Source organism: Ambystoma mexicanum, chromosome 5p (genome assembly GCF_040938575.1).
Source record: "Ambystoma mexicanum isolate Mex_15411 chromosome 5p, UKY_AmexF1_1, whole genome shotgun sequence".
Classification (NCBI taxonomy): Eukaryota; Metazoa; Chordata; class Amphibia; order Caudata; family Ambystomatidae; genus Ambystoma; species Ambystoma mexicanum.
Window position 1 is genome coordinate 1,113,809,396 of NC_090930.1, and position 288,358 is coordinate 1,114,097,753.

At 46.3% G+C, this 288,358-nt stretch overlaps 1 protein-coding gene across 1 annotated transcript; it reads left to right on the plus strand.

Annotated features, from left to right (window-relative positions):
• Positions 1-50,325: 50,325 nt before the first annotated feature.
• On the plus strand, positions 50,326-193,001 carry NHLRC1 (NHL repeat containing E3 ubiquitin protein ligase 1). The gene is made up of 2 exons (XM_069613592.1): positions 50,326-52,031; positions 190,067-193,001. Exon 1 carries the CDS (start codon positions 50,395-50,397, stop codon positions 51,592-51,594), a length of 1,200 nt encoding a protein of 399 aa, XP_069469693.1. The 5' UTR covers positions 50,326-50,394; the 3' UTR covers positions 51,595-52,031; positions 190,067-193,001.
• Positions 193,002-288,358: the final 95,357 nt, after the last annotated feature.

Here is a 288,358-nt window from a genome sequence, read left to right on the forward strand (position 1 = left end):
CAAACACTGTCACTATCAATATATATACATCCCTGATTACCTATTGAACAAGTCTTAGTTAAAACACCACTTATTTTCAGACAGAGGTGAGTGCTTAACCTAAGATGGCACTCCAATAAGTTAATTAAAAAGGGAGGGAAAAAGGCAGAATTAGGAAAATGCACAGTACCAACACTTTAAGAGAACCAGAGCAAGTCAGAAAAGGCAGAGTCTACCGAGGAGCAAGAAAGTCATAGGCCAGGCCCACTCTTGGAGAGAGCAAGGCGGAATGTGTCCAAGATCACACAGTTGAATAATACTTTAAAGAGTCGTTGCAGATAGTTCAAAAAGGGTTGGATCAGTTCAGAAAAAGTTAGTTAGCAGGTCCCAAGTCATCCCAGGATAGAGAGTCAAGGATTTACGGGACACCTTGATCAGTCTGTTGCAAGGGATACCAGGCGGGACACAGTACCTGAAATGGTGAGAAAGCTCCAGCGGGGGCAGATGTTCCTGGCAGCGGATGCAAGTCGGTGCTTCGTCCAGGGGAAGAGGAGATCTCAACGTGGAGGAAAGCTGGAGGTCATTGCACTGCCAGGGAAGAAACGAGCCGCGGAGTTTCCCAGTTAAAAGGTACTACCCTTTTATTTGTGGTAGTGGTGAAGCGTGGCTATCCAGCCGCCGGGGAGCTTGGCACGGGCGATTCAACCACGAGACGATCCAGGAAGGCGAAAAGAAGGTGAACTGGTTATCCCCACCAGTTCAGAGGAAGAAGACTCTCGGGGATGAAGATCTTCTCTGTCGTTGGGAAGTGGTGAGATGGTTCAGCAAGGGCCCTACCGGTGGTGTCGTCGTTGCAGGTCGGATCAGCTTCTCCCTCTTCGGATTCTTTGGTCCTGTGGCGACCACTGAAGTACCAGTCCCCAAAGCCCTGCTTTAATGCAGAAAACCCCATTCATCAGTCCTAGCTGTCACTCAAACATGCTAAGTAGTGAGCCGGGAGGCTCACCACTGGGCCAATCACACAAGAGTGCGACATGAGTTGCCGAGGCAACTCAGTCCAGGGTGCCTGAACCCCCCTCCCACACATCCTGTAGACCCAGACAGAGTGGCACCACTTTTGGAGGCTTGGCAAAAAGACCCAACCGGGGAATAAATCTTAAATAAATAACCCGGCGGTATCTTTAACATTGCACCAAAAAAGTAGTGCCTTTAAAATGAATGGGAAAATCCCATAGGAAATATTCCGGTGGAATATTTTGCGTGGTAACCACTGCCACCAGCCAGAAACTCGACGAGGGGGGACTGCACAGTGCCCCCTCGGAAAACAGACCCAGGGGCAATCTAATTACCCCTACCAGTACATCCACAATTTGATGGTTTGCACTGGTTCTGTTCACAATTTAAGACTATTAAAGTCAATGGTGACTTTACATTCCCTGGCAGACAGTAGTCAGTCCCAGGGTATGGAGTCTATGTTTGGGGGTAACTATGACACCCCTGTATTACTGCACTGAGGGTGCTGTGTAACACACTTACCAAATATACATGAAACCCTATGGAGTAAAATATCCCATAGCCCATAAAACACATTACAGAGTCAAAGGATATCTCAAATCATGTCTAAGAGTGGGAGAAAGAGTCGCACTCTTAGCAGGAGAAAAGAATAAACCCCAAAAATCTAGCAAAGCTGCTGGGGGACTCACTAGGTTTGGGAAATTAGCCTTAACAGAGAATTCTCCCTAACGGAGCCTGAACACGATCCTGGTAGCAGTCATGGACTCACCATATGAACCCATACATAGGTGTGACATGAAGTTTCTATCCTGGAAAGCTGCTTTCTTGGTAGTCATCACATCGGCTAGAAGGATCAGCGAACTGCAAGCCCTATCGTCGGAACCGCCTAATCAAGGTTCTATCAGAGATGTTACTCTCGGAACGCATCGTGCTCCCGACTTTCTTCAGCAACCACACTTCAAACGCAGAGAGAACACTACACTAGCTAGATGTTGCTTGAGTCCTCAAATTTTACATTCAAAGGACCAAGGAGTTCTGTGCTTCTTCAAAGCTTTTCATAGCTTTCTCTGGTCACACTAAGGGACAACATATTTCGAAGCAAGCCCTTGCACGCTGGGTATCTCAATGCATAAGTCACTGCCATCAGTCTAAAGGTGACCCACTTACCAGACAGACCCCCTTCAGCTCACTCCACCAGAGGAAGAGCGGCCTTGGTCGCTTTCCATGCAGGGGTACCGATAAAGGACATCTGCAGAGCGGCTACCTGGAGCATGCTGCATACATTCGCCAAGCATTATTGCTTGACTGAAGATACCAACAAGGAATCAGCGGTTGGAGAGGCGATCCTCCGCCACCTCTTTGTGTAAGGTAGGAGCAGCCTTCTCCCGCCTTCCCTAGTAAATGTGACGCAATTTGAGTTGCTATACCACTAGGTATACCGATGCACTACCCTTCAGAGTGCAAATAAATGTTGGCATGCTAACTGCTTGGTATTCTATTCAAGCCTGTGAATCTATGAAAGATCCAATGCTGGAGAAGTCTTAGTTACTTACCTGTAACTGTATGTCTCCAGCATTGGTATCTTTCATAGATTCACATGCGCCTACCTGCCTCCCGAGAGGCTGCTCCATGGCCTGGCAGTCATCATAACTGTAGTCTATTCACGGCTCAAAATCTGAAGATGGCTGCCTGGGGTGGATCTTAAGCCCCGCCACCTCATTGGTTAGGGTCATAAAGGACCAAAGTGAGGTGAAGGGACTACACAAGTGAATGCCTCATTGCACAGAATGAGTTATCCCCATTTAATTTTTCTACGGAAATAATATATATATTTAATTTTAAATCACTGAGGATTCCCGGTCTGATGACAGGGAATATTCAAGAATGTGAATCTATGAAAAATACCAATGCTGGAGAAATACAGTTACCGGTAAGTAACTAAGACTTTCTTTTCGTAACATTGTTTCCCACACCATTTGTATTTAGAGGTAAGGATTGGCAATAGGTTTATTAGTATAGGCCCTTTTGTTATGACCAGACACCACTAGGACTGAGTTATTATTTGACGGTCATAGCTTGCTCCCATCTGTAGATTTAGGATTATATGGGCCTTTTTCAACCCTTGTTTGAAGTTCAATAAACACCCTGGAACTGTGGTCACGTGTGTCTGTCTTACTGTTGATACCATGCCTTCCTTACATTTCCTAAGGTCTTTGTGTTAGCCCCAAGCACTTCTTTCTTTTCTTCTGGTGCCTGTGTTTTCATGTCCAGTGTTTCTGATTCTTGATTCCTGGATGATCCCTTTCCCACAGCTTGTGTTCATCCACACGCAGGGCCTGTGGACAGACTGGCTTTGGAGTGAATTGTTCGCTGAAAGCATACCAAATAACAAATACGTATTAAAGGTGTGTACCTGAGTTTCCCCTTTTTGGCCTCACCCAGCATAGGAGTGTCTATAAATGCATAGGAGCGGCCCCACATTGGAACAAGTAGGTTTGCATTATAACAAATGTCTATAAGAGTGCAACTATTGGATTCCACATAGCATAAAAAGGGAAAAATGATTTTCAATCGTTTTGTAGCTGTGTATGAATAGATGCCGAGATTATATCCATAGTCCTTGCAGTCCAGAGCCAGGACCACCTTTCATTATTATCAGTCGAGCAAGGGATTTTCCATTGGTTTGCTACCGTTATCCTGGCCACTGTCAACATATGAGAGCGTTGTCTCAAAAGACAGCCCCCCAATGTAAAGATAACCTCAGAATCTATATCTCACAATGAAATTACCTGAGGCGTTTTAGGAAGAGTAACACCTGTTATTAACCAGATATTGGTAAGAATTTAGTTCCAGAATAGCTTGATCATGGATCAGTCCCACCATATATGCAAATGAAATAACATGCTAACAAGCAGTCCCAAGAAAGATAAGTGTGTTAGGATATATCTGATTTAGCCATTCCCTTTGATTTGGGTACAGCTGGAAGACTTTGCTGCTCGCATACAGATGTTATATAAGACACTTTTGTAAACTCCTGCCCCATTTATTCCATACGTTTTACCATGTGAAGGTGTAAGGATAACCTGACTTAATATGCAATGCAGTATGTAGTAAAGAGATCTTCTTTCTCCTGAGAACATCACTAAAGCTTCATATGTATATGCATCCCTAGCTCCAGATATCTCTCCCAAGAGATAGGTAATCAAGTGGCACAAATGCACGTATGTAAAACTATCGATTTCAATCAGATTGAAAGTTAATCTGTGGTGATCACAATCTAGTGGTTGGCCCTGATCATAGAGTTGGCCAGCCTTTGTAAATCCCCCTTTTGACTAAGAAGTAAACCAAAGTGGCTTGAATCCAGGACAAACATTTTATTCAAGATCTTGGTTAGAGGGGATTGGAGGGTTGTAACTTAGTTATGCTTTATAGGCATAGACCAATAAGTAGTGAGACAGGATTGTAACAAACTCTCCGGAAGAGTGAGTAGATAAAAATCAAATGTAAACACTAGGGAACGCCACAGTACACCTTCCCTTCAAAACCTGAAGCACTATTTGCACTATAGAACACACTTAGGAGGGACAACTAAAGTAGTGATCTACCTACAAATAACTATTTTAGAGAAGACTAATTCAGTCAACACATTATTGACCAATTCATTTTTGAATAATGAATGCTCAATAACAAAATTAATCTATAATATCCAAATCCAAGCAGAATAGTGTCTGCAATATGAGGGAGGCACACTCCAGCAGTATCGATCTTAATCAGATGTGGGCTTCAAAGGGCAGCTTTCAGTGTCACATTAGGTGGGAGCAGTGAAATGCAAATCTTAAAACATTACTTGATTGCCTGATCCAAAGGTTCACAAAAAAGACTTCTCACGTCAGCAAACCTATGTTCCACCACCTGTGTCACTTAGTCATGGAGTATGTTCTTCTATAGCAGTGTGTTAAAAATCAAATAACGAGGCAACCAAAGGGCGCAGGCAAGATGGCCACCTAAGTGCCTAGCTCCGTCCCCTGCCTGGAGAAGATAGAGGAGATATGGTGAATAGCGGTTCTTGTCATGGTCACCTCCAGGGTTCCTAGCCTCGATTCAGAAGTTCAGGCCTGGCAGGATTCATTGTAAAGATCTGCAGGCTTTAGATGGGTGTTAGCTTGGCACACATGGCATTCACACAATTCACAGCATTAAATCACCATAGACTTCCATAGGGATCAAATGGCATACCCATACCCCTAAAATGGCCGCCCTGTGGGTCATGGGGAAGTTTTCAGCAGAGATCTAGACATTAGACCTTGAGGGCTGCTTAAGCCCCGCCACTGCAGTAACACGCGCTTTGCGTTCAGTCCGCTGACAGCGGTGTAACGCTACCAGCGCTTCTTCTCACAGAACCTGCGAAATCAAAGAAAAATAAATATTAACAATTCTACAGTTTCACAGAATTATCTATAGACCACAGACAAGAATTACCTGACCGAAGTTTTCCACTACCGCAGTTTTTCCAGTCGAAGAACTTTCTTCTGTCACAGTTCCTTTTCAGTTTTCAACCTCAGTTCTCAACCGCAGTAATGTTCTGTAGTATTCGTTCTTTTTCTGAAGACCTGCAATTAAAAGGTATATTAGTTAAACAACGAACATTGCAGAATTAATAGATAAGATAAACTCATACGCGCATACTCACCTAAATCTCCATAGTTATACCTCACAGTTGAGAACCGCGCTTTGCAGTAGGAAATAGCAGCTATCTCTGACAAGACGAAAACACGCTGTGCAGTGTATTTCTTCCTGACAACGCACAAATATTTACCTCAGTTAAGACACCTTATTGGGTTACCGAAGACCTCTCCATTTTTAGTGCGCTTCACCGATAGCAAAGTTTCAACTTACCTCAGGAAAGGGTTTCATATTCTTTTCTTTGAAACTCAAAACTCTTCAGACAAAGCCTTTTCATCTGAGGATCTACAAAAAGAAAAGAAGAATTAAAAACATCAATAAGCAAGATCTCTCCAACTTAGAAGGAATATTAATTCCACAGAAACAACAGTTTTTTTCTCATTAGTTCTGTCAAAAGACTCATTTACATTTGAAGACACTTGCCTTCAGCGGTTTCCAGAGTCAACAGCATTTTTGTCTTCAGAACCTCAACATCAACGCGCCCCTGTGTGATAACAGGATGGACAGCTCCCTAAACACAAAACACAGGTGAGGAGTGTGGGTTTTAGAATTAAGGGGGAGTTATTTTAAAATGAGGAAGACCAATCTAGAGTTTAGTAGTTCTCACCTTTCTTATCAATCACGGCACCTCTTTTCTTGTTATTTCTTTTTGCATGACAGGGAGAAACCATTAAAGCAACAGTTTAGCAGCTCAGCAGGCACTGGGATCATTACGCTCCTGTGGAGTCCAGGTAAGCATTACGTTTCTGTTCACCCGATGGACCCACGCCATTGACCGTGGGAACCACTTCTGAACCCGTGGGGCCAAGGAGGAAAATCGCCCATTCCGGAGAAGAGAAGCCATGGCCACACACTGCTCTCTGGGATCCAGGAGGCAGTCAGCAGGACTGTGGTACTGTGAGGTCTGAAGTGGGAGCTGCGCAGCCGGCGTACCGTGGGAGATCCGACCTGGCGTTGTTTAACGACCACTGCTTACTACTGGACCTGTGCCGGGGGACCCTTGGAGGTGCTCGCTCCCCCCATATGCCGGGGGTTTGGCGAATCGGAGGGTGGCTCGCCGCAGGAGGAGTGCGGTCCCCCGGACCGAGGGACAGAAGAGCAGCACCCTCGTAGTCAGGTGAGGGGCATGCCGCACGTGAAGACACCAGGCAGCGACTTTGACCCGCGACAGGGGGCCCGCCCATACTAGAGAACGGCCTCCTGGGGGCCCGTGGGAGGAGGTGGTGGGAAGCAACTGGTGGAGCACGCAAGGCAATCAGAGGGAGATAACGGTGACTCTCCCGATCACGCTCACATCAATGTACTGACTCCCACCATTAGTGCACCAACAACTGCCTGAAGCTGAACAGGTGCAGTGGGTCCAACGTGGACTATACAAAGGGAGACCCACTCCAAGCAGCATTAATGAGGATAATGAAATACCATTTACAGAACCTGCATTGGTGCACTGAATCACTAGAAAATGCCTGAAGGATAACAAGTGTTACGGGTCTAATGTGGACTGCAAAAAGCATCAAAACCATTGTTGATATGATATGGCATGTATAACGCGCCTGTACACAAGTGTTTCAAGGCGCGACGAAGCAAGGGAGCAGGAACAGAGGGAAGACAGAGACAATGATCTTAGTAGGCCATGTGACATTGTGATCGTGCAAGTGCAGGGGAAGCGGTAAAGTGCAAGGGGAAGTGGGAGGTGGCAGTGCAGTACATGGGATCAACAGTAAAAATTAAATAGAATAAATCAAAACAATAAGTAAAAAGTGTGGCAAGTGCATGGGTAAGTGAAGACATCAGTGTCAAGTGCTGGTAGGGGACTGTAGGGATACAGAATACAGTCCCCAAGTGCGGGGGGTGCAATTGGCAGGGGAGGAGACCTGGGCCCGAGATCAGAGGGTGGCCAGGTGACCAGTGCAGTTTCAGCCAGGAGTTCAGCAGGGGAGAGGAGGAAAGAAAGCAGAAGTGAAGAGGAAGGTTTTGAAGTGCTTCCGGAACCGGAGTTGGTGCTTCTCAAGTTTCAGAGAGGCTGTTCCAGAGGGAGGCCCAAGCCGAAGAAAGAGATCTACCACCAACTCGTTGCTTGGAGAAGCAACTGACCCTAAGGGATTTGGAGGCGGATGAGCGAAGAGCTCGAGAAGGAAGATATTTAGGAAGAGAGAGTTTCAAGGCATTGAGGCTCCAGGCCCCAGAAAGCCTTGTGGACAATTCAGAGGGTGTTTAACTTAATTCTCGCCCCCACTGGGAGCCAGTGCAGAGATTTCAGTCCTGGAGAGATACGATCCCTGGGCTTGAGGCCAAGGACAAGTCTTGCAGTCCTGTTTTGGATGAGTTGTAGAGGGAGACAGATTTAGAAAGAGGCTGTTGCCGCAGTCCAGCCTAGAGAGAACCAGAGCTCTGGAGTCAATGAGCTTCTGGGGGAAGGAGAGGAAAGGAAGAATACCTCTTAGGAGGTGCAGCTGGTAGTGTGACTTCTTAGAGACGTCAGAGATGTGAGGAGAGAAGGAGAGTGTGGAGTCGAAGATGACCCCAATGTTTTTAGCCTTGCAGGTGGGAGCAGGAACAGGGCCAAGAGAGGCCGGCCAGAGAGTGTCCGGAAAGGAGGGAGCGGGTGTACCGATGAGCAGAATCTCAGTCTTACTGGCATGAAGGCAGAGATCTTTGGTGGCACACCACTCTTGGATAGCAGACACAGTCAGAGATGAGAGGAGAAGAAGTGGCGGAAGGGAGCCTGAAAATGAGATGTGTCATCTGCATAACACTGAAAGTTGGGGCAGAGAGCAGCAATACGGTGGTCAAGAAGTGCAGGTATTGGTTGAACAGCCAGGGAGAGAAGTTAGACCCCTGGGGAGCACCACAGGTAGAGATGGAGGAGAGGAAGGACTGAAGTTGGACCTGGGAGGGTCGATCGGAGTGGAAAGAAGTCAGCCAAGCCAGTGCCTGCTCGATAATACACATTATCACAGAGACGGTTGAGCAGGATGGCATGGTTGACCGTGTCAAAGGCAGAAGAGAGATCAAGTAAGATGAGGACACAGGGGTGTTGGAATCAAGGTTGGAGAGCAGGTCTTCACGGATGTTCAGGAGAGCAGTTTCCTTGCTTCTGGCTGCTTTGAAGCCAGACTGATGGTCATGGAGACAACCAACAGATTCAGTGTGAAGATTAAGCTGGGAGATGGCCAGCTTTTCCAGGAGTTTGCCCAGGAAAGGAGTGATGGAAATTGGGCGATAATTAGCTGGGCAGGACGGGTCGGCAGAGGGTTTCTTAGGAAGAGGGTACACAAGGGAGTGCTTCAGGTGGAAAGGGAAGACCCCAGTGGCGAAGGAGTGGTTGCAGAAATCAGCCAGAGTAGGGGCCAAGGTGTCAATATGGTCCTTGATGGTTTTAGAGGAACAGCGGTGAACCTGTTTTGACGAGACTTTCATAGATCGGACTTGTCTAGAAACCTTGTCTGGGGAGAAAAAGGGAAAGGCAGAGAAGGAGGGAGGAGAGGTGGCCGAAGGGGGGCAAGAGTAGGAGCAAGGAGTAGAGGGGGAGAGGAAGAGAGATAGGACAGGATGTCCTGGGTTTTAGAGATGAAATGAGAAGGGACGTGCAGAGTGCCTGGGAGGGGACAGGAGAGGTAGAGACTGCAGCAGGATTGGCCAGCTCCTTGCAGATTTTAAAGAGTTTGACCGAGTTGTTAGATGCCGCAGAGACGCATATTTGGCTGTGGGCTCTCTTCTTGGTGCAGACAGAGAGACAATATTGCCTTTGGAGCAGGCGGCAGGCCAGTTTGTCAGAGGAGGTACTGGAAGCATGCCATTTCCTTTCCATTTTCTGTAGGTGTTGATATAACATCTACAGAGCTGGAAGGTGTGACTGAGGGACAGCATGCCCAAGTGCTTGCAGTGTGGGACGAGACGGGAGCAGCAAACTACCAGCCCAAGCTGGTTGTGAAGGAAGGGAGGGCTAACCACAGCACCCAGTCACATCCCAAAGCGGTTAAGAAGTGTGGGGCGCCTTCCGGCTGAACTAACTGCCGGACAACGACAAACGGCTGCCCAGAAGAGAGAGAGCCGGGGCCCTGGTGACTGGGACATAGACCCCCCCCCCGCTCCCATAGTCACCCCCTTGTCACAGGAGAGCATTAGGCTGAAGGGGCCTTAGGAGAACCAAGGGGTGGAGACCTTCCCCACTGAGTGTGACCCCCCTACTACGCAGCTGAAGGGACACAGAAGCCCAACTCAGAGACAAAAGCTGCAGGGAGGGGTGTCCCAGACTTGTGGCTCAGTTCTGGAGATACCAACCCTTCCACCCACCCTCAAATAACTCTGGGGGTTGCTTCAGGTTGGGTGGGCACCAGGTGGGGGGGGTCCATAACCCAGTAGAAGGATTTACCTCTCGTAAGGGCCCCTGTGGACTTGTGGAACCGAAGTTGAGACCCCTCAGAAGCACAAAAGGGAGGGTGGAGTGGAGGATTTTTGAGCTGGAAGGAATCATTGGTGAAATTTCAATTTCACGCAGGTGACACCATGACAGAGGCTGGGGGAGCGCCTCCAGGCTCAATTGGGCTCCATAAAGACGGACATACAGACCATCGTGGAAGAGATTAGGGGTTTGAGGGCGGACATGGGGGCAAAATTGGCAGACCTTATAGCCAAGGTGACCTTGCTTGAGGATAGGATAGTTGGGGTTGAGGCTAACCAAACATCCACAGGGCTTTTGGATACACAGATGGAGGCACGCTTCATGGCAATAGAAAGATGCGAAGAGGAGTTACGCCTCAAGGTGGACGATATCGAAAATCAGGAGAGGTGGAACAACCTCAGGATCTTCGGATTGCTGGAGGTGGAGGGTGAGACCCCGGCAGGCTTGGAACAAAAGGTGCAGGACATAATAACGATGGTCCTGGGTGCTGAGGAAGGTGAAAGGGTCACAATAGACAGGGTACACTGGGCTGGTGGAGGTGCCTGGGCCCACGGTCGGTCCTAGCACGCATACATTATTATGGGGACAAGGCACGGATCCCCGAGAAGGCAAAGCATTAAAAGGAAATAAGCTACGGTGACTCAAAGGTGCCCATTTTCCAAGGCCTTTCCGCCCACACGCTGCTGAGGCGAAAGAAATGTGGAGCCCTCACTAGGTGGCTGCAGGAGAGGGGGTGAAATACCGCTGGGGTTACCCCTTCTTGCTGGTGTTCGAGTGGGAGGGGGAAAGACATCACCTGGTGGCTGAAGAGGACATACAATGTGTTAAGGAAGAATAGGTTGGCAGCCGGGAGGGTCCTGCTTCGGAACATGGCAGACAAGGATTGGATCCTAATCGGAGACCGAGGGGCCTGGAATCTTTGCAAGGGAAGCGGAGGGCAAAAAGCCTAAAATAACAAACGTTGAACAACCCCCGACCCCTGCGGAATAAGGACACATGAAGGGGAGAAACACTGAACTAAGTTACACGCTTATGGCCTTCATGCGGCACCCCTACCACACCTAAGGACCTTGATGGAGGCAATCCAAAAGAGGGGTGGTTATGGTTAACGTTTATTTATTTCCAGCTGACAGGAGAGTGGTCAGATGTATAGTTTGTTCGTGATCTGAAGTTGATGACAATGAAGAGTGCTCCACATGTAGAGGGCACACAGTTGGGGAGGGGGGACCCGGGAGTTGGGGGGAGGAAGGGCACTACATACTATGGAATCCAGACATGGAGGAGGCTTCAAGCCTCGGGGGCACAAGAGGGGCAGCAGGCGGTGGCCAAAGGAAGGGTATGGTTGAAGGGGTGGTTGGTACACTGTACATAAAGGGGTTGAACTCTCAAAACAAACAGTCCATGAATAGTAACTTGTTTCGTAAACAGAAATTGTTAGTCCCAGGGGGCGCTGTTGAGCGCCAAACAAGATGGCCGCCTGAGGCGAGAGCTCCGCAGCCGGCAGATCACTCTATCCTGATTTTAGGCATTTACAATCTACTACTTGAATCAGACTGCTACGATTCGTGAGCTGCGGGACCAGGGACCAACTGGCCCAAATCCCGAAGAAAATCGGCGCCGGTAACCCTGGGATCGGGAACTGCAGCGACCATCCCCCATCACCCGCGTGTCTGCGCGCCGAGATCCGACGCCCGAGGAGGGTCAGTCGGCCCAAGCCCTTGGAACTGTGCCGCCCCGCCTCTCCTGTGGAGGCCTGTGAGACGATCGAACACCTCAGCGTCGACGACCCGGAGTGAACCACATGATTGCCTGGGCCATGCGGCGCCGACGCTGAACACCGCAGATATTAGAACTATAACCGCTCGTGTGCGGGCCTGCCCCCAGGCTGGGCGGCTCCTTCCCGGGCCCTCATTGACTCCTACATCGGCCTCCATCCTGCACGACCCCCTCGCTGGGCTCTCCCCTCCCCCCCTCCAGCGTGATCTCGGAACCCGGGGTAGAGCTGCGACACACCAACGGATGCCGGGTGCTGCGTTCCCCTGTTGGCCTGGTCTAGACTGCTGGACCCGTGGCGGCCGCAAGGTACGTGGGGGCTGGGGTGGCTGCCACCCCTGGTGGTCTTGAGGCGGAGATAAGGTCAGATTAATACATGGATACCGACCACCCGCGCTCGATAGAGGACGCCCTGTTATCGGCCTGCTCCCGCCGTGCGCCTCACTGTGGTCCGACCCCGCTTCTCCTCTTCCCAGGGCGCCTGACTTCAGACTACCCTACCAGCCCTTGCTGCGGAGGCCTGGTCCCTCTGGGGGCTATACTTTGCTGACACCATCGGCTCTTCCTCCCCGGAGTCACATCACTACCACAATGACAAAAGGGACTGGGAAAAAACAGAGCTCCATCAACATGTTCGCAAAGCCTGCGGTCGGCCCTGCTGAGGAGGTCTCTGCACAGGCCCCTGTGACTAACTCAACCCCTGCTACCTCAGAATCCCAGAACATGATGGACTTTATCCGTGAAGGTTTTACCACGCTCCACTCGAAGTTAGATGACATGAACGGCACTATCTCCTCTATTAAGGCCCATATTGAGAGGACTGACAGTCGAGTGTTGGAGGTGGAGACCAGAGTGAGCTCCGCCGAGGACGGTCTGGGAGCGCTACGTTTCGAGGTCACGGCGCTATCCAACCGCGTCCTGGAGGTGGGAAAAAAAATGAGGATTTGGAGTCTCGCTCGAGGCGTAACAACCTCCGTATCATTGGGGTCCCTGAGAGTGGCATTACAGAACCGATGGAGGACTTTATAGAACACACATTGCTGTCGCTTCTGGATTCACCGAAGCTCTCTCCACAGTTTGCCATAGAGCGGGCACACCGGGCCCTGATGACTAAACCCAAGCCAGGAGCTCCTCCAAGACCCATTATAGCGCGTGTCCTTAACTTTCGAGACCGTGATGCCCTCCTTAGAGCCGCAAGACTCAAAGGCGAACTTCGATTGGATGGAGCAAGGATACACTTATACCCTGACTTCTCGGTGGCCGTCCAGCGGGAGCGCAAAACTTTCCTGGCAGTGAAGAGAAGACTCAGAGATCACGGAGTCAAGTACTCCATGTTATACCCCGCTAAGCTTCGGGTGGAACACAACAATCAGGTGTCATTTTTCACAATTCCGGAGGAGGCCTCCAGGTTTATTGACGACCACTTCCCGGGTTGACCTATATCCCCAGCTATTCCTCTACAGCCACTCAGTTCGCCCGTTGGGGTGCGCCGACACCGGCTCTCTCCCCGACGCCAAGAATATACCACACTTGTACCTTTCAACGATTATTGGTTGGATTACTCTACATGATTGTGCCAAGTTAAACTGTGCCGAATATAGTTATCAAGTCACGTCCGAAGCCTTATTGCGGGCACCATGTTCTTGCTGGATCTGCCACAGGCCCGGAGCGGCGTCATCAGTCCGGCCCACAGGCCCCCAGGCGTTGATGCCACTGGTTTGGATTTGGTTCAGGGGTTTTGGGTTTGTCATTCCTCTATTTGGGGGGGGTGTGGGTGGGGGTGGGTTGGGATGGGTGTTTTGTTATAAAAAAGTTTGGCTTTGGCAGCGAGGGTGGATCACAAGGTAATGCTGTGCTCGTGAGGCTACAAGGCTGCTACATCGGCTCACTGGACATTATTACCCTGCCGATATGAGCGTCGCTGCTCCACTGACAGAGGTCAATCTAACCTTCATGAGTTGGAATGTGAGGGGGCTTGGCAACTTTAGAAAAATGAGACAGATACAGCTGCACGCGGAACGCCATGGAACCAATATCCTCTTCTTACAGGAGACGCATGCGCGCTCTGAACATTGTTTAAGATTTGCCAGAACCTGGGGCCCACAGAGATACTTCACCAACTTCTCTACTCAAAGTCGTGGGGTTATGACTATTATTCATAAGAGTCTTAAATTCACACTCCTCTCATCACAAATAGACCCCCAGGGTAGATATGTATTACTCCATGCTACACTCCAGAATAGGGAGGTGATATTGCTGAACATCTATGGTCCCAACATAGATGACCCAGAGTTTTTCACACACCTCACATCCCTTCTAGATGGATTCCCTTTGGTGCCTATTCTCGGGGGGGGGGGGACTTTAACACCATTTTTGATACAGACCTTGACAGATCTGGGTCCAGGCCCCGCCGGCTCTCCAGGGCGGCCTATGCTGCACTGTCGTCCTTCCCCCGCCTTGCAGTCGTGGATGCATGGAGACTACTCTACCCTGATTCCCGTGTTTACTCCTTTTACTCTTCAGTTCATGACTCTTATTCCCGAATTGATAGGTGGGTAATCTCTGACGTGTTGGTCAAAAATGTAGTAAAACTAACGATCCCCCCTAGCACCTTATCGGACCACTCCCCGGTGACCATCACCATGTGCTGGGGGCTAGACGGTGACCGCACCAGACGCTGGAGGATGAAACACACTCTCTCCTTGACCCTCTGTTCAGATCGGAGCTCGAGGTAGCCATTGAGGAGTTTTTTTGAACTAAACAAGGGCTCGGTGTCCTCGCAGGCCACCCTATGGGAGGCCTTTAAAGCATATATTAGGGGCATAGCACTGTCTAAAGAGAGCGGCATACTCAGGACAATCCGAAGGGATATCGCTGCCAGTGAAGCCAAACTATCGGCCCTGGAGGCCCAGTGCTCACGGTCTTCAACCCCTGCAACCCTTGCAGCCATAGGGACGGAACTAGACGTTTTTCGGTCTCTAGCGGATCGAGAACAAAAATTCCTAGATAACCCTGGCCTGGCGAGGAGATACGGTGAGGGCGAACGCCCGGGCCGCCTCCTGGCTAGACTCGTACGCCATGAGCTTGGTCCTCCACATATACCTGGGATTGCTCGACCAGATGGCTCCTTAGCTATTACATCGCAGGCCATCAACTCGGAGTTCCTCGCTTTCTATGAAGCCCTGTACTCCGAGTCGGATGAGGCCGCGGAGGTGGATTCCTATCTTGCGGCTCTCCCTCTAACGGTCCTTTCTCCCAAGACCGCTGGCTCCCTCGATTCTCCACTCACCCCTGAAGAGTTTACGGAGGCTATAGACTCTCTCGCTTCGGGGAAGGCTCCCGGATCCGACGGCATCCCGGTCGAATTCTATAAAGCCTATAAGACTCTCTTACTCCCTCATTTAATAGCTCTCTGGGAGGAATCGGTGGAAGCATGCATACTCCCCCCATCACTCCGCGAAGCCACAATTACGGTACTGCTCAAGCCTGGTAAACCTGCTACCCAGTGCAGCTCATATCGCCCGCTTTCCCTCATTAACTGTGACACGAAAATGCCAAAATGTTAGCGACCAGACTTGCTCCTTGTATGGCATCTATTATACACCCGGACCAGGCGGGATTCATCCCGGGTTGCTCCACCGCTCTAAACCTTAGAAGGCTCTTTAATATGATTAGCAGGATGAGCCCCGGTGTGCAGGCGGTTGCCGTGACCCTCGACATGCAGAAGGCGTTTGATTCAGTCTCTTGGAGATACCTCTGGCGGGTGCTCGAACAATACAAATTCGGGCCGGTTTTTTGCTCCTGGGTCAAGGTACTTTACTCAGGGCCTGTTGCCAGTGTCCGCACGGAGGACAGATGCTCTCCAATATTCAATATTTCCAGAGGAACAAGACAAGGCTGCCCGTTCTCTCCCCTGATTTTCGCTTTGGCAATAGAACCTTTCGCCGACATGCTTCGACAACGACACTCGCACAGGGGGCTTCGCTCGGCGGGCCAAGCCAATATCGTATCCCTCTACGCAGATGATGCACTCCTCTTCGTGCGGTCCCCCTCCACTAATCTACCCCCGATACTGAAAGATGTCATCTACTTCGGATACATCTCAGGCCTCAAGGTGAACTGCGCAAAATCTACGCTCTTTCCACTCACGGAAATCACCCTTCCCCCCCCGACACCATGGGGTTTGCGTGGGCACAATCGAAGTTCACTTACCTGGGGATTGAAATAACACGTCAGTCCGAGGCGACCCTTGAGGAGAACTATCATAACTACCTAGCGCACCTGGAGACTAAGACTCAGGCGTGGAGTAAATTGCTGATCTCCCTGGCATGCAGAATAGGGCTATTAATAATGATAGTGTTGCTCCAACTACTATACAGGTTCACAAACGTCCCCCTGTGGCTGGGCGAGGGTTTCTTCCACGCATTGTCACGCAACATCAACTCTTTCCTATGGCACTCGGGCGCGGTCAGGCCCAAGCTGGGGACCTTGTCTACCCCGATGGCTGACGGTGGCTTTGGGGTCCCCGATTTTCTTAAATACTGGTTGGTCTCTCAAATCCAATACACGTCCTACTGGTTCAACACAGTAGACCCCCCCCCACACATGTTAGACTCGAAAAGCTAGCGGTCAGCGACCGTGACATCCGCTCCCTGGTGATACAGCCCATCCCTTTGACACGGGATACACTAAATCCGGTGGCGTGTACCTCCCTGGCGTTAACGAAAACGTGGAAATTACTAGACACCCCTCATCCTTTTCATGGCAACCTCCCACTGTCGAACTTTCTCCCCGGGATCCCGCAGGTCCCTCCGTCGACTGTGCGTAGATGGGCTGAAGCGGGATACGAGTTGCTCCGCGATGTATTCGAGCAGGGTAACTTTGTTGAGTGGCCCGACCTACCGCTGCCCTTGAGGGGAGGCCCGAGTGCATGGCTTCAGTATTCACCCTTACGTAAAACTCTGAAAAAAACCTACCCCATGTTCCCAGCAATGCCACCGGACGATCCCGCCATTGAGGAACTGACCTCCCCATGCCTACCAGAGGGAAAATATCTAGGCTATACACAATGATCCAATCCAGATCCATTCCGAAATTCACTGGGCTCAGGCGGGCGTGGGAGGAGGACCTCGGGGAGGAGGTGACTGACGACCGCTGGGCTCACATGTGTGCCCGCATACACCAGGTATCATTCAATTCTCGGTTCAAATTGATCCAACTAAAGGTGTTACATAGGTTTCATTATACCCCGAGCAGGTTGCATCGTATGCTTAGCGATCATTCCCCAAGATGCCCCAGATGTGGACAGGATGGCGCCGACTATATACATATGATCTGGGCCTGCCCCCGACTCTCCCAATACTGGGAGACAGTGTTCACAACCGTCTCCGCTGTACTCGATCAGCGTATAGACCCCTCCCCAATGAAGGCTCTATTCCATGACTTCCCTGGGCTCTCCCGAAATTCCAAGAAACTGGCCGGCCTTTGCATGCTCCTTGCGGTGCGAGCCATTCTGCTTTGTTGGCTTCGCCCCGCACCCCCCACACATACACAATGGCTCAGAGCTCTCACATGGGCCTCAGACACTGAGGAAGCGTGGTCCTGCGTACAACCAGCTCACTCGAGGCCCAGGGATGTCTGGGTCCGGTTCCGCTCCTATATGTCGGAGTTAAGTGTGACGCCGGATACAACTTTCCCAACTACCACACCCACTCGCACAGGTGGTCTAACCTGAACTGAGGGTTCTCCTATACTGCGCTCGCTAATGTATGTGTCCTTGATGGAAAATGTTCAAACTAAACGCTCTGACTGTATGCCTATACTGTTTTAAATGTACCTACCTTGGATTTACCTTGTGTATTGCACGCCTGTGTTTAGCTGCCGAGCTGTTTAATAAAAAAAAGTTTAAAAAAAAAAAAAAGAAATTGTTAGTCCTTTTCTTACAAGAAACGCATTATCGACAAAGGGTGGAGTCACCGATAAAAGGCAAAGAGATAGGAGGGAATTTCTGTGGTTCTCACAAAACCTTCAAGAAGTAAGAGGTGGGTATATTGTTGGCCAAGTCATTTGGCTTGATGGAGATTGAGACTAAGGGGGGTTTTGGAGGGAGATTCATGGGTATTAAAGGTACATACGAGGGAACACGGATCATGCTTTCCACTCTATGCGCCCAATGTGGGACAGGTGGGGTTCCTACACCAGATATTTAGGGTGATGGATGGGTGGGCACAGTGAGCAATGCTGCTGGGCAGGGATTTCAACCTGATATTGGACTCCAAGCCAGATTAGTGGTCTGCAAAGGGGTTGGGGACTAGAGGGCCACAAGAGACAATCTCTCTATGAGGGACCTTCTGCAGGGTCACCTCTGGGTGGACGTATGGTGCAAATCCTGGTCGGGGGGTATACATTTTTCTCCCCCCCGCATTAGTCTTAGACAAGGATTGACATCCTGTTGATACCAAGGGATCGGGAGTGGGAGGGGGAGGTGGAAGCCTAGGGTGGAAACCATCACGTGGTTGGACTGGCGGTTACCGGAGGTCCCGAGGACCTATAGTTGAAGATGTAACGATACCCTGTTGAGGGACCAGGTGTTCAAGGATTTTCTGGGGGAGGAGATACGGGCCTACTTTGAAACTAATGATAATGAGAAGACCGGTATGGCGACAGTGTGGGAGGCAGCCAAGGCAGAGGGAGCCTGTAAGAAGCGTGAGAGGGCACTGATTGAAAGCAAGCTGCGAGAGGAACTTAGCGTCCTACGCCTACAACTCAATTATAGGGACACGTATAAGGGGGCTATACTGGGTGATATGAGGGATAAAAGACAAGAACTTCATACGATCCTAATTGGCGAGGCAGTCGAGAATGAGATACACCCGCCGGCGATACTATGAGAGGGGGGATGCAGTGGGGACCCTCCTGGCAAACAGGCTAAGGGGTTGTAGAGTGGAAAGAAGGGTGGAGGGATTCTGGAATACAGGGGGACGGGCCCAGAAAGGAGAGGTGGAAATAGCCAGGTGCTTTTCTCATTTTTACAGGGAGCTGTATGCTAGGCCGGCGGATGAATTTCTGGAGGATATGCAGCAATACCTAGCCGAACTACACCTCCCCAAGCATACGGGGCTGGAGAGGGATGTATTGGAGGGAGAGATAACTGGGGAAGAGGTGCTGGGAGCCATTAAGAGGTTGAAAGTAGGTAAAGTACCGGGATAGGACAGCTTCACAGCGGACGTCTATAAGCAATATCAAACCCTCGTGGCAAAACCCTTGGCCAAGTTGTTTAACCGGATAGCGGGGCGGGATATTATGCCGCTGACATTCCTCCAGGCCTTCATAGCTGTCATACCAAAACTGGGTAAGGACTTAGCAGATCGTGCCTCATAGAGGCCTGTCTATAGCCGGTAAAATAGCTCAGCGGGTTCAGCACTCACTGCTGCGATCTGATCATGATCTGCAGGTCGCAGGTTCGATTCCTGGCAAGGCCAACTCAGCCTTTCATCCTTCTGAGGTCGATAAATGAGTACCAATTTCGGTTGGATGATATTGTATGTAAATATGTGCTCTGTAAAGTGCTTTGGACAAAGGCACTAGATAAATAACACATTATCATTATCTCCCTCAACGTGGACGCTAAGATCTAGAATTATGGCGACATGCTTACCTTCCCCGATAGATTCATCCAGACCAGGTAGGGTGTGTGTTAAACAGCCAAGGAGTGGATAGCATGCGGAAAACCCTCCTTGTTATGAGCTCGCGGACCATACGGGAGAAGGGGGCGCTTCTGCTCTCCTTGGACACCGAGAAGGCATTCGATCGGGTGAGCTGGACCTTCATGGGGGAGGTTTTCGCATCTCTAGGAATGGGCCCAAGGTGGATGGGCTGGATATCGGCTCTTTACTCAGAACCTACGGTCAGGGTTGTGGTCAAGGGGAACAAATTGGGGTCCTTGTCACTGCAGAGGGGTATGTGCCAGGGGTGTCCCCTGTCCCCGCTGATTTACACGTTGGAATGGAGCCGTAGGCAGCGGTGTTCAGGGACAATGGGGAGATCAGAGGGGTTATGGTTGGTGGGGTACACTGTAAGATGAGCCTCTTTGCAGATGGCGCTTTACTTTATGTCACCAGACCATCTCAGTTGGTCCCCCACGTGTTGAAGAGCTTGGAGCAATATGGGAAGTTATCAGGGAAATCACTGGTGTTCGAAATTGGGGGACTGCTGGATGATGAGAGAGTTTTGTGGCTGGACTCCCATTTATAGTACAGAGGGAAATGCTTCGCTATCTGGGGGTTCAGGTGACAAGGTATCCCTAGGCATCTCTTTCCTGGTAACTTCCCCCTCCTTGGTTCAGGGCAGGGCTGGGGCTCTCCTGGATGGTGCGGCTAAATTCCATAAAGATGGCGGTTCTCCCCAAATTCGTATTCTTGTTCGAAATGCTCCCGATCCCCGTACCTGTCTCTTTCCTCTTTGAGGTGAAGTGGACCATGTTACAGTTCCTCTGGGTGGGGAAGAAGCACAGGATCTCCTATGGGGTATAAGCTTGGCCAAATGAGGAGGGGGGGAGTGGGGTTTCTGGACTTGGCAACATATTATAAGGCAACCCAGCTTCGAGCCATGGAGTCAGGGAAACAATGGGTGGCAATGGACAACAAGGTATTGGCCCCGGCCACACTGGGTGAGAGGTTGTGGGTCCCCAAAAGCCTGTATCCCGAGCAGAGTACTGCGCCATCCGGTTCTGTGGCCCATATGGAAAGAGGGAGGGGTAATAGAGGGCTCACGACATGGCCAGCACCGTTGAGCTGCATTTGGGCACCCTCACTCAGGGATGGGATCGAGGATCCATTGGCATTCCAATCCTGGTATGAGGCAGGGCTCTGTAGGGCGGGACAACTGTGGGTAGGAGATGCATTCATATCGCTGAAGGACTTGGAAGAGGCCCGAGGTCTGAGTAAACTGTCACGCTTCCGATTCCTACAATTGAAGGGGGTCCTGTCTGAGGAAAGGTGGGGGGAAAATCTCAGGAGGGGACTGCCAGATTTTGAAAGATTCCTGATCACGCAGACGGGTCCAGAGGGCTGATAGCTGGGTTATACAAACTGCTTCTCTTGGCAGTCCCGAGGGATCCCCCCTTTGAGAGTCATATGGGAACGGGACCTGGGCAGAGAAAAGGAGGAAACATTGTGGTCTCAAATGTGCAGGTGGGCTAATCACTCCACGTTGTAGCATAGGTGGCACTACCCCCCAGTGAGGATTAACCGAATGAGGGACGGATACGACTCGCATTGTTGGAAGTGTCATCGTGAAAAGGGGGACTATGTCCACATGTGGTGGGGTTGTGCCAGGGTGCAGGTTTACTGGGGCGAGGTTCTCTCCTGGATAAAGATGGTGGATGGAATTCAGAGGGACCTCTCCCCTTGGCTAGTTCTCTTTGGAGTGAGTACGGATGAGGAGCCCGAAGTGGAACAAGGCCATATGTTCCAAACTATGTTGGTAGCAGCAAGGTGTTGCCTGGCCCAACTGTGGAAGAACCTGTGAATGCCGGTGGAGAAGGAATGGGTTGCCAAAATCAGGGCCATTCATAATATGGAATTTCTTAACCCACATCTTGGCCGAATCCAGGGCTAACATTGAGGGTATGTGGCTCACCTTCTTTGAGAATTCTCCATGGGTGGACCGGCAGGGTTGAGGAAGGGGTTAAAACGGGGATGGAGAGGTTAAAAGAGGAAGGACTACCTATCGAGGAGTGATGCTGAAGGATTCGGGACTCAAGGTGGGGGGCGAGGTTCAATTCCCCTCCGTTCGGGTGTACCTAGAAGGAGAACCCTGACTTAGAGAAAGGGATCCTATTAAAGGAATAGTGCGCACTAAAATATTATTGGCTAAAAAGATGGGCAATAGTCTAAAACATACTTTAAACATATTTTGAATGAAAGTTCCTATGTAAACGCTTTGAGCAAACGAGGCTCAAAGCGTTTATATGGGAGCATCCATTTTGCCATTTCAGGCAGCCTTCTCAGCTCTGCCCTGGCAGCACTAAACAAGCAGCAAAACTCCCCTACTGGGAGCTTTTGCTTACTACAGCCAGAGCAGAGCTGAGGAGGCTGCCGTCACTTTCATTTTACATTTTCGGTGCTCCCCAAACCCAGGGAAGCACAGAAAATGTAAAATGAAGGCAAAAAGCAGAGGCGCAGCAATTACAAATACAACGTTGTTGTATTTGTGATTGCCGTGGTTGGAAAAACCACGGAATTCATAAATACAACAACGTTGTTATTCTGACTGCGGCGGCTTTCGCGTGGAGTCTCCTGGGCTTCCCCAACCCTGAAGGAGCCCAGGAGACTCCAAGCGAAAGCCGCCGCAGTCAGAATAACAACGTTGTTGTATTTGTAAATACCGCGGCATTTACAAATACAACCAGTTGTATTTCTCACTGTGGCGGCTTTCTCTTGGAGTTTCCTTGGCTCCCTCAGGGTTGGGGGAGCCCAGGAGACTCCACGCGAAAGCCGCCGTAGTGAGAAACACTGCAGCGTTTCAAAACACACTTGCGTTGTGTTTCTGCCTGCAGCAGCTTTTACTTTGAGTCTCCTGGGCTTTCAGGCTTTCAGCCCAGGAGACTCAAAGTGAAAGCTGCTGCAGGCAGAAACACTGCAGCATTCTGAAACACAACCGCGTTGTGTTTCTGCCTGCCGCGGCTTTCACTTTGGGAGCCCAGGAGACTCAAAGTGATAGCCACGGCAGGCAGAAACACAACATGGTTGTATTAAAAAACGCTGCAGTTTTTCTTTCTAAGTTTCTCGGGCTCCCTTGGCTCAGAGGAGCGCGAGAAACTTAGAAAGAAAACCGCAGCGTTTTTAAATACAACGTTGTATTTATGTTTGCGGTAGCTTCAGCTTGGAGCCCACGGGGGCATACAATGTTTTAAAAGCTGTGGTTTTATTTCTAAGTTTTCCGGGCTCCTCCAGCCCGGAAAACTTAGAAAAAAAACGCAGCTGGTGCTTATTTAAAAAAAAAAAATAAGCACTTACCCAGATGCAGCTTTCCTGCCTGCAGTCTCTGGTCTCCATCCTCCGGCACCAATGAAGCAAAAGCCACCCAGTGGTAGCTATTGTTTATTACAGCTTGCTGGCTTTTGTTTCATTAGTGCCACGAGGGCAAGCACAGGAGGCATCCATTTCACAAAATGGATGCCTCCTAGTGCTTCACATTTTTAAGTTTGAGCTTCATTTGCTCAATACTTTATATAGGGACTTTATATTTTTTAAATTTGTTTATTTATAACTCAGCACAAAAGAGAACATGTACATTAACATATCTGATCCTTTGATTATAACCCCTTAAAATGCGCCCCATGATGACCCTCCCTGGTACCACCCCCTTTGTCCGTGTTCCCGGCTGGGTCCTGTCTTTCAGTCCCATTGAGTCGAGCCCGACTCTGCGACTTCCCCAGATGAGTGAAGCGCTTTCGCGATCAGGCGTGGCTTGTGGGTCAGGGCCGGATAGTTCTGGTCATAGTCTAGCAGCGGTGCCCAGATGTTCATAAAGCGGCGGAGTAAGCCCGCTTTGGCCGCCGTGACCTTTTCAGCTATGAGAATGTCCCAGATTTTGATCCACCACATGGTCATCAGGGGGCCCTCCTCGGTTTTCCGGGTGCGTGCTATCATGATTTTGACCGCTAGCAGGAGTTGAGTTATCAGTGCTGCCCTCCGACCTGTTCTTGGGTAGGCATCTGGGATCGGGATCGCCAGTGGTACCTGTTCAGGGGCCAATGGTATTACCGTTTGGGTGATGTCCTTTATTGTAGCGAGGCATTGAGACCAGAACTCTTTTATCTTGGGGCAAGTCCACCACATATGGAAATAGGTTCCTGGCTGGCCGCAACGGCGCCAGCATAATGGGTCCAACGCCTGATGAAAGTGGTAAAGGCGGAGAGGAGGGAAGTACCAGCACAGCAGTAGTTTGTGGGCACATTCCCGATTAGTGACACACGGGGAGTCCGTGTGCGTCCTGGACCAGATGTCCATCCAGGTATGGTCCTCTTTGTCGTGACCCAGCTCTGTCTCCCATTGTGCCATATACCAGGGCCTGGCATGGAGGGGGTCATCCTGTAGTAGTCTGTAGAGAGCCATGATCTTCCCTCGGGGTGGCAGGTCGTTTATTGTCAATTCCAGCGGGGCGGGGGTTCGGGTAGCTGCCTCTCGGGTTAGAGGGTGGGAGCACCAGTGCCTCAGCTGGGCATAAGTGAACCTATCTGTTTCTGCCAATTGGAAGGTTTGTTTGCATTGTTCGAAGGTGAGGGGGAGGCCTCCCTCAAAGAGCTGTCCCAATGACTCAAGGCCGCCCGCCACCCAGTTTCGAAAGTTTCTTGGATGAATGCCCAGGAGAAGGCTGGGTTAAGAAAGACAGGGGAACGAGGGCTCAGTTTCCCTGGAATACTTTCGTGCCTGCGGGCCCAATCCCAGGCCTTGATAGAATGTTTGGTGGAGGACAGCAGATCTGGCCAAGCCCGGCATAGGGCGGGGGGGATGAGCGGTAGAAAGCGGAGGGGAAGAGGGAGGCGGGATTGTTCAATTTCTACCCACTTTGGGCGCCCCTAGGCAATGCCCCATGCCTGAAGGTGGGCCAGCTGTGCTGCGATTTGATATTTGCGAAGGTACGGCACACCTAGAGCACCCAGTTTCCTACTGCCCATCATTGTCCTTTACGGGATGCGTGCTTTCTTGCCCTTCCAAACAAAGTCAGTTATCTTCCGTTGCAGCCGCTGTAGTGGGGCAAGCGAGATCGAGACGGGAAGAGCTGAGCATGCATAGAGGAATCATGGGAGAAGGTTTATCTTGCATGCCGTGATTCGGGCCACGAGAGAGATGTCCTGCCCCTGCCAGCGGTTGAGGTCCTTTTCCATTTCTGCGAAAGAGGGGGGGAGAGTTCGTTTGGTACATTTTTTCTGGGTCGGCAGGGGTCTGAACCCCCAGGTATGGGATAGATTCTGTATTCCATTGGAGTGGGCTTCGTTGCTCTAGGGTTTCCCTCTGCTCCGGGCTCAGTCCCACCCCCAGAGCCACCGATTTCCCAAAGTTGATCTTGAACCCTGCCACTCTCCCAAAGTTCTGGATCTCAGTGAGGGCCATCTGCATGGAAGCCGCGATATCAGTGACAGTCAGCAGCACGTCATCTGCGTAGAGCGCAATTTTATGTTGGTCAGGGCCCACCTGTAGGCCTCTAATCTGGGGGCTTCGGTGGATCTGCTGGGCCAAGGGCTCCATGGCTAAAGCAAAGAGCAGAGGAGACAGGGGGCAGCCCTGTCTTGTTCCACATGTGAGCGGGATCGGGTCAAATAAGAGGCTGTTGACTCTCATCCGGGTCCTAGGTGTTTGGTAATTTGCTAGAACCATTCTGCTGAAGGTTGGGCCAAAGCCAAAGGCTAAGGGTGAGGCATAGTTAACTCCAGTCCACCTTATCAAAGGCCTTGGTTGCATCTAGAGCCAGCAGGGCGAGTGGTTGTTTTTCTTGGTTGGCAATCTCCATCAAGTCCAAGGCCCTCCGGATGTTGTCTTTTGTCGCTCTATGGGATATAAATCCTGTTTGGTCTGGGTCTATGATGTTAGGGAGGATAGGCGCTAGGGGATTGGCCAGGACCTTGGAGTATATATTAGCATCCAGGTTTAATGAAGAGACGGGTCTATATGAGCTAGTGTTTGCAGGATCTTTCCCAGGTTTGAGAATGAGGACTGTGGTCGACTCCTGCATGGTTGGAATGATGGTCCCGCTTGCGGCAAATTAGTTAAATAGTCGTGTTAATGGTGCCACCAATTGTGGTCGAAATAGCTTGTAAAAGCGGGTGGAAAATCCATCTGGGCCCGGGGCCCTGGGTTTCAGGCTTTTGATGGCTTTGTCGACTTCCTCGCCTGTGATGGGGGCTTCAAGTCCTTCGCTTGTCGTGGGTGCGAGGGGCGGGAGAGCTGCTTCTTTGATGTAGGCCTGTTGTTCGCCTAAATCCCTTGAGGTCGCCATCATTTTTTCTGATTGGACGACGACTGCCAGGCGCAATTTCTCCCGTTCCGCGAATTGGGTCACTCCTTGTGAGTCGCGGGGGCCCAAGATGGCATTTCGTCTCTTGACTTTGCCCAGTTTGCTAACCAACAGCTTGTTGGCCTTGTTGTTATTGATGTAGTACCATTGTTTTGTCCTGGTCAATACATTTGCTGTGGCGTCAGCATAGTGTGCTTCCAATCTTTTCCTTGCCACCTGTAGGGCCCTGTATGTTCTGGGGGACCAGCCCTTTCGTTTGTGAGTGGCTTCCGTTTCTTGAACCTCTGCCTCCAGAGTGGTGCGGGTCACCCGGTTTCGTCTATGGAAGGCCGCACCTTGGGCGATCAATTTCCCCCGGAGCACCGCCTTCATGGCATCCCAGTTAGTGGCCGGTGAGGTGTCCTCTTCCCGGTTTCCCTGAAGAAGTTCTGAATCGATTTGGCAATGGAGTCTCTCACCGCCATTTCATTCAGGATGGGGTTGTAGAAGTTCCATTGGCGGAGAGGAGGGGGGTCCAGATTATGGGCCTGCATACTCAGTGAGACTGGGGCGTGGTCTGAGAGGATCTGGGACCCGGTGGAGATCTCGTCCACAAAGGTCAGGAGCTGGGGGCAAGCCAGTAGTAAGTCAATCCTAGAGAAAGTGTGGCTTCTCTTTCGGGTGTAGTACCCTACAGGTGTCGACAATGTTTAGCATCCGAAATAAATGAAGCAATCCCATTGCTAGTGTTAAGTCCGGTGGGAGGAGGGGTGTGATCTATCTTTAAGAGGGTCTGGTGCTCCGTTAAAATCTCCCCCAATGACGATTGATTTGTCCCTCAATGAATGGAAGGAGGGCCTCCTCTAAATTCTGATAAAATCCTTCCTGATGGTTGTTCGGAGCATAGCCTGAGACGAGAGTGTAAAGTTGGTCAAAAATGATGCACTTGAATGCGATAAAACGACCCTCCTGACATTGTAGCATGTCTAGAATCTGCGGATTCAGGTCCTTCGCCAAGAGAATGGCCGTACCACCCTTCTTGGTGCCATTAGACGCTAGGAATTGTAAAGGGAAGAGTCTGCTGCGTAGGTGGGTGAAATCGGCTGGTATCAGGTGGGTCTCTTGCAAAAACGCCACGGAGGATCCCTCGTCCCGCAACATTTGCAGGATAGATTTCCTCTTCGGGTTGGAATTAAGGCCTCTGACATTTAGAGTGGTAAACTTCAACTTCAATGTGGAGGTAGGCTCCTCGTGCTGTCCATCCGTGATGGGAGGCTGGGGGGGGGGCATCATCAGCCATGATCATGGGGGTGTGGTGCGTTGGGTTCTCCTGAGGCTGAGGGTTTTTAAATGGCCTCCAACAGGAGGAGTGAGCTACTAACTCGGGCCCCCAACGAGGGGCCAAAATTGTGGTGAGAGGGACCAATTTTGAACTATCGGTGAGGCCCCACGCCACCAGGCTAATGGTAGCCAATCCAGTTGGCATTCTCTCCAAGGGTAACATGATGACTTCCACCTTGGAGGAGGGTGTGGACCGCATGAGGTCCGCGGCAAGCTTCAGAAAGCTTCAATGATTCCGCCACCATACAGGTTTCAAAGGCATCGTTTTAGGGGGTCATTTCGGTTTGTGGTTTCTCTGCACTCTTGTCCAGGGGGGCGCGTTTTGGCTTGGGGGAATTTGCGCCAGGTCGGAATTCGCTCCGCCAGGGGGGGATGACCCCGCGGCCCCATGGGAGCCTGGGCGCAGAATTGATCCTGCATCGTCCAGGTGGCTGATGGTGCGTGGGATGCCCTTATGCGAGAATTGTAGCGCTGTTGGAAATAGCCACGTATAGCGGATTTGCTGGTCTCGGAAGAAGAGTGTGAGTGGACGCAGCATTCTGCGTTTCTGCAAGGTTAGAGGGGAGAGATCCTGAAAAATTTGGAGTGGGTAGCCCTGAAAAGATAGTTCGTCGCGTGAGCGACCAATCACCGAGAAGGCTTCCTTGGTAGTGTAAAAATGGACTCTCGTAATTACATCTGGGGGGGAGTCAGAGTCGGTCCCTCGATGGGGGCGAAGCCTATGAGTGTGATCCAGCAAGAGCTGGGACTCGTCCATATTTGGCAGCAATGATTGGAAGAAGTTTCCCATGTACTCAGGAAGCTCCTTGTCTGAGATCAATGTAGGCACCCTTCGGATGCGTAGGTTATTGCGCCGGGAGCATTTTCCATATCCTCCTGTTTAAATTCTAGGATCTCTGTTCCTTCCATTAGAGTCTCGATGGTGCGTTGGATCTCCACTAAGGAGTTGCAGTGCTCCAGGGCCAGTTCATCGGACTCCCCCATCCTGTGTTCGATGTTGCTAACTCTTTGCTCCGTTTGTTCTAATTTTGCAGTGAGTTCCGTCATGCAGGATCTAAATTCTGACTTAATGTCGGACACGAAAGCCAGAAGATCATCTTTGGTTGCGAGGGTCCCTCTGTCTTCTATAGCCTTCTGTGGTGTGAGTTTGGCGGGTTCTTGTTTCTTTCCCTTTTCTGTTGCCAGCAACATGGTGGAGATATCTGCGTATTTCGGTGGTTTCAGTGCTTTGGCCATGGTTCCAGGTGGTGGGGGGGCTTGTAGTGAGTCAACCCTAGTGTTAGGCAGAAACCTGTGCAGTTCCCTTAGGGACCACTGCAAAAGGCTTAAGACTACAGGTGTTGGCAGTAAATCCAATTGGTAGCAGTCTGTACCACCCAGATTTACCTGGTAGCTGTGGCTGAGCAGCCAGACTTCTCTCAAGAAGAGTTAGACAGTATATAGAGTATACAAGATAGGTACTAAAATACAGTAGAACAAGCAAACACTGACCAGAGCTTGGGTATAAAAGTATATCATTATTTATTTAAAAACACACTTTGTAAAATACACTAACACTAATATGGCAAGCAAGTTCAAACACAGTCACTATTAATATATATATACATCCCTGAGTACTTATTGAACAAGTCTTAGTTAAAACACCACTTATTTACAGACAGAGGTGAGCGCTTAACCTAAGATGGCACTCCAATAAGTTAATTAAAAAGGGAGGGAAAAAGGCAGAATTAAGAAAATACACAATACCAACACTTTCAGAGAACCAGAGCAAGTCAGAAAAGGCAGAGTCTACTGAGGAGCAAGAAAGTCATAGGCCAGGCCCACTCTTGGAGAGAGCAAGGCGGAATGTGTCCAAGATCACACAGTTGAAGAGTACTTTAAAGATTTGTTGTAGATAGTTCAAAAAGGGTTGGATCAGTTTAGAAAAAGTTAGTTAGCAGCTCCCAAGTCACCCCAGGATAGAAAGTCCAGGATTTACGGGACACCTTGAACAGTCTGTTGCAAGGGAGACCAGGAGGGACACAGTACCTGAAATGGTGAGAAAGCTCCAGCGGGGGCAGTTGTTCCTGGCAGCGGGTGCAAGTCAGTGCTTCGTCCAGGGGAAGAGCAGCTCTCGAAGTGGAGGAAAGCTGGAGGTTGTTGCACTGCCAGGGAAGAAACCAGCCGCAGAGTTTCCCGGTTAAAAGGTACTACCCTTTTATTCGTGATAGTGGCGAAGCGTGGCTATCCGGCCGCCGGGGTGCTTGCCACTGGCGATTCGACCACAAGACGATCCAGGAAGGCGAAAAGAGGGCGAACTGGTTATCCCCACCAGTTCAGAGGAAGAAGACTCTCCGGGATGAAGATCTTCTCTGTCGTTGGGAAGCGGTGAGACGGTTCAGCAGGGCTCCACCGGTGGTGTCGTCGTTGCAGGTCGGCTCAGCTTCTCCCGCTTCAGATTCTTTGGTCCTGTGGCGACTTCTGAAGTGCCAGTCCCCAAAGCCCTGCTTTTATGTAGAAGACCCCCATTCATCAGTCCTAGCTGTCACTCAAACATGCTAAGTGGTGAGCCGGGCGGCTCACCACTGGGCCAATCACACAAGAGTGCGACTTGAGTTGCCGAGGCAACTCAGTCCAGGGTGTCTAAACCCCCCTCCCACACATCCTGTAAATCCAGACAGAGTGGCACCACTTTTGGAGGCTTCTGTGGAAAAGCCCGCCTAAAAGTGGAACAAAGGGCTCGACTTCGGTTGGAGTTACAGAGGCAAACACAAACGCCATTTTAAAACCGAGTCCTGGCAAAAAGACCCAACCGGGGAATAAATATTAAATAAATAACCTGGTGGTATCTTTAACATTGCACCAAAAAAGTGGTGCGTTTAAAATGAATGGGAAAATCCCATAGGAAATATTCCAGTGGAATATTTCGCGTGGTAACCACTGCCACCAGCCAGAAACTCGACGAGGGGGGACTGCACAGTGCCCCCTCGAAAAACAGGCCCTGGGGCAATCTAATTACCCCTACCAGTACTTCCACAATATGATGGTTTGTACTGGTTCTGTTCACAATTTAAGACTAGTAAAGTCAATGGTGACTTTACATGCCCTGGGAGACAGTAGTCAGTCCCAGGGTATGGAGTCTATGTTTGGGGGTCACTGTGACACCCCTGTGTTACTGCACTGAGGGTGCTGTGTAACACACTTACCAAAAATACATGAAACCCTATGGAGTAAAAGACCCCATAGCCCATAAAACACATTACAAAGTCAAAGGATATCGCAAATCATGTCTATGAGTGGGAGAAAAAGAGTCTCACTCTTAGCAGGAGAAGAAAATAAACCCCAAAAATCCAGCAAAGCTGCTGGGGGACTCACTAGGTTTGGGAAATAAGCCTTAACAGAGAATTCTCCCTAACACTCGCCCCCCCCCTCCCCACACTAGGGGACAGGAGGATTTAATCCACTCCTGGATGAATTTCATACCTCTAGTCGATGACATACATCCTAGAGAGACCATCAGCATTTTGGTGGTGACACCCTGACCTGTGCTCAATGGTGAAATCAAACCCTTGTAGGCAGATTGACCATCTCAATAGTTTTGGATTTTCCCCCTTCATTTGCATCAACCATCTCAAGGGTTGGTGGTCAGTCTGAATGACAAAAGTAGAACCATACAAGTATGGCCTAAACTTCTTCAGAGCCCACACAATGGCAAAACACTCTTTCAATTGTTGCCCACCTTGTCTCAGGATCCTTCAGCTTTCTACTGTTGAAGCAAATGTGGTGCTCCCTACCTTTCCCATCCAGTTGGCTAAGGACTGCACCTATTTAAAAAGTGGGGGAAATCAGGTATAATAATAGGCTAAGGGGGAGAAAACCTGACCTGTATATAATTAGAACAACAAAGCTCCCACACCTAAATTAGGTTTATGGCATGTAGTTCACTGGATGAATTAGGGATCCACACATTAGTGAACGACAATTCAAACAAAGACAAGTAGAAGTTCAAGGAAAATACAACCTGACTTCATAGAACAATATTATAATAACATAAACAGTTTTTAATAAATGGAGTTGTTAAAATCATCACATAAAACATAAAGTGTCCAGTGCTCTAAAGTGCATAGCGATGTTCGTCACATCAATACTAATGTGCAAAATGTGCTTCAATTGTACAAAAAACGCAATTTCACAGTATCTCTCCTTTAGAGATCTCAATTCAAATGTGCATAAAAATATGAACAGCTTTCAGTTATTCAAGTCTCCATTTTTACAATAGGATTGAACCACTTGATATTACAACAGGTGATACTGTGTTGTTGACAATGAGTACCTCCTGTCTAGATGTCTGGGTTAGTCAATACCTGAGTTTCACCTATTCGAGATTTTTAAGCTTTTATTGATGCTTTATATTAGTATCTCAAGTTTCCCAACATGTTTCGTTCCTCTAGTGGTTAGAATTACTATAAGGAACTTCTTCAGGGGTATAGATACACCGGGGCGTAACAACGCCTTAAACCGGTCTTGCAGTGGTCTCTAAGGAAGAACTTGACAAGTTGACGTTGTCGTAGCAGTGCGGATGGTGGTTTGTTGATTCCCAAATTGCAATTCTAATGCGTAATTATCTTCACCCTTATGGTTTCAATCCCAAAGGGAATATCCAGGCCAAACCTTAAAGAAACACAGACCACACCTTATTAATACATGTGGTCTCTAAAATACATCAATAATATTAACAATATTGTGATGTATTAGGAGATGCTTACCGTATCTTAGTGTCAGTAAGACCACTCCTCAAAGGCTGTTTGAATGTTCAATGTCAGCGCCTTATGAAGCCCTGTAGATAAACAAAATACAGGACAAATAGTCCCATCGTCTCTCGTCGCAAAATATAGGCTGGCTCTCTAATAGTGTCAAAGTAAAGTTTACTGGGAGCGTAAATGGGAGAAAATGAAAAAAAAGTCTCGAAGTTAACAGACTTACTTGTGGCTGGCAGCTCACAACTCCATAGTACGAAGTCATAGTCAGTTAGTGCTCTTCTTAATCACAAGTTACAAAGGTATGTATGGCTGGTAGATGAGTCCTAAAACAACAGACTTTAATTAGCACTGTGTTGGAATACAACAGGGCTCAAGAAAAAGTCCCAAGCAAAAGAAGGCTGTTTGCTCAAAACATGTAAAGATTAAGAACAGTCTGAATTCAATATTGCTGCGCGGGATATGTCCCTACAGAGAATATGTGGGCTACATCCATTATTATTCAGCTAAATTATTCAAAGGCACACGATCTGGAGGGGCAAAATGCGAGGTATTAGTCTCGGCGGAACCGTCTGGTGGATGTAGTAACACTAACAATGCTAGCTGTAAATAGTGTATCATAAACGTTCAAATAGTGCACTAACGGACATATGTTCATTGTTGCGCCTAGTTCAACCAGATAACTGCGTAGGCGTTATGACAATACTTGGCATAATCTTACCTAATTCGGGCGAGCTTTGCAGACGCTGGGTTCGTCTGACTGCTAGAGCTGTCAGTTGGACACTGTGTGAGCAACCGTTGCTACGGTAACTCAATTGTATTGAGCACGACGGCGAGCGTTACTACGCATGCGTGGAGGATGGTACACTCGTCATCAGATAGAATGTTGACGAGCACCATGTACGTGTTACCCTCTTAAAAATATTGAAATTTATGGTGAGTAATCCTATTCTAAAAAAGAGGGATTTTTTTGTGTGTAAGGAAAGTAGAAACAAAGTAAAAAATGGCTTCTGATAACTGGAACTGAATTCGCACTAGGGCTCCGTTTGTAGCCTATTTTCCTCATTACTTCATATTGTCGATGTCGTCCCTACGCATGCGCTATCGGAGGTCACACTAGTCACCATTTTGATCAGGGAAAGGAGCAAAGTGCCCTTGAAGACACGTCTAGTTGTACCCCTATCCTGTTAAGGAATAAAGTTATCGAACTGTAAGATGCGTGCAGGAGTATTATTAAAAAGACATGTACCGGCTCAATTGGGATCAAATCGAGCTATAAATAAAATAAATTCACTAATATCTTCGCGAATTCCTGTCTAAATTAGATGCAACCAAATTCTAAAAGTAGAGACTATCTGATATCATACTCAATGGTTACACTAGATCTTTGATGGAGTATTAGGAATATGTTGTGCATTAGTATATACTATTGGTTAACATGGGAAATGGCTCCATACTGATACCTGTAGAGAAGTTACTTGTATTAGTTGATAAACACACTCCAGTCGATATTTTCATTTAATCCTAAGGGGTAACTTTTGGTCAAAAAAATCATTTTTTGCTCTTGTATACTCAGAGTACGCTTATCAATATTAGAGTCATGGGTTTCGGCAATTTTCATCGCGACTGTCCATCTCAATTCTTCTGGTTTGTGTCCAAGGCTTGTAAAATGACCCACCAGGGGTGCATTAAGGATATTATTCCGTATGCAACTCTTGTGTTCTCCTATCCTGATTTTGACCTTCCTTTCTGTTTTGCCAATATAGAGTCGATCACAGGGGCACCAAATAGCATACACCACCATCTTGGTGTTGCAGTTTGTAAGGACTCGCTGTTCCCATCTTTTGTTTAGGCCCAGGTCAATTTCTTTTGTCCGTCTGGTTTGTGCACAACAACTACACTGGCCACATGGACTATGGCCAGTAGTTTTTGGGAGCCCCCATTGCTCTGTAATGGTAGTTTGTGTGGTGGGTTTTCTAAATACATCATTCCTAGTAGTAAGTTCCTTTAAGTTCTTGCTTCTTCGGAAAGCGCATTTCGGTGCTCCTAGGGGACACTCACCCTTCTCTAGCACATGCCAATTGTGTCTTATAATCTTCGTGATTTCATTTGATAGTGTACTGTATGTACTAACAAACACAATCTTATCATCATTTCCTTTCTTGTCTTTGTATTCTAATAGTGCCTCTCTGTTGTTATTGGAAGCTCTCTTGTATGCTGTTTTAATAACTTTTTTGGGGTAACCCCTGTCGGCCAGATTACATTTCAGGTTCTCGGCTTCTTGCACAAAATCTTTTTTAGTGCTACTATTTCTCTTAGTACGTAAGAATTGTCCAAAGGGCAAGTTTTGTCTGGTATGTTTCGGATGGAAACTCGAATAGAGTAATAAAGAATTTTTATCAGTCTCTTTGTGGAATGGCTTAACATATAGAGCTGATTCATCTTTGTTCACAAGAATTGTCAAATCAAGGAAATTGATTTCATCATTGCTTATGGTTTTAGTAAATTTCAAAAAAGGATTTTGTGCATTCAACCATAGTACAAATGAATCAAAAGTCAATAAATCACTTGTCTAGATCAATAGGATGTCATCTATGAATCTTTTCCATAATTTGATGTGTTTCCTATAAGGGTTACAGTCGGTCATGATGACATTTACTTCAATAGTTTCTACATACAGGTTAGCTAGAGTAGGTGCCACCGCTGACCCCATCGCAGTACCATGAATTTGTTTAAAAAATTGTCCATTAAAAACAAAATAGTTTTCACAAAGTGACATTTCGGTGCACCAAAGGATAAACGAGTTAGGGGTTATCCCTGTGGTCCTAGAGGTTAACAATTTCTCTTCTACCATGTTGAGTGTGGCTTGTTGAGGAATTTTAGTGTATAAAGAGACTACATCTAAAGTTGCCAGCATATCCGTTTTATCAATCTGCATGCCTTCCACTAGTCTAATTACCTCAGTGGTATCTTGTATGTAGGGTGCCATTTCTTTGACATATGGACTTAGGAAATGGTCAGCAAATTTAGATAAAGGTTCCAGAAGGGAATTACAACCTGATACAATCGGTCTACCTGGCGGGTTCACAAGAGTTTTGTGTATTTTGGGTAAGGTGTAGAACCATGGCACACTGGGATGTGGAGGCATAAAATAATCAGCTTCCTGTTTGGAAATCCAGCCTCTTTCTGCCGCTTTGGTGATTTTACAATTAATTAAGGTCTGGAGCCTCTGTGTGGGATCAGTGGTAAGCGGTTCATAAAATGATATGTCGCTTAATTGGCGTTCACATTCATTAATGTAGTCTTGTCTGTTGAGGATCACTATAGCACCTCCTTTGTCTGCTTTTCTTATCACAATATCCGGATTAGATTTCAATGTACGGATAGCTTCTCTTTCTTTATTACTGACATTTTGAAATTTGCGAGAGGCACTTCTGTTTTCAAGTTTCTCCAGATCGTTCATCACTCTTCTTTCAAATACTATTGATTCTGGTGTATGGCTAGTAGTCGGGGGATTGAAGTTGGAGGGACGCCGTAGTCCTGTTACATTTGTCTCACCCATGTATATATTCATAGAGAAGAATTGTTTAAGGTGGATTTTCCTAAACAGTGCTTCCAAATCAGTTCTGTTTTTGAAGGCATCATAGCGATCTGTTGGAACAAAGGTAAAGCCCTTTTCCAGTATAGCTCTCTCTGCTTCATTCAATTGGTAGTTCGATAGATTGACTAGTAAGGTGTTTTGCTCCTTGTTTGTCGTGGTTCGAAATCCCAGTTCATTTGGTCCTGGTCTAAAAAAGCAGAATTGGGTCTCATGTTGCCTTTCCCTCTCCCTCTTTGTGGTCTCTGTGATTGACCTCGTCTCATCCCGCTAGCTCTTCTGCCTCTTGGAATCCCTCTATTGTTAAAGTAGTAGTCATCGCCATCATCCAGGTTTTCATCACTGGAGCCATGTGAGCTGTATGATGTATTACCAAATCTAACTCTTCGTCCTCTTGTACGCGGTTGATCTCGTGTTTGGGTTGGTTTGTAGTTTTCCTGGGTGTATGTGAATGCTTTCTCATGAGAGAAATTGATCAGATCTTTTCTCATCCTTCTAACCCTATCTCGAGTGGTGTAATCTTTGAACTCATCTATTTCTTTATTGAGTTGTTCAAGTCTTTTTTTATATATATCTATAGATACTAGCTTCTTAATTTTGTCTTCTAGTATTAGTAGCTCAGCTGCACCTATACCTACATTTGCAGCATCTGTCTGTTCAATGAAAGTTTTGTGGTAGTCAGGAGCTCTCAGTACTGGTGCTTGGCAAAGAGCTTTCTTCAGGTTTTCAAAGGCCTGATTGCACTCCTCATTCCATCTGACCTTCCTAGGGAATTTTGGAGAGGAGATTACATTCAGTGGAGAAGCTATGGTCCCATAGTTCTCAATGAAATTCCTGTAGTACCCAGTGAGGTCTAAGAAGGCTCTTACCTGGGTTTGAGTAGTAGGTGTTGTCCAATTTTGCACAGCTTCAATCTTACTGAGCAAAGGCCTTATTTCTCCACCATGCCCAAGGTAGACCACCTTACTCTGACCAACCTGGCATTTACTTGCCTTTATGGTCAGATTGGCCTGTCCAAGAGCCTGTAAAACATGTCCTAGGTAGTTAACATGCTCTTCCCAGGATTGGCTGAATACTGCAATGTCATCCAAGTATGCCATGCAGAAGTCCTCCATCCCAACCAGAACCTGATTTACCATCCTTTGGAATGTTGCAGGTGCATTTTTCAGTCCAAAAGGCATAACCTTAAATTGGTATAAAGCAACTGGGCTAGAAAATGCAGTTTTCTCCTTGGCATTGTCTGTCAGGGCTATTTGCCAATAGCCTGACGTAAGGTCAAATGTGCTGAGGAACTTGGCTGAACCAAGTCTATCCACCAACTCATCTGTCCTTGTCAAAGGGTGGGCATCAGTCTTGGTGACTGCATTAAGAGCTCTATAATCCACACATTATCTCAATTCTTTGGATCCTGCCTTTGGTACTAACACAACTGGGCTAGACCATGGACTAGTTGTCATGATGCCTACCCCCGGGGAACCATATCATAAACAAATAATCAGGATGAGGAGATCCAATACAGAGACGCAAAAGTGCTGTGTGTGTGTGTGTTCATTATGTAATCACACAGGAAGTAGTAAGTGGCTCAACAATTTACTTTACATTTCTTCCGATAAGCACGAAAGATGGTTGAAACAAACAAACGGACAAAGTTGGTTATACAGTAGTAACACGAATAGGTGTCGGCCTCTGGAGTGTAGAGGCCAAAACTACATTGGGATACATGTTTCCTTACAGATTGAGGGGGTACAAGAACCCGCTGGTACAGGAAAAACACGAGCCTGAGACTGGGGATGGTATGAGGCATGGTAAACAAAAAGTGCACACAACAATCTTTGAATATGACAAATACAAGGTAGTGATACAGTTGTGTCACATAGTTCGACACAGGGTGAGACACAGGGTGTGTTTCGGCCAAAGAAAGTGGCTTAGTTGGAGCCTGTCTTTATGCTGGCCTTTGTCAGGAAAAGGCACCGGTGGCGGTGCTGTCCGTGATGTCTGTGGGTGAAACAGAACTGTTAGGATCTCGAGTGGTTGTTCATGAAGTACTAAGGGTATTTAATACAGGCCAATTGGTGCCCAGGTGATACATCACATGGTGTATCCAAAGGACAGCTTACCTACTGCTGAGGTAGCAGAGGGATGCTGTCGGGAAATCCAAAATGAATGCAGGATAACCGGTGCAATACTGGCACTGGGTGGGTCGGCTGTAGTTTCCTAGAGGCCGACGTGGTTCAGAGTCTCACGGTACCGGAGTGGGCCGATATTGGACCCAGGTCTGGAAGGAGAGTAGAAAAACAGGTGTGTGGTAACCCATAATTGTGGGGATTCCCGCCGCACTCTGGCACCTAAGGGGAACACAAGAACAGCAAAGGTGAGCCAAGGGAATAAACAGAGGCAATAGTAACTACCCCCATAGACTTACCTGATTACCGCTGGGGGTACTATTCCTCTTCTCAGGTCGGCACAGTCTCCATTGCATCCTCGCCGTACCCCGGCCCCTAAGGTGAACAAAAGGACAACAAGGTGAGACAAAGGGACAAACAAGAGGAACTCTTTTCAATAGACTTCCCTAATTTTACCGCCAGAGGCATTATTCCCCGAACTTCATATTTTCTCTCCACACCTGAATAAGGGAGCAAGCAACAGGTTACATTCTGGCCTTACTTTATTGAACTGTGTAGGATAAGCCAAATCCTTACCTGAACTTCGTCAGCTACCACGAGGAACTCTTCGCTGGGGTCAAGCTGCAAACTGCAAGGAATCGGACAAGAGTGAAAGTCAGACATGTGAACTCTTACGAGCTACATACTTTTCGGAGTCAATATTGTTCTGGAACTCACCAATTCCTTCGAGCCAGTGAAGCAACTGGTTATTGTGATGTTGGTGGATTACCCTGGGCCTCGGCGTGTTTGCTGAGGCCTCCGCCGATGCGCGGGCTGATTACAATCGCGGCGCGGGAACAGCCGCGCGTAATAAACACACGACTCTTTGTCTCGGTGCCTAAACCCGGACTGACGTCCCTCCGTCAGTTCCGGTGATTCCTTTATTAATCCGGTGTCACGTGCCTGCGCGCGCAGGGTCACGTGACACCACATTCCTCCCCAACTTGGAGATATGTGTGCATTACATTTAACAACATGGTAATCACCACGGGGTCTTATAAACTGTTCTGACTTGCACAGTAATATGCGACTTAAAGTTCTTGCTTTCATTCGTGTCCTTCTTGGGGTTCATCACGGCGTTGGCGTTCGCCTGTGGATTCCGTCTACTATGTACCCTCGGAGACGGCATGACGGTTTGGGTTTTTCTCTCAGACGGTAGCGGGTGTTTCTTTCTTTGGGCACGTCCTTTTCCGTGATCTCTGCTTCGGTTTTTCCCCATTGGGTGAGTGTGATCTGTCGATATCTCCTGGTGTAACGCGACTCTCCGTTGGTGCCGGCCCTCGAGGAATTTGCGGTGTTTCTCTTTCGCCTTCTCTTGGGGGTGTTGATGGCTCTTCCCATATTTCCGGCGGTACCTTCCTGAAGTGTGACACGTTGCGTGTCACAGTTTCTCCCTCTCGGGTGGCGGTGACCATGCTGTGGTTGGTGGCGCTGACTGTCCATGGTCGTACTTCGAAGTTAAGGGACATTTTCTGGGGCGGTGCGCGGTTCTTGACGATGACAGTATCTCCTGGGGTCAGTTCTCGGTGGCTGGCTTGCCTGGCGATGCTCTCCTGTTCGTTTCTCCTTAGCCGTCTGGCGTCTATCGCTGGGATGTCAGGTTCTGGGGCTGTCCAGTGGGGGTGTACAGGGAGTTCCGCCTGTATCGGTACCCCGAACATGAGGGCGGCGGGACTGATCCCGGTGGCTGAGTGCTGGGTCTGTCTGTGTGTCCTCAGAAACCGGTATACGGCTTTCAGCCACAGGTGCTTTTGTTCTTTGGCAATTCTGATGACCTTGTTAAGTGACCCCATGAATCTTTCCGCGTCTCCATTTGCTTGGGGCCATCTCGGGTTGATCCGCTGGTGCTTGACGTTCACCTCTTTAAAGTAGTCACGTAGTTCTTGACTGGTGAAGGAGGGCCCGTTGTCGCTTTTTACTTTCCTCGGGATTCCGTGGGTGGCGAATATCTTCTCCAGCGCGAGGATGGTGGTTGCGGCGTTAGTCGAGGTTACGTGTTCGACTTCCGGATATCTGCTAAACTCGTCGATCACTACGAGCAGGTATCCTTCTCCAGCAATGGTGCAGTGGTCCATGCTGACTGCGTCCCAGCGTGTGCAGCTCCTTGGGGTACTGCTGATTGGTTCAGGGTGTTCAGGCCTCCTGGATGCTTGGCAGGCCGCGCATGATTCAACTAGTTCTACTACTCTTTGCTGCATGTTTGGCATCCACATCCTGGACTTGAGGTAGGCTGTTGACTTAACGATTCCTTGGTGTCCGCTGTGGGCTAACTTGAGAGCCCTTTCCTCTAGGGATTCTGGCACTATGATACGGTGCCCCTTCAGCAGCACTCCTTCCGGAGCTATTGAGAGTTCGTGCCTGATCCCAAATAGCGCTCTGAGTTTGGTCTGAGCCGGTGTTGTGCGTTGGGCAATTGACACGAGATAGTTTTTCCAGTTGCCGGACTGGATGGCTGCTGCTGTGTGTTGTAGGACGGTATCTTCTTCTGTTTCACGCACAACTTCTTGTAGAGTCAGGGCTCTTGGTCTCGCGCAAGCGACTACCTGACATACATGCTCATCAGTCTCCTTCGCGTGGTGTTGTTCACTGTCGGTAGCTGGCCTTGGGTGACGGGACAGGTAATCCGCTGGGTTGTCCGATCCTAGGCGATACTACACCTCAATGTTATACGGTTGTAGCTGCAGCATCCATTTCTCTATGTGTGCCGGTGGGTGGGGGGCTGAGCCTCGGAAGATCGGGATTAATGGTTTGTGGTCTGTCAATACTTTTGCTTGCTTGCCTAGCAGGTAAACTTTGAAGTGTCGGCATCCCCACAAGATGGCTAGAGCTTCCTTTTCTATGTGCGCATAGTTTTGTTCGGGTTTTGTGAGGGCTCTGCTGGCAAATGCGATGGGGAACACTCTGCCTTCATTGTCTGTTTGGGTTAATACTGCTCCTAGGCCACAAGGGCTGGCATCCACGAGGAGTTCGGTCTGTTTTCCTTTGTCGAAGAATGCCATGGTGGTGGAGGTAGATAGAGTGTCCTTGATTTGTTGGAACGCTTGTTGGTGAACTGCGGTCCACTCCCACTTCTGGTCTTTCTTTGTTAACTCTCTGAGCGGACTGGCGACGCTTGCGAGGTCGGGGATAAAGCGTGCGCAGTAGGTGGCCATCCCCATGAAGCTCCTCACTTCGGAGGCTGACTGTGGTGCTTTGGAGTCCTTGATGTCTCGCACTTTTGACGGGTCGGGGGATACCCCTTCTGCGCTGAATATGTAGCCAAAGAAACACAGTTCACTCCTGTTGAATTCACACTTCTCTGCATTGAGTGTCAGGCCTGCGTCTTCGAGCCTTTTCAGGACCGCCGCTAGGCGTTGATGGTGTTCCTCTTTGTTTGGAGCGTATACTAGGATGTCATCGCTAATGTTGGTGGTCCCTTCCAAGCCTGTGATGACTTTGCGGATTTCATGTTGGAACACTTCCGCTGCAGAGGATATTCCAAAATTGAGCCGTTTGTATCTCATCAGGCTGAGGTGAGATGAGAAGGTGGTAATGTACCTCGATTCTTTGGATAGGCGTAGCTGGTGATAGCCTGATCTGAGGTCGAGCTTGCTGAAGACAGTTGCTCCGGTGAGGTCTACGATGAGTTCGTCGATCGTGGGGGTTACGTGGCGTTCCCTCCCGATCGCGACGTTGGGGAGCCTCATGTCTATGCATATTCTTACTGCGTTTGGCTGTTTGGGCTTTTGTGCTACCACCATGGGTGAGACCCACGGGGTTGGTCCAGATGTTTTCTCGATGATCCCTTCTTCTTCAAGCTTGGCCAGTTCTTTTTCTACCGCGCCTCTTAGGTGGAACGGGATCCGTCTGTGTCAAACTGCTTTCGGTTCAATGGTGGGGTCTATGTGAAGTTTGATGGTTCTCCCCTTGAGGCACCCGATGCCCTGGAATAGTTTCCTTTGTCGTTTCAGTAGGCTGCTGAGTTCATCTTGTTGGAGGCTGAACGCGAAGTGTATTAGCTTCAGCTTCTCTGTTGTCCTGCAGCTCAGTAGCGTCTCGCAGCCGGCGTCTACTACGTATATGCGTGCACGGCAGTTTGTGTTTTCGTGGGCGAAGTTTGATTTGAATGACCCTCGCACGGGGAGGGGTTTCTTGCAACCGTAGGCATATAGCCTGACTCTTTTTTGTTGGAGGTCGGGTTTTGGGCGAAGTCTGTTGAATGCTGCCACCGGCATGACGTTCACGGTTGCGCCAGTGTCGATGACCACTTTTAGTGGTTCTCCATTGGAGAGGACGGTGCACGATGGTCTTTTCCTCTGCCGTGATCGATGTGGTTCAACTGCGGATATGAGATGTACTCGGTGTATGCGTCTGCTTCCCTTTTTCCGTCTGCCTTTATCTCCTCTTTCGGGGGACGTGCTGCTATCGCTGTCGACACTATCGCTCGATTCTGGGGACCTTTGGGATTCATCGACGGCTCTGGCCTTGCCTTTTCGTGTTTGGAGTTGTGAGGATTCTCTGGGCGCAAACTTTTTCCAGCGTTCTTGTGTCTGGCGTGGGGCAGGGTCTTTGTCTGGTGGGTTTAAACAGACTGCGGCAAAATGGTTGAGGCGATTGCATTTCCTGCACGTGGATCCCCATGCGGGGCAGGAGTCGCCTTTGTGCCACGGGCCTCCGCACCATTTACAGCTTTTGTCCCGCCCTTGTGGTGGGTGGGGTTTCCAATCTTGCCTCGTGCGGGCGTTCTGGCGTCTGGAAATGGCTGATACGTCTTCCGCCAGTCCAGGGCTGTCTAAAGGTAGTTTCTGGATTGCTGCTTCCATGACTGCTACCTGGTCTTCCGTTGGCTCAGGGAGACGTGCCATTTCGAGGATGCGTGAGAGGCGTATGTTACGTTCTGATAATATGGCCCGTCTCAGTTTTTCGGAGGATATCCCGTTGATGATCTGGAGACGGATGGCGAATTCTTCGTCCGGGAATTCACAGCCTACAGCCATTTCGCGAAGGCAGGCGTGAAATTTGTCCACTGTCTCTCTCTCTCTCTCTGTCTCGCCATGCAAAAATGGAACCGTTCGTAGTCTGGGTTGAGGTCAGGCTTGAACATGTTCGTGAGTGCCGATCTCGCTGCGTCGTAATTGTCTGCGTTGCCGTGGTTGGGTGTTGCGTTGAAGAGTCGCAGGGCCGCTGCCCCAATGTTAAGTAGGAGGAAAGTGCGCATTTTCTTTGGCACGGTGATATCTCTGGCTTCGAGGTGCATCTCAAATTGTTGGAGCCAGATTTCCCATCTGATGGCAGCGCCCGAGGTGAACGGGTCAAATGGCGGCATAAATGATGTCTGCGTCGGGTCGGGATGTTCATAGGAGATACTCCTCCTGGAGGAAGGGCTCATGCTGGCTCTCCCAGGGCTGGTGCTTGGACTCGACATTTTAGTTGTGTGTGCGTTCTCTTAAGCGTTGGAACGTGGGCCTAGGGTGGCGGTGTGGAGAGTGGCACCTCGACGTGATAGGGGTCGTCGTGGTCAGTCTGTCTACCGCTGCGCAGTACCTGTTGAAAGCTGCTGGATTCCACCAGGAGTGTTGGATGGTTCTGCTGCAGCCGTGTGTGGGAGCCCCTGTCCTGATCAGAAAGTGGTGCTTCAACCACTGTGTGTGCAGCGTTATGCTCGGCTGCAGGATTTTGTAGCTGGTGTTGGTGTCGATCACTTCGTCGCCAGTGTGATGTTGGTGGATTACCCTGGGCCTCGGCGTGTTTGCTGAGGCCTCCGCCGATGCGCGGGGGCGGGCTAATTATAATCGCGGCGCGGGAACAGCCGCGCGTAATAAACACACGACTCTTTGTCTCGGTGCCTAAACCCAGACTGACGTCCCTCCGTCAGTTCCGGTGATTCCTTTATTAATCCGGTGTCACGTGCCTGCGTGTGCAGGGTCACGTGACACCACAGTTATCAACGCGCCCCTGCGCTCAATGTAGGATGGAGAGCTCATCTTTTCAAACCATCAGGTGAGACTATAAGAGGGGACATCAAAGGTGATCTGTGGAGGGGAACAGCGGGGGTGGGGGGATTTACGCTCAACTCCACGGGTGGTTAATCCCCTTTCTCCATTTGCAGAAGAATATTCCTACGGGTGAAGCAAACAAAGCTAGGTGGGCCAGTCCAGTCCGTCATCTCGGCCCTACGCGCCACATTGGTGGAGACCGCAGCTGTCCAGTTCAGATCGACGCCTCGGTGGGAGCCAGGGAGCGTAACACTAGTAGAGGGCTCTATTACCCCGAGATCAAGCATCTGCTTCACCTCCCCTTTGATGTGGGTCCTTACATTTTCTGACATTCTATATCCTCTGCTTTTGACTGGCAGACAGTCACCAGTGAGTATATCATGCTGGCCCCAAGGGGTCAAGCCTGGTGAAAGTGAGAACAGGGAGGCAAGCTGATTTAACATAGATTTGCACTCCTCTTGTTTCTCAGGTGTCAGATTTGAAGAGAGATTTACTCCTTCAATCTTTTCGACCAAGGGTAAGCCTCGGAAGAGATCAGGGAGAGCTTCACTCTCTTCTTCCTCTTCTGTTGAAGCTAGAAGCAAGGCTCCTACTTCAGGCCTGGAGACATACGCCTTTAGTCGGTTGGTGTGGAAGACTCTAGGAGCATCCTTGGGATTGACCAAGTCCACCAGATAGTTCACCTCTCCAAGTTTACCCACAACCTTGAAGGGTCCCATCCATTTATCTTGCAAGGCCCTCTGCCTTGTTAGGATCATAACTAGAACTAGCTAGTCTTGAGTGAAGTCAACCATGTTAGCCTTTTGATCATGCCAATGCTTGACCAAAGCTTGCCCAGCTTTCAGGTTATCACTAGCTTCTGCCATCATGTGTGACATTCTCCTCAGGAGACCTATCACATAGTCAGTCACTCTGACTGGCTTGGGGGAAGGAGCACTCTCCAACCCCTCCTTAATCAGGGCCAATGGACCTCTGACTGGATGGCAATAGAGAAGTTCAAAGGGAGAATAACCTACTCCCTCCTGAGGGACTTCTCTATAAGCAAACAGAAGGCATGGCAGTAGAGGTCCCATTTTCTTTTAAGGGGATCTTCTAAAGCACCTCTCATGCTCTTCATGGTTCTGTTGAACCTTTCTACCAACCCGTTTGTCTGAGGTTGGTAGGTGGTAGAGAACTTGTAAGTAACTCCACAGGTTTTCCACAAGGCTTTCATGTAGTGGGACATACAATTTGACCCCCTGTCAGACATTACTTCCTTAGGAAACCCAACCCTGGTAAAAATACCAAGGAGGGCCTTGGCCACAGCCTGAGCTGTAACAGTCCTCATAGGAATTGCCTCAGGTTATCTAGTAGCATGGTCTACTACAACAAGGATAAACCTGTTGCCTGAGGAGGTTGGAGGATCAAGGGGACCAACAATGTCAATCCCTACCCTCTCAAATGGGACTCCCACAACTGGGAGGGGCACTAAAGGTGCCACATTCTTGGAACCAACCTTACCAGAAGTCTGGCAGGTGTGGCAGCTCTTGATAAACTTATCTACTTCAGCCCCCATCTTTGGCCAATAAAAGTAGAGTGAGAGCCTTTCCTTGGTCTTCTTGAAACTCAAGTGACCAGCCAAAGGAATCTCATGGGCCATTTGCAAGAACTGTTGTCTGTTTCCTTGAGGCACTACAAGCCGTTTGTAGTCTCCAGGTGCAGACTCAGTTGGTTCACTGTAGAAGAGGCCATCTTCCCAGTGCAACCTATACTTCCCAGGCTCTTGCCCATCAGCCTGAGAAGCTGCCTGTTGGCGAAGACCTTCCAGAGTTGGACATTCTCTCTGTCCCTTACTAAAGTCTGCCCTGTTGGGTCCACCTTCTGCCAGTAAAGACTGCAGCTCAGGGTGGTCAACAGCATCCAGATCTCCAATGAGTTCTTGGCCTTCCACTAGTTCCTCTTCAGGGTCTAGCTCAACCACACAGGGTTGTACCTCCCTCTCAGCCTCAGCTGGAGGTGGAGTTACAGGTGTAACTTTGGACAACCTAGGGGAAGTTCTGGTTGGAAGCACTGGAGTGCTTGCTGCTGGCTGTTTCCTAGAAGTCTTGGGTTTCCCCTTTGCTTCTTGTTGTTCAGAGATAGCAAGTTGTAACTCCAGTGGAGTAGGAGTGATATCCTTCTTCATCATCTCCTTGGGAGTACCTCTCATGGTTCTCTCCCTTGCAGGTCTGGTGAGCTCCAGTAACCTTTTACTAGGAGGTCTGGGGGTATGTGACACTACTCCAAGAGTCTTCAGGTCATTTCCCAACAGAACCCTTCCTGGTACCTCACTTTGTATGCTGACAGGTAACTTCAAAGTCATGTCATTACACTGGATGAGAACTGGTAACTGGGGAAGCAGCTGCACAGGCCCTCCAGCTAACTTGGTGAGGCGTGTGGGTGCCTTAGCAACATCCTCTGCCTGAAAAAATGATTTATCCACCACAGTTATGCTGGCCCCAGTGTCCCTAATGGCAGGAGTCTCCTGACCATTCACCTGGACACTGTCCTTATAATACTCGTTAGTATTATCTGGGATAGAATTATATACATCTAAATTCTGTTATTCCCACAACCCCAGAGACACTAAAGAAACACTAGCTGAGACTCCAATGGGTTCATCAGCTAGTAACAGAAAGTTTCCACTGGCCATCTTTACTTCCTCCTCTGGAGCGAAGGCTAAGGAGACAGTGTGGACCCCTGACGGTTTACCCTTGCATCTGGGATCCCCTTTCACATGGTCAGGCGAGCTACAAACATAGCATTTACCAAATGGTTTCTGGAATGGTGGCTTGCTCTGACCTCCTTCTGGTTTGGCACCAGAAGGTACACTAGCCTGATTCGGTTTCCCGTGTGGCTTACCCTTATTGTTTTGTTTGGGCCCTCTTTGGGGTTGGAATTATTAGAATTCTCTTTGGAGCCCTTTTTAGGCTGTTTCCCCCCATCCTTTTTCTGAGTTACCCCAGAGTCCTTGTGAGTAGCCCTGTTGGCAACCCACAAATCAGCAGCCTTAGCTAGTTTTCTGAAATCTAATTCCTTTGAATCAGCCCAGTGCTGCCTGAGCTCAGGAGAGCAGGCATCATATATTGACTCCAACATCACAAGATTCTTCATTCCCTCATAAGTGTTCACCTTGTAATCCTTAATCCATCCCTCTAAGTTCTTCAAACTTTCACTCACCCAGGTAGCCCAAGGGGTACCATCATGCTTTTTGAGGGTCCTAAACCTCTTAAGGTACTGGGAAGGGGTCTTCCCAAATGTAGCTATCAAAGCTAGCTTCACACATTCATAATCCTTCTCATCCTCCTCCCCCAACTCCATTACCACATCAGTTGCAACAGGGGGGAGCCTAGAGAACAACCAGGAAAGTAACTCATTTCCTGTAATGTTCTGGAGCCCAGGATTATACTCAAACAAACTCAACCAATCCAACACATCCAACTTAGGCTCATACATACCCACAGGCTGTTTAGGCATCCAGGGTCTTTTGGGACTGGAACTCCTAGAGGATCCGGAGAGAGAAGCATTTTCAACAGACAATTTCTTCATCTCTAGCTCATGCTTGAACTCCATTTCTCTGAGACTTAGTTCTTGGTGCCTTTGTTCTGTTTGAGCATTAAGTCTCTTAAACTCCAATTCAAGTTTCATTTTCTCTAGTTCAAGACATTGAGAACTAATTGTGGGACCTGGCAAAGGTCCAGTAGGAACAGCTGCCAGAGCAGGTAGATGCCTAAGGGGACAACTACATCATCCTCACCCTCCTCTTCTGGTTCTGACTCAAGATTATCAATACTAGGATAAATATCAATATCATTACTGTTATCTACATTTGCTGGAGTGGTAGGTTCCTCTGAACCACCATCCAGACTTTGGTTTGCTAACAACCTTTCTATTAGCTCAATTTTCTTGCCTTTAGTCAGAAGATTCTTATGCTTACAGAGAACTCTTAAACAATCAGCAGTTTTTGTAGCAAGGGACTCTTGACTATAACTTTCCATAGTTGACAGGTTAGAAAATAAACTTTTTAGTGCTAAGCTTTGTGGTTAGTTGCATTAAGGTATCTATAAGCACACTAAAATGTATACTCAATACAAATCCCTTGTGTATCTCTGAAACCTGTTCTTTAAACTTACACATTTTGTCCGCTGATGTAGTATGGTCTTGTCTCCACTTTCCACACTAAGGGTCGGTAGAAGCTGCTTGTTGCAGTTGGTCAGAGTACGCTCGCCTACTCTAGGTTTGTCTGTGAGGTTGCAGTTATGTTCTCCAAGTTTTGTCTTTGGGCTCTTCCTCTACTGTGTTTGTTTGGGTAATCCTCCTTACTCAGTGTTTGTGACTTTCGCTCCATTACCTTTCTTGGGGTCCTTCTCCTTTCGTATCCAAGAAGTTTGTGTGGGTCCGTTTATGAATGTACACTTTCTCCGAGTTCATAGGAAAGGTTTCTGGATAGAAAGTTGACTCTAGTTTGACTTGATTGAGGTGTTATCTTTACTGAATTCCTTATCTTCCTTAGGTGCTTGTTTAACCTTTTTCTTGCCATTAAGATGTACATTGGCACGTATAGAAAGAAATTGCCCAGTTTTACTCCTAGTAGGTACCTATACATCCTTAATTGGAGGATGTGTGATCTATGAAACCTTCTGCCACCATCCCATCAACCTCCCAAGTCCCAGAGACTGCCACCAAAACATTTTTTGGGACCTGCAGAAGCCTGGCCCCTCAATGACGGTGCCCAACGGGAAAGTTGTCCCGCTGGAAGAACAATGTGTATGAAACAATTCCTGCTCATGACGCTCATTGTCCTGGCAGCATGACACCTTACCCTTTCCGAACAGGAGAGGTCTCCCGCTGCCAGGACAACGTACCAAGGAGCTCCGGGCAGCAGAGCGTCTCTAATGTTGCTCTGTGTCAACAGAGCATCACAATGTGAGCCATTAGGCACTGATGAGAGAGAGAGGTGCTGGGGACTATTAGCAGGGACTTTTGGCCCTTTAAAAATGTGAACGGGAGGGAGTGATCAGAAGTGAGAAGGGTTGCCTGGCACCCTCAGTGTCTCACTGGGTACCAGGCTCCTCCTTGACCAGTCTTCCTGCACTGTCTCTTGACCTACGGTGCACTTAGAGGTTGAAAGCTGTAATACCCTACAGCCCCCCCCCCCCTCGCCTCCTATCACTTAATCTAGAGCTGTGCTGCCCTGGCTGCACTTACTCGGAGCAGCTGCCCTTTTCGCACTTCGCCTTCCCCTCTCCCTTGCACTTCCCCCTCTGCCTTCCCCTTGCACTTCTCGTTGCTGCACTTGCACGATCCAAATAACACAAGGCCTAATAGGATTGTCTGTCTTGTCTTCCCTCTCTCTTCCCTCCCTTGTTCTTCAGGAGCCGGGAAACACTTGTGTACAGGCGCAATATAAATGCATATCATATAACATAGCATAATGTTGCATACTTTATGAAATAATGACTATGGCTTTAAAACCCAAGGGGATTTGTTTGGCTCACATTAATCTGCATGATGCGTGACTTTGCATGTAGGATGGGGAGAATAAAACTAAAACAATACTCTTATTGCTCAACATATTTCTATGAAACTGTATATAGTGTATAGTTTACTATCAAAGGCTGGTTTATTAAGTAATGTGGTTTGCTTCCAAGCCATCGCTATTAAGAATTATTTAAGCACACGAAACGCAAAGCAAAACCTTAATACATATGTATATCAACTAAACCTGGGAAAATGTGCTCAGTTGCTTCAATTGTTCACATACCGGTTTCAACATTTAACCAAAGTGTGTGATCCTGGGCAAATCATTTAATCGCATTGTGTCTTATCTGCAGCTCTGTGAGTGATTCTGATTCACTTCATAGCTTATGTTAATATATCATGCTATTATAAATAAAGCCTAATGACTATAGAGTTGCTCCATGTATAATAATAGTACAATTTAGGTATTTTGCACCCCAAAGTTATTTGCCACTTGGCTCACGTATGGCAATTATTCTAAAGTCTCTTCCATGGTGCCTCCAAGTATCACAGACTGATGATGCTCCTTGCAATGTCCTTTTCTGTGTTGTCACTTGTGTTGGTGCAATCCATTTGTAAACTAGGAGGTTTGCATGTATTTTACCACACAACGCATGGACAGAGCTCTAATGGAGTTATGTGTTAAAATGGCATCTGCCACTAATGTTACCCAAAAAATGGTTTGGTGCCGGGGTGAGCGGTTTGGGGGCGCGGATAAGACCGTATTGAATTGCGCAGACGCATTTAGGGGGAAAAGTATCATTTGGATCCCATTCCCAACGTCGCCTCTCCCCCGCCCCTCTTCCAATGCTGGATAGGGCCCTGGACTATACATGTGTAGTTTCGCAGCTTTCGCTGGTTATGTTATTGCATTCATTTACTTTATATCACTGTGGTGTTTTTGACATTGCCCTTCTACGGTTTGTTCTCTAAAAATGTTAAATATGCACATACAACTAAAAAGAAAAGATGATGCATGTATATAATAAAACTACTCTCCCACAAATGTGAATGACTCGCAGTACAATAAATAACCACTAGATGGAAGCAAATATCTAGCAATGACCTAGACGGTTCAGGCAAATGCTGTGTCATCCGTAACGTACGTGCCCGTCATGTTGAACTTTACATGTTCAGTCGCAACATGGAAGCGTTCCACGAGTAGCACGGACCGGCTGTATTCTTGGAAACCATGGCAATGTCTGCCAGACCTTCAAAGCAAATCCGGACTATGCGGGATCTGCTGCGCGAAACGGAGATTCATCTTTTGGAATGCAAAGTCTGCTTTGAAAAATTCAGCCAGCAACGCAGGCCGAGGAACTTACCATGCGGGCACATTATCTGCCAGGAATGTGTTTCTTCCCTGGCAAGGAGCCCAAGACTCGAGTGCCCCTTTTGTCGCAGGGCCTGCAGAGCCTCTGAAACCAGCGACTGCCTGCCCGTGCTGCACCTGATAGAAATCCTGAGCACTGTGGTGATTGATGCTTCAGCTTCAGGAGCTGGGGGAGCAGCCCAAGGTCATGTGCCCGGGCTGGCTTCAGCCGGATGCGCGCTCCAGCTAGCCTTTGGGGGCTGGGGCAAACTGATTAACCCCACTGGCGTGGCGGTGTGTCAGCAATCTGGCAGTGTCGTCGTTGCGCACGACGGCAAGAAGAGAGTGCACGTCTTCGGCTCCACAGGAGCGCGCATGCAGCAATTTGCTGCCAAGGGCGAGTTCCGGAGCGACGTGAAATATCCCCTCGACGTCGCCGTCACCATGGACGGCTACATAGTCGTCACAGACGCCGGGGACCGGTCCATCAAAGTTTTTGACTTCAATGGAAGGAGCAAGCTGGTCATCAAGGAGACCTTTATCTTACCTTGGGGCGTCGACATGAACCCCCAAAATGAAATGATAGTGACTGATTCAGAAGCAGGCACTCTCTGCCTCTTGGCAGCGGACTTCAAAAAAGGGAAACTGCAGAAAAACCTAAAAGTCCTCACAAACATGTGCCACCCGCATGGAGTTGCCGTGTGCCGGGCCAGCGGCGCCATCGCTGTCGTGGAACACCTGAAGGCCGCGGGAAGCTATGCCACCAATACAAGAGTGAAAATCTTCAACAGGGCCATGAAACTCGTTGGCCAGGTGGACAGCTTTGGCTTGAGCCTTCTGCTTCCGTCGGAGCTGCATGCCACCGCTGTGGCATTTGACCAACAGACTAATATCTTGGTGGCGGATGCCCATAACCGGATGGTCTTCTGTTTGGGGAAAGTCAAAGAGTTCCCCTCCTTTCGACCTGTTGTGACTCATGGCCTTTCCTACCCAGTGGCCATGGCGTGTGCAGCGGATAACACATTACATGTGTTAGACAGTGGGGACCATTCTGTAAAAATCTACTCGAGTGGTGAATAGTTAGAGCTACTTCCTTCTGTCGCTTTGTCCCAACCTCCGTGAAACCAAGAGATTGAACCTGTTTGGTTTCAATGCGAATATCAATTCATTTTAGGAGTATTCCATTGCTAGTGGAAAATGGCATGGCTGCAGACCTGATGGTGTTTCATCTTCTTGTTAGCGGACCTTACAAAATTCCCATATGGAGAACTCATATAACAAAAAAATGGCAGTATCAGCGCACCTGTTCCGTTATTTTAATTTATTGTTGGTGTTGATTTTTGGAATTTGGTGGAAAACCACTCCCTTTTTGACATCATTTTCTCTCTTTAGGCTCCTCCAAGTCCTGCCTAGTGTCATCACTCAATAGATCCGCACCTGCACGAGGCCATCATGAGAAAGGAGCTAGTGCTGGGGAGAGGCCCACCCTACCAATGGTGGGTACGAGTTGGGTGGAGGTAGGTGAAGGGGAATATAGAGGGAGGGCCTTTTTTAATTTGTTTTTTGTAAGAGTACTCTATTAACACAGGTGTGTCTTGAGTTGCTGTCTTTCTTAATGCATTCTGCCCATTAACGCAAGAGCAATACCAATTTTGGAAGGCTGCTTACCAATCTTATCCCACAGGTGATCAGGTGGGTGTAGAGCATTCACTCATGTCAAATTATTTTTTAGTATTTGTTTTCAAAAAGCATTATATGTTAGATTATTTCATGGTATAGGTTATGTGCAGAATTGCCACAAGTGTGGCCTCGAAGCACTGAGTGCCTTTCAGTAGGGCACCTAACTGGGTTTCCGGTAAATTGTAGTCTGAAACATGGTGTAGATTGCATTAATAATGAGAGGATGTTATGAATGGTGTGTAACTTCCTAGATAACTGATTCTGAGCAGAAAGAAAAAGGGCGAGCCATCACTATGCGTTGCTATTATTATCAGCGGAAAGACCTGAAGTTACCCAGGGAAACCCCAAGCACAACATGGTGACCGAAGCAAAAGACCCCACTCTAACTAAGAAAGTAATTCTATGACTCTTTGGGTGCGCCCTTAATGGGAATACAGCCAGGGGTAACACACTTTAGGGCACATTAAGTGTCATGTGGGATTCTAGGATCCTCCAATGGGTTGTTATTTTTTTATCTTGTCTTTGTTCATGGTTTGACTATCACTATCAGCTGCTTTTCTAGTCACGGTCTTCCTGCCAAAAAAAGAATAGAGGAACGTAAATGATGACGCCTGTTTTCACACCTGGTCCTGTACTGGATACCCTTTGCCTAGTGTAGTACACGTTTGCATTTGCTGCAAAGCAAAAATTACCCTTGTTCACCTACGGATTGCATCAATGCATTTTTACACCTGGGTGAAGTGACAATTCTGGGCAAAATTACCCTGACCCATGCAACCTTTAGGTCTTGGTATTATACCTACAGTTGGCTTTGCTGCACTTGTGCTTCGCCGGTACATTTGGTCTTCACTAAGACGCGGTAGGTGATGAGGAACTCCGCGCAGTAAATTATGAAAGGGGGAGTTTTTTTCCTGGATTCTGATGTACCTTGAATGAGTGGGATCCAGTGAAATGGACCCTGTACATGGAGTCGGAGCAGCCTGCTTATATCCAACTACTCACTGCTGTAAAATGTATTAAACGTGCAGAGAATTCAAGTATGAGCGCCCCTTTGTTGTTTATAAGATAGTGGTGTCTAGATTTCTAAGGAAAAGAATAACTTTACTTATCATTTTTGGTGAGCAGCCGATAGGGCTCGGGAAATAGGATTTAAAAGCATGAGCAAATGGCCTCCATAGCGTGTAGAGGAACAGCGATTTTCCACAGTTGCCCACATGTTGTATCTAATTCTGGAGGGGAGGTAAGTTTTGTGTCCAACCAATCAAGTCCTAGTCAAAAGCTTTTTTATTCTGACTCTCGCAGCCTCTCTGGCAGGACATTCAGAGGGTTAATGCCATTGTGGGATGATGGGGTCAGTGGCCAATTCATCTAAAGGTCCTATGATTCACAGCCTAGAAGATCAACGTTTTGATGACACTACTCTGTATATAAATAGATATTTTTGAGATTACTATTATTATTAATAATATAATGTCTACTGACTTTTTTGAATTCATATATAATTTGGTTAAAACTAGTCACACACTGCTAAACATATGAGCATATATATGTGACATATATATATATTACAGGGCCTGCGCTAGCAGCCCTATAGTTATGGTTAAGCTATGCAACTCATAAGAAGAATACTATTTGGGTGGCTTATAACTTCGCCCCCTCTCATAAAACTTTACAAAAGAAGCATATGGCCCCCTCGGAATGACTCTGCGTGCGGTTTCATCTAGGGGGGCAACGTTATAGGGGGGGGTCCCAAAATTTGTGGAAATCCTCATAGCCGCAATGGAAATCATTTTTGCTCACGCCTACAGCCCAAAACACTAGATGGATGTTCACCAAATTTGCAGCTGGAGCGGCAGCTTGCTCCTGAAAGCGTGCTTTTGTAAATTTGGTGTAAATCCGACCTGTAGTTTTTTTAAACAGCCGTATTCGGTCCTTGGGCATCCCTCTGGACCAATCAGGGGTGGCGTGATGTCCGCGGACATCGGGCGCTCTTGCCAATTGGATGTGAAGAGCATGAGGTGCTTCATATTTTTGGAAACAGCCTCCATGTTGCTTCTGCAGACAGCTGCAGTTGTCCGCAGATATCGCTTTGGGGAGAAAGTCTGGAAAACATAGTTGGGGTTATTTGGTGGCCGAAAGAGGGGCTGTAAAGGGTGGGGGGGGGGGTAAAGATGATTTGGAGCTGTTTTCGAAGGTGAAAAATGTGGGTGCAGGTGCCGTACGATCCGCCGACAACGTCGTGAATGAGCGGCTTGGAAAACACATTTGGGGTTATTTGATGGCTGAAAGAGGATGTAGAAAGGGTAAGTGAGTGGAATAAAGATGGTATAGAGCTGTATTTATAGGTGAAAAGGTGTTTGCAGATGCTGCTGAGTCCGTGGTCACCTCTTAGTGGATGGGGGTGGTGGGGGTTGAGGGCAAGTTTTGTTATTTGAAGGTGCGTTGTACATATCTGTTGTAGGTTTTTTTACTGTGCTGGTTGTGGCAAGATTCTTGGGGCCATATATGATTGTAGTTAGTGGTCAAATTGTACAAAAAAAAGTAGTGGAACTGTTTCCTGCTGGTCTGCATCCACTCCTCAGAAACCCCATCACCATGCCCCCTCCCACACACAATACAAACCCTCAAAGAGATGTACCTGCTGTTTAAGGGAATGTTTAGTGTAGTGTACTGAGTGTGTAAGTTTGAACTTCTTCTTACAGTTTTAGTTTAAAATAAAACTATTCCGGAACGCTTTCTTTTTAAAATAAAAGTATAGGGATAGTAAAACTTAATTAAAAAAAAGTATAGGAGCAACGCTTCCAACCTCTCCCGTTCACTTTGACCACTAATTGTAGTACAATTGACGACAGTGCTTTTTGATGTGTCCTTCACCTTTTAGACGGGCAATAATTGTATCCTCATTGAACTGTTACGTGATACCATTAGCATTATGGATCAGGTGCTGGACAGGATGATTTTTGTTCCTCACTGACCGCCCTTAGCAGGTACAACTGGGCTGTTTGTACTGTAGCACCTCACTGTTTACCTGTAGAGTACCTGAGGGTTTTATCCTATAATTGTGGTTCTTGCATATGTATTTCGGTCTTCAGGCTCGCCTGATGTACTTGTTCTTTTCTTATTTTTAGTTTTATGTTAATGACGCATAGGTTTCCTTAAACTTCCCTGAACTCCTTTGTAGTCCTGGTGTTTTTTCTCTAATTGTCTAACTGTGATTGAGGCACTGTGTGCAGCTAACAATCTGTGTGTCAATGCTAGTAAGATGGCGATATTTCTTATTCTGATACCTGTGCCCTGTTTTTCTCTGACGCTCTGGCCACTGTCTTTGGGCTGTCTATGTTCACCATTCTATGAGGACAAAAACCTTGGGGTTATCTTTAAGCCATGCCTGCGCTTTATTCTTTACATTTTGGAACTTGTAAACAAAGCCCATGCTTCAAGCTCCACCTGCTTACAGGCATTGTACCGTTTCTCACCTTCACTGGTTGGATTTGCTGTGGCGGCGCATGGAGATGTTCCCGTAGGAGTACTGCCCAGGTTGTCTTCGACTGAACACTCAGTGCATTTCACTTGTGGTGAAGAAGTGCCACACCCATGATTCTCTCTCGGTGCTAGGGGAGTGGTAGGGACTTATTCTACCTCATCTTCCTGGTCCTCTTCATTGTTTTTTGAAGTATTGCGCTTCTTTTGTTGTGTAGGTCCACCAGCTGGTGGTGGTGGCTCTTGGGAATGAGGCATGGCAATAGCTGATGCCATTTTTGAAGATAGGTTTTGGTAATATTTTTTTAAGTATGTGCTGTGTTAGATTGTTAATGGATAAGAGTAAGAATAGGTGTAGGAGCTGTGCAAGGGTACATGTTGGGCTTCAAACTTCCTAGATCAGCTGAAAATGCAGGTTCAAACTATTCACGAAGCACTGATCCGTTTGCGAAGTGCGGATGCGTTGCAAACACATCATCATGCCGCGCATACGTGGTCACGTGACACTGTCTGGAAAGTCTGCAGTGCGTCAGACTTTCGCGAATGTCGGCGAACAAAAAAACTGGAAAAAGTTGGAAAAAAGTGTATAGAAGTGTTAAAAATGTTGCTAGAAGGTGGGGAATTGCAGAGTGTTAAGGTGAAACTTTCTAAATTTGACAAAAATGCTGCTATATTGGGATAAGTATGAAATTAGGAAGTTGGAGCAAATTAGGGTGCACTGGTAAAAACCCATGAAATTCAGTAAAAAAATGTTGTTAAAGGGATGTTATGGTTACAAGTAAAACCGAAAACCCCCAGAAATTCGCCAGTTATGGTAAACTAAGCAATCATAACTCACGCCACCACTGTGGATTGCTAAGACTAACACGCAGGACATGAAAGATTACATCACAAATGCCATTGCTGACATCACTGATGACATTAATTTTGATAAACAGTCCCTACAAGGTGTTGTGTTTATAATGTTGGTAACAGGATGTAAGCGGTGTTTGGGAGACCTATGAAATAATTAATATGTTAAATAATGTACTCATATAAACAAAACATTATATTACTGGCTGTATATCTCCACCTAACACATAAACTGGCTGTATATCCCCTCTTTTAGACTTCTAGTGGCACAAGCCTGATATGTTGATGATTGTGCTACCACTGATCTTGCAGAGTCTGGCCTGTCATACCGAGCTTCAACTGGACCGCACATGTAATGACTGACACCTAAACAACCCCTCCTGCCTTCCGGAGAGCACACCAACAGGGTGGACTGTTTCTTCATTTCTTTTCTCTGCCCTTCACTTTCACTGACCCCTGCCCTACTTAACACAGTGTACCATTTAGGCAGGGGCGTTTCTAGGTTTGTAAAAGTTCCAGGGCTAGAGCCCATGGCAAGTTCAGATGTCACATAACTATATCATATGAACGCACGTGCTGTGTCGTGCTTTTGAATGTTAATATTGCATACTATACTGCTCATACTCATTTGGAAGTACTTTGCGTGGGGCCCCCTTCAAGACACCCAAAGTGGAATCTGCCCATGGCTTCTGGCCACTTTTCCCTGGCCATTTTGGTTGGCCATGCCCTGACCTCCTTCAGCCACCGAAGAGGTCATTTTACCCAGGAGATTGCGTTGAACGATGCCTCTTGCCCTTCCCATATGTCATCTCATGTGACCATTGCCAGTGCAGTGGCCACTTTAAGGTATGGTCTTCAGCAATGCTCTTGCCCCCCCCCCACCCAAGTCACCTGGAATGTTCAGTGGCCACTGTTCCTTCGGCCCTGTCCCAGGCACCCCCAAGCCAACTGGGATTTGACACAGACCTGTTGCATTTTGTTTTTAGTTTCAAATGGTGGTTTTAATAGCCACATCTAATGGCAGTGCCTTGCCTCCCCATCCGCTACCCTCCTAGATCTATACTGGCTCCTGCACACCCAGTCCTTGGTTCTATCTCTTTTTCCCCTGTTTCATCCCGCCTGACAGCACTCTCGCTCGCTGCTACTACTGCAATGTTGTGTTTGTTTTCTCTGGGGCTTTTATTGAATTTACTGGGAACCGTGGAGTTATTTTCTCCTGGTTTATGTGGTGCTAGTTGTTGGCGCTATTTTCTGGACATGCAGGTGTTGACAGTGAAGTATTATTCTATTGGCCCTTGTACTGATTTCTCCGACGTACATTTTCCACGTAAGTATTTTGCCTTTCTTTTAATGAAACGTGTTGGGCTAGCAAGAGGCAATGGCACTGTCTAACAATGACAAAGAACAACCCATCCCCGCTGCTGTGACATTGGTTGAGATGAATTCACCTGAGAAATTTTACCCACTACTGACAAACAGCCTGAAGAGACAAAGTCATACTAGTATAATATGGAAACATAAACTTGCGCTTTCTTTCTTCCATGCTCGATTTTCTACATTCTCGCCCTTTTTTCCTCAGAAAGGCAGCTTATTTTCTTTTCCATTCTACCCTTCCTCATTTTCTCCATACTTCTTTCCTTTCCTCCCTCCCCTCTCTGCTCATTCATTAAGTCTAGTCATATTGCCTCTCTTCTTTCTTCCTTTCGTGCCCCTCCTTTTATTTTCCCTTCTCTCGTGTTCTTTCTCTTTTTTCCCTCCCCTACTTTTAGTTTCTCTTTCCTCCCTCTCTCCCTTCCTTCCCCCCTTTCCATTCCTCTTATCCACGTTCCCTACTTGCCTCCCCCACCTCTTCTCTAGTCCCCTCCTTTACCCTTTCCTCTGGTTCATTCTATCCTGTTCCTCTCACCTTTTTCCCCCATTCTCACCCTCCACCCTTCTTTGTCCTCCCCTTTCCTCTTCCCAGGTTTTCTCCCGCCTTCTCCCTTATGTTGCTTCCCTGTGCTTTCTCTTTCTTCAATCATTCTTCCCTTTCTTCATCTCTCTAGTGGTTTTTCTGAAATTCTGTGTACGCCATGATCTCTCGATCGCAGGCACCGTCTTTGACAGATAAGGTCTGACTCTGAGGGCAAGGGGCCTCAGCTGGTCTCCTCAAGGAGGGACATGTATCGTGTATATGCCCAGTGTCAGAGCCTTTCATCCCTTGCAGTTGAACTCTGTTCCCATACCTTGGCGCCCCCACTGAGAATCTAGCAAAGAAAGCTTAAAAGCTTTTCTAACTGGTCGCTCAGGTACCACCTGCCTTTCTTTGTTCTACTATGCAGAGACCACCAAAACTGTCTTTTGTTAGTGTGCAGCCACATGCCCCTGCCCTCAATACTTTATCTAGGATTTTGCCACAGGATGTAGCGCTAAGGTCAGACTGACAGCATGTGCATAGTCTCTAAGGAGCCATTTTCTTCACAAATTATAGGCTGTATCACATAAAGTGCATTTCCTGGCCAAAGGCAGACCTCGCCAAAAGCAGTTTAATAATCACAGACACGTTTTACCCTGCATTCAGCTGGGTCTGTGAATATGCTTGGAGACTAATGAAGTTCAAGGCAGGGCTCATATTATGACACCTCTTTGGGAAAAGCTGGGGGATTACCCACTGGAATTTACAGTGGGAAACATCGTCTCTGTATAGTGTATGCACCACACTGCTGCCTCCCCCAGCAGAAGTCCTTTACTGACGTTGAACTGAATTAATCCTTCCCATTTCGGATAGTATATCTTGGTTGATTGTATGATAAGGTATGTGCTCCTGGAATACACTACTGCAGCAAATGGTATTGATTGTGCCCCAATTAACATAATCCGGCGGATTGTTCCAGCTGTAGGCAAAATGCCCACCAATTATCTTTTTGAAATGCCTCTCGCCTCCCCCATATCTTCCACCCTCCCTATTTGTGTACCTTTCGGTAGACAATAGCAGGGTGTTCCAACACTGGCCAGTTTGTGGGAGGGTTGGGGGTCCTGGGCACCTGACTAGCAAGGGTGAACAGTGGCATTCCGTGGGTTAAGTGCCCAAGACACATAGCTCCCTTTTTAGAGCAGTAGCCACAAAGGTTCAGGGGCTTTTTTTACGGGTGAAGACTGGGTAGAAAAGAAAGTTATGGAAATGTGCATCATGTCCTAGGCACTAGGCAGGCCACAGGAAGTGATTACAGCCTTCCTCCAAATGTATGTCATGAAGAAAAAGATACAACCTGTGCGAATGTTTTGCTCTTAGTTTACAAAGTGACGGCATAGAGAAGAGACCAACCCTAGGGCAGCTTGAGGGAGGTGGAGGGCGTGCACTCCACACTGTACTATTGGGATTACTGACACCCCTGTATATTTGGAGCAGTTTGGCCACAGGTTGGCAGCTTCATAACTATACAATACCAATAACTGTCACGACCTTGTCCCCTTCTAGGGGTCACGGCCCTTAAGGACCTCATTTGGCTCGCCTCGGATGCCCTGGAGCCAGTCTTGGCGTTGCTGGCATAGGAGACGCTTGCAGGAACGGGGTTTCAATGAGCATTGGACCAGCATGGCCGCCCCCAGGTGGAATACAGGAGAACTGCATCTTGCGGTCTAGCTTCCAGGGTGCGGCCCGCCCCAAAGACACCTAGGAGACCACCTTGCTATTTAAACCACGCCCGTCTTGAGGCACGCGCTTCACGTTAATCTGCTTTAGCAGCGTGACGCTCATCTGGTCCTGTCCAGCATACCTCCGGCTTCGTCGACATCCAAGGCCCGAATCTTCTCCATCCTTACCTGCATCTCTGCATCTGTCGGCTAGACGGTGTCCTCCGGCTTCGTCGACTTCCAAGACCAGTCTCGTCTTCATCCTTCCCTGCACAGCTGCATCCTCCGCCTGGGCAGTACCCTCTCCTCCCTGATTTTCGAGGACAGTTCACCTCTGGGCCGCCCTGGCCTGCAAGATAAAGCAAATCACAGGTTAGCCATTTGCAAGGACTCTTCCGCGCCGCTTGGCATTCACTTACCTGTTCAGACTCGCCTTCTGCTACTTCGCAGCATCATCACCTGCAGCAATAGTAAGAAGGCTACTACCAGCGAATTCATCACGGCAAAACCCCACCCAAAGACATTGTTCCACCAATCAAGACTCACCTGAATACTTACCTGGATAGGAGTTGCAGCCGGCCTGAACTCCGGTCCTCGCCAGTGAAGTAACTCGGCGATACGGTGCCACATCGACGTGCCCCTGCCCAGCGTGGCAGGACGGAGAGCGAATCTTTACATTATACAAGGTGAGAGCCGTCACTGGGGGGAAACTACGGGGGGAACCCGGGCGGAGGGTCTCGAAGAAGGAGTAGTTTCTAAATCGCCCCTCCTGTCTTCCAGTGTTACCTCTACCGATTCCAGGGGCAGGCAAAGGTTTCCGAAGAACTTCCCGGTTATCGAGAGGCGCCCCCGTGGAGACACAAGGTGAGCGTTACAATAACAGCTGTTGTTACTCTGTTGAACTTATTTTACAAACCAAGAAATGGCGAAGGCTGAGTCAGATTTGTCTGTATTCTAACCTCTGGTTAAAATGCTTTACAAGGACCTCCACAGAAAGCACCTTAACCCGCTGAACTATCGCGCCAACCTTTTAATGTACGCATTGCTTTCGTTTGGTGGTTCTGTATGTAATAACGTCAGGAGCTACTCTAGCCAACTGAGCACTTCAGAGTCCCTGCCTGTTTTCTCGCGGGATTCACAACAGTGTTATATAGAAGATATCCACTTCTGCTGAGGGTACAGACAGACCCTGTTCCATAATCCCAGCTACCACACTTCACCAAATCGTGTCATCCTGTGCAAATTAGTTCATCTGCCTCTGCACTAGTGGAGCCTTATTTGTGTGTGCTTAAAGACAATTCAGTTTGGTGTGAGCGCTATACTTAAATAGCATCCCCCGACACCCCATCCCAACCCCCAACACTGTTTCATGGCTGGATGATGATCAGTGGATCTCATCCTCCCTGGGAGGTGGGTGCTCACCGCAGCTGGGCTCTGATTGGCTGACGCTGTAGAAGGATTTCTGTGTAAGACAATGCCTGGCTGACTGAGGCTGGTGGAGTCTCCCTCAGTCTGCCTTTCAGCTTTGTGCATGTGGGATCGCAGCCATTCATACCCATGGAGCGATGCACAGCCCATCTTCTTGGTAAAAGCTTAAAGGAATAGTTCACTCTACAATGTTATTGTCCCAAAAGATGGGCAATAATCTAAAACATATATTAAACATCTTTTTTAAAGAAAGTTCCAATGTAAACCTTTGAGCAAACGAGGCTCAAAGCGTTTACATGGGAGCATCCATTTTGTCATTTCAAACAGCCTCCTCTGTTCATGTTAAACTCTGCCCTGGCGGCACTAATGAAGCAGCAAAAGCCCCCTACTGGGAGCTTTTGCTTACTGCAGCCAGAGCAGAGCTGAACATGGAGGAGGCTGCCTTCACTTTCATTTTATATTTTCAGGGCTCCCCAAGCCCAGGTAAGCACAGAAAACATAAAATGAAAGGCAGAGCAATTCTAAATACTTTGCCGCAGAGTTTTCATAATTGCTGCCGCTTTCTTTTCTAGTTTCATGTGCCGGAAACTAGAAAAGAAATTTGCAGCAATTATGAAAACTCTGCCGGATGACGGCAAAGCATTCATAATTGCCTCGAATTGCCTACAAGCAAATGCACGGCAATTACAAATACAAGGTTGTTGTATTTATGATTGTGGTAGCTTCAGCTTTGAGTCTCCTGGACTCCCCCGGTTCGGTTCGGGGAAGCCCAGGAGACTCAAAGCTGAAGCCACCGCAGGCATAAATACAACAACTTTGTATTTAAAAATGCTTCGGTTTTCTTTCTAAGTTTCCCGGGCCCCTCTGGCTGTTTTCTTTACTAAGTTTCCCGGGCTCTTCCGGGTCCGAGGAGCCCGGAAAACTTAGAAAGAAAACCGCAGCATTTTTAAATACAACAACGTGGGCCTCCAGAGGAAACGGCTTATGTCAAACCTCTAATTAAAAAACCTTCGCTCGTGCCCAAAAACTACCGCCCCATCTCAAACACCAGATTCCTTGCCAAACTCATTGACCGAACTGCCTACTCCCAACTAAATGCCTTTGTCGAAGCCAACAATCTCCTAGACCCCGCTCAATCAGGTTTCAGAGCCCGTCACGGAACTGAAACCACCCTAACCTCAATTTGGGAAGACCTTAAAATGACTGCAGACTCCGCGGGATGCGCGACACTAATCCTTCTTGACCTATCTGCCGCCTTCGACACAATCAATCACTCAATCCTCGTAGACCGCCTCCACTCCCTAGGAATTTGTGGAACGGCTCTTAAATGGATAGCTTAATTCCTCAAGGATCGTTACCAAATAACAATACTCTCTAACTATACCTCCCAAGCCCGACCAGTCGACTTGGGAGTCCCACAAGGAGTGTGCCTTTCCGCCCTCCTGTTCAATCTCTACTTAATCACCCTCCCACCAATAATTCGTTCACACAACATCCTGTGCTACAACAACGCCAATGACACTCAACTAATTTTAAAACTCCTGAACTCAAAACCCAACTGCAGACCTGACCTGGCCGCCTGCCTCCTTGACATAGAACTCTGGATGACTCAAAGCCACCTCCAGTTAAACCCCTCCAAAACGGAAATCATGGTGTGTGGCAACCTGGAACTTCTCCCACAATCACTACCCTGGCCATCGCCATGGGCAAGTCTCCGACCCCCTGCAGCTCAGTGAAAAATCTTGGATGCACCCTTGACTCTGATCTAACACTCTCGCGCCAAGTCAACAAAGTCTCAAAGTCCTGCCACTACCACCTTAAAACCCTTAGGCGCATCTTTTCATATCTCTCCTGTCCCAACAGACTCTCTGCGGTCCAATCAATCGTTATATCAAGACTGGACTACGCAAACCCCCTATATCTCGGAGTCCACGCGTACCAACTAAATAAACTCCAAAGGGCACAAAACGCGGCAGCCAAATTGCTTCTTGCGCTTGGCCCAAGAGACCACATCTCCCCGGCCCTTAAGAGGCTGTACTGGCTTCCAGTAGCCCGCAGGGTGACTTTCAAAACCTTGTGCATCTCCCATCGAGCACTGCATAAAACCGGACCTCAATATCTTCAAGACAAGCTAAAACCCTACAACACCCCACGCACCTTAAGATCAAGCTCAGCCGGCCTCCTAGTCATTCCGAAGACAAACTCAAATAGGTTAGGCGGATCATCCTTCTCAGCCTTGGCCCCCACGCTATGGAACTCACTCCCACCCCACATCCGCCAGACTGAGGATTTAATGGCTTTCCGCAAACTGCTGAAAACCTGGCTCTTCCCCTAAAAACCAACCTGTACCAAACTAACCCAAACAGACCAACAGCAACTCAATGACACCAATCCATCAAACCTCCTGATGCGAGAAACTGACAGCTAACGACCCCCATTGTATTCTAGAAGGGCAAACAGAATTAAATTAATAAAGTAAATCAAAGAAGTGAAATGGTTAATAAGAGTAAATCATACGGGAACAGGAAAGAGATTTAAATTCCCGAAATGGATAGAATGCATGCGGAGTAAACAAAGTGAATGGCATAGATGAATTACTTAGAACAGATAACTATATAGTCTGAATGAATGTGGGAATCGAATGAATATGTAGACCGGATGAGTTTATGGAATGGATGAACATGTTCAGTGGATGAGTGTGTAGAGCGGCTGGATGTGTAGAATGGACAAGCGTGTAGAGCGGATGAGTGCGTAATACAGGGAAGCGAGTAGAACACAGAAGTGCATAAAACAGATGAATGTCCAGAACGGATGAGCGTATACGGGATAAGTGTGTCGAAAAGACGAGTATGTGAACCTGATGAGTACGTAGAGCACATCAATATGGACAACGCATGAATATGGAAGTGTGAAGAGTGTGTAGACCTAGCGAATGTATAAAGCGGAGGAGCGTATAGAGCAGAGGAGTGTATAGAGCGGAGGAGTGTATAGAGCGGAGGAGTGTATAGAGCAGAGGAGTGTATAGAGCAGAGGAGTGTATAGAGCGGAGGAGCTTATAGAGCGGAGGAGTGTATAGAGCGGAGGAGTGGACAGAGTGGAAGAGAGAATTGAACAGATGAGAGAATGAGTGGATAGGGCGGATGAATGGATAGAGCGGATGAGCGAAAAGAGTGGATGAGAGGATAGAACGAATGAGAGAATGAGTGGATAGGGCGAATGAATGGATAGAGCGGAAGAGCGAATAGAGTGGATGAGAGGATAGAACGGACAAGTGGATAGAACAGATGAGAGAATGAGTGGATAAGGCAGATGAGTGGATAGGGCAGATGAGTGAATAAAGTGGATAAGTGGATAAAGCGGAGGAGTGTTAGAACGTATGAGTGGATAAGTGTACAGACTGGATGAGTGGATAAAGCGGATGAGTAGATAGAGCGTATGAGTGGATAAGTGTACAAAGTGAATGACTGTACAGAACGGATAAAAGTATAGAACAGGTGAGTGTAGAGATGAACATATAAGACAGAATATCGCTGCTGAATGCGTGAAAGGCACGAGTCCTTAAAGCAGATGACTACGAGGAGCAGATGAGCGCGGGGAGCAAATGAGCACAGAGATCAGATAAGTACGTAGAAGGGATGAATGCATAGAGGGATGAGTGCGTAGTGGGGATGAGTGAGTAAAGGGGGTTGAATTGCGTAGAGGGATGAGTGCGTAGAGAGGAAGAATGCATAGAGGATGAGTACGTAGAAGGGATGAGTGCATAGAAGGGATGAGTGCGTAGAAGGGGTGAGTGTGTAGAAGGGGTGAGTGCGTAGAGGGGGTGAGTGCGTAGAGGGGGTGAGTGGGTAGAGGGGGTGGGTGAGTGCCTAGAGTGGGTGAGTGCGTAAAGGGGGTGAGTGCGCAGAGGGGATGAGTGCGCAGTGGGGGTGAGTACGCAGAGGGGGTGAGTGCGTCAAGGGGGTGAGTGCGTCGAAGGGGTGAGTGCATCGAGGGGGTGAGTGCGTAGAGGGGGTGAGTGCATAGAGGGGGAGAATGCGCAGAGGGGGAGAGTGCATAGAGCCAGTGTGAGGATAGAGCGGACAAGTGGATAGAACGGATGAGAGAATGAGTGGATAGGGCAGATGAATGGATAGGGCAGATGAGTGAATAGAGTGGATGAGAGGATAGAATGGACAAGTGGATAGAACGGATGAGAGAATGAGTGGATGAGAGGATAGAACGGACAAGTGGATATAACGGATGAGAGAATGAGTGGATTAAGCGGATGAGTCGATAGGGCAGATGAGTCAATAGAGTGGATGAGTGGATAAAGCAGATGAGTGTTAGAGCGTATGAGTGGATAAGTGTATAGAGTGGATAAGTGTACAGAGTGAATGAGTGTACAGAGTGAATGAGTGTACAGAACGGATGAAGGTATAAAACAGATGAGTGTAGAGATGAATATATAGGACAGGATACTGATGTTGAATGCGTGAAAGACACGAGTGCTTAAAACAGATGAGTTCAGGGAGCAGATGAGTGCAGGGAGCAAGTGAGTGCGGGGATCAGATAAGTGCATAGAAGGGATGAATGCGTAGAGGGATGAGTGTGTAATGTGGATGAGTGCGTAAAGGGGGTTGAATTGCATAGAGGGGTTGAGCGTGTAGAGAGGAAGAATGTGTAGAGAGGTTGAGTGCGTAGAAGGGATGAATATGAAGAAGGGGTGAGTGCGCAGAAGGGTGAGTGCGCAGAGGGGGTGAGTGCGTAGAGGGGATGGGTGCGTAGTGGGTTTGAGGGGGTAGAGGGGTTGAGGGGGTAGAGGGGGTGAGTGAGTAGAGGGGTGAGTGGGGTAGAGGGGGTGAGTGGGTACATGCTTGAGGCCGACAAGAGTGCACGCGTGGGGCAAACAAAAGTGGATAGGGGGGCATAGAACGGACTGAACCGCATAGAATTGCGTAACGTATAAAGTATGGTTTGGAACGCAGATAATGCTTAAAGAGCATTTAACCCACAATGACTGGAGTATGCATGGCGTACTAGAGCACACAGAACGAACTCGAACGCACGCGGCAAGCCGGAATGCATGAATACGTGACCGAAATATATGGAACAGATTGGGATGCATGGAGTGGATAGGAGTGCATGGAACGGACTGGAGCACACAACGTATATAGTATGATTTGGAATGCAGAGAATACCTGAAAGGGTCTATAACCCATCTTATCCCACCACCACGCTTACTCTCTCCTTACATCACCACTCAACTAGAACACAGTGATCACTGCTGGTAACACACCCCCCAGCCAGGTGTTCTCCTCAGGCCTAACGCAGCCACATCCACTCTGGAAAAATCCTGCCAGAACGAACACATACTCCTGACCTCTCAACCAGCACACCTACCGCTAGAATGCAGCTATTACACGGATACCGCACGAGCTGCACACATACCCGGTGCCCACACGCACCCTTTTGACTCTCTCTACTCTCTCTACTGATATGAACTTCGGTTCCCAAGGGCGTTCAACCTACCAGCGCCTTCAGACCATACCAATGGTATATAAGGCGCTATATAAATGCAAAATAACAATAACAATTTATGTTTGCGGTGGCTTCATCTTTGAGTCTCCTGGGCTCCCCCAACCCGGAGGAGCCCAGGAGACTCAAAGTGAAAGCCGCTGCAGACATAAATACAACGTGGTTGCATTTCTAAATGCCACGGTTTGTTTGTATTACGTTGTATTTATGCTTGCGGTGGGAGCCCAGGAGACTGAAAGCTGAAGCCACCGCAAAGATAAATACAACATTATAAATGCTGCAGTTTTCTTTCTAAGTTTCCCGGGCTCCTCCATCCTGGGGGAGCCCGGGAAACTTAGAAAGAAAACTGCAGCTTTTATAAATAACAAATAACAAGGTTGTATTTGTATTTGCAGTACATGGTTAAGAAAAAAGAAATAAGCACTTACCTAAATGCAGCCTTCCTGCCTGCATTCTCTGGTCTTCGGCAATAATGAATCAAAAGCCACCCAGTTTATTTATTTATTTATTTGTTTATCTATTACAGCTGGCTGGCTTTTGCTTCATTAGTGCCGCAAGGTCAGAGCTTAACAGAAGCACAAGGGGCTCATCCATTTCACAAAATGGATGCCTCCTAGTGCTTGACATTTTTGAGTTTGAGCCTCATTTGCCCAAAACTTTACATAGGGACTTTGTTTAAAAATATTTTTATATATATTTTTGATTATGGGCCATCTTTTTAGCCAATAATATTTTAGAGTGAACTATCCCTTTAATGAGGGTCCCAAATGAACACAATAAGCAAGCTCTGGTGCCCACACAGGGGATGGGGGGGGGGGGGTGTGGGGAACCCAGTGCACACATGTCAGATTTTTTTAGAAGCTCTTCAGTGTTAAAAGCTCAGGCTAGCCTTTTGGTTGTAGCCCCTGAGATTCAATCCGGGGCTACAACCAAAGCAAAAGACCCGGGGCTATAGCCCCCTCAGCCTCCCCTTAACAATACCCCTGCATTTAGGACTTGAAGATTGCAATGTGTTGGGAGTTGAACATCCACATGCCTTTCTGAGCAAAACTACAAATCAGGTACAACCAGGGACAGATAACGGGGTATCTGCAGGAGGGGCTATGTAAGCTGTAATGTTTTTCAAATGCTTCATTTCATCTCTGCCTGAGGAAGTAGAGACATTCCACCAAAGCTTGCAAATGTGCAAAATAAATGACTTTGTCAACCTAATCAAGGTATAAACTCGTTGTGTTCTTCTGGATCAACATTCTATTCAACCCTTGTTACATATATCCAGAGCTGTGAAGAACCCTGGGGGAGCAGCAGCAAAATGATGTGTCTGTCCCGGCAGGGGGTACCACGTTGTTTGCTACTTCTTTAACAGAATCAGCCCTTGTAGGGCATAGTTTAACAGTCATAAAAATGCATAGAAGTTCTGCTGTAACTTGGAGCAGCCTGTGAGACTCCATACATTGTGATATTTTGCTTCTTTCTTCATACTTGAATGGTTGTCATTCATTGGTGATAACAACGTAGAAAGGGCTATAGTGGGAGGGGGCAGGTGCAAGAATGTAGGCCGCTTCTAGCAAAGTGCCATTTTGCCACCTCCCCTCTTGTGCAATGGGGCCAGACATGCTGATTGGAGCAACAAACACAACAAAGGGACTAGGGGTGGGTAACTGTACCCTCAATTTATCACACTTAAAACAAACAGGTCTAAACCTTTGTTCGCTGTTGTTGCTGTGGGGGAATTTGCCTGCCATGGTTCGAGCTATTGGAGCTCCTTCTATTTCCTCTGTTTGATCTCCCTCTCCCTTGAAACCGACCTTGTCTACCAGTGTTTGATTGCCCCCTTGCTTTGGACATACTCTCATCAATAGAGCTTCCTGAGGTATACAAGGTGTTCCCAAAGCGTACTCTTCGTTGCTATTGAAAAGATCCAGATTGATTTATAAAAGGCTCATACCCATCCTGAGTATATCTAAAAGCCTTTTCATGCAAGAAATGTGTAAGATCTTTTTTCATACGCTTAATACGTTATTTTTTAGTGACATTTCTTTGGCTGTATCAATAATAAGTATGACCCACTCTCGCCCACACTTATTAGCTGTGTAACTCCACTTGATAACAAATTCTTTGTTATCCAAGAACAAGCGTGCTTCATTTCGAACAACTAAACCCTGAGGGAGGGTCCCTGCCCGAAGGTACTCGATCATGATTGACCCTGTAGTTCCATCCAGATGTTTTTTCAACTGTAAAAGTTAGTCCCAGAAGCTCAAATTCGAGATAAGGGAACCTTCACCCTCTTCAGAACACATAGACGCTCTATCCAACAGTTCCATGACATATTTATCGTCCTAGTTCTTCATTTTATCTGCACTCATGTTGTATTCTATTTTCAATCTACCCACATACAACTCACCCTCTCGGAGGGTCAGAATTAAAAAAGATAGGAAGAGAATTCTTCTCCCCACAGCACTCTCAGGGATTCTGACTCTAATGTAAAGATCAAAACTCCCCCAACAACGCTTATGTGTCCGCGGTGGAGACCGTGCTAGAAACCAAACCAACTTAGAGAGGACCAAGGGTATTTAAAGAAGTTGGGATCATACCCTTAAAGCAACTACAAATATTCAAAAAAGATCCCCACACCTCTTATTTTAGCTTCTAGAGAGTTCCTTTGAGAGGTGATCTACCTGGTTTCTTGGAAACAGTTAAGAGGTGTTGGGATCTTTTTTGAATATCTGAACTAGATAGGGCAGGCTTTTTTTGCCTGTCCCCTAACCCTAGATAAGCGGCACAGCAGCGCATACTAGGGATTTACACCTCAGGAGGGCAGATTTAGCATGGCTGGAGGGAACGATAGGCTGTGCACATTGATGACAGTAAATGAAAATGAACGAAGGTTTAGACCTGTGTGTTTTCTATGCTGATTGGAGCGCCATTCTGCTTGGGATTGTCTTGCCACTGAATCAACTCTGTAGTGTCAACGTTGGACATTAGGCCAGTCAGTAAAGGCTTGTTTTTCCCTGACTACGCCATTTAAAATGCAGCTCCTGGCCTTTTAAAACTCGGACTTAAACTTGTATCAATTAAGCTAAGCTGTGAACATCATTGCATAACCACATGCCTTTAATAACAATGAAATTTAAGTTTCACCTGAATAATTTGTTGTTGCGCAGAATAAGATGGTAAGTCTCCCACCCCCTATATGTTTTGATCAGTGTCCTCATGCACAATAATGTATTGACATGTAAAAGTATACAGGGGGCAGCAGGAGCGTGGTTGGTGAATCGCTTTCCCCGCCACCCTCTCAAACTTTGTACAGTGGTGTTGCAGGCAGTAGCAACATGGGGAATTGTAGCCTGACAGGTCATCATCTACATCCTGGGCCAAAGGTTTTCTTCGAAAAACTAATGGGGAGCACACGAGCAGAGTAGAAAGTTGGGGGTCACAGGGGGCGGATCTTGACAAATTCATTTTGTATGTAATGATCTGAGGGGGTAGGACAATGGGATGATGATTTTCCGGCAGTCTATTCTGGATTAGTAATGAGAGCAGAAATCCAGATTCCAGTCAGCTTTTAGTAAGTACACCTGCTGCATCGAGTCTCGCCCCCCTCTCGCAATCTCCCTTTCCCTCTTCCCTCTCTCCGTCTCGCTCATGAAAATGTATTACACACACAAACTCTGCCCCTGAGTGAGAACTCAAGTCAATCCAGGAGCTTCTTGTACCTCACTGGAATGGATGGACCTTGTAGTTGGAGACGGCAGGACCAGTGGCATTTCTTTGTACTGAAAATTATGATTGTACAAAGACAGGGGGAACCTCCAAGTGAGAGTCACTTGATTGGGCATGCTTTGCAATTTCCCATGATTAATATTGTGCTCATAACATACCTTGCATTTTTTCATAGCGCTCCAATTATTTCCATATGCAGCCAACATGAACATGCCTATAGAACGCACACTTTCCAATTTTCCATGGTTCCCCACTTATATTTTGATATGCCTGGGCCCCTTCCGCAATAAGGTTTAAGGCTCGGGTTACAGACATATTTGGAATATGTGCCCATTATAGAATTTCAGCAGTCACATGCAACTATTACCTGAACAAAGTAGTTTGACTGCTCAGGCTGCCTAATCTGTTGCCAGATTCGCCCTGAGAGGTTTCAGAACTTCCTTTTTATTCCATCTGAACTGTTGGTATCACTCAGATATTATTTTGTAGTTTCAGGCATTCTGACAACTTTACATTTATTATTGAAAATAGATCAAGGTAACTAACACTAGAAAAGGGTATCCCGTTGCTTTATCGACTGTAATTACTGTGTGCTGATTTACTACGAAGCAATTGCTTTGAAAAATATTGGTATTTATGGGTTCATGGGCAAAAGGGGGTGGGAAAGGTTTTGGGTAGGGGTAGTAAAGAATAGGAATGGAGGAACGGGGGCCACCAAAAATAAAAATGTGAAGTTAAATTTCATAGTAATTACCTTGTAGAATGTCAAAGAAATCGAGGTGTGCAGGTGCGTTTTTCAACATCAATGCACTCTTTTAATGTCTGATGCTCATCTTGTTGATGTTATGATTTATGAACGCAATTATTTTGGTACATTCAAGAAAACACAATATGGCGCAGACCTGTAATTTCACTGCAACATTCTCGAGGTTAGTGCTTATATCATGCAATACAATGAAAGAAATATGAAGGTTAAATTTATAACAAAATCTTTTAAAATCACATTTGGTATATGAAGGGGTACATTGAGTTTATGGATGGCACGTTATGAAACTTTAAAATATTTGGGAAGTAACACGGTTGGTATTCTTTAATGTCAAACATTACTTTTTAATTTTAGCTGTTAGGTGGCGCTGAAAGCGCTACCTATAAAACCGATATTGTCATTAAAATAAGAGCTTTAACATCAGAGCTTGAAATAGGGGCTTTGGATGCAGGTTTGTAATGCTTTTCAATGCAGGTTGACATATGAGGATGGATATTATGTAGTTTGCCATCTGTCCCACCCATTTAACGCCCATCGCTAAGTAAAATCAATAGACTTTTCTACCCATTCCCACCCATCTCCACATACAACACACCTCTTTTTGCACTCTTTGGCAGAATTTCTACTGTGTGGTGAATTTATCAGCCATTTTCACTTCCAGAATGGTGGCCACCATGTTTTAAGGTGATAAAAAAGTTATTTGACTTGATTGATGTTTTTAAAAATATTTACTGCATCTTTTAAGTATTGTTACATATTTTGATATATTTAGAATTTCAAAATAAAGACATTTTGTTAAATAAACGTGTTTTGTAAAATGGCTTTCAAATTCTCCATATACTGATTTGTGGGTGGTGTTAAGTGTCTCATGATGTAAACACAATCTGATTGGCTGCGCAGATTAAATGATGTCAGGAGGATGCCATTGGTTCTGCAGTCTGTGTTTCGGGACGTAGGGCAGCAATTTTATTTCAGCATGGTATTCTTAAGAAATGATCTCTGGAGCTGCTGTGCAAGTAAAGGATGGATATGAAGAAGCGGATCACGTTCAAGCTGGGGATCAAGTCTCTCAGCGAGGGGAGTGTTGCTGATTTCAGGCCGCCCTGTAGATTCCAGGCACCGTCGGTAGTGCACTACTGGTGCTCCCTGCTAGTTAAATGTCCACACATCTACGGCACCTGCAGACGGGAGCAGCTGTCCCGAAGAGACAGCACGAGTGGGAGCCTGCATGCGTTCTCCCCTCCTTCCCTATGCCTCTTTGTTTTGCTGTTTTTTCACCTGTGTGATTGAAGTCATTTGCAAAAAAAAGTTTCCCACTCAAATTTCATTTTTTTGTTTTTAATTGAATACTGAAAAACATTGTAACACGTGTATTGTGCATGCGGCGAGCTAACGCTTGCTACACAATTGATCATGTCAAATGGAATGCCTGTAACGGTGTAATGCTTGTGACCCTCTGACAGCTTGGGCTATCAAAGGTGGAGGCATGCATAAGTAAGCCAATGGAAAAACTCTGAACCCATTAGCCATGTATTGAGGCCAATGGTGGACTCAAAGTTATTCTTGGTTCAATCACTGGGCACAACCTGCATCAAATTATCCATGGACTATATATGCCATTACTCGTAAGAGGAGCCGATGATAGGCCTATGGACTTTGACACAGCAGTCATTTCGGCGCAATATGTTCACCAGAGACCTTCTAAAAGACGAAAGGCCTAACGTGTTTTCGCAAGCTTTGAGGGTAGACGGCAGGCGGAAAGAGTTCCAGAATCAGCCGTGTTTCTTTTGTCACGAACCACTTCATTCTGATCATGTTTCATTCATAAAATGTGTTTATTTTAGTAACATTCATTTGGCGCCATGTTTGCAGGCCCAGTGCACTGGGTATGCATCAGCACAGGCAAGATCAAGGGTAAGCCCTAAGCCTTCCTTCAAGGAAGTGGCTAATTCATTTTTCCAACCGATTTATATGCCATCTCAGTTCAAAGCTGGTGGCCTATCCCTCATAGATTGGAGGTGGCGGTTCAGATAATTATGTCAGTGTTATTAGAGAGTGCATCCTTTAGCTAGGGTGTATACCATACATCTTCAATGCAATATGTAATGCAATATGCAAGAGGTTGTTGGGTCTCATGGTGGAAAACATTGATTTGCATACCCTTCCTCTTGACTCTAACACCCCCTGCGTCCTCATCCTGCTTGATATCTCTTCTGCCTTTGACACTGTCAAACATGCCATCCTGCTCAACCGTCTCCGTGATAACCAGGGTATCACTGGTCAGGCTCTGTCATGGCCGACTTCCTTCCTCTCTGACCGACCGTCCAAGGTCCAACTTGGGTCCTTCCTCTCAGCTATCTTGTTCTCTACCTGTGGTGTCCCCCAGGGGTCTAACCTCTCTCCCTGGCTGTTCAACCAAAACCTGGCACTTCTTGCGCACTGCATCGCCACTCTCTGCACCAAATTTCAGTGCTATGCTGATGACACCCAGCTCATTTTCAGGCTACCCTCGGCCTCCTCCACTCCTTCCCTCATCTCCGACTGTCTGTCTGCTATCCATGAGTGGTGTGCCGCCAATGAACTCTGCCTTAATGTCAGTAAGACTGAGATTCTCCTCACTGGCCCACCCGCTCCTTCCTTTCCTGCAGCTCTCTGGCCGGCCTCTCTTGGCCCTCTTCCTGCTCCCACCTGTAAGGCTAAAACCCTTGGGGTCATCTTCGACTCCACACTCTCCTTCTCTCCTTACATCTCTGACATCTCTAAGAAGTCCAACTACCAACTGCACCTCCTCAGAGGTATTCTTCCTTTCCTCTCCTTCCCCCAGAAGCTCACTGTCTCCAGAGCTCTGGTTCTCTCCAGGCTGGACTATTGCAACAGCCTCTTTACAAATCTGCCTGCTTCTACTCTCTGCCCTCTGCAACTCATCCAGAACCGGATTGCAAGACTTGTCCTTGGCCTCAAGCCCAGGGATCGTATCTCTCCAGGACTGAAAACTCTGCACTGGCTCCCTGTGGCTGCGAGGATTAAGTTCAAAGCCCTCTGCATTGTCCACAAGGCAGTCTGGGGCAAGGGGCCTCAATACCTTCAACTCTCTCTTCCTAAATATCTTCCTTCTCGAGCCCTTTGCTCATCCACTTCCAACTCTCTCAGGGTGAGTCGCTTCTCCAAGCAACAAGTTGGTGGTAGATCTCTTTCTTCGGCTGGTGCCTCCCTCTGGAACAGCCTCCCTGCCTCCCTTAAACTCAAGGAGAACCATCTCTGGTTCCGGAAGCACCACAAAACCTATCTGTTTGCTTCTGCTTTTTCTCCTCTTCTCCTCTGCTGACCCCCTGGCTGTAACTGGAACTGCACTGGCTACCTGGACACCCTCTGACTCTTGAGCCCCGGTCCATCCCCTGCCAGCATCACACACCTGCACTGCCCGCCTGGCAATCCCTGCACTTGGGGGGACTGTTCTGTATCCCTACAGCCCCCTACCAGCCCCTGACACCTTATGTGACACCGGATGTCTGCACTTACCTATGCACTTGACCTTGACACTTGATGTCTGCACCTACTCCTGCACTTACCTCTTGCTGGCCGTTACTTATGTATTGTTAACTATTCCCATGTACTGCACTGTCCCTTGCCCCCTTCCCATGCACTTGCGCGATCTGAATGACACCTGGCCTAGTACAATCCTTGTCTGTCCTTCCGCTGTTCCCCTCCCTTGCCTCGTCGCGCCTTGAAACACTTGTGTATAGGCGCGTTATAAATGCCATATCCTATCACCCTTTAATGGCAGTTAGTACCATTACGGCAGTGCCTGGTTTTTATTTTGTTCTGCTACAATTGTACTCCTGTGGTTTGCAGTGTATTTGTCTGAGCTGATGCGGGACAGGGGTTGTTTGAGCAGACTGCTGCCCTTAAATATCCAAAGGCAATGGCCATTCTTTAAGTTGATGGCGGGTTTTTGATGCGCGTGTACACGCTAAGGGAAGTGGGTTATTTCTGGTGCTTATCTGCTGATTGCTAGCTGTGGTGGTTAAACCTTGACATGTTCCGCCGGCTGCGTCTCACCTGCAAAGGTCGACACGTGACTTGCCGACGGCAGCCTTCTCGTGTCTTGGGGATACCACTATCCCAGCAGCCTCTGGTTGTACCCCCTGCAATGCACTGGAGCGCACATTCCACAGACCTTTTTTCAATTTATAAACTTGACAGTCGCTGAGACTTTGACTCACACACTTGCACCATGTGCGGGAAACGGCACAACTCGCACAGTGATGTCGTGACATGTTTTTCTGAGAAGCCTATTCTACCTGAAATTAAGGTGGTTAGCATATTGTCTTTCTTAATGTTAATGTCATGGGGGAAATAACCCTGTTTTGAATGTTTAAATTAACGCTGTTCCTAATGGCACGGTGCCCATACGCATATGCTGTATTGCCCATGCTGCGTGTCTCACGGGAGACCTGCCTGCTGGGGTATCTTGCCATAGGTCTGACTACTGATGATTAATGCATTACATGTCCGTTTACATTGTTGGTAATGCCCGTTTTACTAACACGCCACTGCACCCCTACAACCTGTTTTTTCACCATGTTTAATCTCTGTGGGTCTGAATAACGAAAGTTGTGTGTTTACTCTTTGCGCGCTTGTAAACCTCTTTTCCCTGTGGCATCTGGAGCTGGCAGGGGCTTGAGTAGGCACCGATTAATGCAGTCCAAGTGGAACAATGAGGTCACTGAAATTGTCCTGTTAAGAGTTGTCTACAACTGCAAGGCCAGCCCCAGGTGCTATGTGTGATGAAGTGAGTCTATTGTTCATTGTGCCTTCGTCCGGTCGGGGGCTCGACCTTTCTAACAATCTCTCTGCCTTTCAAATCCATGAAATAGTAGAGTGGGAAACGGGACCCTCTTTTTTTAACGATTCATTGTTTGAGATTGGTCAGCTGAACAAACACGTGAGACTTGCCGATTGTGTTGTGATTCAGCGCTCGGATGAGAATGGCCTAGTGGTTTCAGTATTTGCAAGATAGTTGTGTGACACCGGCTCACTATTTTTGTGAGTCATTATGTGAGTCAGGTCTGGTGTCTCATGGAGCAGTTATGACAATGGTGGTGTCCTGATGAAGCGTCATCTTGATGATTGAGCCATTTTTAGTTTTGGCTGTTGAGTGGCACTGAAGCACTACTTATAGCCTGAAACGAATGCATTGGAGTAAAGATAGGAGTGAGATCGGATGTGGAGAGGGTGACACAGCTTGTGGGTGTTATTTATTTATTCACCTACTCATTGACTGGCCATGATTAGGCTAATCCCTATTCAGCCATTCCATCCACTAGCTGCCACCTCGGCACACAAAACACATCCTCCTAGGATCTCTTTAAACTAGCTTTATCAAGTAGAAACAGCAAACATAGTGCTGCAAGTGCCAGCCATTGTTATTCCAAAGCAGTCTTCAGAGTTAATTGCTTAACTGTAGGTATAAATGCGCTGCTGGTGCAATAAAACTGTCAAACAAGTGTGCCTTCAGCCACTTTTATAACCGGTATGCGTGTGCTTTTGATTAAGTCCTGTTTAAAACAAACACTGGAAAAGCCAACAGTTTTAGATATATTAGCTAAACTTCCGCCAGGCATTGCAGTCATATGTCCGGATACTCCCATCAATTTGCTGTTGTTAATGTAGTACCATTATGGCAGTGCTTGGGAAATGACTTTCTCATGCCTACAAACAAAAGCCAAAACTGCTGGCTTTGCCAATGCTTGTTTATTTGGTAGGTAAAAGGCATTCGTTTTGACTATTAGGTGGCTCTAGTGTAGATAGGGAGAGATGGCATATGAGGAGGGACGGCATATGAGGAGGGACAGAAAGCATGTAGGTTTTGTTTGGATACTTGTCCATCCATTGACTGGCCATGCTAATCGATATGGCCATTCCCGCCCACTTTCTGGCCCTCCTCCCCCACCCAAAACACATCCTCGTAGGATCTCTTTGAGCTGGCTTCATGGCGCCTTACCATCAAACGTTGTGCTCAAAGTACACTAAAGAAGGTGAAGTGGGTGAAGGCTTGAGGGTGTGCTATGCACACTGAAATTAGTGGGTATCATTGAGCTGCGTTACACGTGTCTAAGCCAGGTACCCAATAAATGCCTGGTAAATTAGTAATTGCAAAAAAGATGACACATAGATACTCGCTCTACCCTAAATTAGAATCCTTTAGAATGATACATTTGATCCATGATATAGATAATATAAATTGTTTAATGGGAATGTCCACACAAAGTCAGCCGACACGTGTTTCGACCATAGGTCGTTCTCAAGGCAATAGTCGTATAAATATAATTAAGGATGAAACGTGCATGTCGAAGTGAGTGTCCTCCAATGGTCACAAATATGCGTTCTAAATAAAAGGGCTCCATCCCTGGATTACGAACAATCCAGGACTTTGTGTGGACATTCCCATTAAACAATTTATATTATCTATATCATGGATCAAATTTATCATTCTAAAGGATTCTAATTTAGGGTAGAGCGCGTATCTATGTGTCATCTTTTTTACAGTTGTGCTCAAAGTACATGCCAGCATATTTTCAAAGCAGTCTTCTGACAGTCAATTAATCAATTGGAGCTGTACTTAGCTACGGGTGTAATAAAGATGTATTAACCAGGTGTGCCTCCTACCATTCAATTTATCAGCTCTAAGAGTGTGCGTCCTGTTAAAAACAAGCATTGGCAAAGCCAATTGCTGTTGCTTGTGTATACGTATTAGCAGGGTCTGACTGGGGAATAAAATTGTCTCAGGCATCAATGAAAAAGTGGCCCACCGTTGCAAATGGCAATTCATTCCATAATAAATAAATCAATCAATCTCCTGCCTTCGGTGAATGAAAACAAGCCCCCTTGTATTGTTGCAGGGATAATTCATGGTGTATCCCACAATCTAAGTTTGTGCACCTTCTCTCTACTGTCACCTGGCATACACTGCTGGCGCCATGCAGCTCAAGGAGCCTTGTGTCTGCTGGCTTTTGAAAACCATTTCCCGCGCATTTCGCTTCTCCATCTGCATATCATATGTCATTGGCCACGGGGGTGTAGAGCTGATAGTGAGAACATAATGCATAAGCTATGGGGTGGGAATCATGTACAGCACCTCCGGGACCAGCATAGGAGAGCGGGCCGTGGTTCTCGGACCCCAAGGTGCCATAATGCCCATCTCCTATCCTCTGTCCTGTGATGAAGTCTCTTCTCTGACCCTTTGGGTAAAAGGGTGTATTAGGCATTGGGGGCCAGATTCCTCCACCTGCTACGTGATACATGAGCATTGTGAAGGGGATGGTGATCGGGAGAAGCGTGGCAGCTGTGTGCCTTTTAGGAGTGGGAATTTCTAATGTGTGGAAACCTGAGAAAACTCCAATTTCCTTGTTTACTTTGACTTGACTGTGGGCTGTGGCATCTTTCCTTGGAGTGCAGGGAAGAAAGGCTGTAGGCCATATTGGGATGAGGGGGCCCTTTGTCAGACAGGTGCCTTACCCCGGTCACTAGGAAGGACGGAAGCAAACGTACGCAAGCCTCCATTTCAGAAAACGCTGAGTCACCCAGCCACCTCAATGCCGGTGCCCAATCCCAAAATGGTGGACAGCCTACTTTTTATCTTGGGACCCAAGTGGGCTGAATTAAATTATTGGAGAAACCCAAACACCAGAACAGGACTAAAAACACACGGAACACTGATGGGGAGGAGGTGAAACCATTAGAGATGCAGAAATTGAACAAGCACACTAATGGTGAAACAGGCTAACTAATCCACACTCTCAATGCCCAATCCCAACTATAAAAAGAGGCAGCAACATACGGACAGGGAGGGAGTTGCAACAGCATATCTGAGAGTTGGTGACACATCAATGAGAGGAGCAAGTGGAGCAGAAGGAGAAGCAAGAGGTGGTCATGCCACTTAGGGCACACTCCCAGAGTGCTGGGTAGCAGGAGATGACTAAATCAGATAGGCCACACTGGTCATGAGCTCATGCTTGCAGTCGAGTTTAGAACAAAGACACTGTTGCAGATCTTGACCAGGAGGCTGGCTGGAGCCTAAGGATACTGAAGAGGGAGAGTAAGAGAATCTCCTGCTGGGGGCGCTATCCCAGATTGCTGAAAAGCTACCAGAGCTAAGGATAAGCTTTGACCCTATGAATAAGATCAGAGACTGTTGCAGGCTCAAGCACAGGAGGGTGGTACTTAGTGTAGGGGCTTTTGTTACTGCAGCCTGAGAAAAAGACCCAGGTGGAGGGAAAGGACACCTTACCCAAAGAAGCCCCTAGGGCAAGAGGGTGAAATCTATAAGGGCGTGCCTTGGCAATAATCTAAAAGAGACCCCTAGACCAAGTAGTGGAAAACTATGAGGGGTTGACTTGCTAAGAATCTAAAGAAAACCTTTATGAAAAGGGGGAATGATACAAGATCATGTCCCCGTATGAGTGTGTCTCGAGGCAAGGGTGACTCAGAGGACTGCACATTGATTGGCGCTTCTGCCAAGGACAAGTCTAGAGGTGTGCAGGGCCATTCAAACTACCCTGAGACTGTGAGTGAATTGAGGAACTAATTTCTTGGTGTGGACACCCTAGAATTGTGTGAATTAGAGTAGGGGCTGGATTTTAGGACTAAGGACACTTGGTCCTTTTACCTTAGGAACCCATGTCTCCAACTATGAGTTACTCCTCCAGCCTGACGTGGTTATCAGTTAATTTTCCTTTTTTGAGTTTTAGTTAAAGGGGTAGTTCGGTCAGAAATGTTACTGTCCTAATCGATCAGGCATGTATTTTAGAGCATACATTGATTGTTCTTAAAAACAATTCCAATGCAACTTACCTGAGTTTTCCTCACTTTAACACATGCGAATACGACAGGCCACCATCTTGTGTTAATCTTATCTGTTGACAAAATCGCCGCAAGTTCATGCACACGATGAGCTACACCTATTTTTAATGACTTTAATGGACAGCGTAGCCAAGCGTACACTGTCATCACCAACATCATAACGTTATCTAACGCAGAACCAGGAACATAAACACACACATCCACAACAGGCGCAACACGATAAAAACAGTTTATTTTGAAGAAAACAGCAATAGTCGAGAGCGTAACAAGTATATAAGGCTGAAAAGAGGTAATTAAGTACACAAAATATAGGAAACATTTGACAATAGAGGTTATAGCTACCGAACTTCGCATGGTTCTCATTTTTTTGTTTAACTGTGAAAAGTGATCTTATGTTGCTGATTCTGTTCCATCAATCGATTAATCTCAGGCTTTTCATTCTTCACAGAAAGTTATTAGCTCCAATCACTGATTTCTGATCGAGGCGTTCCATTACAGAGAAGAAATTAGTAATGCAACACTTTCACATCCACACGTTTTCAGAACCTATAGGCTGCCATGCTGCTCCTTATTACTGCAACTGCAAAAGGACACATTGCTGTCTGGCGATCGTCCCAGGTAATGGGTATCACATATGCGTTGTTGATAATTATTGTCTAGTTGCGGTTAAAGAAGCTGTCGGCCGGTAAACTGTACCTATGACAGACACAACTTCGGTATAATATAACTATGTAAAATCGAGAAAGCAAAAATATATTTCAGTACCCAATTTATAATTGTATATACACAATATATATTTATTTTAACTATCAATTTAAGTTACAGTTACCACATACAATGTCTATTATTTGGGTCAAATTGAACATTCATCTGTCACAACGTAAATCATGTAGAATACAGCACACTTGCCATCCTCACTTGCATAAATATTATTTTAAAATGTGCTTACATTGTGTCAAGAGACAGATCTCACTAATAGAAACTTAACATTTCTATGTAAGCTTTTAATATAGTGAATCTTATCACCTTTTGTGGATATCCGACATATTTTGGTCTTCAAATTGTTAGTGCGATGGATTCAAGGACACATAACAATGCAACCCTTCATCCAGCGTTCACAGTGTGTCAGAGGGAGCTTTGTTTTGGGAACACATGCCACAAAATGTAACGATATTAATGGCAAGCTGTGCAGTGAAAAAGAACTAAAGATTTAAATTATCTCACATATGAAAGTATTTACTTCCATTTCAATGATATCAATGCGTCTGGTACCACAACATGTACGTATTCCTTCAGAAATGACCCTATGCGAGGTGTAGACAGGCTCGTATTTCCCTATACCTCAAAAGGGCAATGCCCAAAGGAAAAAATAATTGTGTGTGGCAGTTTTTGGGGCCAAAGTGGGTCACTTCTTTTCTGAAATAAACAGAATTTGAATACAAAAGCAGTGGGTTAATCTATAGAGGTGTCGCAAACGGACCGGGAAGGGAGGGGGGAAAGGGGCGATTTCGCACCAGACTGGGCGAACTGTTGCAGCCAGGGCAACACATGCAATGAACAACAATAAAGAGAAAAAAAGTTTGCATCACTAAAATTCCAGGATGCCTCGAATTAGTGCAGTTTTGAAAGGCTTACTGGCTTCTGTGCATATCTATTCCAGCAATCATATTGATTTCTGCATTGATGCATGCGCGCCTGGTTGTAATCCAATGTGGGCCTCCACAGTAAGATGTAAATGTGTGAAGGCCACAGGCGCATGTTCATAGTGCACATTGGCAAGACATATTTGTTTGTTCGTTATTTCAATGTTGGCTAACACTGTGGCACATAAACCTTTGGTCTATCTCTATCTGCAGCCACTATTTATTGGTTATTCGTAAAGCGCCTATGAACAAATGATGTTTCAAGGTGCCACAGGACAAAAGGGAGTGGGTAGGGAAGAAAAAAACAATAACAGTCCTACTAGGCCTTGTGTCATTCGGATCATGCAAGAGCAGTAACAAGAAGTGCCGGGGGAGGAGACTAGGGAGTGGGTGAGGCGTAGGTGGGGGCAGAAGGGAAAATGCTATTGTGGGAGGGAGGTGCGGGGCAAGAGGAGGTATACAAGTGCAGGGGGAAAGAGGAGGGAGGAAGAAGAGGGCCAATGTGGCTAGGCAAGTGCTAAGGGAAGACCAGGTGGGTAAGTGCCAGGGGAAGCGGGGAGTGAGGACCATATGCAAAATACATGGACGGGGGTGGACCAGGCACAGTAGGGATGCACACCCTGCCAGGCTTGTCAGGGGAAAAAGCGCCCAGAAGGACAAGTGCAGGTTGTGTGGGGGGGAGCAGGAAGACAGGGTGCTGGGGTATACTGGGGAAGGAGAGCTCGGTGCCCTGTGGAACTCAGAAGGGACCAGGCAGCCAGTCAATGCAACAGAGAGGGGCATTAGCAGGGTGGCAGGGAATGAAGAAGACAAACGTTGGGTCTTGAGAATCTTCAGGAACTTAAGGAGATCAGGTAGAAGCTTGAGAGGGGCAGGTAGGCCATTACAGAGGGGTGGCCCTGCAGAGGAAAGAGATCTACCCACACTCTCTGCTTGGAATAGCATCGGATCTGCAGAGAATTGAAGCTGGATGTCTGAATGTAGTGGGGTCCCTGACCCAAAAAACCTTGTGGATGATGAGGAGGGTGTTGTGAAGTGCTTGCTTAGATCAGCTGTGGTTTGTCATGTGATTTATGATGTCACCTGAGTGCCTGTGGAAAGTTGATGTATGAGTGGGGGAATGCTGTGATGAGTGTTCTATGTGGAATCAGTTGGGCCCTCCCTCCCTGGGTGATGGGTGGCGGTGTTTGTGTATATGTCTTATTCCTGATGTTTTGATTCTGTAATATGTAACTAAAGAAACCGAAGTAAACACTAAGAAGTAACTTAAAGCAGCCTGGACTGTGCTTCATTACATTGGCGACGAGGAAGGGATGCGAACCCACGCATGCATAAAGGACCATATGTAGCACACGCACTGTGACATCGTCACGTTCAGCTATACGGAAGAGGAATAGCTCTGGTCGGGGATAAGCAGGAGAACTGTCGCTTCAAGTTATAGAAGTCAAGAGAAAGAGGATATGTTATAACATATGAGCCCCTCCGCTGAATGAGTCGCGCTGCTGTCTATGTGCGAGTAGCTACAGAAACAGACCCATTTGCGTGCATTGCACAATGGATTGTATATTCGTGGGACATATTTGGAAAGGTGAGGGTAAACCCTTAGTCGGCCACGCAATGAAACAAGTGTGAGGAGATCTGTTTAGCTGTATACATGCGGACAAAGGCTGGCATTACGGAAAGCAGGAAAAAGGGGGACTCACGCTTAGGGATGGCGCCCTGCCTCATTTTAAGGATGAGAGGTGCGCTGTGACAGTCATGGTGCAGAAATGCCGCTCCGCCTGTTAGAGGCGTTAGGTAGCGGCTAACGGTGATGAAGCGGACAACATTCCGTCCCAATATTGTTGGCATGCTGTGTCTAGTGAGGACCTGCCCTGCATGACACAGTAATGGTGCAACGTTATGGTTTAAAAATGTTAAGTTTGCTTGTACATTAGTAGATCAAGACTTGTTTATTTAAGTCTAGTTCAAGCGACAGCAGGCACCACCTGAAAAGGCAGGACCCAACTGAAGATTTCAGAACTCCATAGAGAACTCCACAAATAATAACACTCTAAGAATACACATACCTTAAATGGAACACTGAAATGAACACATGAACAGAACATTGTGATTGGTCTGGATCCACACTCAGAACTATGTTACATTGTTAATCATTGTTCAATGCATGCCTACCTAAATAACACATAGATAAGTAGACTCAACACACCTTCCCCCTTTCAATAACACCGAGTTACTCTAGTACATAATCTCGCAACCAAAGAGGTTTACCTCTCCTTCTTTCTGTACTGGTACTAACGTCTGTGTCTTGTTGAACACTCTTACTAACTCCTCCTGATTCATACACCAACTCATTGTCATTTCCATCACCATTTTCTCCATCCTCTACTGCTTGACCATTGTTATTACATTTCACCAATTTGGACATGGACCAGCATTCCCCACCTTCCATTATGACCACATTCCCTCTTACTACCGCTATTTTCTTAGGCCCAATAAATTTGCTCTCGATGCATTTAGGGGACAACCTGGGGTTTTTTACATACACAAGTTCACCTTCTCTCCATACCAAACTCTTTTCTGTGTCAAACCTTTCCTTGTATGCATTTTGGGCCTCTTTAATAAGTGTCACAATTTTATTCCTATCAATATTCACACTCTTGGCCAAGTCAACCCACCCTGGCTGCCTGCCCTTGAGAGACATAAAAGGTGAGACTTTGGTAACAGTGTGGGGCGTCGTGCAGTAGTTCCAAACCATCTCCCTCAGCACTTTCTGCCACTCCATACTAACTTCAAGCCTCCCTTTACAAATCTGTTTGCCCTCTCTACCAGCCCATTAGCCCTGGGTTGATAGAGTGCTGTTCTGTACTGCCTTATACCAAACTTTTTGAAAAACTCCACCATCTTGTCAGAACAAAATTGAACACCATTATCTGAAATTAATTCCGTGGGGAAGCCTTCCCTGTAAAATGTTTCTTCAAAAAATGATATCATTTGGGCCGTGGTTGCCTCACCAATTGCCTTCCACTCTATCCACTTTGAGTGGTAGTCTACTAACACTATTAAGTATTTGAGATTCTCCCCCAAATTCTGTAGTGGGCCCATCAGGTCCACAGCCACCTTTTTCCAGGGTTCACCCGGAACACTAACAGGTCTAATGGGTGCTTCCCTAACCACCTTACTTTTATCACTCCTCTCGCACTCTCTGCAGTTCTTCACACACCTCTCTACTTCACTGTCAACTACCTGCCACCAATAGAGCTCCCTGATGTATCTTTTGGTTCCTCCCATCCCTAAATGGCCTTGGTGAGCTATACTCACCAGCTTGGATCTAACATTGCTGGGTAGGATCACTTTGGTACCCTTCCTGAGTTTTAGACCGTCTTCTGATAAATTCAGCTCATCCTTTATGCAGTAAAAGCAGTCAAATTGTTTTTATACAATGTTTTTGTGAGGCCACCCTGTCCTGGTCCACACCTTGACTTGATTCAATATAAGATCCTCACTATCAGCAATCTCCCATTCATCTCTACTTATGGCATTGTATTCAACCTCAGAAATACTTAAGCCCTGCTCTAAGGATGCTTCTTCTGAATCCTTGCCCTCCACCGGTAACCTAGACAAACAGTCTGCTACTACATTGTCTCTACCAGCTATGTACACTATCTTGAAATCATAGGCTAGGAGTTCAATCATCCATCTAGAAATTCTGGGTGATCCTTTGGCCCACGCTACACTACCTAGTAGTTGGACTAAAGGTTTGTGGTCAGTTTTTACCGTAAAAGTTTGACCCCATAGATAGAATTTGAAATGTGCTGCAGCCCAAGAGACCGCCAATGCCTCCCTCTCAATCACAGAGTAGTTTTCTTCCGCTCCCTTCAATGGCCTTGAGGCAAAAGCAATTATATGTTCGGTCTTACCAGAGTCCATCCGAGACAAAGCTGCACCTAGACCCATATTGCTTGCATCAACCGATAAAACAGTTTTCCTTCCCGACACAAACCCTCTCAAAGAGGGTGCTTGCACTATGCACTCTTTTATTTTCCTAAAAGCTTCATGGCATTCACCCGACCACACAAACTTCACATTCTTTTTCAACAATTCTCTTAACGGAGTGGAGATGGTGGCAAAACCATTTACAAATTTGTGGTAGTACTCCGCCAGCCCCATGAAAGAACGTAACTGATCTTTGTCTCGTGGCTGGGGAGCACTGCTGATGCTATCAATAAGAGACTTTTTCGGAGCAATACCATCACCAGAAATTCTATGACCTAAATAGTCTACTTCTCTAACAGCAATCTTGCATTTTTTCCTTTGCACAGTCAAACCAGATTCTTTAAGTCTGACAAGGACAGCCCTCAAAATCTCATTATGTTCCTCTTCATTTTCGGCGAACACTAGTATGTCATCCTGAAACACTGTTACTTTCCTTAGCCCTCTAAGCACTTCCTCCATCACGCTTTGAAAAACAGAAGCAGCGGAAGCTAATCCAAAAGGCATGCAATTGTATTTGAACACTCCCTCGGGAGTGATGAATGCTGTAAGATGCTGGCAACCCTTGGACAACGGAACTTGATGATATGCTGCTGACAAGTCAATGATGGAAAATATCTTCGGTTCCTCCAGGGTGGAAAGAGTCTCCGATATGTTAGGAAGAGGATGTCTCTCTACAACAATGTTCCGATTGAGGCTGCGTAAGTATACACATAGTCTCAGACTTCCATTTGCTTTGGCTACTAGTACAACCGGCGATAACCATTCGGTTGCTGTTATTGGCTCGATTACTCCTTTGTCCACCAAGTCATTTAATTCTACACGAAGCTTACTTCTCATCTTCAATGGCACTTGCCTAACCTTGTGTATCACCGGTTGCGCACCATTTTTTAGTTTGATATGGTGTTCGAAATTTCTAAGTTTCCCTAATTTCTCGGAAAACACTTCAGGAAATTCTTTAGTCCAGACGTCATCTTCCACTTCAGCAATAGATATTGGCTGGGGGGCATTTGGGGGGCATTTGCCTGTATTCTTACACCCAAGTTCTTTTGTTCTTCCCATCCTAATAAAGAGGCTCCCTTGTTTGCTACCAGAATGTTGGCCTGGCATTCCTTTCCTTTGTAACTGACAGATGCAGAAAATTCCCCCAAGATTTCTATTGTAGATTCTCCATATCCACAGGCTCTAACATCAGTGGGTTTAATTTCCCCTTCACCCTTCTTCAATATGTTTACCAAGGTATCCCTTGAGATTATGGTCCAAGGAGAACAAGTGTCAACTTTCATGACTAAACTGCGCCCATCAATCAGAAAGGTGTCTGCCGGACCCTTAGCCTCGCTTGAGGTAGCTGAAATTTCAAAAACAAACTTGGCACTTGGTTCCTGGGTGGCTGATACTTCTTGAATGTTGTAATTTCTCCTGACCGATTCTTCAATGCTGGCCATGTTCTCTACTCTGGGTTCGAGGAAATTTATGGAAGTAGCTTTACATACATTTGCAAAGTGTCCTCTATTCTTGCACTTAAAGCATTCGGCAAATTTGGCAGGGCACGACGGAAAGTTTGCACCATGTCTGGGGTTACCACATCTGGTACATGCATTTTTCGCAGTCCAATTACCTTTCTTTCCACTGGGAATGTTTGACCTTTTCTTCTGGTCTATTGCACAGACTGACATGGTGGTCAGACTTTGTTTGTCACCCTTTAGCTCCTTAACATATAACAATGTCTGTTCGATGCTCCTGGCTAATTCGAGTGCCTCATCCAGTTTCATATCTTTGGCCAGTAGCTTCTCTTGGATTTTGGCGTTATTGGTGCACAAGAGTAACTGATCCCTGATTAGAGAATCAGTCAGATGCTCAAATTCACATGAGTAACTTAATGACCTCAAGCAAGCGACATATGATTCAACTGACTCTGACTGTTCTTGTACTCGCTGGAAGAATTTATGTCTTTCAAAGCTGACATTTTTTCTGGGCTCAAAATGGTCCAGTAGTTTTTTGAGGGCCAATGCATATTTATCAGCATCACCCGCCTCCAACATATGGTCTCCAGTCAGCCCATCGAAGATCCTGCGTCCTTCTATGCCCAAATTGTGAACCAACAGAGCTTTTTTGCGAGCTGAAGAAAATCTGTCTCCGCCCATTGCCACCAAGTAATTCTCAAATGTGTCCTTCCACTTGTCCCACCTGAGGGGGGGTGGCCGGGTTCATTGACGAACGAAATAGGTGGGGGAATTGATGCTGCCATGATGAAGAAAGAATGGCCAGCTATGTGTGTGTAGAAAGTGGTTGTGGTGGCTGTGGTGGATGCGAGGCGGCAGATCTTCAACTCTGTGATGCAAAAACACAATTGTCAAATTTGTTCACTGTAGGAACAATTGCCTTTGATGTACAGGCTCCTAAGTTCCACTTTTCCTTTATATAAATATAAATTGCTGGAACAAAGTGTCTTCTTTGTTGCTAATTCGGTGTTCCTTTTTTTGTTTTCTTTTCTCTCCCAGCCGTGGGAGTTCTGCTGGCAGTCAGCTGACGTCACAATGGGGACCGGGGCTCGAGTTGACACGCCCTCCACAGCGTGTGCTGCAGCGCGTGTCTGCACGCGCCAGAGCCAGCTGAGAGCCGCATGCGCTGGCACGCAGGCGGTGAGGGGCGGAGCTAGTGCTCTGACAGCTGTGCGCGGCTCCCTCGCGGCTTGCGGGGGCCTGCTCTGCTGCAGCAGTACTCGCGCAGCTCCTCCGCGGCTCGCACGGCTCCCCCGCGGCTCTCCTTTCTCCCCCGATAATGCCTGATTGGGTTTCCTCCTCCTCCAATGTTCCTTCTCCGCCTTGTAGCGAACGCAGGCGGTGAAGAGCGGGGCCTGCGCTCTGGCAGCTGTGTGCGGCTCCCTTGCGGCTCTCCTTTCTCCAAATAAACGCCGACTTGCCTGACTGGCCTGCCTCCTCCTTCCTTTCTTCTCCGCCTTCGATCTGCCTCGCCTGCTGTCGCTGGTGCGGCGGAAAAGACACAACGCCGGCAACTCGGCAAAATCACAGAGAGCCAGCAGCTGGGGCCGGCGTCAGGGGTCCGTGAAACGAATCCTCGTCGCCAATGTTAAAAAGTGAACTCGGGGCAATGTAGTAGATCAAGACTTGTTTATTTAAGTCTAGTTCAAGCGACAGCAGGCACCACCTGAAAAGGCAGGACCCAACTGAAGATTTCAGAACTCCATAGAGAACTCCACAAATAATAACACTCTAAGAATACACATACCTTAAATGCAACACTGAAATGAACACATGAACAGGACATTGTGATTGGTCTGGATCCACACTCAGAACTGTTACATTGTTAATCATTGTTCAATGCATGCCTACCTAAATAACACATAAATAAGTAGACTCAACACACATCAAGTCCTAATGTGAAACCAATATACATAGCATATTGTATTTAAAAAAAAATAAATCACATTTGAAAATAAGTTGACACAGTGGGCCTCATTCCGAGTACGGCGCTAACCAATGGCGCTATTAACGCCTTGGTTGTCGCCGTACCCGGACCGGCAGCGCCTTGGTGGATGGCAGAATCACCGCCCCATTCCAAGGTTGGCGGGGCGGTAATTCCCCATTCACCAAGGCTCTTCCCCATTCCCGAATGAGCCCCCATAGGGCTCAATGGGAATGGGGAAGATGCAAATAACGGTGACTGTTCATTACGGTCACCGTTATTGGCTTGGAGGCCCCTTTGCGCCCTCGACTTTAACACCTGCTCAAAGCAGGCGTTAAGGGCGAGGGCGCAGAGGGAACTCGGAGTATGGCGGTAAGGGATTACCGCCACCAGTCTCGTTACCGGTGGCCGCTATCCCTTACCGCCATACTCGGAATGAGGCCCAGTGTATGTAAGGTTGATGGTGGTATGCGTGAGTGCCAGACCTGTGTGATAGGTCTACCGTGCATCGTGGTTGTTTGGTAAATATGCAATGTTAGAAACTTAACATACTTGAGGATTTGCAGGTTCATGGACTTATTGGACATTATGGCAAAAAGGGTTTAGCTAAATGAAAAGAAATAAAGATAGTGTGGAGCGTATTTGTGTATAAACGAGCTAGTCTAACCTATTGAGGATTTTTAGGTTAAAGGTTTTTAAACAATAACGTGGACTTTTAGGCATTTAGATCTAACACAGACCATGGTCAAGGAAACAAACTGTGCTAGAGATGAAGTTTTAGTTTAAAGTTGTACATTTTGAAGAAATGTCTTTTGTGGTATTTGCACAGTTTTGAAGGCTTGGTGTGAATATGAGGCCCAATGGAAGTGACATAATGGATATGACAGGTATGAGTGATGTGTTGATGTGTGATTTAGTGTTGCTGGGTGTTAGCACCCACAGTAGTTTTGGGTTTTGGGATTATGTATATGGAGGTAGCGCCTTTGTATGTTTTTAACCGTTGTGAGGTAGCACCTCTTTTGGTTATAGTGTTAAGTGAGGTAAATCCTGGGGGTAGCGTCCTGTCAGGAGTATGAGTCAATGGTATGTGAGAGGTGCACTTAGTAGAATGGGAGTTGTAAGTCTGGTGATTTTAGGAATGGCAGTAGTGCATTGTTTGAAGAAGTCGACTCTTACCTTAAGGAACAGTTGCTTGAGTTAGATGAAGTGTGTTACTGGTAGGGGACGCCCTCCAGTAAATACAATGGCGATAAAGATGCTGTTCAAGATGAAGAGTCGCATGATGATTTGTTTATCTTTCTGTGTTATATGTTAATCCTGGCCCATTGCTCTTTTGGTCAGGGTTTGAGTATGGGACTGGATAGTTCTGCCATTGAGATGAGTGTTTGAGCTAGCCATATGTTTTGTAGGTGGTCTTGAAAATGACTGGCCAGCATTTTCCAAGTTGTTTGAGGATCTGTACACCATGGTGTGGTTAGGGTTTGCTCGATTGGCTTGGTCCATCTGTGTATTTGTGTTTCCGAGGCATGCATGTTGTTGGATATTTGTTAGCAGTGGTTGTAGTGTTTCACTGAATCTTCTGTCTGGCTATGGTGATTCTGTTGTCATTCTGGATGACTAGTATTGCGTCAGGATGACAAGTGATGCTTCAGGGTGGCAGCCGGAAGGCTCACCTGAGGCAGGGACGGGCAGAAGGATAAAAGTTTTTTTTGAAGGTCATTGGATTGTAGGTAGGTATAGTCTTGGATCTGGGCTGGTAGGTGTCTAGAGTGAGAGACTAGAGTTTGCTCGTGGCAGGGGCAGACGGAAGGTGATTAGTGTTTATAATGATGTACTTGAAGAATGATAGGCGAAGTTCTGGAATTGCATAGCTGTGGAATTGTAAGTAGAACACCCACCGTATTATGGACCGGGTCTGATGCGTGTTAGTGTTTAAGTGATTACATGTTTTGTGAAATGCTTGTTCGTGGGTGTGTTTGGTAAGGAGGGAGATGTGTTGTGAAGTGTTTGTTCGTAAGTGTGTTTGGTAAGGAGGGAGATGTGTTGTGAAGTGGTTGCTTAGATCAGCTGTGGTTTGTCATGTGATTTATGATGTCACTTGAGTGCCTGTGGAATGTTGATGTATGAGTGGGAGAATGCTGTGGTGAGTGTTCTATGTGAAATCAGTTGGGCCCTCCCTCCCTGGGTGATGGGTGCCGGTGTTTGCGTATATGTCTTATTCCTGATGTTTTGATTCTGTAATATGTAACTAAAGAAACCGAAGTAAACACTAAGAAGTAACTTAAAGCAGCCTGGACTGTGCTTCATTACAGAGGGTCTTGAACTTGGTCCTCACAGCCACCAGGAGCCAGTGGAGATATTGTTGGGCTTGAGAGATGCAGTACCTGGGCTTGAGACCAAGCATAAGTCTCACAGTCCTAATCTGGATTAGTTGAAGTGGGCGATCGGAGGATTTAGGCAGATTGAGGAAGAGGCTGTTGCAGTAGTCCAGCCTGCAGAGGACCAGCGCTCTGTAGACTTTGAGTTTCTGTATGTCTGCTGCTCCGGTCTTTTGCTTAGATTCTTCAACTATTGTGAGCCCAAACAGGGCTCGAAATTAAGATTGGATAAGCAGGAATTACAAGCAGTCCTGGGTATCCAGCAGTAACCTGTCACCAGGAGCTACCACTGTGGAACAAGGAGATAGTTTATAGCGTTGTATTTGTATTTGTATATTAATGCGTTACATTAGTTGCCCCGGAGGAGCCAAAAGTAGCTCCAGGTAACTGTTGGTTTTAAGCACCAGTCTCTTCTACATTTGATTTGATTTAAATCACATACTTGAAATGATCAGGCTGACATTTATTGTTCTAATATAAATCAATAATATTGATGGTAATAAGTACACAAATGAAAGAAAAATAGAAATGTTAAGACCTATCTAGTGACATTATTTCACAAACAGTAATTAATTAAAAATAAATGATTTAACAATTACATCTCAAGAGACATACTCTTCCATGTATTGTACAATGAAAATAGTTTCCAAACACTGTGAAAAGCTTGAAACTGGCTTTGTTAAACATTTTGAAGAGAGCAACACATAATTTGAATCATAAAGTCAACCTTTCAACAAGTTCAAGTTTGGGAAGGCAAGCCTCTTCTGAAATGTTACGTGGCATAGACTGGGCCGTGGAAACAAAATCTAGATCAATTCCATGTGTTTTCATGGCCAGCACATTCACTGTCAGATCCTTCACAAATTCAAAATCCATCTGCTGAAAGAGATTGGCTTTGCCACCCACTGTTTGCTTCTTTAGGTAAATTCCTTGTTGTAATGAGGTATCCCGAAAATTCATGCAGTTTTTGCTTGTTCCCTTAGAAATGTTCTTGCTGTGTGCAAGTACAGCCAGTCTTGTTCTGCCTCCATACCGTCTATGCCAAAATGCAACCTTTTAGGCCTGTACTTTAGACACATTTTATGGAACACCTCCAAATCTCTAGTGTGGCAAAACTCGGACAGTCCCCTCATGTCTATTGAAAGCATTTTGACATACACAATCTTCTCAAGTGCTGTGTGAGGAGGGGAGCCTGTAAAGAAACCACCTTTTCTTACGCTCCTGCTCCATCATACGTTTTTGAGTTCCACCAAAGATGGTTGCTGATAGACTATGACATATTTAAAATGTTTTCTGTAGCCATTTTTTCCAGCAGCTCGAATTTTTTTTTAGATTGTTTTTGCGACGTGCCATACATCATATTGATGCTTTATGTCTGATAACTGCTCTTCCATGGCGTTGGCTATTAAAACGGGCCTGTCAGTGGCTATGAGGTCTATTTGCATTCCTCTGGATTGCAGAAGTTGAATGGATTTAATGAAACCATATTTTTCCATGGCAACAGAAGATGTACATTCAGATACTTGCATGAAGACTGAACTTACTATTTTTTTGGTTTCCATGTCTTGGAAGTGGTAAGTGTAGTATTTAGCAGAAAAACCTGGTCTGTCACACTGTCCATCACCAGCAAGCTTTAGCCTTTTTCTAGCGAGAGCATTGTCCATTGACATCTGTTTGAGTGTCCATGCCTGGCTAATAGTGGGAAAAAAAATGTATTCTGATAATTGTAGTACCGGGTTTCTGAAAGCAACTCGAGTCCCACAAACTTAGAAAAACTTGAAATTGTACTGTACGTTGATCTGTTAAACAACAAAGCAGATGAACAAAGTTCATTTCCAGCTGGCACTTTTCCAAGTATAGGTGTATAGGTGGAGTGGACCATGAAAATGAGTTATGGTGGTGTACACAGCTGGGGAGACTGATACAAATCTTCAGGTTGGTGCCTTTGACTACACAAGTACATTTCACCAATGGCTCCCCACAAATCCTCCTATGCAATTAATGATCACATTTAATCATTTTCATAATCTCGATCAGACAGCTTTCAAATACAATGTATTTTGGTTCCTTTAATAGCCAATTATCCTGAAGTATACTGGTTTGCGATTCCATGGTGGTGGATAAGTCCTCAACACTAGGAAGATTGAAGTCCACATCATGAGCACAATCGTCAATCAGTAGCGAAACTGCCTCGGTTATTTCTGTGTGTGATATTTCTGATTTGTCTATGTGTATTGGGGAAACGGGGAACATCGTCTGTTTCATAGATAGCATTTGTTTAGAGGGTGTGGATTGTGTAAGCGGATCTGCAAGCAATTCTGAAACATCTTCTGTGTTGTCTGTTTCTTCTGGGTGATATTGTGTGCTGTGACAATGATCCAGGTTTACTTTCCATGGGTCATTGCTGACATTCAATTCAATTTCCGGCCACTGGAGTTCTGCATCATAAGACTGAGTCTTGTGAGGACCATGCTGAGCCTCAAAATGTAGCTGCTCCCAAGTGACAACGGTTTGGCAAGCAGTATCATTAGTTTGTATAGTTGTCTGAGTCTTTATGCTCCTCTTCTTCCTAGGCCTCTAATCGAAGAGAAAACAAATTCTTAATTTATAGCACGCATACAGAACATATGAATTAAAACATAAAAATGTAATAGCAATGAAATAACTGATAAACAACTTATTTCTTTTAAAAACCTTTCTGTTATGTACCCTTTTTCCGAATTTGCCTGGAAACAGTCAAATTGGATTTGCTGACCACCAGACCAAGCTGAAAAACAGCATTTTGAATTTGCTCTAAAGGATCATATATACTTATGTACATATATAACAAAATGTCACTATGGAAACCATTAGAACATATTAAATACTACATCACAGTTAAAATGGATAACTGATATTTTACAATAACTTATGTATCCCTCTTGTCTATGTGTCTCTTCAATTCCGACCGCTTCAGTAGTGCATTCCTTGTACATAATAAATTCAAAGAACATTGATTAAATTGTTTAACAGTTTAATGTTAAAATCTTTGATCTCACAAAGTACATCTTGAGAAAGTGGATTTAATGATTGTAGACCTTACAATATAAGTTCATCTATGTAAATAGATATCGTTAATCGTCTGATTACATTTTTTAAATTAGTATTGACATAAAGGTTGAACACTGTGTACATGTAACATTTTAAAAAGACATATTTGAAAACTGTACCTGATAACATTCAAAGATGTTGCAGGGAGTTAGTGTGAGACCATCCTGCAAAACATATTGATTAAATTGTGGCTTTAATGTGTTTTAATGTTATTTTGTTTCAACTATTCAATTTTTCGCTATGCAGCTAAAGTTTATAAACAAAAACAAACACCATTAATATAGTGAAAGGGTCTATGTTATTCATTGATAAAGTACATTTTTCTGAAGGTTTACTTTCATTGTAGCATATATTTCTGCGATAAATACATCAAGGTTGTTGATGGAATGCTTTGCAATTTGCTGACAGTATTGCAAATTATCAAAAAAATAAGTTATGTTGAATGTAAAAAAGATATGTTTAATCAATAACTATTAGTATAAATCTATAAATTATCACTTCTCATACCTCATCTTCCAGACCGGTTGTAGTTGAAGAATAGTACGTTGTTGAAGTTCCAGGCACCGCCTAAATGATTTGATAAGTCATTTATAATGCACCTGTACACAAGTGTTTCTAGGCGTGACAAGACAAAGGAAGGGGAGTCAAAGGGAGGACAAAACAAACGATCTTACTAGGACTTGTCATTCAGATCGTGCAAGTGCAGGGTAAAGGGAGAGGGGAGGCGCCTGGGCGAGGGAACGGGCCAGTGCCATAAGCAAAGCTCAAGTAACTGCCCCCGGCATGGCCAGTTCTAAGTAAGTACAAGGAGGCAGGGGACTGTAGGGTTGCAGATACAGTCCCTAGTGCACGGTAGGCCCGGCGGCAGTGCATGGGGCTACTGGTCATGAAGGAGCCTGTATAATAATAATTGTAATAATAAAGATGTAAAATCAAAAACAAAATTACATGTAAAAGATGGTCGATATTAATAAAGAAGCCTACAAGCCAGTTTATATCAAAAGCTAATATTATACATTACAATAATCAATATGTTTTAAGTTGTACTTGAATAAATACCTATTTTGTAGAGTCACATCTGAAGGAAGATTCTAAAAAAATTACTTGAAAGGTGAGTGAGGTTGCTGTTCACTCAGGAATAGTGAACGATGTAGCATCACAGTCCTTTAATCAATGTATATAATACGCTTTGGCGTAAAGCGCTTTATAAATCAATAAAATACAAATAAAATACAAATATATTCATACCATTGTTCAACAGAAAATGGACATTAGTATTATAATTTAGACCACACCAAAAACATCAAAAATAGTTTGTGTGCAAGTTGCTTGGCCTCACCATTAGGATGTTGGACGTGTCTATGGTTTCCTCCATGGTAACGGTCTTTAATTCCATCAGTGCAGTCTACATAAAGACAGACATGGTAATTTAAAAGAATTACCTATTTTTAAAAGACGCAATGTGAGTGTATGTTTGGAAAGGCTCCCATTGCACTGAACTATCGGAGTATCTCTAAAGTAGGGGTACACACAGTAATCTAAAGTTCAAAATGTACAAATCACAGTACTTCTTGTCACAATGAAAACTTGTGTAATAAAATATCAATGGAAATATTCCCCAAAAACTGACAACCGTTCATTGTGTTAACTTTTCACAGACTATTTCAATATATTGAGTGGTCATTTATAAGACATATTATACAGGCAAATTTATAAAATGGTAAAATACATTTAAAAATTCAGCCTCCACTACTCACCTGGGTCAGCGTGTGCTGAAATTCAGTTGGAACTGCACTGGGAAGTAATTTGCAAAGGATATGGGGAAACACTTTTTAGTGTACTGTGATTGTTGGTACACAATCCTCCCTTTGCTACTCCCATCTCTTAATGCTGCCTCTGACTCCTGTAATGATCCCACCTCCCTAGCAGACATCTACAACCGTAGTATGCTCACGGCTATAGACTCTATCGTCCCCATCAAACTCAGGAGGGCTAAACCACGTGCACACCTTAACTCCTGGTTCACACCACAGTTAAGAGTGCTCCGCAAAGCTAAACGCTGTGCCAAAAATCGTTGGAAAAGTCACCCTTCTGACGAGCATAAAGATGGCTTCTTCCTTGCATCGCTCAATTACAAAGAAGCCATTATCAACACGAAAAAAGACTCCCTTAATAACCGTATCCTGCAAGCTGATTCTAACACTAAGGAACTTTTTAAGATCCTAAAAGAGCTTGAAACTCCAGCTACCCCTCCTGACACCTGCATTAAAGATAGTAAATGGTGTACCAACATTCAGTCAGCCTTACTGAATAAAATCTCAACGTTACAATCCAAAATAAAAAACAAACAAGATAGTCTGCAACTGGACAACCGTCCTCCCACCCCGGGATGGGCACCCCCTCTAGACTCGTCCAATACTGAACCTTTTTCCTTCTCACCTCTCACTATTGCTGAGGTAGAAAACATCATTTCGCGGATCAAACCATCTAACTGCCAAGGTGATCCGTGCCCTACTCCCGTTGTCAAGGAATCTGCCCACGACCTGGCCCCATTTATCACGTCCTTTATCAACTCCTCCTTTAAAACTGGTATCGTCCCCGACAACCTCAAGGTCGCATGGGTGATCCCATTGCTTAAAAAACCATCCTTAGACCCAAGCATACCCACTAACTTCAGACCCATAACCACCGCCCCGTTCCTGCTCAAAATCTTAGACCGTGCAGCATACCTCCAGATCCAACATTATCTGGAATCCAATAATCTTCTAGGTCTTAGACAATCTGGATTCTGTCCCAGACACGGGACTGAAACGGCTTTGATAGATCTCAAAACCTAAATAGAAGTCCTGAAGGACCAGGGCAAACTAGCCATGTTACTTCTCCTCGACCTCTCTGCGGCATTCAATCTGGCCAATCACCAAATCTTATGCAGGCACCTCCATACTGCTGCCCATTTCTCTCCGTCAGCCATGGCCTGGATCAAATCCTTTCTGAGTAATAGATCTATGAGGGTCTTTTCTCCGTCCGCAGCTGCAGACCCCTCCCCAATTCACTGTGGCGTTCCTCAGGGTTCTTGCGTGTCACCTACGCTTTATAATGTCTTTACAAAACCGCTCTTTGATGTTCTTGACTATCTGGGTGTCTCTTATACAAACTACACCGACGACACCCAGATACTCATTCCTATCACTGGAGACTACCTAGTTGACACCAAGGCCCTCATTAACGTCTACCTGGTTATCCAAGCCTGGATAGCCCAACACCAGCTATGCCTCAATGACAACAAAACAGAGCTCCTGATCCTGGGCACCTTGCAACGCCTTAGCAAACTTGAGCCATCCTACCAGTCGTTTATCATTGATGGCAATACCATCCAAGTTTCGAAAGACACAAAAACCTTAGGCTTTTACCTGGACGCCACTCTATCCTTATCTCGTCAAACTAATGCAGTCAGATCAGCCTCTGCATACACCTGTAAACTCATTGCAGCCTGCAGGCCGTTTCTGATTACTCCGAATAATGTCACACTAGCCAGAACCCTCATAATGTCCAAAATTGACTATGGTAGTGCCCTCTACTTAGGAACTAGCCAAGAGAACATGAATAGATTTACAAATCACCCTGAACAACGCGATCAGAGCTACCCTAAGCATCCCCCGAGACCACCACATCTCCGAATCCAGAACCAATCTACAGTGGCTATCCGTCAAGCAGAGAATCTCACTGAAAACAATTGCCCTCATGCACAAATGCCTGGCTAACAAGGCCCCCCGTACCTTTGCAGTCAGATATCCCGACATGCACCCACCCGACCTCAAAGAACCGCCTAAACCCACTGTCTCTCGATCCCCAGGTCCAAACTCCAAAAAGCAGGTCGCACAAGCTTCCCTGTCCTTGCCTCCAAGCTATGGAATGCCCTCCCCATCACTATTAGATCTGAAGATTCCTTTAACGCATTCAAGTCCAAAACGAAATCATGGCTCTTCAATCAGCACTGAGACATCTTCTGTACACCACAGCCCTGCTAGCATTGAACCACTGATCCCGCCTGTTGTACACTCTTGTCCCTATGTCTCAGGTCAAACACTGGCATTGTAAATTATGTATATTAACATATTCGTTGAGTATCCTTGCTTAAAATGATGTGTGTATATACGCGCTCTGTTTTAAATTATGTATGTATAGATGCTCTGTATGTTGCTTTGCACAAGTTGCGCCCTGATGCCTCCGGGCCTGATGGTGCGCGTTACAAATAAAACAAATACAAATACAAATATCTTCTGAGAAGTGCATGCAGCGGACGCGGAATCAATTGCCCCTCATGTCATCCCCAACATCCATGTCTCTGCTTTCAATTTTGGGGCACTGGAAATCCGCAGTTTAAGAGCCACTTTCTTATTCAATTTAAATCCTTTGGAAATACATGCAGGACTGTACTCTGAATTTTAGCATGGCTGTTATTAGAGCAACCCAAAATGCGACAAGAAGGCATTGTTGGATTGTCCCTACGATCTGTTAAAGAAATATAAATAAATATTACTATTGAAAAAGTATCACAGTGAGTAAATCAGACATCATGTACCTTTGATAATAAAAGAAATGTACTTTATAAAAATGGCACCTAAAGCAAACATGCATTGAAAACATGCACTACGAAAGATTACATTTGGAAACAATACTCTGTAATGTTATGTGCTAATTACAGAGATAAAATTGTGTAGGACCGGGGGCGTAGCCAGCGTGCAGTCGATGTAGACGTGTGCCCGCTGAGCTCCTGGTGCCGCCAAAACATCCTGTTAAACCCTGGGGGAATCTGACTTGCAGCACCCCTGCAAAACTACGAAAAGTTGGCGGAAAGACAGCACAACGCATCGCAGCTACTCCAAAACCAAAACGGAGATCGAAAGCGGAGATAGCTGCGGCGGAAGGTGAGAGAGCGTGGCTGCCCCCGAACACGATCCAAGATGGCCGACGGCGACTTGGAATAACTCGCCATTCACATCCAGAACGAAGAACAGTGGCCCACGGGAGGTGCAAACACCTAACGGGAAGGCCGCGACCCCGCCTGGAGACGTGAGGACGCTGGCACTGAGCGGGCGGCCCCCGGCGCCGCGGCCCACTAAAGCACGGCCTTCCCCTCCCCCTGACGACTCTCCACACAAGACCGCCGGCGTCGTCCCCGTCCCCAGGCGTGCCGACCAGCCGCAGGCGTTCCGCTCCGCGTTGAGCGCCTGCCACTCCAGAGCAACAGGCAACAGGCAGCGGCGGAAAGGACGGAGAAGCACGTAACCAGGCACGCGAAACGGTAAGGAGCGGGGCGGGCGGGAGGCGGTGGTTGCGAGCAGTCCCTTCCCGCTCCCGGCTTTCCCGCTTGCCCGCTCCCAGCAAATCCCTCGTGACACTGCTCGCTGTGATCCCCCTGAGGGGACGTTCCCCCAGATCATCGCGGTGCACGGGAAACCACTGCTGGGTCCCTCCTACGTGCCGCCAAAGGACCGACACTTCGCCTGAGAAGGACATTTCAAGCGCCATAAACACACGGCAGTGCTTGGGAGGGGCAGGACAAACATTGCCCCCATGGTGCAGGTGAAACTGGCAAAACACTCAATAGCCCTCGCTTCTAAGGAGGAAACCACGCAGTACTGCAGCATTAAGACCCTCGCTGGGAGTGGGGCAAAACACAGAGGTAATCCCACACAGCAATAACATTTTGGGAAACCATCCAGATACACGGAAACAAGTTGAAAGGGACTAGCATTACTCTGTTGGGCATAAGCATGTTGCTCCTGCATACAGGGAGGCGCGAGAAACCCGGACTGTAAGTGGACGGTCCCACGGAGAGGAGAGAAAGGTGGGGGACAGGGAAGGAGAACCACCCCACCCCCCCCTCAAAAACTTAAGTGTGCCGAAAACACCCCGAATGCAAATAGCCCCTTTCCTCGACCAACAGCCCATGAGTTAAATCCGTGTCCCGGCTCACGTACAACACTTTTAGAATCAGGAAGCCCCTGAAAGTGGAAGGCGGATCCTTACCGGAGCAGTGATAGAAGAGGATATGGGTAAAAACAAGGGCAGAAGAGGCACGACACAAAGCAAAATGGAGCAATACGCGGTGCCCACACTGGCCTTGGAGCCGAAACAGGAGAAAACGGCAGCTACTGAAGATGAGGAACCCGAACCCTCTCTCAAAGACATTATGAATGCCATAGCTAATTCCAGAACTGCTATGGAGATTGAAATGGATGGCATCAGCACAGAAGTGTCCCTCCTATGCCATGATTTGCAGAAACTCGCGTCTCGCACGGGAGAGGCGGAAACCCGCATATCCAACACGGAAGATGGCCTCCGTAACATGAGTCAACAGATGACCAGAGTACTGCAACGTGTTAAAACTCTAGAAGAACGAGTGGAGGAGGGGGAGGGACGCTCTAGGCGAAATAATATACGAATCCTGGGACTACCTGAGAAAAGTGAAGGCCCCTCCATGGAACTATTCCTGGAACAACTGCTCATGGATCTATATGCTCCAAAGAAGTTTTCAAAACTCTTCTCTATTGAACGTGCACATCGAGTCCCAACAGGCAGACCAACGCCTGGGGCCCCACCCCGCACAGTGATTGCCAAAATCCTAAATTACAGGGACCGATACACGGTACTGCAAATGGCTAGATCCAAAGGTTCCATGACCTATAATGGCGCTAAAATCGCTTTCTTCCCGGACTTCCCCAGGGAAGTACAAAGAGCACGCCAATCCTTTGACCAGCTCAAGAAAAAGCTACAGATCCAAAACGTCAAATATGGCCTCCTGTTCCCGGCACAGCTGAAAATTTACCATAATGGCACAACAGTGCACTTTAATGATCCAAAAGATGCATGGAACTGGGCAGAAAATAACCTGGAGGGAGATTGGGGCCCTACGAATAGAAGGGAACGTGAATGAAATAGACCGCGCCCGGACAGACTCCCGAATGCACAGCTACTGCAAGACCAGGATGAACTACCGCCAAGAGAAGCCGACTGAGGCGGGCAGGCACATGTTGACACCAACATAACCTCCAACATCTGCAAGGGACTTCAAGTTGAGATGCCCGTTGGCAACGCACCGTCAGACTTCCCCCGCAGAATAAAGAAATGGCGGCTCAAATGGGCCCCCCCCCTGCAAAGGTGATAGGACTAGCGTCAAGTAACAGCGAGAGAAACACAAACAAGTTATACCAAATGTATTGATTAATTGTTCAGTCTGAGCAGACTCTAGTCAAGCTCGGCCTAATGTTCGGGCGACAGGTACTTCAAGTTGGGGCGGAGTATGGGGAGGAGGCAATGGAGTTTGTTTTCATGACAGAGTTTGTTTGTCTAGTTTACTGTTTTAGGATCAATGCGCGCAATGGGCTGGGGTCTGGCTCCCGTGGGGCGGACAGGGGTCACCACCAGGGGACACACACAGCATTACCCGGTATGCCCAACTCCCGACCACCATGACAGAACACGCCATTGAAAGCAAGACCAGGTCCATTAAGATAATGGGCCTCATTACGACCCTGGCGGTCCGGAAATAACTGTGGCGGTAAACCCGCCGCCACCGTTGTTTCCGGACCGCCTGATCCCGACCCCTCCAGGCGGGAGGTGATGTTCCCGCCAGGTCTGACCTGGCGGGTTTAACACCGCCCGCCTGCAGGCGGACGAGGAAACACCGTCAGCATTACGAGATGCTGCCGGTGTTTCCATGATCCCGATTCCCATTGAGTCCTAGAGGACTCAATGGGAATGGGGATTTACACCATTCCGCCTCCGTGATTCCTGGAAAACCGGGGTTGTAATGCCCCGGTAATTCCGGGAATCACGGAGGCGGAATGGTAATACGAGTCCGGCGGTAACCAGGCGGTTTTACCGCCGCGGTTACCGCCGGACTCGTAATGAGGCCCAATGACTTGGAACATGAACGGGCTGGGCAGCAGTATCAAGAGGCGCCTTGTACTACAATATCTGAACCGTTATGCGCCAGATGTGGCCTTCCTAACCGAAACGCACCTGGCGGGTACGAACTGTAACCTCTTTAAGCGAACCAATTACCGCATTGCGTTACACTCAGGTTTCTCCATGGGAGCCAGGGGAGTACTGATCCTGGTACACAAGCGACTACCATTGAATCTCCTATCTGTCACACAGGACACGGGAGGTAGATTTGTTTACATAACCGCAACTCTCTGAGAGCGGTCCATATCCATGCTAGCCGTATACGCACCACCAACCTTACTCACTGCATTAACGATATAACGCCTATGTTAGCGGCGGATTCCTCGAACTTGATAGTGGTGGGGGGAGATTTTAACGAAGTCATGAACCTGGAACTTGACCGTACGCATATCCGTTCGAGAAATCCAGCTGCGCATACCAAATTAGCCACATTCGTCGACTCAATAGGCCTGAAAGATGTGTGGAGACACTTACACCCCGGCACAAGAGAATACTTGTTTCTCTCCGGAGCACACGCCTCACTATCCAGACTTGATTATTTTTTTCTCCCGACTTCCGAATTACATCTAGCAACTGATGCACACCTCCTACCCAGAGGTATATCGGACCATTCACCGCTCATACTAGAGCTTAATACCCACAGGCCGGTCCCTCCACCCACATGGAGGTTAAATAATTATTATCTGGGCTTCCCCGACCTAGTGGAGCATATTAAAAATGCGACAGAATCATACTTTGAATTGAACACAACCTCCGTGGATAGCCCTGTAACACTGTGGGAGGCATATAAATCAGTACTGAGGGGGGAACTCATATCCCAGATCGCAGCCCATAAGAGGAAACAGGTCGCAGCGATCCGGGCGGCCGAAGTGCGAGTGCAAGAGGCAGAGGTAGCTCATCTATCCCAGGACCTCCCAGAATCTCATCGCGAGTTACAATTAGCACAAAAACAGTTCCAAAACGTCGCCCTGAACAATGCCAAACAGGCACACGCAGCGATGCGTGCCAGAGTATACGAAACCGGGGACAAGGCAGGCAAAATATTGGCATGGCTGGAGAAGCGAGACGAGGGGCTCCGACATGTTAGAGCAATTAGATCACAGGGGAATACACCAATAACAGCGGACCGCGACATAGCGGAAGGGTTAGCAGCCTATTATAAGGAACTTTATGGAGCGCCAACCTCCCCTATTAACACCACGGCCATCTCGGGAATCACCCTGCCCTCCTTGACACCCGAACAAAGAGCCCTGCTAGAAACTGACATAACAGAGGATGAACTGTCTGCAGCCATAGCGGACCTCCAACCCGGGAAAACCCCGGGACCGAACGGCTTTCCCGTTGAGGTGTGGAAGAAAATAGGCACAAGCTTAATCACACCACACTTACTGAAAATGTATGAAACCTCCCACAGCAAAGGGTCCCTCCCACAGGACCTGAGACAGGCCACCATAGTGGTCATACCCAAGGCGGACAAACCCCCAGATTGCTGCAGCTCGTATAGACCTATTTCCCTCATCAACACTGAAACCAAAATCCTAGCGAAAACATTAGCCAATAGACTCCAGCAAGTCATACCTTCCTTGATCCACCCGGATCAGTGTGGTTTTATGCTGCAAAGATCCACGCGGAAGAATATACACCGATTAGTCACGGCAATGGAAAATGCGACCACTATCCGAGGCCCTCTAGCCCTGTTGGCAGTAGACTTCGAGAAGGCCTTTGATTCTATTAGGTGGGATGCAATCTGGGAAATAATGCATAGAATGGGATTTGGGCCCCAATTTATGAGTTGGGTTAAATTACTGTATAAATCTCTGTTAGCCGTCACGAAGGTGAATGGTCACGTATCAGACCCCTTTGAAATGGCACAGGGACCAGGCAAGGATGCCCACTGTCAGCCATGATATTCGCAATAGCAATCGAACCGCTCGCAATACTGTTAAGAACTAATGAAACATGGAAGGGATTCCGATGGTCTGAAGCCTGGGAGGACAAAGTGTCCCTATATGCAGACGACTTATTGGTATACTTACAAGACCCGGTCAGATCCTGCCCCATAGTGACTGATTTACTCCAGAAATACGGCTCCTTCAGCGGCCTGAGAGTAAACTGGGCCAAATCTACTCTGTTCCCGCTTAGACAAGAGGAAGAATCGATCCCGCCCCAATGTCCCTACCAGGTAGAAAGGGAACAATTCAAATATTTAGGTATATTAATAACAAATAATCTGACGGATTATGTTCCCAGAAATTTGTACCCAGTCATGACAAGATTTGCAGAGGACACCCGTCACTGGTCATCCCTTCCTCTGACATTACTGGGTAGAGCTGCGCTCTTTAAAATGATGGCCTTGCCTCGACTCCTGTACGTATTACAGAACGCCACCTTATACATTCCTTCAAACATATTCAAGAAAATAGATCAGACACTTCGTAGGCTGCTATGGAATGACGGCCACCCACGTATAGCTCTCGCCACGCTCCAAAGATCCATATCGGAGGGCGGAATAGGACTACCCCGAATGCAAACGTATTATTGGGCCAGTCAATTGATGAAAGTGAATGACCAACTACACGGCGACACCGCTGCACCACATAACAGATCTCTAGAACCCGACACTCCCGGGAAACCCATTATGCTATATCTCTACAAGAAAAGAGACCGCGCGGCCACTCCCAACATGCGAGCACAGATAACACAAATCTGGATAGATGCACATAAATTCGTGGGATGGGGCGACAAACTATCGCAGGCGCAACCTCTGTGGAATAACAGGAACCTTCCCGGTGTATACACGCTCCTCAGATGGCCGAACTGGTCTCGGCATGGATCACTCACACTGGGAGACATTGTGAAAGATAACACTATGGTTCCTTTTGCGGAGTTGGCTCTCCGATTTAGACTTCCCCAAACTGAACACTACCACTATGCCCAACTACAACACGCATTACAGAACATTCTCCCCGAAGTGATCTCTCTACCAGACTTCACCCCCATTGAAAGAAACTTATTCCCGGAACAAATCACCCGTAGAGTGACATCGGTTCTGTACAGTGCCATAAGTTCCTTTGGCACACCGGATCGTCGCTGCAAGCCAAATGAGAGTCGGATGTGGGGGCCATACTACCGGAGGAATGGGTCATAGCATTGATGTTCCCTAGTGTCACGTCCCCGGTCCTGCCCTCCTCCCGTCACTCACCAGGCACCATTCGTTCCCATACCCACCACCCACACCAACGGGGAAGACACGGCAGGCGGGATGTCCGAGGGGGCAGAACCACCTCTTTCCGCCCATTTCCGTGCTGGCGCTTGCCATGGCGTCTCATACAAGCCCGACGGCTCCGGCGTCGTCGACTCCAGCTCCCGCGCACGGGGGACTCTGATCGCGTCTCGCTCAGACGATCACGTGACTGGTCACGGGATCGCCTGTAGCCGACGCTGGCGTCCACATCGGACGAACACCAATCACTGATGGCGTACGTCCATCACGTGACGCTCCTGTGCGGTCACGTGCCCTGTCACGTGACCTACCTTTCCTTCAAAAAGAGCTGAGAGGAAACACTCAGTGCTTCACAGCTGTTTCCACCACCAGAGACCTGTTCGGCATTACCCTCGTTCTTCTTGATACACTTTGGAACTCGACCACGGACCGTTACTTGGACTTGTCTTGGATTGCCCTTTTGTTTCAACGCATCTACTGGACCCTTGGAACTCTTGACCCCTCTTTTCTGGCCCTGGAATTGCTCTGGATTACCCTTCTGTTTTGGCGAACTTCTACCCACGCAATTCCTGGCGATCACGTTTTGTCTCCTGAGTCATTTGGGGTTCACCACCTGGACCTTGGATGGACTTACTATCTGGTCACGCTCTGGCTACCGGTGTGAGTTGGAGGAAGTGCTGTACATCCCAGCCTGCTGTCGGTCTTCCCTCGTTGTCTATTCAGGTTTACTACCTGTCCTATCATCCCCAGGGTAAGCTTTGTCATTATTCCTTGTTTGCTTGCACTGCCATTATTGTTCATAGTATACCTGATCCTAACCTTTGCCTTACAGCACTCAGGGGTCCTTCCGGTGTTCCGGGTATCTGATTGACGACGCCACTCATCACCTGTGGCCTCAAAGATTGCTAGGGCAGTATTCTTTACCTGCTCGAGCGATACTTGAGGACGGAGGTAGTTTATAGCTGCATGACCATCAAGGCGAATCACCAATATCAGAACAGACTGTGAAGCCTACTGGTCGTCCAGCTATGGACACCTCAGCCGGGGACCCCGTGACGGCTCTAATGCAGGCAGTGACAGCACTCAGGGTCGATATGGCAACCGCTACTGCAACCCGACGCGCTGATATGACCGCCGCCACCACCGCATTACACCACTGCCTCGACACGGTACTAAGTACACGCCATCCCTTACCTGCAGAAGCCGAATTTGGCGAAACCATTCCTCCCCAAAACCCTCCTCCTGTCATACCCCCTTCCTTCCTGGCCGCTCCTTTGGTGATCCAAAGCCCTCTCCCCTTGGCTACCCCCGAAAGATACCAGGGCGACCCAAAGAAATACCGTACTTTCATCAATCACTGTAAACTCCATTTCATGTGTCGCCCTCAGGCTTTCCCCGATTCCGTATCAAAAGCAGCCTTTCTTCTCTCCCATCTATCAGGGGTAGCCGCCACATGGGCCAATCCATTGCTGGAAAACAACCACCCTGCGTTGTACGATTTTGAATTACTGACCCAAGAGATGGCAAAGGTATTCGACACCCGGCATAAAGCGCAGTCTAGAGACATGGAATTCCTAGATCTCACGCAGGGTCGCTCAACCCTCATAGAGTACATCACCAGGTTCAATCAGCTGTCTGCGGAGACCTCCTGGCCAGAAAATAAAAAGGCTGTGGTGTATTAGCGGGGTTTATCTGGGGCCATGAAAGATGCCTTGTCCGTAGTGCCTACGCTTCCCACTGTATATGCTGATTTGGTGGACTTAACATTGCAAGTCGATGCCAGACGGTCGGAGCGACGCGGAGAAGGTTCATCCTCGTTCCCACTTTCATCCACGGCCGTTGCTACCCCCGAACCCATGCAGATAGGCGGGATCCGCAGCCCTATCTCTCACATTGAACGAGAGCGCAGGAGAACGGACAATGCCTGTTTTTACTGCGGTCTTAACGGACATTTCATAAAAGAGTGCCCTCGCCGTCCAAAAAACAGAAACCCGGGTTTTCAGAAGGCTCGCCCCTAAGATCAGAGGTGGGAGCGAGTACTATCCGGAATACCTCTGAACCTACCTTTGGTCCTGTGCGACCCATTATAGTACAGGCCTTTCTGAACCATGCTACTGGTTCTCACGCCGTGTCAATAGTAATAGACTCAGGTGCTACAGGCTGCTTCATAGACATAGCCTTGGCCGGTTCATTGAACCTGCCTTTGGTCACAAAGGAATGTCCCGAACCGGTCCAGGCGGTGGATGGTACGTCTCTTGCCTTTGGCCCGATCCGGCAACAGACTGCTCCCTTAGAGCTGGTTGTTCAGGAAAACCACAAAGAGACGATATCATTCGATCTCATCTCTACCCCTCAGTTCGGAGTAATATTAGGCATTCCTTGGCTAAGGCTACACAATCCCCTCATTAACTGGGGGACGGGTCAGGTTTCATTTGAATCCGAAACTTGCCAACACTACTGCCTCCTGGCAACGCCTCAGTTCTCCAGTCCAGCGGGCATCCTGGGAAGCGTCACGTCCATGGCTATAGCGGACAATACAGACCACCATGATACGCACACAGTAGGGGCTGTCACGGGTGGGATACCTGCTGTTTACCACGATTTCCAGGCGGTATTCGATAAGGGTTCGGCAGAAGGCCTACCCCCGCATCGACCTTACGACTGTCCTATCGACCTGATACCTGGCGCGTCTATCCCGAAGGGTCGTATTTACTCCCTTACTCAGGTGGAAGAGCGGACCTTGCAGGAGTATGTCCAACAGGCTTTACGGGTAGGACACATTCGTCCATTGACTTCTCCGGCTGCAAGCCCTATATTCTTCGTCCCAAAGAAGGAAGGGGACCTCCGTCCCTGTGTCGATTATAGGCGCTTGAACGCCGTCACAGTAAAGAACCGCTACCCCATACCTCTGATCACTCCCTTGCTGGACAAACTCACCCATGCCACAATATACACCAAACTTGACCTCCGCGGGGCATACAATCTTATACGCATGCGTGACGGTGATGAATGGAAAACGGCCTTCTGCTCACGACAAGGCCTATTCGAGTATACTGTCATGCCTTTTGGCCTATGTAACGCCCCGGCTACCTTCCAACACTTTATGGACGACGTTTTCAACGACATCTTAAACACTTATGTAATTGTTTATCTAGATGACATCCTGGTGTTCTCCACTTCCCTTGATGAACACATAACACATGTCAGAGAAGTACTGTCGTGACTACAAAGCAACGCCCTTTACGCCAAACCCGAGAAATGTACGTTCCATGCTAATCAAATCGAATTTCTGGGGTTCCATATCACGCCCAAGGGGCTCTCTATGAATCAATCCAAGGTACGGGCGATCGACGAATGGCCCACTCCGACCAATCTCAAGCAGCTGCAGTCGTTCCTAGGATTCGCGAACTTCTATCGGAGATTCATATCAGGGTTTTCTTCGGTTGCGGCTCCACTTACGGCACTCACTAGCCCTTCTGTCCCCTATGTATGGTCCACGGCTCAGCAATCTGCTTTCGATATACTGAAAACCCTGTTCACCTCCGCTCCGGTATTACAGCACCCTGATCCCGACCTTCCGTTTATTCTGGAAGCAGATGCCTCGTCCTATGCATTAGGTGCGGTGTTATCCCAGACCTGCCCTACCACCAACCGTTTGCATCCGGTAGCATTCCACTCCTGCAAGTTCATGACCACCGAACTACACTACACGGTTACAGAAAAGGAACTACTGGCTATTAAGGATGCACTACAGGTCTGGAGACACCACCTTCTAGGTGCCAAACATCAAACCACGGTGTTCTCCGATCATAAAAATCTCCAGGACCTTGCTTCCTTGAAGTGTACAAACAGTCGCCAGGTTAGGTGGCATCTTTTCTTTGCCGCTTATGATTTTGTGGTCAAACACAGGCCCGGTGTTGGACACGGTAAAGCCGATGCCCTGTCCCGTTCACCTGGGGGGGAGACCCTTCCCTTTTTTCCGGACACCCTGTTGGGAAAGAATCACGTAATCTGTCTATGCACACCAACTCCCTCCTTGTTGTCCACTATCCGCCAATGGGCCTCTCAGTATCCGCAATCACTGGCGGAATGGGACCCAGTCATGCAAGATGGGTTGCCTTTCGTTCAGGGGGGTAAACTCCTTCTACCCACAAGTGAAACCCGGAACCAAGCGCTGACCTGGTCCCACGACGCTGCCATCAATGGTCACCCCGGACAGCTTCGCACCTTAGATCTACTTAAGCGTTGGTGCTGGTGGCCTACGATGAAGCGTGACGTACGGGACTATGTCAATACCTGTGCGGTGTGTGCCCAGGGCAAATCGCGCAGGGGTCGGTCTTTGGGTCTGCTCCTTCCTCTCCCAATCCCTCCACGACCTTGGCATACAATCTCCATGGATCTGGTCACTGATCTCCCCCGCACTCATGGGTTTGACACTATTTGGGTCATAGTTGACTCATATACCAAGTTTGCACGTTTTATACCCTGTAAGGGAATACCTTCAGCCCCTGTCTTGGCCAAACATTTCTTCAAACATGTCTTCTGCCTTTTCGGATTGCCCCATGTGTTGGTCTCTGATCGTGGTTCCCAGTTCACTTCCCGCTTTTGGCGGGCCCTAACGGCTCTGTTGGGCATAGATGCCCGGTTTTCCTCTTCGTATCACCCGGAGAGTGACGGTCAGACCGAAAGGGTTAACCAAACGATGGAACAGTATCTACGCTGCCTGACACTACAATACCAGGACACATGGCTCAATCTGCTACAAATTGCGGAGTTTGCCTACAACAATGCTCTGCACTCGGCTACCGGTTACTCACCTTTCTTTTCACTCTACGGTCAGCATCCTCGTGCCCTCCCCATTCCAGACTTTTCCTCTTCCGACACCCCAGCCGCATCGGCTTGTGCCCGAGACATCGTATCTGTACACGCTCAGACCTTGGTCCACTTACGTGAGGCACAGGCTTCTATGAAGGCGGCTGCTGACAAAAAGAGGGCTGTTCCACCCGTTTACGGGGTGGGGGATAGGGTTTGGCTGTCCACTCGTCATCTACATATCCCTGGCTGCCGCAAGCTGTTGCCTCGTTTTGTGGGTCCTTATGAAGTAGTCAAGGTTCTGAACCCGGTGGTGTTGCGTCTGGCGGTTCCCCCCGCCTGGCGGATCCACCCAGTTTTTCACGTTTCTCTCCTTAAGCCTTGCCTTGGCCCTACCCGCTTGGTTTCTCCTCCTGCTCCCGTTTCTGTCTCTTCTCCCGATGTGTTTGAAGTCCGGGCTATTTTGGGTTCTCGCGTTCATCGGGGTGTCCTGCAGTACTTGGTGGACTGGTTGGGTTATGGCCCAGAGGATCGTTCGTGGGTGGCTTCCCGGGATGTTCATGCCCCCCGTTTGTTGGCCCGTTTTCATCTTGATAATCCTACGAGCCCACGCGGTCGTGGGCCTTTGGGGGGGGCTCTGTCACGTCCCCGGTCCTGCCCTCCTCCCGTCACTCACCAGGCACCATTCGTTCCCATACCCACCACCCACACCAACGGGGAAGACACGGCAGGCGGGATGTCCGAGGGGGCAGAACCACCTCTTTCCGCCCATTTCCGTGCTGGCGCTTGCCATGGCGTCTCATACAAGCCCGACGGCTCCGGCGTCGTCGACTCCAGCTCCCGTGCATGGGGGACTCTGATCGCGTCTCGCTCAGACGATCACGTGACTGGTCACGGGATCGCCTGTAGCCGACGCTGGCGTCCACATCGGACGAACACCAATCACTGATGGCGTACGTCCATCACGTGACGCTCCTGTGCGGTCACGTGCCCTGTCACGTGACCTACCTTTCCTTCAAAAAGAGCTGAGAGGAAACACTCAGTGCTTCACAGCTGTTTCCACCACCAGAGACCTGTTCGGCATTACCCTCGTTCTTCTTGATACACTTTGGAACTCGACCACGGACCGTTACTTGGACTTGTCTTGGATTGCCCTTTTGTTTCGACGCATCTACTGGACCCTTAGAACTCTTGACCCCTCTTTTCTGGCCCTGGAATTGCTCTGGATTACCCTTCTGTTTTGGCGAACTTCTACCCACGCAATTCCTGGCGATCACGTTTTGTCTCCTGAGTCATTTGGGGTTCACCACCTGGACCTTGGATGGACTTACTATCTGGTCACGCTCTGGCTACCGGTGTGAGTTGGAGGAAGTGCTGTACATCCCAGCCTGCTGTCGGTCTTCCCTCGTTGTCTATTCAGGTTTACTACCTGTCCTATCATCCCCAGGGTAAGCTTTGTCATTATTCCTTGTTTGCTTGCACTGCCATTATTGTTCATAGTATACCTGATCCTAACCTTTGCCTTACAGCACTCAGGGGTCCTTCCGGTGTTCCGGGTATCTGATTGACGACGCCATTCATCACCTGTGGCCTCAAAGATTGCTAGGGCAGTATTCTTTACCTGCTCGAGCGATACTTGAGGACGGAGGTAGTTTATAGCTGCACGACCATCAAGGCGAATCACCAAGATCAGAACACCTAGGGAGATAGCAATATCATCGAGGCTTAGACTGATTCAGTTAAAGATACTACACAGAGTATACTATCCTAGGGTAGCCCTACACAGATGGGGAAGGATAAATGACCCGAACTGCCTGCGATGCAAAACAGAAGAAGGCACCTTCTTCCACATCCTGTGGGATTGCACATGCATCCAACCACTTTGGGAGGCATGTTGTGTGGAACTCTCCAGAGTTATGGGGAAAACAATTCCCAGAAACCCTAAGCTATTACTGTTGGGGATAGATGATGAAATTGACTTATCTAGATATGAAAAATTGCTTTTGTTCACCACTACTGCACGTTTGAAAAGGAACATTGCTCAGAAATGGGGCTCGGACCAAATACCGAGCTATGAACAATGGAGGACAGATGTGGATATTTGTGTCGCAACGGAATACAGGGTATACTCAGCCAGGGGATGCCCGGCTAAAGCCCCGAAAGTGTGGCAGAAATGGGAAGAAGCCCAATGAGGGCTAACACAGGGAAATTGGCCATTGGGATATATCGAAAAGCGCCCCCCCTGATGCCCATGGTGCCCGCAGGATAAAGCAGCTGGGTGCTGCCCCCGGGTTCGGACAAAATTGACCCTTTTTTTGCAACATTATGTGTACATCAATTGGAGACAGCCAGTAACCCATACCAGCAATGTGCATGTATTGATTGTTTATTTGTTTATTTGTCTTTAAAACACCAATAAAATATGTTATCAAAAAAAAAAAATTGTGTAGGACCGTTGAGAATGGTGTAGACCTTTTGAATAAAATAAAATGAGAATAGGGTGTACATTGAGTATAAAGCAATAGAAAGTGGCCTAGCAGAGAATGTTGACACGTGTACGAAGGCATGGTATCAAACAATAAAACAGACACAAGTGATCACAGTTCAAGGGTGTTTATTGAACTTCAATTGGATTTAAAAAATGCCTGTCTAATCCCAAATATAAAGATGGGCCCAAGCTACGACCATCAAATAATAATAATGCAGTCCCAGTCGAGACTGTCAAAATAAAAGGCCCTATACTAGTAAACCTATTGCCAATCCTTACTTCTAAATACAAATAGTGTGGGAAACAATGTTATGCAAAAGAAAAGTGTTCAAGTAAAGATATGTCAGTATATTCAAGCCATTGGCTTCCCTTCCCCACCTTTTCAGCACGAGACAAGGTGGCACACTCGAGCTTAGCACAGTCTCTGACTTTTCTAGTACAAGGATGCAGTTCAAAACTTCAACATCAGGGCCTTCTGTGTCAAAGTCTCTTTGTCATTCAAAGTCTCTTATTTTAGAGGGCCTGATGCAACACGACAAACATCAAAGTTCCTTTCTTCTTAGGATTTCACATGTGCACATTCTTGTGTGATTTTCTGTTCACCCCGGGTACCCCTCTGCAGGGCTCAGACCCACTTTAACTCAAAGCCTTCTTGTTTGATTTTCGTTTCACCCCGGGTCCTCCTCTGCCAGGCACAGACCCACTTTAACACAAAGCTTTCAATCAATCTCCCTCTTCCGGGCTCGGACCAACTTCGTCTACATTGCCAAGCTTTCTTTAATTCGAAAATCGAAGACTTGCGACTGTGTGCAGGATTTTGCTAAACCCGTTGCAGGACCAGTTCGATTCACAATTACACGCTCTCTTCACGATATAACCTCTTTATCACTTTCACTTTTGCCATTTCTCAGCTGAATACCTCACAGAGACCTTCAATTGAGCACCCACGCACTGCCAGACTACTCTGTCAAAGGTAATGTATCTTGCTTTGAAAGTTCAATCACTCACCAGCAGTTTCACTTTACTTGCGTCTTTTATCACAGACGTTTTAACAATGCTCGTTCCAACTCTTGGCATACAATGCTGCTGCTTGCAAGCTTGGCTTCAACACAGACCGGCCTCGTATCGGTCTCCCCAACTCACCGACTGTGTTGATTTCACTGAAGCTGCTTTGTTCTTGGAGCCAAGGTCGGTACCACGGCGGCTCATTCTTCTCCCTGCCTTGATTATTGATGCAGGAAGTCCCCGGATATCTCCGACACATAATGCAGGATTCTTCAGCCTGGTTTCCTGGTCTTATGATTTTTGTTCTCGAGGTTTCCGGAAAGTAACGGTTCCTTGTCGAATAGGTCAAGGGAACTTCCCTTCTTGCGATCCCCTTTGGTTTTGTCATCTTTCTTCTCTTGTTCAGCTGCCATCTCAAAACTACTGTTTCCTTGTGTGCTTTGCCTCGCTCAGAGTGTGCTCTCTGCCTTTTATCTGTGTCGGCAAGCTTAATGGAAGTCAGGTGTGTGTGATGGTTAGTAATTGCCTGACCTCGTCTGACCATTGTATTGGGACACATCAGATACACGGCTTGGGTGTTAGTCCGTTTTCTCTCATAGCGGGCTGTCTGTGAGAAAGTGTTTGTGTTGTAAAAGGGGGAGGGCTAGATTGCTTAAATATCCTACCTGGTAAGATGGGTTAAGGTGTTATATGGAAGGGGATACCGCGTCTCACCATCCGGTGTCCCACTCCCCGAAGACCCCTCACCCAGGTGCACCCCCAGGAACTGGATCCAAAATCGATGGCCGTGTCCTGGCCACCTGGATGACAGATTCCCAGGGATTAGTGGGTGAGACACCTTCTGGTTTCTCACACACTACCGCAAACAATAGTAAAAGTTGTCTAACCGTTACTTAGAAGAATAGATTAGCCGACTCAGAAAGCAAGGTAATAAAGTGGAGAGCTGGCAATATCCATTGTCAATATCACAGATGTCTTGTTAACTCCAATAGTGTTTATAAAGGATTACAGAAGTAGGTGTGCATGTGAATGTCTGATGTGTTTGTTCAGACCCACCAGGCCTCGATGACAATGTTTGACCTCCTCAATCCTGCAAGTGCAGCGTCCTTGCGATCGCACGCCCAAAGGTGTGAACTGTCATTGATAGCGCAGGGGGATGGATGTGGATGAGGCAAGCGTGAAAGGCCCAGAACACAGTCAAAGGACACAGACAAATGTTGATTGCAGGGGCGGGGTCTTCAAAGGGGAGTCTGTAGACACCAGGTCTGGGGTGGCCATGTGGATAAGGGTCCCTATGCAAAGTAACACTTTGTGGTGTGCATGGTATTCGGCACCTATAGTGTTCCCATCCTCCCAGCTCACAGGTGCGAACAGCCATTGATGAATGAGGGTGGATGGATGTGGATGAGGGGAGTGTGATATGCTAGTAAACTTGTCAAAGCACACCACTCTTTTAAGATATTCTTAGATGTTTGGACTTGTGGAGTTACAGAAAAATTGTAACAACTGTTCAGATGAACTCATTTTTTAATTTGTTTATTTAGTTTGGTACAGTGGATTGCAGTGACACTACAAATTATACTGCTGTTGTTGAGGTACTGTCTGCATAAATCCACAGTATTGTCTGTGGTCACTGGGGAATTCATCATGAATGGCTCGAACCACACAGGCAGTTATTACTCGTTGAATGCAAAATCCCAGTCTCCCATGAATCCACCATGAAAAGGCACGATATGCCACAAGTCTGTACCACTTGGGTAAGAGATACAGAAACAGTTTACTTAAATGAACCCAATAATAGCATTTTTTTGTTTGTGCTAGATTTTAAAATTGAAGGCATTGTTATGCTTTAAAAAGTACCTTTCTGTACGAAGTACTAACTCTACTTGTGATTTCAAGTAGGGATCAATTAAAAATGTGAACGCACATTCCAGCAAAAACAGTTTGGGAGATACAGTCAACTGAAAGAAACTTAAGTGTTCGGATGATAAATCTAAAGATTAACACTTTGTTTTCATATTACAATGAGTAATTTATTCAATTTACAGAAAATTGATTTCGTCAGTGTTCCACTGAAGTTATATTGATGTAGGGGAACAACATATTATGTTAGCTGGTTTGGTCGTCAAACACACAACATATATAGAGTGAACTCACACGTTACTTGGTTTATGACGGCGAACTGTAGCTCGGAGTTCGTGCATAAGGACCATCATCATTCGCAACATGGATCTTGTAAGGCAGGAGGCCCTGAAGTCATGCAGCTAAGTAACGCATAGCAGTGGTGTGTCTTCTTCGACAATGCATGCCAAGCAGCCAGAGTTTTCTCTGCAACAGCTGTTCTCTAACAGAGTAGGCATAACATCACAACGATGGCAGGTACACCAGGTGGAAATGTGTGCCATGCAACTGGGTTCAGGCTCCAGTGATTGATCCTCATGACTTACATCTGATTCCACATTGTTTACACTTGTCGAGGAACGAGGCATCTTGGCATTTCCCTGGAGACACGCAAATAGATTGCGCACAGAGGACATTGACATGAGACATGCATTGGGTTTGTGAAATGGGGCGTGAGCGTCTAGTAATGTCAGCATTAGGGGCGGATGATCTGAATTTGTGCCGCAAGGGCACTTGAACTTAGGGCGATGGATCAACTGATAAGATTAGCAGAAGATGGCGGTACCCGACCCGTCATTTCTGCATATGTTAAAGTGAGAAAAACGTGTCTATGTTGCATTGGAATTTTTTTTTTAAGAACGTTCGATGTATGCTCTAAAATACATGCAATCGATTGGGACAATACAATTTCTGACCTACCCCTTTAACATGAACCTGTAATTGTTTTTTCAATGCAACCCCACAACCCTATTAACAATTGCTGAAGGAAGGTACTGGCCATGAGGCGGGACTCTCCAGATGAATAGAGCTAGGAGTAAAAGCAAAAAAACGGACCTCCGGAAAATACCATGTAACTTAACTCCATTCTCCTTGATCCCTTCTTACAGGTAGGCTGTACTCCTGTAACCTTTGGGATACTTGGTTTGTTGTGTTATGCACAAACAAATGTTTCTATAAGAATTTTTAAAAAAAGTTGTGTTTCATGCCATCTCTGTGTCTTGACTCCTTTGTTTGTTTTCCCCTTTTAACATGGATGCCCGTGAAGTGTGTGAGATTGTGTCTGGGACTCTCCAGATGAATAGAGCTAGGAGTAATAGCAAAAAAACGGACCTCCGGAAAATACCATGTAACTTAACTCCATTTACCTTGATCCCTTCTTACAGGCAGGCTGTACTCCTGTAACCTTTGGGATACTTGGTTTGTTGTGTTATGCACAAACAAATGTTGTTTCTATAAGAATTGTAAAAAAAAGTTGCGTTTCATGCCATCTCTGTGTCTTGACTCCTTTGTTTGTTTTCCCCTTTTAACATGGATGCCCGTGAAGTGTATGAGATTGTGTCTGGGACAAACCAAAGATGATGTAAATGTCTGTCAATTTTGGCTTCTAGGGCATTCAGGATTTTAAAGTAGTTTTGTTAAAATACATTTATACATTTTTTTCGATATGATATCTTTCTTCAAGTGTCCGACCATGTCCCAAGACCATAAAACGAAGTTATTCTATTATTCTCCATGTAAAGCCTAATTGCCCACCTACCTGCCAAGTTGACAGGGTGAATGGGAGATTTTTTTACCTGCCAATTCCCCGAAAGCCTTGATATCTTCCACAGTTTGGGCTAGGTTATGTTTTGGTTGTTTGACATAGAAAAGCATGCCTTCCAATGACACACATTATTTAAGAGAAAAGAGCCAATGATGTGGTTGTAAGAACATTATATAAAAGGCCAATAACATTATGAATGGAGCCTGCCCCTTTCACTTGCTGTTAATTCTTAGTAACTTGTTCTCAGGATTAATATTGCTAGTGAAGCTTGTTCTTTTCTTTTTAGTTCGTAATATCAGCAGACCGTGAGCATACACACGCACACACACACACACTCAACTCCCACCTCTCCCACCTCTCTCTTCCACTGGCGTAACCTGCTGCGGGGCCCCCACTGCCACTTGGTTCCCCCCGCTGGGCATGGACAGCATGGAGCCCGCTGCACCGCAGGGGCTGCACGGGCCCCATTACGCCAGTGCTCTCTTCCTCTACCTTTTATAATATTTGTGACTTGGGCAGAGTGGTAATGTGGCAAGAACAAGTGTTAACTCATGCATACACAAATGCAAAAGAATAAGGATTACGTGACGATTTTGGTGTGGGGTATTTTGTCAATGGCTGCACTTGAACTCTCAGACAAACATAAAATGTCTTAGGCGAGAACACAATACGCCAGGTACAAGAATCAGAGCTTCAAAACTACTACAGTGTTGATTTGACGCAGTACAAAAACACAGGAACATAACTTGCATCGTTATTTTAATTTTTGTTTTGTTTTGTTTAATTTTAATAGATGTTTCTTCTGTTGTAGGTACACATAGCAGAGGGATCTCTAACCATTTAGCGCCCAGCACGAGTGGTTTTAAGCAGGAGAAAGTCCCACGAACCTCAAACAGAACTCTATCTTCGATACGTTTTATTTACATGATAGTTTGGAAAATACTTTTCCCTGGGGCTATTTGCTGTTTCTTGTCTGTGGGGGAAAAAGCCCAAACCTTCCTGGCTTGGCATCTGCTATGCCTTTATGAACGTACCATAGGCATTTGCAGGGAGCGGCCTGGTGTGGCACGTGCTTCCCCTGGAATCTGATTGGCCACCCAAAGTGCCACCCCAAAACTCATGTGGTAATGTTAATATTAAAGATAAATTATACCACGCACTATCACCACCGGAGTGGTTCCATGGTGCAGTGGCGGATCTGAAAAGGATGTAGTGTGGGGTGGGTTAGTAGGGCATAACGGGACAAGGTAGAGCAAGAGTTTTGATGCCCTGTTGAGAGCTTCAGTTCGGTTTGCACCGTTCGCTGACCTTGGGTTGTGATTTACAGCTCGGTAGATTCCTATGTGCTGTTGTGCGGGACTATGGGCCTCATTATGAGTCCGGCGGTAGCCGTGAAGGTAAAAACGGCATGGACGCCGCCGGTGTCATTTTTTTTTACGGCACCTGGCAATGCAGAATCACCGGGGCATTACAACCCCGGCGGTCCCTCCGGCCAGAAAAAGAAACTCCCCATTCCCATTTGAGTCCCATAGGACTCAATGGGAATGTGGAGGACGGAAGCACCCGTCAAAGTCTGCGAACGGGTGCCGTTCCGCCTGCCAGGTCAGGACTGCCCACAAAACTCGGTGTATGCCGGTCCGGTAACAACGGTGCCAATAGTTTACTGGCACCATTGTTACCGGACCGGCATAATCATAATGAGGCACTATATGTGGTTTGTTTTGTTGTTGCAGTGTAGTGAAGTGCATGCGGATTGCTGTGCAGAGAAGGGGTTGTGTTTGTTTAGTGTTTAAGAGGTATATGTGGAAATTGAGGTTTTTAGGGTTGGGTTAGTGGGGCTTTTCTTACCTTGTTCGTTCGGACTTCTGTGTTCAGCGTCTCTGCCTGTGCTGTGCATTTGTAGCAATTCATTAGCCAGGTTCTGTGCATGGTAGTGGCTTTCCTCTCTAACTGTCTAGCGGTCTATGGTCATGAGGTGGTGAAGGCCTCCCCAATCCCTGGGTGGAGATGGGTATGGTTGACAGGTTTGCTCTTAGGTTGCCAAGGGTGTACCTACCCATGCTCGCCCTAGCCCTTCGTGCAGGGTCCTCACCCTCTGAGGTAGGCGCTTTAGGGCCTCCAGGGGTGGCAGTTAATTGGGTAATGCTCCTCCCTCTGCAGCTGTGGTGCGCATCCCAGGGGTGATGTCTAGAGTGGGGTTATTATTTGGGAGTGGGTCTTTTTTAGTGTCCCTCCCTGGCGTCTTCCTTCCATGTGTGCTTGCTGCAGTGTGTTCTGTTTCCAGGGGTGTCTTTGTCATTCCTAGTCGTTCCCGTCTGATTCTGAGGTCAACAGCCAGGTTTTAAGTAGTTTTCTGAATTTTTGGTGATCCTTTGTATTGTGTATTTCTTTCGAAGTTCCAAGTTTTTGCTGCCAGGTCGGAGAAAGATGGCCCCCAAGTTTTTTTCTTGTGTAAGGTTTTGGTTCCAGGCTAATGTCGTTGCTTGATCTGAATGGTCTTGGCGGTCGTTAGATCGTTATTTTCTTTTGTAGGAGTTCTGCTCATTGGCCATGGATTGCTCTCTGCGTTAACACATTATTTTGAATGTGATTTGGTGTTTGATCGGCTGCCAGTGTTGCATTTTTAGCGCTGGGGTTGTGTGTTTCCTTCGCAATAGTCTGAGGAGAAGTCTGGCCGCTGCATTTTAGATACGTTGCAGTTTCTTTAGCAGGCGTTCCAGCATTCTGAGGTATAGGCTATTGGCATAGTCTATTCTGGACATGATGAGGGAAATGATGGTGAGTGTTTTATGGGTGAAGAAGAGGAATGGTAGGATCCTTTTTACTGTGTGCAAGAGGAAGAAGCATTTGTTGATTATTGCGTTTACTTGTGGTTCTAGTGTTAGTTCGTTGTCAATTAGGGTGCCAAGGTTTTTGACTGTTTTTGATGGCGTTGTTGCTGTTCCTAGTTCTATGGACCATGGGATGCAGTGGTTGTTTCCCTAGTTTTTGGGTATATCCATTATTTCTTTGCCTGGTTTGAGTTTAAGGTGGTTTGTGTTCATCCATTCATAGATTTCTTGTAGACAGTCTTCCAGCGTTGAGTTTTCTTCTTGTGCGTTTTCGATTTTGTAGATGATTTGCGTGTTGTCTGTGTAGTTGTAGCACCTAATGCTGTGTCTTTTTATGAGCTTGATTAATGGGGTCAGGTAGATATTGAAGAGCAGTGGAGATAGGGACGGTCACTGTGGTAATCTACAATTGGTTTTCCTTGGAGTGGATTTCAAAGGTTTAATCCAGACGGTTTTCGTTCTATCGGTTAGGAATGATTTAATCCAGAGTAGGGGTACATCAGTAATTCCTATTTCTTCTAGTCTTTTGATGCGGATGCTGTGGCTGACTGTGTCGTCTAACGCTGCAGAGAGGTCGAGCAGTATCAGAGCCGAGTTTGTGTCAGGGTCTGCGTTTGTCTTTAGATCGTCCCAGATTGAGAGGAGTGCCGTCTCTGTCCCTCTGTTAAGCCTAAAGCCGACTTGTGCCTGGTCTAGCAACTGGTGTTTTTCTATGTGTTCCTGTGTTAGTCTGTAGATGTAGGTTTCAAGTAGTTTTGCTGGGTAGGGAATGTTTGAGATAGGTCTGTAGTTAGAGAGATCTTCCATGTTGCCTGCCATGTCCTTGAGGAGTGGTTTGATGTACGCTGATTTGAACTATCACAGTACTTTCCCTGTTGCGAGTGATAGGTTAAAGAGGTTTCTGAAGCATTCCAGGGGTGTTCCCTGTGTGCGGATTGTCTTTTAGATATCTGGAAGGTAGGTTTCCACGAGGGAGCTAGGCTTTGTTGCTATTTCTTAGCATCTTGACGAATGTCTCTCCTAGTATTTGGGGGAAGTGCTTTGTATGATTCAGTGTATGCCGCTGATTTTATTTTTGAAGTGGTCTGTAAGGTCATTGCATAGTTTGAGTGAGGGTACCGAAGTGTTGTTGCAACCAAGTGGGTTCTTCATTTAGTTTATGATACTGAATAGTTCTTTTTGGGTGTTGCTGGCTTTTGTGATTCGGTTGTCGTATTTCTTTTTGGCCTTTTGAATTTCTGTTTTGTTTGCTCGGATTTGTCATTGATATTGTGATCTTTTTGTCTGGTTGTATTTTTTCCTCCATTCTAGTTCCAGCTTCTTGTTGTTTCTTTTCATGGTGCCGAGGAGGGGAGTGAACCATTTTGCCATTGCTCTCTTTCGTGATGGGGTTAAAGGTTTTCCATGGGAGATGTTGTCAATTGTTTCGGCGATCCATTTATGAAGTAGGTCTGTTTTTCCATCGAGGTCAGCTTCATCCAGGTTAGTGGTTGATGGTTTTGTGAGTTCAAGCTGTTCTGTCAGGTTGCTACCTTCGATGGTCTTCCAGTTTCTTTCAATGACGGTTGGACGTTTTTTAGGTTGGTTGCCTGCTTTAGTAGGCAGCATGATCTCAAATGGGATGATGAGGCGCCGCTCCAGAGTATCAGGATTAGTGGTGCAGTGGTGATAGGGTTTTTGTTGGCGAAGATTGCATCAAGCGTGTGTCCCGCAGTATGTGTTGCTTCTTTATCTAGTTGGTGTAGTTTCATTGTCTTGAGTTGCTCGGCTGACTGGTGATTTTTGCGAGTTTGTGTTTTCTTCTTCAAACCAGATGTTGAAGGCCCCGAGGATTATCAGGTGTTCATGTTCTGTGGCTAGATTGGTGATGGCTTCTGTGAAGGTGTCGACGAATGCTGCGTTGTATGTCGGCTGTCTGTAAACCAGACCGAATTTGAGGTTTGTTTTGTCAGGTTGAGGATTAGGTATTCACAGTTTTTGATGTTTAATAGTTCCTCTACTTTTATTTTCAGATGCTCCTTGTATGCTATTGAAAGTCCCCCTCCTCCTTTTTCTTTCCTGTTTACATGTTGAAGTAAACTCTTACCTGTTGAGGAAGGCAGCTCTGTAGTGTGATTTTTTTGCTGTCATCTAGCCATGTTTCTGTGACGAAGAAGGTGTCGATACCACTGTCGCACAGTAGGTCGTAGATCTCCTTGACATCGATCTTGTGTTGATTCGGTTGCAGTAGATCCTTTCTGCATGGTTCAGTTTAGTTTTTAATATTAGCTTTGTCTCTCGGTTGTCAGATTGGTCTGCTTCCAAGTTGCTCTCAGGATGTGATGGTTGTTCAGGGCGCTCTGATTCATCGTTGAGTAGGTTTGCTAGATTCATTATTGGGTTGCTTATTTCTTCAGGTTCCTCTTCTAAATTTTGTTGTTTTTGATGCAGGTGTCCTCGTGTTTTTGTGATCTATGGAGTATTGTGTTTTTGTGATAGATGGAGTAAGGGCGTGAATTTTGTTTTTCCTTTTCGCAGTTTCAGTTCTTTTTCTGCGTGGTTCCAGGAAGTTTTTGGCTTGTCTGGCAATGTTGGTGGTGTGATTTCTTCTGGTGTGTTTTCAGTTGCAAGGTACAGTGTAAGGTATAGAAATGTTTCTCTTCTCATGACGTTTGTTCTGTTGCCCACCGTGATTGTGGGGGTGCATTCTGCATTCAAGGTTATGTCCAATGGATGAGAGACGTGGTGTGGTTCTATTTGGTTTATTCCTTGTCTTGTTTTTCTTTGGTGTTGTCCTGTTCTGTGTCGTGGCATGTTGTGGTTCTTAGTGGTGAGTTGGTTTAGAAGTTTTGACCTTAGGTTGCAAGGAAATAGCCCACGTGCAGCTCCTTGGGGGCCGGGGGATGGGATTGTGGTGTTTCTTGGCTTCTTTGCAATGTGGTTATAGGTGTAGTGGTGTAGTCTTGGCGGACTTGTGGCTTGATATGTGGGGTGGTAATCAATTAGGGGTGGGGGCTTCTGGCAGAGGGATTGACTGGGGCGGCCTTACCCTACAGATTAGTTTGTCCTGGGGGTGGGGTAAAGGGAGTCCCAGGGTTGAATACAATTCTAGGGTTGTTGTTGGGGCATCTAGCTATCTCGCTGGGGGGGTTGTCAGAGGAGTTACCCTAGTTGTGTGATAGAGGTCTAGTTTACCACTTTCCTGGGTAAGGCGGACCCAGAGTTTACAGGAGTTCGAGTTTCTAGGGGCGGCAGGGAGAGCAAATCACTTGGTGGTTGTTTGGTTTGGAGGGGGGAAGAGGGCCTGACCTGAACTTCAAATTAGTTTGAGATTCAGATCAACCTACCAACAATTATCCTCTGCGGTTAGTTGCTAGTGGCTCCGAAGTCAGTTTATAGCAGTTGTGGAGACACACCTAACTATGATTTTCCCTCATACTCTGAGAGGTTTATGTTTTTGAATAGAGTGGTCAATGAGAACACACTTCGATATGAATATTCTGGATAGTAGGGCAAGGCCTAGGTTTCAAAATATAGCAGTCAATGAAAAACACACCTAGATTTGAATATCCTGGATAGTGGGAAAAAATCTAGGCTTCAAAATATAGCAGTCATTGGGACTAGTCCCGCAATACAATGCACACTTTGTCCATTGCATTGCGCAACCACCATACATTAAACACAGTTTATGCATGCCCTGCAGGGCCATCGTTAAATAAGAAATGTTAGTTGTGCATAGACTCCCAGCACCCACGACGCAGGAGAAATGGGCCTTGAGATCCTGCAGTTGCAAGAATGGCAAGCATTATTTGCCGTTTAGGGAAAGGGGCATCCATTTCGAAAGCAGGTATAATGATAGTTCCTACTAAATTATGCGTGACAGTGTGGGGGGGTTCTTGTAACCATTAATGAGTATTTTGTAGTCACTTTCCTTGGTTTATTAAAGAGACACAAGTAGCAAACAAGTACATGACACCCAGTATCACCTTTATCCTATGATCAGACCTCTCCCAATGCCTCCATCCAATCAAATGTCATATAGTGCACAACAATCACTGGACACAATGCATCCGTCCTCTCCCTTAATGATGTGCTGCTTGAAATCTCTGAATAAAAATCATATGTGCTGTTTTGGGTTACCAGTTCTGCGATAACAGTTAGGGTCATTTGCACTATATAAATTGTCCTAAATAAATAAATAAATAAATAAAACAGAGCAACCCCAAAAACGAGAGGATCAATAACAACAATTCACCTAAGCCTCTTTGTCTTCCTTCAAAAGAATGTTGTGTTATTTTAGTCGTTTGACACTGAAATAGGAAATATAAAAATGATGGGGTTGTCCAGGAAGAGGTGGGATAGTACTTACTTCCTTGCCAACAATAGAATACCGATGTTCCTTCCAACTTTACTAGGAGCAATCAATACTCTATGGCATGGTGCGAAAGCTTCCTGTTATGAATGTGAAAAGCTGGACCCCCATCGAACAATGCAGCAGAATTTATGAAATACATTATCTTTTGAGTGGGCTGGTGATTTCAGCATGATTTATAATCTGGTATTTGACCAAAAAGTCTTGGAATTCTGGGTCCATTAAAAAGAATGAACTGCAAACACAGAAACATTTATTCTGACCTGTACCGATTAGGCACCTAACCCATCTAACTAAACTGGGAGAGGAAATTGGACCGAAGGGATTCCTGAATGAAATAAGCAGCGGTTCATGTGAGAAACCAGAGGGTATCTCACCCGCTTGTTCCTGGGGATCTCTCTCTCAGGTGACCAGGGAACGTCCATCACCTTTGGATCCAGACCCTGTACCACCTACCTGCACTCAAAAATGTCTTTTGTTGGTTGTTCTTAATCTATGCATGTCAACCCATGTATTGTCCCACGTGACTGTTACATTTACTCCCCTCCACAACCTGGTCAGAATGTCACTCATCCCACTGTAAGAAGCTCCCTGCTTACCGTCAAATTTGAATTCTTATCTAATGTACTGTCAGGATCCATCCCTGGAAGCTATGGCAGAAGTGGAAGTTTTCGCCGCGGAGAACCTTCACTTAGCAGTCCAGTCCTCATCCAACATGGCTGCCTTTGTTATTTAAGCAAGCCCCGCCCACCTCCTGGCGCGTTGTATCTGTGTTTTTACTCCTAGTGATACCAGCGCTCAGCTAATACTCCGTTTAGCTCCTTCAGTGCCCCCCGTAGTGTTTTCTCCTACCCGCTTGCCTTACCTCCGTTTATCTCTGCCTTTCCTTACTCCCTTTGTCCTTTCACGGCTCTTGTCCGTTACGCCTTTTCAGTCTTTCCCTTTGCTTTCGGCATCCTGCCACTCGTACTAGAGGTCCTCCGCCATCCTTGCGTATCTACGTGTTCCTCCCTGTGCCTTTTCGTGGATCCAACCATTTCTGGTAAGTAGGGACTTTAACTGCTTCTCCCTCTTTTCCTACCTTTCTCTCTCTGCTCGGTCCGTGTCCCCGTTCCGGGCTCTTTCCCTCTTCTCTTTCCTCCCGCATTGCTTCTTGTTGCTGCTACCTTGTATCCGGCCAAGTCTCCACGGATCGGATCCTGCCTTCTTTTCTTCAAGCCATCTTCATTTGCTGGACAGAACGAACTTACTTGATCCACTTGTTTCTTGGGTTCACTCCGGATCACTCACTACCACATCCGCTATTGGAGAGTCTCATATTCAATACATCTCAGGAAGACTACACAGGGTTTTTTACCGTCCATTGGTCTTTTTCCTGTCGCAGGGCTTTGGCTCCTCGGGGCCCCCCCAAGACAGGTCCCACTTCCTATCGAGGTGGCCTCCGAGGGAGCCAGACCCTACTTGCATGGCAGGAGGTCCAGAGACAAGTCTACAAAGGAAGATACCAGAACTCCCCGAAGATCCTCCAAACACTCCAAGGACAAGCAAGAGGAAGCCACAGGTGAGGAGAAGGGTGGTGAGGTTGAACAGCCTGACAGAATACAACACCCAGACAGAATCATGGCTTCCCTTGAACAGTATCAAGAGCTGGTGGCAGCATTGCAGGGGCTAACCATAGAAGTCCAATCCCTGAAAACCGAAAATGCCGCCCTACGCCAACAAGTAGACCTACAAAGGGACAACCAAGGAGACCTACCACCCATGCCTTTATCCTTCGGAAAATATGATGGCTATCCAGGCGGTCTAAAGGAGTACTTAGACGCCTGCCACGCATATTTCGCCTTTCGTCCCCACGCCTTTGAAACTGCCAGAGCTAAAGTGGGGTTCCTCATAGCGAATCTCACCGGAAATGCCTTGGCCTGGGCCACCCCGTTGGTAACCATAAATGATCCTGCACTGGCTAATTATGACTCATTTGTGGACCTTTTCAAGGCCAGATTCGATCGTCCTGAAGTTCTGTACACCTCTTTTGAAGCAATACTAGATGTAGAACAAGGAAACACGGATGTACAGACCTACATATCTCGATTCCTGAGACTGGTGGCGAAAACAGATTGGCCAGAATCTGCCAAACAGACGATCTTTCGGAGGGGACTTAAGGATGAGTTGAAGGATGAGTTAGCCCGAGTATCGTCTCAACGAACGCCGCCAGGAAAGGAGAAGACCGCGTCTTAGCCAGCCTTCATCCAGCCTGGCTCCTCACCCTTCGAGGGAACCGTCCACCGGAGAGGAACCTATGCAGATAGGGGCAACCCGAGGCCCTCTCACGCCTGCAGAATGCAAAAGACGCAGGGATTCAGGCCTATGTATGTATTGCGGGTCTTCAAAGCACCTCCTCAGAGATTGTCCGGAAGTTCCTCCAAGAAGGAAGGAAAACTTCCACCCTCGGTCCTTTACAAGGGAGGTCTCGGGGGGACAAGATACAGTCCTTGCAACCTTACCAGACCAACATAATTAAGAGAGGATAACAGCCTGGTGGTATTTCGAGTCAAACTCTGGACAACCAAAACTTCATGTGTGGAGGTCTTAGCCATGCTGGACTGCGGTGCCGCAGGGAACTTTATGGACGAAGGACGGGCTCGAGAACAACAGATCCCCTTTAGGCAGAAGGATAGGCCCATTCCGGTAAAAGGAGTGGATGGTACCCCCCTGTCCTCAGGCCCAATCCAATCCGAGACGATACCCTTACGTCTGGATTTGGGAGAGCATCAGGAACTGCTGGTATTCGATCTCATTAGAGCAGCCCACTTTCCCTTGGTGATAGGAATACCCTGGCTAAGAAGACACAATCTGCAAATAAACTGGACTACCAACTGTGTGCGTTTTGATTCTTCCTACTCTGAACAGCATTGTCAATTTTCCCTTCGAGTCAAAAGAGAGGACAAGGACAAGGGAACCCCTCTACTCAAGGTGGTCTCATCGGTTCCCCGTCAGTACCAATAATATGCTGAGGTCTTCGAAGACACTACACCCAAACTCTTACTTCCTCATTGGCCAGAGGATTGTGCCATAGAACTGACCCCGGAGTCTGTTGTCCCATTCGGCAGGATGTTTCCCATATCTCTTTCCGAAAGACAGGCCTTAAGAAAATATCTGGATGACAACCTGCAGAATGGTCTAGTACAGGAATCAAGGTCTTCAGGGGGGGCTTCACTGTTTTTCATTCCTAAAAAGGACACCACCGAACTACGTCCCTGCATAGACTACAGAGGGTTAAATCGGATCACAATCCGCGATCGCTACCCTATGCCACTCATAAGGGACATCCTGGAAGCTGTGAGAGGGGCTTCTTACTTCACCAAATTGGACCTTAGAGGAGCCTACCATCTCCTCAGAGTGAGGAGAGGTGACGAGTGGAAGACCGCTTTCGGACCCCATTCGGATTGTATGAATACAGGGTTATGCCCTTCGGCCTGGTAAATGCCCCTGCGGTCTTTCAGAGGTTTATCGACAAGATTTTCTCCGACATGTTGTTTGTCTCGGTGGTCGTTTATCTAGACGACATATTGATATATTCTCAAGAACTACTGGACCATCGTGAACAAGTCAAAAGAGTGTTACATCGACTCCGAGCAAATCACCTCCTGGTCAAACCAGAAAAGTGCCAGTTTGAAGTGACCTCCGTCTCTTATCTAGGTTATGTCCTCTCGAAGGAAGGGATCAAGATGGAACCCGGAAAGATAAAGGCTATCCTGGACTGGAAGGAGCCAAGAAGTGTCAAAGAGATCCAGTCTTTCCTAGGTTTGGCAAATTTCTATCGCCAATTTATCCCCAACTTTTCTAACTTGATGTTACCCATTAAAGGTCTCCTTAAAAAAGGGGTTCAGTACGCCTTTGAACTAGAACATAAAAGAGCCTTCTTACAGCTCAAGGAGCTGTTTACCTCCGCACCCATACTAGTGCAACCAGATCAAACAAGACCATTTATAATGGAAACTGATGCCTCGGGGGGAGCAGTGGGAGCCATTCTATTGCAAGAGGCAGAAGACGGTCTCACACATCCAGTAGCGTATTATTCCAAAACCCTGACCAAAAGCGAACGAAATTACTCTGTTTTAGAAAGAGAACTACTGGCCATCAAACTGGCATGCCAAGAGTGGAGGCACTTGTTACAAGGAGCAGCACACCCATTTCAAGTACGAACTGATCATCGTAACCTCAGAGTGTTACAACAGATGGAGTGTACCAACGCCCGACATGCTAGATGGGCATATTTCTTCTCTCAATATGACTTTAACATCACCTATTTACCAGGGTCAGAGAACAAGATGGCAGACGCCCGCTCCATATCCACTTGATCCACTTGTTTCTTGGGTTCACTCCGGATCACTCACTACCACATCCGCTATTGGAGAGTCTCATATTCAATACATCTCAGGAAGACTACACAAGGTTTTTTACCGTCCATCGGTCTTTTCCCTGTCGCGGGGCTTTGGCTCCTCGGGGCCCCCCAAGACAGGTCCCACTTCCTGTCGAGGTGGCCTCCGAGGGAGCCAGACCCTACCTGCATGACAGGAGGTCCAAAGACAAGTCTACAAAGGAAGATACCAGAACTCCCCGAAGATCCTCCAAACACTCCAAGGACAAGCAAGAGGAAGCCACAGGTGAGGAGAAGGGTGGTGAGGTTGAACAGCCTGACATGTACCTTCTATTGTGATCAAAAGAGCATTGTTCCTCTCCTTATATAAAAAGAATCCTCCAGTTCTCCTTCGCCCCTCTAAGCCTTCCCTCACCATCACAAGCTCTACAATCTAGTTGAGGTCCATGATCAAACACATGGAATGATAATGAGGGGCTGGTAGCAGGAAGGTTCTTGAAGAAAGAGACTGTGGAGGAGGTGGCCACACATCTCCCACATAAATTGGTCGTGAAGGACTTTACAGATACTCTGCTCCCTGAGGGTATCTCTGATGCATGCATACACTATGCGCTATACTTAAGACTATACTTAGGTCTTTTGGCATAATCAGGGGAAAGAATTGGAATAGAACAAGACAGAGCAGCACTCTGGCAAAACTTGTCTTGTTGGAGCACTGTTCCATGGAAACACCAGGCCCAACCTCCCTTGCGCCCCCAAGTTGAGGAAGTGAGGCCCGACTGTCCCGAGTCTCCTGAACGTTGTGCCTTTGGAGACTTGCCGCGTGCAGATATGCAACTGATTTAAACCTGCATTTGAAAGTCATCCTTTGCTCACCAGGACAGCTCAAGGCCAAATAGTGAAACGGTCCAAAGCTGTACATATGTTTTGTACTTTTACACACATTTTACTGTCACAGTGAATATTCTGACAGATGAAATGAGCACCATTCTCAGTGTGCATTTCATGATCAGAATGAATGCATGCTGGAATTGCTATCACAGACATGCTTGATACATTGGTGGTTATTCTTATGTTCCCAAAATGCACTTTGTCTTTTGCAAAGCAGCCGGCATCCAACATTCAGGACAGCCACATTCGACACCTAGATCATCCCCACAGTCCATCCCACACCACTCTGACAATACCCCTCCCCAACACACAAAGAGGGTGTGGGAGTTCAGAGGTGTGGAGAGGACAGAATTCTTCCAGTAAATGTTGTCCATTTGCAGCACTGGGTGTAATAGAGTATCTGAGAGGTGATCACGAGGGATTGGAAGGGGCTCAAGAAGGCTGCAGTGCCAAGGGGCTTGTCCAAGCTCTATCCCTTCGGGAGTTCGACTTGGAGTTCCCAGAGACTCTGAAAGAGCAGTCCGTTCTCCCCTCTTTCAAACGGCACACCTCTTCAGCTACAGAGGATGCGGCTCTACCAGATCCTGTGGAAAAGAGAGTGGAGGCAGCAATGAAGAGGGGACATGAGGCTTCACATTTTGCACTGAGGGCACGTGCCTATACCTGCTTCTTCACTTCATCTCTCCTTAAGGACTTCCAGGCCCTCATTCCCACTGTAGAGGAGGACGAGGAATGTGAGGACCTACTAAGATTATTCAGAAAGTGTTCATGCTGGCTTCCGATATCTCCTGCAATATGATTACAACCATAGCATTGGCAAACGTATCAATGGTTTCCGCCAGATTACAGAACTGGCTTTGACCTTGGAACAGAGGGGCATCTCAGAAGGCCACCCTGGTGCCCCCGCCCATTCTGGGTCAGCAACCCTTTTGATCCCAGATCAATGAGTTGATCACGCAGGCAAAGCAGGACAATACCTTGTGGTATGCAGTGAAAAATTAGGATGAAAAATTCCAAAACAAGGTTATTTTAGAAAGACCGCTCAGAGCAATATTTCTCAATCAACCAGGCATGCCTCTCACCGCAAATGTGTGTGCGCAGAAGCTGACAGGCACGGCCAGGCCAGAATACGATGTCGCGGGCGTGTAAGGTAAGTGTGTGTTTGTGTGTCTGTGTGTTTGCGTGTTTGTGTATCTGTGTGTGGCTTGAGGGGGAATGTTAATAGCATGGAAGGAAAGGGGCAGGGAATGTCTCTAGCATGAAGGGAGGGGGGACAAATGGGAGTAAAGGGACATTTTGGGGGTTGAATCCCCCTGATTTAAAGAAAATCCCTCTAGCGCGTAGAGGGTGGGCGTTGGGGCAGGTGGGGATATGTTTTCATAGGGATCGTGGATGGGTGGTGAAACTGTCATAATCCCGCATTTGAAGGCCACACCAAATCATCAAAAACAATTGTTCTTTTTTGTGTGTGGCCTTCAATATGTGGGATTATCATACAGAACCCATCTTGGCTGTGCCTTCCCAAACCTAAACCGGCCCATCCGAGGGATCCTTATAAGTACCATGCCAGGCAGTCCTTCCATGCACCAAGGGGCTCCATGCATGTCGTGTTCTATGGAAGAGGTGCTATATGCGGATTAAGCCCATGTCTAACCCCTCTACAGCTCCATCAACTTCCTTGCAGATGGAGAACCTGTTCCCACATCTTAACTCCAGTGATGGTCCTATCCAGCTCAACAGGTTCTGGGAAGAAGTCATCAGAGAAGCTTTGGTCTGGGATACAGTGTGCAGAGGCTACTCTATCAAGATTAGCTCACTCCCAAAGGGCTCTGTTGTGATGGTCACTCCTTGGCTCAGAGACCCCCAGAAGATGATGGCTCTCCAGAAGGGGCCTCGCCAAACTCCCATGGAATGGGGAAAATGTGTTTTGTACCCAGAGCACAATCATAGACCAGAGGTGGGTCAATGGGTTCTTCAAGTACATCCCTTTCAGGATGGAGACTCTGCAGGGGATTATCACTATGATCTCAAGGATGTCTAGTTCCACATCCCCATTCTTCCAAATCGCAGGAGATTTTGCAGGTTCTCAGAGGGGTGGAACAGTTGCAGGTGCTGCCCTTTGGTCTCCGCTCTGCAGCAAGGAAGTTAATGAAAGTTCTGGCATCAATGGTGGTGATGCTGCAAAAACAGGGCATCAGTGTTCCCTCCTATCTGGTCCACTGCATGCATGCCAACCCTCCCGATTATCAAAAGGTTTCTGTTTTTTTACTTTCTCCCTCCTAAAATAATCCTACCTCCAATCAATTTAATGAGAACATTTTTTTCTCCCGCTTTATGAGACAAAATCTCCCTCCCAGGTGATCCAAAATGATAGCATATATGTGACTAGCTCATCCACCACCCTCTTCACCGATTGCATGAAGAGACATGACTGTCGTTCAAAGCCTTATGGAGAGGTTCGACTGGGCACTGAATGTTGAGAAATGTAACGTAAGTGTACATTGTATGATATGATGCTAGAAACCCATAGGCATGTTTTGACTAGTTGCCATAGGCTGCAGGGAATGTATGTCAGAGGGTATCAGATATTTGTCAGTAATATGGGATCAATTTACTCTGATCAATTCTGGGGTAGCATCTTTAGTAATGTCTGCTGCAGAATAGTTTAACTGGAAAGAATTAGAAAAAGTCATCTTTTATAAGGTTTGTATATCTTTTTTTTATAACGATTTTAAGTGTATTTATTGCTTTTGATGCTGGACTTAATGGTGAGTATAATGTCAATATTAATACTGATGTATTGTTTATTTAGTGTTTATTAGATTAATGTATGTCTTTATGTGTTTTGTGGTGAAGGTTTGTGTGTAACCATAATGCACAATAAAAATAAACATTTTAAAATAATGTTGAGAAATCCCTGCTAGTTGTCATTGTAGGGATGGCATGGTACCACAGGTATTGACATTGACACAATGGATACAATTTATAAAACCTTTATTCATAATGTTGGGGTTGGAGAAACTCCTATTCTGCCCTATAACTAAGATGGGAGTAGTCTCAACCATCAAACGATAAACAAAACAGTCCTAGTGAGGTCTGTCAAATCAAAATGGCCTATACTAACAAAACCCTAATGCCTGCCCTATCTCTTGTACAAAAAGTGTAAACAGGAGAAAATGTATGCAAAAGGAAAAGTAGGTCTTCAAATGATAATGTGGCTGAACCAGCTCTCCTCCCAATGTTAGGCCTCACGAGGTAAGGCGATCCTTGTAGGCAGGATGACACACTCTGGCCTTGCATGTTTAAAGTTCCTTTGTCTGGCTTTCAAAATAATGTTTCAACCAAAATGTTCACAAAGGTCCCCCTCTGCTGTGCTCAGCCCTTTCACCACACAGTTTTCATAGGTCCCCCTCTGCCGGGCTCAGCCCTCTCATGATACAGTTCACACAAAGTTGTGTAAGGAAGGCATAGCATCAACAGTAAGACAGACACAAGTGACCACAGTTCAAGGGTGTTTATTGAACTTCAAAAAGGGTTTGAAAAACGCCTATCTAATCCTAAACCTAAAGAATGAGAAAGCTACGACCATCAAATAATAATAACACAGTCCTAGTGGTGTCTTGTAAAAATAAAAGGGCCTATACTAATAAAAGAAAGAAGTGCTATATAAAAGAAAGAAGTGTTCAAGAAATTATATGTCAGAATATTCAGGCCATTGGCCTCCCTTGCCCAGGTTTTCAGCATGGGACGAAGTGTCACACTCGAGTTTAGCACAGTCTCTGGCACGACAGTGCAGTTCAAACATTAGCATCAGGACCTTCCGTGCCCAAGTGTCTTTGCCTTTCAAAGTCTCTTCTTTAAGAGGGCCTGATGTGATAAACAAACAGTATGTAATTTTCCTCTCAGGATTTCACATGCACTCAATTTCTCATATGAATTGCTATTCACCTCGGATCCCCCTCAGCTAGACTCAGATCCCCTATAACACAATGCTCGCAGGATTTTCATGTATGCAATTTCTTGGGTGATTCACAGTTCACCCTGGATCCCCCTCCTACGGGCTCAGATCTTTTTTGACAAATATTCAATCAGTCTCCTTTCAACGGGCTCGGGCCAATTTAAATTTACTTTAACACAACATTGCTTTAACCCAAAGCTCTCAGCTGGTCTCCCTCGTTTGGCTCGGACCAACTTTATCTACTTTGTCATCAATTTTCTTTACTATATTAACATCGAAGACTTTCGATTGTGCACAGGATTTCCCTTGACCCGTTGCAGGACCACTTTTATTTACAATCCTTTGTCACTCTTTTGCTTTTGCCACCTCTCAGTTGGATACCTTACAGAGACATTCGAATGAGCACGCACGTGTTGCCGGAACACCCTGTCTAAGGTATTGTATCTTGGTTTCCAAGTTCAAACGCTCATCTGTTGTCCAATTTTACTCGCGTTGGTTATCACATGTGTTTTATATACTGTTAGCTTCAGCGCTCACCATACAATGTTGCAGCTTGCAACCTTGGCTTCAACGCAGACCGGTCTGGTATCGGCCTGCCCAACTCACCAGCTGTGTTGATTTCACTGGCGTTGCTTTGTTGTAGGATTCAAGTACAGTACCACAGCAGCAGATGATTCTCCCTGCCTTGATTATCGACACAGAAGCACCCCGGTACCTCCGACACACAACGCAGGATTATTCAGCCCTGTTTCCTGGTTCTACGCTTTCTATTCTCAAGGTTTCGTGAAAGTAACGGTACCTCATCAAAAAGGTCAAGGACACTTCCCTCCTTGCGTTTCCCTCCCGCTTTGCCGTCTTTCGCCTCGCGTTAAACTGTCATCTTGGAACAACTACTTCCTTTTGTGCTTTACATCGCTCAGAGTGTGCTCTCTTGCTCTGCCTTTTATCTGTGTGGGGGAAGTGTAATGCAAGTCAGGTGTGTGTGATGGTCAGTAATTTCCTGACCCAGTCTCACTATTGTATTGGGACATGTCAGCTATATACGCCTCGGGTGTTAGTCTGCTTTCTCTCATAGCAAGCTGTCCGTGAGAAAGTCTTCATGTTGTGAAGGGGGGTTGTGTTTCTAAATATCCTACATGGTGGGATGGGATAAAGGTGTTACAGGGAGGGTCTACCACGTCTCACCATCTGGTGTCCCACTCCCATTCCACGAAGACCCCTCACCGAGGTGATCCTCCCTCACTGGTCCACCCCCCAGGAACTTGATCCAAAAGTGATGGCTTTTTCCTGGCCACCTGGATGACAGATCCCTGGGAACTAGTGTGTGTCTTTAGGTGTTGCCTTTTATTTGTGTGAGGAGAGCTAACTGGTATCAGGTGTATGCACTTAGGGTAAAGTACCTGACTTTGCCTGACCCGCTTAACAGGACATGTCCAGTACGATGTGAGAGAGTTAGTCTGGTTACTCTCAGTCACCCTCTTCCTCGGCCCAGTGTTTGAATAAAAGGGGGGGGAGTTGGGACTTCGGAAAATCCCTACTCCCTGAAGACCCCTCACCCTGGTGATCCTCCCACACTGGTCCACCCCCAGGGTCCAGATCCAAAGACGATAGCCATGCCCTGGCTTCCTGAGAAAGAGATCTCTGGGGACTAGCGGGTGAGATACCCTTTGATTTCTCACATACCCTTCCCATATGCGATGTAGCCGCATCTGTTTCACAGGGGAGGCGGCAAAGGAAATCGACGTTCCCATGTTCTTTACCATTTCGGTGTTACACAGTGAAACAGTAGGGTTGCAGGTCTAAGAACCATCGCATTACTTGAGGGTTAGAGTCCTTCTGTTGACGTATCCATACCAAAGGTGAGTGGTCAGTGAAAAGTGTGAACTTTCGCCCTAAAAGATAATACCTTAGATGGATGATTGCCCATTTAATGGCAAGAGCCTCTAATTCCAACACAGAGTAATTCTTCTCATGTGGTAAGAGTTTACGAATGGTGAAGAGGATGGGGTGTTCTAATCCCTCACATATCTGTGTTAGAACGGCCCCTAACCCTGTGAGAGAGGCATCTGTTTGTAGTACAGATTCTTTCAAAAAGTTTCCTTCCTATAGGATTGGGTTCTGACACAAGGCTTGTTTTAGGTTGTAACATGCATCAACCTCCTCATTCCAATGAATATTCTGAGGTTCAGCATTCTTTAGTTTGTCTGTTAACCTGGCCGTTCTGCTGAGAAATATGGGATAAACCTATGGTAAAAACAATCAGTCCTAGGAATGCCCTGAGATCTCTCTTGGTCTTGGGCATGGGGGCCTCTAGGATGGCTTTCACTTTATCTTGCTGGGGCTGGACACTGCCATTCCCTACAATGAAGTCTAGGTATTTCACGGCCGATTGAGCCAGCTTGCATTTGGATGGACTAGCAGTTAGGCCGGTCTCTCTGAGGGTCCTCAAAGATGGTCTTCCCAAGTTCTACTATAAATGACGGTGTTGTCAATATAGATCCCTCAAAAATCGGAGTAGGGCTGTAATATCCTGTCCATAAGTTTTTGGAACATGGCTCGGGCCCCATGTAGGCCAAAAGGGAGGACTTTGAACTGGAATAATCCCAGGGGTGTTGAGAAAGCTGCCTTTTTCTTATCAGGTCCATATACTGGGAGCTGCCAATATCCCTTGGTTAAATCTAGGGTTGAAAGGAATGGGGTATTTCCAAGTTTATCTATTAACTCATTGATGCGTAGCATAGGATAGGCATCGAAGGCATAGATGGCGTTAACCTCCCACAAGTCTATACAAAACCTCAAAGAATGATGGGTTCAGTTACCAACACTATAGGGGAGGACCAAGGACTTGAAGAGGACTCAAAAATGTTTGCCTTTAGTATTTTTTGCACTTCCTCAACCACTATTTGTTATCATGCTTCTGGGAGTCTATATGGTTTCAAATGGACCACTTTTCCCTTTGGAGTTCTGATATAATGATAAGTATCATGTACTCTCCCTGGTTTCTCACAGAATACATCGGGGAATGCCATAATAAGGTAGTTCAAATCTTCTTGTTTTTGTTCTTGGGGAATAAGTTCAGAGTTATCTATCTCCTCCGGTAACAAACAAGACAATATCGAAAAGGAGGTAGCGGAAGGATTTTCTTTCCACTCCTTTAGCAGATTTACATGCTAAAGGTGAGTCTTTTGTTTTCTATCTGGTTGGATTATTTTAATGGTAGAGGTTCCTATTTGCTCATGGCACTTTGAGACAAGTTTATTTTCAGAGGTAGGCGCACACGGGCAAGTACCGGCTCAAGTACCGCTTTCCCCCTTGCCTCTCTGTCACGCTGCTACGCTGTTGGATTTTCTTTGGACCTTCGGATCCTGCATCTATCACAAGAAAGCGTACTTTCAACGTACTTTCAGCGTTTTCTATTGCATTTACAGTGATTGACATTACCACTAGTAAACCCGCCTCAGATTTGCAGGGATTGGCTCTTGTTTTCAGCCTATGGTAGCCTGTTAGCTACATATTTTTCGTGCACGCGCACAGCGCGCGCACACGGGCAAGTACCGGCTCAAGTACCACTTTCCCGCTTGCCTCTCTGTCATGCTGCTACGCTGTTGGATTTTCTTTGGACCTTCGGATCCTGCATCTATCAAAAGAAGGGTGAATTTCGTGGCTTCGACTATCCAGTGTTCGGCACAGATCCAGTGACTTATACTGATGCTGACCTTTCTTTTCATTTCAGCGTACTTTCAACATACTTTCAGCGTTTTCTATTGCATTTACAGTGATTGACATTGCCACTTGTAAACCCGCCTCAGATTTGCAGGAATTGGCTCTTGTTTTCAGCCTATGGTAGCCTGTTAGCTACATATTACTCGCGCGCGCACACGGGCAAGTACCGGCTCAAGTACCGCTTTCCCGCTTACCCGCGTTAGCTGCGGTCTGCGACTGCAGTTTTTTTGTTTCTATTTTACTGTTTATTGCTTATTGTTTATGCTTCGCTCGTTCTATTTTTGCTATTAATTGCTTTTTCGATCCTGATTTTCAGTTTCTATATTTTATTTTTATTTTCAATTGTTATTATTTTTTATTTTTTTTTGTCACTTGTTTAATGAGAAAAATTAGTTGCTTCATTTTTAAGGTTATTGTCAAACTTCTAGTATTGTATAATTGTTTTTTCTGTGATAATTGCTGAACGGTGTTTTACACCTACAAACTTACCACAAACATGCCTAATAATGCTTGTGCTCTCCTCAACTTTACTGCTTGTGGCCAAGTGCCAGTTCAATCTCCAAGATTCTTTTCTGCCATTGCGCTGACTCCCTTCTTAGCACCTCCCGCTATTGGCCCAATAATGCCTGCCAAATTTCCCTTTCCTCCAGTACTCAATGAAGCATCTCAAACGCCGAACTTGAGTCACCCTCCAATCTCAAACACCCCTAAGTTCAATGCCCTTTCTTCCACCGTCAACAAATCACTAGCTCCCTATCAATCCACTCAGGCTCACATGAACACTCACCCATTGTCCGATATTACAATGCTCAATTCAGTCAACCCTCATTCCTTGCTTCCACATAAAGGATCTGCTCTTTCACCAATCAAATTTCCTTCCTTTCAGCCTGATGTCTCAGATATCTCCATTCATGCATCTTCGAGTGCTTTATCTATTTCTTCAAAGTCTGAAGAAACTCCTGAACAAACTCCTGCTGAGATTTCCATTCATTCCTCAGCCATTTGCTCATCCTCGTTCATTGATTCATTTGCCATGCCCACTCCCAGAGTCCCACAAGCACTGCCTTCCGCTGCTTTGCCCCAACAACTTGTATTTATTCAAGTTGCCCTTACCTCAAATTATCTTGCAATCTCAACTATGAGTAATCATTGTATGACACCATAGATCACAAACTTTTGAACCAATCTGCCCTGTTTGAAGAACTTGCCAAATGGCTACATGCACATGGTTCTCCACCCATTACTAATTTTCCCTCTACCCACTCACAAATACGGACTCTCAATCAACCTGATGCTATCGCTGAAAATGTGCAAGAATCCAACCAGCTATCCTTGGATGGCTTCATTATTCCTGTGACGAGTCACCTTCCTTCCATTCCAGGCATAATTTGACCTATTGCCGTACCCCCTTTGCCATCAGTGCCAATTTTCCAGGACGCCCCTGCTGACTCTGCTCTCTTACCACTAATTCTCTCTGCTGTTGCTTCTGAGTCTTCTTCCATTGCCCCGTCCTTACCTGCTTCTCATATTCCCATACCTGAGTCTATACTTGCTCCCCTCTTACCTCCTGAACCAGTTCTCATCCCCACGCCTCCCCCAATTTCAGTAGTTCCCTCTCAAATGCCCATCTTGTCTCTCATTTCCAACCAAAAACCAAAAACTTGACTGCCTTAAAACACTCAAAACACACCCTCACGGCTTTCTTCAAAGCTCTAGGACAGTCCTTCAAATCCACTGTGCCTTCTATCATTCCTTCTGTGTCTCCTCAACTGCAACCCTCTTCTGCTCCCAATAATATGGAGCCTCCAGCATCCACTTCAGGATTAGTTCCATCTTCCTCGGTCATCCATCCAGTGTCTCTTTCCCCATTAAGTCAGCTAGTTCAATCTTTGGAACATCATGAGCAACCACATCAGTCAGTTGCCCCGACACTACCATTACAATTACAAACCAGCCCATCTCAAACCTCCCTCAACTTACCAATTGCTCCCACTTTTCCTCCCATCATGGATGCTCGGTTTGATTACAAAGCAAGTATTGATGCTTACTTAGCCTCGTGCTTGTGAAATTTGCAGATGCCCACAGGTCCCTCACTCTCATCATCTTCCAGGATGTCTTATTCAGCTCCTGTTACGCACACACAAATGAAAAGCGTGCAGATTGTTCCTTCGATCAAAAAGCATGTTACTTTTCGGTCATCTTCTGCTTCAACCTCTCCTCAGACATCTACTTCTGCTACTTCCGCACTATCAGACTTAAAAGCCAGTGTTGATGCCTATTTAGCTTCGCGATTAGGCCCAACGCAGAGTTGCCACGAGGATCCTGAGTTACCTATACAAAGTCCGGCAGTGTTAACAATGCAAGAAGAAGAAAACACCTTACGCTCATGTTTTAGAACGATCCCATTGGCCCCGTTTTCAAAATGGTCTACTCCAAGTTCGACTAATAAGTCTTTCTCTAAACCCTCAATACCATCACGCCCTCTTTCCCACTCTATTATTCTCAAATGCCGAGATGGTAACGTTCCCAAATATGATCTAAATCGATCAAGTGTTTTGAACATATTTGGAGACATCGAGGACCTGAATGATATTACCACCCATGATATAGATCAGATAGAATTTGTCTCTGATACTTGTTCTTCTGTGGTCAGACTTCGCATTCCTTCAGCTGTAGTCTGGAATTCAATCTGGTGTTGCAAAATGCATCTGTTCCAATTGGGTTTTCTCCTAGCTCTAGATCCAGAATCTTCCTTGCATTTGACATCAACTTCAAAGTCTAAAGTCAACATCTATTAAGGCTCTGCGAACAAATTTTCAAGCTGCCCCACAACTTCCTTGAACTGCCCGTCTTAACCACCAACGGCCTCATCTTCATCATCTTTGAACCTTGCTAGTTGGAACACTTGGGGCCATGCTCATTTACATACCTCCATGTCCACTCTTTCTCTTAAATATCATATCATAGCCCTACAGGAAACTTGGTTGCTAACCCCTCCTGTATGGGATGGATTTCATCTCACTCTGCTTCCGGCTCTACCCAGTAAGGGCAGACCCTCTTCTGGCCTGCTAGTCGCAGTTAACTCACAGATGGGCCTCTCTGTTTTACCATGGGCACCAGTGCAAGCTCACATCCATTTGGTGAAGATTATCCATCGTGCCTTCACCATTGCACTAGTCAATATCTACCGTAATCCCCTTGGACAAACCGATGAATCTTTTTACGATGGCTTGGCCTCCATCCTTGACATGGTATTACAAACTTCACATATCTCACACACAATTGTCCTGCGTGACATTAATCTTGATTGCTGGAACCAAGCCCAATCTAACCAATCTACATCTATGTGGCCTTCTTTTATGATGCAACGCAACTTCCACATGGTCAATGGTGCTGTTCAAGGCGACCTCCCCCCTCAAAGCACTTGGCATCGTGGATCTAGCTCAAGTATTTTTGATTACATTTATGTGAATGCTAAATTGTTTCAACATATAGACAGCCTCACCATCATCAACCAAACTCAAGGTGACCATAATTTACTTTCCTTGAAGATTCAGTGGTCTATTTTTGTGGAAGAAACTCACTATCTTTCCACTGAATTACTCGTCAATTCGGCTGGATCTCGAGTACATTGGAATCTTTCATCCTTGTCATCATTCAGAAATAGTGTTGAATATCATGCCCAGTTGGATCACCCTATATATTACTCTGACCTATTGCGTCCTTTTGTTAATACTCTGACCACTTCGAGAAGGTTGAGTGGTCGACAAAAAAATGCTTTTGATCTGGACATTCAGACTTCTAAAGCTGACTATCGGAGAGCGCGAAAAGCTATCTTACGATCAAATTCCTCTTCTTGCAGGTCCGATCTTTCCACGCTCAAATGTAGACACAAGAATTGGATTAGAAGTAGAAAAGCTCTCCTCTACCAACATGACAGCGAAATGATGCTCAGGGCTATGAGGAACAAAAACTCAAGCTCTATGTGGCAATTACTTTATGCCCAGACATCTAACTCACAAGGTGCCCTGCAGATCAATGGGGTCTCAGACTCAGCTTGGCTGATTCACTTCTCGTCTCTTTACACTGACTCTGAATTTTCCAATAACAATTTTCAATTTGTTACTTCTGGCCCATGGAAAGTTGAATTCTCAATTTCTGACATCCAAGAGCAAATTATGAAAGCAAGTTCATATCGGGCCGCTAGCCCAGATGGCCTGTCCGATATGATCTTTAAGGCCTAGCCGCTTGAATGGGCAAATGTTCTATATATCATTTTCCGTCACATTCTAAAGCAAAAATTAATCCCTCCCTCCTGGAAGACCTCACTAATCATTCCGATCTTTAAAAAGTGTGATCGTAGTTTACCATCCAACTATCGCCCTATAGCGCTGCTGGATGCCCCAGGTAAACTCTTCTGGAAATTTATTTTACGAGATTTCAATACATGGACAAAAACTTCTTATCTTCATGACCCCCAGCACTCAGGTTTTGTTGCTGGTTTAGGCACTTCCATCAACTTAATCTGTTTAAATGCACTCAAAGCACAGTGCCATGCCACAAAACAGCAAATCTTTTTTGCTTTCGTGGACCTTCATGCTGCGTTTGTTTCTGTCAGCAGACCCCTCTTATTCACCAAATTACTCCATGATCATTGCCCACTCACTCTTTTTGATATAATTTCTTCTTTACACACTAACATTTCAATACAAATCCGCCTTTCATTAGACAGACGTTTTTCCTCAAGCATCCCTACGGCTCGTGGTCTGAAACAAGGCTGCCTCTTAGCCTCGGCTATCTTTAATTATTTTATCCAAGACGTGAAACTTGCCTTCGAAAACATCATCTCAGATTCACCCAAATTCAATAATCATCCGATCAAAGCATTAATGTACGCTGATGATTTGGTTCTCATTTCCAAAACCCATTCCGGCTTACAGAATCTTCTAAATGCATTCCACGATTACATTCATTGTAACGAACTAAGAGTAAATACCAACAAAACTCAAATTGTATCATTTTTTCCACGAAACCGCAGGCCTCTAATCCATCTTTGGCATATTAACCAGAATCCTTTAACTGTGGTTTCCAGTACACTTACCTTGGAATGATCTTCGAGGGCAAGTCTCACGCCTCTAGCCATATCTCACATTTAGGTAATAAAGTGAAAACTGCCATTTTGCAGGCCTCTCTCATAATGTTTAAATATGGCAAATTCTCTGTAACTCCTGCTTTGCAATTTTGGAACATGAAAGTCACCCCGACCTTACTTTATGGCCTGGAAACCCTTAATGAAGATCTATCATCGTTGTTTGTACTTTGGGAGGCAAAATGTTAAAGAAATGTGCTACATTTACCGCAATGCACTCTTTGTCCATGGATTAGGTTTGAGTTGGGTCTTGTCTCACTGCAAGCACTTCACAACTGGCGAGTCGGTGCACTCTTTAGGAAATGCTTACTTTCCACCCCTCACATTTCCATACTGAAACTGCTATCTGATTACATGTTTTCTGTAACACATGTCTTCATACACACAAGGCTAACAAAAGCTTATCACATCTTGGTAAATGCAGAAGTCTCAATTGAAACCTTAATAACGAATCCAGACAGAGTCAAATTTAAAATGTATCAATCTGATTGGCTTCTGACAAGAGATCTCTGCTTACGATACAAAGATGGGGATGGTTTAGGATTCCCTCACAAAAATCTTTGTACACCAGCACCATATTTGTTGTTATCGCCAACCCCGAAATACCGTCTAGGTATTTTACGCCTGAGGTTCAATTTATGGCTCACAAGAGACATACAAGTCAGACGCAAGCTCTTACCAACTACAAGCAACATTTGTCGATTTTGTATGGTACCTGACATTCATGAAACACTTATTCATTTGATCACTGAATGTGTGCCTCTCTGTGGTGAAAGAGAGACACACTTTTCAAAATATTGCAAATATGTAGGTCACTTAGACCCTTGAGATTGTTGGGCAGCAATTTTAAATTTGTCTTACACAGCAATACAAATAGCTACTGTTAATTTCTTGAACTGTTTGATGTTAGAATCTGTGCCTTGCTAGCCCTTTGTATTTGCTTTTTAGTTTTAGCTTCTGTTATTTCTTGTTATTTTTTATGTTAAATTGTGAATTTTTTTTATGATTCCATCCATGATTGTTTTATATTTGAAAGGTTGATTAAGCTCAACCAACCAAATGAAAAAAAAATGTAAAACAATTCAGAGGTAGGTAAGAGAACTAATACCTTCTGTCCTACTGAAAAAGATCTTAAATTTGCCTTCTTACCATAGGTGGACTTCTGTTGGGCTTGAGATTTCACCATATGAGTATTGACTAGACTCCGGATGAGTTTCATGTGCTCTCGTAATCGAGTAGCTGTTTGTGAGAGGGGAATAGGTGCCTCTTCTCTCTCTTCACAGTTCTCCCAGAGCATGTCTATACATCTCTTCGTTCTCTACCGTAAAGTAGTTTAAAAGAAGAGAATCCAGTCGATGCACGAGGGGTCTTTCTTGCTGCAAATAGGGCCCATGGGATCATGCGATCCCAGTCCTTCCCATGCTCATCTACCAATTTTCTTAACATTATTTTAAGGGTCTTGTTAAATCTCTCTACCAATCCGTCTATTTGGGGGTGGTAAACTGAGGTTCTTAAGGGGATGATGTTTAGTAATTCTTTGACTTCACTCATAAGTTTGCTCATAAAGTTGGATCCCTGATCCGTTAGAATTTCCTTGGGAAAACCAACCCTAGAAAAGAATGGTAAAAGGTGTTTTAAAATTTTCTGGGTTGTGCTGTTCCGCATGGGGAAAGCCTCTGGTTACCCGGTAGCATAATCCACGATTGCTAGAACACATTTATTACCTAGTCTAGAGGTTTCCAACGGTCCAATGATATCCATCTCAATTCGGGAGAAAGGTACTTCTATTATCCTCATGGGGTTTAGAGGGTTAGGTAAGGGAATATGAGTGTTGGGTTTCTGGCATATCTCACATGTCTGAATGAAGTTCTTTGTCAGCATTGATACCTGGCCAGTAGGATTTTCCAATAATGTGAGTTGGGTTTTAGATTAAATGGGTCTTAAATGTCCCCCTGTCAAATGAGAGTGTGCCATCTCTATCACTAACTTGCAATGGGTTTTGGGTATTGCCAACTCGGTTTTATTTAGGCCTTCTAGGCCTTTCTATTTAATAATCCCAGTTTCAGGTAGAAAAAAGGCCCCCCTTTTTCTAGTCCTTCTTCCTCAGGAATCACTTGTAAGAAGGCCTCTGCAAGTACTGGATCATTTTGCTGAGCGAAGGCTAGATCGGGAAGGATGGTAGGTTCTTCTTCCCTCATTGCCTCAGTGATTGGTTTTCATCAGCCTCTCCAAAGCTTAAGCTACCTCTCTTAGTTTCCTTTGGTTCACTTTCTTCCTTAAAACTGGGAAATAGAGTCTTCTCCAGAATTCCCTATTCCTATGCAACTTTGTCCCCACAGTGTATTTCAAATGGAGCTTGTCCATGGTTCTGTAGTAGAACCTTTATGTCTCCCCGAAAGTCTGGGTCTATGACGCCCACCAGGACATCTAGACCATACTTCCAGGCTAGGACAGATTTTGGAGCCAATCTTATATAACAACCCAGAGGGGGTAATAGGGCTAAGTCTGTGAGAATCATCCCTCTTTTCCCTGGAGAGATAGTGGCTCCTCCGGTGCTACAAATGTCAAAGCCTATGGATTCTTTTGTGGTGGTTGAGGGGTCTGAGGATCAGTGACTACGTTTCGTGAATTTTAGGGTCCCCCAATTTGTCTCAATTGAGTCGTATCCTACTACTGACACCAGATGTAGGGAAGGCATGGTATCACAAGTATTGACACTGACACAATGGATACAATTTGTAAAACCTTTATTGATAATGTTGGGGTTGGAGAAACTCCTATTCTGCTCTATAACTAAGATGGGAGTAGTCTCGACCATCAAACAATAAATAAAACCGTCCTAGTGGAGTCTGTCAGATCAAAATGGCCTATACTAACAAAACCCTAATGCCTGCCCTATCTCTTGTACAAAAAGTGTCAAAAGGAGAAAATGTATGCAAAAGGAAAAGTCAGTCTTCAAATGATAATGCGGCTGAGCCAGCTCTCATCCCCATGGTAGGCCTCACGAGGTAAGTCGATCCTTGTAGGTAGGATGACACACTCTGGCTCAGCTTCCAACATCGTAGACATTTTACAACCATGAATCGAGGTCCGCCTGGCCTTCAACATTTAAAGTTCTTTTCTCTGGCTTTCAAAATAATGTTTCAACCAAAATATTCACAAAGGTCCCCCTCTGCCGGGCTCAGACCTTTCACCACACAGTTCTCATAGGTCCCCCTCTGCCGAGTTCAGACCTCTCACGATACAGTTCACACAAAATTGCAAGGGGGCTCCCTTCTCCAAGCCTAATATATATTGGTACTCCCTCAATCGGGCTCGGACCACTTTCAGATGTCGAAGTCTTTCGAATGTGCGTGGCTTTCTTTATAGACCACCGCTGGACCACTACAATTCAACATTCACTATTTACTTTCACTCTTGCTGTTTGTTCACCCTTTAGCGTCAAACAATGCACCTTTCATTTAGACTTTCTAGTGGGCTAGTTCCTTTCACCGGACCACTCCTTTGCTCAGTATCGCTTATGTTGCAGCTGAATTTCACTTTAAAGTTCATTCACGGGTCTGTCTTCCTTCGTGTTTTATCCATATGCATGCAGCCTGCAATTGTGAAATGATGTTGCTACTCCATTCACTTTAGCACACACTGGTCTCTCAGGTCGCTTCCCAACTCACCGGTTGTGTGCACTTCTTTCTTGTTTGGCACTTTCTGATTTTCAAGTTAAAGTTACTACCACAGACTTGACCTTGCCTTCTCAACTCTGCCATTCACCCGAGAGGGTCGCTGGCATCCTTGAAATACGATGCACGTGTCTTTCGCGACCTGTCGGAGGCAATGTCCTCCAATAGCCAAGCCTTGGGGTTTTTGTCCCGCTACTCTCGTCCTTTGGTCTGTTGCTCTGCTCTAGTAGGCGTTCCTTGGTCCCAGAGGTTCTGCTCATTATTGGGTTCCACCTTGCTCATAGGTGTTGCATTTTATTCGTGTGAGGAGAGATAATTGGTATCAGGTGTATGCACTTAGGGTAAAGTGCCTGACTTTTCTTGACCTGATTAATGGGACACATCCAGTACAATGTGAGAGGGTTAGTCTTGTTACTCTCAGTCACCCTCTTCCTCGGCTTAGTGTTTGTGTAAAAAGGGGTAAGAGGAGGTGGCACTTCAGAAAATCCTAAGAAATAGGATGGGGTAGATGAACAAAAAAGGGGGGAACACCGCATCTCACCATCGGCTATCTCACCCTTACTCCTCGAAGACCCCTCACCCAGGTGATCCTCCCGCACTGGTCCACCCCAAGGGTCTGGATCCAATGGCGATGGCTGTGCCCTGGCCACCTGAGAGAGAGATCCCCAGAGACTAGCGGATGAGATACCCTCTTGTTTCTCACACCATCCAGGTGATGGACTTCCTTAGGGATCTCTTCAACTCCAGGAGCAGGAGATGCTTGGTCTCCCCTCATAGGGCACTCAAACTGCAGACCATATCCTCCAGCCTGTATAAGAAGTTTGCTACAACTCATCAGTGGCTGATGGTTCAGGAGGATATGGCAGCTTCAGTGTTTGAGGTTCCCTGGAATGGACACCAACTGAAGCCCCTAGTGATTACTTACTGACTTACTAAGATTCACCCTCAGTGGATTATTCCAGGCTATTTGAGTAACTCCCCATGTTAGGGAGAACATGGGTTGGTGGTTTGAGGATTCTAACCTGCTCCAAGGCTTCTCCCTGGATCCTCCCAAACCTTGATGCTCAAAATAGATGCCAATCATGCAGTAGCTGCTACCATGTGACCTTTCTCTGTCCAGGCAAAATGGATCAGGGAAGAGATCATCCAACTGGAGAGAGTTTTTAGACATCCAATCCCTTCTAGGCTTTGCACTGGAAATCATAGTGAGGTCTTGGGCCATGTGGCCAAAGCATAAATCTTCAACAGGGGGTATGAGGTCTCCTTTTCTCTACAGGGTAGTGCACAAGATCATGTGTTGAGCAAATTCTAATCTCCTCTGCTTTCAGGCTTCATACATTTCGAAGGTGGTGAACTCCAGAGAAGACCTGCGCAGGAGGGTCTTTTCCTCCTCAGTGGACTATTCCAAAAGGGTCTCTAATATAAGAGATGTATGTGGCAGGTCTGGCTCTCCCAAGTTGGATCTCTTCACCTCCAGTCTGGATTCTCGTCTCCCGGACTTCATATTGAGGTCTAGGGACCCCTTAACAACCAGCATGGGTGCCCTTTTATTCCCTTGGCCGGCACCCCTCGTCTTTGCCGTTCCCCCGTTTCCTCTCATCCAGATGGCACTGCTTTGCATAAGAAGGGAACAGGCTTGTGTGATTCTGTTGGCCCCTCTATGGCCAAGGAAACCCTTGTTCCCCAATCTCCTCAGCTGACAGTAGCCCTTTCCCCTTCCATTTAGGATGCAACCACCCGGGTTAGCCTGCCCTGCTAACTGCCACACTGCATCGTTCTGCAACAGACAGCCTCGTTGCTGAACAGTAAAAGGAGAGGAAGGGTCTCTCACCAGGGCTGGTACTGGCTGCCCAGGGGTCCAGGTGGCCTTCCACTCTTATGGCCTATATTAGGCATTCGGCAGCCCTTTTCCACTTGATGTAATGGGGCTGACTTTGACCCTCTAACCTGCAACCTAGTCAAGGTATTAAAGTGGATCCAGAAGTCTGGGTTGGGGGTGGCTTCCTCCACCCTGAGAGCTCAACTCAGGTATTTGGGGAATTTTGTGTATCCTGGGTCCCCATTACGCCTGTTGAACAGTTAGCATCCGGGCTCCCTCTGGGCAAAAGTGTTTGCCTGTGCCGGGTTTTGGTCTCCCTTCCCTACTTTGGAAACTTTCCCTGGTTTGAGGGTGCTATCTGCTCCTCCCTTAGAGTCCTTGAATGACCTTTTTTGTAGCCTTCTGTCCTACACGTGCATTTTTCTGGTTGCTAGGGCCTTTGGACGCAGTCCTGACAAGCTAGGAGCCTTCATTTCTTCTGAACTTTACCTTAGGGTCGTTCTCGAGGGTCGTGTATTGCTAGCTTCATCTCCATTCAAGACCAACATGTTATCTGACTTTAACGTTCATGAAATTCTAGTCCTTCTCACTCTCAAGGAGTCTCCTGGAAGCTCTGTTTCTCCTCTTGATTTTCTGGAAAGAAATGCATTTGCTTTAGTTATTTTGTAGCATTTCTCATTGTAGGATACTAATTAATTTTTATGACTTTTCAGTGAATTGTCATGCAGATTGGAAAGTTTTCTTTTTTCCTTTTTTCGTTGTTTTTTCTGCTTTATTTGTTGATATCCAATTTTTATTGACAATTTGGAATGATTTAGATGATCATTTGTTGCTCTTGCTTTTCTGCAGTATGTTTAAAGTTGAATTTGTTTTAAACAAAATTGTTACAGGTTTTGTAAAATTCTGTCAAAATTCTGTGAGCTTTTGTATAAAGAATTGTTATAAGCGTTGTAATAAACCATGAAAAGCACTTTTGAGTTTATTGTTAAACTTCATGTTCAGTGAAGGTCCTTTTCTCTTGACTGACTGAAATGGCTCAGAGTAAGGTACACCTGGTGGGATTCTGCACACACATGATGTTATCTTGAATATATAGATAACAATAGGACACTATCTGGTAAATATTAACTAACATATCCAGAGAGGACTGATACGTGATCTTTCATTTTTTGTGGCTTCTGCGTTCAGACAAAATGGTGGGGGTGTAGGTAATTCATACACCACATTACCCTTATATCACTTCCTGTGGGACGAGCTTTGCTGTTTTTTTTGTCTTCCCTTGATTAAATCATGGATGTCTGAATGGGCGGTGAGGCTTTACCTGGATTGGAGGCTGGGTCCCAAACAGTGGGAGAAACTCTTTGTCACCTTTTGTCTGGGGAGGGCTGGGCATAAGCCTATGACTGCGATTCTAAGGAGAGGGATCCAGACACTCAATGGGATGGCTTATGTGGCCCCATGCGTGACCTGTGCAGTTCCTGCAGCGGTTCACTGGGTTTCCTGGTGGGAGACATCTGCTGGGTCACCACTTAGGTGAACCCTGAAATATGTATCAATCACTAAAAATTGTCTGTAGGGTGGCCTCGCCAGCTCTGCCACTCAGCTGCCTTGTCAGGTGTCAACGAATGAGTCTCACAATAAAGTAATGAGTGTTCTCTACATTTGATTGCCGACACTATTTTTGGAGTGCAATTTCCTCCCCTCTTACAGCATATACATTTCTCACACAGTAAGGACTTGGACGAGGAGGTAATGTAAAGATTATTTACGTGTAATCTTATTACTCTGAGTCCTTCTCTTTCTCTTCCCAATCCTGGAATCAAACCACCCCTCCATACCCCCCCCCCACCTCCTCCCCACACACCCCCAATCTCCCCCCCAGGCCCCCTACCCCGACTCGTTGGCGAAACTTCCTGAGGAAATATTGCTGAATTATGACTGAAGGTATGATGGGTATGAGGTGCTTTGTAACTAACCCCTGCAGGGGTGGGGTTAGAGGTCATGCTTACCCAGAGGGGTTTTTTATGGTCATGAATCCATCAAGGTGGCAACAGCAAACGGGCATTAACTGCTTCAAGTTTCCAGTCCTCGGGCTGTATGCAGTAATATAACCGTTTCAACGCAGCTAATTATATATACCTGTGTTATTTCCGATCCGGGCTAGTGCTGCGTGACAGACAGGCCCTGTCCCGTGGCTTTGCCTTCATTTTGAGAGATATTAGAAAGCTGTGTCCAACTTCTCTGTGGTCTGGCGGGTGGATTCGCTTCACCAGCCCCTCCTTCCTCTTCGTAGCCTATACGTGTGTATATTTCGAGTGTGTTACTTTCACATTCGTAAGTACGAATATTTGCAAGCCCAACGTAGGGGATTCCCGGCGGTATCCCGAGGCAGCTGAGTCTTGTGGTTAGAATGTGTTTCCTTTGGCAGTAATTGTGTTTAGGCCTGTGTTAATCCAAACAATGACACTCTACATCACCTGCATTTAAGTACCGTGTGTGGTCCTGTGTTCGCTTTATTCAACCGCCAATGAGCAACTTTCTTTCAATGGAGGTTTCTGTTGTCGGTATATGAACACCTACCTACACAATAGCATGTTTTTTTAAATTTAAGAGTAGTTTTTTCATGCTCGTTGAACGACAAGCAATGTCAAGCCTTTGTTATTTAAATGACTAATCCCCCTCACTGCAGCGAGTTAGGGTTTAGAGTCTATTAAACACACGCATGCATTGTTTGCTGTATCTAATCACTCAGCAGCAAAGACAAGACAAAATGTGTACTTTACAAAACATTTCTGTGCAGCAAAGAAATATGAAATTCTGCAAAGTAACTCCTCAGTCAGGAGGGGTCCTTAACGGCTCCGCCAATCAAATCAGGACAGGTGCCAGCACATAAAAGCCCCTGCAGACGGTCTCTCTTTCTCTTCTGTGGCGTTTGAAACAATATTGACATTTTACAGTACAACAGGATCCGGAAACCAATGCATCTCGCCGAAAAGGTCTGCAGCCGCAGAGGGGAAATCCAAATCCTTCTACAGGGTGTGGAACCTCCCCAAGAAAAGCAAAATGACCGGGGGTTCTCCTGTGAGGGACCATTCTGGAAACCTCAGGTAAGTTAGTAGGTGTCATTGTTCTAGCTCAGCTGAACACTATGGGCCTCATTACGACTCAGGCGGTAAGGGTTTTACGGCGGCGTAAACAGCGCCGACCCTTACCGCCTGAGTACGAGGTCCCTTAGCGCCATGGCGGACTTAACACCTGCTTTTAGCAGGTGTTAAAATCCATGGCGCTAAGGGACCATGGAGTTAATTACGCCACCGTAATTTACGGTGGCGTAATTAACGCCTTCCCCACTTCCATTATGCCCTATGGGGCAAAATGGGAATGGGGAAGGGAAAATGGGAAAATGGGGATTTACCGCCCCGCCAAGGTTGGAATGGGGCGGTAAGTCCGCCTACCACCATGGCGTAAACATAGTTTACGCCATGGTGGTAAAGTCACGGCCCAGGTGGTAACTTACCGCCTGGGTCGTAATGAGGCCCTATATGTCCAAGTGTAATATGCACAGACACTGGCCCATCCACACACCAAGCCAGCTACCCTCCAACTGCTGCCACCAGAACACTCACTCCGTCCTACCGCCAGCATTCCAAGCTAACATTCCACACATACATTCCGAAGCCCTAATGTCCTAGCAAGCACATTAGCACATCTCACCCTTCGTACCACAACCGGGGCCGGTGCAATTAATTTTGCCACCCATGTCTCGGGAGGATAGCTCAGGCGCAACATGCTCATCTTCACTGCAAGACGTGGCGTAGCAACACAGGTTTGATCCTCGCGTCCGCGCTTAGAAACCTCTGGGTATTAAGCGTGTTATAAATAACCCATTACAATTACCCATTACAATAGGCAAAGTGTCAGATTCTATGGCAAGACAGGTGGCTCATATTATGCATTCACAATCTTTACTCTGAACCACAGCAGCAAAGAAGTATAACTTTGTGAAAAACCGAATTTTTTTGTAACAAACAACGTTATCTGAACAATGCACAGGGGAACACCCCAGTCCAACATGGTGGGCAGGTCATGCCCTGGAGGTAGCCAATGGGCTGCGAGCCAGCTCCATATAGGTCCATTCCTCTAGCACCACCTCCTCTATCTTTGCTGCTGTCCCACAGCTAAGTCACACCTCCAGTTTGCTTAGCGTGTACACTGTCACATTGTAGCATTGTAGCATTGCTTTATATCATTGCTTAAATATATTGGTTATGCTAGCGGCAGCGTTCGCTTGAGAGCGTGTGTTTCCTTATACTGCTTATTTGCTTATTTTTCCTCACGCGAGCGTGGCGTTACTTCATTTGGGCCCGCTTCGCTTCTGTGTTGTTACACGCCCCCCGAGGGCGTCGTGTTCCTCTCACAGGCTTTGAAGTGTTTCCTGTTATACTGTAGCGAACGTTTACAGCGTTCCATTCAGACACGCTTCCCTGTTCAGGGCCGCGGCGTGTTCGTTTGTTTATGGCGCGTGTCAGCCGGTGTCAGGACGTTTATCTTCTGACTGGCTGCACGTGTCTTCACACGGAGCTCTGGCACATGCAGTAAGCGTGCCGTTGCTCGTTATAAGGTTGGCGGTTCGAGCCTGCTATCCCCCTGGTGGATTTATGTGTAAAAATTATTTATTTACATGTTATTTTATGTTTTAAATTTTTCCAATTGTATTTTGTGGTTACAAGGGTTTGTTCATATTTATCCTCTCACGCTGCTCGCGTGATTATCTCTGATAAGACTACAGGCATTGCCTGTGTACTGCCTAGGTTGCCCTTCCCTGAAAGTTTGCACCCTCTGGAATCGAGGGGTTTCAGCCTGCTAGGCTTTGATTGGTACAGCAACTGAACCTGCTGTTTATTGATATAAAATATATATATATTTTACCAAACAGAATACTGTTTAAGTGCTGTCATGGATAAGGGGGTGCTTCCCTCCTCTGCTGATGCCAGCACTCAAGTACGTACTGCCAAGAAAAGTGATAGGTTGGGAGACAATATGGGGGATCAATCCTGTCATGCCCAGCCTTCAGTGGCGCAAGCTATTCAGTCCTCTTTGGACACAGCCGTAACAGGTTTGAATAACACATTGGCGTCAGCTTTTGACAGATTAATTACCCGCATTGCGGATTTTCATCCCTCCCAAGATGCTGACCCATCTGTTGCAGTCCAGGCCCCTAAAAAGTGCACAGCCAAAACTAAACATATCCAGGGACAACTCTGTCTCCCCATTGCCATATCACCTGTGTCTTCCCCTAGAAGAAACCAAAAGCGAGGGTGGGAAGAGGCCCGTCAACCTATGTCTTCCAACCCGTGGACAGTCCCCGCGCCTTTCGCACCGGTGGAACCCCCGATTGCTTTCACATCCTCAAAAAGTTTGGATGATTCTGATTCACCCCCAAAGAGGCGGAAAAGGAAGGTGACCTCAGTTGCCCATCAGGAGGGTCCCCTTCTTGATGTTAGTGGAGTCCCATTCTTTGATCCTGCCCTGATACAACACCCCAGGTCAGCTGAGTGGCAGCCCTCTGAAGAGGTTTCCTCTTTCCTCAAGTTCTGGATTAGTCGCCCTATGCCCAAGGAGGAACGTAATAAGTTAACGTCGGAATGTCCCAGACCTATGCTCGCCGACAAGGTGGCTTTAGCACCAGAGATAGACCAATCTATGGTGGCTTTTCTTTCCCAGAAAGGGAAAGACCCCAAGAAGGGGGTCGACAAAGCGTGGCGTAGCTGTCAAGATAGACTGTTGGACATACTAGGTCCAGTCACGCAGATTTTTGAAATGGCAGAAGAGGCGGCGTCCTCTAATACCCTGGTAGATGTTAACGCATTAAGGGGGTGGATCCAACGCACGGTTTGCCTGCTCGGCAACGCTAATGCCTCCATATGTAGGGAGAGGAGGAAATCATTATTAATGAGGTTGGATTGAAAACTGGCGGACATGTCAGAGAGGGAAGGGGGCCCTTCGGCTAAAGGTAATTTGTTTGGGGATTCTTTCCTCAAGGATCTATCTGCATATGTTCATACATTTACGGCGCTGGACAAAGCACAAACTAATATAAAAAAGGTATTTGCCCCAAAGGTTTTTAACAAGGCTGGACGAGGTAGGGCCCGCTCCTCTGGCCGGTTTACCCAGGGCTCCTCCCGTCCCCGCCAGTTTGCGCCCCGTGGCGCATATAATCCCTCCTCTGCTCGGGGAGCACACAATTAGTTTTACCCTCAACAAAACTCGAGTTGGAGAGGATGTGCCGGCAGAGGCGCCGGAAGATCAAGAGGGACATCAGGTACTTTCTCAGGTGTTAAACGTTTTTTCCCCTCAAAAGTCTAGGGGGAAGACTAGCCATGTTTCTTCCACAGTGGGAGGCCCTCACTTCACATCCTTGGGTGTTACAAACTGTTCAAGGTTATCCGATAGAATTTTACGCCCCTCCTTGCCAGTTGTCTTATCCCCTTCCTTTGGTGTTCGACGGAGTCAAACAATCCCTCAAAGATGTGGAAGTCAGGGATCTCATCTCCAAGGGGGCGGTAGTCCTGGCCTCTTACAGAGCCCCTCAGTTTCTGAGTACCATTTTTCTAGTCCGGAAGCCAGACCAGGGGTTTCCCCCGGTAATCAATCTAAAAGCGCTCAACTCTTTTGTGGTATGTCACCACTTCAAGATGGAAGGGATTCATTTGCTCAGGGACACCCTTCCCCCGGCGGATGGTCAAATTAGACCTCAAAGACGCTTACCTAGTGGTTCCTGTGTTTCCCCCACATCAGGAGTTTCTTCAGTTTCAATGGGGGCGTCGAGTGTGGCAGTTTGCATCCCTTGAAAGCCAAGCATTTGAGCAAGTGTCTCTCTTACTCGCAGATGGTGGAATTGCCTCCAGAGGCCAGGTTGGAACTCCTGTGGTGGCTCAGGCACATGGAGGCCTGGAATGGCAAAGCAATATTGGGGCCATCTCCGGACGTCATTCTGGAGTCAGATGCAAGCAGAGCGGGTTGGGGAGCCAGATTGGGTCAAGTTTCCACAGGGGGGATGTGGTCGGAGTCAGAGAAACAACTACATATCAATTGTCTAGAGTTGTTAGCTGGGTCCTTTGCTGTTCGAAGTCTCCTCAAGGATCAGGGAAATTGTTGTGTTCTCCCCTGCATGGACAACATCTCTGCGGTGAGGTACATCAATCACCTGGGGGGGCACCAGGTCCAAAGCCCTGGTGGATTTGGCAAGAGCGTTTTGGCACTTTTTCCTCGACAGGGATATCCTTTTGAAAGCAGAATATCTCCCGGGAGTCAGCAACGAGGTTGCAGATTGGAACTGCATGCACCTGCAAGACAGGAGCGATTGGATGTTGAACAGGGCTCTCTTTGCCCGCACAGCATCCCTCTGGGATCCCCTTGCGATAGACTTGTTTGCCTCGAGACTAAATTGTCAGGTTCCCAGATTTTACAGTTGGAGACCAGATCTGTTGGCTCTGGCCGCCGACGCTTCCCTGCAGGATTGGTCAGGTCAGTTGGGGTATGCCTTCCCTCCTTTTGCCATGATAGCTCGGGTTCTGGTCCAGGTTTGCAGACAAGCGGTGTCTCTAATTTTGGTTACCCCCTTTTGGCCCTCTCAGGTTTGGTTCCCGGCCCTTCTGGAATTGGTGGTAGATGTTCCCTGTCTTCTCCCTCTCGATCCCCACTTGCTGGTGGATCCGGGGGATCTCCCTCACGAGTTGGACCTGCAGGGACACCTTGCCCTTATGGCTTGGAAGATTTCAGCTCTTCCTGGTGCTTCAGAGGACTTTCGTAAGACTCTATGTCGGTCATCAGGGACTCCTGGGCGCTCTTTACAAAGTCTGGGTATTCCTCAGCATGGAACCGCTGGGTTAGCTGGTGTGTGGCTAGGCACCTCAATCCCGTTTCTGCGTCTCCTGTAGAAGTGGTTAATTTTCTGGTGGAGTTGTTTAAGGAAGGGAAAGCCTACAGGACTGTTAAGGGTTTTCGGTCGGCTATTTCAGCGGGTCACCTTTTGGTTAAGGGAGAACAGGTGGGTAGGCACTTTTTGGTGCATAGGGCCCTCAAATCTATTCGTATTAAGGTTCCACCAAAACCGAAGTATTCGGTTCTTTGGGACGTTAATATGGTACTTCAGCTCTTCAGGTCCTGGCCTCCTAATGAGGATCTGTCCTTGCAACAGATATTTTCCAAACTTGCTATGTTACTTTTTCTGGTGTCTATTAAGAGGGTGTCTGATATCAGAGCTCTGGATGTGGATAATAAGATGTTCACCCCTCAGGGGGTTACTTTCTTTATCTCACGAAGGACTAAATGCTTGACTTCCTCAATATCCTATCCAGCTTTTCCTGAAGATTGTAAATTATGTGTGGTCAACTGTTTGAAATGTTTTGAGTTTAAAACTGAAGGTTTTAGGCCTCCAAGTACATCTCAGCTGCTGATTTCCTACAGAAAACCCCATAAGCCAGTCTCCCCTTCTACTTTGGCCAGATGGATCAAGTGGGTTATGCGGGAAGCGGGAGTTGACACGTCCTCTTTTGGTCCCCATTCAGTCCGAGGCGCTATGGCCTCTAAAGCAGCCTTCCTGGGGGGTAGTTTGGAGCAGTTTCTTAAAGTAGCTGACTGGTCAAGGGAGTCAACTTTTAAAACGTTTTAGCATAAACGTATTGCTCATGTTGCTGTGAATGTAATGCAAGGGCTTTGAACTTGCATAATATGAGCCTCCTGTCTTGTCATAGAATACCTACTCCCCCACACTAGCGTGAGAAGGGGGTTTAGATTCTATAAAAGACAAGGAGGCGAGTATTATCCCTCCCACCCACCCTTACTGGTGTGTGGTTGTTGTTTCAGCTTTCAGTTGAGGAGTTTGTTTCAGGAGGAAGCGAGATACGCTTTTTCAAGTTGCAGAAAGTTTCAGCTCTCGCAGTTTCCTTGGGATTGTGTTCTTTGTTCTGCGTGGAGAAGGTGTTCGGTGGAAGTGGGAAGAAGATCAGCATCAGAAAGAGGAGGTGGTGCTAGAGGAATGGACCTATATGGAGCTGGCTCCCAGCCCATTGGCTACCTCCAGGGCATGACCTGCCCACCATGTTGGACTAGGTTGTTCCCCTGTGCATTGTTCAGATAACGTTGTTTGTTACAAAACATTTAGTTTTTTCACAAAGTTATACTTCTTTGCTGCTGTGGTTCAGAGTAAAGATTGTGAATCCATAATACTCGCCTCCTTGTCTTTTATAGAATCTAAACCCCCTTCTCATGCTAGTGTGGTGGATTAGGTACTGGTGCCACCCACTCTGGGTCCTGACCCTTCTCAACCAACCTTCCCCATTTTGTTACCGATTGCTGCAACTGCCTGGCCCCAGTTATAGGGTTGTTGTGAACAGACACACAGAAAAAGTGAGTATATAGGCTCAGTAATAGACACTGACAAACAGAAGGACAGTCTGCAAATACAGTGACTCGGAACAGTGACACGCTCATCAGAAGAGCAAAGTTACTTTTGCTCATTTGATCATCATTCCTGCCACAAAGCTATTATGTAATACATTACACTTCTTCAAGCACTTGAGTAGCAGCATAGAAAGGAATTGCTTCTGCAGACACAATTACTTGGAGGTTTAAGGCAGGATGCTCCTCTAAAGCTCTGCCTCCTTTCAAGCCCCATTCCCCTTAGTTGAATAAACCCTGGCAAGAGCTGGCTCATTGTTTCATTTCCACGGTGTGACTTACAGTATTACCACCTAAACCCACTCCCTGTGCCTTTAAATGCTAGTTCTAGGGCAGAGCAACAAACCACATAGCAACTTTTTGTGAAAAGGCGTATTTAAATAGTAGTAATATTTAATTTATTAGGTCTCCAGGATGAAAGACTGAAAGGCCCTAGACCACAGAACTAAGGAAGATGGGGGTGGGCCAAAAGAAAACATTGAAAGCCTCATTTCCCACTCCCCAGGTACAGTGAATAATTAAATAACACCAGTGTACATTACAGTCCTGCTTTTTGATGTATGGTTTCAATTGCAGTGCCGCCTTAAACATTTGGTAAACTGCAATAAACCTAGGATTTAAGGTGAGCATATGAGAAGGGCAGCTTTATGGGCTGCACATAAAAGGCCCAAGTTAACTTATGCCCTGTGTCTGTCTTCCATGCTTAGCCTTAGAAGGTCCAGGGCAGCAGGCTGGCTGTCAGCACCTGTGCTTTGGTCAAAGACAAAACTAGTGACAGACAGCAGAGCTGTTTCCCGAAGGACAGATGGACACACACGCACACCTTGGTGCCAAAACACAGGCACAACTGTACTTATGTTTGTTTAGCACCCAGAGCCACAGACTAGAGGTTTCGAAGCACAGGAACAATGAAAGAAAAGGAGCCTATCGGGGCAATGAGCATATGTAGACAGGAAAAGACATTGGGCCTCATTATGAGTCTGGCGGTAGCTGTGCCGGAAAAACCAGCAGGCTGCCGCCAGACCCGAAATACCATTCCACCTCTGTGATTGCCGGAATCACCGGGGCATTACAACCCCGATGACCCGGTAATTCATGAGGCGAAATTCCGTAAATCCCCTTTCCCACGGGGATGGGGACAATGGAAACACTGGTTCTGTCTATGACGGAGCCAGTGTTTTCATTTCCGCCTGCAAGCTGGTGGCGTTACTCCCGCCAGGTCAGACCTGGCGGGAGTGACACCTCGCACCTGCAGAACTCGGAATCAGCCGGTCCGGAAACAACAGTGGCAGCGGATTTACCGCCACCGTTGTTTCTGCCCGGCAGGATCAGATTGAGACCCATTGAATTGTTACAGTCACAGTGTCCATGTTACTCAGTCTCTGCTTTCCTGTGCTGTTATTGAACAGGAAAGCAGTATTGGCAGCTATATGCAATGCAAGCAGTTCTAACATCAACACTGGCCCCAACATATACCCTGGGACCTCTGCCTCTCCCTGCTGACTTGTGACCTGGGAAATGGTGCAGTAGACCCCAGGTAATTTACAGCCACAGGTGTCACACTGACACACACATACATGTATATACTCATTCTCCCTTCCACTTCCATACATCTACTCTCTATCCCACCCAGTTCAGCTATTGCAGCCCGGAAATCAAGAGGCAGAACAATTACAACAATAGGACACCCCTCACCTGCCTGTGCTGTGCATGTGTCTGAGTCTCAGCAGGCAGGGCGCCACCCACAGCCCACAGGGACAGACTGCAGCTAGTGTGCAGGGCGCGCCACGGACGATCCAGACCAGTTGACCATCCACAAGAGACGAACACTTGCACGAGCCTCAGTCACGAGGGCATGGGTGGTGCTAATGCACAGGTGCGTACTGAGGCCCTGTGAACAGCACAGCATGCCAAGCCCATGCCAGGGTCTCGACCCACCTCAAGACTTAATAGAGAGAATAATAAATATATACAAACAATGTGTATGTGGTTATTGCCTTTGGCTACGTTTGCCGCTCTAACATTTTCATATTATAGGCAAGCACCTAATCATGCCTAGTGGTAGCACCGGCCCTCTGTGTGCCTAATTTAGTCTTGGATACTAGTACACTGCTGCCAGCATACATGACTTTCCTCTTGGTGATGCAAGGAGCGTCAGCATTAAGCTTTGAAATTCTTAGTATCAATTCATTAACATAGATTAAAAAGAGTAAGGGGACCGGAACACAATCCCGCAGTACACATCCCTGCTTGTGCCCTTTTAAAACCAGCCTGAAGATCTGAGATCATTTTCTCGTTTTATACCACCCATATCTCAAGGCATGATAATATTGATTTTGTGTAAACCTTAGAGAGACCATCAATATGGCCAATGGGTGTATAGTTTGCAGGTAATTGCCTGTCACCTATTTTATAGATAGGGATGATTTCTTGCTTTTGCCAGCTAGAAGGTGCAAAATCAATGATATTCAGGCAGTTAAAGAACTGGGACCCATATCTTTGTCTCTATTTCAAAGAGATTGATTGCAATCCTGTCCTCTCCGGGGGCTTTACCAGTTTTTTGGGATAAGATAGCCATTATTTACTTTTCGTTGAATTCTAGCGGGACCCAGGCAACATCCTGGACTTTGGCCAGTGCAATATGACTCTCTGTGCTCGGTGTATAAAGATTACTGCTATAGTGATGGAACCAAACGTCCTTATTGATGTATGATTCCACTTTGCGACTGGACGAAGAGCCAGAAAGCATATCGGAAAGAAGATTCCAGAATGAACATGGGTTATTATTTTTAGTAGGGTTCGTTATCAGTTCCAACTTTGATTCTTCTGCCACTTTCTTATTATCCTTATGCATGGCTCTCAGAAAGGGTATCCGTTCGGAAGCTCTATTCGTTTTTATCTCCCTCAGCAGTCCCTCTTTATCTTTCGACATTCCGAGTCTTAATCAAAGTCTGCCCATTTAATCCTTTGTCTACTGCTTAATAGCTGCCTTATCCAGACAGGTCAACCCACATAATCTCAAACCCACTGGGTTGTAGTCGCTTCCGACTCGCGGTATTACTTTCAGAGATTTCCCCTCTGGCCAGTTTGTTACTTCCATACAAATATAATTAATCTGGCTTGATAGTTGACCTTATCTGAAAGGTGGGGCTGCTGGTTGGTCATCAAACACGTGTCCATTGCAGCTGTGCATTCCCACAGCTATTTTTTTAGTTTGGGAATAATTGTGCGGGCTGGCTCAACATCAATCAGGAAAAATAGAGCCGGTATAAAAGATTCCCTAGGCCACTACCCAAAATTAAATTCAGGCATTCCGACTGTTAGTGGCTTATTAACAGAGATGCATGCTGAAGTTCTCAACCATAGAAGAGCCCTTCACTGACTAACTTAGTTAGGCCTCTCGGAAACGAAGGCCTTTCAGTTATACTGGACTTCCCCCCAACCCTTCGTATTACAGACGAATGCATTGAAGGTACATTTGTGTGCAGTGTTATTGCAAAAATAAGAAGGGTTGAAGCTATTTTATTATATAAATTGGAAGTTATTTCCCATGGAGAGAATTATGCCACTCTAGAATTGAAGTGTTTACCCATCAAATGGGCCTTTGAGGCTCTCAATATCTAACATGCTGAAAATGCTGGCCACTAACTAACCTCATACCCTAGCATTGCATATCCACGTTAGTATTGTTAACACCTGAATTATGCAATGGTTCTTAAGCAGTACACATTTTAAATAGACCATAGATAGGGAAAGCACAATCATAAACTTCCTAAGTCAAAATCACCTTCCTTTCTAGGGCAGTGTGGATGAAAGTGTGGGGATATGCAACACAGTCTCGTGTGGAAGGCATGGGGAGTGGGTTTTGATGACTCTGGGGTTTAGGGGAATTTGCCTGCTCTGCAGTGGGACCCCTGAAGTTGTTACTTGGGAGATCCCCCCGAACATCTCTACCCTCCCTATCCACATCTCAAATCAATGGTTCTGAGGCCCTCCAGCAGGGTAGGTAACTCATCAAGAGATCAGTGGGTTAAAAAATGGCAGTGAGAGAACGGCCACCAGGGGGCGCAGAGACTGCCATGTACTCTGCGTGAGCTCCGCCGCAACCGCCCCAAAAGATGGACTGAGCCCCCACTTTTTGGACCCCCCCACCGGAGAAAAAGCGTGAGGCAGCAGTAGGAATACCTCGCCCAACTCTGGGAAAAATCCAGAGCAAAAACGGACCCGGGATCCCGAAGAACTCCGTGTTCTAAGCCGCGGCCGTCCGACCGGCGAGAAAGCAAAACTAAACACTCGCAACAGAACCTACACGGCCACGGAGGACTACGAACCTGAGCAGATATCGGACATACAGCATCGGATAACGGATTCAAACCCACTCCTCGCCCCCCAAGGAACCACCGCTACCCCGGATCCTGATGGTCGAGAAAACCCGAGCCTCCGGAAAATGGCGACACAACGGCGCTGAAACGGCGCTGAAACACCTAGCGCCGACCAACAGACCACCCAACGATCCACCCAGGAACCGAAACGGGGAGGCCCCCATCAGAGACGCCCTCAACCCCAGCATGCGACCCAACTGATACTATAACACACGCGTGGTATCTCCGGCCCTGAGACTACCACGGAGCACACCATCCTGGTGAAACAGAAACCACATCAAACGGCCTCCTCCAACCTCAATCACCAGGTTCGCTCTCCTCGCCACCATCCTTGCAGTTCACCTCGAGAGCCCGAAACCGCCACGCCACTTCATGCACCCTGCAACGGCCCACCACAGAGGGTAAGGCCCCCAAAATTGGGGCGTGTGCCTCCTCTGCCTGTCGCTTTGCAAGAATCCCAACATCACCATCAAAGACCCGCATGGACTTTAAACATAAGCTCCAGCACTTCGTCTACGCTCCCACCCTTCCCGCCTTAACTGAACCAGCAATGGCGGACAACATCACTACGGGAAATGAACTCGCAGCGGCAACAAAAGGAGACATTGCTGCCCTTTTGGGCGAAATAAAGAACCTGGGCACCAACATAGGAGGCAAGATAGACAGGATCACCCAAAGACTCGACAGCATGGAAGACAGGCTGGAAGGGGTCGAAAATAACCAGACCTCAGTCGACACACTTGAGATACAACTTGGACAGAGAATGGCGGACCTGGAACGGAAAGAAGACGAGTTTAGACTCAAACTGGACGATTTGGAAAATAGAGAAAGAAGGAACAACATACGCATCTTTGGCATTCCTGAAAAGGAAGGGGAAACTGAGGCGGACCTCAAGGAAACACTCCACAACATTATTAAACTCCTCACGGCGGATGATGAAGTGGATGAACCTGTAACGGAACGAATACACAGGGCAGGAGGCCCTACAGGTGGCCCACGTTCGGTTCTTGCCCGATTCCACCGCTTCAGAGATAAGGCCAGGATCCTCGAGAAGGCCAGAAGGAGTGACGAGATCACTTTGGGCGGAGTACGAATCTCGATTTACCAGGATCTTTCCTCCCTGACTCTCGCTCTCAGGAGGATGTGTGGCCCACTCACGAAGATGCTCAAAGAAAAGAATATTCGATACAGGTGGGGCTACCCCTTCTCACTTTCATTCGAATACGACGGAACCAGATTCAGGCTGAGATCCGAGAAAGAAATACAAGCATGCATATCTAACCTCCTTGACACTCGGGGAGAGGAGGCTGGCCGGGGAGAATCACACGGAGAAGGACGAGAGTGGCGGATCCAGGGCCCCAGGAGAAAAAGAGTAAAGGGGTCGCGAAAGTTCCGGAGAGGCAATATCTCCCCAGAGGCAGATAACTGAATCCGAACGATACTGGTAAGACAGTTCCAATTACATATGCGAGCGATGCATTGAGGCGATACGAACACGCATATTTTCCCTGACTCTAATGACTAAAATTAGGGGGGAACCATGGAGGGGCTCACTCCGGACAATAATGACTTCTTTGGTCAGGGGGCGTGAAGTAACGGCCCCCCAAGGTGGTCCGACGCCGACCTGGAGCAACACGCCGGGTTAGATCGGACGCCCTCAATTAGTAATGGGAATGGGAGGGAGGGAGGTGGGGGGAAAGGCCTGCGGGCCGAGAAGGGTCAAGGCAGCGAGAATATTGCATCAAAACAAACATGGCAGCAGGCAGCCCACGAGAGCGATGTGTTACCAAATACGCACGATGAGACTGTTTCCTATGAGAAAGAGCAATGATAATAGACACTAACACAAGGAAAAATGTCTCCTTGAGAGTCGGGACACTCAATGTAAAAGGACTCAATTCACCGACGAAACGGTCCCTTGTCGCCAGAGAATTCCGTAGGGCTGAAATAGATATCCTCTTCCTGCAGGAAACGAAATACATAAAAGGAGAAGAAAGACTGATCCTTGGGAAACGAGTCGGGAACGAATACTGGGGCTCCGGCCCGCTTAGGAAAGGAGGGGTGGGAATCCTTGTCAGGAAAGGTATAGCATTCACTCCCACCAGGACATGGTCTGATGTAGAAGGACGAGCCCTGCTCGTGAATGGACAAATTGGGAAGGTAAACGTAATGATTGCGACCCTGTACTCCCCGAATACGGGTCAGTCGAGATTCCTCTCCAGAACGATCCCCAAGATATTACTAGAAGCCCCCGGGCACATCATCCTAGGCGGAGACTTTAACCAATGGGCAGACCCGGTCAAAGATTGGAAACCTGGGAACCCCAACGCGAACCACCAAAACAGACTAGAGCTAACTGATCTGGCACAAACGATGGAAATGTATAATATGATAGACGTATGGAGAGCACACCATCCCGAACGACAAGCCTACACCTTCTACTCCGCCCCACACAATACCTACACCCGAATTGACTACATATACCTATCCAGAGAGCTCGCTGAGGTCACAGCTAAAGCGGACATATCCCCGATTACATGGTCGGACCACGACATGGTCCTCACAGACATTCATTGGGCAGATCTCCCGACCAAGTGTGGCAAATGGCGCTGCAATGAGAGCCTCTGGAAAGATGCTGTCTTTAGAACCGAAATGGAGATGGAGATCTCCAAATTCTTCGAAACAAACGACAATGGTGAAACGCCTAAACAGATCGTCTGGGAGGCAGGAAAGGCTACCTGGAGGGGGATCCTGATAAGGGAGGGCTCATCGAACAAGAGGGAGCGTAACCTTATCGAACATAGACTACGAACAGAAATTCATCAACTGGAGAGCAGAATCGAACCAAACGCAGAACCAGATCCCAAGAAAATGGCCAGAGCTAGCGAGAAACGAAACAAACTGAAACTATTGGAACACGAACAAGTGGTGCGTAAATTAAGGTTTCTGAAGCAAAAATTCTACGAGAAAGGGGACAAGGCTGATGCGCTTCTCGCTGCTAGGCTCCGTGAGCAGAGAGCTGAACGAAGAGTAGTTGAAATCGCTGAGGATAACTCCCGAACACCACACGTCCACACCACTATTCCAGAATCGTTCGCCGACTTTTATGAGGCACTCTACTCTTCTGAAGTGAACCCTGAACAAATAGACACTGAAACGTACCTGTCCTCAATAAATGTCCCCCGTATACCCCAACAGGATGCTGAACTGTTGGAATCCCCTATCACAGAATCCGAAGTCGAAGCCGCTATAAAGAGGCTAACCCTAGGGAAATCCCCGGGAGAGGATGGCTATACGGCCGGATTTTATAAAACCTTCATGGCAACACTGTCTCCCTTTCTAACGACCCTTTTCAATGAGATAATGGACACCGGGAAACCCCCAGATTCCTTTACTAGAGCATTGATCACAGTGATCCCCAAGGCGGGGAGGGACCCTACGAAATGTGCCTCGTACCGCCCCATCTCCCTCCTTAACCTGGACGCCAAAATCTATACTAGGATCCTGGCCGCGAGGTTGGAAACACTAATCCCGCAACTTATACACCCTGACCAGGTTGGGTTTATACTAGGGAGACAGGGAGCGGACACGTTGCGCAAAACCCTCCATCTCATCCACGCATCCCAGACTCTGGACAACGACCCGGTCCTACTCTCTATCGACGCAGAAAAGGCCTTTGACAGGGTGGAATGGGGTTTCCTAAAATCAGTATTATGTAAAGTGGGAATGGGCACGAGGTTCAGGACAGCGATACAGGCAGTATACTCAGACCCGAAAGCCTCAATATTCGTGAATGGTGAATATTCCAGATGGTTCCCCTTGCATCGTGGGACTAGACAGGGATGTCCCCTATCTGCAATCCTCTTTGCACTCTCACTAGAGCCCCTGGCGATAACGATGAGGGCCGACCCCATCCTACAGGGCATTCGGCTGGGATCTATGGAGTATAAAATTGCTCTCTATGCAGATGATATCCTCCTCCACATTACTAATCCCCTTTCTTCCATCCCTCGGGCCCTCTGTCTGTTGGAAGAATATGGTAAATTATCAGGGTTCAAAGTAAACAAAACCAAGTCGACACTCTTTCCCCTCCAAGGCACAGAAGATGAGAATACCATCAAATTCTCTCCCCTGGGCCTTAAAATTGAACACACAAAACTACAATATCTGGGGATACAAGTTACAAAAAAGCTGAGTGACCTATACGAAGCTAACTTCCCCACCCTGCTGAACCAGTTCAAGTTGGATCTGGCAAGATGGGACAAACTCACAATATCCTGGCTTGGTCGACTTAATGCGATAAAGATGGTGTCCCTCCCTCGATTCCTATACCCCTTCCAAATGTTACCCATCAGGATCCCGATCAGTTTCTTTACTGAAACCAAAAGGACTATGCTCCGATTTTTATGGCAAGGGAAGAGAGCAAGGATCCCGTATAAGATCTTAACACTCCCCAAAGACAAGGGAGGGGTCGGATTCCCTAACCTTCACAAATACTACGAAGCATCCCAACTAAGACTACTAATTCCACACCTACGCAATCGGACAGACATCCATTGGGTTAATATGGATAATCACTATTTCTCACCAGCCACTGTATCGGAATGGCTCTGGGCTCCAAAAGAGAGGATTCGGAGAAAACTCAAAGATCACCCTATACTGAACACCATCTGGGACATTTGGACATATGGGAAGAACATGCAAAACATTACCACCTGGCCATCCCCCTTAAGCCATCTATGGTCTCCTGGAATCAACGACCACATTCCGAATGTGGGACGATTCCAAGCATGGTATGAGGCAGGACTGGAAAGAGTGGGGCAACTACAAAGGAAGGACTCCTTTATCCCTCTCCCAGAATTAACGGAAGCCCTCGGAATAGGCCCACTATCCACCTTTCAATATATACAAATTAAAGGTGTTCTGACGAGACCTCTGTGGAAGCCCAAATTAATGAGAGATCTCACTCCCTTTGAGAAAATACTCGACTCAAGAACTGAAACGAAAGGCCTGATTTCGGACATGTATAAGGCACTGACTGGAGGGGAGGGAGTGAACACGGATGCACTGAAAAGTAGATGGGAAAAGGATTTTGGCGAACAGATTACATCGGATCTATGGGACACCATATGCCGAGCAGCCACACAAATATCCATCTCAAACCAATACAAGCTCCATGCAATCAAACTGCTCCACAGATGGCAATACGATCCAGTCAGGTTATCCAAAATGTTCCAAACAGTCAAGCCAGAGTGTTGGCGGGGATGCGGAGAGAAAGCGGACTATTGGCACATGTGGTGGGGGTGCCCCCGAATAAAATTCTTCTGGTCTGAGGTGTTGGGCTGGATCAAGGAGGTCGACGGCATTGTCAGAACAGCTAATCCCTACCTCATACTTATCGGCCTTGAGAAGGATGAAGAGGACTGGATCAAAATAAAGGACATAGCACTGCATCTGCTTCTAGCAGCAAGAGCAACACTGGTGATGAAATGGAAAGCCCCCACAACTCCTACGAAAAACGAATGGATCAACGTTGCCACCAACATATGCATAATGGAACATATCACAGCGTCACTACATGGAAGATCGTCGCAGATCGAAGCTCTTTGGATGGAGTACAAGAGCATATACCTACCCAATGGACTCCTCAACCACAAGCTGACTACCCCGAGAACGGGAGACCGAAACGAGATTTGAATAAAACAGAGCCCGCTGCCACTACTATATTCTCTCACGATTGAGGAAGGTCCCGACAACACATGTTAAACTCTGCTTTTCACATGATGAACGCTGCAAGAGCTGTACAAAACGCTATCTGACCTTGGGGAGGGAAAGGGGGGGGGCAACAGGGGTGGGGGGAGGAGTCATGTTTACATCCGAACATTATGTATGAAGATCGTGTCTGCTGGACAGACACGGAATACATGGAGTCTTCTATTATTTCTGCTTAGTTATACTGATTATAAGATTTGTACTGGTTTTCAGAATGTTGTATCATGACTTACACTTGCAAAACTTAATAAAACCAAATTTACAAAAAAAAAAAAATGGCAGTGTATGAATTGGGACAGTGGACCAAGTATGAGACGTTATTGTGTCAATGAACAGAAGTGATCAGTTTGTGAGACCACTCACAGGCCAACACACTCACCTTGATTTCAGTAGATGGGAGCGGGTTGCAGCGAGGACCATTCATGTACTGCAAACCATTAATATGTGCGTCTGATAACTTTGGAAATAAAAGGAGACCCACCAGGGAGCTAGCTCGGAACCTGGTAGCCACCATTTTGGGACCGCCTGATCCCAAGATAAGAGTAACATCATTTAAAGCCTTGGCAAATAGACCCACAGAGAATTATGGGATAGATGGTGAATGGAGAAACAAGCCTTACCTGAGACACAAGTGAGATACAAAGGGAGGAGGAGGGAATATTTAGACCCAGCCAACCCCACAAGCCCAGGCCAATCTGACATGTTACCGTAGATTTATTCGAATGCCATTTCCCCTAATGTGATTTCGCTGAATCCATTTCACCAAAAATGGTAGGGGAAATGGTAAATGTGTAAGGCATATTAGGTGGGATGTGGGGTAAGGGTATAAGTTAGGGTGGGGAAGGGTTAAACGGTTGCGGGGGTCTCCCCCCGAATTTAAAAAGAAGTGGTTTTTCGGGGGAAATGGATTCAGTGACAGCTCCAGTAGGAGAAATATATTTAAAAAAAATCACATACATCCAATCTGACAATCTCACACCAATCCTGATCTATGAGAGGTCAAGGGGCACAAGCACCAGAAAAGCGCCAGATCCTTAGTGACTTTACCGCATAAAAGGAAAGGTCATGTGCAGAGAAAAGAGTTGATAGCGCATTAAGAGGACGAGTAAGCAACAAGGATTAGGGGAGAGGTTGGAGGAAAAGAAAAGGAAGAGTGGAGGAGATTGTCAAGGAGGAGGGAAAGGAGTAGGAGTAGTAGAAATAATAAGGTGAAGGCAAAGAAAGCACCATTAACTAGATCCCGGTTTTGGCCAAAACACATAAACAGGAGGAAATAGGAAAAGCCTGCTGGGGCTGGGTACCCACACCCTGGGAGAGGGAACCCCAGAACCAGTGCCTAAGAGAGCTCATTGCTAGAGAAACCAGAACCTGTTGTGTAGTCATTTTCTGGAAAAACTAAAGCCTGTAATTGGCCCATGGCATGCTCCCCGCCTTTGACTGGGGGGCTTAGAATTAGTGCAGCCTGAGAATCCACCCACTAGGAGATACAAGTTCCTTTCAACTACAAAATACATTTCTTGGGATATCATCACTGCCTTTAAAGAAGTGTGCTGGGACAATTTAAAGTCCCTGTGACTCTGTGTGTCTCTTGAACATTACCGCAGGGTGGAAGCAACCTTCGGTATTAAGTCCACAGAGATTGTTGCACACATCTCGTTGAAATTCATGCTGACACTGTTTTACCTAGAGTACTCCATTTTGTGTGGTTCCCATTTCTTAATTGACGTTTTTTTTCAGCCTTTAGCAGCTTTTGGCTCTTCTGCTGATGATTTTTCATTTTTAGAAAAATATATATTGGTCTGTGTGTATGCTGTACAGTTCGGACTCTATGTCCTGAGGCTGACCAGGACTGCGAAATTGACTATAATCTACTTTAGCGTCCGTATGATGTGCGCTTACACACTTTCCTTGTATATTCTCTTGGTCTTTTCAAATAATGACATGAATTGTTGTGCTAATCACCTCAGAATGTATTGGTTGAATTGACTTCATTCCACTATAAATGTAAGTGTTTTGAACAATTGAATTTGCTTCATTCAATGGATTTGTAATTGACATCATTAGTATTTTGCTTAATTTAGTAGAATTACAGTTGGTATCACTGATAATTATTTCCTGTGCGTAGATTTACTTCTTATTTCTCCCCAATTCCTTATTGTGCATAAATTGGCTTATTTTTGCTCTTGTCTGTATAGATTTGCTTGTTTTTTTGCTCGCCAACACGTGTTTCCCTTTCTTTCATATGACGGTTCTTCAGGAGGTGCAATTTTTGCTTTTGGGATGATAAGTTTTTGTTTTTTTATTTCTGTTGATTACAATTCCTAGAGACAAAAAAAAGGGGCATTTTACTTCCAATTTGCTTGTCAGTCGTTTTTTGGTGCTTTCTTACATATTTGTAACTTACTTGCTAATCAGCTCACTTTTTAAATCTATTTCTATTGTAGTTTTCCTGGCTAGCTTGTTCGAGTCAAAAACATCCATATGATCGGTGTGACTTGTATTTCCTATGGGTATAAAAATATATGGACCCTTGATTACTCTCTAGTTGTTTAACGGTGCATTTTTATCATTATTGCGAACCCTAATATTGTAGATAGATTTGTGCGGATCTATTGTGTTTTTTGTCTTTCTTACATTAGGGCTACCTTTTTGCTATCTTATAGTTATAAGGTGGCTTACCTGTATGTCCTTTTTTCTTCCTTATTTTCCCTTTTTCCTTCAGTGTTTTTTTGCCGTGAATACAATTAGAAATAGTCTATTTTATGGTGAGAAATGACGTTGTGCGTCTAAGCATAATGACGTCATGTGTCGCGCATTGGATGGCCGCCATCTTGTATGGGGAAATTCTTGTGTTGAAGTATCATCAAACCATGATGTTTTTAGTATTTATAAATATAGTGATTGCTACTTCTTGATTTATATGATCTATTCATTCCTGGCCCAATTTGTTTGTAACATCAGGGAATGTTTATAGAAGATGGTGAATTTTCGTTCTTGCGTACTTTCTATTTTTGCAAATTGTTATTTCTGATGCTGATATTATGTGAGTGCGGGGGCTGAATTGTTCTTTTCTATGTATATGATAATTTGGCACACATTTGTGATGGGTGTTGTGCTTAATATGTTTGCATTTAGGATCTACCTTGCAAACTTACTTTTGTACTTACAAATTTGTGTAACAAAAACATTATTCTTGATTCTAACTGATACAGCCAAGCAATCTCTTAAGCATCATGATATACATTTTTACATTTTAAAGAAAGTGGTACAACTCCTGGTGTGTGTTTAGACCGGTGTGACAGGTGTCCATAATACATATCCAGTATGCCTCTCGTTTTCTGAGTAAGGTTTCAAGATTTCCTCCTCTTGGTGGCTGTTTTATTTTTTCAATTCCATAATATTTGAGTTGTGCAATTTTTTGAGTAGATTGGTTTTCTTGGAAATGTACTGCTATAGGTGATCTAGAGTCTTGTTGGGTGATTACCCTTATATGTTCTCCAATGTGTATCTTGAGTTTCCTGATGTGCTGCCTATGTACAGTTTGTGACACACACCTTCTATTCCCTATTTGATGTATGTGCTATTGCAATTGATTAGTTCTCTTATTGGTACATCCGTGCCATTTATTTTTGAGATTTATTTTTGGTATTGTCTGAGTATTGGCACATATGGCAGTGTCCACATTTATAATTCCCTTTTATAGGTGATTGCAGCCATGTTGTTGGTTTCCCAGTCTGATGATGTTTCACGTGATGAAAATAAGATGGGCTCAACATTTGTTTCAGATTTTTTGTTTTGCAAAAAGTGACACTTGGTTGAATTTCCAAGATCTTTAGCATTTCTGTATCTGTTTGGAGTATGTTCCAATTTTTGTTCCAAATTTGTTTAATAGTACCGTTGTTTGTGCTGTATGTCGTTATGAATCTGATTTTGTCTGCTTCTTTTTGTTCCTCTGGTTTGACTTTATTTTGTAAAAGGTCTGCTCTCGGTCGTGTTTTCATTGTCTGATAGATCTTCTCAAGATGTTTTGGGCTATATTCTGTTTGTTTACATTTGTTTATAGTATTTGCAGCATGTTTTTCAAATTCTTGTTTAGTAGTGCAGTTTCTTTTAACTCGTAGCAATTCTCCATACGGTATACTTTGTATAATGTGGTGCGGATGATTGCTTGATGCATGTAACATGCTGTTAACCGTGGTTGGTTTGGTAAACAGTGGAGTATGTATAGTGCTATCTTCAATATAAAGATGAAGATTCAGGAAATCAATTTTGGTTTGGCTATATTGTATGGATAGTTCCTGATTGTACGTATTGTTGTTAAGACAGTTATGATAGTCCTGTAGTTCTTCTTTTGCCCCATTCCAGATCATTATAATATTGTCTATGTATCTGCCCCAAAAGACGGCCTTGTAGTAAATTGTACATGCAGTGTGTTGCCATGCGTGCTGTGCCTCATAATGACCCAAATAAAGGGTGGCATAGGGTGGCGATAACTTTGCACCCATGGCCATTCCCTGAGCTTGTCTGTACAGTTGTTCATTGAAACAAAAAATGTTGTTAGTTGGGATGAAATTGAACATTTCGAAAATCATCTGGTTTTGTTGCTGAAAAGATACTGATCTCATTTTAAGAAAATTATATGTGGTTGAGATTCCTTTGTTGTGAAGAATTCTGGTATATAAAGCTGACACATCTAAAGTAACAAACCAATAGTTGGGTTCCCAGTGTATTGTTTCCAATTGCTGTATTGTATGTTTAGTGTCTTTGATGAATGAAGAGAGTTCAGCAGCTAATGGTTGTAGATGTCTGTCGATGTATTCTGAAATTCTTTCTGTCAAAGAACCTATGCTGTTGATAATAGGTCGACATTGGGGCAAATCTATAAATGGTTTATGGATTTTTGGTGTAAAGTAAATGGTTGATAGTATCGGAAAGGAGATATGCATATCAAGAGGTTCTTCATCAGTAAGAAGTCCTTTTTCTTTCCAATGTGTGCTTATCAAATTCCAGTCCTCTTGTAATTTTGGTATAGGATTCTGGGTGAGTTTTTCATAACACTGAGTGTTGTTGAGGTGTTCCGTTGCTATTTTTACATAGTCTTCTGTTCTTAGAAGCACTATGTTGCCTCCATTGTCTGCTATTTTAACTGTTATTTTATGATTTTCTTTCAATTGACTGAGAGCTTGCTTCTGTAGCGAATTCAGATTGTGGTGTATTTTGTTGGTGGTTCCTTTTAGATATATTTTTCATAGATCCTGTTGGGTCGCCTTAAGGAACATGTCAATGGTATTCTCAGCTCCTAGAAACAGAACAAATTTTGATCTTGGTTTAAGTGGTGTTTCTTCCGAGAGTCCTAATTGTATATCTTGTTCTTCTGCAAAAGATTCCACAGTGTGTGGTTCATCTGGTTCTGATAGGTCTAAAAGATTGACCGTATTTTCCACATGTGTAACAGATAGTTCTGAACTTGCTGCTGTACTTGGTGGTTGTATCTTTGTGTATTTAAAAAAAAACTTTTAAGTTTAAATTTTCTACAAAATTGGTAAAGATCCACTATCGTTTTGAAATAGTCAAAAGTGTTAGTTGGACAAAAAGTTAGTCCTTTGCTGAGGGCTGAGATCAAATGCGATGAAAGGTCAGATCTTGTTAGGTTGACCACTAGGTTTTCCCCTGAGGTAATGTGTTCTTGGAACTCGTTTGAATGCCTACATTTTTGTCTGCTTGATTTTTGTTGTTTGTTGCCTTGTCCCCTTCTGCCCCTCCTGGTCCTCCTTTATTATGAGTTTGTGTCAAGGTATTTTCCCATTTTCGATTTTGTCCAGAAATGACGTGTTTGTTTGTACTGTTTGAATTCTTCTAAAAAAGTCGATGAGGTTGATGGAGAGGAGGATGATTCTTTGTTTGACTGTTGTTCGTCTGGTGATGCTTGCGCTATTATGTCTTGATCCACATCACTCGCTGAGTCTGTTTTCAAAGATTGAGGGGGTGTTTGTTGCGGTTGAGAACCTGTGGGTTGTCTGGATGTGATTATTTTGTGAGTTTTTCTGCCCAATGGTTTATGAAATGTGTAAACTCTTTTGAATTTATAGTCTAGTACATCCCTGATGAATTGTCTTTGTTTTTAATTTTTATTTCTTCTGCGTAGCGATCTATGACATCATCCAGAATTTGGTAGTTCTTGAATGTTTTTTTCCGGTATATTTAGTGCTTAAGTGTTTTCTTTAATTTCTGTGATGTCTTTGATTAGCTTGTCAATATTTTGGCATTGAATATTAATCTGTTTATCATTTCTTTCGAGGTGTTGAGTAGGTCTTCCAAATCTTTGAGAATCTCAATGTCTTCTTCTTCAAATGGTGGGAATATACATATACGCAGACCCCTTGGTATTCTTCCTACTTGTAAGTATTGTTCTAGTGTTTTTATCTCCCACCATCTGGTTAGTTCTGATTTGAGTAATTTTTCTTGTTGTTGAAGTAGTTTTTTAGAGACTTTGTTGGTATTCCTTCTGATTCTGATGTCTGTACAGTATGACTTGAAAATAGCGATTCTGCCTCCTTATCTCTATTTGAGTAGTTACTTAACATTTTCTTGAAGAAAGTTTTTTTTGGTGGTTGTAGTTATTTGGTTGATTTGTACTGAGTATGGGAGTCTGCCTTTGCTGCTATATGCAAAACGTAATTGAAGTTTTTTTCAGCCTTTGGTAGCTTTTGGTGCTTCTCCTGATGAAAAATATATATTGGTCTGTGTGTATGCTGTGTAGTTCGGACTCTATGACCTGAGGCTGCCCAGGTCTGCGACATTGACTATGATATACTTTAGAGTCCGTATGATGTGCGCCTACACACTCTCCTTGTATATTCTCTTGGTCTTTTCAAATAATGACATGAATCGTTGTTGTGTTAATTACTCAGAATTTATTGGTTGAATTGACTTCATTCAACTATAAATGTACGTGTTTTGAACAATTGAATTTGCTTCATTCAATGGATTTGTAATTGACATCATTAGTATTTTGCTTAATTTAGTAGGATTACAGTTGGTATCACTGATAATTATTTCCTGTGCGAAGATTTACTTCTTATTTCTCCCCAATTCCTTATTGTGCATGCATTTGTTTATTTTTGCTCACCTGTGTATAGATTGACTTGTTTTTTTGCTCCACCAACACGTGTTTCCCCGTCTTTCATATGACAGTTCTTCAGGAGGTGCAATTTTTGCTTTTGTGTTTTCTTTTTATTTCTGTTGATTCGAAAATAATTATCAGTGATACCAACTGTAATCCTACTAAATTAAGCAAAATACTAATGATGTGAATAACAAATATATTCAATGAAGCAAATTCAATTGTTCAAAAGACTTACGTACATTTATAGCCCCCACAGCTCCATATAAGAACACTTGTGTTGGATTTGCCTGTAGTTAAACAAAAAGAGGCTGCCCTAGAGCGGGAAGGACTGGAGGGCTGGAGAAGCTATAACATGGGGGTTGTCCTCCCCTCTATGAATCTGAAAGGTGTACGGGAGCAATTCAGTGTACACTGGTTATTTAGACCTTAATGGGAACACATATCATTCTGGGCAACCATTAAGAAAAGCAACATGCTTGCTGGTGCTAAAAAAATGACTCAAACGATATATGCAAAATGAATTTTTAATTTTTCATTTAGCTTACTATTATTAGCTTTTTTTTTTTTTAAATTTGGTGCAGAAAAAACAAGTTGTTTCTTTTCATAACAGTCCATGATGTCCATTCATGTAATAACATACATAGTTGAAAGGTTCACTGTATCAAAAAGAAACTGTACTTAGTGACAATAGATGTGTGTTCAACATTTTTGCATATGACCAACATCTTAAAAAATCAAAGTATCCCATGTCATTGGGGATAAAGAACACACTGTGAGAATGTAAAGTGAGGAGACGGATGAATCTGTGTCTCCTGTGCCCGGCTAAAGTCTGACCTTATATTCGGTCTACGTCTGGATACGATGTTAGGGATTTAGGAGGCAGCACAAAAGAAAGCCCGTGGAAAGTCTGGGTGAGTGTGCTGTTGACGTTTCGGCAGGGTAGGTTGATAGCCTTCTTCTTGGGCCAAAAAAAGTCAGAAGACTCTGTGTGAGAAAAAGAGAAAGCATGGAAATGACCATGAAGGAAGGGGTCAATGTTAAAAGCAGCAGCAGGGTGCTGGAATGGGTCCATACCTAGTATCCAATACTAAAAACACAGGTCCTTGGACAGGTTCCAAAAGAGGGGGTTCACTCACCACTGGTCGTGCTCACAGTGAGCGCAGATGAACGCAGTGGCTTCCAAAATGTGGCAAGTGAGGAAGCAGGTAGACGTTGCGTGGGTAGAAGGGGTAGCCAGGAAGATGGGAGGCGGCCCTTGTGCGTGGCTGATGCGGAGTCCCTGAAGCGATGGACAGGGTCCGAAGAAAGTCCACGGAAGGTGACACCTTAGGAACACTGGTAAAGAGTAAAACATGCAGCAGTTTAGCGACACTGCTGACAAAATGGTTGTGTGGAACTAACAAAGGAGTGGAGAGAGTGTGGGGGCACTCGTGCAGGAGAAGGAGTTTACCTGTGTCAGGTTGTAGGACCACATGGTGCGTAGGCACGAGGAGTCCAAATGGAAAATCACCAAGAGAAAAATCTTCTAGGCTGGGGAGCTCATGGGAGAAATTCGGCTCGTGAGCTCTGTAAAAAAAGGTAAATGCAAACAGCAAAAAGAGGGGGAATCTGTGTAAATCCAAAAGCTCAGGCTAGGAGTAATGCAGGGTTGCAGGAGATCTAAAGCTGAAAGCTGCCTTGCTCTATAGTAGGAGCAAAGGCACGTACCTGATGCTGTTGCCGGCATGTAGCGACGAGGTGCAGGCATCGCAAAATGGTGCCTGTGCTGGCTCTAAAGTGAAGAGCTCAGTATATGCACTGAGAGGCAGCGCGACACCGCACATGCGCCAGAGACTAGTGTCTCGTGGTGATGGGAATGACGTGACATGGGGGCGGGCAGGTATTGGCTGGCTGCTCGAGGGGCTCGGTGTCACCGAGGGAGAGCAGTCTCCGTGGGAGGCATTGTAATGGCAGGACTGCCGAGGTTGCGTCTGTACCGGAGTACGAGTGCTAGTGAGCATAAGTGTAGGTTTAGCTGAAGAAGAAGGGACCATGTGGGGGAGTCACGCAGTGGGCGTGACGGATATTGCAGTCTGAAGGAGGACGAAGGCAAGGCTATGCAGTGGGTGAGTCTGCTAATCGAGTGCTGCGGACCTTCACTGCTGCACATAATGTATGCGGGATGCAGACCAGTCTTATGTGAATGCCTGAGCCAATAGATAAGGCATGGGAAAGCATGGCATGATTGCACATTAGTGAACAAATTACCGACTAAAGCCCTGCTTCATCAGAGTGGGCATTAATATTAGTCTTCCGGTGGTACAAGTGCAAAGAATACCAAAACACACATATGTCTGGAGCTTTGAAAAACCAACAGGGACTGTTGCACATAGTGTATGCGGGATGCAGGCCAGTCTTGTATAGATGCCTAAGAAAAGGTATGGCACGATTGCACGTTTGTAAACAAATTACCGACTGGAGCTCTGCATAATCAGAGTGGGCAGTTGTGTTAGTCTGTCAGTGGTACAAGTGTAAAAAACAACACAACACACAGATGTCTGGAGCTCTGGAAACTTGAAAAGTACTGTACAGTAATAGATGCATATGCACATGATGTTGAAACCCCAATATATCTGGTTATAACAATTACAAGAACAAATTAGTCATGGCATCCAGCTGCCAATGTAGATTCCTGTATTGGGAGAAAGGGAAGTCTTGAATTAGAGAGAGACTACTAGGAGCAAATGGCTGTTCCTTAATTGAAAGAAAAGTCCAGTGATGTGGAGAGAGCACAGGTTAAATGGGCAGGCGGTCCCCTGTGATAAATAGACGGCCTGTCTGGAAAGAGGAGACTGCCAGGCCGAGTGGGGAGCTCAACGGCAAGCCCTATGGTTAGGTGTAGGGAGTAAAAATAGTGTTAAAAGTGGAAGGGTCCTGGTAAGGCTTCATTCAAGCCAGAAGTGGTGGATTTGAGTTTGTGCATCCACCATGCTTCTTTAAAGTTCGAGAGTTAGCAGTGTTGTTTCTGTTTTGGAATTTGTCTACCACCCACCAGGCAAATGAGTCTGGGCTGTGGTGGAATTCCATGAAGTGGTGGACCAGGGGGGCAGTGGGAGTTTTGCAGCGTATCCTTGATCTGTGTTCGCTGATACGTTTGTGCACAGGTCTAGATGTTTGACCTACGTATCTGAGGCCGCAAGGGCATTGTATCACGTAGATAACGTTGGTGGATTTGCAATTTGAAAAATGCCTGAGTTTCCACTCTTTACCATCAATCATGAAGGAGTTGAGTTTCTTGGTTTGCCTGCATCCCGTGCATTGGCCACATGGATGGTGACCAGTAATTTCTCTCATGTCCCACATTGTTGAGCGGCTGGTGAGAAATTCTTTAACATTTTTAGACCTTTTTTGTGCCATCCGTGGTTTAGGTTCATCTGGGAGATTGAGTTGCACCAGAGGCCAGAATTTCTTAATAAGGGTCTTGAGTTTGGAAGTGGTGGGGCTGAATGTCGTGACACAGTTCAGGATGTTCTCAGATGGAGTGGTTTTGTCTTTTGTTGTGAGAAGGACCTATCTGGGTGTAAATCTTGCTCTCTTCTGGGTATTCATTATAAGTCTTTTGGGGTATCCTCTGGCTGTCAATTTCAGCTGTAGATCACTGGAGTGTTTTTGGAAGTCCTCTATTTGGGTACAGATGCGCCGGATCCTCAGAAATTGGCCGTATGGAAGGTTGTCTCGTAAGCTCTTGGGGTGATGGCCGCTGTAATGGAGGACCGTGTTGCCGTCAGTAGTTTTTTTGAAGATAGAGCATTCAAGTTTGTTGTTCCTGGGTATGATAGTAAGGTCCAGGAAATTCATTTTCTGGTTGCTCTTGTTTATGGTGAACTGGATTTCAGTTGCACACGAGTTAAGCCATTGAAAGAATTCCATCAGAGTTGTGTCTTCTCCTTTCCAGAGAAAGATGATGTCATCAATATACCGATACCATAAAGTCACGGAGTTGAGGAAAGGGTTGGATGTGTTGAGAACGTGAGTCAGTTCGAATTCGGACATAAAGATGATGGCCATGCTTGGGGCAAACATGGCACCCATGGCTGTGCCGCAGGTCTGTAGGTAAAAGGTGTTGTTGTACTCGAAAAAATTATTGGTAAGTGCTATTTCCAAAGGTTCTATGATGAAATTGATGGGTACCCGTCTCTGTGTCATATGGTGAGTCAAATGGTGTCTAATGCATTCCTATGCTTGTTGTTGTGGAATGGAGGTGTAGAGGCTTTTGATATCTAATGATACAAGGAGATCTTCAGAGGAGTGGAATGGTTGGTTTTCAAATTTAGTAATGTTGTCCATAGTGTCCCTCAGGTAAGTAGGCGTCTGCTGGCTCAGAGGTTTAAGGAAGTAATGAATAAAGGTGCCAACGGGCTCCAAAATTGAGCCACATCCTGATACAATGGGTCTACCAGGTGGTGTCTGGCTGTCTTTGTGGATTTTAGGGAGGGCATAGAGGACTGGGGTCCTTCCTTCTGAAGTATTGAGAAAGGTCTCTTCCTTCTCAGTAATCCAGTTGTGTTCCAGAGCATATGTTGTGGCTTCTTGGATCTTCATTTTTATTTCTGTTGTGGGGTCCTTTTTCAATTTCTTATAATTACCCTCCTCTTCAAGAAGAGACGTCATCATGCTGTTGTACTGGGTGTTGCTTTGTATCACGATTCCTCCTCCCTTGTCGGCTGGTTTTATCACTAGTAATGGGTTGGAGCCGAGCGTGATCAGGGCTTTCCTTTCTCCAGAGGTTAGATTCTGTCTATGGTGGTCTGGAGTAGAGTGTAATTTGCCAATTTCTTGCCGGATACATTTTTCGAAAAGACAGGATCGAGGCGGGTGTCTCAGAATCTTTGGGTTGGAAATCTGATTTAGGTCTCAAACCTGTGTCATCAGGACCTGTAGGGATGTCTTTATCAAGAAAATAGACTTTCCTTCTGATGCTTCGGAAAAAGTTAGAAAGTTCAAGGTCCAGTTTGAACCAGTCGGTGTGGTTAGTCGGCACGAAGGACAGTCCCTTGGCTAGTAATGAGTTTTCTTCTTTGGATAGTGGAGAGCCGGAAAGGTTGAAGATAGGAGTGATCACCCAGAAGAGATCAAGATTTACACCCAGAGAGGTCCTTCTCACACCAAAAGACAAAACCACTCCATCTGAGAACATCCTGACCTGTGTCACGACATTCAGCCCCACCACTTCCAAACTCAAGACCCTTATTAAGAAATTCTGGCCTCTGGTGCAACTCAATCTCCCAGATGAACCTAAACAACGGATGGCACTAAAAAGGTCTAAAAATCTTAAAGAATTTCTCACCAGCGCCAAACTCAACAAAAACACGGGCCGCTCGACAATGTGGGACATGAGAGAAATTACTGGTCACCATCCATGTGGCCAATGCACGGGATGCAGGCAAACCAAGAAACTCAACTCCTTCATGATTGATGGTAAAGAGTGGAAACTCAGGCATTTTTCAAATTGCAAATCCACCAACGTTATCTACGTGATACAATGCCCTTGCGGCCTCAGATACGTAGGTCAAACATCTAGACCTGTGCACAAACGTATCAGCGAACACAGATCAAGGATACGCTGCAAAACTCCCCCTGGTCCACCACTTCATGGAATTCCACCACAGCCCAGACTCATTTGCCTGGTGGGTGGTAGACAAAGTCCAAAACAGAAACAACAGTGCTAACTCTCTGAACTTGAAAGAAGCATGGTGGATGCACAAACTCAAATCCACCACTTCTGGCTTGAATGAAGCCTTACCAGGACCCTTCCACTTTTAACACTATTTTTACTCCCTACACCTAACCATAGGGTTTGCCGTTGAGCTCCCCACTCGGCCTGGCAGTCTCCTCTTTCCAGACAGGCCATCTATTTATCACAGTGGACCGCCTGCCCATTTAACCTGTGCTCTCTCCACATCACTGGACTTTTCTTTCAATTAAGGAACAGCCATTTGCTCCCAGTAGTCTCTCTCTAATTCAAGACTTCCCTTTCTCCCAATACAGGAATCTACATTGGCAGCTGGATGCCATGACTAATGTGTTCTTGTAATTGTTATAACCAGATATATTGGGGTTTCAACATCATGTGCATATGCATCTATTACTGTACAGTACTTGTCAAGTTTCCAGAGCTCCAGACATATGTGTGTTGTGTTGTTTTTCACACTTGTACCACTGACAGACTAACACAACTGCCCACTCTGATTATGCAGAGCTCCAGTCGGTAATTTGTTAACAAACGTGCAATCGTGCCATACCTTTTCTTAGGCATTTATACAAGACTGGTCTGCATCCCGCATACACTATGTGCAACAGTCCCTGTCGGTTTTTCAAAGCTCCAGACATATGTGTGTTTTGGTATTCTTTGCACTTGTACCACCGGAAGACTAATATTAATGCCCACTCTGATGAAGCAGGGCTTTAGTCGGTAATTTGTTCACTAATGTGCAATCATGCCATGCTTTCCCATGCCTTATGTATTGGCTCAGGCATTCACATAAGACTGGTCTGCATCCCGCATACATTATGTGCAGCAGTGAAGGTCCGCAGCACTCGATTAGCAGACTCACCCACTGCATAGCCTTGCCTTCGTCCTTCTTCAGACTGCAATATCCGTCACGCCCACTGCGTGACTCCCCCACATGGTCCCTTCTTCTTCAGCTAAACCTACACTTATGCTCACTAACACTCGTACTCCGGTACAGACGCAACCTCGGCAGTCCTGCCATTACAATGCCTCCCACGGAGACTGCTCTTCCTCGGTGACACCGAGCCCCTCGAGCAGCCAGCCAATACCTGCCCGCCCCCATGCCACGTCATTCCCATCGCCACGAGACACTAGTCTCTGGCGCATGCGCGGTGTCGCGCGGCCTCTCAGTGCATATACTGAACTCTTCACTTTAGAGCCAGCAGAGGCACCATTTTGAGACGCCTGCACCTCGTTGCTACATGCCGGCAACAGCATCAGGTACGTGCCTCTGCTCCCACTATAGAGCAAGGCAGCTTTCAGCTTTAGATCTCCTGCAACCCTGCATTACTCCTAGCCTGAGCTTTTGGATTTACACTGATTCCCCCTCTTTTTGCTGTTTGCATTTACTTTTTTTACAGAGCTCACAAGCGAATTTCTTCCATGAGCTCCCCAGCCTTGAAGATTTTTCTCTTGGTGATTTTCCATTTGGACTCCCCGTGCCTACGCACCATGTGGTCCTACAACCTGACACAGGTAAACTCCTTCTCCTGCACGAGTGCTCCCACACTCTCTCCACTCCTTTGTTAGTTCCACACAACCATTTTGTCAGCAGTGTCGCTAAACTGCTGCATGTTTTACTCTTTCCCAGTGTTCCTAAGGTGTCACCTTCCGTGGACTTTCTTCTGACCCTGTCCATCACTTCAGGGACTCTGCATCAGCCACGCACAAGGGCCGCCTCCCATCTTCCTGGCTACCCCTTCTACCCACGCAACGTCTACCTGCTTCCTCACTTGCCACATTTTGGAAGCCACTGCGTTCATCTGCGCTCACTGTAAGCACGACCAGTGGTGAGTGGACCCCCTCTTTTGGAACCTGTCCAAGGACCTGTGTTTTTAGTATTGGATACTAGGTATGGACCCATTCCAGCACCCTGCTGCTGCTTTTAACATTGACCCCTTCCTTCATGGTCATTTCCATGCTTTCTCTTTTTCTCACACAGAGTCTTCTGACTTTTTTTGGCCCAAGAAGAAGGCTATCAACCTATCCTGCCGAAACGTCAACAGCACACTCACCCAGACTTTCCACTGGCTTTCTTTTGTGCTGCCTCCTAAATCCCTAACATCGTATCCAGACGTAGACCGAATATAAGGTCAGACTTTAGCCGGGCACAGGAGACACAGATTCATCCGTCTCCTCACTTTACATTCTCACAGTGTGTTCTTTATCCCCAATGACATGGGATACTTTGATTTTCAAGATGTTGGTCATATGCAAAAATGTTGAACTCACATATATTGTCACTAAGTACAGTTTCTTTTTGATACAGTGAACCTTTCAACTATGTATGTTATTACATGAATGGACATCATGGACTGTTATGAAAAGAAACAACTTGTTTTTTCTGCACCAATTTTTTTTTTTTAAAAAAAAGTTAATAATAGTAAGCTAAATGAAAAATTAAAAATTAATTTTGCATATATCGTTTGAGTCATATGTTTAGCACCAGCAAGCATGTTGCTTTTCTTAATGGTTGCCCATTATGATATGTGTTCCCATTAAGGTCTTAATAACCAGTGTACACTGAATTGTTCCCGTACACCTTTCAGATTCATAGAGGGGAGGACAACCCCCATGTTATAGGATTTGCCTGTAGTGGCAGTAAAACTGTAAGAAAACATGTCCATGTGGCCTATATGCACCTATGTAGCCCTCCTCCCGCGCTGCCATGTAGGACATCATCATGTTAGGTTTGCTTTGCTCATAATGCCTGTAAATATGTATTCCACCGTAAAACAATTGGTTGATGCTAGCTAGCGCTGAATCAGTGCCCACTCCCCAATCAGATGCTTGTTCCCTGTCCAGACACACACGCAAATAAAATGAATGAATGCATTCTTACAGCATAAATTTAAGCATAATAGCTATCCCAGTCACACAAGCAACTATTAACTTCAACATACACACTGAATACACTCTTATTCAAAAGAGCACTTACACAGACACAAACCCTTTCCTGCATGTACACAAACATGCATACATACCCACATGTACACTTACAGAAATGTTTTTTTTTTCCTTACCTGCAGCTCCAGACTCCAGACACCACCACAATGGCCCTCTGGCTCACTCACACCAGGTGAACAGGAGACGCCTCCTGGATCCTGACCTGCGCAATGAAGACGGAGTGGAACCATCTCGCTGACCCTGGCGTGCTAAATGTGCGGGGAGATGCAGAGGCATCCCCTATGCACATTTGTCCCTTCAGTACCCCAGGCTGCATCCTTAATGGGCCATGCTAGGATGGGGAAGCAAAATGCCACAGGCCTTGCATGGTCCATTGATAATGCCTGGCTGGGGTATTATATTGACGGTCTAAGAAAAGCTACGTTCCTCTGTACAGTTAATAGTTCGAAAGCCATTTTCTGTAAATGCTGCCATTTTTGGAGCATGTCATTTTGAAGTCCTTTACACATAAGAGCCTACACGTCAGACATAATTGATTATTTCACAGAACTTGAGGTTGCCAAAAACTGTCCTATGTGTCGTACTAAGGCCAAGACCTGATCACCCCCCACACTCCTCAGAAGAACCTTTATGTGAAACGTAACTGCTTGTAGTCACTTTTTGACATAGTGTGCATAACATTTGCAGATCAAACAATTCACATTAACACTTTAGTGCAGATAAGATTTTGAGAGCAAAGGGCCACTTGTGCTTGTTCAGAGTGTCTTCTGCAGCCGCTAATTAAACTGCTGGCCATTACAGGCCCACTCCTGCAAACAGAGAACATGCGAGTGATAAAGGATTTGCCATCCAGGAGGCCTGCGGCAAGAGCGGCTAGGGCACTTTCTATGACTTGTTGGACCTTCATTGGATTTTGCAGAGACAACAGTTGGGGAATAAGTCCCATGCACTGCTGGAAAACGTCTTATTTCTCTCCACTGCAGAGCCTGCAAAGGATTTGTCGTCCATACTTTCAGGCATGGCCGGTCCTGGGATTTGTGGTGCCTTGGACGGCAAAAGATGTGTGGAGCGCCCTAATTGGTATATGTTGTGACACCACTGAAAATGACATATAAGAATCAGTCTTCCCGACTAGAGAGTGTGTGGTGGGAAGTTACATTTACAGAGGTTACAAGTAAGCCCAGAGACAAGACATGATGTTCATTAGTTCATTTTATGAACTGGCACAGTTATTATTACATATATGTGGCAATATCATGAATGAGGTGTTTTTTGGATTAGCACACAAGGTGGGCTGAATCCGTTTTAGGCACTTCTAATTTTGGCACGCAAGCCTCACCGATATAGATAAAACGATTTACCTGAGAGCACACACTTGGTTAAGTGCTAACGCTGGGACTTGAGACCAGTTGGCAACACAGACACTTGACATGTATTTTCCCATCTGTAGATGGTAGGCCTTTTTGTAGTTTTGGTTTTAAAATTACAAGTGATTGTGGAATGCAAAACATATGAAGGGGTACTGGATGGTGTAAGCAGCGGACTATCAATGAACTATGTGTGACATTGGTAAACCCCTCTTGGGCAGATGAAAGTAGGGGATATTGCCTTCTCTCTTTTCTGATGCAGAGTGATGAGTATATGCTTTTCCCTACCCCTACTCCCACAACAGATCCTGATCAAGGGGTCTTGGACACTCATCTGGGGGTCGAGGGAAAGCTCTGGAGGCAGGGGTGATACGAATCATGTCATTTTGTCACCCTCTCCTACACACAACAAATATTCTCCCTACTTAGCTACCAAAGAGGAGCTCAGGGGGTTGCTAGGGGCCTGGCGATACAAAGAATAATATACACTAGTGAAGAGCAGGGTGTCGACTAAATATCTTAACACACTCTAGAGAAGAGCAGGGTGTCTTTATAAGCAAGTACGCTTAACAGCTATCTAGCTAAGAGATACTAGAATGACTAACCCACATGTTTTTGTCCCTATACTCGCAGAATGCCACCGAGCAATAACCAGGTGGTTGCAGGAAGGAGGTGCTAGAGATGTCAACACCAACTTTACAGTGGCAGTGGCTTTGCCTGGAGGATTGCCAGGGGAAACCCTGTTTACATATATGAAGACACCCGGCATTAAGCCAGTGGATAGGTTTGAAACCCTACACATTAGGAGGGATATAGATCAAATACATAACAAACCCTGTAGGTATCCTGAGTTAGCCTTGCAGCAGGTAGACCACCAGAACTAGTTTCAAGGGGGTTTGACATATTCCACTACAGGGGCTAGACATGGCCCATTTGCTATGGAAGGCTTAACCGTAGAACACATCCTTAGCTTCCACCCAAATAGGGAGGCAAATGACCCATATACCAGAGAGGACTATGAACTCCTGAGGGGAAACTTTGATATTGTCTGCACTCAAGCTGTAGAATATAGAGCTTTGTGACCAGCTCCAGCTGCACCCAGACCAGTAATAGCAAGGGAGGAAGGAACACTTCCATTCCAGACCCTCAAAGCCTTATTGGGCACCTGTCCCACCAGGCACGAGGACATCCCTAGATGGTATTTCACTAAGCTGAGCTAGTTAGTGGCAGTTTACCGTCAAGTCACTCCTCACCATAGGCAGAGGGTTCTACCAATCATAATGGAAACAGGTTGTAATCCACCTATTGAACACTGTGACAGTTGGGTTTCAGTATATAGTTGGTTGTACCTTCATTTAATTGGGACCACTTCAATTATAGTACTTACCTCCATTCTGGGAGAGATACTGAACTCCCAGGGAGCAGAAGCAGCAATGAATTTAGGGCTGGCAATAGCTGGGGGCAATTATTCCATGATAGAAGGAGTACTCATGCCCCTCATAAAAGGTGAGTCAGTGAGACAAGAAATCTTTAGACGTCTAGCAGTATTGTCCAGTGACCAAGAAAGGAAACTCCAGTTTAGTCACATTGTAACAGCTACGTATAGGTCCTTAGGCAGAGATCACCTGGGTAGATCCCCCGGGGAAGGGCAAAGGAAGGAATCAGGTGAGAGTAACCCCTCTAAAAGAGCACCAGCTACAAGTACTACTGGTACCATACAGGAACCATTCAGACATACCTTCTCAGCTAGTGGCAGAAGGGGAAAGACAAGGACTTCCAGTATGCCTCCTGCCAAAGACGAAAGGGAGACTTTTCGTAGCCGAACAATGTCTGTAGAAACAGATAGTACTAGTCCCAGGCAAGGAGCTGGTTGGGATAGAAGACCCTTTAAAGCCAAAACTGGGGAAAATAGCACCTATCGGTTAAGAGATAGGGTACAGTTTAGGCAATCACAAAGATACAGAGATGAAAACGATCCTTCTTCTCCTCCACAGAAAGAGACGAAACAGTTCTCTGCACCCGAGGGAGAGCAGAAGCCTGCCAGGGGGGAGGAGAAGAAAGAAAGTAGAAAGGAATCAGACTGCAGCTTTCAGAGTTGGCAATGGCAACAATGGCAAACACTCTAAACCAGACTCACAGGATATTACCAGTGACTAAAGATGCGAGTGATTGGTTAATCATGCAATTCGATTCTAGCACACGTTTCCATATTTAAGGAAAGACACAAGAGGCTTTTATATCACATTCCTGCTCATTAAAAAAAAGGTAGAGTTTATTAATACCACAGAAGTGGATGAGGATAATAGTGTGTACATGGTTACAATGGAACTTTAAGGGGAACATCCAAAGAAAATAGAGGCACTATTTTGGTCTAATTTGCATATAACCCAAGATGGCCTTTTAGCAGAAAACGATTGGCCCGGGCTATATGTTATGGAGAGCCCTAGGGGAGGAGGGAGTAATTAAACCAGTTTTTCAGATGAAGTTGAGGATCATGTAGTGAACTCCTATGCAGCCTTGTGGTCTGTTTTAGGTGCATCACAGTTATACAAGAATCATGTAGGACATAACACAGACTGCCCTCCACATAAAATGGCAGTGTTTGAAGACTCAGAGACAATATCTAATCAAAGCACAGGCTACACCATATTTAAAATTAATTTTGGATCAGTTATTAGAGCAATGGGTTCTGATACAACAGGCAAGCTTCTACAATACAGCATTACTTCCAGTGTCCAACCCAGATGGTTCATATTAGACTTTAGAATCGTAAATGCTAATACACTACAGAGGCTGCACAGAACAATCATAGTGTGGGCCTTCTGAGTAATATACAGAGATACAAATATAAGACTGCACTGGATCTGGGGAATGGATTATTTGCACAACCTTTGGATTCAGAGAGCTATACATACACAGTTATAACCTTCAAGTTCAACAGTATTGCTTCACTAACCTCCCACAGGGGTACAAAAACAGCCCTGGGCTATTAGGATGCAATCCCTCTTAGAAGGCACACAGACATCATTCTGGACATTGTAGCTTAAATGTTCTGTCCAGATGATGACTTAAATGAACACTTAGAGAAAGTGGACTTAATCATTAGAACACTAGCATCTAAAGGCTACATTTTAATTTTCAAGAAATCAAAGATAGTCCATAGAGGAAACATATTTCTGGGGTTTTTATTTTCTGATGAGGGAAGGGACTTGCTCCACAATTCCAACAGAAATGCGCACACTTGCAAAGCCCTCGTTTGCTTAAGCAGTTGCAGGCCAGACTTGGCCTTTTAAACCTTAGGTGTTCATATGTGGCAGACTATGCAGCAATAGTGAAACCATTATGTGACTTGGAGCCAAATTTCCATCCAACAGACTGGAAAGGAGAACACACATGCATGCTGCACCATGTCCACCAAGTAGTCCTCTTCAGGACAGGAACACAGACAAGAACTTAGAAGTACACGCATTTAGTATGTAAACATGGAGAGACAAAGCTCATAGCATACCATTCACATGTCTATACAGTTCCAGAGTAAAACTTTGCTCCAGAATTAACGATTCTTACTGCTGTTCAAATGATAGTGCATAAGGAATGCAACGTAGCTGCAAATAAACATATGCACATAAACACACCATTAGTGCAGATAGAGGCAGCTATACTCGCTACCATTGTAAATGCAAAGGCAATAAACTCCAGATGGGTGCAGGGGGCCGTAACACAGACAGCACAAGACATGAAGTATCACTATAAACCAGAACAACTACAAATGTATAAACTAGAATGGTCTCTACAACCTGAAGCAAATGCAAAAGTACCACTGTTCTTTTCACAGAGAAGAAATGTCCCCGCATATCCCAACTAGGCAACACATGTATGGGGTTGCTGTGGTACTCTTGTTCAGAGGAGAATTGCCTAGCATTTTGGTGCTGGACTGCCCCTGGGCAGGACAAAGACTGATATGCGGGGACATTTCTTCTCTGTGAAAAGAACCATGAGCTAGAGACTTGGTTGAGACTCTCCCAGGGGTCACCCACTCAAGAACAAATCAATGGGCTGTGTTTGTGCTGGTAGAGAGTCTCCCAGACCCCACTCGGTTAAAAATATGACGTGTGGATTTTGAAAATGTACTTTCAAGTATTAAAAACTTACCAAAGATGACACGTGAAGAGGGATCCTCGTTTTTAATTGTTTGACGAAAACATGCTTCATATATGATGTGAGGAAAATGTGACATACTACAAAAAAGCGTTTCTGTGTCAAATAAAAAATACATGCAAATAACGGAGCCAATAAAAAGAATGGTGACAATTTTTATTGTTTTGGAAGAAGGGATATATTTGAGCAAATAACTGATGCGTTGTCTTTGCTTTCAGAATTAAAGTTCCCACTTGCAGTTCTGAAAACCTGAACATTGACGTCTTGTCCAAAACAATGGCTACTTAAACAAATCATCATATATGAAGGTGACTGCATGGCTTCACAATGGAACAGGAAGAAAAAAGCCCCATGTCTGAAAGCAGCAGGCCAATCTAAAATGCTAAGATCTCTCTGTATACACTTTGCAGCTGGCTGCTGTAGGGACGTGGGCTACAGGACAGACTTTGCATGCATAGGGCTGGATCCAGGGACGTTATTTCAACAAAATGCGAGGGGTAGCGGAAGTGACATCACACGACCCTTGACCTCTGATTGAAATCACAGTAAGTGGTGTCATTTGACCCCACACTGTGATATCAGTGGGAGCGATGGAACACGACCTTTCACCCCTTGATAAAGCAGGAAGTTGCATCACATGGCATTGTTCCTAAGTACAGTATGAAAAATATGGTTACTATATCACTATGATGTGATATACGTGTATTAAAAGAATTAATCAACATATGTTTCGTTAAGATCAGGGTGTATAGCCCCATATTACCAAATTACTGTGAATGCAAGCAGACGTCCATGGACAAATGATAATAATGTGTTATTATATAGCACTTACGCTTAAAATAGCCGCAATCCACCATCAGTCGCGAAACATCGCAACAGAATGTTACTAGTGCTGCATGAAATTGACTCAAATGTTGATGACCTTCATTTTAGCCCTGGTTATGTAAAGAAAAACTCTACGAACTAGACTGGTGTCACACTGTTGAAATGATTAGCACATATCATAGTTATCAGCAAATAGCACCGTTTATCACCAAAAGACTGCACCGCCAGCCTTACCTTATTCGTTTTCCATACAATAAGGCATGCAATCTTTACCTTAGATTTAAACTGAACCAAATTGCCATCTATGAAATAATTAAACATCAGCATCCCTAATTGAGAGATGCAACTAAGGGTGGCTGTAGATTTTGCACTAACTAATCTACAAAAGAAACTCTCAAACACTTAGTCATCTTTTGCAATTTTTTTGAACTGCATAGAATTCAAATCTTTGGTCAAAGCAACATCGGCACTACGAAAATGTCGAGAGACTGGTTATGGATAACATGCACGTGGGGTATTGGCACCAGTCATGTTCTTTCACTAACTCGACTATTAATAATCATCAATGAAGAGCTTCTGATTAAATCACGGGCAATTTAGAGATAAATGATATATAGAATTATTGTTTAAGCATGTTGTCGAAGTTCATCATTGTCATTTTGAAGGTCTTGTATGCATATAGATCTGTTTAAATTTGCTGTCTAAATCACAAGAGTCTTCCGTCGAATTGCATACAATGAATTCATTATGCAACTCTGATTGTACTTCATCTCATTTGTTAGTATAACTTACACATGTATCCACTACTTGCATATTAGGATGGACATTTTTTATTTTTGATCAATTACTAACTACATCTGCATATCTATAATTTTCAAGCTAAACTGTATTTCTTAATTTTATTAGTATATGCATTTGAATTATAGCTCATTTTATGGTGGAAATGAGTTACAATTTTAAGCTCAAGTATTTCCAACTAATATTCTTCCAGTATATTATGGAAACGTGTTTAGCAAATGATATGATGCATTGTTAATGTTATTTTACATTTGAAATGTTTATGTTGTAAAAGTGTGTACACAAACTAAAAACAACTTTATATAGAACAAATATACATACAATATCACCCAACCTGTGTTGGTACTCATTTATCGACCTCAGAAGAATGAAAGGCTAAGTTGAGGTGTTTAAGAACAGACTAAATCAGTGACTCAACCCCACCCCCGACCCCCGATGTGTGCCTGAAGTAAACCTTTAATGAGTATAGCAATTATTGTATAGAATTCCAGAAAGACAAATTATTTTTTATTCCTATTCTTTCTTATTTAGGGTCACTGCTGAAAGTGTTAGACTTGTGGAAACCCTGTTTTTTTTAAAGTTTTTTTTTTAAGAGGCCTAAGCAAGAAAGCCAGCCACCCCAGAAGCAAAGAGCCACATGGTGCTGGCCATAGCCCAGGAGCTTGCATAAAAAAAGAAAATAAACTTTTTATTTTTTTACGGGTAGTAAAGGAGACCTCAGGGGTCCCAGTTGCGACCCCTGGCTACCCCTTAATTACGTCCCTGGCTGGATCTGCTCTCAGTTTCTCCACAGGGCAAATTGACATTCCTGTCCCCTTTGCTCAAGAGCATCAGAGGCAGTTGCCACCTTTGCCCCCATGTACTCGGCGCCTATGGACCCAGCACCCTGGGAGATTATCAAGTCGATGCTTTCCCTCCGGATTACTTCCAGGAATCAAATGGCAAATAATACAGAGGTCAAGTCCTAAAAAGAAAAGTGGGCAGACTCCGTCCACCCGTGTGTACACTAGCCTTGAGCTCTGGGAAATATGCAGCACTTCTTGTTAGTTTTGTGCCATTTGAACTAAAATATATTTGTGGTCTTGATTGTTCCTGTTCACTTAAAAAAGTTTTTCAGGCAGCATGAATACAGTTGTGTAATGGCAAACTGCAACTAGCATAACATACGTACAACCAAAAGAGATTGTGTATTCACCTGCTCATCATTGCTCCTTCATTAGATTTGCAATAGTCCTGCAATGTTGATTCCAACATGTGTGTTCCGTTACATTTTAATTCTATTAATTCTAAAGAAACAAAACGTAAAACATTTTATGTGTTTCGACGTGAAGGTCTTTATCAAGGCAATTAATGTCTTATCACCCTTGTGGTTCGTTCACATTATTGTAATTGGACACATTTTTGGGTTTGTAAAAGAAATCGTATAAGGGCAACAATCAAATCGTAGAGCGATCATTCAACAATAAAATTTGGGTGGGAAAGGGCAGAGAAAAGAATTATAAAAAGATAGAAATGATTAGATCAATGCAAGATTGTAGTGATTCATATATCCAATTTGTTCCAACTCTGTTCTTATGAATTAAATTGCTCTTACCATTGTTTATTAGTGTCCAATTTTTTATTTTTGTTGATAAGACAATATCGCCTGAATTGTGATACTGATAATATTTTTCTAGACTAGGTCTGTCAAGTTTTCATATGTATGGTAAAAAGAATTGAGCAATCACTGGCAATGGCCATAGAGTCTGCAATATATAGTTAAAAGAAGAATGTGTCTTGTTGTTGAGTTCCAGTGGCATAGCCTCTAAATGGTTCCTCGCGTTAATAGAGCCCTGTTATCTGTGTATCTTGAAGAATGAGTCTTGTTGTTGAGTTCCAGTGGCATAGCCTCTAAATGGTTCCTCGGGTGAATAGAGCCCTGTTATCTGTGTATCTTGTAGGAATGGCCATGTGATATGGTCACATGCTAAGGGAGATGTGTGCCTGCACACTCTACTCACGAGCCACTGCTTTGGTCTACTATTTGCTCTCCTGAGATACCCATAAAAGCATAGCCTCTGGGAGTTCTCTCAAACAGTGTTTCTGCACGTGTTAGTGGGGTTTGCTGAGTGGCCGCTCCTAGCATGGAAGTCCCCTCACATCTGCAGCATTTACTTTTGATTGGAACCTGAACCATAATGTTTTTTTCGTTCTCTCTATTAAATGTGATCCGTTCTCTTTCTGCGTTCTTCTGTGGAGCCCTCTCCCTTTCGAGTTTTCATGCTCACTCCACACTTTTCCAGATGTCAACGACTTTGCTATTTGCTATTGTACAAGAAAAAGGTAGCAATTTCTTTATTTTTACAATTTTTACATATATTAGTCGCTGAGAGTCCATATTTTTGATTCACTTATTTTTTGTGCTACATATCGTCTGCCAACAGAAATACACTCTCCTAACAAGAAATGTGAGCATTTTAACCTTGGTTAATGGACACAAGTGTAAAGTATTATAAGTATGTCAGCAGCAGAAAAAAAACAGGTATGCCACTCTATAAAAACACTTACTACTACAAGTTGTGCTCTTATGTAGAGCTTCATGCCATAGTCCTGCAGCTTCTAAGCGCTTCAATAACAGTTGTATTATTACCCAATTTAATGGCACTGAATGTGTGGACTTCAGAAGGATGAAGGGTTGAGTCGCCCATTCCACAGGAGGCGAACTTGCCTTGTGCAAGATGGCCGAATGTATAAATCAAGCGCTTAAGTCATGAGCATTCAGTAGAGAATGTGATTTTCAACATGTAAATCATTATTCTACCTTAAATATATTTTTCCTCAGGTAATCATAGATATAAAACATTGTTCGGGATGGAAAGGTTTCTCAAACCTGTTTCTAGATTGTTCACAGGGCTTGAGCGCATGCGTGGTGTAAACCTAGCCATGCCATGGTGGCCTGCCGCAACCGGAGGGGGGAATAAATTATTGTTTTGCAAAGAAGAAGCAGGATAGAATACTTGAAAAGGAGTGTTTTAGTCAATAATTTAGGGATTATTGAGTGTTAAACAACATAACAAGTTAAATACCACCAATTATCTGTGATTAGTTTGTATCCACATCTGGTAATTTGCTCTGGCATAAAGCTCCGGGGCAACTTTCTATTGCCTTTCGGGAGCCATGTATTATCCTCTTTGAGATGCATAATTACAGCTTGCACCAGGCTTCTCCTGCCGGGAAAGTGAATATTTTATTCATCCATGCTCTTTTCCATTAAAACCACATTGTCAAGACTCCTTAGTGTTTTCAGGTATGTTCAACGAGGCAAACACTAATACAAAATAATAGACTACATAAAAAATGATTCCCAAATGTCTTTTGATCAAAAGGCCCTATAAATGTTTGGTGCTGCCAATCAATGCAAACATATTGTGGATGCCGCAATTTGGGTCTATTTGACCTAAAACATTTGACCTAATCACATTTGATCGATATTTATTTTTTCGGTCTAAAATGTGGGGGAGACCGCCTGCAACCCTCCCACTTCCCCTCAACCTAATCTATACCCTTACCCACCCCCATATGTATATTTAATTAAATTTGACCGACAAAAAGGCCACAAAAATTCTATCAAATGTTTTAGGTCAAATGTTTTTAGGTCAATTATGCTAATATCGATGCCGCTATTCGAAGTGCAAATTATCCAGCTAAGGTCTGATTTCTCAAGGGATGTGGCCTAGCAGTTCGGGCTGGACTGCCCCTTTTGGGGTAGGAACAAGCCTGATTTGCATATGGTTTTTCCCCTTCTGTAATGGCATGGTAGGCTGAAAAAGGATGCTCTGGAGAGTTGCCCAGAGCCGTGCCCGTGGTTATGATTAATTCAAAACCTTCCACCCATCAACATTTTGATTTGCTAATGTCACCCCGTGTGGGACGGGTATGCCCAGACGTGGGTCCCGAGTCTGCCGGGCCTAGAGACCCAAGCTACTCCTGACTGATGACGCCCAACAAGGCTGAAAAATGTCTGGGGATGCTTGTGGTCTCGTGCAGGAGGGATGTGACCTAGCAGTTCGGGCTGGACTGCCCCTTTTGGGGTAGGACCAAGCCTGATTTGCATATGCTTTCTCCCATTCTGTAATTGCATGGCAGGCTGAAACACGATGGTCTGGAGGGTTGCCAAGAGCCGTGCCCGTGGTTATGATTAATTCAAAACTTTCCATCCATCAGCTTTTTGTTTTACCACTACTTTTTACAAGCATTTTCAGCATTACGGAGCGGTTCTTTTTGGAGTTAAACATACCTCTTAATTTTACCACCCTACGGAAGTTACAGCTAAACTGAAATCTGTGACACAGTATTTTCACAAAGACTGAATGACATCTCAGCCTGCTGAATCCAGCATTCTTAACTATCGAATGCTGGAGGATGTTCTGCTAACACTGAGAAATTATCTCCCGCAACATTCCACCTCCCCCTTATTTTTGGAAAACTTGTCAAGTTGTTAACTCAGGTTCAGTGCTTAGATGCTGCATTAATGGGCCAGGCCATTTGCATGGGATTTAATGTTAACATCAGGTGCCGGCAATGGATGCGCCCCTACATGCCACAGGGCAAGTGTGCACTTACAGTAGAAGCCTTAGTGACTAGTCAAATAGACTACCATAATGAACTCATGTGGGATATTTCAGCACTACTGACTACTAGGCCCTCCTACACTGTCAGACCAGAGGAGATCAAATTGTTTCAGTCTTGGGATCCAGGCTTTGTAATAAATCACCCAATTCTATTCATGACAGCACACATTTTTCAAGTGGCAGGCCCCTGTTGAAGCAGCTGCTGTTCGGTTACGTGTTAAGTATGGGTTCCCGCAGAGTAGGTTATTTATAACCTGCTTAAAGGAATGGTTCGGTCAAAAAATGTTATTGCCCCTACGGGTCGGCCATGTGTTTTTAAGCCTAAGTCCCTCGATTTTAGAAAAATTTCCTATGGACCTTACCGAGTTTTCGTCCATTAAACACACGTGAAAACAGGCATCAGGGAGCTGCCATTTTGTGATAATCCTATCATTTCCCCCATTGCCCTGGCTGACCTGCTTTTGCGGCACTAAATCATATCCTCCGCCCCTGAGCCTGACATTATCAAAACATTCATATTCCCCGCCTCTCTCTGTGACGTTTCTGTGCTGCGTAGTCAAACGCGCCCAGTCGTCTTCTACGCGACTTCACACAGAACCCGGAAACCAACACAGATCAACTCACAATACAGCGCGTCACAATTCAGAATATGAAACTGTACTTTAAAATCAAACAGCAACACGGTACATTTGGTAAAGTACATTTATTTGACATTAAATGTTTATAGAATATTCAGCAATTGCCATATGACTCCGAATGCCATTTATTTTCTTTTATCTCTATCCGCAAATCCGTAAAAGTTTATCATGAGTCACATGCTGTTCCTTTATAGTACACAGGGTGTTGGTTTTCGTTAAAAGAAGCACTTTGGTCGCACGTTGAACCGCAAGGCTGTTCCATCAAGTAGGCACTAGGCCAGCGTAAAGGTTGATATGTTGCTTCTAGCCGCTAGTACAGCATAAGGGCATATGGGCCCTTAGCGATTGTCCCATAAAATCATCAAAATGGTGCAGTTGTTTACATTAAGCTGCATCTGGCAGTTGAAAAAACCATCTGCCGGTGTCTGAAACTGGTGGCAGTAGCTGTAGGGAAGGATATACCTGTTTTGAAAACATAAAATGTATAATTAGTCTCGCCAGCCGATCTTTATTAATATTATTCATTTTATTTATTACGGCCGAGCTGAAACTATTTGCTTTCAAGGATAGTGCAATGGAGTATATTCGGCTCTAAAATCAATGCGAAAAGTAACTAAATAAATCGAGGTTAGTACACAATGAGAAACAACTTTTTGTCTACATGCGTGTGGAATGTGGACCTGCATGCCCATGTGCCCGCTACAAGGACAATCCCACAAACGTTTTCCTAGCTCTTCATTCATTCATTTATTCATGCATCCATTCATTAATTCTTCATTCCGGTATGAAAGCGTCTAAAGAGTTAGTTACATTATATTTGCAATTTCCATTGTGTCTCTGCATAATGCAGTCCGTAAATCCCATTGTACTCTTGACAACGATTTTTCGTATACTGAACGAACATGAAAGTCGGTCTAGTTTCAGAATTTTCTGCCTTATTGTCTCTTACGTTATTGCACCCCCCCCCTTCAAATGAAGTTCTTTCGGCATGGTCCCTGTCTCTCAAGGTCAAAAAACAATAGAACCTTATTCTGCCAGTGCGAGTTGTGGGCCTCTTCAGGGCGCGAGCTGAAAATCAAAGCCACTGACCTTCACTAGAAATGAGCATACATTCTTTCTTTGCAACATCCCGTAGTAAAGCCATCTGTGAGAACTTGAAGTTTCGAATCCATCTATGTACTGCGCCTCAATGTGCAAATGCGAACTGGCTTCTCTCCCATCTGCAACGGCTCACTTGGCGCGTTCTAAGGCCCCCAATTTTGTCCTCGTTGTCTGCGAGCTTTGAAGCCCCAAAGAACCATAACTATTGAGACTTTTAATTTTTTGGGGAAGGTCAGGGAAAGTATAAAGTACCCGAGGAGTTGAGTTGAAAGTGATATTTATTGTTTGTTTGTTTTATTATTTGCAATACGCAAGCATCCCCTCGGTTAACAGTGCGCAGCATTTACATGAGATTGCGAAAATTTGTTACATCAACAAAAATATATAGATACACATATAGACAAGGTCAGCAATATGAGGTGAATAGAGAGAGAATTCAAAGATGACACCCAGGTTGTTCGCTGTTCGATGGTGAAGGTAGGGGTTAGGGTTAGCGTACTTTGCATGCACACTGTACAATAACATTTATTTACAAAAAGACAATCGTATTACAATTATTTCAACCGGGATTTGTACTTCACAACCAGCTCTCCTTTGGGTGGATATGGCACAGAGGCAATGTTGGGTGGCAGTGGATCAGTGCTCTGCAGAGAAACGTTCAAAATTCCATATCTGTGCTTCTTTAATGCAGCAACAATAAGGCTTTTGACAAAGTCGAACTCCATTTCCTCATAGAATGGTTTGATCACCCATTGCTTACTTCTTTTTGAAAAGGCCTTAGTGTAGCGAGGCATCCTTACAGTACCCGTAGTCCTAGATTGTTCACGGCCGAGATTCTCGTTATGGGCCAAGACGGCAAGTAGAGTCCTATGTCTCATGCCCTGTATGCTGAAATGCAAACGCTTTGGCCTGAACTTTAGGCACATATTGTGAGACACCTCCAAACCTCCTGTGTGACAGAATTCTATCAGTCCACTCAAATCTCTTGATAGAGTTTTATCGAAAACAATCTTCTCAATGGCTTTGTGTGTCGGTGAAGATGGATTCAACCACTTCTTCTTCCGTACCTCTACTGGGGACAAAGGGCCATGTTCACATTGGTGGAAATGTAGGTTTTCTGACCAGCGGTGCACATTGGTACAGTGGTGCATCAGTGACCGCCATTTTTCAAGTAGTATTTCCACTGACCCTTCACAAGTTTTGTAGCTCCACCAAAGATGGTTGCTGATAGACTGGGACCACTCTGAAATACTTTCCAAACCTTTTTTTTTCCCTGCAGCCGAGATTTTCTTATTGATTGATTTAGCAAGATGCCATACGTCAAATTGATGTTTAATATGTGGGAACTGCTCTCTCATTGTCTTGGCAATTGAAACGTGTCTGTCCGTGACTATGAGGTCGATGTGCATTCCCCTCGATTGTAGATATTCCACTGATTTTATAAATCCTAGTTTCTCCATGGCCACTGAGGATGTACATTGTGTTACCTCCATGATCACCGAACTCACAATTTTCTTACTATCCATGTCCTGAAAGTGGTAGGTGCAGTACTTGGCAGAAAATCCAGGGCTGTCGCACAGTCCATCGCCGGCTAGCCTGAATCGTTTGCCTTCGAATGTACTTGCTAGAGACAATTGTTCAATTTTCCAAGCATCACTAATGGCCGGAGACAGATAATCATGTTGGTATTTGTAGTACTGCGTTTTTTAAATGAAATGGAGTCCCACAAACTGAAAGAAAGACTCTAACTTTCTAAAACTGAAGCCACTAAAAAGTGATGCAGCTGCACACAGTAGATTGCCTGCTGGCAGTTTCCCCAGCATCGGTTGTGCAGACCATGAGAACGTATGATTTAATCTACAGGCGGCATTTATTTGATGTTACTGCCTTTTTTTTGACGAGTGACATGAATCAATGGCTTCCCACATACTTTCCCTCTAACGGAATGCCCACATTTCAGCATACTTATAATATTCATCAAACAACTGTCGAATACTATGTATTTGCCCTCTTTCATTAGACTGTCATCCGGCGTCAAAGTTGTTTCGGCCTGTGACGTTGAGGACATATCACCACATTTAAAAGAAATATCGCTGCTATCAAGTTCTGATGCGTCGGTGAATGCTGCTGCTGGTTCATTCTCTGTCATTTCAACATCTGCTACTTCAACATTGATGGGAGAACACAACAATGTCGACAGCTTTTTTGGTGGCAATTGTTTGGCGCGTGTAGATTGTGTGAATTGATCTGCGACTACTTCATAGCTATCTTCAATAAATCCAGTATCATGTTGTTATGGTGGTGCGGTCGCACTGTAGCAATCGTCCAATACAACTTTGCTGGATTCTCCGGACACATTCATTTCATGTTCTGGCCATTGGACATGAGCATCTCGAGTCTCAACACGTGGCGTCTGAATTAATAGTTCCTCCATAGTGTAAATGGTCTGGCAAGCAACATCTCTCATTCGCTTCACTGTCTGTGTATGTATAGTTCGGACACCCACGGGTAACTAGAGGATAGATTGGAAAAGGGATGTTCAGTTTAAACACAAGATAAAGTATAGTACAATTGACTGGAAAAAAACATAAAATAGTCCCCAGCACAAAAACATTTCTAAAGTTATGAACTGTTTGTAACTAACCGTATTTTTGTTTCTTTTCTTTGCAACTTTTTTGACTCGACCTTCAACATCTGCACGCTGTTGCTCCGATTCGTATCCACATGTCTCCCCTTCCTCTTGCGCTGCAAAGACTATATTTTCTGTATCCGCATAGACAGCACGGAATGAGGCTCCATCGACTCCCTGAACCATAGTATTTTCATTACAGTGTATCAAAATATTGTTAGCATAAAACACACGTGAGGACGAACACATAGGTACATCTCAATAGCCAAACACGATTTAAACATTGTGTGGAACAATCAAACGACAAGTATTCGAGCTCTGATGACCTAGTTCGATGGAGCTGTCAGTATCCATACCTCTGGCTCTGCATGGACTGCCACGAATGATTGTATTGAAGAGGAGGCATCAGCAACTCCCTGAAACACAGTACTTGCGTTGGTATGGTTTTCAATATTATACACATAACACACACTTGGGGTCGACGGCACAGATACACATAAAGAGATAACCACAAATGTTGCATTGTCTAAAAGAATCAAGGAATATTTAAATATGATCAGATTTAATCGACTTATTTCTCCAATTTCTTTACATCTGCATCATCTAAATGGGATCTTGTGATTGTAGTGGAAGCTCCATCGTCTCCCTGAAACACAGTACTTGCGTTAATAGGGCAGAAAGTATAGCAAATGGAATCAGTTATATGATCACGCTCGATGGAGCTGTCAGTATCCATACCTCGTGCTGCTGAAGAATATCTATGGATGTTGTAAATGTGGTGTGCACTTCCGAAAGCTGTTGCGCCGATTCGTATCCGCATGGTCCCGCTTCCCCTGGAATTACTTGAATGTCAGGCTCCGCATCAAGTGCGTGGGTTGACGCTTCAACAACTGCCTGAAACATAGTATTTGCATTAGTAAGGATTACAATATTGAAAACACAACACACACTTGTGGTTGACCGCACAGGTACATATCAATGGCTAACCACGAATGAAACATGGTGTAGAGCAATCAAACGACAAGTGTTCCAGTCCTGATGATCACGGTCGATGGAGCTGTCAGTATCCATACCTCGTGCTGCTGAAGAACATCTAGGGCTGTTGTCAATGTGGTGGATGCTTCAGCATCTCCCTGAAAGACAGTACTTGCATTAGTATGGATAACACTAACTATAACTGAAAACAAACTCCAGGGGACGACAACTATGGTGTATATCAATTGGAAAGCACTAACCAAACAATTGGTAAAATAAGCACACGATACATAAAAACTATTACTTGACATGCATAAAACAAGTCTGTAGCGGAATAGCCAAGTATGATTACCTGATACGCGCTAGAAGTGGTTGATAACTGCGGGCACGTCACGGATGTAGAATGTTCTTGCTTCAGATTCAGTGGATAGTCAAGCAGTTGTAAAGTAAATTATTGTTTGATGATGAAATGCAAATATTAAAAAATGGCCATGTAAACCGACAGAATACTTGAGAATAATGCTATTGAAAATGCGCAATATAGTACAGTTCCCTGTGCCCATAAATAGATTTCCTTTGGGGGTTATAAAATTGAAAAATAATTTATTGATAAATGTCATTATTCAAAAAGCTATACACTCATATCAATATCGAAAGTATTACAAGGGAGTATTACAAGGGACACAACACCTAAAATATCAATTAATCCATTCGGCTACCTACACACTACCGCAAGGCCTAAAGCTAAATCCGGACACTTGACTCACCAGTGGCAGAATGTGGACGAATAGAGTTGGAATAGCGTTTGCGAGCAATTTTCGTGTCGTTCGCCGTTTATTCTTCTTTGTTACCCAAGATGTGGCGTACATGTCCGAGGGAAAGTGCCGGCTGCATATGCGGTATCGATCACCCCTCTTGTCCTCTAAGACTTGTTGGACTCTACTTTCCAGTTCATCCAGTGGATATCTGCAATGTCTGACCCATTGGCCCTCATTACAACCCTGGAGTTAAGGGGTTAACGGCGCCGTAAAAGGTGGCGATGCTGTTAACCCCTTAACGCCTGATTACGAGGACCCTTTGCGGGTTGGAGATTTTAACGCCTGCTTTTTGCAGGCGTTAAAAACCAACCCGCAAAGGGACCTTGGTGCTAAGTACGGTGCCGCAATTTGCGGCACCGTACTTAGCGCCTTCCCCATTCCCATTGAGCCCTATGGGGCAAAAATGGGAATGGGGAAAGGCCATGACGACATGGGGAATTACCGCCCGCCAACCTCGGAATGGGGCGGTAATTCCCCATTCCGCCATGGCGGAGCCGGTAAGTTACCGGCATGGACCGTGGTGCTATTAGCACCATGGTCCAACGCCAGGGTCGTAATGAGGGCCATTCTCTTATTCGATCAACAGTTTTCGGGAATACATGCATTGTAATGCCTTCAGATTTAGCATGGGTCTTCGAAGGGCAACCCCTAATCGAACAGGCAGGCATTGTTGAAAATTGTGAAAAGTAAATATCAAGATTATTATAAAACCTTGCTGAATAAAAATGTCATAAAAAAGTAAATGAACCATACCATGCTCAATGCAAGGTTTGTTTTGGTCGCCGGAACTATACCAGTTCATCATGTGCGGCTTAGTATTTGCATAAGTTACAGACATTTTTTAAATTATGTGACTAAACTCTGAACATGTGGCTCGTCCCTTGGATGTTCTGTCTTGCACGAAAAGGAAACATGCTTACATTATAGACTGGACCCCCGAAGGATGCAATTCGATGACAATTGACACAGATGAAAATAATTAGATCTATTGATAGCATAACAATTGAAACTCAAGTCAATAGCAATGAGACCAATGACCATAGCTCTATTGGGTACTGTAATCGTAAATAGATAGAAATGTAAAAATGACCGAAATATGACTAGGATACATGGCCTTACCTTGACCAACAAACAGTTGGATTCAGCAGGCCGAGCAATATGGTGCAGGAGAACAGGTAGATGGCCACACGTAGCACACTGATGAGTTTGCTCAAAGCGGTCACAGATAGCACGATGACGAGCAGATTAGCATAGATCTCAGTGCTTCTCAGGTAGAAGGTTCAGGAGTTGACTTGCAAAGCACAAAGATGTTCTCATGAGACATATCAAGTGGTTTATAAAGTATTAGAAACAAGGGTGTGTTTGTGAATGAATGACGTGTGTATGTCGTGGTATTATGTGGATTGCAGGGGGGCGGCCTGCCTCAGGGGAGGCCTGCCTGGAGACACGGGGTCTGAGGAGGCCATGTGAGCGATGGCCCCTGGGCGTGGGATACCTTTTGAAGTGTACATGCTGTTTGGCACCTTGGCCGTTTGCGCCCGTGACAGCCCCCCATGCCAGCACTCATCCCCGGGTGCGAACCGACCGCCTTTGATAGAGGGGGTAGGATGGATGGGCCGGTTGGCATGCAGGAAAGTGTGTGGGAGCGAGGGGCCATCAGGCCCCTCTCATCCTTTACTTCTCAGTAGAACCTCGGACCAAGTGCCTTCAGTAGTGGTTTCGCCCCTTGCCCTTATGTGATGTTAACTTTGGTTGACATTCGCGTAGATGGGACCACTGAGCAGGACACGGGGCATCCATTTTTGTACCCCCTTTCCAGTCCATCTTGGTGACCTCACTGCGCACAGCACATGGCCCCCACCCTCGTTCCCACTATGACTGGAAAACTCCAGAGGTATTTGCAACAGCTAATAAATGTAACACATCACTCTTCCGCTTCGATCACTGTCCTGCATGTGAACCAGCCTGAACTAAGCACATAGCTCGTTCATCTCCGCAACCGTGTCCTCAATACCTGCATGCATTATTGAGAATATATTATGTTAGCTTAGATAGTGACCACCCTGCTTCACAGCAACCTGACCTTCTCCCATTCGGAGCACAGATGTCTGACGTCCATCCTTGAATGGAGACACACTTGATTAATTTAAAAAATCGAAACAACCGTTGTTAAAATATATGTGGTGTTTTATTTTGTATCTTATTTTGATGACACAAAAATACAAGACTTTAGACATTGTACAGGTCAGGTTGCAGCACAGTGAGAGAAAATCCCCTGTACTGACCGCTGTCAGTCGGGAACGTTTCTCTTATGGCATGAACGGCACATGCGGGTATTACTCGTCAAACGCGGTGTCCAAGCCTCCCGTGAAGCCACCATGTAAAGGAACGATAGGCCACCAGCCTGTACCACCTGTGAAAAGGAATGAAACAAGCTGTTTTTAAATGACCAAGATAAGTTTAATAAATGTTTGTTGTCAATGACAATTCTTGTAACTAATGGCATTCTGCTCGGACAAATGCTATCTAGACACTGCACACTATTGAACGACTTTCATGTTACAATGATATGTATATGTAATTTTGGATATAGTAGAAGACCATGAAATAGGAGTGGCATGACAAGCAGAGTATACCTACTCATTGCTCGGATTATGAGGACGAACAGTTGCGCGAAGTTTGTGCATAAGCACCATCATTATCTTCAACACGGACCGTGTGAGGCAGGCTGCCCTGAAGTCTGGCAGCTCGGTGATGCATTGCGGTCGTGGCTCGCCTTGCGAAATATAGGCCACGCATCCCGAGTTTTCACAGCAGCAGCAGTTCTCGTCCTCGATTGGCATTAGCTCGCACCGATTGCATGTGCACCAGGTGGAAACACAGTCCATGCGACTTGGTCCAGGCTCTTCAGCTGTTGAATCGTCCTCCCAACTGCCGTCCGAAGACCCATCGTTTTCGCGTGTTTCCCTTTCCAGTAGTTTCTCCTCGGTATACTCAGGCTCGTACATGTAGGGCATTATTGTAGCCATTGTGTGTTAAACAAACTAAAATAATTTATAGCGGTGGTACTGGTATCTGTTCACACGGGCTACAAGCAACAAAGTTAGCTGACCAGAGCACAGAAACGAGTCACAGAATGCACAAAGTAACACAGAGAGAGGAATGGAATCGAAAATCTGCTGCTGTGTGTTGTGAAACGGTCTGTTTATACTTATTGAGAAAAGAGGCGTCCTGCCATTTCCATGGCGACACGTCATTAGCTGAAGCGCAGCGAATGTTGACACGAGACGTGCTTTGGCGTTGTGAAATGGGCGGTACGCGTCTGCTGATGACAGGCTCAGGGGTGGGGGATATGATTTGGTGCTGCAAAAGCAGGTCAGCCAGGGCGATGGGGGAAATGATAGGATTATCACAAAATGGCAGCTCCCTGATACCTGTTTTCGCGTGCGTTTAATGGACGAAAACTCGGGTAAGGTCCATAGGAAATTTTTCTAAAATCGAGCAACTTAGGCTTAAAAACACATGGCCGACCCGCAGGGGCAATACAAATTTTTGACCAAACCATTCCTTTAATACCCAGAGGTTTCTAAGCGCAGACTCGGGGAATCGAGCTATCCTCTCGAGATGGGATGCAAAAACAATACAGAAGACCTTCTTCTTTTGCCTGTTCCACTCACTTGGCTGTCAACCCGGCCCATCTACAAACCCTTGAAACAAACATATGTTGCAACTTTCTCCCTCCTGTGTGCCCCATGCCCTGCTGGACTTATAGTTCCACTACTTTTTGGCACACTTCTACCACTGCAAATCGATTACGGAAATTCTGAGACACTACGGATGTCCACTTTAGTGGGAGGTCATGAATCACCCCTATTTGTGTGTCCCTCTTTGCTGGCCAGTAGACAGTATTCCCTCTGAATCTGGTGTTTACGGTGAAATGGGTGCTGCGTGTAATGGTGCCCTTACCCACTGCACAAATATCATTGGCACTGAATAACTTCTTACCATCTCGGGAGAAGAAACCTTCTCAACAGACCTTTCCACCAACTATTACTATTTGTCCTGGGCTTAATTTCTTAATGCATGGTAGCTACGGGCAGTTCCATCAGCCAGAATCCATTGCCAGATATTAGGAGTTACCCATGGGGCAATTGAGACATAATGATTAGGTCCATCAGGAGCCTTTATTTCCTATACGCCACTGTGCATGGAAGTATTTGACCAGGTCTGTGTACTCAAAATGAGCATTGTGAATGCTGACATCACCAGATGTAATGCTTTCAAGGTGTTCTTAATAGCCACAATTCAGGCAATATACTCCAGAGTAGCTTGTGAGGACCCTCAGCCAGGCTTGCTGTTAAACGTTATCATGGATTGTCTAAAGCAAGTCATTTAGGAAGTCTTACACCTAAGACTTACACCTTACACCTTACAGCTAAGCTATGTCCCCCTCGACCTGTTCACTTGCAGAAGTGATATGCACAGCCAGGTTCATTAGCAAGCTCTTGCTCATCATGCTCAGTTCAGAGATAATGTGTAACTCTCCAGGTCTCGCTTCAACATTAGTCAACTGAGACCCAGTAATAAGACACATTGGGAGTAATTACGAGTTCGGCAGTATACAGTAAAAGTGGTGGTCATGGAATTACCACCACATTTACTGCTCGATTAATCATGAGTGGGCAGTAATACCATTGACGGTAACTCCATCAAGGGTAATTCTGCCAACTATAATACAGTTGGTGGAATTACCGTTAGCGGAATTACTGATGAGAACGCAAAAGCTGTATTACTGGCGTATTACAAGTTCGGACATGGCGGTAATACTGCTGAAATTGGGCATCAATACCGCCAAAAACACAGCACGGTTACCTCCACTTTCCAGGTGGAGGTAAATGCAGACAGGTGCCACAAATGAAGTCACCGGTGCCCTCAATCCACTCTAGAGGGCTACATAAGGCACAAGCCTGCCCCAAACACACTTTCCAACACCTGGCTGCCACTAGCCATTGCGACCTGGGATATGCAGCTGCTCACGCTGTGCATGGGCCTACAGAGGTGGGAAAATTAACCCAGGGCATATGGTGCCGAGAGGAGGAGGAGGAGACGCCATGGAAGGTGAGCACTCATACCCAGGGTCAGGCCCTCACCATGGACCCTCACCAACATCCTGCTGGTAACCCTGTACCGCTCAACAGCGAGACCATAGATGAGCTGTTCACCATAATCCAGGGGGACATTGAGAGCAGGTTTAACATCAGGACAGCTGTGCCCCCGCTGCTAAAGCTAGTGCCCATCCTGCAATTCCTGGGAACTACTAGTCTATAGTCATCGAACAATTCATGTGTGCAAGGCATGTGCTAAATGTTGGTGAGTTTGGCACAGTCATCAGTGAGCTTGTAGATGATTTAGGTAACTTCAGCATATTAAACTAGGTCAGCCCTGGGAGACCACCAGGGGGCGCGGAGCAGTATGGCTGCTTGAGCTCGCAGCTCTGCGTCCAGTCGCAAAAATATAAACGGGGAAGCACCAGATGAGAGAGGACAGAGTAGCCGAGGTGTCCCTGAGGTGCGGGAGCACTGGGACCCGTGATCGGTGTCCAGCTTGCAGATTTTTGAGGGGCCAAATGCCTAACCTGACCCACCTGATCAGCAGCGCAGCGCAGCAGGCCCAGCAGTCTGGGGAGGTTATCGGGCTGCCCACGGTAAACACAGAACCTTAATCCGGGCAGAGTGGAGGTGTGCGGCGTACAGGTAGGCCGCCTGTCCAGCGAGAAATGCCAGTGACAGAGCCCCCACGAGAGACACATGACAGCCACAGTGAAGCCTCAGTGGCATTGGGAGTGCTGAGGGGGAGACGGGCCTTGGAGCAACAGAGGGTTGGGGCCCCTCTGACCGCACGCAGTGTGGCGGACCACTGGAGGAAGTGATCTGGCGGAGGGGATGGATGCACCCCACGCAGCAGGCAACTGAGGTGAGGAGGAGGCTGAACTGTTTTTGAGCCCAGGCTGCAGGGTGGTGATAGAATGTGCAATTTGTACGACACGAGGATGATGTTGACCCCCAATGGTTTGTGAAGCAGTGAATCCCCTGAGAATAAGTCCCAGATCGACTGATTGTCTGCTGAGCTGGGACGGCGAGTTTCTCCCAGCAGTCAGAGGGGGCAGATGGTGTGAGGGCACACTTGGGAGGTGTGGGCCTGCCACTGACCTCATAAGGAAGGTGTGAGCATGGAGTAGGCCTGAATGCTGTCCCAGAAACGATGTCAGGAGTCTGAGAGGCTGTGATTACCAGGCCTTGCATTGGATGTTAGTGGAAACACTGCCACCCTCCAAGCAGGCAAGGAGGGAGCCACACATGTACTGGCAGAACTGAAAGTGTTTTGGTGCAGGGCTTTATGGGGGTGTTCACGAACTGAGTCATGAAAGTTGAAGATAGGGCGGAGGCGCTAGAACACAACCAACTCTCGGCTGATATTGTGAACACTGGCATGGAGGAGAGGCTGAAGGAGCTTGAGCACAGGGAAGGTGCGGTCCGGTGCAAGATGGACAACTTCAAAAATAGGGAGAGGAGAAATAACCTGAGAATATGGGGTCTCCCTGCTTAAAAATGGGAAACGCCTCAGGACTTGGAGCTGACGCTGGGATGGCTGTTGTATAAGTTACTCGGACCTACGACCGAGAAAGAAATCAGGTTTGATCGGGTCGACAGAGGTGCAGCGTCGGGAGGTCCCTGCTTGGTGGTGGCAAAATGCCATACCTACAGAAATAAAGAGGAAATTCTTCGAAGGGCCCCGGAAGTGGTCACAATTGACTGGGAGCGAGCGCAAGCAAACATTTTCCGTGTACACCCTTGATCAAAGAAGCAGATGCAGGCCTCTCACAAAGGTACGACATCCTTTCAAGCCCCCCCTAAAAATAATTATTTTTTAATTCAATGGGTGTTTTTCATAAGAAAAATGGCAGTAAAAAACCCCACGAAAAAAAAAATATCCCGCGATGAAATGACATGGAACCCTGGAGGTTGCCCTTTGCACTGGCTTTTGGATACAAGGGGGAGAGTTACACATTACATCAGGGTGACGAAGCAGAAAGGCTCCTTCTGGAACTGCAGAAAGAAGACACCCAGCCGGACCGAGACAGTCCGCGCCAGCTGAGAGAGTCTTTTAAAAGTGTGTTTGCTCAACTGAAAGGCTGCAGTAGAAATGGCAGCTCTTGAAGATCAAGGAAGTCGCGGGCCCCACAACCATTGGCCCCAAGTTGAAGGGCAGGGCCGGGACTTGGTATAGCTTCTCGACTAAATTGAGGTGGCAGTGTCGATGTTCCCTTGCTTGTCTGCAATTGTGAGGCATGGCTGGATGCTGGACTTCATCCCACCTGGTGACCTGGAGATCTCCAGGTGTCTCATATTGGAAGGACTTTACGTCCTAGTCATCTGCACTTTGCTGCATGGTTTATTGTTGATAGTTTTGTTTAAGGGGGGTAGAGGTAGGTGGGCACTGGGATTTTGCACGCATCTAAGGGGTGATGTTCTGATCGTACCCTGGTCTTGGGTGAAGAGAAGGGTAAGATTCACAAGACAGGGGTATGGCTGAATTGAAGATAGCAAACCTGAACATTAAAGGGCTCAATTCCCCCAACAAGAGATCCCTAACATATAACTTGTTCCGCAAACTCAAAGTGTCAGAATTGTTTTGACAAGAAACGCATTTTAAGAATGTCCATTGTGGAAGGGGGTGGTTGGTCACATGGTTTGGGCCTCGTACAAGGATCACAAAAAGGAGGATGTGGGGATTGTGCTGGCGAGGGCCTTTCATATGAAGGCATTGCAGGTGAGGAGGGTGTTTGGAGGAGGATTCCTTGCAAAAAAAGGCCAGGTTGATGGGGTTTGAATCACACTGGCGACAATATATGCCCCGAACATCAGCCAGCTCCCCTTTCTGAAGAAAGTGTTTGCAGTCTTAGTGGAGTGGGGGGAAGGCTACATGCTAGTGGGTGGTGATTTCAATATTATTGCTGACCCTCAGATAGACTAGTGGTCGGTGAAGGGGAAGGGGCACAAACCATTGGGGAAGGCAAACAGAGAATTTGCACACCTACTAGAGGATCATTATTGGGTTGACATATGGAGATCGAAATTCCCCAAAGCAGGTTGATACACCTTTTTCTCACCCCCACACTCTACTTACACCAGAATCAAGCTTCTACTGGTCCCGCGGGAACAGGAGTGGGATGTCTTTTCACCTAAAATAGAGACGGTCACGTGGTCTGACCATGAAATGGTTATGGCCGAGTGGCTGATCGCTGTCAGCAGAAGGGGCACCAGGGTGGTGCTGTAACAACGTGTGCTCCAAGAGCCAGTCTTTAAAGAATTCCTCGCACAGGGGGGCTCTGTTGCGCGCAACAAAGATGGCCGCCTGATCGGAGAGCTCTGATCACCTGCATATCCTTATACAAATTAATCCTTGTCGAAGCCACTGCAGATACAAAATACTTCATCAGGCTGGTGTCCCAGTATCTACAGCACGCTGGGAGCGATTCTGGGGAAAAACCGCAACTGCAGCACTGAGCTTCAGGCACATTCAGAGGCGGCGGGAGGACTCGCTTGCTGCGAGCCGACTCCTAGTACCACAAAGAAGCTACGCCACACAATGGTCTGACGACCTACGCAGGGTCGGGAAATGGGAGGAGCATTATCCCCGCTCTGGAGACACGAGCGCCTTCACACACTATGCTCTAGATGACATACCAGCCGAGGGTGATCCATGCTTTTGGATGTTGGATACCGGGGCTAAACCGCAGAATATCTGACATTTTTTCTGCTTTTCGGTGTGTGAGGTGCTGATAAGCGAACTGCAGTCGGAGCATTGGGAGGTGCTGTGAACCTAGTCACGTGGCGATGGGGCACGCTTGCTTCAGGCCCTCTGGAGGTAGAGCGCAGCCTTGTGGAGGTGACGCTGCGATTATCAACCCCAGCCCTGGCCAGTCAAGTGTCATGATGCCTACCCCCGGGGACCCAGACCACGTCCAGCAACACCGGAAGCAGGCATCAAGTTATCCTAAGCAAGCCCAACAACCCCTGCTAGGGGCTATTTGGGTCCAGTCCTGGCGCCTATGGCGCCAGGCTCATATGGAAATTCAGTCCTGGCGCCATAGGCACGCGGCTCATAGATTAAAACTTACCTGATGCAGACCATGCTGCAAATTTACCTGATGCAGACCATACTACAAGAGCTCCAAGCCAAAAGAGGCTTGGAAGGGACTACTTTACTTAGGGACTATTTTTTACTCGGGCGGGGCTGGGGAGGAATACTTACCTGGGACTACTTTGGAGGCTATTTAAACCACGCCCGAAGAGCAGCATATGCTTCGCGTTATTCTGCATCCAGCAGCGTAACGCTCACCGTGCCTGCAAGTCTGCATCCAGCCTTCTGCCATGCCCGCCTCGAGTTTGGAGCTCCTAGAAAAAGGGAGAAAGAAGGAGAAAAGGTTAGAACAGGAGCAATACCTTTAATCCTTACCTGAATTCCCGATCCATCGCACCTTCGAGCTGGAAGAAAGAAGTTATTGTATGCGCGTCGCCTCGCCTGCTGCAGCGCTGTGCTGAACTCACCGGCCTTCGCAGCATCTTCACATTCCACTGCATCCTCCTGCATGTTCCCGCCGCACTCCGGCACCTAAGGAGAAGACAAGAACAGCAATGTGAGCCAAGGGAATAAACAGAGGAATATTAGTTACCCCCCCATAGACTTACCTGATTTTACCACCGGGGCTACTATTCCTCTTCACGGGTCGGCGCAGCTTCCCCTGCATCCTTGCCGAACCCCGGCCCCTAAGGGGAAACAAAAGGACAGCAAGGTGAAACAAAGGGACTAACAAGGGGAACCTTCCTCACCACAATAGACTTACCTGATTTTACCGCCGGAGGTATTATTCCCCAAGACTTCATACTTTCTCTCAGCGCCTGAATAAGGGAGAAAGCAACAGGTTACATATTGACATTATTTTATCGAACTGTGTTGGAAAATACAAATCCTTACCAGAATACTACCGGTTGCCACGAGGAACTCTTCATTAGGGTCAAGCTGCAACCTGCAAGGAATCAGACAAGAGTGAAAGTCAGGCATTTGAACTCTTACGAACTTTATACTTACGGCGTCTTGCCGGGAATCTCAGAGTCAATATTGTTCTGGAACTCACCAATTCCTTCACGCCAGTGAAGCAACTGGTTATCAACGCGCCCCTGCGCTCAATGCAGGATGGAGAGCTCATCTTTTCAAACCATCAGGTGACACTATAAGAGGGGACATCGAAGGCGATCTGTGGGGAGAACAGCGGGGATGGGGGGATTAACGCTCAACTCCATGGGTGGTTAATTCCTTTTCTCCATTTGCAGAAGAATATTCCTACGGGCCAAGCAAACGAAGCTAGGTGGGCCAGTCCAGTCCGTCATCTCGGCCCTACGTGTCATATTGGTGGAGACCGCAGCTCCGATCGACGCCTCTGTGGGTGCCAGGTGAGCGTAACAGAACGTGAAGCCTACCCACAAATTCCCACCCAGGCGTTATGGATACCTCAGAGACTGACCAATTGGCCCAATTACTAGGGGAACTGAGGGCTGAAGTGCTTCCGCCCGTCAAGAAACCAATGCTCTTAGGAGAGAACTGATTTTGTCAAAGGAGCGAACTGATGACCTTGCTAGGCAACTATTGCAAAGCCAGGCTGGACAAGCACCCCTACCTGGTTCCGGGGGAAATCCAGATCCTGTGTTATCGAGTAACCCTGTGCAAATAGACCTACCAGGTAATATTCCATTAGCTCCACCCGAACGCTTTGCTGGAGATACCAAAAGGTTTGCTGTGTTTATGAACCAATGCCGCTTGCACTTTTTATGCAGACCTGGAGCCTTCCCAAACGATCAAGCCAAGGTAGCCTTTGTATTGTCATATCTCAGCGGCAGTGCAGCTGATTGGTCAATTCCACTAGTTACTCAGGATGACCCAATTCTTCAGGATTTTCAGGGCTTTCAAACGAACATGGAAAGACTATTTGCCCGGCACTCCCAAGGACAGGCCCTGGATAACAAACTTTTGTCCCTACGACAGGGTAACCAGGACCTTCTATCCTACATCGCAACCTTTAATAGGTTGATAGTGGAAACTGGATGGCCTGAGGTAAAACGAATCACGTTATTTCATCGAGGGCTTCGAGGAGAATTCAAGGATGTCTTGGCTCAAGTCGTGAACCCACCTCAAGACTGCGCTGAATATATAGACTTAGTGGTCCAGTTAGATCACAGACTTCAGAACAGAAAGGCTGATCGAGCCAAGTTTGAGAATCGGGTGTTGGTCAAAACCCACGCTAACCCCAAAGGAGCAGATGCTTCAGAACCCATGCAAATGGGAGGGGTTAAAGGATCCTTAACCCAAAAGGAAAGAGAAAGGAGACGCAAATGCAATTGTGTCTATATTGTGGAACTTCTGGGCATTTTCTACCGGATTGCCCTGTAAAACCACCCAAGAAGGTGGTAGGAGCTGCTGATAAAAGCCATATAGAGTCAGACTTGGGAAACGACCACGCCCGACAAGCGTAGAGGTCCGCTTGCCGAGCTTGAAGAAGGATACTCAGACCTCGCATTTCATCATACCAATGGTCCTTGTAGATCCAGGGCAGCCATCGCGTATGCACGCAGTAAGGGCATACATTGATAGCGGGGCCATTGGAAACTATGTGGACTATGAATTGGCTTCAAGGATGAATCTACCTCGCTGTCGAAAAACCACCTCAGATGTCATCACCACAGTTGATGGAACTGAAATTGCCTCTGGGCCTGTAACTCAGTCCACCGCAGAGATGACACTATTGGGTCAGGACGGGCATCGAGAGACTATTGTGTTTGATCTAATCAAAGCCCTACAGTTCCAAATAATACTGGGGATACCTTGGTTGAAAACACATAATCCTTGTATTGATTGGCGAGAGAAGAGAATGACCTTCCCGGATTGTGCACAAACCTGTTACCAAAAGAAAAGTCAGAACGCAGGCCTGGCCACAGTAACCACAGCAGTCATGCAACCAAGAATTCCAGGATGTCTTCCAAAAAGAACAGGCAAACACCTTACCTCCTCACAGATCATACGATTGTCAAATCAATCTCATACCCGGTAAACAACCCCCTTGTAGCAGGATCTATGCCCTTACAGAACCTGAGAACCTTCACCTATGACAATACTTAGACCAGTACCTTGCCAATGGCTTTATTCACCCATCCAAGTCCCCTGCATCTTCAGCTTTGTTCTTCGTGCCCAAAAAGGAAGGTGACCTCAGAACGTGCATAGACTACCGCGCATTGAACCAGATAACTGTTAAGAACCGATACCCATTGCCTCTGATCCCTGAACTACTAGACCAAGTGAAGGACTCTTGTATATACACTAAATCAGATCTCTGCGGGGCATACCATCTGGTACGTGTAAAAGAAGGCGACGAATGGAAGACTGCTTTCCGCACTAAGTATGGGTTATTCGAATACCAGGTGATGCCTTTCGGGTTGTGCAATGCACAAGCAGCCTTCCAATACTTCATGAACGATGTCCTTTGTGAACTCATAGACGTTTGTGTTGTCGTATATATCGATGATATTCTAGTATACTCCTCTTCAGAATCTGACCATGTGAAGCACGTCTGAGCAGTCCTTGAGAAATTGCGCCAGCACAAACTATATGCAAAACTGGAAAAATGCGTTTTTCATGCCACAGAAGTTGAATTCCTTGGGTTTATCCTGACCCCAAAGGGAGTCCGAATGGACTCACGAAAGGTGGACGCAATCCTTAAGTGGCCATCACCAAGTTCAGTTAAAGGAGTACAAAGCATGCACGGCTTTGCCAATTTCTACCGCAGATTCATCCCGGATTTTTCACATGTTGTACATCCCATCACAGCACTCTTGCGAAAAAATAAATGCTTTATGTGGACTGAAGAAGCTGAAAATGCCTTCCAAGAGCTGAAAGCGAAATTCTCTGCACCTGTATTAAAGCACCCGCTCCCTGAACTTCCATACATAGTGGAAACCGATGCATCCAGTCTAGCCATGGGAGCTGTCCTGTCTCAAAAGGCCCTGAAACTGGCCAGCTTCATCCAGTAGCATTTTGGTCCAGAAAGTTCTCGGCACCCAAGTTAAACTATGCGGTTACCAACAAGGAGTTATTAGCCATTAAATCTGCCTTCAAGGCTTGGCGGCAGTATCTTCTCGGTGCCAGGCATACCATTACTGTGATCACCGGAACTTACAGTACTTAAAGACAGCCAAGGCCCAATCGTCACGTCAACTCCGATGGGCATTGTTCTTTGCTGAGTTTGATTTCGTAATAACCTATCGACCAGGTTGTAAGAATGGTAAAGCAGACGCCTTATCCCGAATAGGGATGGGAGAGGCAGAAGTGAACCCAGAACCAGTACCTATAATTTCTGAACAAAGAATTCTTGGCATGACTACTCTACAGACACTAGAGGACATTCAGGTAAAGATCCAGCAACTCTTTGATCCTACAGCCCTGCAGGACTGGGTAAAAAAGGCCGGACTACTCTGTCACCAATGATCTGCCTTATTACCAAGGGCAGCTATTTCTGCCACACAAGGAACTACAAGAGCTAGTAATTTCCCGTTATCATGACACCCTAATGGAGGAGCACCCAGGTATTGCAAAAACAGAAGCTAAAATTAAAAGACAATTCTGGTGGCCCACCTGGCAAAAGGATATTAAATCATTTGTGATGTCTTGTGGCATTTGCGCCCAAAACAAAAGTCAAAAGAAAAAACCAGCTGGACTCTTACAACCTTTAGACATTCTGCCTACACCATGGCACACCTTATCGTTAGACTTTATTACTGATCTACCCCCATGCAATGGATTTAACACCATTCTAGTTATTGTGGATCTTTTTTCCAAGATGGCCCACTTTATTCCTTTAAAGGGATTACCTTCATCTTCAATCCTGGCTAAGGGGTTCCTCGAAAAGGGGGGCGTGGCTTGGGCGCCATGTGAAAGGACGTGGAGTAGGGGCTCCCGCACATCCGTATGCTGATCCGATGATAGAGTGCACTTTTACACATTTGCGGCGGACAAAAAGGCAGGCGCATGACTATGAACTCGTGAGGCCCGTTGTGGTGGTGGCAGACCCGACGGAAATTGGTTGGTTCGGACGGCCTGGAGTTTCGTGGGGTGGCGGACGATCGGACCAGCGGAATCCAAGATGGCAGATACCGACTAACAAAGGGACTCAAGGACTGGCTCCGAGAGAAACTAGCGACGTGATCACTAGCATGCCGATATGACACTGCCGCATTCCCTGTGCCGCGAAACTGCCCCTCCGGAAAGCGACATTGCAAGGTACCGAGCAGAAATGCTCACTGGGTCCCTATTATGCTTCTGGACGCGCCCCGCCTGAGACCCTGTCGGATGCCCGCGGGCCGCTTACGCACTGAGTCTGCCAACAAAATATCAATATAGTGCCCGGGATACCCAAACACACAAGTTGCTGCAACAGTGTTGCAACCTCAGGTGAATTTTGTTGCTGAGTCCCGAGGATCGGCTCTGAAGGGGGCCAGTGAAGTGCCCGTGTGACTGCTGCTGCTGCAGAGCCGCTTCCCAGCCCATAATATTCGAGCGCGCGCATTGCCAGTGCCCCTGCAGGGGATGACTGGGAGCCTCAGGCAACACTGGAAAAACCACGGCCCGACCCGAGAGTGAGCGTTGATTTAGCGGCTGTAACGCCTTAAAGGATGTGCTGCCGCATTGGCGTCGCTTGAGGAGGACGAATCCTGCCGCGCAGCATATGTGACGGACTGTGGGCAGCCCAAGTAAATACTACGAGGCAGACGAGACAGACAAAGCCAATGTGGAAAGCACATGTATTGACACACTGAACCCCGGATGCCGTTGAGAGAGGAGGAGGATCTCTGCATCCTTAAATGAGGTTCATTACGTTCTGGCACCTACGATCAAGTAGCCTACCGCACCTGTAGCACTAGAGGAGGTGACCCATGTAGTGATTCGGAACCTCATAACAAGAGGTTCGGTGAAAAGGACTCTAAATGACAAGAGTGCCCCGAAAGTTAATGCAACATTACAAACTTGGGGCAGCACAGAACTGATGCTGAGCCCATAAGTAATTATCTTATAGTGATGTCAAAATGGTGCACAGCCATGTACAACGAGACCGGGCATAGTGATACTCATCAGCGCTCTGGTGGCTGCAGACATGTACACTGGGCGCCATGTGCATTACTGAACATGCCAAGATAACAGAGACTGGTTGTTAATGCAGCAGATCAGCTGTTGATTGGAAGAACTAACGGAACTGGCACTTGGAAACAATGTGAAGCCACTACAGTACAGAAGAGCGCACGGCTCAGGAGAGCTGCTCGACACAAAGCACAGACATCTGAACCGGGATTCCTGACCTGTGAAACAGTTGCACTGAGGGACCACAGGTACGCGGGAGGACACAACCCATTCTAGGTGTGGGGCGAGTGACAAGGGCATACCTGAACACGGTTGAACCGACCCCAGACGAACCAAGGGTGCCTGGTGCCTCTCAACTTTTGCTCAAGGAGGCGTGCTGCTGCCACACGCCCGAATAGCAGTGTAAGATGTCTAACAAGACTGTTAGACCCAAAAGCAAACAGCCCACACTGGAGGCCTACGCCAAGACGCCCACAGGAGCAGAAGGAGGTAGAAGCAAGGACTCTACCGCTGCAGTGGCAGAGACTCCAGGCACGATCCAGGAAGTGTTGGCAGCGATTGCAGATCTGAAGATTGCTTGGGAGACCAAACTGGGCCTGGCAATGGACGAATTAAAAGTGGGTCTGGATCTCAAAATCGGAGCGGTCCAGGAAGAGGTCAATCTATTGAGACAAGACGTGCGTACGCTCGCAGAGCGCACCGGAAATCTGGAACAGGAGATGGCCCCGAATACAGCGGCATGTGCCACCCACAGATCGAAACTTCATGCCCTGGTGCAGCGTGTGGGCAACCTGGAGAATAGGGCAGAGGAGGCAGAAGGGCGCGCTAGACGCAATAACATTCGTATTGTCGGCCTGCCGGAGAGAACGGAGGGGCCTGACCCAACAGAATATGTTGAATCTATGCTCCTGCAGGGGTTCGCTGTTGAGAGGGCGCATAGGGCCTTGACAAGGAGACCACCCCCGGGCGCCCCCCCCGCAGCCGCTGATCGCAAAGATCTTGAACTATCGGGATCGTGAAAAGATATTGGAATTCTTCCGGAAGGGGGGGATTGAAAGGGGGTCGGCGTAAATCACGGCGTACCCGGACTACACTTTGCACGTTCAGCGTAGCAGGATGAACTTCGGGGCGGTGAAAAGGAGGCTGAGAGAGGCTGGTCACCGATATATGCTGCTCTATCCGGCCAAATTGAAAGTGTTCTACAATAGCAAAACTCTGTTCTTCGAGACGCCGGAAGAGGCTTTGGATTGGCTGGACGTGCAGGGTCACCCTCAAGAACCGAACGTCCGGACGGGAGCCGCTGAGGATAAGTAGCGCGCAGCGGGGTCATCTCTGGTGATCTCATACAGGACATTGGGACTAGAATATAGAATTGAATAAATCTTGCGGGGGGTGTGTTGCACCAAACACAGGCTGGCGAGACACTTGAATATAGGGTTAAATTAAGTTGTGGGGTATATGCTGCAGCGAATATGCACTGGTAGGATCCGTTGAACACAATTATCCTATTCGGGTGGGCGGGAGCTCCTGGGAGGCAGTCCTCAAACCCCTTAGAAGCACATTTAGGTAGGTCACTGTTAGATTGGTGACGCCCTGCGGGGTCCTTATCCTCGGTTCCGAGATAGGACCAGGCGCGGGTGAGCCTGAGATCCAGGGATGGAGCTGGTCATTTGTTGGGGTTGGGTAGGGTGGGGGGAGGGGAGGGGTTGTGTGCAGTGGGGTAGAGGGGGATGGGTTGTCGAGGGTGGGAGGGTTCAGAGTCGGACAAAGGGTCATCTGGGGAGACATCGGAGAGGAGGGTGGCGGGGGAGTACATCGAGTAGATGGCATCGGGTAATCTCAGAGTAGTGACCTGGAATGTGCAGGGTCTGAATAGTTATCTAAAACGCAACAGAGTGATGATGTATTTAAAAAGGATGCGCATTGACATAGCCTTGCTACAAGAGACCCACCTCACTAAGGAGAAGTTGGAGGTGGTCAGTAGGAAATGGAAAGGTAGTGTGATAGGTGCCACATATTTGGCATATGCAAGAGGGGTGATCACCTGGGTGGCACCGCACGTGCCGTTTCAGTTGCTTAGCTCGACAAGAGATCCAGAGGGTAGAATGGTGGTGGTGAAGGAGATCCTGGAAAACAGGGAGGTGAACATTATAAATCTATGTGCCCCTAACCATGATACAGCGGCTTATTTTAGGTCCCTATATAGTAAAATTAGCCCCATGGTGGGTGGCGCGATGGTGTTGGGAGGGGACTTCAATTGCACCCCAGATCCTAGGATTGATAGGTCAGAAGATAAAACTAGGAAGCCTGCGCCAGCAGCGAAAGCACTGAGGACACTATTGATAGACCTTGATTTGGAGGATGTGTGGAGAAGGCTACACCCTACAGAAAGGCAGTATTCGCACTACTCAGCGCCACTTGACCTGCATACAAGATTGGATTACGTGTTTGTGGCGGCGGAGATAGCGGGGGAAATGGTGGGGGCCGAATACAAAGCCAGGGTGTTGTCCGACCATTTGCCTTTGTTCGTAGAGTGGCAACACCAACCCCCCCGAGCGTGTATCCCGACATGGAGGCTCAGAACTGAGGCTCTACAGGATGCAGAATTTCGAGAGGACTTGAGGGTGGCCATCGAGGAATACTTTGAAAATAATACAGGCAGTGTACGCTCTGTGGGAACAGTATGGGAGGCCTTCAAGGTGGTGGTGCGGGGGGTAGCTATATCAAAATCTAGAGGGCTCCAAGGGGGGATTGAACGGGAACTGCTGGAAACAGAAAGAGAGCTGGAGGGCCTTACCCGCAGCGATGAGACCGCCCGAGAAAACAGCGCCAAGATAAAAGTCTTACAGTTAGCTTATAGCGAACTCTGGGACAGAGTATGTAAGTTAAATTATAAGAAATACACGGAGAGGTTGCATGCAGGGGGGGATAAGCAGGGTAGACTGCTGGCGTGGTTATACAAAAATGAGACCCCCCGTCCGGTGATCAGAGAGATCAGAGATGCAGAAGGCCGAATTTACAACACCCAGGAAGGGGTAAATGGGGAGTTCCTCAAGTATTATAGACGATTATACGAAGACTCGGGAGAGGACATGAGCCAGGAAATAGTGGAAACAATAGAGGATGTGGGATTGCCCACCTTGGATGACCTAGAACGCGCAGACTTAGACGCCCCCATCACCGTGGACGAATTGGAGGAGGTGATCCAGCACCTCCCTACATGTAAAGCGCCCGGGTTGGATGGGTTACCCAGCGAATTTTACAAAACATACAAGCAGGAATTAATCCAGCCGCTGCTGGCCATGTTTAATGAAGCCTATGAGCGGGGGGTACTACCGGAGTCCCTCCGCGAGGCAGTAACCATTCCGCTCCTGAAACCAGGTAAGCCGAACATGGACTGTGGGTCTTACAGGCCCCTGTCCATGCTTAATCAGGATAGTAAAATACTCACGGCAGTGCTGGCCAACAGGCTAAAGAGGGTCAGCGGCAAGTTGATACACCCAGACCAAACGGGTTATGTCCCCGGTAGAAATATCACAGATAACCATAGGAGGCTGCACCATATCATTGACCAAACCAAGGATGACCTGAGCGAGATGGCTATTGTGTCGTGGACGCGGTCAAAGCCTTTGATTCAGTGCGATGCCCATGGTTGAAAGAGACCCTGAAAGGATACGGAATGGGATCAGGATACACTAGATGGGTCCAATTGTTATACAGCTCCCCAATTGCGAGAGTCAAAACTGGACCTACAATCTCAGACAAATGGCAACTCAGCAGAGGGACCAGGCAGGGTTGCCCCTGGTCACCCATGTTATACATCCTGGCATTAGAGCCGCTAGCAATATGCCTGCGGCAACAATATGGGGAGGTGGGGATTTGCACGACAGGGGGCACACACCTGATATCACTTTATGCAGATGACATGCTTCTTTACTTGCGCTACCCGGAAGAAAATCTGCAGTATGTACTGGAGGTGATGGACCGTTATGCCACCCTCTCGGGCATATCGGTGAACCCCGGGAAGTCTAGCTTGTTCCCCTTGGGTAGATATAGAAGCACCCCATCAGCGAAGTTACCCGTTCTACAAATACCCTGGCAGACCACTACATTCAAATATCTGGGTGTGAATATTTACCATAAAATAGAGATGGAGCACAAACATAATACAGAGAAAGCGATTGAAGGCATTAGGAATAGTATGGTGTTTTGGGCTAGGTTACCCCTGGCCATGATGGGAACAGCGGCTCTGCTCAAAATAGTCGTTCTGCCTAGACTTTTGTACTTTTTTGTGAATGTCCCATATCTGATCCCCAGACGCTTCTTTGTGAAACTCCATGGCATGTGCAGGGGCTTCATATGGGGCAACTCCAGGAATAGGGTTGCCCTGTGGAAACTACAAAACACTTATGATAAGGGGGGCATAAACATGCCAAACTATGAACTGTATTACTTGGCGGGCAGCTGATGTATGTGGCCAGGTGGTTGACTGTGGAGGACTCGGCAGAGGCCAGGCTTCTGTGGGGCGACTCTGCCCCAAACTTTTTAAAAGAGACAGTGTGGATGCACAAAACTAAGATGGTGGGAAGGGGGAGGCTATTGGAGTTGGGCTGGGAAGTCTGGCAAAGAGTGTGGAAAATGGTGGGCGACCCGGACCCGCCCTCTCAGCAGGTCCCGCTGGTGGTTCTATGTGGGGATGACCCCCAATTGTTCAAAACGGTTCCAAATACTGGGAACCGGTGTGTCTAGCCACCCTTGGAGATTTATGGCAGGACGGGGAGGTATTGGAGTTTCAGAGGTTGCAGGAGGAGACGGGGGTGCATGGTGGCCAATACATTACATATATTAGACTCTTGAAATGGGTAAGGAGGAGGTGGCCTGGGTCGGCATTGGAGGCAGAACCTAACACCACCCTGGAAATGATGTATGATGTCTCAGAGGGTGGACATGAAATATCTAGGATATATGAGCTCTTAAGAGCGAAGACAGAGAGGAAGTTACTCCAGCTGAGGCATGATTGGGAGGAGGAGATGGGAGAATCCATGACGGATGGTCAATGGGAGAGAGCCCAAAGGTATCATAAAAAGGTGTCCCGGAACGCGAGACTCCAGCAGATTCAGCTGTATGTCACCCACAGAGCCTATCTGACCCCTGGGAGACTGGCCAGGTTTGGTGGTTCAGCCATACAGAAATGCCCCCGGTGCGGGGTAGAGGAGGCAGGGTTGCTGCACATGTTCTGGGCTTGCCCAGAGGTGCGCAAGTTTTGGGAAGAAATAAAGATGAAAATGGCCGATGGGGGTGTGGTGCTAGATGTGGGGTCTTCTGGGGCATGCATGCTTGGGCATTTCCCCAGGCCACACAATTTAAGGCATATCAACAAAATGAAGGACCTAGCATATATCCTGGCCAAGCGCAGGATTGCAATGTGTTGGAAGGCGGTCCATAGGCCTAGAGTCGAGATATGGTGGGCGGACCTCGTGAGATGGGCAGAAGCGGAAACTGTGGTCTGGTTTGAGGCTGTCACCAGGGGGGGAGAAGAGGAGGTAGGTCCCCTGATAGCCTGGAGGCAACTGGTGACCTCGATGGCTACCCCTCACCAGGTCAGTCACGAAACTGAGGGCTCAGATGAGTCAACAAACACTGAGTTTCCCGAAAATACTCATGCAGATGACACTGATGAAACGACTCGAGTTTGTGGGGAGGGAGGGGGGAGGACAGGAAACGAATAACGTGTCTATTTGATATTGATTATGTATGTCCTAAAAGTTGTAATGTTTGGAGTGTTCTTTTTAAAATAATAAAAATTGTTTAAAAAAAAAAAAGGAGTTCCTCGAAAACATTGTTCGCATACACGGATTTCCGTCCATATTGGTATCTGACCGGGGCAGTCAATTCATTTCACATTTTTGGAAAAAATGCTGTCAATTGGCGCAAATCGATGTGAGGTTATTGACCAGTCACCACACCCAGACGATGGTCAAACGGAGAGGACCAACCAGACTCTCGAACAATACCTGCGTTGTATGTTACATCAGACTAAGAGTAATTGGAAAGACATTCTTTGGATCGTCCGAATATGCATACAATAATTCAGTACACTCTGGAACTGGACAAAGCCGCTTTTATACCTTATATGGGCACCAACCTCGAACCTCAGACCTTGACTCACCCCAACACTTAGAAATGCCCGCAGTGGACCATCTGCACGCTACGATTACACAAGCCTTTAAGGAAGCAACCACACATTTAAAACAGGCAAAAGAAAAATACAAGAAAGATGCTGATCGGCATAGAAGTGATACTCCACAATACCAGATAGGGGACCAAGTATGGTTAGCCACAAAACATATACCTCTAAAGGGAACACAGACCTTTAACCCCAGATATTTGGGACCTTACTCTATTAAGGCCATTATCAACCCGGTGGCTGTCAAGTTGGACTTACCTGCTAATATGCAAATTCACCCCGTCTTTCATGTGTCACTTTTGAAGCCAGTGCAACCAGGGACAAGACTAACCAAGCCATCAGACCCTATCCTTTTAGACAGAGAACCCGAATTTGAAGTTAAGAACATCCTGGACTCCAAGACTCTTTTATTTAATCGACTGGAAAGGTTGCAGACCACAGGAAAGGTCATGGGAACCTAGTGACCATGTTCATGCACCCCGATTGGTGAAAAAATTACACCGAAATTTCCCAGACAAACCGAAACCACAGGGAAGAACAACTTTAGGAGGGGCCTTGGGGGGGGAGTGCTGTCATGATGCCTACCCCTGGGGACCCAGACCACGTCCAGCAACCCCGGAAGCAGGCATCAAGTTATCCTAAGCAAGCCCAACAACCCCTGCTAGGGGCTATTTGGGTCCAGTCCTGGTGCCTATGGCATCAGGCTCATATGGAGAGTCAGTCCTGGCGCCATAGACGCCAGGCTGATAGATTAAAACTTACCTGATGCAGACCATGCTGCAAACTTACCTGATGCAGACCATGCTGCAAGAGCTACAAGCCAAAAGAGGCTTGGAAGGGACTACTTTATTTAGGGACTGGGGAGGAATACTTACCTGGGACTACTTTGGTGGCTATTTAAACCACGCCCGAAGAGCAGCACATGCTTCGCGTTATTCTGCATCCAGCAGCGTAACGCTCACCGTGCCTGCAAGTCTGCATCCAGCCTTCTGCCACGCCCGCCTCGAGTTTGGAGCTCCTAGAAAAAGGGAGAAAGAAGGAGAAAAGGTTAGAACAAGAGCAATACCTTTAATCCTTACCTGAATTCCCGATCCATCGCGCCTTCGAGCTGGAAGAAAGAAGTTATTTTATGCGTGTCGCCTCGCCTGCTGCAGCGCCGCGCTGAACTCACCGGCCTTCGCAGCATCTTCACATTCCACCGCATCCTCCTGCATGTTCCCGCCGCACTCCGGCACCTAAGGAGAAGACAAGAACAGCAAGGTGAGCCAAGGGAATACACAGAGGAATATTAGTTACCCCCCCATAGACTTACCTGATTTTACCAAGGGGGGTACTATTCCTCTTCATGGGTTGGCGCAGCTTCCACTGCATCTTTGCCGAACCCCAGCCCCTAAGGGGAAACATAAGGACAGCAAGGTGAAACAAAGGGACTAACAAGGGGAACCTTCCTCACCACAATAGACTTACCTGATTTTACCGCCGGAGGTATTATTCCCCAAGACTTCATACATTCTCTCAGCGCCTGAATAAGGGAGAAAGCAACAGGTTACATATTGTCATTATTTTATCGAACTGTGTTGGAAAATACAAATCCTTACCAGAATACTACCAGTTGCCACGAGGAACTCTTCATTAGGGTCAAGCTGCAACCTGCAAGGAATCGGACAAGAGTGAAAGTCAGGCATTTGAACTCTTACGAACTTTATACTTACGGCATCTTGCCGGGAATCTCTGAGTCAATATTGTTCTGGAACTCACCAATTCCTTCGAGCCAGTGAAGCAACTGGTTATCAACGCGCCCCTGCGCTCAATGCAGGATGGAGAGCTCATCTTTTCAAACCATCAGGTGAGACTATAAGAGGGGACATCAAAGGCGATCTGTGGGGAGAACAGCGGGGGTGGGGGGATTTACACTCAACTCCACGGGTGGTTAATTCCCTTTCTCCATTTGCAGAAGAATATTCCTACGTGCCAAGCAAACGTTGCTAGGTGGGCCAGTCCAGTCCGTCATCTCGGCCCTACGCGTCACATTGGTGGAGACCGCAGCTGTCCAGTTCCGATCGACGCCTCTGTGGGAGCCAGGTGAGCGTAACATCAAGGTCCCGATATCACCCCCAACTGCGACTGCAGCCACGGAGACGTAGCGAGGACGAGCTGCACACAACAGACGGGTTGGAAGGCAGGTGACAGGACGGCCGACACCATAAAGGTACGCGCTGAGGGGCGCCCTGCAGACCTTCACCCCGCCCCTCCTGGTCCTGACGAGGGGGTCCCAGTGATAGTGGAGCGCTGCACCACTTTGCTGAGATACGTGGGAGGAAGCAGTCCATACCTGGTACGGGCCGGCGGCCAGGACCTGCCCAACGGTTCAAGTACCACCATTGAGGGAGGACATTGGAGGGGCTACCCGATGATGTTGAAAACAATGGTGGGTTTGTGGTCTTCGCAATTAACGGCACAAGCTTAGTTTCAAATCCAATCAAAGTCAAAGCGCATGGTGTTCACACTGGGCAACAGGGAGATTACGCACTTCAATATCTTTAGCTCTTCATCAGGGATCCTTAATTGACTCTGGCTCTACTGGAGGCTGGCCATATATCCGGATTAAGCAAATCCAGTGACACCCCAAGTGCGCAGAGTGTATTTTAATCCTATGTCCCAGTGTTGGTAGACCCCCATTCACCTGGTAGGAGCCGAGGTTGCCCAGATTGCACATTAAAGGCAGAAACAAAGGTTCATGGGACACGTAAGCTGCTACGCATCTGTTACTTCGCACTATATTGCATTTGTCTCTTCACTGCGGGAAGAAATCTGATTCCTCTACATATGTGTTTATAATCACAGGCTCACCATTGTAGACATTCACATGAGGAGGGGGCGAGCTGTAAAATCACCCTTCACCAATTGGCTGAAATTGGGCCCAGGACTGCACGTCGGCTCTCAAGTGTTGGGAGAGACCTCTTACGACACAGAGCATACCAGCCCTGAGCATAGACACGTATTGAGGCTTAGCCCAAGCGCCAGTCCAAAATGCAGCAGAGCTTTTGAAACAGCATGGAGAGGATCTGATAATACAACTTAGAGGAAGCCTGTGAAGCCACTTCTGCAATAACCCCAGGGAACTTCATATGCCTTAACACTACCAGGGTCGACTTGGGCAGGCCGATGCAGGTGGGATAGGAGGGCGATTCGGCCTTTCGGGTCAGAGGTACCTAGCCTGCTCTGGGATCATCAGAACAAAGTTGTCCCATATAGTCACGAGACGTGGGAGAACACAGTCCACTCTCCGATGGAAGCTGCACCATATGGGCCGCCACGAGAAGAAAGGTACAGGAGCCAAGAAAACCCAGCTGTAACGCCCACCTGACTCCCACGGGGCGCTGGCCTGGTTCGCGCTGCTGTGACCTCGTCTAAGGTGATGCGCAGGGTTCGGAAGACGGACTGGACCGGGCCCCAGATCTGGCTTGTCTGACTCGCAGAAGTATCCTTCTGTAGGTGAGAATAGGGGGTTAACTGTCTGCGGGGTAATGCAATCGGCCTCCCACTTACCCCTCTCACCCTCCTCAAAACCCTTCTGTGCTTCCCCGTAGCGTATCACCTTAGGGTCTGGAAGGACGAGCTCTCCATCCTGCTTCTGATGCAGGGGCGTGTTGGTATCCAGTTACGTCACTGGATTTTCGGATGGGTGAGAACCAAACTTGCTTGGCTTCCAGGTAAGTTTTTCTATAAGTGGTTCCCCTTGTGTCCATGCATTAATGTTCTAATGCTAGTGTCTTTTTCCCCATAGGGGCCGGGGTACGGAATGCCGGGGAACAGGCACCGACCCGAGGTGAGCGGTGAAATCAGGTAAGTCTTTAATGAGTGTTTTGGTAATGTCTTTTCATTCACTCATTAACGCTGATGTCTTTTTCCCCTTAGGGGCCGGGGTCCGAAAATGCCTGGATGCAGCGCGGACCCGAAATGAAAAGGGAATGACCCAACAGGTAAGTCTTGACATGGAGTTTTAGCTTCCCTTTTCCCTTCTTTCTCTCACCTTTGTTCTTGTCTTTTTCTCCCTAGGCGCGGGGGCGCGACTGCGAATCCGGATGGTCGCTGCTGAACATGGAGGCGCCCTGTAAAGGTGAGTAGAATGCGGCGCTGCAGCGATCGATGCGATGTGCTTTTAAAAATAAATGTCTTCCTTTTCAGGATTGTCGGCGAAATGTCTCTGGGATGCAGATTTAGCAGGTGAGGCCTTTTCCTTCTTCTGTTCTCTTGTTCCCTTCCTTTGCAGGTGATTCAGGATGCTGGCAGGTGTGGCAGAAGTCAAGATGCAGGAGCAGACACGGTGAGCGTCCAGCTGCTAGATGCAGAACAACGCGAAGCACGTGTGGCTGATCGGGTGTGGTTTAAATAGCCTTGGAAGAAGTTCCTAGAATGTGTCCTTCCTCCAATCAGGTATGTATCCTTCCCTGACCACGCCCGGGTGGTAAATGAGTCCCACAGGTAAAGTAGTTCCTTTCAGGCCTCAAGGAGGCCGGGGTTCTGCAGCATGGTCTGCATCAGGTAAGTGCACCCAAACACTTTCATAATGAGCCTGGCGCCTATGGCGCCAGGACTGACGTTTTCTATGAGCCTGGCGCCATAGGCGCCAGGACGCTGTCCAAAGGGCCCCTATAAGGGGTTGCTGGGACCTTCCCCGGGGACTTGATGTCCGCTTTCGGGGACGTAGGGCCTGAGCCGGCTCCCTGGGAGCGGGCATCGTGACACCAGCCCAATTGGCTCCTTTGCTAGCTCCCAGCCTCATGGGTCGGCCACAATGCCACCGTCGACAATGGATAGCCAGGCCGAGACCCCCACTGATGCAAGAGAAGACCACATAATGACAATTGTACAAAACAGCTTTTTAGCAGTAAATGTCAAACTAAATGACATTGTGGCAACTATCGGCTCTCTGAAGGCAAGGGTGGACAAGGAGAGCGCACGTATCACTAACGCAGAAAATAGGATCAGTACAAATGAAGACACAATAACTTAGCACAGCCGTGACATCGCACAACTAAAAGGTGAACTGCATAAAGCCCAGAACAAGTGTGAGGATCTTGAATCAAGATCCAGAAGAAATAATATCCAGATTGTTGGAATCTGAGTCCCTTTGCAAAGGCCCAATAGGGCGACATGTAGAAAACCTTCTGAAAACCCTCCTAGGTGCAGAATCCTTCTCAGAGCACTTCCTTGTCGAAAGGGCCCATCGTACCCTGGCACGCCTCCCAGGCCTGGTGCGCCACCTCGCACAATAATAGCTGTCTCCTCAACTATAGGGACAGAGACACGATTCTGAGATTATCCAGAGAAAAAGGCACCTTACACCACGAGGAAAACACGGTGCATATCTACCCAGACTTCTCGGCCAATGTTCAAACACAGAGGAGGTCATATGAACCGGTAAAGAGACAACTCAGACTACACCACGTCCCCTATGCTCTCATCTTCCCGGCGAAGATGAGAATCCAACATGGGGGAAGAGCACATTTTTTTAAAAGTCCTGCTGAAGCCATGTCATACGTTGAGGTTTACATCCTCTGCCCCCCAGGGACCGGGCAATGGATCAAAATATGCGACCACGACAAGGCGAAGAGAGACATAACCCTGCCGATTGAGAGGCTTATATCCTTTGCAATGTTTGACGTCTTAAAGTAAGGAAGAGTGCTCCGATTAATAGCTGTTAAAACTGGGGTGGTGAGCCTCTGTTGATGGCAGCCATGTAGCTGCAACAAGTGACCCTCAAGAGATTTCCACAAGTTATGGGAGATGGGCTACATCATCGTGTTGGGGTTGATGGTGAGGGTGGGGGCAGGGCACGAAGTATGGCTACCCCTAGCACTTTGCCAGGTTTGTTGGGGATGTTAAAGGTTCGAAATCAGGGAGTTATGTGGCAGCGGACACCGCGCGCTGGACAAAGGTGCATCGATATACGAGAAATAAAACCAAGATAAGAGATGGTTATGACACAGGTTAATAAGGGCCTGATGATTAAACTGCTCTCCTGGAATATTCGGGGACTCAACAACCCAATCAAAGCCTGGAAAATTGCAGCTTATGTGACTAGCATAGCCCCCAGATCTACCTTATACAAGAAACACGCGCGCTCAAAAATGTTAACATTAACTTTCTTCCACAATGGGGACCCTTTAGGTATTGTACGGAGTACTCGGCCCAGTCCAGAGGAGTGCTCACGTTGATTCACCCAAAACTGGGTTTCCGATATCTTTCAAACAAGATAGACGCTAAGGGTAGATACGTACTGGTCTGGGGGAAGGTGGCGGGAAGACAAATAGTGATAGTCAATACCTACGGACCTAGTGTTGATGACCCAGATTTTTATTGCACGATACTAGACATGTTGATCACGTCCGGAGACACGCTAGTAATATGGGGGAGGCGGATTTCAACACAATTCTTGACGTGCCCTTGGATCGTTCTTCGGTGGTTCCCCGGGTGCCCACGAGGGCTGCACTTGCCCTAAAACAGATAATGCAACAAACAAGCACAATTGATGTATGGCGTTAATTACACCCACAAGAAAAGAGGTTTACTTATTACTTATCTGTACACGATTCACACTCACGCATAGACTACTGGCTCATCAGCTCATCCCTCTCAGATGTAATGTCCAGCTGTGAGATTCAGCGCTGCACCCTCTCAGGCCACTCCCCAATATCAATAATCCTTACCCTGCATGACACTGCACCACCTGCTAGACGCTGGAGGACGCCCCCACAATGCTCAGAGATCCCCATGTCTGTGAGACACTCCACATCGAAATTGAAGAGTTTTTTTGATTGAATGAGGGGTCGGTAAGCGGTTATGCCCCTCTATGGGAGGCATTTAAGGTGTGTGTTCGGGGGGACATTTTGGCAAAGTCCACTCGGCTATTGAAAATTGTTAGGAGGGAATTGAGCATAGCTGAAGCAAAACCGGACATGCTTGAAATTGAATATAGCACTACACACAACAAGGAGACCCTTTCCGATATACATATAACACTGAACTAATTCAACAAACTTGCAGATAGAGAAGTCCTATATATGATCACCCCAGCTCGGGCCCGCATATACGGGGAAAGCAATAAAAAGTTCTTAGCCAATATGCTCAAGGCTGAGAGTTACCATAGCCCGATTGCCAGTATCCAGACGACTCTTGGGAACCGGGAACAAGATATTAATACCACATTTGCGACTTTTATAAATCTTTATATTCCAACCAGGATGTGAAAACCAAGGAAGAAATAACTAGCTACTTGGATGAACTAGACCTCCCAACTCTGACACCCGATGCACATAATATACTAGACATGCCATCACACTTGAGGAAATTACCAATGTGATTAAAGCATTAACCTCCGGCAGGGCCCCTGGCTCGGATGGCCTGGGACCCGAGCTATGCAAAGAATTCCATGACAAATTGGCCCCTGTACTACTGAAGGTTTGGGAGGAAGCAATGGACTGTGGCATTCTCCCCGGATCTATGCGCGAGGCGGTTATCACAGTCCATCTTAAGCCCCACCGTCCTGCACAGGACATGGCCTCATACAGACCCCTCTCCATGATCAATACAGACGCAAACTGTTTTGCCAACGTCCTTGCTACTAGACTTTTACCGTATATGCCCATCTTGGTCCACCCCGACCAGGCCGGCTTTATCCCCACTCGATCTACGGCCTTAAACTTAAGACGCCTCTTTGGTGTGATGGCACAGATTGACCCGAAGAAAAATGCAGCCATTGCAGCATTAGACGCCGAAAAGGCTTTCGATTCGGTCTCCTGGTCCTATCTATTTCTGGACTGGAGCGGTTTGGGCTGGGCTGTTAAGAGCGTTCGTCTACTGTACATGAACCCGGCAGCTAGAGTCATCACTAACAAAACCATGTCACCTATATTCATGTTAAACAGAGGTACCCGACAGGGCTATCCCTTCTCTCCCATCCTGTTTGCACTTACCATAGAACCCATGGTGGAATACGTATGGAAGAACCATTCACATAGAGGACTCAGGATGATGGGACCCCCCACACATAGTATACGCTGATGAAACCCTCTTATATATCCGTAATCCGCAAGAAAATGTGGAACCTATCATGGCTGACATACATACATTCTCTGACTATTCTGGGTACAAGATTAATGTTTCAAAATCTGAACTGTTCCCATTGACCCCTAGTACTGGTGATCTGTCTGTCAGAAGCGGGTTGAAATGGGCCCCCACCACATGTTCGCTATCTGGGAATAATGGTATCCAGGGACAAACATACACTTTAAACGCAAAACCATGGGGAATTGCTGCAGAATCTTACTGTCAAATTACAACTGTGGGCTAAACTCCTATTTCCCTCTAAAGCCGAGTGGCCCATCTTAAGATGGTGGTCCTCCCCAAACTATTATACTGCTTTGATAACATCCCAGTTTGGCCTGGGAAAACCTTTTTTGCAAAACTTCAGACACTTGCCACCTCTTTTGTGTGGGGCGGAAAAACAGCCAGATTGAAGTGGGCCAAACTGGTAGAACCGTTCTCAAGTGGCGGCATATCTGCTCCCGACTTCGAGTTATACTACTTGGCGTCTCAGGCACAATTTGCAAAACACTGGTTTGACTCTGATGACACAGCCACACATATCCCTTTATAGAAACATGCTGCTTCCCCCATTGATATACGATCAGTCATTTTCGGCCCTAAACATAAAGACGCTTGTGAATTTGACCCAGTAAGCACCACCGCACATGCAAAATATATAAGAGGATTGGAATGGCGACCCCATACAACCCAGAAATTCTGCTATGGAACTTCCCCAATATCGCACCCACGTTTGACAAGGCTTTACAGGAGTCATGGGACCAAAACAAACACTTGAAAATGCGCAATATGTTTCCAGGGGGTACATACTGTGAACTTGGGGATTTTGTTGAGACGGTGGGAGATGGGCAACTCAAACGTTTTCAATTCCACCGAATGAAGGCCGCATTTGCTGCTAAATGGCCAACATTTCCCTTGGAGCCCCCAACCCATGAATGTATAAGAGCCATGACAACCACCGGGGGTCAAAGGAAAGAGGTCTCGATGTTATACACCTTGGTACAGTCGCACTCCAATTCATGCAACACCATTAAGGAGGTTTGGGAACAAGACTTGGGCATTGAAATAAATTATATTTTGTGGCTCCGATGTTGTCAACTCACTAGAACTATGTCCATGAACTCGGGGCTACAACTGATTCAATTTAAGATATTGAATCAACTCCACTATACCCCGGCTAAGTTGGCCAAATTCATAGCGGGCTGCACAGGAAAATGCCTAAAATGTGATACACCGAACGCAGATGCATACCACATGTACTGGGCGTGCCCTTTGGTGATGGAGTTTTGGGGGGAAGTTGCAGGACTCCTAGAGGAAATCACGGCAATCCCTGCATCCCTATCCCCATTTAAATACCTGTTCGGGGACATTGGCAAGGTGGCAAGGACCACTAGGCGAATGTTTAAAATCTCGTGTGTTATTGCAAAATGCTGTATCTTGAAATGCTGGAAGTCCGCAAGTAGACCTAGTCGAGTTGACTTCCTTAAAGACCTGTCAATGGTGAATGAAAGTGAGGAAAAATTTGTATTAACTGTACCAACAACCTGTCGACCTAAAGACATTTGGACCCCATTCCGACTCTATTTATGTAATTTGCTACCAGATGAAGACACAACACCCCTGATATCACCACAATCTGCTATGTTTACGGTTAAGTATGCAAATATATATCACAACTGTATTTGATGTACTTGTGCGATGTCTATGGCGTGGATCTGCTCCGATGTAACTCTCTCTGAAAAATAAAAGTTAAAAAAAACCTGCACGAGATTTGCATTTTCATTAAACAAACTTCTCTGGTGAGGTCCATCCGAACACTGTATGGGAGGCTGCCAAATCTATGATTAGGGGGCTTCTTATAGCAGAATGGGCAAGGAGGAAATGTGAGAGGGGGTTCATTTTAAAAAGACTACGGGCAGACATACAGGGACTGAGAGGATAGTTGAATAGGAAGAGGCAGGATGGGGAGGACCTATTAAGCGCCATGAGAGATCCGTGGCAGTTGTTACATTCTACACTGATCGGAGAGGTAGTCAAGAAGTTGCAATACACTAAACAACGGTATTATGAGAGGGATGATTGGGTGGGGACTCTACTTAGAGGAGATAGGAGTGTTGACAGAATCCAGACTACCAATGGCACGATCTTAGGCCTGTGAGAGGGGATCCCCAATTGTATTGCAGACTATTACGAAACATGGGAACATGCCATCAGGGCCTAACTGGATAGCCTAGCAATGCCTCCGTTGAAAGCTGAGGAAGTGGCCCCCATGGAAGCTGACATTACGGTGGATGAGGTGTCATTAGCTATAGGATGACTAAAAACTAGAAAGGCCTCAGGGGAGGATGGCTATATGGCAGACTTCTAAAAGCATTTGGAAGAGACCCTGGCGGGGACGCTAGCAAAGGTCTTCCACGCCATTTGCGAGATAGGGGAGGTCCTGCCAACATTCCACGAGGCACGAATAGTGGTAATCCCAAAGTCAGGGTAAGACCCCAAGCAATGTCAGGCATATAGACCTATCTCGCTGGTGAATGTTGACACCAAATTATTCACAAGAATACTGGCCTCGAGGCTGAAGACTCACCACCTGCGGCTGATTCACCGCGATCAGGCAGGCTTTATTATGAACAGTTGGGAAGCTGATAATCTTTGCAAGATCCTTCATGTGCTACACTCTCCTGCTGTTAAAGATAGGGACGCTCTGATGCTATCCCTCTATGCTGAAAAGGCCTTTGACCTTGTTAGCTGGAGATTTTTGATGGGGGTCATGTCCTCGATGGGGATGTGGATGAAATGGAAGAGTTGAGTATCTGCTCTTTACTCTAAACCCATAGCTAAAGTTGCTGTAAATGGGGAAGCATCTAGGGCATTTCTGCTCAGGAGGGGAACCCGGCCGGGATGTCCCTTGTCACCCATCTTGTACGTTCTTGTCATAGAACTGTGGGCGATAGATATAAGGTCCAATGCACTCATAAAGGGAGTGCACATAGGAGGATCTGAATATAAATTAAGCTTGTTCACGGATGATGCTCTCTTGTACATAACACAGCCGTGTCATGAACTTCCCTCCCACATTTGTTGAAGGGACTGACTAGATATGGGGAGCTATCGGGCTTCAAAATACATTTTGGAAAATCCGTGGCACACCAGGTGGCACCCTGGAACTCCTTGGAGATGGACTATATGAGGGGGCTGGGCTTTCAGGTACAAGAGGAGGGGTTCAAGTATCTGGTGGTGGTGCTACCAAGGGACCTCAGTAATCTATTTGAGGAGAATTGTCTCCCTTTATGGGCCAAGTTAAGAGAGGATCTTGATGGATGGGCCCGGTTGAACCTTTCCTGGATGGCTACGCTGAATTGTCATAAAATGGTGGTCCTCCTGCCCAAATTCCTTCTTCTTTTCCAGATGCTCCCCATAGTTCTTCCATCTTTTTTCCTAGAGATGGTTAGAAAGAGATTTCTGAAATTTCTGTGGGCCGGGGCTAGGCCTAGAAGAGCATATAGGGTGCTCACGCTCCAGCCGGACAAAGGAGGGGTAGTGTTCCCAGATCTGGATGCATATTATAGGGCTGCCCAACTGTACGTAATGATAGACCGCCTGGATCGGAGCTCTGACAAGCAATGGGTGAAGATGGACAACACGATACTCAGCCCAGTAACAATAGGTGAATTGCTAGGATTACCTCAGAAAGAGATCCCTGACAGAGTCATGCGGCACCTAATCTTAATAGCACTGTGGGCAATTTGGAAGGAGAATGCGGTAGACGATGGCTATCAACTTGGCCCTCACCCCTTAGCTGTATCTGGGATCCCCCCTCAGTAATTATATAGTTGAACCCATGCAATTTCAAAGTTGGTACAAAGCTGGTCTTAGTAGAACCGGAAATTGTGGGAGGATGGTAAATGTAGCTCCTTGGACAAACTAGAGGAGGGCCTCCGGATTGGTCCGCTTTCTCCATTCCGGTATTCACAGCTAAAGGATGTACTCAACGTTCCAAGGTAGGGGGACAGCATACGACGGGACCTAACCACTTTTGAACTGGTCCTCCTGCAGAAGACAGCCTCTAGGGGGCAAATAGCACAGATCTACAAGATACTGATGCAGGTGGAAACCGCTTAACTGTTTAAAGGTCAGGATAAAATGGGCCAAAAACTTCCAGAAAGAAATAACCGACGACCTTTGTCTCTCCATGTGTAGGAAGGCCTCACGTTCTACGCGTCTACGGTATCCCTACAGTATAGGATGCAGGCGGTTGCGCTCATACATCGCTGGCACCATCCACCAGCCCTTCTGGCCACAATGTATTTGGGGGCAGGTTTGCACTGCTGGAGGTGCCGGTGCCCAAACACAGATTACTATCATATGTGGTGGGGCTGTGTTCATATACAGACATACTGGGGAGAGGTACTCTCTTGGATCAAGGGGATAGATGGAATCTCACGTCGCCTCCCACCAAGGTGTTTGAGGCATAGGAGGAAGATGAGGTGGAGGATTCCCGGGGTCATATGGTGCGTACTGTGCTGGTGGCCGCCAGGTGTTGTGTGGCGCAGTTTTGGAAACAAGACAGAACTCCTATGGAAAAACAATGGGCCCACAACGTCAGGGCGATATATGACATGGAATATACTTAACACATATCCTAAATGAGTTCAAGACAATGATTGAAGAGAAGTGTTTACCCTTCTTCACTAAATATGGTAAATAATCCATTAGACAGGTGGGATCAGACTGACAGGTTACAGTTATGGTTGTTTCTTTTATTTTGGTTTGAGTGGAAGCATGCTTCAGGGCAGAGGGAGTGGGAGAGAGGCAGCCGAGAAGGCTTACATGGGGTGATAATGCGTTTTGATAGATGCTTTATGTTCTTTTAATGCCTGTCTCATTATTGAGAAAAATGCTAATAAAACTTGATTTTGAAAGAAATACGAGGTCAGCCCTAGCTGGTCAATTAGTTCTAATAAAGTAGCCATGTAAATGTCGACTAACAAATGCAGGAGACTAGATCCTTGGGGTACTCTGTATATCAGGTTACGGAAACATGACTTGAAAGAGACCATATGACTTGTTTCAGTCCTTTTGGCAAGGATAGTGGCAAAAGTGCAGAAATGTCCAGCAGGATGAGTGTACTAGGCAAATTGAGATCTATATTTTTTTAGGCTGTACCAGATTGGGCATAGTGCATTCTGTTCTTCTTGTTGGCTTGAATCTGAATTGGGAGTCTTGGAGGAGGAAGCTGTTGTCTTCAATGTATTCCCATAGTTGATGGTAAATGAGGAGTAGGGTGGTGTAAGGTGAGTTGGAGATTGGTCAGTAGTCCACTAGGTTAATGGGGTCAGCCATGTGTACAATTCCTTATTCGATGGATATATTGAGGTAGGATAGGAAGGCAGCAGCTGGTTGTGGCTCCTTATTTATGGTTTTCTAGATATTGGCCCTCATTACAAGTGTGGCGGTCTGGAAATAGCACTGCCGGTCGCACCGTACTGGCACCCTTTTCCGTTCTGGCACACTATGAGTGGCGATGCCGCAAACACTGTCCCCGCATTTGACACCCACAGTGCTACCGTTGCAGGCAGCACCGTAAACGGAAACAGCAGTTGCTCCCAGAGGCCGTGCTTGAAACACCGGCACGGCAGTAGTACAGTCAAATTCCGGGTACTGACAACACGGAACCACGGGCATAAAAATGTGGCACCGTGATGACTGCACCGGAAACACTGGCATCGCGGACCAGCCGTTCAACAATCTCAGGTATGCAGAAATAGGCCACAGGTGGCCACAATCAGCCCAGCTGCACACCATGAGCACAGGGAATGCACAAAAGGACCACACCCACATCCCACACACCTTCCAACAAAACTATGCTGGCAGCTGCAGTAGCAGTCATGGAGCTGGGGGCCCTGCATGCAGGGATCCAATATGAGATTGAACTGGAAGAGGGAGACAGTCAGATGAGGCAGTGGAGGTGCAGGAGGAGAAGGAGGATGATGATGGCCGTGCATGTGAACAATAGCCAGCAGGTAGCACCCTGCAATCAGCCACCTATACCCCACTTAAGGGCTACACCCTAGAACCTGAGTGCTACACACATCCACACCCTGTATCAGCTGGAAAGGGAGACCATTACCTACTTAGTAAACGTAATCCAGGACGACATTGGGAGCCTAATCAGCCTCAGGATCGCCATACCGCCCTTGTTGAAGGTAGTATCAGTGCTGCATTTCTTGGCCACCTGCACCTTACAACACACCGTAGAAGAGCTGCATGGATTATCCCAACCCTGTTTCACCAAGGTGCTATTCCAGGTCCTGGATGCCCTCCTGCGGCACGTGTCTGACCACATTGCTCTCCCCAGTACACCTGCACAGGTGAATGCCACTAAAGTGGGGTTCCATGCCCTGGCAGGCATGCCCAATGTTATAGGTGCGTTGGGCTGCCTGCATGTTGAGCTGGTGGCCAGACATGCCAATGAGGCTGTCTACCGACAAAAAAATGTATCACTCTCTCAATGTCCAGGTTGTGTGTAATGCAGACCACCTCATAACTCACTGCAGCACACGTTTCCCTGGATCTACACACAATTCCATGGTGCTATGGAACTCCACTCTCCCAGGGTACATGGCACGTCACAGCGGAGAGCGCACCTGGCTGTTGGGTGAGTTGAAGTACCATTGCATGTGCACTGTGGAAGGGGGGGGGGTTGTTTACTGTCACCAGTGCATGTGCGCAATGCAATGTCATGCACACATATAGCATGCATGAGCAGAAGGGCATGTCTGACATGTGGTATATGGGCAGATGGAGCACATCCCATCACAAATAGTATAAAGCTGGACAGTCACATCAAATGCGCTACGGGTACCAGAATGCATCTCACCAATGCCACATACCCCAGCAATAATACACTGTGCACAACACCCACTGCCTGCGTCACAGCCATGTCAGACTAATGCAACCCACCTCTCCACCAGCAGTGTACCCCACAGCATGTAGCCATACCACCTGCCTGTCACAAGGGCACATACCCATATGCATGTGACATGAATTCAAACAATGTCGGTACAGAGATGAACAAATGAGTGAGATGACCAAAGTACGACATTCAAACAGAACCAGGAGTGGCCCACACAATGGACAAAGTAGAAGCTGATGTAGCCATTGGGGTAAGGTGGGTGTGATATGGCGAGGGAAATGTGTACACAAACCTCCACCCCCCGCATTACAATGCACCAAATACTAGGGTCTTCTGTGCCATTCGCTGTGTCTTGTACCAATCCCATGTGACACAGACCAACATACAGACATGGCTTCCATGTCAATGACTTTGCCACCCTTGTGTCCCTTCCATGCAAGTGATGCCGGATACCCCTTGATGGCATGGCTCATGACACCCGTCAGGTATATATATGGACATGACCCCAGGGAAGCGGAGGACAGCACTGACAGCGAGGATGAAATATCATTGCCCCATCGCAGGAATGCCATGGATGGGCGTGGTTCACGTTATGAACTGATCACCCACTACTTTTTAGCACAGCACACATGCATATGGCCTAAGCCATAAACCACTATCTACACTGTACACCAAATAAATCGCACTTTCACATGAAATATTAATGTCCAGTCATGATTTCAGTGCAACATCCAGTGTATTGATATGTATGATGAAATATAACAGGTGGACCAACACCCCCTCCCCAACTATCCCTTCCACAGCCCCTCCCCAACTATCCCTCCCCATAGCCCCTGCCCAACTATGCCTCCCCACACCCCCCCCAACCATCCCTCTGCACGTTGTCCATGATGTCTCCGCGCAAGACACAACCATGGGACATGTTAGTCCTTGGCCTATTTACAGGCCCGCTTTCCACCTGGGCTGCCCTTGTGTTATGTGGATGACAGGCACATTGACCTCTGCCTTGGGCTGCCTTAGAGAGATCTAGCGGGCATGGAGCTTGTGGATGGCGTGTGGGAAGGGTGTGCAGGGACATTGCTAGCGACTCAGCCATGGCTGACATTATGCCATTGCCCTCGCGGACCCTCCTGGCGAGGAGCACTATTACAGACGTTGCACATCCAAGGGCATGTGCACTGCGGCACCCATGGCCTGCATGCTCTCTCGCATTAGCTGGGCCTCAGTACGGAGCAGGGCTCCCCCACCCACATCAGGCAGGACTCCTCTAGGTGCTGCTGTACCAGGGCCGACCATCCCTCCTGCCTTTCCTCGATGCAGCGCAGGCAGCCGTCCATGTCCCTGACAATGGGGAAGGTCGGGCGTGGGGGGCTTGAGAGGTAGATGGGGCTGAATTCAGACCGCTCATAGGTGGCCTGGTCGGTGGTGTCCCCCGTGGTCTCCTACATCGTCAGCAGCCTCCTCTTTGCTGGTGTCGTGGACATATATGTGGCTGTGGCTGCTGTGAAGTCTTTGTTTATATTGATTTTTCAAGTTTCTAGGTGCAACCTAGTTAGGTTCTATAGGTTTCCTTCCAATGTTTAGTCTTTCAGGACGCGGTGCTCCACGTTGTGTCACCACAGAACTTAATTAGGTTTTACCTTGAAAAATCGATATAAACAAAGACTTCATGACTTCATAAGAAATAGCCCATTACATTGATGCTGTGTGCAACTGCATGATACTGTGTGTAAATCGCATACATTCTGATTAAATATGTATGCTTAAGAAAGGAAGTGATAATACATTTACAAAAGGAATCAAATGTACTAACCACATGCCTTTAACTGGCATTATCATTATCAAATACAAATATAACCAATTGACTGTAAATGAAGATTTGCCTTGTATACAGATGAAATTAACGTTTTATGTGCCTTGAAAAAGCCCAAGTAAGGGGCGAAAGAGAAGCACGTGCCTCCAAAAAGGAGTAATGTTGGCACCATGTATAAAATACTTTAAGAAATCAAATACATTTCTAAAAATATAAAACACAAGATTAAATCTCATTGACATTTTTCACTCAACTTAAAAGCCCAGCCCATATGAACTTAACAGAGTGTTAGTTATCCAGTTGTAGATGTCATTACGTTGGACAATCAGTGTTTTCATGTGGTTATCAGGAGTGGGTAGGGGTTTGGATGCTTTAAGTTTTTCCATGGGGATGTCCAGTTGAATTTCTTTCTATTGTCTCATTAACACTGGTGGAACTTTGGGAGATTATACAAGCAGTGATGCTTCAGTGAAAATGCTAAACTTGGAGGAGAGGTGGTCTCCTTATGGTAAGCGGACTGGGAAGGAAACTGTAATTAAACTATCATTAGAGAAAATCTTGTCCATGGCGTGTCTAACTCTGTGAGTGGGGCATTTAACCAGTTGTTTGGGGTGTAGTGCACATAGTTTTGCGGTCAGTGACTTTGTCGTTGGGTTCATTTCTAACCACAGATTGCAATCTCCCACTATAGTGAGGTGCTGGTGGTCTACCAAAAGGTTAGAAACCTCATTCGCCAAGTTGTCCATGGAAAAATATGTCGAAGAGTATGAATGTGGAAGTGAATGAGGTGGAGCAGAATAGAAGGAGTGATTCGCATCTGCCAGGCCTTGATAGAGTCTATATGCGCAGGTGCAATTCCTCATCCTCTCTTGGCTGTACTGTTGGACAATTTGAGCTTGCAACCTATTGGAATTCCTTTGTATAAAACCTAGTATATAAGCGTAGAGTTGTCATCTGAGAGTGGTGTTTCTGGGATAAAAGTTACATCTATTTTATCCCTGCAAAGGAGATCATGAATGTCAGAAGAATGTTTGGCAATAGAGTGGGCGTTGAGGAGGAGACGTCTCTTGTTTCCATCCTTTTTCTTGAAACTTTATGAGAAAACCAGGTTGTTATGTCCACTAAGAGTGGACTTTAGAAGATTTTGGATTGTTGAATTTAACTTCAAAGATGCTAAAGGGTTAAGTTGGCAGTCTTGGTTCGAGAGAAGGGAAATCATAAATGATTATTTTGTGAAGGTGTTCAGGGCCCTTGGCTTCATTACGAGTTTGGTGGTATCTGCCAAGAAACCATCAAACTGAATTACGGTCACCACCACTAGGCCAGATTACAAGTGGCAGTGATGGATTTAATCCCAATTTTTGGACTCTATGGGGCATTGTCGGCGGAATTACCACCGGTGGATTACCGCTGTGGTAATTTCACCGATCTTTGGTGGAAAGCAGGAGGATGTACCTCCAGCATGCTGCTGGAGGTAAATCCCCCACTCCAGGGCCATACTCGTAGTATGGCAGTGCGGGAAAAGTGGCGATAATTCCATTACCGCCAATTTTTTCCTGCACCACCATTCTTGTAATGAGGCCCAAGTGAGCAGGCCTTCCATCTGCAATCACAATAAGTGCATAACATTTAGGGATTTGTGGCAAAGAAGGTTTACCTCTTCACAAAGAACGAGATGGCAAGATGCAGACAGACGAGACTCTTCAGAATGGTGAATAACCTGCCACAACTAGTTTGCACTTTTGTCAGGACAACGCAGTTCTTTTTGAGAAGAGCTGCAGGCAATATCATTTTTCCCTTTTGTAAAATCAGTCACATTATTGCCTTATTTGAGTCAACAATGATCCCATTCTGGAAGGCCAATGATCTGAAATGTCTTCACCCTGTCAAACATCAGAGATAGGGAGGGATGCGGCCCGGATGTAATGGGCATCGTTCAATCGGATCATTGCTCCCATAGTTTGTTTTATAGATATTTGGGTAGATGATTTTGGCTATTATATAGCTGGTTACCACCTCTCTTTTTGAGGGCGGGGCCCCATTTGGATTGAAGCTGGGTTAGATGTTGAATGGCTGTCAAACTATAGATAACATCTCTACTGTGCCCTTTTTTTAGCAAGATTTAGAAAAAGGTGTTCTTTGTTGAGTAAAGTTCCTGTGTCGAATCAACCAAGATTATGGACATTACCTATATCAGCCTTACAGTTTAGCCAGGAAGAGAGAGTGACCTAAGCTTGCTGGCTGATAGCCATCACCTATAAATATGCAGGTTTTGCTTATGTTGTGTTCGAGTTCCCAAATGCCTTCCATATGGTTTGATATGGGGTGTTGATGGGAAATCGTGGAGGTGTTGCATATGCCACTTCAGGGTTCGAAATTGAGATTCAATGAGCAGAAGCTAAAACCAGCTCTCGGGTGTCTGACATCACCCAATAGGCAGGAGCGTTTGCAGGGGTACCAGGAGCTAGCAGAGATGCTCCTTTAAATGTGTGTCCATTTTGTGGGAACCATTGTGTATTGGATGTGTTCTCATTCTTCTTGATTAAGATTCTCAAAAGCTCAAAGTTAATGTCACATTTACATGTTTGGAAGGCACCAGTTGGCCCTAGGAGCCAAAGGTAGCTCCTGGTAGTTATTGGTTTCAAGCTACCTAGGCTCTACTGTGCTAGAAGCAGGAGCTAAATAGCTCCCAGCTCCCCTCAATTTTGAACCCTGCACTATTGACTGTGTCTACAGCATTTTGAGAGATATACTTCCGTATGAGGTGATGGTTTCCTTTTACTCATCAGCCAGGCCTTTATTGTACATACGCCCCAATGCTTCACGCGCACTCTTGTTTTTAAAAGTATACAAAAGGCCTCCAGGGGACATCATTAGAAAGCATGCATTATCCACAGGCGTTGCGCTTTTCAGTTAAACAATGCACTCATTGATAAAACACCACTGGGATGATTTTTCCTTTGGCTGTGTTTATTTTGCTTACTTGAAGAAATGTCTCCAGACAAAGCAGCAGAACAGTGTCCCCGAGGTCGAACTGAGTGGGCAACATGTGGTTCTAAGAAGACACCAACTCAGATGAAAAGATTGGTTGGCACCTTGCCATTTCAGTCACCTCTGGTTGGTCACTGGCTTTTGGGAAAACAATGATTTGCATGCTTGGGCCTGTAGTCCATGTTTGTAAGGAACAGTATTTTGAACAAAAACTACAAATCCCAGCATACCATCTCTCAAGTTGGATATAAGGCAAAACTACCTCTTACTAAAGTGTCTAGGGATTCTTTCCAGCCGCATAGTGATGAAGGACAACTAGGAGGAACAGTTAGATACCCAATAGGCACGTCAGAAACCCTTCTGGTTCCTAGCTTCTGTTGTCACATTAGCCAGGGACCAGTACGAAACCTCTCTCCTGCTAAGGTGGACTTGTTAAAATAGGATGTATTTAAAATACCACATTTTTACCATTACCGCCATGCTCATAATAAGGCATCTAGGTTGTAAAGGACCTAATGGCTGAAAAGTTTTGAATTAATCAAAACCACTGGGAAGGCCTCTGGGCAGCTTCCACTCCGTCATTGTTTACGCTGTCTTCACATTCCAGAACCACCCATACGCAACTTTGTAGGTGAGTATTTTTAAACCTAAGCTTTCCACCCATAATCTTTTGCTGTTTATGTGTTGAGTATTCATTACCCGGGAGGCATGTGCTGCACAAGTTGTGTGCAGTGTTCCTGTTTCCTCCTGCCTCCATTTTAGGATATTGCCTGCTATGGAATCCGCGCTTTGCCTCAGAGCTTTTCCTTGAATATCTTATATATATATATATTTTTAAATCGTGTGGGCTTTGCTGAGAGTAAATGTTACCGTTGCCAGCGCAATGTATATGGATACAAAACAGATTGTTTTTTCATTGATTTTTCTCGCTTTTTTCTGCTAATTTTTAACCATTTAATCAGCTTGTCAAGTTGCAAGGAGTTTTCGAAGCTCGTGTTACACAACCTATCAGTTATTTCGCTCCCCTCAAAAGGAAAGCGGGCTCATAGGTACTTGCCAACTTCAGAATCCCGGGCTTTCACTAAACACAGACTTTACAGCTGGCGGCCCACCGAAGCGAGCTATTTTGGAATATACTTGAGGGAGATGGAAGCTCGTGTTACTGTCAAGACATCTGTGGCAACTGTGTATTCATTTGGACTTCCACTGTTTTCATTAAAAAGCTGCGATTTAAGCTCTTTGCGTGTGCGTGCGCGTGAATAGTTGAGCGTGTGACTCTTTATCATCCTGCATGTGGATGATGGTTGTGGTAGTTGAGTGCATGTATTTGTAGAGATGGATGTATGTCCTCGGATTTGTGAAAACACAAGCCCCGTTTCTGTCTGAAACATAGAAATTAGTTCAAGCAAGAGTACGGTTTGCTTCCGTGTCAAAACGTGTCCATGATACATTCTCCAACCAGCCAGATTATTATAATGGCTCCCTGGCTGCACGGTGCTTATGAATGACGACAGCTGTCGCACTTCCAGACACATAGCCTCCCTGACATGGTTGGAAGCGCCCGCCTCAGCGCCTTGTTCGCTTTTTCACGATCCATTATTGTGTTGCAAATGCATAACCGAGGAGTGACAGAAACGTACAGTGAAGCCCTGAATCCCACATGCAAGTCGAGTGCTGCCCAAGTCTTGGCAGCGGTGTCAGTCACGCTTTCCTCTGCCAACTGACAGCTAGTCAGAGCTTGTCAACTGTTTCTTGAGAGTTTCTCTTAGATGCCAAAAAGTGGTTCTTCTGTCAAGATTGGTTAGCTCTTATATCTGAAGGACGTGTCACACAAGAGCAGGCATGATTAGAGAATACGTATCCATCTACACACCACCTCCTACCAGGTTTTATTTTTGCCATTAAGTTTTCATATCTGTGAAGAAGAAAATATTAAGACTTGGTCTGAAACAAATATAGATGTGATCTCGCTCTCTCTCTTTCTCTCTCTCTCTCTCTCTCTCTCTCTCTCTCTCTATATATATATATATATATATATGGTCCTAATTTACTAACTATGGGCCTCATTACGAGGTTCGCAGTACTACCCGCCGGTAGCCAGTTAGTTGCCCCCAACCCCGTAACACCGTTTCTGCTGCTTGACATCCCGGTGCTACCGTGATATCATTGGCAGAGGCGGAGTGGTCATTTCCCATGGGGCTCCATGGGAAAGGGAAACCTGAAGCACCGGCGCCGTTACTAACAGTGCCAGTCCTTCAGTGAAAAGTATGCGAGTAGGGGCCTGAAGTCCTGGCAGAACAGACCTGTCAGGAGTTTCGTGCCGCTATCGGCATACTTATAGTTTGGCAGTCTGGAAAAGGTGCCGGTTACAACTGGCACCTTTATTACTGGGCTGCCAACCGAGTAATGAGGTCCTATGTCTTTTTTGTGCACAAGTTATGTGAAAAGTCATTTAGGTATATGCACAGTGTAAATTATGTCCAGACTGCCAAATTTACCAAGTCAGACACAGAAATCTAGCAGATATTACACCTTGCCCAAATTTTGACTTAAGTCACTCTTCATTCACTAAGAAAAAGGATGTACATCAAAATTTGTCGATGCAACTTCACACGCCAGCACAAGTGAACGCAAAAAGCCATCTAGCTACCAAGCACGACATACATTGTCACTTTGCACCCGAGAAAATCTTTCCCGTACACACACACACACACACATTCGGCATCCGTCCCTGCAGTTACTGCGCAAATGCAAACACGTACATACATCATGCACAACACTTACACCATCCACTTCATGGTTTAAATTACGGCACTACACACATCCAACAAGATCTGCGTTTGTTTCGTATATACCCTCAAACGTGTACTCTGGGGGCTTCACAATCGCCGAAACACACAACACCCCTCACAAGCCCATCAAAACTGTAACACACCCACCAACACACCCCAGAAAGACTAGAAACCCCCACCGGCACACTCACCAAAAAAAGTCACACACCCAGCAACATGCCCACAAATCACTGGACAACGCCCAAACCGCGTGGCCCAGAGAGGCAGGAACGACTAGGACATTCCGCCATGGAAAGGCGGATTATCCGCCAACTATCACATCAATGCCAGGATTACTCTATGTCAACATGGCCAACACAAGGCAAGACAGACACAGCACCGTTAGGACATACACATCACACAGACACATTCCAAAACATACCAAGACACAAATACATGTAATTCACCCCAACAACATGACCACACATGTGAGTCCATCAATATCTCATGGCGCCCCAATCAGCAAACAAGGTGCACACTAGGAAAAATAGGTAGCCCTGATCACATGGTGGTCACAACACCTCTACACACACTCGACCAACGCAGTACACATAGATGACACTACAAAATAGAATGACACACACATCCTAATCAGCGTCAAACACTGCCCCCTCCACCTCTGATAATAAGTACCAGCACACTAGTGGTCCCAATCACTGCAGTGGGCATGTTGGTAAGCAAGACGGAGGCAGTGGAGGAGTCACAGGATAAGATGAACTTCACTGAAGGTGAGGTGGACCTGATGGTGGAGTGTATCCACAGCCACCAGACCCACATGGTCCTGATGCCTGGACATTGCGCCACGCAGAACCAATGCCACGCACATTGCCTCAGACTCACAGAGCAAATCAATGCACTGGGCATGGAGCAACACACATTGGGTGAAATCAAGAAGTGGTTGCACAAGAAGCTGCGCATGGAACTCAAATACACCGAGTGCAACATCGCCCGAGCTCTCAGCGGAGAACCACCAGGCCCTGGGTTGAGACTCACATCTAGACAAGAGAAGACCTTGAGCCTGATTTCACAGGAGGTGTGCACTGGTTTATGAGGCACAGCGAAAGGCACAGACTTCCATGATAAGCACTTCACCTTTGCACAACCCATCAAATCCGCCTCTCAGCCACAGACGCAACTTCTGAACCATGAATACAACTGGCTCAAAGGGAACACAACATGTATGCACACAGGCCATGATCCATTCCCATTGCAAATACACCACAGAGCCCTGAAGTGCAAAGGACACACTGCAGCGCAAATGCCGCATACAGACCTGAACGCAGATTTCCACAGAACCCCCATTACTATTCCACACACAAGTCGGCATCCTTCATGGAAGATGACAACACCCCAGGTACATGCATCGCCGAATCCACAAAGCACACACACAACCAGTCACATGGGCATCTCAGATACACCCAAAGGGAACATTCCACCACACCACATGTGCCACCTGTGCACTGCAAACAATTGACATATCCCACAACCACCCATACATGAGCCCCAACACCACCACCACCAATCAAGCATGTCTACACATGACTCACACCTCAACAAGCTCAATAGCCGTCTGACATCAAGCCACATGCACACAGGGGACACAACAACTTAATGCAATGCACCTTCCCCCACACACATAGCCATGCAATTAGTCATAGGGCTGCCACCATACAAACACACACAAACACCTGACATCATCACATTGGGCCTTATTACAACTCACCCGGTATGGAAATACCGGTGGCGGTATACCCGCCGCCACCGTTGTTTCCATACCGGGTGATCACGACTCCTGCAGGCGGAGGCATCAATCCTGCCAGGTCTGACCTGGCGGGTTTAACACCGCCCGCCTGCAGGCGGACGAGGCAACACCGGCACCATCACGAGATGGTGCCGGTGTTTCCATGATCGGCATTCCCATTGAGTCCTCACTCAATGGGAATGGGGATTTACACCATTCCACCTCTGGAATTCCCCGGTCACCGGGGAATCACGGAGGTGGAATGGTAATACGAGTCCAGCGGTAACCAGGTGGTTTTACCACCTCGGTTACCGCCGGACTCGTAATGAGGCCCATTGTCTTCACATGCACCACTCATCACCAATGGCAGCACCAATACATCCATTACATCCACGTGGGTCAATCATACATGTAAATTTCTGTTGGTTTGCGTATTGTTATTTTTTGTTGAAATGTGTTAAAAGTCAAATTGGCTATTGCACAATAAATAAAAAAAACAATCATACATGGGCAACGACAGTGGGTTGATGGTGCAATGGGAAGATGCATGAGGGCCACATACATGACAAGATATAGCAACATGCTACAACACTAATGTCACTTAATACACACATTGGGCCTCAATACGAGTCCGACGGTAACCGCAGCGGTAAAACCACCTGGTTACTGCCAGACTCGTATTACCATTCCGCCTCCGTGACTCACGGAAATACCAGGGCATTACTACCCTGGTGTCCTGGGAATCCCGGAGGCGGAATGGTGTAAATCCCCATTCCCATTGAGTCCCATAGGACTCAATGGGAATGGGGAAGTGGAAACACCGGCACCATCTCGTGATGGTGCTGGTGTTTCCACGTCCGCCTGCAGGCGGGAGGTGTTCAACCCGCCAAGTCAGACCTGGCGGGAAGATCACCTCCCGCCTGCAGGACTCGGGATCGGGCGGTCCGGAATTAACAGTGGCGGCGGGTTTACCGCCACTGTTAATTCCAGACCGCCCGACCTGTAATGAGGCCCATTGTTTCTATGTCACAGACTGAAATGTCCCCTTTTCTTTCCACATCGCAGCCATGACTACCCTCACACAGGAGGACCGCCCCTACCGAATCACCATCATGGCACTGGTGCATGTGCCTCCGAATCGCCCTGCCTGCCGTGGACGCAATGCCAGAAGTGCTGGTCGAGGACAGCATTCCCCTCAATCAGACAGAGGAATTTGCTGAGTACAGCAGCAGCAGAGACTCTACGCACTACATGTCTCCACATCATCACTCTGAACATGGTGTCTCACCTGTGCAGCGCCCGAGTACATTTGCCTGAGCCGCTGCTGCCGACAGACCCCACCTTCGAGATGCACAACCACTGTTGCAGCCTGCAGGACCATCAGGTGTGGAGCAGGCCGAGTGTCACAATCACACACCTTGCTACTGGCAGAGATTTTTTTGCAAGTGGTGTCTTCCCCTAGGTTAGCCACCGCAGCCTGCGGGTAGTAACGCACAGCTTTGATTCTAACTTGGTGGTACAGACTCTGATGCAGGAAAAAAACAAATGGGGGGAAAACCTGCCCTCAGCTTCAGGTTCTTGTGAGGCAGCCGAATGTCCAGAGAGGGCTGTTTTCAGGTGCACTGACAACAGGACAAAGAGACAGAGCAAAGGATATGTAGGAGGGTGACGGAAATACGGAACAACCGAGTAAGGACTCAGGAATAAAGTTTCCAGGAAAAACCAGGATGAGACACAGAGGTTTCAAAGCTAGGAACGAGCATCATAGAAACAGTACGTTTACGATGTCCTGTCTTACCGGAGAATCCGTTTTTTTATGCTGCTTGCCCTCGCAAGGTCTCTGGCATCTTTGATTTCCGGGGGACATCTGTGTGTGTAACAACAACACACATCATGCAAACAGCAGCAGCATGGATCCAATCGCCATGTTTTGTTTGGCCATTACAGCCTCCAGGAGACAGGTTCACAGCAGTGATTCCTGACATCATGCCCCCTTCCAAGCCATGTCCTGTGTCCCTGGGTTTCCAGGGGTATGCTCGATGAAACTTTTGAAGAAGCAGCGGAGCAAGGATTTGGTGTGCGGGTACCCAGGATCCTTCGCTTGGGGATTAGCCTTTCCAGTTAACTAGATATTTTAATGCTCCTCGATGGTACCGAGCATCACAAATATAGTCGATCTCTTATTTAAAAGAAGATCCACGAAGAAAAGGAAGAGGCAGTAGCTTGCATCTACGTAGTGTGAGAAACCTGAAGGTGTCTCACTAATCCACAGGGATCTTTCATCCAGGTGGCCAGGATACGGCCATCGCTATTGGATCCAGTTCCTGTGGGTGGACCAGTGCGGGAGGATCACCTGATGAGGGGTCTTCGGGAGTGGGAAGTGGGACACCGAAGGGTGAGATACGGTACCCCCTTCCTTATGATACCTTTTCCCCATCCTATCCCGTAGGATACTTAGAAACTCAACCCTCCCCTTTTGCTACACAAACACTTTCTCACTCCGTGAAAGACAACGGACTAGCACTAGAGCCATTTACCTGTCATGTCCCAACACAAGGGTCAGGCAGAGTCAGGCAATTGCCAATAACTACACACACCTGACTGCCCTTTTCCTTCTCCATAGAGATAAAAGGCAGAGCATGAGTGCACACCCTGAGCAAGGCCAAACGCAAGATTAAGCAGCTATTCCAGGATGGCAGTTCAAACGGAGGAGAAAGGCTGCGAGACCTGAAAGGACAACAAGGAGGGAATTGCCCTTGCCCTTTTCAACCCAGTCCTACAGAACCTCTGAGAAGGGAACATAAGACCGTGAATCGCAGCTAGCGAATGGTGTGAAGGATGTCAGCGGTACATGGGACCCTCCTGCACTGATAGCTAGGGCGGGGAGAAGCGGTTGCCATAGTGATACTGTCCTTGACTCCAGAGGCAATAGACACCAACAGAGTTCGGCACAGCCGGTGAGTTGGAAAGTAATGATAATAGACCAGACTATGTTGGGCTCAAAGTTGTGAAGAGCAACACTGTATGAAGAAAGAAGAACGTACAAAGGTCTTTTGTTGAGAAAAACTTGGTATCAGAGTTAGAGTGGTCCGACGCCACGTGGGCGCTCATTCCAAGGACTCTAACTGATGCCTCGCCTTTGAACAAGGAGAGTGTGTTGAACTGGGAAATCGTAGTGGTCCTGCAGTAGGTTATGTTAAATCCTGTGCATAGTCGAAAGTCTTCAATTGATGTAGAAACTACAAGTACCAGGAGGCCTTAGGGAGTCCAGTGTAAAGTGTCAAAGTGGTAATATGTGGGTCAAGCCAAACTCCTTGTACAGTCGAAAGTCTTTGACACGTTGTGAAGCAAAGTGAACTGTGTTAAAGCGCCAAACATGAACCCAACTGAGGGATGCCTGCAAATTGGGATGAATAGTAACACACCTGTGAACATTGTGAAGACAAGTGTGAACCCGATTGAGGGATGTCCACAGTGAGTTGTTGGTCATAATCTGATTGAAGGGGGCCAAGATTGATAGAAGGATCGGAGGCCAGCTGAGGGGGATCCAAGGGTGAAGAGTAATCGCCTGACGTGAAGATTAGCAGAAGGAACTTTTGTTTTGTGGTTTATGATACATCAGGCCCTCTGAAGCAAGAGACTTTGCATGAAAGAGACTTGGGCACAGAAGGCCCTGATATTGAGGCAATGGAACTGTAAGCACGTGCCGGAGAAGCCCAGGAGTGTGCGGTACTCAGGAGTCCCACCTTGTCCTGTGCTTCAAACATGGGGAAGGGAGACCCGGCCATAACATCCTGACTTATCATTTTGTGAATAATTATTTTTATTTCTTGTGAACAATATGCCACACTTTTGTGTAGCATAGCGATAAGGATTGGCAATTGTTTTTTTGGTATAGGCACTTTTTATTTGACTAGACTCCACAAGGACTGTATTATTATTATGTGATGGTTGTAGCTTGCTCCCATCTTAGATTTAGGTTTAGATTAGATGTTTATCTCACCCATTTTTACAGTTTAATAAACACCCTTGAACTGTGATCACTTGTGTCTGTCTTGCTTTGATATCATGCCTTCATTACGGTAGCCCAGGAGCCGTGATGTAGGGCTTGAGCAAAGATGTATGACACACTGGATGTATTTGTTTCCATGTACTAGGTAACCGTAGCTTGTAGGCCACAGGGTTGATCTTTTTACAGAACTGAAAAGGTCCATAATACTGAGGTGAAACTTTGTGTTGGTGAGGCACGAAGGCAGATGTTGAGAGGGCAACCATACTTGATCGCCCACTTTGTACTCGGGAGCTTCAGAACCTTTCTGATCAGTGTATTTCTTGTATCTTGCATCCAGTATAGATGCTGTGTAGCTGTCTCAACCAAGGGCACTTTGGTGCTTGATGTTGGTATTGCTGTGGGTGATAACTGTAGGAACAAAAAAAGGGGCTAATTTGTAAGGTAGAAATACGAGTTGTTATAGGAGAATTCTGCGGTGAACAATAATTCAGCCCAGTATTGCAAGTAGCAGTAGCAAAGCACCTCAACTACTGTTCTAAGTTTTGGTTGGTTCATTCTTTCAAACCATTGGTTTCTGCGTGGTAACCTCAAGAAATAGACTTGTTTATTCTTAGGGTTTTGCGCAAGGCTCCCTAAAACCTTGAAATTCATTGCAGTCCTCGGTCGGAGGTGATGGTTATGGGGAGGCCACAGAACCGAAATACCTCCTTCAAAAAGATGCAACTAATTTCTTCAAAGGTTGGTATCTTAGACAAAGGGGTGAAATGAGCCATTTTGGTGAACAAGTCCGCAGTAACCATTAGCATGGAGTTGCCATTGAAAGGTGGCAAATCTACAATAAATTCAGTGGTTATCTTTTGCCAGGGAGCGGATGGAAATTCGGTTTGAGTTAGCTTTCCCATTGGTCGGATACAAGATGCCTTGTGTTGGGCGCACTGTTCATAGAATTTTATGTATTTGGTGATGTCTTGCTCCATAGTAGGCCTCCAAAAGTACCACTAGTTAGTTCCTTGTTAACGTGAATGCCTCCATGACTGGCTATGTTGGAGTCGTGACATAATTCCAGGCCTTCATATTGCAATTCCCGGTCAGGTAAATAGAGTTGATGTCCTTTGAACATACGTTTTGCACTTCTTTTTAGACCCCATTTGTCGAAGGATCGATTTTCGCAGTCTGTTTTGTACAACATTTCTTCTATTCGTTGTGGAAAGAAGTCCACTACTGAGACAAGCGCGGGCCAAGGAAACATCTTTTCTGGCATACAATGATGGTTCTCATGTCCCCAAACATATTGTGAAAGGGCATTTGCTATCACATTTTGTGACCAGGGGATATGTGTAAGTATAAAATTGCAATGAGGGAAGAAGTGGGCCCAAAGTGCTTGTTTGCTGTTGCAACATTCAAAATCTTGAAGCAGTTGGAGATTTCGGTGGTCTGTGCCTATCAGGATAATGTGAGATGATGCCTCAATTCTTGACAGGCTAACTTGATAGTCAGAAGTTCTTTTTTAAGAACTGAGTAGTTTTGCTCTGCACGAGACAGTGGGCCTCATTACACGGACGGCGGTGGACCAAAGTGCTATTAGCACCTTGGTCCATGCCGGTAAAATACCGGCACCGCCTTGGTGGAAAGGGGAATTACCGCCCTATTCCAAGGTTGGTGGGGCGGTAATTCCCCCTTCCCCCATTGCCCTTCCCCATTCCCATTTTTGCCCCATAGGGCATAATGGGAATGGGGAAGGTGCTAATTACAGCACCGCAAATTGCGGTACCGTAATTAGCTCCCTGGTCCCTTTGCGGGTTGGTTTTTAACGCCTGCAAAAAGCAGGCGTTAAATTCTCCAACCCGCAAAGGGACCTCGTAGTAAGGCGGTAAGTGTTTACCGGTACCGGTAAAATACCGGTACCGGTAAACCCTTACCGCCTACCCTGTAATGAGGCCCAGTGTTTTAGAAAAGAAGGCAACAGCATGATCCAAGGCGTCTGCTTCTACTATAATGACCTTCTAGATGTTGGGCTGGCACAATACAGGAGCAGTAGTACATTTTCTCTTCAATGTCCAAAAGGTATCTTCCACCTCCGCAGACTTAATAAACTTGTCATTTTTCTTCAATAATGCTGTTAATGGAAAGACTATCTGAGATAACTCTGGTATGAATTTGCAGTAGAAGTTTGCCAGTCCAAGGAACCTTTGGATTTCCTTAGTGGACTAAGGAGCCCTCCAGTCCAGAACAGCTTTGATTTTTCTGGAATCCATGAATATGCCATGGTTAGAGATGATGTAACCTAGATAAGCCACAGAGGTAAGATTGAATACGCGTTTCTCTGGTTTAGCCTTAAGGCGATGGATCTGCAAGCGACGGAGGACTTAAGTTACCTGTTCGTGGTGTTCCTTGAGGTCCTCAGAGAACACCAAGATGCCATCCAGGTAAACGACCACCGAATGTAGCACTACATAAATAAATAAATAGATCAGAGAAGCCGTGGTCGATGAATCTCTGGAAAACGACAGGTGCGTTAGCCAACCCAAAAGCTATCACTCAGTACTTATAGTGCCAAAAGGTGTAAAAAATACTGTTTTACACCCATTGCCTTCTCTGATCCTGATGAGGTTATACTACCCCCGTGAGATCTTATTTCATTAAGTATTTTGCAGAATTGACAGCCTCCAGTATGTCTGGGATCAAGGGCAATGGCTAGCTATCCTTTTTGGTGATTCTGTTGAGTCCACGGTAGTCGATGCAAGGCTTTAATTTGATAGTGTCCTTTTTGGTTACAAAAAACAAGAATGCTCCCCCATGATACAAGGACTCTATTATGAGAAAGTTCTTTAGATTTTCTTGCCGATAGTTTCTCAAGGCATCTTTTTCAGAGGTGGTCAGGATACACATCTGATTAAAGGGCACCTCTGTGTTAGGAAGTAGATCAATTACACAATCCTAAATTCTATTAGGAGGTAGAGCTTTCTCTTGTTTGTTGGAAAATATATCCTGAAATTGTTGGTACCTGGCAGGTATAGTACACGAATGAGGGACCATCATAGTACATATCATCACAATAGTAGTTGCATTGGTCTCAACAGGTTTGCCTAGTAAACATTTTGACACGCAGTATTAGGAACCCAAAAGAGAAAATTAGCCACCCCGTTAATATTGATTGATTTATTTATAGAGCGCTTTACACCAAGGCGCAGTACATTGGAACAACAAAATACAGAGTAAGAACAATAACTTTATGAGCAAATTACAACTTGAATCATTCAGCAAAACAGTGCAAAGAGCAATTGACTGAGAGGGGGGGAGTGGAGTGGGAACAGGAGTGTTGGGGGAGGGGCAGGGCAAGGATTGAATAAATGTAACAGGAGGGGAGGAAGAAAGTAAAGGTAGAAGGGAGAGAGGGATTAAAAGAGGGGGAAAAGAACAGGGGGGAGTAAAGAGGGCAGGGGTGTGCATCAAGGTGGAGAGTGGAGGAGGAGGGATTTAAGGGAAGTGCGAAATGAGGTGACGGAAGTGGAAAAGCAGATTGAGAGGGGGAGAGAGTTCCAATATGGGGGTTATGCCTTATCAGCCAAGGCATGCTCAAGATGACAGGGAAGTGGGCTGCTTGTATGAAGTCGAAGGGCAGGACTTTGGAGTGTAGGTTGATTGTCATGTGCATAGGAGATGTATTTTCTGTGACTGGTCCCCTGACTAGGGGTCGTCCATCAACTCCTTTCATGGTTTGGGCTATGCCTGTCTGTGAGAAGGGTATTCCCATCCATTTGGCCCAGGCTCAGTCCATGAACAAACCTGCTGCTCCGGAATCGATCAATGCTGGGGATTTCGATTTCTCTTGAGTGAGGGATCAACAGAACACCCTTCAAAACTAAAAGCAAGGTATTTTCTTGCTCAACAGTACAACTAGAAGCTAGTGTGGGACTTCTTCTTCCCAAACCGTAGTTCCTTTTATAAGCAGAACCTGGCGATTCCCAATCTTCATGGAAGTACCAGTGAGCATGTTCTGACAAAATAATTTGCAGAACCGCAGTTCATACGAAGATCTTTGCTTTTACGCCTCTTTCTTTCCTCCTAGCATAACGGCAATCTAGCTGCATGATCTGCCTGGGTTCTGGAACAACGGTTCTGTTTTGGGTATTGGTTGTATTTGGGTGGATGAGCTTCATGCTCCCTTTATTTCCTGTCTTTTCTCGTGCAGACGATAATCAGTGAGCAACACCATCTTCACCAGCTCTTCAAAAGAAGACACACGTGGAACACAGGCTAATTCAGCTTTTAGCTGTCAGGTCTCAGGGCGGTAGTGATCAATAAAACCCTTTTTAGAAGTGTATCTGTTTAATCTGGTTGTTATATATTTTTGCCTGTTTTGAATTCACATTTAGTTTGGCCCTTAGCATAGTCTATTCAGAATGAGGTGGATTTCCCAAGCCAAAATGGTGAAAGCAAGCTGGAGTCCTGATTGGCTGAAGACAAAACAAAGGGCAGAGCATTCTCAACTGCCTTTCATCAAGATTTGTCAAGGAGACTGGTCCTGTAATTTTATTCTCTGGTTTTTAGGGCCTAATTTCATTGAACTATTTCAAGAAGATTAAGAAAGAAAAGCAGGAAGACTTGGATCATAATCTTCTCTTTAGATAAGTGTGACGTTACTTATAATAAGGAGAAATAATTAGAGTTAAATAGCTTTCTAGAAGTCTTATAACTATTTACTAATATTTGCACGTGAATCTTTATTTCTTTCTTGTTCTGCTTTCATTTGTGAGTTTTTTCGAGGGGAAGGATTAAATGCGCATGCGCGCTGCATTGGTTTAGCTAGTGTTCGATTTTAGGATTGCAGGTTTGTTATGTTTGCCTCTGCGTCTCATGCTATATTTCCTTTCAGGGTGACGCATCTGTTTCGTGTTGACATTAGGTTGAATAATAACTCCTGATATCTGATGGTTTTAAATAGGCAATAAATAGAACTAAAGGAAAATACTTAAATAGGTTGATGGGCACTTTAGTCTGGCAGTTCCAGAGAAAAATTCTTTGAACTACATAGAACTGCCATAGTTGTCAGAGCTTAGTAAAACAGAAACTTAGGGTTAGGAAAGAGAATTCTTGATCAGAAGATTTTTCAATTCTCTCAAGTCAGAAAGCAACTGAAAGAAGGAGGAAACATTGTTTTTTAGTGACTGTATTTAATAACCAGAGACTTTCCCGGATTAAAGGCTCCATATTTAGAACACCTTTTATACTCATCAGATTGAAAGAGGTATTGTTATGAAGAAGAGCCATCTACACATTCCATGTGGAAGACAGTTGCACTTCTTTTTTTAAAAAATGTTGTTTATTGTGTATATGGCTAAAAAAAAGCCTTTACAAAATGTAAAACAAATACATAAAATGTTTCATACACAGCAAATCAAATTTAAAAAATTCTATACAATTATACAATAATTACTTTCACATATATATATATGAAGAAACACAATTAAAAATGTTTGACCATCACCTTTCATGGAATATAACTTTCATGATTTTTACATGTTTCATCAGTGACCATGTAATACTGCTTATATTTCATTTACCACATTCAGCTAAACGAAGCTAATTCCAGATTGACAATTTTCAATAGTCTAGCCAATGCGAAGATTAGGGACTTGAATCCACCATTCATCATCCTGTTCCAAATAAATTCAGTTGCATTCTCAAAGTCAACATTTACAAACTGCATCAGTATTTTGGTTCTATCATCTTTAAAATGTACACATTCAAGAATTAAATGCTATAGAGTTTCGACTGGTTCATTGCATAATGGAAAACAATACTTTGTCTGAACAGTTTTACAAAGTTCATTTGCCCAGTATTTTATCCTTTCCCTTGTTGGGAATCGATTCAATTTGAACCATATATGCTGACTCTGCACCATTTGACATGGAAACATTGCAATATACATACTGAAATTCTCAATTTTTTGGCAAATTTTGCATATTCCCTATAAGTCGAAAAGCCAGAGATTGCCTCCACTGTGCTTGTCCAATCCCTCTCAAATAATGTTTTCTTTGCTTAGGCCGGTCTAAGGCATAGGTCTTCAGGTTGGACTACAAGTTCCTTCCATACAAGTTGCATTTTCATATGGTACTTCATTACAGATTTATTACCATCAGTTAAAATGATATTTTCATAATCCTGATATAAGGAGTTCTTGGGCGGTTCTAACATTTTTGCATAGTTGGAGAGTGAGCGCCATTTACTTCTACATGATAGAGACACCAATCCGAATTCATGTCGCACAATGCAGTTCGGTATTGCCAAGGGAATACGCAATGCTATTTTCATTAATCTTCCCTGGAGGATATCAAGTTGAATACTCATATCATGGACACACATGTCAAGGGTATACAGGATAACAGGCTCAACTTTCAAATTCAGAAACTCTAGCAAGGGGCGGAGAGAGAATCTACAATACTTTCCGAATATTAGCTTCATTTGGCTGAGATTAGGTTGGGCTTTGAGTTTAAATCTTTCATTCCATAGACTAATTGAGGCTGCATTTGTGACAAAGTATCCTAGATATATTGTCTCCACCGAGGGTGGTAAATTGACATTGTTCAATTTCCATCTATATTGTTTCAATTTCTTGCCTTCATTAAATACCATCATTGTTGTTTTATTTGCTTTAGGTTGTAAATGATGTGCATGGGCAAAGTTTTCAAATAACTGCATTTTAGTTTGCAGCCCTGCTGGAGTGAGGTCAAATAGGATTATGTCATCAGCAAATGCCAAAAAATGAAGCCTCAGGGTACCCAAGCGAGCTGGATAAACCTTTGCATCATACCACATTTTTTCTAAGTCCGATAAGTAAAGATTAAACAAGGGGGCAGCCAAGTTACAGCTTTGTTTCAATCCCAATTCTGTAAATATAGCTTTAGTCGTTGCCCCCTCTGCTGTCAATCTAATCCTATATGTAGTGTTTGTGTGGAGCTGGATAAGCCAGTAAATCCAAAGCCCAGATATTCCAAAGGATGCCAGCTTCTCCCATAGTAGATTACGTACAACTGAGTCAAAGGCATTAGACAGATCTATATAGGACATGTAAATTGTACATGCACCTTTATTTTTTGTTTCAGCCAATAAATGTGATAGTATAGACGCATTAAGCGCAGTTGCCATCCCTCTCCTAAAACCAGTTTGACATTTAGAATATAACCCATGGTGTTCGATATATTTCTCCAAGTCGTACAAAAGAAGAATCGCAAAAACCTTTGCAGATGTATCTCTTAATGATATAGGTATATAATTTGCCGGGTTACATGGATCCCCTTTTTTGAATACTGGTATTAAAATCGAGGTAACCCATGATGCTGGAATCGAGCGAGTTTGAAAAATCAGGTCATACTTTATTTTTAAAATACCCGCCCAGAGCAATGGATCTGCTTTATACACACATGGCGGGATGCCATCATGGCCCGCTGCCCTTGAACTTGATAGTTTACCGATAGACCACACTATGTCCTCTTCAATCCAATTCATTGCACATAACCCCTGATTCGTTAATGACATTTTGGTAGTTTTCATAAATCGTTCAGGCAATGTATATTTAACACTGATGTACAAGACAGTTGCACTTCAGGAGATTCAGGTTTTCCCTCAAGCAATTGTGCATCTGTACTGTTCCTCTAGGCTTTTGCAGAGGAAATCTCAGCTACTGTTACGTATCTAATGGGATGTGGATTGGAGGGGAGTCATTGTCAGATTAGTTACCTTATGTCCTTTTTCCCTTCATGCAGATGTCCATCATAAGGAAGAGGAGGAGCCATTGTCTGAGTTTGTTATTTTGTCCCATTTCCCCTTTCCCCAGGAGTGTCCTGAGTTCAGCTGTAGATCTCAATCAGTTGTGCACAAGACACTTGTGTGGGTCTGTGGGGTTTAGCAGCTTCCGACGAACTCAAAGACAGGACCTAACAGAATGAAAGGCCAAAGTTGTTAGTTCCTCCTGAGCTTCTGGAACCCCCTTGAGACCACAATGGAAGCCTTGGGGGATATGTTAAAGGAGTTAAGGGAGGAGGTGAGAGCGGCCCACAGGGAAAATGTTAATCTAAACCAGAAGATGGAGGAATTGAGTCTAAAGGTCACACAGATTCTGGGGATTACTGGTGCAGGGTTGCAGGGTAGTGGAATAGGTACATGATATAATCAAGAACCCCAGTTATAGTTAGGGAGGGAGTTAGTGGGAGTGGTGAGCCGGGTATGGAATTAGGTGGAGTCTTAAGACCTTTTGTTGTTCCTGTCCCTTTGGCTCCCCCGGAGCGTTTTGGAGGGTAATCCAGTAAATTTGAAAATGTTATTACCCAGTGTGAGTTACACTTTCTCAATAGGCCGGATGTCTTTTGTTCAGATACTTCAAAGGTTACTTTTATGATATCCTATTTGTCTGGGAAGGCAGCAAGTTTGGCTGGGTTGCTGGTTAAGTTGAAGGATCAGCCTTGCATGATCTCAGTCTTTTTAGAGATAGCTTTGGAAAGATGTTTGATAAAGGTCAGGTTTCTTTGCAGACTGATGGTGAATTATTGGATTTAAGACAGGGAAACAGAGATCTTATCAGTTATATCACTCAATTGAAGACTTTAGTGTTGGAGAGTCATTGGCCGGAAGAAAAGCAAGCTTCTTTATTTTACCGGGGGTTAAGAGAAGAGTTGAAGGATGCTCTATCATTAATGGTTAGTAGACCAACTTCTTGTGAAGCTGTTATAGATTTAGTTTAGCAAATTGAGTTTCGCCAGAATGAGAGAAGAGCTGAACGAAGAAGAGGTTTTGTGAGGTGAAGCAGGGTCCTAGGTTTGAGAGACCTAGATTGGAATTTGTGAATACAGATTTTAAATTTAGAGAGTCAGAATCGCAGAATAGAGTTAGAGGCCCTCTTTCCAAAGAGGAAAAGGAAAGAAGAAGGAAAAATAATTTGTGTCTTTACTGTGGAAGAAGTGGTAATTTTCTAGGGAATTGTCACTCCTAAGAGATTGGTGACTCCTTCGAGCAAAAGTCCACAAGTGGTGGCCAATAATCTCCAGTCGGCAGTTCTTCACATCACGATTAATGTATCCTTGTATTGTAATCAAGTCTTGGTGGGGAGCGGTCCTGTGATGATTGATTCAGGGGCGACAGGAAATTTCATGGATTTGGGGGTGGCTAAAGCCTTGGGAATTCATGTAAATAAAAAGACTTTAATTGAGCAAGTAAGGGCTGTGGATTGGTTGGTTTTAACTTCTGGGCCAATTACTCACAAAACAGCTTCTTTGACTATGTTTGTGACTGAAGATCACGGTGACGAGTTGGTATTTGAACTGATCGATGCCCCTCAATTGAAGGTAATTCTAGGCATGCCTTGTTTAACTTTTCATAATCCACAAATTGAATGGGGGCAACGGGTAGTTGAGTTGAATTCAGATTTGTGTAAGAAGCATTGTACTAGTTTCCGAATTAGTGAGTTGCTAAAATCAACAGAGTGTTCGGCTGTTTTGGTGTTAGTTGAATGTGAAGTTTCTTCCCCTTCACATTCTATCCGAGCAGTGGTAGGAGAATTACCGGAGTGTTAAAAGGATTTCTGGGATGTTTTTGATGAGGTTGGGGCTGGTGAACTTCCTCCTCATAGGCCTCTCGAAGGTAAGATTGAGTTAGAGCCTGGGGCTAAATTGCCTTGTAGTAGAGTTTATGCTCTGACTGAGAAAGAAAATGATTATTTGAAAGAATATCTTACAGACAATTTGGCAATGGGGTTCATCAGAAACTCTCAGTCTTCAGCAGCATCCCCTCTATTTTTTGTTCCAAAGAAGGAAGGTACCCTTAGGACTTGCATCGATTATCGTGCTCTGAATAAGGTCACAATTAAGAACAGGTATCCTCTACCCTTAATTTCAGTTATGTTAGACCAGATCCAGGGAGCAGAGATTTTTTGAAACTAGATCTGCGTGGAGCTTATCATCTAGTGAGAGTGAGAGAGGGTGATGAGTGGAAGACAGCATTTATGACTCGGTTTGGGTTGTTTGAATATCTAGTGATGCCTTTTGGACCCTGCAAAGCTCAAGCAGCCTTTCAATATTTTATCAATCAAGTGCTTGGTGAATTTCTGGACATCTTTGTGGTGGTTTACATTGATGGTATTCTGCTCTATTCCCATATTCTGGCCCAGCATCAAGAACATGTAAGGTTAGAGCTTCAAAGGCTGAGAGAAAATAATTTGTTTGCAAAGTTAGAAAAGAGTCAGTTCCATACAAAGACTGTTGAATTCCTCGGTTTTGTGATTTCACCCAATGGATTGGAGATGGATCCTAAAAACGTTCAGGCAGTATTGGATTGGCCATCCCCAACCAAGGTGAAAGAGGTGCAAAGTTTTTTGGGGTTCACCAATTTCTACTGGAGATTAATTGAGGGTTTTTCTCAAACAAGTACTCCTATCACTAGACTTCTGAAGAAGGGTGAGAGATTTGTTTGGAGTTCTGAAGCTGAGGAAGCTTTTCAGAGCCTTAAAAGAAGGTTTATTTCTGGACCAATTTTACTTCATCCAGACCCAGAAAAAACATTTTTTTGTGGAAGCTGATGCTTCAAATCTCGCTATGGGAGCAGTTTTATCTCAGAGGCACGAGACCTCTGGGCAATTGCACCCTGTAGCTTATTTTTCCAAGAAGTTCTCTCCGGCCGAAATAAATTATACAATCATGGATAGAGAACTGTTGGCTATAAAGTCAGCTTTTGAGGAGTGGCGTCATTACCTCATGGGGGCTAAGTTTACTGTCACTGTTTTAACTGATCATCGACATTTGCTTTTTTTAAAAATCAGCCAAGACTTTAACTCCCCGACAGTTGAGATGGTCGCTATTTTTTGCTGACTATTTACTTTTAAACCAGGCAGATTGAATGCGAAAGCAGATGCTTTGTCGCGTCAATTTCCTGGTTGTGACCAAGTGGTTGAATTGTCTTCGCAACCCCTAATTGCTTCAGAATGTTTTGTTTTGGCAGGTGTTCAAGGAAATATAAGTGTAGTCAGGGGAATTCAGGAGAATATGACTGGGGAGGAAATGAAGAGTTGGGTGAGGCAACATTCAGCCAGGAAGATCAAGGGTGGCTTGCCTTATCATGACTCCTGCCTGTTTCTTCCTACTGAAGAACTTCAGAAGAGGGCATTGAAGGAGTGCCATGAGTCAATTTTGTCTGGGCATCCAGGTTTTCGTAAGACTTTAGAGTTAGTAAGAAGAAGTTTTTGGTGGAAAACAATGAGGGTGGATACTTTGAATTTTGTCAAGACCTGTGAGATTTGTGATAGAGCTAAGTCTTTAGGTGGGAAGCCAGTTGGGTTTTTGGAACCTATGCCTGTACCTCTGCATCCATGGTATACTATATCTTTAGATTTCATAGTAGATCTCCCAGATGATCAGGGTTGTTTCACAGTGTTGGTGGTGGTGGATACTCTAACCAAGGAAGGACATTTCATTCCAATGATTGGTGAAGTGACTGCAAAAAAATTTAGCACAGAGATTTTCTCAAAGTATGGTTAGATTGCACGGATTGCCCAGTGAAGACATTTCTGATAGGGGGTCGCAATTTCTATCAAAGTTTTGGCGAGCCTTTTGTGATAGATTGGGAGTGGAGATAAATTTGCCTTCTGGTTATCATCCTGAAACTAATGGCCAAGTAGAACGAGACAACCAGGAACTTGAGAAATACTTAAGGTGTTATTTGCAGACTGGAGAGAGTTGGGTGGATTTTATTTGGGTGGTAGAGTTTGCCTATAATAACTCAATAAAGGATTCAACTTCCATGTCCCCTTTCTTTTTGGCTCGTGGGTTTCATGGAGGAGTTGATTGGAGAAGGAGAAGTTTCCAATCCGGCAGTGGAGGAAAGGGTACAGATTATGAGAAATAATTTGGAACGTGCAATTAGGCTTTACATATAAATAAAGCTAGTTACAAGGAATTTGCTGATAAAAGGTAAAAGCAGAGTCTGAACTATTCAGTGGGTGACAAGGTTTGGTTATCAACAAAAATATATTTAAGAATTAAAGGTCGAAATAAATTCAGTCCACGCTTTGTGGGTCCCTTTCTAATTGAAAAGATTATCAATCCTGTTGCGGTGAGGTTAAGGTTACCCAAAACCCTCAAAACACATCCGCCCTTCCATGTAAGTCTACTGAAACCTTTTCAAGAAGGATCAGCAGTTGTCCCAAAACCAGTAATTCTTGAAGATCAATCAGAGGAATTTGAAGTTAAGCTATTCTTGATTCGAGGAAGGTTAGAAGAAAGCTGCAATATCTCATTGATTGGAAGGGTTTTGGCCCAGAAGAGCGTTCTTGGGAGGGTGCCCAGGATGTTCATGCTCCAGTTTTTGTAGCCAGATTTCATAGAGAGAATCCTTGTAAACCAGGCCCTGGGTCAGGGCCTTAGAGAGGGGTACTGTCAGATTTCAGGGCGGTAGTGATCATTAAAACCCGTTTTAGACATGTATCTGTTTAATCTGGTTGTTATATATTTTTTCCTGTTTTGATTCACATTTAGTTTGGCCCTTAACATAGTCTATTCAGAGTGAGGTGGATTTCCCAAGCGTAAATGGTGGAAGCAACCTGGAGTCCTGATTGACTGAAGACAAAACAAAGGGCAGGGCAGAGCATTCTCAACTGTCTTTCATCAAGATTTGTCAAGGATACTGGTCCTGTAATTTTATTCTCTGGTTTTTAGAGCCTAATTTCATTGAACTATTTCAAAAAGATTAAATAATAACATTAAGAAGAAGATTTAGATACGTTCTGCAAAATGCCCCGCCCCCAATCCCCAAAAAGACTTTCACTAACATTGAGGCGTCCCGAGAGGGCTCCTGTGGGGTGGGAAACAACCCCGGGTGGCCGTAGGGACACTACAAAGGTCTGTATGGGAGGGAGGGATAGGCCTACCCAATCTACGCAGGTATTACTGGGCAGCCCAACTGGGGTTGGTAAACGACTGGTTGCACGGAGACCAATCCCTTCCACACATTGCAGCGGAAAGAGGATAACTGGGAGTGAGAACACCCAAACAGGCCCTGTATGGGAGGAAACAATACCAGCGAACCCTATCCGGGCCAATGAAGCACATGTGTTGGAGTTGGGCTGAAGCTCATCAAGATATAGGATGGGACCAAAAACCGACCCTTGCACAACCCATTTGGCACAATGCACTCCTTGGGGAACTCTTGAAAGTGGGGTACCTGGAAAGCTGGGCAAAGAAAGGGATAGACACCCTGGCAGACGTTATAAAGGACGACAAGCCTCAGGCCGTTCCGGGAACTACAAATGCAATATGGGCATCCACAGCAGAGGGATTTAGATACAGGCAAATATTCAATGCCATTTCGGCCCAGTTCCCATGCCAGAGCAACATCCCCAGCAACTCCCCACTGGAAGCCAACTTATTTGAAGCAAGCATTCCCACTAAGGTTGCATCCACCTTATATCAAGTACTAACAGCGTTCGGGACAGGCGACCTAGCCGGCTTGCAATGTAAATGGGAGCAGGATCTGGGTGGGATCGAACCTGAATAATGGGTAGAGGCCCTGATATTCCCAAGAGAAATTGGGATAGCGGCACGGCTGTGATTGATTCAATTTAAAATCCTCCACACAGTATACTACTCTCGGACAATGCTAAACAAGTGGGGGAGAATAGACAATGACAACTGCCTCAGATGCGGAATGGAGGGTGGCACATTCTACCACACACTCTGGGAATGCCCACAAATTAGAATCTTTTGGGCCAAATGTACACGGAAACTATCCATCGTACTGGGGGCCCCGATCCCTTAGGACTCCAAACTAGCATTGCTGGGAATTTGGGAAAGCACTGACTTTAACAGCCATCAGAATAACTTCCTGGCCGTAGCCCTCGGGCTGATTAAAAGACTGATAGCATCTGCATGGGGCTCAGCGGAATGACCCAAATTAAACCAATGGGAGGCGTACATGGACCGCTGCATGGGTCTGAAAAGGAGGATATACTGAGCCAGGGGTAGCCCCCGGATGTTTTCGAAGATATGGGGGAAATGGGAAGACAAGGCCTAACTGGGCGGTACGCCGGAACACTAAGAACTGGTATATTCCGCCAGGCACTCTCCACACCGACACCTGGAAGGCGCGCTTTCAGACCAGCAAGAATCCTAAGTTGTACCTTAACTGTATCATGCGTAAATCGTACTTGTTATGTATTGTTGTTCTGTAAAACAATAAACAGATTTATTTTTTTAAAAAAGAAGATGATTTAGGTGGAGAAAGAAAATCAGGAAGACTTGGATCATAATCTTCTCTTCAGATAAGTGTGGCGTTACTTATAATAAGGAGAAATAATTAGAGTTAAATAGCTTTCTAGAAGTCTTATAACTATTTACTAATATTTGCACGTGAATCTGGTTCCATGTCTTAAAATCGCAGCAAAAATGGTAGCGAATACAAAATATCGCAGCAAAAATGCTGTGGTTTTGCCGCCACAATCATGTGAAGGATGCGGGGGACACCACTGCAAACCCTGGACCCATTATACCATTTAAGGGGGGCGGGCGACACCCTCCAATCCCCGCTTCCCTTAAATGGTATAATGGGTTACACCTTTACCGAGTCAAACCACAGCATTTTTGCTGCAATTTTATTTTACCAGCGACATTCCTGCTGCGATTTTATTGCCTGATACCGTGAATCTTTCTTTCTTTCTTGTTCCGCTTTCAGTTGTGAGTTTTTTCGAGTGGAAGGATTAAATGCGCATGTGCGCGGCATCGGTTTAGCTAGTTTTCGAATTTAGGATCGCAGGTTCGTTATATTTGCCTCTGCGTCTCATGTTATATTTCCTTTCAGGGTGACGCGTCTGTTTTGTCCTGTTTCCGCCTTTGTTCCAGTTCCAGTGAGGAAGCAGTGACTTTATTTCTTGAAGCAGGTTAACGGTGTGATGAGGTAAGGTGTTTCTTTTAACGCATCAAACGTAATAGCATGTAATGTTCGTTCGCAAGTTGTTTCAGTTCATAATATGTTCATTTTGTGACGTGCTCAGCTGTTTCCCTTGTTTTCCTACGCAAGTGATTATTCAAGTCAAGATACACAACGCGCATAGTGCATTCTGATATTAACTTGATCATAAACAGGGGGTCGAAGGGGAAACGCAGCGTTTCGTGTTGACATTAGATTGAATAATAATTCCTGATATCTGGTGGTTTTAAATAGGCAATGAATAGAACTAAAAGAAAATACTTAAATAGGTTGATAGGCACTTCAGTCTGGCAGTTCAGATAAAATTCTTTGAACTACATAGAACTGCTATAGTTGTCAGAACTTAATAAAACAGAAATTTAGGGTTAGGAAAGAGAATTCTTGATCAGAAGATTTTTCAATTCTCTCAAGTCAGAAAGCAACTGAAAGAAGAAGGAAACTTCATTTTTTAGTGACTGTATTTAATAACCAGAGACTATCTCGAATTTAAAAGCTCCATATTTAGAATACCTTTTGTACTCATCAGATTGAAAGAGGTATTGTTGTGGAAGAAGAGCCATCTACACATTCCATCTGGAAGACAGTTGTCCTTCAGGAGATTCAGGTTTTTCCTCAAGCAATTGTGCATCTGAACTGTTCCTCCAGGCTTTTGCAGAGGAAATCTCAGGTACTGTTACGTATCTAAGGGGATGTGTGTTGGAGGGGAATCATTGTCAGATTAGTTACCTTATGTCCTTTTTCCTTTCATGCAGATATACATCCTAAGGAAGAGGAGGAGCCATTGTCTGAATTTATTATTTTGTACCATTTCCCCTTTCCCCCAGGGGTGTCCTGAGTCCAGCTGTAGATCTCAATCAGTTGTGCACAACACACTTTTGTGGGTCGGTGGGGTTCAGCAGCTTCTGAGGAACTCGAAGACAGGACCTGACATTAGCTCATCGTTAAGATCTTGTCTATAAAGAGTGAAGCATGCTTCTTCAGGCAATGCTGTCGTATGAGCCAATTGTTTTAACCTGGTGGTGTACGTTAAGCCATCCAACCCTCCTTGGATGAAATCCAGCAATGTGTCCTGGGACGTGTCGGTTAGTTCAGGTCTATCAAAGATCTGGTTGAAGGCTACTATGAAACCCCCTTATTGTCTAACACTGGGTCTGTGGAGGTCACCAGTGAAATAGCCCAAGCCAGGCACTTCCGGCCATATGGGTGATGATGTACCCCTCCTTGGCACGGTCTGTGGGGAACACTGTCGAAGGGAGAACAAAACATGACAGGCATCCAAAAACCTCAGCTTCTTGGGATCACCATGAAATTTCTCAAAGGTAGCATTGCTAGATAGAGTCGACACTGGAATGACCCTATTAGTTAGGGCCTGATGTAGGTAGGAACTTTCTGCCTTGAGATTTTGAACCTCTGCCGTGATTCCCTGCATGGTGGTGACCAGGTTCTGGAACTGAGCCATCTTTCTTTTTTTATCTAGGCATCGCAATCTGTCACAATCATGCCTTACCTTGCTACTGGCAGAGATTTGTTGTGGGCAGGGTCTTTCCACTGGGATAGCCACTTCAGCCTGGGGGTAGTAACCCAAGGCCTTGGTCCTAACCTTGGGGTACTGACCATGATTCAGGAAATAAAAACAAATGGGGGGAAAAACCTGCCTTCAAGTTCTTGTGAGGTAGGATGATGTCCAGGCAGGGCTGATTTCAGGTGCAGTGAGAACAGGAGAAAGGAATAGAGCAAAGGATAGGCAGGAGGGCAGAGGGAAACACAGAACAACAGAGTAAGGATTCAGGAATAAATTGTCCAGGAAAAACCAGAACGAGACACAAGAGGTTTCAAAGCTAGGAATGAGCACAAGGGAAACAGTTAGTTTGCAACGTTCTGTCCTTCCAGAGATTCTGTTGTTTAAGTACTACATGTCTTTGGCACGTCTCTGGCATCCCTGACCTGGCATCCCTGACTTCTGGTACATGTCTGTGCATTTGACGACAACACGCTGTATGCAAACGGGGGCGTTGTGGATCCGATCACCATGTTGTGTTTGACAGTTGCGGCTTCCAGCAAAGCCAAAGTGACCAGGATGCAGGTTTGGGGCTGTGATTCCTGACACCGAGTGGCTCCACGTATTCCTTCAGCAGCAGCATCTGATGGTCAAGGCACTGGCTGAAGTAGCGCGCAGCATTACACCGGAACTCTCAGAGGTGTCTAGCTGTCTTGATGCCATTAACAATACTGGCAAAGAAATATGGCAAGACATTTTCAAGCTGGGCGCTGCAATGGAGACTTTGACTGAGGTACACCTGGGAGTGTCAGGAAGATTTGATACGCTGGTTGCAAGGCACGGCGTGGAGAGGAGGAGAGCAAGATGGTGGACAGGGACATTCAAGCGACTGGCACCCTGCCTTGTGTGCCACAGCCTGCCCGCAAGCCCGCCTGCCACTCAGCCTGGAGGCAGTCAAGCAATTGGGGAGGAGGATAGCCTGCCCCCCCAGCATCCCTGGCCTCACAGGCATCCCAGGCTGAGCCACAGGCCAAATGGTGATGTGGGAGCCCAGGAAGCAGCCCCGACTCCCACCTCGGAATCACCTCATTTGTCTCCTACGACACACACTCCACACTTGCTTTGAAAGGTCCGAGCCCGACTGAGGGAGACCTATGTGAACTTTTTGCTTTGAAAGGTCCGAGCCCGAATGAGGGAGACCGGGATGAACTTTTTGTTGAACTTTGTTTTGAAAGCTGGAAAGAGAGACTTTAACGTGGAAGGCCAGGCGGACCTCGATCCACGTTTTGACCTGCCTTTGTTTTGACAACCTGAGCCATAGTTTGTCATCCTGTCTACGGGGACTGCCTTACTCTGTGCTGTGTAACGTAGGGAAGAGAGCTGACTCAGCCACATATATTCTTTATAATCTAATACTGATTTTCTTTTGCATACATAGGGCCTCATTATAACCCTGCCTGTCTCGGTTACAATGGTGCCGGTGAACTACCGGCACCATTGTTACCGGACCGGCAGAGTACATGTTTGTGGGCAGGATGCCCTCCCGGCCGCCAGGTCTGACCTGGCGGGAGGAACGGCACCCGCCCAGAGACTTTGACAGATGCACCAGCACTGTTGCACACACTGCCGGTGCATCCGTCCTCCCCATTCGCATTGAGTCCAATGGGAATGGGGAGTTTCTTTTTCTGGTGGCAGCCGGAAAATAAATGATTCTGGCGGCAGCCTGCCGTTTTTACTGGCACAGCTACCGCCGGAGTCATAATGAGGCCCATAGTCTCCTTTACACACTTTTTGTACAAGAGATAGGGCAGGCATTAGGTTTTGTTAGTGTAGGCCATTTTGATTTGACAGGCTCAACTATTAATTTTTTATTATTTGATGGTGGAGACTACTCCCATCCTAGCTATAGGGCAAATTAGGAGTTTTTCCAAACCCTCAAAATTGAATAAAGGTTTTACAAGTTGTACCTTTTGTGTCATTGTCATACTTGTGATACCATGCCTCCCTTATATGACTGACAGGGTCGCTCTATCCCCAGCATGTACACAGGTCACACAGTACATGCCAATGTCCTGTCTGTTCAATGCGTACAACACAACCACTGGTTCCAAGTAGAAGCGGCACACAAACGTGGCACACAAACATGGCAATGCTGCTTCGTGTGCCCTTGTGCATTTGCATGTGTGCGTGTGTAGATGCCACCGTACATGCATGGGAGAGTCCTAGCTCCCTGCATGCACCACTCCCAGTAGACGGGTTCAAGCTGTGAATGTAGCCAAGCCGACGCGGAATGCCGGCCACCCCATGGCGTAACTTCAGGATCAGTCTGGCACCATGGTAGCAGTGAGCGTGCCTAGCAACCATAGGTCTCCCTCGTCACATAAAGAGTGACCGTGCCAGTACACGTGGTCAACAGCTGACATGGAAGTGAGCAGGAAATGCGTTGGAAGCAGGGATGACAGTGATGCACAGGGGGGACCCTCTGGTCTGTGCAGGAGGACCACAAGGAGTAGCGCAGACAGGCCACTGCGGAGGACACCGGCATCTCATACATCAGAGGCATCCATGAGGATGGTGTGCCATGGGTTAGCAGAACACTGCCATGCCCAGCAGGACTGGTGCACCCTGCCAAAACACAACGTCCCCAATGCCCCCGTTGAGGACATCATGGGCACTCCTACACACAACCTCCACTGAATCCGGACGAGGAAGATGGGGAGAAGGGGACCTACAACCAAGTGGAATCTGTGGAGAACCCCAGTAGGAGGACACCCCTGCCTCACTGCCAGCCATAACTGCTCCCACCCTGAATTCGGCACCTAGCACTGTGACCCTACCCCCACCACAGAATGGCTCTCCCCTGTTCTGGGGTTGACTCCTCCTCTCCACCTACTGGGTTGCGAAAACCCAACTTCACCCACAAGGAGGTGGAGGCCCTGGGGGCAGAGGTGCTGATGGAGTATGCGCACCTTACCGGTCGCAGCTCACTGCACACTGAAGGGGCAGCACGGGCCAAGCCCTGGGCCTAGATCGCACGCCACATCTGCGTGATTAGGGTTTACCAGCGTAATGCAAAGGAGCTCAAGAAGAGCTGGGATGACCTCGCGTGGGTCACTGGCATGAAGGTACAGAAGTTGCTGGAGTCTGGGCCAAATTATCAGCCACCTGGAACTCTGGACGCTATGGTGGATTTGCCAGGAGGACAATCAGAGGGTTGGTGCATTGTTAGGCCCCTGCATTTGCCCAGTAAGTGTTCCCCACCTTAATGGCTACTGCAGCATGTCAATCATGCTTGTGTCATGCCTATCATTCCCCGGATGTGTGTGACACATGTATGTTGTATTGTATTGTAATGTTTATTTGTAAAGTGCCTATACACAAGGCAAGTGTTCCAAAGTGCTCAAGAAGGGAGGGAACAAGGGGAAAAAACAACAGTCAGTCAGAGCCCTTGAATCTCTGAACGATAAATAGTCTGCACAGGCAGAGTAAGTGCATATAGTATGGTTAACAGTGTAGATGACAGTAAATAGGTCTGGCGACAATTCTGCAGTTTTTCCAAGAGCATTTAGGTGCCACCAGGCCTTCAGATAAGGTGCGTAAAAGGCCTTTTTATGCATGAAAATCTTGGAAATACGACAGCTGTATTATTTTCCTGTGTACATTTACACACCAGTTTAGAGCAGAGGGCAGTGCAAAGGTCAGGTTACTTGACAGAAACCAGAACACTTCTTCTGATTTTTATCTACATGGATGTAAGTGCAAGCCATGGATAAACGCCTCTGAAACAGAATGTATTTCTCTGAAGCCTTTCAATAAAGAAACTGCACACTGTGATAAAAGGAATGGTTTCTTTCCATTCAGCTTCTGCTTTGTTGATGCTCATGAAGCAAACAATCACTGTGCATATTTATTTTCTTTGCATTTTAGGATTGTAAAATTAATAAGATGGAAAACTAAGTTGCAATTGAGAATTAATATTTTGTAACAAATTATGCTTTTTCTTTTCCAGTGAAAGCAAACCAGTATTGCACAATTGTATTTTTCAGAGTTCCTGTGCTGTGTGCATAATCATGCGGAGGCAGATCATTTTTACACTTATAATTTAATTTACACTGTAATTATAAAAACAGTGTGCAAAATGATGACTATTCACGGTCTAGTTTACATCCATTAAACCTTGTAATCAATGGGGTACATTACTATAAATGGTCAGTGGCAGCAGAGTCTTTGTTCAAGGGTGCGTGATTGCAATTACACCAATCACAGGTGTCCTAGCCTCTCAAATCTTCAAGACAATTAAAACATCCAAAACCTGACTATTCAGGAAGTGCAAGCACTGTTCAAAATGAAAGTTACATTTGTAATTGAAATAGAAACTCAGCGAAACCAGTCCCTATGATAATCCAGATAGGTATTTAACTTTATGTAGCGCTTCTTAGATGGTTCGGCCAACATCTAAGCACTGTCATTATTATACCTCAGTCGATACTCAGTTAACAAACCTCTGAAGGATGTTAGACAATAAAACAGCTCAGCCGGTTGAGAACTCGTTGCTGTGATCTGTGCGTGATCTGTAGGTTGCAGATTCAAATCCCGGCAAGGCCAACTCAGCCTTTCATCCTTTCAAGGAGTACCAACTTCACTTCGGTTTGGTAATAATTGTGATAAATATGTTCTATGTACAGCCGTTTACCAAAAGCGCTATATAAATAACCATTTTACCATGAGATTAGATATGGAATTTAGCATGGAGTCCTTGTCTCACTGCAGTGTTGTATCATAACATTGGCATACCATTAGGTAGTAATAGCTCCAGGAAACGAGAACTTTCATTAAACATCAAAAGACAATTCTGCTATTGTACCTCAAAACACACAATACAATTCATGCTTGTTTTACTATGTAATTGGGTAGGTTTTTGTGTTTTCAACATTTAAACATATACAGGAGAGATCAAATGGCCAGACCTTAGAGAAATAAAGAAGGGTGTATTCTGTCACAATGCAGAAAACCGCTGCATAGTAATGATTTCCATACAGTTTTTGCACACGTCGGCTGGATGTCGCACGCATACATTTTACAGTCATTTTTACTCTCTTAAAATCATGTTTACTCTCAAAGATTAAAAATAGGGAGTAAAATACTCCCACCTCAAAATCTTATCCGGACCATTGGGCGCCACCATGCAAGGAGGGAGACAGAGAAGAATATATAGACGATCTTCAAAGGCATGGTACGTTCAGATCGTGCAAGTGAACAGACGGCACAGGAGAGGGAGAGGATAGGGGGGGAGAACAAGTGCAGAGGGGGAGTCCAAGTGCGCCCAGTCAGTAAGAAACTGGGGTAAGTGCTGAGAGATGCCACTCTCATGGGTCATTGACCAAGTGCAGTAGTGATGAGGCAAGTGCAGGCTCAGAGGCAAGTGTGAGAGGACTGGTGAGGGTGTCCCGGAGACCTGTTAGACTCTGAGATACAGCCAGCGGCCAGTCAGCAAGCTGTGTGGAAAAGGAGGGGGAGAGGGATAGAGCAGAGAGAGAGGTTAGCAGGGTAGAGGGAGAGAGAAGGAAGACGAGAAAATGAATATCTTAAGGAGTTTCCAGAATTTAAGGAGATCAGGTTCAAGATGGAGGGCGGCATGGAGGCTGTTCCAGAGGGAGGTCCCTGCTGAGGATAAAGATCTCCCTCCAAATCTCTGCTTGGAGAACCATCTCACTCACAGAAGGTTGGAGGTAGATGAGAGGAGGGCTTGGGAAGGACAGTATTTAGGTAGGCATCATTGCAGATATGTAGGTCCCAGGCCCCAGAAAGCCTTGTGGACAATGCAGAGGATCTTGAACTTGATCCTTGCAGCCACAGAGTGCAATTGGAGGGATTTCAGCGCCGAAGAGATGCAGTCCCTGGGCTTGAGGCCAAGGATAAGTCTTGGGGTTCTGTTTTGGATGAGTTGCAAAGGGCACAAAGCAGAGGCAGGGAGGTTGAGAAAGAGGCTGTTGCAGTAGTCAAGCCTTGAGAAAACCAGGGCTCTGGAGACAGTGAGCCGCTGGGGGAAGGTGAGAAAAGGAAGAGTACCCCTGAGGATGTGCAGCTGGTAGTTGGACTTTTTGGAAATGTCCGAGATGTGAGTGGAGAAGGATAGAGTGGAGTCGAAGATGACCCCAAGGTTTTTTGCCTCGCAAGTGGGTGTGGGCACAGGACCAATGGAGGCTGGCCAGAGTGAGAGTGTGAAAGCAGGAGCAGGAGTCCCAATCTTAATGATCTCAGTCTAACTGGCGTTGAGGCAGAGGTCATTTGCAGCACACCATGACTGAATTGCAGACAGACAGTCAGATATGAGCGAGGTAGAGGAGGTGGTTGAGGGTAGCCTGAAGGAGAGTTGTGTGTCATCCGCATAACACTGGAAGTTAGAGGAGAAAGTGACAATCACACGTGCCAGGGCAGCCATATAGACATTGAAGAACCAGGGGGATAGGTTAGAGCCGCCGGGGACGGCGCAGGTAGAAAGAGTGATAGTCGAGAGGAAGGACCCAATGTTCAATGCACCCCCAATGCAGGATAGCGTTGGCTTGGTATGTACATATGATAATGTGTCTGGTGTCTGTTGCTTGTGTAGACGTAATGGGTGCGCCACATGTTTGTGCTGTACATCCCTTTGCGTGTGCATCATCTCATGTGTCCCTTTCTTCTCTTTTGCAGCCTCTGTTGCCAGTGACCCCATGTCCCAGGACTACAGCAGTGTGTCAGAGCTGCAACCCACCCACAGACGCACACAAGGAGGAGAATGGCAGAGGTGGAGTTGTCTGAGTTGGATGCCTAGGTGATGCATGAGGAGGCACAGGAGCGGCAGCAGACAGGATATGCGCAGGGCCACATAGCCCCCAAGGGACTACAGTAGCTCAGTCTGCTGTGGCTCATGTGCGTCCTCCTGCTCCACTGGTTCCTCATCACTCACCAGTGTGTCCCCCAGCCATTTGCATTAGGCCAGCTCCCCTTCCTGGACTGTCATACGCCCTTGTTCCCTTGTGAGACCTGCCCCCTTCCAGAGCTTGGGCCATCTCGTAGTGCACAGGAAGTGTACCTCTCGTTCCACCCTGCATGGGGCACACCAGTATCCTGTGACAACTGCAGGAGAGGGGCCCACACTGCTCATTGCGCTACCCAGACCATCAGTGCTGGCTGCAGCTCGTCCAACTATGGAGACAACTGTGCTGCCCCAGGCACCGTTGCCACTGTTCCTTCAGGGGACAAGCCAGATGTCATCATGTCTCTGATCTCCACACCTGGAGGTGCCAGTGTGGACTTCCACCAACAGTTTCTGGGAGTCCTGTATGAGATGGCAAGGGAGGTGAGGCAAGCAGGGGAGAGACAGTTGCAGGAACAGAGGGCTTTGAGGGAGGAGATTGCAGGGTTGAGATCAAAACTGAAGGCAGACAAAGGGGAATTGAGGGTGATTAAGGATGCTGTGTGTGTCACCAAACCTTTGCCTCACAGGTCCCCTGCGCTCTCGGCCCTGCCCACATCCTTGAACAGCACGCTGACCTTGGACTTTCGTGCTAGGTCGAAAAGGTTAATGGGGCCTTGTTTCCTGCAACCTTGTGGGTTGTGGGGTGAAAGGCTCATCCGCAACAGTGAAGGACACACTGTTTATTGTGGCATACCGGAACTGATTAGTGGAGAGGGAGTAGACAGTGGATGCCTCATTACAATTTGTGTGGGGGGCATGAGTCCTTCGGCAGATGAATATGAATATGGGTGCCATGTTCTGTCCTGCCAGTATTTTGCACAGATAGAGTCTGGAAGGGGTTTCCTGGGCTTCTGGCTGCTCCTCTTCAGGAAACTATCAGACTACTGGTGTGAACATTTCGAGTATGCATGTGTACCACGATGAATAGCTGTGTGCACTGTGAGCCCTTGCATGAGAATGTGCGTATATGTATTACAGGCTAAGTATGGCACCTGTACTCAAGGTCATGATGTCGACACAAGTCTATCCTTCACGGCTTCTACATCAGATGTAAGGACACGTATTTACCAGCATGACTCTGTGGATGTGTATTGCTGTAAGCTGTGGGAAGGGATGGCATTTTACATCCTAAGTGATGCCCATTCACCTTCCTTTTGGCAGGTCACTGTTGATCTTGCACAGTGACATGTGCGGACTCATGTGCCTGCATGCTGTGCTTTGCATGGTGACCGATACCCTTGTGCTACCCCTGTGATGTTATCTGTGTCATCTGCTATAAAGTGTACAGTTGCCCCAGGCACCATGAACATGTCTGTGTGTTGTACATGGTTATAGCTGCTCATCCTGGTTCCCTGACAGAATCATGCAAATGTGCAGCTTCTCTCATGTGAATGCTGAGTGGCTTTGCAGAAGTAGCGGGTGCAAGGTCCATTGTGGGGAGGTGTATCATTCCTTGGGGATGATGCAGGGGTCATGTTGCATTCTTCTGGTAAATGTGCCGTGGTGCTTTCCGAAAGGTCAAATGTGGCAGTGTCCCACGTCAGGTAATCATGGTTCACTCATGTTCATATGTGTGCAAGGTTGGACATGGGCTGTCCTGTTCGGTGGAGGGATGCGGGAAGCTTGGATTTAGGGTGTGGTCTTGTCCGCAGTGGGTATGTGTGGTGCTGTACTTCCTTGTGTGGGTGAAATTGAGTTGTCGCAACTGTGTGGTTGAATCTTTCAGGTGTGTCAAAGTTGTTCCACATAGTACACTCTGTCCCTAATCACTCATGCCAGGCACTCAATGCCAGTGATGATGTGGGGTCATGAGTTGATTGACATGTGTGTTTAAATGCTTTGACATTTACTGATGTTCTGCTTGTTGGAGTCTGCAGTGACAGGGACTTTTGTTGTCAGTGCATACCCAGGATTCTAGTCTGTACTGTTTCTTGCCTTACCTGGCGATGTTCTTGTCAGTGAGCGTGGTAATGTTGACCCACACTTTCCATGGTTGTCGATTGCGTCATGCTCCGTCTTGTGTGCAGTGTAAGCAAGGCATGGTATCAAACAGTAGGACAGACACAAGTGATCACAGTTCCAGGCTGTTTATTGAACTTCAATTGGGTTTGAAAAACGCCTACCTAATCCTAAATCTAAAGATCTAAAGCTACCACCATCAAATAATAATAAACGCAGTCCTAGTCTAGTCTGTCAAAATAAAAGGACCAATACCAATAAACCCATTGCCAATCCTTACTTCTAAGTACAAACAGTGTGGGAAATAATATTATGCAAAAAAAAGTGTTCAAGAAATATGTCAGGATATTCAAGCCATTGGCTTCCCTTCCGTCCGTTTTCAGCATGGGACAAGGCAGCAGACTCGAGTTTGGCACGCTCTCTGGCTTCTCAAGCATGAGGATGCAGTTCAAAACTTCCACATCAGGGCCTTCTGTGCCAAAGTCTGTTTGCCATTCAAATTCTCTTATATCAGGGGTCTGATGCAGCATGACAAAACATCAAAGTTGCTTTCTTCTTCGGATTTTCACTTATACAACTTCTCAGGTGATTTATTGTTCACCCCGGGTTCCCCTCTGCCAGGCTCAGACCCACTTTAACACAAAACCTTCAATTGGTCTCCCTCTGCCAGGCTCGGACCAGATTCATTCACTTTTACAAACATTCTCTATTTCATCAAAATCAAAGACTTTCAACTGTGTGCTGGATTTTGCTTGACCAGTCGCAGGACCACACCGATTCACATTTATTTGTTGTTTTTCAATTGGTCTCCCTCCGCCGAGCTCGGACCACATATATCCACTTTTGTCGCTTCTCAGCTGGATACCTCACAGAGGCCTTCGATTGAGCACCCACGCGGTGCCAGACCACTCTGTCAAAGGTATTGTAGCTTGCTTTAAAGTTCAATCACTCATCAGCAGTTCAACTTCACTTGCGTCTCTCATTACACGCATTTTAACAATGTTTGTTCCAGCACTAGCCACACAATGTTGCTGCTTGCGACCGGTCTTGTATCAGTCTCCCCAGCTCACCGGCTGTGTTGATTTCACTGAAGCTGCTTTGTTCTTCGAGCCAAGGACGGTACCACAGTGGCTGGTGATTCTCCCCACCTTAATTATTGACATGAGAGGGCCCTGGCTATCTCCGACACACAATGCAGGATACTTCAGCCTGGTTTCCTGGTCTTATGCTTTCTATTCTCGAGGTTCCTGGAAAGTAACGGTTCCTTGTGGAAGAGGTCAAGGGAACTTCCCTCCTTGCGAACCCCTTCTGTTTGGCCTTCTCTCGTTCAGCTGTCGTCACGAAACTGCTGTTCCCTTGTGTGCTTTGCCTCGCTCAGAGTGTGTTCTCGTGTTCCGCCTTTTATGCATGTGGGGAATTGTAATGGAAGTCAGCTGTGTGTGATGATCAGTAATTGCCTGACCATTGTATTGGGACACGTCAGGTATTCTGCTCGGGTGTTAGTCTGTTTTCTCTCATAGCGGGCTGTCCGTGAGAAAGTGTTTGTGTTGGAAGGGGCAGGGGTAGAGTTCCTAAATATCCTACCTAGTAGCATGGGGCAAAGGTGTTACATGGAAGGGGATACTGCGTCTCACCATCCGGTGTCCCACTCCCACTCTCTGAAGACCCCACACCCAGGTGATCCTCCCACACTAGTCCAACCCCAGGAACTGGATCCAAAAGCGATGGCCGTGTCCTGGCCACCTGGATGACAAATCCCCGAGTACTAGTGGGTGAGACACCTTCTGGTTCTCACAGCGGACATAGCGCCACTGCATGTGACATGTTTGCAAGCATTCATCACTATCTGTACTAGCCTCGTAAATTGACTTTGGGATGCACACTGATCTCTCCCGTGGGCACCCCTCTCCCCTGAAACCAGTCAGTGCATAGATGAGGATGTGTATGACTTCGGCTTCCACCCCCCACTGTATATCTGTCACCCAGCTAGGTTTATAGTGATAGTTTTGAATCAAAAGATTCGAAAAACAAAAGTTTTGAAAACAAAAGCTGTGACATGCTATATTTAACATGCAAAGTGCATTTCTTTCGAAACCAATCTGTCGACAATAGTCATGGATTGGTTTCAATTGAAATGCACTTTTACATGTTAAAAGTAGCATTTATTTTTTGTAACATTGAAATGTTAGATGGAGCTGTCCAGTGCTGTAATTTCAGCACTAGACAGCTCCATGTAATGTTTCAAAGTTTTTGTGTATATTGGCATTTAAATGCTTTTTTTTTACTTTGAAACGTTCCATGGAGCTGCCCAGTGCTGTAATTTCAGCACTGGACAGCTCCATGTAACATTTCAAGGTTTTAGTGTATATTGGGGGGTGGGTTCCTCCCCCAGCCCCACCAACCCCCACGCTACTCTCCCACCCCCCAACCCCAACCCTAACCCTAACCCATGTCGACGGCACTTTCAAATTTTTTTCTAAGAAATTGTCATTCGAAAGAATGGCATTTCGAAGATTTTTATTTCGAAAGATTGCCTTTCAAAACTTTTGTATTAAAAAGAATAACTGGACACCACCCAGCTACCTTGCGGAGAAACTCAGCATCTCTGGCGGACAGCGCACGATCAGAAGCCAGGACATGTGCAGACCTGAAATCTGCTGCTGCAAAAAGGAAAGGACCAGAGAGCCTTCTCTGCCTATGCCCCAAGACTATGGAACCTCCTCCCATCAGCATCAGACTGACCCCCATGCTCCTACAATTCAGAAAATAACTCAAGACCCACCTCTACAAGGAATCTCTCCACCTCAACACATAGGCCATCACACTGCTCCTTGCTCCACTGGACTCGCTAGATGCCCCCTGCCCTCTCCTCCCTGCCACCCGGTACAGCTGTACCCTCCTCTGTGCCCCTCTGTATCTCACCCCCACTCTATATCTGTCCTATTGTTATCTCTGAAAAGCACTCCGTCCTGCATCTGTACTGTTTTATACCTCTGTAAAGTGCTCTGTTGCTTCTCGAAGCAGGTCTGCTTTCAATAAATACCATAATAATAATTTTAAAAAAGATCTACTTGGTGGCATCACTGCATCTCATGCAATGCTTGGTGTCACTTCACCAGACCAGGGTACATCATGTGTGCATCCCAAGATGCAGCCACTCCCATTGTTCCATTCGTACATGGGGGTGTTTTGGGTTTGTTTGTTTGTTTATTGATTTGTAGGGTGCAACAAACCCTTAGGTAACCGGGCGCACAACATCACAAGAATATTTAAAGCTTAGTTACAGGTATAGACAGGTAGAGAGAGTACTTGGAGGTTTAGTTACAAATGTCGAAAGGTACAGGTAGGAAGCATACACGTAAACATACAACTGCAATCATTAGTCTAATGGTCGTTAAGGCGTAACCAGGTGAGGGTGTTGCGTCTGAAACTGTAATGGGTGATGGGATGTTTGCTTTGGTCACTTCGTGGAGGCAGTTTTTCGACTTCTCATATTGAACGTGGTATCCTGTCCATTCAGACCCAATATGTGTGCCAATAATTGGACATGCATGCATGTGATGTCATTGTGGGTAAGAGTCAGCCTGTGCATAATAGAACCATAACCATGCAATATATTATTGTGAACTTTCAATTGTGTCCCATTAAACTTCTGACTTTGCAGTGCAACTGCCTTGTGCAGAGTGTGGTATAGTGCTATATTGCCATTGCCTGCTCACTGCAGATGTTCCACCGGGGAATGCTGCAATCTCCACATGATTACCGGGATGTCAGGCCGGCCAATGTTGATTTGTCATGCTGCAAGTGTGACCTCTTTGTTACAGCGCTGGTGATTGTTCGGACTCTGTTTGACTGCACTGTCATTGTGTCACGATGTGTCACATGCTATTGTTCATTGTTGTGAGTACGGCATGCAAACGATTGGTCATGTGTGACATGTCTTTTGCACCGCATGTGTGGTGGTGTCGGTGTGGGCACGTGCATTTTTCTTATGGGAGCCCTCCTAGCCACAACATCCACATCCACAGATGCTCTGACAATACACAGCTATACCTTAAGATCATCTCCATCAAGGACATCCACAGGCTCAATACCTGCCTCTCGCTGATCTAGTCTTGGATGTCCAGTGCATACTTGAAGCTCAACCACTCCAAAGACTAAATTCCTACTCCTCTCCAACAACACCGGACACCCAGGCATACAGACAAGGCTATCAACCATGCACACTGAGCGTTTCACACCCGAGCTCACCTCCTGCGCCAAGTCCCTCTGGTTTCACTTCGACAAACACCCCTCCTTCAAGACACACATAGCAAAAAAAACTCAGACAGCTTGGTATCAGCTCTCCCTCCTGCTGAAAGTCAAGCCCTTCCTCCCTCCGGAGAGCTTTAGATCCACCGTTCAAGCACTGGTCCTATCCCACCTGGAGGAGAGAAATGCCCTCCTCAAATACCTCCCGTCACCCTCCCTTGTGCCCATGAGAAGTGTCCTATATGCAGCCACATGCCTTATCAAGGGTCTATGCACATATGACCACATCACCCCGGCCTCCATCGACCTTCACTGGTTCCCACTGCACGCACATATCACCTTCAAGTCTTGCTGCATCATCTATAAGGCAGTCACCCTCAAGTCACCCAACTACTGTGCAGAGAAACTCAGCATCTCCGGCAGACAGGGCACCCCCAGAAGCCATGACACATGCAGACTTGAAATATGATGCTGCAAAAAGAATAGGACCAGAAAACAAGCCTTCTCTGCCTACGCCCCAAGACTATGGAACCTCCTCCACCTCAGACTCGCCCCATGCTCTTACAATGTACAAAATAACTCAAGACCCACCTCTTCAAGGAGCCTCTCCTCAACAACTAGGCCATCACAACGCCCCCATCCCCATGCCATCTGACTCCCTAGATGCTCTCTGCCTCTCTCTTCCCAGCCACACTGTACACCTGTACCCCTCTGTATCCTACCCCCCCACTGTATATCTGTTATGTTGTTACCTCTGAAAAGTGCTCTGTTATGCATCTGTACTGTTGTATACCTCTGTAAAACGCTCTGTTGCTTCTCAAAGCTAGGTCCATGCTCAATAAATACAATTATAATAATAATAATATGTGTTGACATGCCCACATGTCTGTGTACATGGTTGTCTCGGGAAGGTGACTGTGTGCAGACCGTTCCTGGCACATTTCCTCCTTTCATCATGAACACTGTCTCGTGTGCAGTCACTGTTCTCAAACTGCAGGCGTGCTCATATGAATAAGCTGTTGACCTTGCTCCCTCACCCGTGCTGCAGTCACTCTAGCCTCCCCCTGGGTCAGTGGCCTGGCATGTGACTATGGGCTGAGGTTAGGTACTACTTTTGTATGTACACCTTTGCGCACTCCAATGGTATTCAGGATACAACAGGCATATATGATGTCACATACAACGTGTGGCCTGTACAGGAGCACCCCACCAGAGTGATCTAGGCATCTGAATTGTAACTTCAGGAGGCCTGTGGGCCGTTCAATGATGACCCTGCTAGCCCTGTGTGCCATATTGTACTGTTCCTGTTGCATACTTGCAGCCCGCCTGCAGGGTGTCATGAGGTCGTGGCGCAATGGGTAACCGGCATCTCCTGCATGAGGAAGAACATGAATGATGTCAGTGCGCATTGGGTGTTCCTTCATAGGTAGTGTTGGATGGGTGGTAGTTGCCTTTGTGTGGACCCATTGATGGCAGGACTGTGTTGCGATGGTCATGCGTCTGTGCACCCTCGTGTAGATGTGAGGTTGCATGTGAGTGCGTGTGTTAGGGCGTGGTGGGTGTTTCTGTACTTACCAAGCATCCACATGTCCTATAGTGTTCGGCTTCTGCGTGAACATGCTGGAGACCCGGAAGACATGGCTCCTGTGTATGGAGCACGGGAATTTGGCACACACATCCATGAAGCCTGTGAGATGCCTGCAGTGTTGCCACTGATCCTCTGGAACGAGCCAGTGGTGAAGAAATACAGGGCTCCCAGGAGCTCATGTGCCCCAATGGTATGTGAACGCAGGGTGTTGGGGTGAAAAGCAGCCTCTCACTCCTGCAACATGTCCATGATGACATGTGTAGGGAAACGACACCTCTGGTAAACCTCTGTGTCATCCATGCCGAAGAGACTGACTTTGGTGCGGAACACCCTCACTCTCAGTCTCCTCTTTGGCTGGGGTGCGGCAGATGCAGCAGTATCGTGCCTTTAATGCACGGCATTGTGTGTGTGTTTAGCATGTGGGTGTGGTTACTTTTTCAGGATGGTTGTATTTGTGACATGTAGGTTGTATCAGTATGTTTGTTTGATGTTCTGTGGTGTGCTACGGACATCAGTTGGCTTTTGGGGCTCCATACTCATCTTGGTTGGCTTAGTGGTGAGCATGTTAGTTGTGGCTTATTTTATGGAAGTGTGTTGACTGAGCTATGGATTTTTATGCATCATATTCAATTTTTACGTGCATTCAGATTGTTGTAAAGTCAACCTGTGGCGAAATTTCCGTAATGACGTATGGTCTTTTTCTTGACTTCCGCCTTTCTGTGTTTTTGTCATAAGTCCTTTGCACAAATAGGTGTATGTTACCTCCATGTAATTTATGCCTCATTTTAGGCATAAATTGGATTTACAGCCCTTATCTTCGTTAGTAAATTAGGGCCATACATATTACACAGCCTGCGGTAGCAGCTGTGTATTTATGGTTAAGTTGCTCATCTCATAGGAAGAGCACTTTTTGGGTGGCTTATAACTTTAGTAACCCTGGACGAATGTTTACCAAATTTTGCAAAAAAAACTACATGGCCTAAGTTTGGTGAGGTTTTGTCAAGGGGGGGCAAAAAACATTTTCTCCATAGACTGAATGGAAAAAAACTTTGCTCATGCCTACAGCTCAAACAGCTGGACAGATTTTCTCCAAATTTGCGGCAGGAGCAGTGGCTTGGTCCCGAAAGCGTGCTTTTGTATATTTGGTAAAAATCCATTCAGTAGTTTTTTAAAAAACAGGCAAAATGTAGGTCCCAAAAAATTAGTGATACCTAGGTCCGCTCCGCAGAGCCATTTCCCTGGCCGCTCTATGGACAGGACTCCGATTGGCCCAGGGGGGTATGTTAAGTCTGCGGACATATAACGCACCCACTGATTGGCTGGAGGGAAGCGTGATGTGTGTCACATATTCCTGAAGCGGATAGCGCGGCGGTGAACAGGGCTGAAAACACATTTTTGGGCATCTGCTAGGGGGATGCGGGGGTGGAAAGGGTGGGGAAGTGAAAGATGGGTCATATGATGTATTTATTTAGGTGGAAGAAGACTGTGCTGTGTTTGCGGTGTCCGCGGACACCGCAGCAGTTCACGGATAGATCCTTGGGCGAGCAGCTTATGTGGTGACTGCAGGTAGGATTCATTAGGGTGGGGGGGGGCAGAATGTAGATGCTATGAGGAAGTGTATAGAATGGACAGGCCTTCAGGTAGCTGGATTATGTGTGTGGGTTGTGGCTAGTGTACAGATTGTTGGGTGCAAGGGTGTGTTATGCTATGTTGATTGTGACCAGCTACTAGAGTCTTGAGTGCATGGCTGGAGGTGATGCACTGAAGAGTCCAGTAGTGTGGCCACTCATTAAAGTACTGTAATGACGTGTAGAAAAGTGGGGAGGGCCACAGTCAGCTGGTTTATTAGACTGAAGGGTGTTCTGAGTAGTTGCACGTACTGGAATTCTATGTGTACAGTAGTAGACAGGGCTTCAAGTGGATGCCTTATGTGTTTGGGTTGTGACCACTGGGCAGATTGTTGGGTATTTTACTATATTATGATGTATTGGTTGTGGGAAGTTAGTAGAGTATTGGGTAGAGAGGCCATGCATTCAAGAGTGTGTCCATTGTCTGTAAGTACTGTAATAGTATGTCAAGTGAAGTGGATAGGGCCTGAGGTGGCTGTGTTATATTTGTAGGTTGTGGTAAATTGGCAGATGTTTGCATGCATGGCTGTATTATGCTGCAGTGGTTGTGGCCAGGGCCTAGAGTCTTGGGTGCATGGCCAGAGGCCGTAGGCACCCTCCAAATCTAACCTTGCTGGACGCTTAGGCCAATTTAAGAATGTTGTTGTGTGCAGACGAGAGGGGGGTGTACTCCAGTAGATGTTGGTGGCTCCCTTTCTATAATTAATACAGGCTTCCTTTCTCCTTTGGGTGGATCTCTTACTATGGGTTTATGAGGACCCTCTTGGTTTTTATCTTTACCAGGAAAAGGGGGGAATGTGAAATTCCTCTTGTAGCCCCTATAAGCTCCTCAACTTTATAGAGACTCTTTAAATGGCGGTTGGCTTCCGCAAAGTTCTGGACTGTCTCAGTGGCTAAGGTTAAACTGGGTTTGTTCAACTGAAGAGCCGCCTTTTGCAAGTGTGGAGGCAAGGACTGTATTAACTGTTTGATGCCGAGTGCTTCTAATACCGCTGATAGAGACTTTCCCCCTAACAATAGAGACAAATGTGGGCCTCATTACGAATATGGCGGTAAGTGATAAAATTGGAGGTAACTGAGTTACCTCCAATTTTACCACTACGCCAAATTATTAGTTTTGGCTTTGAGTGGAAGATTTACCTGCAGCAAAACCCTGGAGGTAAATCTTGCCACGCATCGCCAATTAAAATGCCAGTATTGGTGGAATTATCACAGCGGTAATTCCACTTTGGTAATTGCACAACAAAAAGCCCCATTGGGTCCAATGGACCCACAATCAATGGGGATTTACACCACAACCACCACTTGCAATCAGGCACAAATTCCGCCTGACCAAGTGGCAGTAATAGTAAATCCGTCTGGTGGTATTTCAGAGGGTTTTCTTCTGAAATACCTCCAAACTCGTAATGAGGCCCAAAGTATTTAGCACTCTGGCCGCTAGCTCGACTGGTGTTTCATCGGACTTCAACTTGATACTTCGGAGCTTCTGTTTATAAAAATTGTTCGCTTGGCCCACCTTTTTAAACAACCCTTGTTTGATTTAATCAAAAAGCATTGTTCATAGAGGGTTTAATAACTGATAGGAGTTCTGGATTTCCCATTTCAGTAGGGTAGCCATATAACAGGTTTTTAATTCAACCTCCCAATGAAATTGTCGGGCCAGACATTCAAAATTGAGGAAAAAGTTCCCTAGGTCTTCCGCTTCTCTAAAAGGTTGTAAGACCCCGTGTGGTAATATGGGTATCTGGGAAGTTGCGGCAATTCTATCTTGCCCAGCTTGGAATCTGGCTTCTGCCTTCTGCCTAGATCTGATATACAGATATACAGTCAGCTGGGCTAAAAGACCTTCTAGGATTGCCATTTCTATATTCTCTTCGGGACCTTCTCCCTCAATGAAAGAAATGTCTCATTCAAACTGCACTCTATCAAGGTCTCTAGCTGGTTGTTCGGGGAAGGAAAATACCTATACTTCTATGTCAGGAGATGGGTCTACTTCTCTTGGTTCACTTATCCCTAGTGGAGGAACAGGATCTGGTAACTCTTCCTATTTTACCTGAACTTGGGTGGGCCTCCTGAGATTATGGTTGATACTTGTAGGGGGGCTTTGAGGCAGGTCTATCTCTGCTCTACCAGACTTATGGTGGGGTTTTATATTATAGTCCGACACTTTGAAGGTATCTAACAAGGGCTGACTATGCAAAATAAGTTTTTGGTGATCTATGGTGAAAGCAAATCTTGTCAAGATCTTTTGTTTAATGCTGAGGACTGTGTTGTGGGGTTAAAGTATGATATTTTCTTCTTCTAACTGCTCGATAATAAACTGCATTAGAGGTTAAAGATGTTGTCAGTGGGTTTTCAGTTTGTGTCGAAATGCCTCTCTAGCCCTATTCTAAATAGGAACTTCCCTACATAGAAACTAAAACTAAGGATCTGTCTGTGTCAGGATGTCAGTAACTGAAAAGCCATCCTTGTGTCCAAAACAACCTATCCTGACCCTCTGTGAGAAACCTGAGGGCATCCTCACACCAATTCCCTTTGGATCCTCTTCTCAGGTGGCCAGGGAAAGGCCATCGTTTTTGGATCCTGACTCTGGAGCGGAGGTGCGAGGGAGAATCACCTGGGTGGAGAGTCTTTGGGGATTGGGGAAAGGGTGTCCACAGGCGACACATGATATCCCCCTTTTCCTTCTAATAACCAACCTTACCCTCCCCTAACTTTATAGGCTGTTGCCAATCCCATTCTGTCATTCCCCCTCAGTCACACCACTATAGTACTGGGACAATGAAGAAACAACTAGGAGTGGTACACACTAACATGTCATTTCACCACTCTCATACTGAGAAGAGGAAGAAGCCTGAAGGCTGTTATGAGGGTCAGGCATGTCCAGAGAACACCAGTAACTTTGGTAAGGCAAGGCTTCAACACTTGCACCTCCAACCTGTTAGGTGGCTGCAGGTGCATAAAAGGTGTAGCCGAAAATCAGAGACCAGCAGGAGAGAAGCCGGGCCATGTGTGTCTGGCCTGTGAGGAGAGAAATCCTGTCGAGGGGGAGGCTGCCAAGGAGGGTCCTGCCTGCAGGTCAGGACACCAGCAAATATCCAGGAGAGAATGAGACACTGAGTCTGGGTGGGGGCGCGGAAGGGTCACAGCTGTTCAAGCCTCCTTGGTTGAGTGCCCACAGCCGAAGCAATGGGGCAAATAGCTGCAAGCTACCGGCAGCGTCTGCGAGTGGTGAGCAGAGCTGCCAGCAGCCCACAGAGAGGTTTCCAAAGTGCGAGCAAGGCTTGCAGCATTATGGAGACGTGGAAGCGGAGCAGAGAGCAAGAAAAGAAGATGCCCGAAGGTGCTGCCGGAGTCCGGTGACTGAACAAAAGGGAACAATCTTACCGGTGCACTCCTGGGGCTATTATGAAGCAAATGT

Bases quoted from the DNA above. Each gene is read 5' to 3' on its own strand.
- NHLRC1 (XM_069613592.1), top strand. From the start codon at position 50,395: ATGGCAATGTCTGCCAGACCTTCAAAGCAAATCCGGACTATGCGGGAT.